Source organism: Equus caballus, chromosome 6, assembly GCF_041296265.1.
Source record: "Equus caballus isolate H_3958 breed thoroughbred chromosome 6, TB-T2T, whole genome shotgun sequence".
NCBI classification, from domain to species: domain Eukaryota; kingdom Metazoa; phylum Chordata; class Mammalia; order Perissodactyla; family Equidae; genus Equus; species Equus caballus.
In genome coordinates this window covers 93,415,810-93,656,525 of record NC_091689.1, presented here as the reverse complement: position 1 = coordinate 93,656,525, position 240,716 = coordinate 93,415,810, and the positions used below count along the sequence as shown (strand labels likewise).

The following is a 240,716-nucleotide window of genomic DNA, read 5'->3' as shown; positions in this document are numbered from 1 at the left end:
CCTTGCACTTGCTGGAATCATCTTCCCCCAGATATCCACAAAACTCTTCTCTCACCAGGGTCAGGTCTCTAGAGGCCTAAATGTCCTCTTCTCAGGGGTCCTTCCTAACTGCCCTACTTGAAGTTGCGGCTCCCCATCCCGCTACCCCCAGTCTTCCCTTATGCTCCCTCCTGGTCTCTTTTTTTCCATCATACCACCTTCCAATATACTAGATCATTTACTGATTTATTTTATTATCCTTCTTCTGCCAGCAAAATGTAAGCTCCCCAAGGCAGGAATTTTTGTCTATTTTGTTCACCGAGGTATGCCCACCACCCAGAACAGTCCCTAGCACAGTTTAGGGACTCAAATAAATATTTATCAAATTAATTAACTGAATTAATGAAATGGAAACAAGAGAAAAGACCAACTAATTACCTACTTTCCAAAGAAAAGTGAGTTCCATTAAATAGGATCATAGAAGTGGTCCTGGCAAAGAGAAGCCCATTTCTGTACCTAGTTACAGCTCCTGGGGACTGGGAGGCCCCCGGGGGTCCCCTGAAGCTCTGAAACCTACTATGTGGGTATAAGAGAGAACCATTGGTCTAACAGAATATGATTTCAAACCGATCATGACTAAAGATGATAGCAAAAATTAAATTTACTATGGCTAATTATGCTACTGATAATAATCAGTATTTTAATTTGTTTGGAACTGTAGTTTTAATATTTAAATAATTATACTAATTATTTTATATCAGATATAAGGTTCAATACACATTATATTTGCAAGGAGCTAAGAAGCAGCTATGTCTAGGCCAAGTACAATTTAGTTGATAGGATGATATTTATGTGAACCTAGTGTACAAGCTACAGACTATGGACATTGAAATTCTTTCCAAACTTGTATCAGAGTCTTGCCAATAACCTTCCAACACCCATCATTTAAAACTACCTGAACAAGACTCTCGACATTTTTGATAATTTGATAATTTTTTTTAGCTCGTGCAGACACACATATAAAGACCGAATTGCTATGATGACAACTTTGATTATTCTTGGAATGGCTGATTTCTAAAATCTAGCAGCTAACCTTATACGCTAATCCTTCAGGGATTATTCATTCCCGAGTCACAAGAGAAATGCAAAAGGTCGGGGCAGGGTTTCAGCTTCTCCTCATGGAAGCTCACTTTTGCTCTTTAATTTTGCCGATTACAATTTATTTATATGATTGAAATACAATCTCTATTTTACATTTCATAACTATATATGAAGAAGACTCTGACGTTTTTCAATCCAAAAAGTTAGGACGAGAGGTAAAAAAGTACTTTTAAAAGCCATCGAGCCTTAGACAGACCTCAGGAAATGCATAGTCATACATAGTAGACAGTAAATAAGGACTATTAATGCTGAGACAGTTAAGTCATAAAATTTGAGTGCTTAGAGGAACTTTGGAAATCTTCTAATCTGACTACTGCTTAATTAATTAATAATTATTAAACTGGGACCGGCCCTGTGGCCGAGTGGTTAAGTTTGTGCACTCCTCTTTGGCGGCCCAGGGTTTCGATGGTTCGGATCCTGGGCACAGACACGGCACCGCTCGTCAGGCCATGCTGAGGTGGCATCCCACATACCCCAACCAGATACACTCACAACTAGAATCTACAACTATGTACTGGGGGGCTTTGGGGAGAAGAATGAAAAAAAAAAGATTGGCAACAGTTGTTAGCTCAGGTGCCAATCTTTAAAAAAAATAATAAAAATAAATTTTAAAAAATTATTACATTAGATTTCAAAGTGACAGAATATAATCTTTCCTTTGCAACAGTAAAAGAGTTGTGACTTCTCAATGCACATGAGCTGGGAACCAATCTTCCGCTCTCTCACCTGTACTCAAGGGACATCACGAGTAAGTGAGGTGCCTATGGTGCCAGCACTTAGGTAGCCAGGGACAAAGCTGGCTGACGTCAACTGACTATTTTGTCTAATTTGTGGCTTAGTGCCTCCTCCATGGGGAATGCTTTCTGGTGGACATAGTCCTGTCACACAAAGATCTTCACATTTTGTGCCTAGTGATGAATAAATAAAAAGCAATGATATATCGTAATATATGAGGAAGAAGCCATTTCCTCATATATTCCTCATAATATATGAGGAAACTAATTCGGCCTGACCTTGTTTTTCCAGAAAGGCCTGACATGGCCTGTTGAGCCTGCCTTGTACATCTGCTTTAACTATTTACAATGTCTCAAAGAATGATGCCCTTAAAGACAGGGATGTGGCTTCCCCCCATATCAGCATCTCCTTAAGGATAAGCATCTCTTCCAAGAACCTAAGGATTAATTACCGACCTGCTGGGCTCCCTTGGTGACCACAGCCCTGCTGACCACCGGCTTGCTGTGCTCAGCTCGTGACCATTGATCTGCTGACCACTGACTTGTGCTCACCTTGTGACCACTGACCAGTTGTGCTAGCCAAGCATTTCGTGATCGTAAAAGAGATATTCCTGTCATGTGTGATGTAAGCTCTCTGTTCCAAGACGGTATATAACCACTCTGTACACACCACTTCTTTGGTGTGTTCCTTCCTTGGGGAAGGAGGCTCTTGTGCTCGTCCTCAGACCTGACTCATATAATAAACTCACTCCAATTTCGATTTATAGACTGATTATGGATTATTTGTGTCAACTCTACTCCTATATGTCCACATGTCATATATATTTTCAGAAAAATTTTCACAAGAATCATCAGCTCTACATGTGCTAAAATTTCTGTTTTGAAATAATCTGTGAAAAATTTACCCCATTGTTATACAGCCCATAAAATATTCTTACAGCTCCAGTAACAGTTGCACCGGAAGAAACCTCCTCCTCAAAATTGAAAATTATCAAAAGTTATTTGCAATCATGCACTTGCCAACACAACTGACATTGCTTTTAATCGTATCAATTGAAAATTAAGTTGTTAAAAGTATACATTTTGATGGCCTAAGAAATGAATTTGCAGAAATGCAAGGCAGAAAAATCATATAATCAATCAATATACCACATGAATAAAGTATCATTATTTATTGTATTATATAAATTGCAGAGGCTGGCCCCATGGCCAATTGGTTAAAGTTCCATGCGCTCTGCTTCAGCAGCCCAACTTTGTGGGTTCAGATCCCAGATGCGGACCTGTTCCACTCATCAGCCATGCTGTGGCAGCATCCCACATGCGAAATAGATGGAGACTGGCACAGATGTTAACTCAGGGCTAATCTTCCTCAAGCAAAAAAAAAAAAAAAAAGAGGAAGATTGGCAACAGATGTTAGCGTAGGGCAAATCTTCCTCACCAAATAAATAAACAAATTATAACACCTGGGGCCAGCCCCATGGCCGAGTGGTTAAGTTCTCGAGTTCGGCTTCAGCGGCCCAGGGTTTGGATCCTGGGCGCGGACATGGCACTGCTCAGTAGGCCACGTTGAGGTGGCATCCCACATGCCACAACTAGAAGGACCCACAACTAAAATGCACAACTATGTACTGGGGGGATTTGGGGAGAAAAAAGCAGAAAAAAAAAAAAGAAGATTGGCAACAGTTGTTAGCTCAGGGGCCAATCTTTAGGAAAAAAAGAAATTATAACACCAAAAATATTTTTTGTAGTTTGTAAAATTATCATGTTACTTATGTATCAATATAACTCCTAATGCATTTTGTAAGTAATACAATATTTTTTAAAGAAAAAGCTTTATATTTTAGTACCTTTAGTGGCACCTTTTTCCTCCTTTTTTAACAAAGGGCCCATGTTTTTATTTCACACTGGACCTCACAGATTATGTAGCCCACCCTGTCCGATACAGAGCTCTTTTCTGCTCCGGGCCCCACTCAAAGCTGCTGGCCTTTCGTGTCACTCAGTATATGGGCTGGGGCAGTGTTCCTAGGGTTGCATCGGGAACACAAAAAGGTCTACCAAGCACTACGCTTCCTTCTTTGAATTAAGAAATGCAAGATGTACCAGTTTGTTTTTTCTTCAGAGGCAATGTCGTGGCACATCCCTGGACCCCTAAAGTCCTTTACTGAAGTTCCAAGTCCCCGAATTTTCATAGGGTCCATCTCCCACCCTCCGGAGCACGTGTCATATCAAAGATTCCAGCATTAGCTGCCTCTTGCTCATCCTGCGTGATCAGCATGAATCATCAATGTAATGGATGGATGCGATGTTCGGCACAATGCCAAGCCTAGATCTGTTTAGACTGTATGATGACATACTCTAGTTGCAATAGGTGTTTTAACACCTTGACCTGTTAATTCCTTCATTTCTGTCATTTACTACCTGTTTCTATTGACTGATTTTTCTGCTGGTTATGGGTCACATTTTCCTGTTGGGGGCCTGTGTAGTAAGTTTTTATTGGATGCAGGACTGTGAATTTCATATTGTTAAGTATCGAGATTTTGTAGTTTTAGTTTTCTTTTAAAGAGTGTGGGTTTTCGTTCTGGCGGGCAAGTTAAGGTTCTTGCAGATCAGCTTGATATTTTGAGACTTGTATTGAAACTTTATTATTGTGGGTCTACAGCGCTTTTCACTCATGAGAGTTTAGTCCCACTACTAAGGTATGGCCTTTCTGGGTTCTCTACTGACCGCCCCTGGTGATCAAGGAACACTTTCTCTTCCGGCTGGGTGGATCTCAAACATCTCTAACTCCTCTGAGAACTGCTACCTCTCCTTGGGCATTCATTGACTTACCCTGTGGTGCCTTCACCCTATGCATGCACATCTTAGTGTTCAGCAAAGTCTCAGAGGATATCTATGCAGATTTATGGAGCTTTCCATCCGCATAGCTTCCTCCTCTTTGGAACTTTGTCCCACAACTTCCGGCTATCTCAGCCTCCCCCAACCTTAATCTCTGTCCCCTCAACACATCTTTGTTCTGCACGGGATCCATTTCTGGCTCCTTGGTTCAGAATGTGCCTCCAGGCTGAAAACTAGGACAATTGTTTCCATTCACACATGGATCGTAGTCCTGCACTGACTGTTGTCCATTGTGTGAAAATATATATTTTGTTCCATTTTCTAGTTGTTTCTAAGAGGGTTAGTTTGGCCCTGTTACTCCATCATAGTCAGAGGTGGAGGTCTTGAAGTTATTAAATGTTTAAGTGAAAGATATTAATGCTTCAGAGGTCATGCTGAAAAGTCGTGTTGTACCTATGACGGAAATTTCATGGGAATTTTTCAACTAATAGCTGGATTTTATCCATTTTTGCTTAAGGTCTTGGAAAAAATGAAAAAAATGACTTATTTTACCAAAACAATTTATGAAAAATTATTTTTTGAAGAAGAAGATTAGCCCTGAGCTAACTGCTGCCAATCCTCCTCTTTTCACTGAGGAAGACTGGCCCTGAGCTGACATCTGTGCCCATCTTCCTCTACTTTATATGTGGGACACCTAGCACAGCATGGCATGCCAAGCAGTGCCATGTCCTCACCGGGGATCCGAACCGATGAACCCCAGGCCACGAAGCAGAACATGTGCACTTAGCTGCTGCACCACCAGGCCGGCCCCCAAAATTAATTTAAATGATAGGAAAATACGTGTTTAAAAAGTGGTAAGTGAAATAATACATAACCAGACATCAAATAACATTATACATTCTATAATGGATGTGACAAACACTGACAAGTTGTCAATTATTGCACACTATTCTTCCAACAGGAAACCCTATTAGCAATTTTTAGCTTTTTTTTTAAAAAGATTGGCACTGAGCTAACAACTGTTGCCAATCTTCTTCTTTTTCTTTTCTTCTTCTCCCTAAAGGCCCCCAGTACAGAGTCGTGTGTTCTAGATGTGGGTACCTCTAGTTGTGCTACGTGGGATGCTGGCTCAGCATGGCCTGATGAGTGTTGCCATGTCCACACCCAGGATCCGAACCAGAGAAACCCTGGGCCACCACAGCGGAGTGCACAGACTTAACCACTCGGCCACGGGGCCGGCCCCAGCAATTTTTAGCTTTTTTACTCAACTGAAAACATTTATCTGGGATTTTATTCAACAAGATGAAACAAGATTTGGGCGATTGTAGCCTGTGGTTGAACAACATTTACAAGCAGTCATATGACAGCACAACTATCATGATCATTAGGACAAAGGGCTGCATGCTCTTTAGAAACAACTTTGTGGGACATGAGCCACACACAACTCATTACCCTAATTTTGTGAGAGGAAAGGCTGCCTCAAAGCACCTGAGGTTGTTAAGTACTTCAATGCTGGGCAGCAGGTGCGCGTTTTATTTTCAGGCTCAACTACTCTATGGAGTATTTTAAACATATATGCCAACTTGGATTCTTCCTTGATGAGTCTAAGTGTAACGAAATGGTCGGTGCATTAGAAAGGTGTTCAGGGGGTCAGCCTGTGGCTGAGTGGTTTCAGTGGCCCAGGGTTTCACCAGTTTGGATCCTGGGCGCAGACATGGCACAGCTCGTCAGGCCATGCTGAGGTGGCGTCCCACATAGCACAACCAGAGGCACTCACAACCAGAATATACAGCTATGTCCTGGGGGGCTTTGGGGAGAGGAAGGAAACAAAAGAAGATTGGCAACATGTTAGCTCAGGAACCAATCTTTAAATGAAAAAAAAGAAAGGTGTTCAAACCTTGCAACATAGTCTCAATGAAAATGTAAGTGCTCTAAAATGTATTTTCAATCACTGAGAAGACAAACCAAAAGACAAATGAGATGTAAAAACTTATTCAACAATTGACAAAACTCAAATATAAGATTTTAACTGCAATTTAGAAAGACATTTCGGAACGTTTCAGTTAAGCAAGTGATAAATTACAGACTCCTGATGTGGACGGGTATAGTAGATACTTTCTTTTGTTATCTTTAAATTTATTTTATTAAGGCAGAGAGATAAAACTGAGATAAAAAAATTAGTGAAATATGAAACCAAAATGATGAACATGAGTGAGAAAATCAAGAGAAATTATCCTGACATTGAGAAGTGAATAGTAACAAATTTTTTTTTCAGATCATAACAAAACAGCTATTCTTTAAAAGAGAGAGAGAAATTGCAAATGAGAGTAATAAATAGGCTCTTCGATGGTTTGACAATCAATCTGTGCAGAGAAGCAAATCATATAAACTCATTCAAAAATATTTAAATTTCTTTCTGATTTGACCTCAAATTGACAACAATGAAGATTACATAAATTCAGAGAACACGATTACAATGCACACACTGATGACTAATGAGCGTGTTTGGTTCAAAGAATACATAAGATTAGTAACTGCAAGAAAATTTGAAATGCCCATATAAAGATACTTGCTAGAGCTTTGTGAAATTTGACAAAAACACTATATATATATATAACCAATAACGAACTATGAGGATAAAACAAATTTCTTAACTATCAATAATATAAAACAAATACTGATCAACCGTGCTAAAGACTAAATTATACTTCTATTCTCTCTATATAAAATATACAAACTATTGTCATATGAAGAGATGATTAAAGAGTATGTAGCCATAAAATATGGAGGAAAATGTATGGAGACGTGTGCCTGACAGTTAATTAATAAAAATATTATGTTATTTTAAAGTTTTGCATTATTTGTAATATTTTTCAACTTTTAAAAGTTTATAATATTGTGATCTCTTTTCTTAGTATAAAAATTTTGTATTTATAATTGTTATTCTTTTTCTTAAGGAGCCATCCCCACCAAATTGTATACAAGCTTCAGGTCCCACAAAATCTGGATTTGCCCCTGTTATCATCATCTCACTCCACCTAATTGATTGATCTTATCCATTCTTGTCCTCTTTTAATCTGTACACCATGCCACAGCCTAAAGGATCTCATAAAAATTCATGTACGATTATATTTCTCCTCTACTCTTCCAGTGATTTCCCATTAGCGTTAGGATAAAGACCCAAATCCGGAACGTAGTGGGCCCTGCCGACTTCTCCCTTTTCTCTCCCTCAACTCCAACCACACTGGCTTCTTTTAGTTCTTTGAATGCACCACCGAAGGACCTTTGCACATGCTGTATTCTGTGCCTAGGAGACAGTCTACCATGCCACTATTCCATTAACAGATTATCTCCTAGTTAAACTTCATCCTGCCACACAGTTTACTTCCTCGGGGCACCTTAGACTAGGTCAACCCTCCACCTCCTTAAATGCTCATTGCACCCTTTCCTTTTCCTTCATAGCGTGTCTCCCTATTTGTAATTATATACTTCTGTGATTAGTAGATTGTATATTTCTGCCACTAGACTGCAAGTTCCATGAAGGAGGGACAGCGTCTCCTCAGCACTCAGCTAGCATCTGAAACAAAGTTGGCACCTAATTATACAATATCTGGCCTCAAATAATTTATAGTCTAGCCTTCAACCTAGAACAATTGTACAGTTTTACAATTGGGGGCATCAATTCAGATGGAACAGGGTGTTTTTGTGCAAGAAGTCTTCCTGGAAGTCTTGGAATATGAACACACAAGAGTTAGTTATTCTACCAGTGTGCAAAATTAGCCTAGCCTAAGACTGTAACCCCACAGCCTGGCCATCTGGGAAGTTCTCTGACCAGATTTCCAGCAAAATTCTTTCTTGCAGTGGAACTCGACTTCATTTTTAAAAGATTCTCTTGCCTTCTGTAGACTTACTTTTTAAAAAAAATAATAAAACGAAGACAACACTTCCTTTGCATAAGCCTTATGGTTGTATAGATGACATTTCGAAGCGCTTCCACAATTATTTTTACCGTATAGTCCAGCGCTTTCACAAGTTTTAAGGCTTTTCTTGTCGGGAGGTCCTGCTTAGAGAAAATACACTTTCTTTGTCAGGAGCCCCGAGGTACAGACTCTTGGTCTGAGCTGGGAATGAGGCTTGATGGTTCACCTTGCCAAGGGTATTTCTGTCTGCACAGACTTCTGCAGAGGGGTCCTACCCTTACAGCGGCTCTAGAGCTACCACAGAAATATCGGGAGCCCTAATTTCATGGAATTTTCTCCCTAAAGATTAGTTAATAACGTGGTCGGATGACTATGTTTCAGGGGTTTTGTTTTTGTTCAAGGTGCACATTCTCCATCATCTTCTAAGAGGGCTTTCAAAAATCCATCCAGAAATATTAGGGAAAATATTGAAAAATTCACCAGGGAATATTAGGTTGTCGAGATATCCCTAACACGTTTGAAACCACTACATCAGCTGAGGAATAGCGTAACCAGGCTTGGCGTTGAGAGAGCAGACTCGAAATCCAGCTCCATATGTAATAGCTGAGTTGTCGAGAAAACTGAATACCACAAGGGCCGTCGATAAGTACTCGGGGATTAAATTCTGCACGGCCCACCTGGCCACCAGCTGATCTTACAATCTATAGGCACATTCCCCCTTCCTCCTAATCGCTGGCTGTCCGCTGATTCCCTTCTCCTCTCGGTTTTATCTGCCCTCCATTTTGATCTTTGCACCAAGCTCTTGGACACAGACCCCGGAGAAGCCCCAGCCAACCGACCCTGAGCCTGAGACCAGCGGGACCCGCCTTCCGCCCGCTTCCGGGTTTCCAGCCCTTTCCGCCCGCAGCCCCGCCCCCGCGGCCGCCCGTCACGTGACCGCGCGGCGCGCCCCGCCCCCTGCCCCGGCGCACGTGATCGCGCCCGGGGAGAAAACGCCTGACCGCCGCCCCCGGCCTGCGCCGTCCAGCCCGGTCTTCCTCCTCCTCGCCAGCCTCTCGCTCTTCAGCCACCGGCGCGTCCCTCCACCCGTGCCGGGGGCCCCCGGAGCCCTGGCCGCCATGCGGCTCCTGCCTCTGGCCCCCGGTGGGCCCCGGCGGGGCAGCCCCCGCCACCTGCCCTCCTGCAGCCCGCTGCTGCTGCTGCCGCTGCTGCTGGGCGGCTGCCTGGGGGTCTCCGGGGCGGCGGCAGGCTCTCGGAGGCCCAACGTGGTGCTGCTCCTCACCGACGACCAGGACGAAGTGCTCGGCGGCATGGTAACTCTTCTCCCTTTCTGCCCCGCCCCTCCATCTCCAGGCGGACTCCCTGGTTTCTCGCCTCCTGCCCCATCCCCACCCCGACTCCCTGGACTGGCTGCCCGGACCCCGGGCAGGTTTGGTTTTGCCACGCCAGGCCCTTTACGCGGGTCTTGAGGGGCCGCAGGACTCTCTTTGCTCCTCTTTCTCCCGCATCTCTTCTGATTGACACATATGCACGCACCACACGGAGCTTCTAGCCTGCACCTTACTGCTGCCGAGTTTGCGTTCACGTCTCATGACAAACGTGTGAACGCCAGTTAGTGATGGGTTGAACCACCGAGGAGCAGGTGCTGGCCAAGAGCGCGGAAGCCTTAGTGGGTTTTCTTTTGGATCAGAGGACGAGAGCAGCCCCCTCTGTGAGGGGACCTAGGCCACCTCTGCATTTGTCCCTGTGTACGGCGTCTGTGCCTGATGTTTGTAAAATAAGTGCTGAAATGCACTTATGCGGTTGGTAGGTAGGATGTCGAACTGTTCAGCGTGTGCTTTGCCTCGCAAGAATCAAATTCAATTAGCCTAATTGGACACCTGGCTGATGCGTTCGATACTGTCAGTGTTCCATTGTATAGTGAAGGGTGTTGTCATAAGACTCCTTTCTTTCCCGGAGTCAGTTTTGCTTCTTTATCTTAGAGTTCTGGAATTTATGACCTTCAGAAGCATGCACCCAACCCCGTGGTGCTCGTGGAGGCCCAGAAAGTGGCTTGCCCGAGGCCCATGGGTGGCTGAGGCATTAGGAGTGCTCTGATCTTGGGTGGCATTCGTCTTATCTTCTTAAAGACAAATGCTTTATCGCTTTCTTCCTTTCAGTTCTCTTTTTGTTTTTGGCTAAATGCTGAGACTGTGAAAACACTGGAGGCAGGCGGTCCCTAACTTCCTCTGTGTAGTAACCCTCTAGGTCAGTGTCCTTCAAACTGCTCATCAGCCCAGAGAGGGAGTTGTGAAATTCGTTGAGTAGCTACCAGCATTTTTACTTTCCTGCGGAATAGAGTAGAATAGAAAAGGTCTGTGTGGGACATGTGGTAAAGGTAAGCATATCCATATGTATGTATTTCTGGGTTGTGAATTAAAATGTATTTCTTACTCGGGCCTCTCTTCAAGAGTATGAGAGCTTTTCTAGATGGTGTTTAAGATGCTTGCGTTTTGACTCCACACTTCTTCCTGCCACATGTGCCTCATGGTCTTTTAGTTTCTACTCAGCCACGTTGACATTGAGAGTCTTAACTTAATTGCCCTCCTGGATTTTACTTTGTTTTTTCCACCATTCCAACCACTACACTTATCCTCCTCACAGAACTCCTTTGAAAAAAAAAATTTCCATCAGAAATGAATAATAGCTTATGACTAAAGCCTGAATTAAAAGGTCAGCCTTCCACGTCTCTGTTGAGAACAAAACTCATTGTTTTACTCTAAGGCGTTCAGAATTCAGTTCCATCAGTTCTTGTCGACCACAGGTGTGGTGTGTGTATTTGAGGTCCCTCCCCCGTAGCACGGTAATCCCCTTTGTCTCTTTACACCAGCAGCAGATTCTTTCTTAGTGGTGTTTATGCTGGAGAGAGGAGCAAAAATTGAGTGCAGGGAATGACAAGTCAACTTGAATGCTCCCACCTCTCTAGAGAATTCTGGCTTCTCTACTAGCCTTTTCAGAGTATTCTACCACTAGTTGTCAAACAGGACTTGAAGAGAGAGTGAAGACAGTGAGGGCATTTGAGAACTGACTTGGAGCCAGTCAGAGTGTGAGGTGTCTTACACTTGTGCCTCATCACAGGGGTCTTTTGCTATAGCTGTCGTCCTTATCTTAAATAAGAGGAAACTAAGACGTCCCGGAGGTTAAGTGACTTGACCAAGGTCCGTGTAGCTAATAAAGGGCAAAGCTCAGAGTCTTCGGCTCTCAGAGCCCCATGCTTTTTCTCCTCTTCTAGAATTCTGTGATGATACTCACTTACCAGATGGCATTCTACATATGCACATCAGCACAGTCACTTGTACCATAGAGCAAAGGTTCTTCAGGTGACATTCAGGGACGTCGATGGGGTCATGGAACGCCTTAATTTACATGTAATACTTTGTGTATTTTTATTTTGTGGAGAGAGGAGGTGTCTGACCCAAAAAAGATTATAAATGGCTGCCATAGTTGGCAAAATAAACAGTAGTCAATCCCCCACACTAACTCAGGTCAGAGGATCATAGGACGTGTTTGATTGTGGCTTATGTGGAATCTTTCCATCACCTTTGAAATAGACTTTTGTGGGGGAGCGTCATCTTCACCATTTCACTGTTTTTTTTTGAAGATATCATCTGTGGGACTCCGTTTTTAGTTTTTTTTGCCCAAGGAACTGTTCCTATCTATTTCTTGATTTTACTTGAAGGTCATTATGGTGTGATGGACACACTGTTCTTCACAGAAGCACAGGTTGCTCTTGTTAAAATCATCCATCTAGAAAAAGTGACATTTGTTCGAAACTTCAGGGAAGTGAGGGAAGGAGCTGGGATGAAATGTAGGGAAGAATAAATGCATCGTGTCTTTGCTTTGCTTAAAGCAAAGTGGTCTTCCATTTGCTAAAAGGAAAGTTAGCCATAGAATCATGAGAATTGTCAAAACTTTATTTCAGCGCAGCCATACGTGAGAGCCAGGAAAGTAAATGACTCCTGAGGATTCTTCTAGAAGGGATTTTGCTTCAGATGAGTAAAGTAACACATTTCCCCACGTACGAGTGTGAGATTGGCTGCTTCCTAGAGAACGTTGTATGGCCTGAACCTGACCAGTCACCATCTTTGCTTAGATCTTATGGATCCCTTTTAGCATTTCCTATTTCCGTGGACACATGTATACATTTCAGTACAGTGTGGTTTCTTGTTTCAGACTTGTTTGATTAAGCACAGATTATGGTTATCACTCGTACTACTATTAGCAGTGTAGATTATGGTTGTTAATACAGATTTCTTACTTGCCCTGAAATCTGGATTCCCACGCGGCCATGCATCATCTTCTGGCTCCTGCCTGACTCTCCGAGCTTGTCTTAACCCCACGCTCCCCTTCACTTACTGTGCTGCTTTGACCACACTGGCCTTCTTTCTGTCCCTCCCGTGTCTCTCTTTCCTTCCCTGGCAGCCTTCGTCCTTGCTGCTCACTCGGGCTGGAAGCATCTGCTCCTGGACCTTGGTGTGGCTCACTCCGCATCACATGACTCTCAGTACCAAAGTTCCTTCCTGAAAGAGGCCTTTCCTCCCACCCGTCTAAAGTGGTTTCTGCCTTCCTCCCACCCGCTGCGAGCACATCATGCTGGTTTATTCTGTTCATAGCGCTTGTCACGCCTGAAACGCTTGTTTACCTGTTAGTTAAGTCCCCGAGAGTACAGGGATCAGGAGGGACCGCCATTTGTCCACCAGTGCCTCGATCAGTGTCAGGCACATGTTCAGTGTTTAACAAATGGGTTATAGTCACACAGTATAGTCTTAGTGTAAGTCAGATATTCTTCGGTAGCTTTGCATATTTACCAGTTTGACAGTCGAGTCCCATATCATCAACTCACATGGTCCTTTTCCCCACTTACCCTTGGCATTCTCATTTCCCCTCCCCAGGCCCTCACTATAACTCGGGTTCTTCATCAACCAGTGTTTGGTTCAGCCCCATGTTCTTTACCTGAGGGTAGCCCTCAGTGATGTTTCATGGGAGATCATGACTGCTGACCTTGCTTCTGAAGGTTAGCAAAGACCTTGTGGATCGCTAGCATCTCCTGGGAACTGTTATGGATCTGCTCAGGAAACTGTCAGAGCTCTTGAATAAGTTAGAATTCTCACCCTTTTGAGCTGATGGGTTCCCTAGGTTTTCTACTATCTGTATAAAGCAATGGAGAAAAGTCGGTTAGACAATAGTCAAGATGAGGCTCTTGTTAACATGGTTGTATATTTGGATTATTTTTAAGGAATTATTGCACAACGAAATATACATAAAACTGCATTCAGTATGGGCTTAGATTTCAAAGGTCCTTTGGCATCCTCATGAACTGACTCATAGAGTACAACTAAAATGAGCCTCTTCAGTGGTTCATTCTTGTCTAGAATCTGAAAAAGATTATTAGTGTTCCTTTTATTTGTGTTTAAATGACCATCTTCATACTTTGATCTTCACCCTAGGATTTGAGGTTAATTGTTCTCTATACTTGTCAGGATCTTACCTTTTGAACAAAAGATAAAAATCAAGGCTAAAAACAGAGTCATTTCTGACTAGTCTTTTGCTCGACGGGGGTTCTGTGTACACCTCTTTGACACCTGGTCTAGTCCTTACCCGAGGAGGTGATTGGTCTGCTCCAGAGGGCCGTGAGCTTAAAGTTGCCTCTGGGCTCCACCACTGAATGTCTGATATTTGAGTCAGTCTCAGCCTCAGGGCCTTGTCTTGCTTTCGGAACCTAAGTGTTATCTTATTTCTATTTTAAAAGGTGGAAGGTTTCCTTCATATCATTTCCCACATCCTGCTTCTAAAGATGAATTGATACAGGTAGTTCTACCCTCTCTCTCTCATAAGGGGGCAGGTGACGAATGAGAAAAGGGATCTAACATTTCATTACATTGAAATCCGCGTTGCTAGAAGAATGCCATCGGCTGGGAACTTTTCCTCCCTCCAAGCCTGATGACCCCTGAACTTTTGCACAGGAAATGACAGACTGTAGCCAGACCTGCTTAGTTCATCTTGAGAATCGCACAGGACTCTCTTGAGTGTTTCCTAGTGTCAGACGGAGCTGACCATTTGGGAGTAAAAGGTTGAGAGTAAGATGCAAAAGACGCAAATTTTGATCTGTGTGTTTTAGTTTACTGAAAGGAGTTGTTTAACAGGTAATGTATTTTACAGACACCGCTGAAGAAAACCAAGGCTCTCATCGGGGAGATGGGGATGACCTTCTCCAGCGCTGTAAGTTTTGAAGCTCATTTAATTTTGTTACACTTGAATTGTGTTTATGTTCTGGGAAGGAACACTCTCTTTTGGGTAATCAGTGTGTTTTTTTTTCTGGTTAAATGCCTGATCTGAAGGAAGGACTTTAATGTGATACAAATTCTTTTAATTGAAGTATTACGTCTTACCAATTGAAGATGATTTGCAGGTATTTTCTAAGCCAGTCTGATCTACAACTCAGAACTAGAGAATTTTACTTAAAACCTCACTGTTTGGGGTTTGAAAGTGGATTGTAAGAATCAAGTAAGGTTCATGCTGTGTAAACTGTTCCACGGTAAAAGCTTGCAGGCCACTTGACAAAGCCCAGTCAACCTTGATAGCCAAACCTGAGAGAGATAATAGCAAAAAAACCAAAACAACAACTATATATGTGTGTGTGTGTGTGTATGAGAGAGAAACATATATATATATATATATATATATATATATATATATATAAATGTAGATGCAAATATCCAAAATAAAAGCTAACAAATCAGGGCTGGCCTGGTGGCATAGTAGTTAAGTTTGCACACTCTGTTTTGGTGGCCTGGGGTTCACAGATTTGGATCCCAGGCATGGACCTACACACTGCTCATCAAGCCATGCTGTGGCAGGCATCTCACATACAAAATAGAGCAAGATTGGCAGCAGATCTTAGCTCAGGGCGAATCTTCCTCAGCAAAAAAATAAAAAATGAATGTCAAATTCAAGACTGTGCACATAACCAAGTAAGTGGTAGCCTAGCTTAATGTCGGGAAATCCATTGAATAGCAGCGTAGTGTTGTGCTAAGAGCACAGACTCTGGGGCCAGATCGCCTAGTTTTGAATGCTCTCTCTCCATCTTTTCTAGGTCTGTGACCTCAGGCAGGTTATTAACTTTTCTGGCCCTTGGTTTCCGCATTTGTAAATGGGAGTACTAAAACATCTGTCCGGGTTTTTGTGAGGTTAGATGAAGGGATACATGTAAAGTAAACACTTGTCTCAGTCGTCCACTAACACGCTATCAGTAGTTGAAAGAAGGAAGGGAGAGATGTTCATTTCAATAGATGCTTTCAGTCCTCTGAAGTTTTAGCATCCTTTTCTGACAATTTATTAGACTGTTAGGAGAGTACATCCTTACTGTGATGACTATTTCAAGCAGATAGCACACCTTACAGTTAAGGTGGAAGACTCAGGGTAATATTAGGGATGAGACAAAGGCCCACCACCTCCACTTAATGTTCTGAACTCTCTAGTCGTTGGCAAAGGCTTATGGAGTTAAGAGGTAAAACCACTGGAAAAAGACAAAATTATTATTTCCGCCTGTTTGGATTTTCTCCCTTGAAAACACAGGAGAATTGTTGGAAAACTTTTTAAATTAATAGAATTGAGTAAGGTAGAAATGAAAAAAATAAAAATAACTTTTTTCCATATAACCAGTTAGCGAAATATAGGGGGAGAAAAGATCCCATTCATACAGCAGGAAAATACAAACTCTAGGAACAGCTGGTGGTGGCCAATAAAGGTTAAGACCTCTATAAATAAAGTAACAGAACTTTGTGAGTGCTACAATAAAAATACTTAATATGTAGATATGCACATCGTTTTCTGGGGGAAGATAGAATATTATGAAATGTTTATTCTAATCAGAATCTCAACAAGATATCTTTAGGCTGAATTAAGTGATTTCAGAGTTATCTGGAATAATAATTAGGTTAAAACAATCAAGGTAATTTTTTTAAAGGATGAAATTGCTCTACTGGATACTAAAGTATAATATGAAGATGCAGTAAACAGTGTGGTATTGGCCAAAAAATAGGTCGTGAAACAGAAGAGGAAAGAAAAGACTTGCCGGTATAAAAATTACAAAACTCAAACAGCTAACAAAATTAAAAAGCAAAAGTAAAAAACATGAAGTATTTGTAACATGATGGAATCCTTCCTTAGCTCAAATTTTATGTAACAAGAGGCCAACAGCCCGGGAGGAAAAAAATGCACGAAGCAGGTGAACAGAATTGGTCAGAACGCGTGTGGAGAACGTCCATCCCCGCTAGTATTTAAAAATACCAAATCCAATTTGAAAGGCCAAAGAAAGGCTAAGTATTTACAAAGGCTAAGATGTAATTTTGGCAAGGGTGTGCTCCAATGAGTGTGCTTTCCCTGCTGGTGCAGGTAGAACCTCGTCCCACCCTCTGGAAAGTGACCTGGTGACGTATGTTAAGACGTATACAAATGTTATCGGGTAGGATGGAGTAAGTCTGTTGACGACAGTAGCTAATGGACACACGATTACAGTAGAAGAAAACGTCTGTGTCCAGGGTATAAAGTGATACGGGAAATGTATACTTACAGATCAGCCTGAAAATGAACCTCTCCTTTTCAGCCATGTTAGAGTCAAGGGGTAGTCTCTGTCTTTGGTTGAGACCTCCCTCCCACCCTGCTGTGCTCCGTGCATGGAAATATTTCTTTGGCAGATGAGATTAGAATAGCTGTTATCCTGCAGAAGGAGACCAGCTGAGAAAGAAATCCGTTCTCTCGGTTTACCTGCGTTACCGTCTCCACTGTGTGACGGACAGCAGCTCTGAAGCGTGTCGCGTGGGAAGAAAATCTGTATTCCCTGGGCAGCTAGAAGTTAGAGTTTTGAGCAGCTTTCCTTCTTCTCTCTAGAAATGATGGGAAATCATCTTTCTCAGGTAACTTGTCTTCGCTTGCGTTTGTTCCTTTGTAGTACGTGCCAAGTGCTCTTTGCTGCCCGAGCCGAGCGAGTATCCTGACGGGAAAGTACCCGCATAACCACCACGTGGTCAACAACACCTTAGAGGGAAACTGCAGCAGCAAGTCTTGGCAGAAGATCCAGGAACCTAATACTTTCCCAGCAATTCTCAGGTCCATGTGTGGTTATCAAACCTTTTTTGCAGGGAAATACTTAAATGAGGTATGTTGAATGGCCTAATTATTCCTTTTTTTTTTTTACTAGCAGTGTTTTAAATGTGCATTAATGTAATTCATGTTAATTGTTTTTTAATTAGCATCCATTCAGGTCACATTAAAGGGTTTTTGGTGTATGTTGTTTTCTCCTAATCTGCCCGTTAAGTAAGAGCTTACTCACATGATCCGGGTGTTGTAGTTGCTCTTCCTTTAATGGTCTCAGGAGCATTTTTTAGAAATTGCCCTAGGATGGCAGCTGTCCGATGCGTCTTCCCCTTTTCCTCAAGAATTCTGCCGGTCATGTGGCCGTCACAGTATCTTTGTTTCCATTTCCCCTTTATCAGGATCAGAGTGAAGAATTTTTTCTTCTTAGTATCTTTCCTGAATTACAACGACTTAATGTGTAACCCATTTTCTAACTTGAAAAATGCGGAAAAAATGTGGACAGCTCAGTGATAAAGGGAAAACACGCAGAGCTTGGTACTTTCCGGCCATTAAAACACACAGCCAAGTGGCTGGTGTGCTGGCCTCGTGGGCCTGGAAGGAGGGTACCTCACTGTGACCTGCCAAGGCCAGATTTCCTGGCTTCAAGCCCACCACGTTGGCCTTAGGTTTTAGTCAGAGTTCAAGCGCAAAAGAAATAGCGTATTTGAGAGTGTTTGGGGTTATCTCTTAGAGTAAAACTGGGGATGCAGGACAAAGAGAAGGTGTACGTTTTCTTATATACTTTATCTGTGGTTGCTAGAGATCTTAATATCTGATCTGAATTTTCTGTTAATTCTCCTCCTCCTGTCAGTAATTGGGAGAACGTGCAGCCTTGTGAGTTTGCAGGAAGATGAGACAGTTTGGAAAGAATCATGAGAAATAAGTATGGATACTAGGTCATTGGGTTTAGGCTCTGGGTCATAAAGAGAACTTATACTACTTTGTATGTTAACAATCATCTAACGTGCACACAAAATTAGGAAAAATTCTCTAAAGTACAAAGATACAGTTCTCAGGGATTAAATTCTGCCTTAAATGGGCAGTATTAAACCTTGTGGTGGTAAAATGGGATGATTCTGTGGTCTGGTCACGTACTCATCTCGTCAGATAAATTGAGCTCCAAAGTCAGTGTCATCAGCAGGACAACTGAAGTTCCAAGCTGATAGCTCATAGTCTGATTATTTTGCTGCTGTTAGCGACAAGGTCAGTTGGACTATTCCGTCCATGCCATTAGCAGCTCAGCAAATGAGCCCTGTGGCCTAAGCCATGTAGACTTTTTCTGTAGAGGGCCCGAAGTAAATATTTTAGGCTTTGCGGGCCATGTGTCTCTGCTGTGACTATTCAGATCTGCCACTGGAGCCTGAAAGCAGGCGGACGTCACACAGACCAGTGAGCATGGCTGTGTTCCAGTGAAACTGCATCATCACTGAAGTTTGAATTTCATTTAACCGTCACATGATATTCTTCTTTCGATTGGTGTTTATGTTTTTTAATGGTTGGAACAAATTCTTAGTTTGCTGGCCATACAGAACAGTTGGCGGGATACATTTGGCCCACTGGCCATAGTTTGCCAACTCCTGCGTCCGAAGTTCCTAGCATTATAGTGTTCTTTGCTTTCTTACTGGTTCATGTGTTTGGGAAAGTTGAGCACCTACCGTGTTTCAGACACTGATCTAAAAAGATGCTGAAAGTTCCCTGTTTCTCTCTGATGTGGTCTTGTCGAAGGGCTTCTCACGTCCTGCTTGTCTTGCTTTTCAGTATGGAGCCCCGGATGCAGGTGGCCTCGAGCACGTTCCTCTGGGCTGGAGTTACTGGTATGCCTTGGTGAGTGACTCCTCAAGTCGGTGACAATTACACACAGCCCTACAGGCGCAAAATATGTTTCCTTTCTAATTTAGCTCTGATCTGGACATAACTTGGTTTGCTTGTATGATTGGCTGTTTTATCTCCTTAAAAGAAAGTCATGATTTGTGAGTCACTCCTTTGCGGGATGTTTTTCTTTCATTGCACAAGGTTTAGCAACATATTTTGCTATTTGACCTGATCCACTTCTGGCTTTTTAAACTAGACAGTTATTGAAACTGTGCCAGTAGTTAATAAAACCCTAGTCAGAAAATCCAGTTCGACATTGACGAGTATAGTCATCCATTGCTTAACAACAGGGGTACGTTCTGAGAAATGTGTCGCTAGGTGCTTTCCTAACTGTGTGAACGTCATAGAGTGCACTTACACAAACTCAGATGGTTTGCCTACTACCCACCTAGGTTGTATGGCATTAATCTTATGAGACCACCGTCGTGTGTGCAATCCATCGTTGACTGAAACGTTGTGATGTGGCTTATGACGGGAATTACCTCTTTTTCATGTCTTATCACTATTTAAACAGAGTATAGTTTAGCCCAGCATGGTTTCCAACTTTGATTTTGTGTGCTGACCTCATAACAAATTTTACTTTCCTCTCTTTAATAGGAAAAGAATTCTAAATACTATAATTATACCCTCTCTATCAACGGGAAGGCGCGGAAGCATGGTGAAAACTACAGTGTGGACTACCTGACTGACGTTCTGGTGAGTTACGGAAGCTCGGTCCTGGCAGATCTGGCTCACGTTTGATTAAAGACCCCGCCTAGAAACCCTGAGTTGTACTTGTTCGTGTGGGGTGATAGGAATGAATAATAACTTGGTCAGACTACCAGAGAATATTTCCAACTGGTTAAAACTCCTGAGACTGTTTTTCTTTGTACGTCTGTAAGCCGGGCTCTGATCTAATGTTCTTGAAATTCCAGCAACAAATCCCTTTTCCAAAGGCTAATCTCTAAGACTACAGAGATTACTTTCAAGAGGTTTTACTTTGTTAGGGGTTCCTGCTGTTGACCCCAATATTTTATCTTATTTTATTTATTTTGGTGAGGAAGATTGGCCCTGACCTAACGTCTGTTGCCAATCTTCCTCTTTTTGCTTGAGGAAGATTGTTACTGAGCTAACATCCATGCCAGTCCTCCTCTATTTTGTATGTGGGATGCCACTACAGAATGGCTCGATGAACAGTGCTAGGTCTACACCCTGGATCCAAACCTGCAAACCCCAGGCCACCAAAGTGGAGCACGCAAACTTAACCACTACGCCACAGGGCCAGCCCCTCATGACCCCATTTTTAGTCACAAGCTACAAGACATGGCGGCTTCGTCGTGAGGGTGGAGGGATAGGGATATGGGAGTTCTTCAGGCGTTGTGTACTTATATATAAAAATTGCTAAAATCTGGTGAATTGGGGACTTTGCTGTCTAAGGTGTTTCTATTGACAGCCGTCTGTAGAGCATTCGTTCACTAGATACTTCAGCCACATTACAGCAGGTGTTCAGCAGTAGATGAAGCCAATCCCTGAGTGTATGGAAGGTCACTTTTTCGTGGTAGATTTTGTTTACCCGTGTGTGTGCGTGCACATTCATCTGCTGACTCGTTAGGTGGTGATCAGTTAGAGGAATGAGGCAGGTATAGGGGTTACTTAGATAACCTTTAAGCAAAATCCTGAAGGAGGTGAGAGTGAGCTGTACAGATGAGGGGAGAGTGCCGCAGACAGGGAACACAGAGTGTGAGGCGCCTGGCGTGTTGGAGAGACTACAGGGTTTCCGACAGGACCCGAGTGAAGCAGGTGAGGGGGCTGGAGATAGGAAAGGGACACAGTCAGTGTCTTCTGCGCTGAGCGTTGGGAATACATGAAAGTATAAATCAGCTAGAACTATCAAAAAGTAGCATGCACGGGGGGTGCTTTCCTTTTTACGAAGTACCTCCAGATAAGTCAGTGAAAATGTAAGTCCATATAAATGGAAGTGCTGGTGTGAGGTATTGGATTTCGTACTGTTCATTTAGCTTAGCTGCTTGAGCTGGCATAGCTTCTGATACCTACTCTTTACCTACTTTTGTAAGATTAAGATGACTTAAGCCACCTTTCCCCCTGTCGTGAATTAGGCTGACTCTCTTTTTATATTCTTTAAGACATCAAATGGGTACACTCTAAGCTGCGTTAATGTAAGTTAATACTAAAGTGGCCAGATTACAATTTCTTTCCTTCTGGGAGGCACAGCGGTTTCAGATCATGTAGAATCAAGATCTTAATTGCTCTCTTAGGATGGTGTGCTTTTTCAATTTTTTACTGTAAGTTTTGCCTAAAAGCCAAATCTTCCAGCAGACTTGCAGATGACGGTGACTGTGTGCTGAGATTGGTTAGAAGCTCCTGGGACCCTGTACCTTGTGTTGACCAGCGAACACGCATCTGTCAGGCCCTCAGTGGTGGGTAGGGTAGGCGATGACGGATCTTTGTGTGTGTCAGGCTAACGTCTCCTTGGACTTCCTCGACTACAAGTCCAACTCTGAGCCGTTCTTCATGATGATCTCCACTCCAGCTCCTCATTCACCGTGGACAGCCGCGCCTCAGTACCAGAAGACCTTCCAGAATGTCTTTGCCCCGAGAAACAAGAACTTCAACATCCATGGAACGGTAGCTTTCCCTAACCCTTTAATTAAGCCATGCTCGATATAATTACCTGTACAATAGACTTGTCAGGGAGCCTTTGAGCCATGTAGTTTCCCTTCCAGATCTTTAGAGGTAGTTGCCCCTGTCTGGTACAATGGGTGAGGTGAATGTGCTTCTGCAGTACAGGTAAGGCTCCTGCTGCACATCCAGTGAGCGCGAGAGCCACAGCGGGTGTTACAGAGTGCCGTCTTCCCTGACTGCGGGCTCTCCTGCCAGCCTGCCTGCTGACTCTCTTCCTGCCAGGCAGTGGCTGAGACTCGGGCCTCGGGCTCGCTGGGCCTGCAGCAGTCTCCCTGGTGGCCCTCACCGGACCTGAGGCACAGGAAAGGGGTGACACGGTGCAGTGTGATAGGGAAGGGAAGTTGAAGGGAGAAATGAGCCAGGGCTCAGACCTCGGTGTGCCTCATGCCAGCCTCTTACCCTTCCCTTTGCATCGGGTCACGCAGTTCACTGGTTCAGAGGCAGAACGCCTCTCCTGCCTCCTGCCTGTCACTCAGAAATCTTCATGCTTGTGAAGTGGGAGAAGGAGTCCTGGAGTTACACTCAGCGCTCCCACCTTCTAACTCAGTTGCCTGACCATGAGCAAGACGCTGAACTTGCATTTTTCTGTCCGAAGTGGGAGACCCTGATCCCTCACGCACCTGCTGTGTGGATTAAAGTGCATAGAAACATCTGGCATACTGCGTGGCACACTGTAGGCTTGTGCTTGTTAAGTATTATTTTAAAGCTGAGTGAACTGAGTTTTAAAGGAGAGGGCCATTCTCAAACTGTGTTCCATAAGAAGCTAATAGAAGCTTCTGGGACCAAGTAAGTTTAGAAACTTTAGGTAGATAAGTCACTCTGCTACAGGATTTCTCAGCAATGCATGTTCTTTGAATTTCCAACAGGAGGATATGCTGTATAGCATTTCTCAATTTACTAATTTCTCAATATTAACTAAAGGACACTTTCAGAATCGTAGTTTGGGAGATGGCAGCTTAGAGTTTTATGAATATAGAGGAGACTTAATGGTGTGTGGGAATGTGTGTGTTTTTTTGAAACTGTGACTTTTTTATTTAAGGAAAAGAACACTTTGATTTGGACTTGAAGTTTTAGGAAATTGCTATGATGAGATTTTTCTCAAGGTTCTAGGATGATCAATATCTCGGGTAGGAAAATAGAGGGCAGTAGAACGATGACTTATTAGGCAAAACTTAGAAGAAGGTAAAGTTAATATTGCCCATTGTGCAGTTTGGGCAGTAGACCCAAAGTTATTAAATTTAACCTCGTTGTAGCCAGTAGTTTCCCAGTGTCTTTCACTCACTCTCCCATTAATGCTGCTGACAAAGGAGCCCAGACCTGCTGCCATTCAGGAGGCGGTGGGAAGAAGCTGAAGGATGAGTGATAATCTGTGGAAAGCTTTTTTTAGGAACACAGGGGAGGGAGGTGGGGAGAGGGAAAGTGTAAAGTTGCTTATACAAGTTCCAGTTAGTTCTTTTTTGCTAAAGTATAAAATGATCCTTTTCACTGTCTACTCGAGTAGTTTCGTTGACCTTGGTGACTTGGTGTTAACATGTTTTTTTCTTTTGAATTTTAGAACAAGCACTGGTTAATTCGGCAAGCCAAGACCCCAATGACTAATTCTTCAATACAGTTTTTAGATAATGCCTTTAGGAAAAGGTAAGAGCTGCTGCTTTCTCAGTCTGGGTGGTCTTTAGGACCCTCCAGATCAGCCCATGATTGGGGGGCTGCACCACGTGGTTATCTGGGAGACAAAATCAGAGGGGGGCAGGTTGGTGGGGGAGAGTCTCTGATGGGGGGTCCTGAGGCCTCAGAAGCAGGCAGATTCCCTTCCATTTAGGTTTATGAGGCGGCCTTTGGACCCCAGGACTAATTAAACAATCCGTTTTTATGACTTATTAAAACATACTGTAAACTGGAGCCATTTGGCAAAAAAAAAAAAAACAATTTCCTGTGTCTAAAGAAAAGGTCATTTGTGTGAGAGAGAGGCCCCAATATTTGCATAAGACCCAAAGGCTTAGACTACAGCAAAATATTTGCCTTTGCTGTTTGGAATTTTCAAGAAGTTCTTTCAAGTCAATTTTTAAAAATCCATTACTTTCTCTTGAGGTGTATTTAGTTTAGACCAGGGGTTGGCAGACTTTGTCTGTAAAGGGCCAGATAGTAAATATTATAGGTTTGCAGGCCATATGGCCTCTGTCTCAGCTGCTCAGCTCTGCCCTGGGAGCATCAGAGCAACCCCAGACAACAGGTGACTGACTGCACGTGGCCATGTCCCGGTGAAACTTTATATGTCTATCAAAACAGTGAGTTGTCCTTCAGTGGGTATAGACTTTCAGATTTGTGAGATGAAAGAGTTCTGGAGATCTGTTTCACTGTGTGACTATACCTAACACTGCTGACCTATACACTTAAAAATTGTTAAAATGGTAAATTCTATGTAGTGTGTTTTTTACCATAATTTAAAAACAGAAAAAAAACCCAAAAAACAGAGAGTGGGCAGCTTTGGCTCATGGCTAAGGCCCTGGCTCAGACCACTGAACACTGTCGTGGCACAGGTCTGTCTGAATTAATCTGTATTCATCAGCACTGAATTGACAACTTTCCCATCTGGTTGTCTCTACTCTCATCACCATAGTAAAGCTAAAGATAATAATGAAGCTCACTGGTTATAAAAAGCCTTGTGTATTTCTTTGGAAACAGTTAGATTTGGAATGAACTAATTATGTTCTGGAATTTTCCGATCTGTTTTTTGCAACGGGTTTGAGGGGAATCTGGGATTTGACCTCCCTGGGAGAGTGGTCTGGAGGGTTTTCAGGGCAGGGTTTGGACTTTGCTTTTGCTTTTCGGTGAGTTAGCAGCAGCCCAGCCACTGTCTCTGAAGTGCCATTGCCGCCCTCCGTTCACATCCAGGTGGCAGACTCTCCTCTCAGTTGATGACCTTGTGGAGAAACTGGTCAAGAGGTTGGAGTTCAATGGGGAGCTCAACAACACCTACATCTTTTACACGTCAGACAACGGCTACCACACAGGTAAGGATGGGCTCAGGGACCCTGTGACCTTCATGAGGGCCTCTCCTTTCTCACCCATCAGTCACACTGGCAGGGAACTCCACTCCTTGTACAGGGTGGACAGGCCAGAGGGAGGACCTGCTGCTTACAGGGCCCACTCATTCCCACCCAGAGAGACCAGGTGTCGTTATTTGCTAAATTCCACAGTGTCGTAGGAGTTGGGAGCAGAGAATGGGCCTGACGGGTGGAGGCAGGCTTTACGAGGTAGGAAATGGAACCAGATTTACAGGACAAGTAGGCCTGAGAGGATCGGGGAGACACTTTACACAGGAAGTGTCCTGGGGGAAAGACTCTTCCTTGTGAAATCATGAAATTCGTTTTTTTCATTTGTGTGTGTGTTTTTGTTTTGTTCTTTGTCTTTTCAAACCTGCAGTATGAGCCCCATATCCTTGACGTTCATCCTTTCTACTTGGACTTTCTGTAGTTAAAAATCAGTGTTCTCATTTTTCCCCATCTATCAATTTCATAAACTTGAATGCAATTAACCTGAGGCTTGCTTGCATAGGAGCAGATTAATTAGGCCTTCAATGAATTATTTTGAATATTTTTAAGCACTCAAAGTAGAGACACGTAAAATAATCCCCATTGTCCAGCTTTGATTTTCTGCTGCGTGTGGCCAGTCCTTTGAGTTCTTCTACTGTCCCCATGTTCTTCTTTTTGGCTAGAAGGTTTTGAAGAAGCTCCAGACACTGATTCCACTGTCAACACTCAGGTGTGCATCTGACTACTTTACCGCGTGTCAGGATCCAAAGTCCGCACTCTCCCTTTAGTTTTTAAGTGTCCTAAGGCTGTCACTTGCCACTGATTTATTGGAAAAATTGGTGTTTTGTCCTTTAGAATGCCTCACATTCTGGATTTGGCTAATTGCTGTCTCATGCCTTGGCTTGTTTATCTAGACTCAGCATTTCCTAGGTTGGTAGTCTGCTCTAGAAGCTTAGGAGTTTATGTTTTCAGCAAGAACGCTTTCTTGGTGACTGCTTCGTACTTCCTCTTGCATCACATTGTGATGCCCGCAGTGTGTGGTGGCCCCTTCTGAGGATGCTGGTATTCATTGCTGGCTCACATGGCATCAGCCTTAAGCCGTCCTGTGAACCTTTTGTGGCTAAAGCTGCCATTGATGGTTGTTGCTGAAATCCATTATTACCTCAGAAATTGCAAAACGCTGACTTCATAACTCTGTCCTTCCTTTTGCATTTTTTAGCTGGAATTCTTCAGAGGAGGACTTCCCCTCATTAACTGTTTGTCTTGAAATGCAGGTTATTCAAGATAAACGTTTTTTGTCCCTTTATTTAGCAGTTTTTAGAGTAACCGCATTCAGTTGTGATCACGTTGAGTATCACACATAAATTATGTGTTTGTGTCTCATTCCAGTCATTCTTTTTGCTGAATTTGTCCTATCTTAGACCAGGGAGGCCCCCTAGGCATTTATTTAAAGAAGATGAGCTCCTTGTTTCCTGCCTTGTAGTAATAAGAGTCCTGGGCAAATTTAAGCTTTCCATGAAAACACCATAATTACTAGAGGAAAGTTGTTTTTGTTTTTCCTGTTGATTAAACAAATGAATGTGTGCATCACACTTCCATCATGGCTCCATCTTTACCCTCTGTTTTTTTTTTTCAGGACAGTTTTCTTTGCCAATAGACAAGAGACAGCTGTATGAATTTGACATCAAAGTTCCACTGTTGGTTCGAGGGCCTGGGATCAAACCAAATCAGACCAGCAAGGTAGGCGGCTGATAAGACGATGCTGTTTACAGGTAGCACTTGCCTGGGGAAGGAAGGCTGTTCCTTCTGAGAGGAGGCTGCTGGATTTCTGCTCCGATGAGGATGAAGGCTGATGGCTTTAAGGTCTCGTTAGTGTATTCATGAGCCTTGGAAACAGGGATTCCTTTTTTTTTTTTTCAATTCCTGGCCACTCCCTATTAACTGTATTTTCTCCCAAATATACGTATCGTATCAGCATGAATAGCTTTTGTCTTTTGAGACTAGATCTTCATTTGTCCTGGAGCAGCAGCTGTCCACCAGGGCGCGCATCACAATCACCCTCAGCAATTGTGAAACCTCCAGAAACGTTCCGATGGACTCGCTTGACTGGAATAGGGACCCAACCTCTGCTTGTTTCTGAAGTTCAGATGCCTGCGAGGCAGTGGGGCTTGGGCCCGCTCCCCTGTAGAGCAGATCCCCTGGGCACCTTGTTAAAACGCGGATTCCGAGGCTGCGTTTCTCACCTGCGGCCAGGAGCTTCTGTGGCTGGTCTGCCCTCACTGAGAGTTAAAGTCTACAGAAAGCAGGTCTTCCGAGGACTTAGTCCCTCCCTCTGTGGGACTCCCCCCTTAACGATGCTTTTCTGCTTTACTCACGCTCTCCTAGAGCTGTCATCGTGCGCCACATTCTTCTGTTGCCATTCCCATTTGGTTTCAGTGTGTTTTTCCAGACTTGGTACTGCAGACTGAAGAACTTTGTTCCTAGAGTTCGTGGGCACCTTGATCCAAAACCCTTCGGTCTAAGGCTCAGGAGATAAGAATTGGCAGCCTCTCCCAGTTATGTCTTCTCTTTCCTGACAGCACAGTTTCAGTCCCAGGTCTGTGGGACAAAAGAAAATAAGCAACTATATCATTGAAGCTAAAATTGGAAAATGGGGCAGACTTTCTGGGGATATTGAGGATTTAGTTTAATTTGGGGGCTTAATGTTTACTTTGTTTAAATGTCTGTCATTCACTTATTTCCTTTTACAATGCTCTTGGTGGAATTCTGTTAAAATTCTCTCAGAAAGGTAAAATGGCCTTCATAATGGCGTTCTCAGTTTTCTTTTCCTCTTAAGGCCCCACTGCAAATTCAGTACCCTCTAAACAGGCCTCTTCATTCAGAGGAGGTGGGCAAGTTAGGAAGACCATTAAATGTTCACAACGTTTTATTGGTCGTGGTGCTGGGAGCTAACTGAGGAGAGCGTGTCAGCAGCTGTTGCCTCTCCCAGGAGCAGGGTTCACAGGACCACTTCTAACCTGGCGGGGAAGGAGCCCGAATGAGAGCATTGAGAAGTGGCAGCAGCTGCTCGTGGAACAGACGGTTCCTTCTTTCTTCAAGTTAACAGTAGTGTCCAAATGTTAAATTCAGAAACTTCACCTCTGAGCAATCTAAATGAAGCCCGGTTCCTAGGAAGCCATGTCAGTGATAACAGCTAACACACATTGAACGCTCAGTATGGGGCAGGTGCTGTTCTAAGTGTATTACCTGTTCAACTTCTCGAACCTCCACAGCCTTATGAGACATGGATACTAATACCCCCATTTTACAGATGAGGAAACTGAAGTACCAAAGTTAAATGGTTTTCCCAAGATCCTGTAGCTAAAATGTATCAGAGCCCTGCATTTGGACTCAGGCCAGCTGGCTCCAGAGTCCACACAGTAGCCATCACGCTCCAGCTCAGACAACTGTCTGTTAAGTATCTCCTTGTGCCAGTGCAGCACACCAGGAGCCTGGGGTCCCCAGCCGTGAGCAGTCAGGGGAGAGCGGTTCTTAGCACCCCGTGTCAGGCAGAGCCAGGAACTTCTGCTGCGTTGTCGGTGAATGCCTCGGAGGCGTGTGAGCAGAGACCCGGGTGTGGAGAAGGCCTCCGGCTTGCAGAGATCTGCGGGAGGGCGTTCGGAGAGAACATAGGTGTGAGGGCGCAGATGAGAGCATGAGCTTGTCTTGTTCACGGGACGGAAGGCGTGGGTGTCCTGAACCGCTTGCCCTTCCTAAGTGAGCCCTCTCTCCACGCCTTGCCTTGTGCGGCTGACCGCTCCTTCTGTCTGGAACGCCCATCTCATGACCCCGTCACCTGGCTAAGTTAACTGTCCTTTAGGGCTTCAGCGTAGGGCTCCCCTCTGGGAAGTCACGGCAGATCCCCGCCCCCACGTGGGGTGGGTGCGCTCACACCCGCACACCCTGTCGAGCGTGTCTGTCTCACTCTAGGAGTTTCAGGAAGAGAGCACTATCTAAACTTAGAACACCCAGCCCTTAACAGGCACCCAGCCCTTAACAGGCACTGGGGACATCCCTGTTGGTTGAATAGATATCACCAAGGTCCCGTTAAGAGACAGAACCAGGACTGAAAATTAACTATGTCTGGTCTCAAACTCCGTGTTTTTTACCCTGCTTTGCTGACAGATGTAGTTGGAGAAGTATGAGACACCCCCGCTTTCATCCACATTCAGAGAGAATGGTGGCTGATTCGTCACGTGTTGGCAGCACGGTTGTCTCGGTGCCAGTGCTCTGTGGGTGGTACAGGGTTGTGAGTTGGGCTGAGCTGTCAACAGCCTGACGGTCAAAACAGGGCACGGCTGACCAGTGGATTTAGCTTTGTGTTGGCTGTTTGGGAGAGCAGGGGCAGGTGGTATGTGTGGACGCCAAAGATTGGCTGTTGAGGTTTTCGCCTCCGGCTAGAAACTAATCTAGCTTTAGATTTGAGGGCAGAAGTTCAGAAGGGTTTTAAGGAAGGGAAAGGTTAGTAGGAAACTCAAATGACCCAACATGATCCAGGGGACGCAGAACCAGCTGGGATCGGGAAGACCACATGTTGGCTTTCAGACATCGGATGAAATAAGCCTTGGTCTCCAGGTGTGAATTTGGGAGGATGTTAAGTGCAAACTCTGCGTGTAACTCGGCAGAGGCCTGGCTCCTTCCTTGCAGGGGAAGCTGGGGCTCGGGCAGATGCAGAGGAAGCGCCTGAGACGTGGCGAGTGCTCGTGACTGAATGGAGCGGCTGCCCTCTGCTGCGAGTCTTTGCTGGCCCTGCGCGAGTTCTTCAGCAGCAGGGCTCCCGTGTCTGTTTGGAAATCCCGTGTGTCTTCCCGAGAGCCCTCTGACTCTTCAGTAATCCTGCAGCCCTGTCGTTCTTCCAGAGCTAAAAACAAGCAGGTTCAAGGCGTGAGAGCCCTTGATTTCATGCCCAGAGTCTTCTCGGGGCTTTTATTTGAGCAGAATGTCTGTATGCTTAAGTCCTAAGCACATTCCCAAACAAACTGTGAGGCTGGGACTTACAAAATTATTTACTTCTGGTCTTGTCAGAGCTTTCTCGATTCCAATCCATAAAGGAATCTTTAAGTTTATATTTAGCGATAAAAGCAGTACAATTTGAAATGCTAATGTTTCTAGAAGTCGTTATGGTGATGGGCCCCTAGCATCCACTCTGATTCTTGGTTGTGTAATTCTCTGTTGAATTCCTCACTCATACTCAGTGTGCACGAGAAGTCTCCTGTCTCCTGACGTAGTATGCTGATTTTTCCTGCTTTTTCTCCCCCAATCCCCCCAGTATATAGCTGTATATTTTTTTAGTTGCGGGTCCTGGTTGTGGCATGTGGGACACCACCTCAACATGGCCTAGTGAGCAGTGCCACGCCCACACCCAGGATCTAAACCAGCGAAACCCTGGGCTGCTGAACTGGAGCGCGCGAACTTAACCAGTCGACCACAGGGCTGGCCCCAGTACACTAATTTTGAGACTTTACTTCTTAGTCCAACCAAACCCTAGAAGGGAAGAGAATTTGTCCATTATTCTTAGGGAATATGTGATCGTTGTAGGTGTCTGGGAAGAAAGAGTCCAGTGTTTACAGTACTTGTGCCAGATCTTAGTGACATGATCTGTACTGCAACTTCCAGACCTTCCTCCCTGTGCACCAAACGGCCATCAGAGAGCCTCCCATCCTAACAGCTGATGGCTCCTCAGGCAAATCCTGGTGAGACTGGTAGTCTCATTTTTATTTCTGTGGGTTTTACTATTTTGGTGTTTATCCTTTTTCTTTTCTTATAAAGCTGCCTTGAACATGGTAATGTGGAATTGGCTTCACTTCATTCACATTCTGGACATCACTGGAGATCTGTTAGTCACTTTAGGGTCTTGTTGCCTTGATCTGATTCTGAAGGTCGTCTCTGTCTCTGCTCGTCTCCTCTCGTGCCGTGATCTCTTCCATATTCATACCCGCTCTCGTTGACCCTGTCAAGCTGCTCAGTCTGCCTGGGACTTGCAACTAGGCAGGCTATCTCTAACACTGGGGATTGTATAATCCTAGAGACATGGTTTTTGTGGTTTTTCACAGTAACATATGGACTGCCTTTCCCGTGAGTTGCCTGCCACTGAAGGGTCATTTCTGACAGCTGTGGAATTAGACTGATGGTTCAGAGCCAGGCTGTGTGTGTCACTGTCCTCCAGGAGCCATCCAAGCTGCCAGGAAACCTGGCCCCTGCTGAGCTATGCTCTGAAGATATTTTCTTGCCTTTCACGTCTGTACCCTTGGTTTTGTTTATAAATTAACAGTACCAGGGATGCTGGATTTTTTTTAATCCCCAATTGGCCTCCTAAGCCGATCGAAGTTTTCTCGACAATTTTGAAGACCGTTCTTTCCTGTCAGCAAATGATAGCTTTTCCAGTTACAAGCTGTTGACTTCGTTTCAGTTACTTCTTTCATTTCCTCCTCTGTAAGACGGGGGAAAGCCTGCATCCTAGGATTGTGGTGAGGATAAAGGAGGCTAAACCGAGAGTCCAGGCACAGAAGAGGCGCTCCGCCTCGTGCAAGTCAGCTTGTGTGGATGCACTGTTGGCCTAGGTTTCCTGAAGTCTTCAAAGCCGATTGCAAATATGTTTTAGCAGTGTTCTCGCTTTGAGAAACTATAAAAAGGGCTAATGTCCTCCTCTGTGGCAAGCATTCAAGCTTTGAGGCTTTCAAAAATGTCAAGAGTCCGTTTGAAGTCAAATTTAATGAACTAATAGGAATAATCAAGTTGGACAACACTTGGTATAAAATAATTAGCCTCACATTTTTCTCGTGATTCATAACAGACTCCAGGCAATCCTAAAGGAGTTTTGACAAATGTTTTGATCAATAACAGTATGGGTGGAATAAATATGTAACTTCCCAGGGGCATATATTACAAGCTTTATAAGCCTTTATGTTTGTTTTTTAAATTATTGTAGTTATATTTGAGTATATGAATCAGTAAGACCTAAGTAAGCATGGGCTGTACAAAAGATAATAGTAGGTGCTGTTTATCTCCTGGGTGGGGTGGGCGGGGAAGAGAGCCTTAGCATAGATAGAAAAGGAAAACAGACCAACTGTGTTCTCGATTGCTTGTTTTTCCCTCGTTCTCATAGATGCTCGTTGCCAACATTGACTTGGGTCCTACTATTTTGGACATCGCTGGCTACAGCCTGAATAAGACACAGATGGACGGGATGTCTTTACTGCCTATTTTGGTGAGTATAAAGCCCCCATGAGGCCTGAGCCAAGACTCAGAAATAAATTCCAGGTTGTATAACTTTGGACTTAAAAATTTATATTTTAAAACTATTAATTTTGGGGAACAGAGAATAGAATTTTTCTCTTCTCTGTGGTGGTAAAAATTTGAACAGAGTTCTATATCCTCCCTTCTTCCCCTCTCCTCCCAAAAAACCCATCATAAACGAAGTTAATACAAGTGAAAAATTGGGAAAATATTTGCAACATCTGTGAAAAAGGCTAATTAGTCCTAATAGGTGAGTTCTTAGAAAGCATAGATTAATATCACAGTAGAAAAATGGGCAAAAGAAGTAAATGGTCAACTCACAGAGGAATTAAAAATGGCCAGAGTCAATGCAAAAAGATTGCTTCATTGCTGATCAAAGAAATGCGTAACTGAAGGAGGCCTTTATTGCCTGCAGAACTGGCAAAGATTAAAAAGATTAATACCCAGTATTTGCAGAAGTCTGAGAAAATGGAAACTACTCAGACTCTGTTCATGAAAGCATAATGAGTATAAGCTATCAGGGGGCTAGTTTGACAAGACATCACTTCAGAAAACACACATCAAGCAGTTCCACTGGGAGTTTATTCTAAGAAAACAAAATTCATTCAACAAATATTTGAGTACCTGTTATGTGCCTGATACTGCACAGAGCTAAGTATAAAAAATGTGCATGTAGTATTAATAGAAGAAAACAGCCTAAATATCCAGTAGGGAATTGGTTAAAGTGTTGGACAATGAAACCCTAGAATATTAAACCAACGCTAAATGATATCGATCTGTACACACTGACTTGGACAGATGCCCCCCACATACTACAGGGAGAAAAGGAGGGGTCACAGCAGCATCTCTTCTCCACTAAAAATGTATGTGAACGTGTTTAGGCGTGGAGAGGATTGGAAGGATCAATACCAATGTTTTAGCCATTAATAGTGACTCATTATAGGTGACGCTTACTCATTGACTTGTCTGAATCTATTACAGTTTATTTATTATTAGGTAGTATATGATTCACACAAGAGAATACATGCAACTCACACAAGTTACGAAACAAGAAATACCCATGAGCCCATTATTTCATTGAGAACTCAGATGTTCCCAATAACGTGTATCTCCCTACATGCTCCTCCCCATCCCACCCCTGGCATGGAAGTGATCGCGGTCCTGAATTTCGTGTTATCATTCTCTGGACTTTGTTTTTCGGTAATTGTCATGTATGCATTCCTAAACAACATACCTAGTTTTGATCTTCTCTTGCTCTCTAAAAATGACAACCTGCTGGATGTAATCTGGGACTTTTTTTCAATTCAGCATTGTTTCCAAGTTGATCCAAGTTGTTCACAGATGCCTAATATTCCACTGTGTGAGTGCATCACAGCTTAGCTCTTTTCCTGTCAGTCAGTGGCCATTTGTGTGGCTCTATTTGTTTTAGGAACAGTGCTGCTCTAGCCCTCTTAGACCTGTCTCCCAGAGTATGTATATTCCGAGGTTACAGGAACTGCACGTGTGTGTTTCTACAGATATTACCAAGTTATTTTACAAAATGGTCATCAGTTTACATTCCCACCAGCAATGTATGACAAGTCCCTTTGCTCTATATGAAACTGTCAGACAACTTAATGTTTGCCAATCTAGTGAGTGAAAAAGGCCAAATTTATATTTGGTCCTACTGTGCATTTCTTTGTTAATGAGTTGAGTCATTTTTTTTTTTAACAGCTTAATTCACTTACCATACAATTCACTAATTTCAAGTTTACAATTCAGTAGTTTTCACTGTATTCACAGAGTTGTGCAACCACCATAATCTAATTTTAGAACGTTTCATCACCCTGAGAAGAAACCCCCCAATACATTAACAGCTCTCCCCGATTTCTCCCTCTCCAGTACCAGGCAAGCACCAGTCTACTGTCTCTATCGATTTGTCGTGGACATTTAGTATAAATAGAATCATACAATATGTGGCCTCTGTGAATGGCTTCTCTCACTGAGCATAATGTTTTCAAGCGTCATTCACGTTGTAGCATGTCAGTATTTTATTCCTTTCCAAATAATAGTCCATCATATGGATATGTCACATTTATTTATCCATTCGTCAGTTGATAGACATTTGGGTTGTTCCCCGTTTTTGGCTGTTATGAGTAATATGCTGCTGTGAACATTTGTGTACAAGTCTCTGTATGAACAAATGTTTTCAGTTCTCTTGGGTGTAAACGTAGGAGTAGAATTGCTGGGTCGCATGACTTTATGTTGAGCCTTTTGAGGACCTCCCAGACTGTTCACCAAAGCACCTGCACCGTTTTATGCGTCCCACCAACCGTGGACAGTGTTCCTGTTCCTCCACATCCTCGCCAACACTTGCTGCTCTCTGTATTTTTATTGTATATGGTGTGAAGGGGTATCTCCTTGTGGCTTTGATTTGCATTTCCCTAATGACTAACGATGTTGAACATCTTATGTTTATTGGACGTTTGTTTATCTTCTTTGGAGAAATGTCTGTTCAGATCCTTTTCCCATTTTTCAGTTGGGTTTCTGATAAGTGAATCAGTGTTCCTTGAGGCCTTTTGTGTTTCTTCCCTTGTGAACTGCCTCTCTTGGCCCGTCATATTCTCCCCGTGACGTGTCTTTTCCCTCTGTTAAGATATGAGAACACAGAAGTCAAATGTATAAGTTATCTTTTTTATGGTTAGTCTTCTTTGTGTCATGTTTATAAAAATGCTTCTGAACCTTGAGGTCAGAAAAAAAAAAAAGCTAGTTTTCCCAGCTTTTCTCCTAAAAGTTTTGTATTTCTGCCTCTTACATTCAAGCCCTTGATGTACCTGGAATTGATTTTCCTGTGTGGTACGAGGCAGGGATCCAATTGAACTTTTTTCTCCATGAATACTCTGTTCTCTTTTCTGTTCCACAGATCTGTCTGTCGCTGTACCAACATCATTTTGTCTTGTCATAAAGCTGTATAATTGTCTTTGCATGGACACACTTCTCTCATTGTTCCTGTGGGGATCCTTGCCGCCTCTCTTTCATATAAACTTTAAAGACAGCTTTTCAGTTACCTGAAAAATCATGTCAGGCTGTTGGTTGGAATTGCACTGAATTTATAGATCAGTTAGAAGGAAACGTCCATCTTTTAACTTTCTCTGTATAAATCTTATACTTGTACCTTATTTCTAATTAGAGGAAAAAACACCGTCACTGTGGGGGTCAGACCAGTGTGCCGTGTGTAACTAGTTTCTCTGCACGGCTCTGGAAGGGCACTGAGGACTCAGCTCTTTTCCTTGATCCGAGGTTACTCCAGGGAAGCTACCGCCGTGCTAGGGCCGCAGAGCACTGTTGCCGTCGTGTCTCTAGCTCTGCCCACACATGGCTGTTTAAATTAACTAGAATAAAAGGGAAAGTTCTGCTCCTCAGCAGCACCAGCCACCTCTCAAGTGCTCAGAGGCCACTGTGTTGAACAGGTCAGATATAGAACATTTCTGCTGGGTGGTGCTCCCATAGACCAGGGGGTGGCAGACCCCTGGGGGCCAATCTAGCCCACCCCTGGCTTCTGTAAGTAAAGGTGTATGAGAACACAGCCACGCTCATCGGTGTATGTATTGTCTAGGTCCGCTTTCCTGCTACAACAGCAGAACTGAGTAGTTGCAACACAGACTAGATAGCCGCAGCCCCTAAATATTTACTATTTGGCCTTTGACAGAAAAAGTTTAACGACCCTCCAGACCTTTAGTCTCAAACTTGCCTGCACATTCGTATACCCTAGATACTAAAATACTAATGCCTGGGTCCCAGCGCAGGCTCTGACAAATTGACATGGGGCATAACCGGCCTCGGGGAGTTTTGGAGCTGCCCTCATGATTTTAATGTGCAGCAAAGTTTGAGACCACTGGTCTAGACTTCTCAGGCACCCTTTTCTCATTTGAGCACTTTGACATGCAAGTCCGACAGATAAGCTCGTCCCCCCACTCCCAGCCTCCATGGCTCAGAGTGGCTACTTAGAGAGGAGCTGGTGGCTTCTGAAGTCTCCTGTGACTTAGGATTTCTGAGACCTTGATCTGCACACATTGTTCGGGTTTCATTACAGAACAGGGAGTTAGGAAATACGCTCCTATTTCTGACTCTCCCTATCCAGGCAGCTGTGGTATTCCAAGGCCTTGCACGGGCTGTCACCCATTCCCCACTGTGGTCACCAGGTTAAATGGGTCCACGAAGTCCTTAGAGCAGTGGTTCTCAAACTAGCGTTCCTCAGAAATGCCTGTGGGGCTTGTTAAAGCACAGATTGCTCCCACCCTCACTGGGAATTAAGAGTTTGCATTTGTAGCGAGTTTCCACGTGATGCTAATGCTGGGGAGGGGGGCACACTTTGAGAACCACTGTTTTAGAGCGGTGCTTATCGAATTTTACTGTGCGTATGACTCACCAGAGGATCTTCTTAAAACGCAGACTCTGGCTCATTACGGCTAGAGTAGGGCCTGAGGTTGTGCAATTCTAAGCAGCTCCCAGGTGTGGCTGATAGACCGCAAACCAGACTGACTCGTCAGGCTGGAGACCATGTCAAGAGCACCTTCTAAGCTGGTTTCCGTATCTCCATGTCTCCACGTCTCCACTCCATCTCTAGATTCCGCTACTGGGCTGCCTTTTCTAAAGCACAGCTTTGATCGTGTTACTTCCCTGCTCACAAACCTCCCATTGCTTCCTCTCCATCACCTGCCATTCTTGATAGAATGGCGAGCAGCCTGCTGTCAGGGCCTTTCCCGTACGGTTAGCAGCCTGCCTCGACCTGCTTGGCACCGCTTCCGTGTCTGAGCTGGACTTCAGGAAACCATACTTCCAAGTTCTGCTTCCATCCTCTGCTTATGTTTTCCTTCTGATTCAAAACTCCCTCTCACCCCTCGGTCCCTCCTCCTTCTATTCGTGTGCCTGGCGTAAGCCTTCCCGTTGCAGATGCTGCTGCTTTCCTTCCGCTCCACTGATGTGCACTGGAGATGAAGTGAGCTCATATATGTATGGTATCTCCACTCTGACCATCAAGAAGTTCTTTGAACCTGTTGAAGTCCTTAGCACACTAGCCTCATTTAATGCTTGTTTAATTCTTGTCCTTGTGTGTATTAGGCTGTAAGTTCTTTCGAATGAGCTCAGAACAGCTCTTCCCTAGAGTTTACCGACTATTGTTTATTCTGATCAGGACTTGGCACTGTGACTTTGAGTCTTGCTCAGCCACTTTGTCAGTTTCCAGTCCTGACCTGGTTCACAGAAGTCATCTTGGGAAGTAACTATTAAATAAATGCTCAAAGCATTTGTCCGTCACCCGTCAGGGCTCTATAAACCCCGGACACGACATCGGTGGCCTTCATATGCATCAGTTTTAGTCATTCCCTGGTTACCGAATGAACAGTCCAATTAGTTTGACTCCCAAGTCCCTTCAGCAGTGGAGTGAGTAACTCTGTGATCCTGTCACAGTGTGTGCCTCACAGAAACCACCTGTGCTCTTCTTTCTAGAGAGGCGCCAGTAATCTGACGTGGCGGTCAGATATCCTGGTGGAATATCAAGGAGAAGGCCGCAACGTCACCGACCCCACGTGTCCCTCCCTGAGTCCTGGAGTGTCTGTGAGTAATATCTTGAGTCGGCTTAGAGAGCTTTCTCACGGACAGCACGGCAAGGCGCTGGTTTAGTGTGTCAAGTATTGAACTCCTCCATCTGAGTCCTACTCCTTTGTCCTTCGACTGTCGCTTGACTGTGAGAGATAGTAGATAGACAAAGGTAAATTCAGTAATCCGGAAAATGCTGCTGCCAACCTACCTATCATCAGGATGTGCACTTCCAGTTGGTGTAGCAGGTGCACCTACGGCCGTGTTCTTACCTTGTCCATACCCCGTCCAGTTTTTCTCTTCTTCCTGATGGTGGCACTATTTTTTATTAGGGATGTTATCAGCGGCATCCAACAGAGAGATGGGGTTCCCACCTGTCACCATGCCATCACGAGTGTCTTGCGCAGGTGGCAGCCAGGCTGGTTGTGGAGGTGCCGACAGCTGTGTTGGCCTCACTTGGGAGGATGGGAGGTCGGCTTCCATTGGGAGTTGACGCTCCAACACCACAGTGTTAGGATACGGTAAAGAGCCAACCAATGGCTGGTATGGAAGATGTGAAGAAAACAGAGCTAAGTCATAAGAACACTCATAAATAAGTACCTGCAAATGATTCCACAAAGCTCATTTTAGCCTTTTCTCCAGCCCTTTAGGATGACAGTTCCCAACACCCCTTAGAAGTGACTCGTGGAGTACTGATTTCTCTTCTTACCAGCCCGTCCGTTTCACAGGTGCTCATCACAGCCAGTTCTTGTCAGGAGATGAGCAGGCAGGGATGGCAACAGTCTGCCGACGGAACAGCCACCACCCGTGTCCCTTAGTCAGGTTAGCCAGCAGGAAGGAACGACCTCATGTCTTTTGATTTACTCCTCTGAGGAAGGTTTCCTGATTTCTGTCCAGTTCTCTGTCCGGCTTGGTTGCCCGTGTAGGCCAGGAGCATTTGTTAGTGTAGAAGAACTGTCTTCATTTAACTCTTTAAATATCCCTTCAGCAATGCTTCCCAGACTGCGTGTGTGAAGATGCTTATAACAACACCTATGCCTGTGTGAGGACCACGACGGCGCTGTGGAATTTACAGTATTGCGAGTTTGATGACCAGGAGGTAAGAGGGCTCTCCCTCCCCGACTGTGTCCATTGCCAGCGCTTTGTTAGCTGGACTTGGGGGCAGAAGAGCAGTGCTCAGGGTGCTCCCCAGGGAAGATGTGTTTCTTATCTGTATTTCCACTTCGGTTTCTTTCAGTTAAGAAGATAGAATTCCAGAAAGCCATACTTCACGTCTTTTACTATGACCTTTCTGGATGGGGTTTTCTCTGCTCCCACCAAACATACACTTTAAATGCACACTTCACTTTTTCAAAATGCTACATGCCTGGTCTGTTTGCTTCCTGATCGTTTGGGGTGAGAGAAACCTCAGCTTCTATGGAGGTGAAGGGAGTTGAGGCGTTGCCTAGAAAGATTGCTGGCAACCACCTTGTTCAGAAACTTCTGTCCCCGTCACAGCAGAGCCCAGTGCTGCGAAGTAGATTAGCAGTGGGGTCAACAGCAGGACCAGGGGCTCCATCCTTGGAAGAAGGTGGCTTTTAGCCAACGCGGATCAGTGTGGATTGTCTAAAGGATCACATGGACTCCAGTCCCTTGTGGTGTCATAGCGTTTATCAGCCTGCACTCCCCTGCCCCATCTGGCAGCTCACATCTTGCCATATGGAACCGATGCTCATCGTGTTTCTCAGAAATTGGCTCTCTTGCCATTTCTTTGTAGCTCGTAAGCACTTTGGACAAGCGCTTGTCCCTCAGGCTCAGTTCCTGTTCCCCTTTCTCCGTAATGTTTATCAGTTTGATGACTACTTTATAAGTGATAGTCTGAGGGCAGTCACTTGAAGCCATTATAGGCAAAATTTACCTGCCATCTTCCTAGTCTGCCATTTAACTCCAATTTGGAGAACAAAGTACAGATTGGGTGGAAAATAGTGATACCGGACATGACTGATGTTAGAAATAACAGTATTATATCCTTTCCCAATTGACGTTAGACATAACAAACTGCTTCTTAAAATGCAAAACTTAACATTTGTGTAATACAGCTAGAGTACTTTCGTATCGATTCTCATTTGAATCTTCACAATTGTAAGGCAGAAAGAAACCTTCAGATGTCAACTCTCACTCAGTAACTGTCGCTAAATCCAGTTTCTCAGACCTTGCCTTTGGAGGGTCCTGCCTTCTGTTCTCTGCATAATTACGAGGCCCCCTTCCAGCATGGGCGCCTCAGACCCAGAGCAATTTAACACCCAGAACAGATGCTCTGCTGTCTCGTGTACACCCTTGGGCTGTTTGGGGATCTTGAGACCAGATGATACTCTCCTGGGGCCTTGGTCTTTATCCACCTCCCTTCCCATTTAGAGAGAATTCACAGGAGGAGTATTTCTGCACATAGAGCCACTGCTCTCTTCTCTCCATCTTTCCACTTCCTGTAGGTGTTTGTAGAAGTCTATAACCTGACTGCAGACCCAGAGCAAATCACCAACATCGCGAAAAGCATAGACCCAGAGATTTTAGGAAAGATGAACTATCGCCTGATGATGCTACAGTCCTGTTCTGGACCAACCTGTCGCACTCCAGGGGTTTTTGACCCCGGGTAAGTTTCCCTTTTCTTCCATACTTTGCCGAGTTGTCTCCACAGCCACGCTGTTCTTGAAGCAGAGGGAGCCTGATGGGTCCTTTCTGCCTTGAGCCCAGCTGTCTCTCCTCCCTCTGCTTCCCAGTGGGAGTACTGGCCTAGAGCACCAGCCTGCTGTGCAGGGAAGCCGAGCCGGCTGAACTTGGTCTGGTGCCTTGGCTGGAGGTGTGGCCTGCTCCCCACCCCGCGGGCTCCTCTTCCCCTTCCTGCCTGGCTGTGATTCTTGTCACCGTACCACTCGATTGCACTGGGGACCCTTGGGACTTGTGTAAAGTAACTGACCAAGTGCTGCCCTCCTAGCGCTTGAGAGCATGTGTGTTCATTTCATTTCCTTTCTCAGAGACTCTAGTTATAGAAACATGAGTGCTTGCCCATCAATTTAATATATTAAACATACACAGTGAAATAGAAGGTATAAACTCTCAAATGTTGAAACAATCAAGCCCACTGCCGTGTGTGAAGGGAGAAAAGGTGTTTAACGATCACCTACTGAATCGGCTCCGTTCCTCTTAACGGTAACTTTTCACCAGTGACACGAGCTCAGCACACCAGGCACTGGAGCTGCCTGTGCTGTGGCAAGAAGCCTGGCATTTTGGCTTGAAGACTATGAAATTAAAAATCAGACTTTCACTGGGAAAGGATTATTTCGGTCTTACACTCTGTAGAGAGAGGGGAGAATGATGTCCTAAGCCGATGGAAAGTAGTACCTTAATTACTTAGCCATCTTCATGTGAGATGATATCTTCAGTCCAAATTAGAGATGAATGTGTGTGAATGAGTAGAGAAAGTGGATTTGTAGACTATTAAAGAAATGTAATACTTTTGCTTTTAAATAGTGTATCTAGAGCCAAAGAGACATGGATGCCAGCAAACTAAAACTAGGTAACAATATAAAAACACAATGTTTATCATAGTTTTGTGTCACCTAAGCAAAATACCCTTTTGTATGTGGATAATCGTGTTCATAGCCAGCCCTGGGGGTCTAGTGGTTAAGGTGTGCAGCTCTCACCGCCACGGCCTGGGTTCATCGCCCGCTCAGAAAACCACACCACCGGTCCATCTGTTAGTTGTCATACTTGGGCAGCTGTGATGCTGAAATCTACGCCCATGGTATTTCAAGTACCAGCAGGGTCACCCATGCTGGACAGGTTTCAGTGGAGCTTCCAGACTAGACAGACTAGGAAGAAGGACCTGGCCACCCACTTCTGAAGAAGTCAGCCCTGAGAACCCTGTGAAGAGCAGCAGAGCATTGTCTGATCGAGCGTGGGAAGGGGAGAGGATGGTGCAGAAAGACCGGACAGGGTTATGCTCTGCTGGCCACGGTGGCGCTAGGAGTCAGAATTAACTCAACCGCACTAACAGCAAAGATCCTGTTAATGCAGTAATTGGTCAGGCGTTCTCACCCACTGCCTGACTTTGCTCTTTCCTCCAAGTCAGTCAGATGGATCCTCGCTTGGTGCCAGTTCCTTGAAATAGGAAGGTTGGTCTCTAAGATAAAAGCACAAGACTTCTAGTGGACACATGCTGATTTTCCAGTTTCCAGCAGCTACTTGGCTCGGAGTGTTTTATCAAGTCAGATAAAGTTTGGTGTCCCTAGCAGTCTCTGGCCGACTCTCAGAAGTTAAAGCCAACATCTAATTAAATCTTGAATGGAGGGTCAAGGGACTTGGACCTCTTGGACAATGATGTCCCTGATCATGCTGCTGTTAGGCCACAGGCTGCCGTGCTGGCATCCCATTGGCCAATGCAGGGCGCACGCAGCAGCTCCCTTGTTTCTTCGAGCGTCTGGCCTTAAGTGTTAGACTCACCCGTAGAATGTGCATGCAGCCCTTAGAACCCAAACAGGTGAATTTCAGAGGAGACAGAGCTGGCAGTCATGGTCTGCCCGAGGGTCACCCTGTTAGGAACTGCCACCTCGAGATCTCCGGGCTCCAGGCAAGCTTCCTTTGTTTAACTATAACTAATTGTCTTGCTCACATTCTAGAAGCTTATAACTAAGATTCTAGGTGCTGGCTTTGCTGATGTTAGCCTGAACTATTTAAACTCCACCTGACTTTTTTTTAAATTCCTTAGCTGTAGCTTTTTCTTTCCTGCCAAATATTTAGACCTATAGAATCTTCTGAAATGGGGGTCAGCAGATTAGATCCCACAGGCCCAGTCCAGCCCCGACCTGCTGGGACACAGCACGCACATTCGCATACCCACTGTCTGTGCTGCTTTTGCTCTTCGGCAGCAAAGCTCAGTAGTTGGGACCGAGACTGTACCGCCACCAACCCTAAAATATTTATTATCTGGTCCTTTACCAAAAACGTTGGCCAGCCCCTGCTCTACAATGATATTAAGAGTTAGTTTGTCCAAAGGATAGCAGGTAAAAAGTAAATACAGTGTTATTTCTAGCCTGCACCTGTAAAATCTCACTCCAGCCAATTTACATCCTTTGTCTCTGGCAAGTCGCAACTCAGGTTACCGTTCAGCATGCACTCGAACTTTCCCTTGGGTGGCAAATTAAGTTATTATATGTGCCAGACATTTTGCATGAATTGCCTTACTGTTTTGTTGGTGGCCAGAGGTGAATGACTTACCTAAGTTCATAATGAGCCAGATTCAAACTCGTGGCTGGCGTGCACCCCTGCGCTCTGACCCACTGCAGCCTCTGTGTCTTCACTGCAAAAGAGGGAAGGGCTTTGAAACAGCTGGTAGGGCCTTCAGCAAGGGCGATAGACTCTTCATGGGGCTGTTTATATCTCAGGGATCACTCCTTCTCTGTCAAAAAACAACCGCTCAAATGTTGCCTCCTCCTGTCGCCTTTCAAGATTACCCTTCCTTCTGTCTCTTCTCTCCACTTTTACTCCTCTGTTTTGTGCTTGCTGACTTGTGATGGAAACGCTCTTAATTATTAAGTACTGTTTTGTCCTGCAGACGTTGCCACTACATTCCCTTCTGGTGGTTCAGCTGTTCCTTTTATATCCCTGACTGGCGTCCTTTCCACTTAGTTTTCTGCAGGAAGTACTCAGTGGCCAGCCAGAGTGATGTGACAGCCTTTTCTCCTCCCCAGGTACAGGTTTGACCCTCGTCTCATGTTCAACAATCACGGCAGTGTCAGGACTCGAAGGTTTTCAAAGCCTCCTCTGTAGCGACCCCTGCAGTGGGAGCCCTGCGCGCCTCTTCTGAAGCGGTTGTAGTAGGTGTCCAGCGAGTCTTCGAGACCACCCCTGGAAGAGTTTCTGGACTGGCTGCTTTTAAGTCCTGTTTGAAAAAGCAACCCCATCAGCTGACTTCCTTGTGCAACGTGTTAAACTGTGATCTCTGTCCATATGTCAGGAGTGGCTGTCCCTGGTCCCCACTCGGCTGATAACGAATGCTCCTGAGGTCTTTGTTCGCACCATACCCTTTCTGTCCTGGGGCTACAGTTCTTGATTATTCCCCATGTGGTCAAAGTCTGAATTTGTAAACCCATTCAGATAAATGGCAATACTTTAGGGGGAAAAATGTTTTTGATATATAGCTTGACCTACAATCAAAGGACCTGCACAGCATTTCAGATTGAGCACCTCACTGTCAAAAATACTAACATTGCGTGGCTTGAAGAATAACCATCAGAGCTGAATCATCTGATTAAGAACAAGTACCATGGTTTTTAGATTAGTGGAAACATATTGTTTGTAATACCCATCACAATGTGATACAGTCACAGAGTCAGAACATGTCAGCCGAGTTCTGTCCATTTGTTGGACTTCTGGGCTGCTGCTGCACTGAAATAGAGCAGTGAGCTACTGGGAAGGGCTCATTCCAGGTGGTTACGGAAGGTGATAGCCCTCTCCTGTCTGCTGGCTGCTAACCACATGAAGTGCCACTTATCACCAGGGGCTCGAGGGAATGTCCCTCCATACTGTCCCCTCTGAGAGCTGAAAGTTAAAGCGGCTGGGGTGTCTCGGCAGAGAAGAGGAACCTCCCAGGCTGGTGGGGGCCCCCTGTGGCTGGGGCTCTAGGGCAGGCAGGTGGCCGGGCTGTGGCTGGGGTGTGGCAGGGAGCCTGGGTGTCAACCCACGTGTGAAGTTGTTTGGCTCTCTCTGCATTTTGCTGACACGGTGTTCATTTCTTATAAGGTGTAAACATTTCTTAGAGCTGATGCAAAGTACCAGCCTGCTTTCCCCTCTTCCCTTTCGGATGGGTTCTTGAGTTTTTGGAGTCATGTGTAATCTGGGCCCCGTTTGCTATTCCCATGCCAAAACCAGATCCTGTTGAGGTTCCCTCACTGTTTAGAACACCTACATTTCTATGTGTTTTGGCTCAAAGACCAACCCCGTTTGCACTGTCTCCTTCACAAGAAGCTCACCAGCGGTGGGCGGCGGGGGAAGGCGGTGCTGTGGGTCAGGCCTGCGCAGCTCAGGCGGCGGGGACCGTGGCTTTATTTAAGGGCTTAGGCTGAGCTTACACACTTGGTAGGACACGGCCAGAGCACCCTTCCTCTCAGAATTCCAAATAGCCACTGGGTCTATTCCTTTATCTCATGCGATCCCATAACTGGTGGTGGTTAGAGGTCAGACAGGCAAGTGAGACGAACACTTCCGCTTGTGAATGTTTTAGGGAAAGAAATTCTAAAGATTTCAAACTGCAATGTTGAGTATGGGTTACAGCTTTATTCTACGCTTTGATTTTTAACATTAATCAGTCAACTTCCCCATTAATTAAAGTTGACCATAGTTATTCCCAAATAAAAAGAAACCAACTGATACCAGGTCTTGTACTGTGATGTCGTATTATTCGATTTCATGATGCTGGTTCCTGAAGGCAGCTGACGTCAGGAGAGTGACACGAGTCAGCTGCCAGTAGTGTCCCCAGCACACTGCTCTCACGTTCACAGCACTAGTGTCCCAGCCAGACTGCTCGCATGCTCAGTGGACATGTGTGGGTGGTGGGCTGTGGGGTGGCCCTCTCTGTCCTCCACTCTTATTTGGCGCATTTCCTACCGAACTTTTGAAAGGCCTCTAGTCTGACTTTCTCTTGGACTGGCTTCATTCTGGATCCATGCTGAAACCATCTTTCTTAAAGAGGCCTCAGTTTATAGCCTAGCAGACTACAGAGTGCACTGAACTTTTCAGAATGTCTAAGGGACCCACTGCAAGAGGCTTGCCTTGTTTCTCTCTTAACTGTACTGATTTGAATTGTGATGATTTTCCCTTCTAAGAAGGCCGGGTCTGTTTCTCTTGGTACCCTTCAGAGTAGAAAACTGCGTAACCATTAGGAGTGAACACAGGCCATAGGAATGAGTAGAGACTTTGCCTTAGAAGATTTCCTGTTACACGGCTCTCCCTCAAATACAATTACAAAGGAGAGAGCACCTGTTGAGCATCTGTGACCAATGGTGCTGTTGCAAAATACATTTTAATAGACAACACCAGGGTTTTTGTACAAAATAGTAATGATAGCCATGGAAGTTATATCTTAACCTGTGAGAAATGTTCTTAAATTTATTTTTAAGTGTCTAAGCATTAGCGCTTTTGTAATGAAAAGATGAATTGTCCCAGGATCCTTACTAAGAGAAAGCAAAGGGTGTTTCAGCTGATTCGCCACTGGAATTGGATGGGAACGTTTGGGTTCCTTGGTTTCATCGCCGCTTGGGTCCCACTGAACTTTGTGAATTCCTGTGTTCGCATCTTCTGTTCCTGGAAGGTGTCCTGCCCTGGCTCTGTGTCATCCCCGTCGTCTGACTCCAAGTGCCCTTCAGAGGACCCTGTTCACTGCTGCACTTTTCAATCAATTAAAATTAACTTCTGTTCTAGTGGGAATGTGTCCTTTGTTTTAGTCCACAAGTCGTAATTTTGTCGAGATGCTTTTTTTCTGGATGCGGTTTCCTGTTTTAATCACTCGCTGGTGCTGGAGAGGGCCATCTCCTCGTTGGGTGCTGTAGTGTCTCCCTGGAAAGCTCTTGTACACGTGCTCCCTGCTGACGGGCAGCCAGGAAGGAGCACCATGTAGAAAGTCCTTCCTGAGGAATCTTGTGGCATTGACAGCGTTGAGAAAAAACATCTTCCCTTAGCCGGCCTTAAATGAAATAAACTAAGCTCACCTTCGAAGGTGCTCTGCCTTGATGCCCAGTCATGTGATCCATTGCCCTAAGGAGGAATGACTCCATACGGGTTGACAGACTATTTCCTAAAATGACAGTTAATATTTTAGGCTTGTAGGCCATGTGGTCTCTGTCACAACTACTTAACTCTGCTGTTACAGCCCAAAAGTAGTCCTAGTCAACACTTGAATGGATATGAGTAGCTATGTCCCAATAAGACTTCATATACAAAAACAGGTAGGCCGTGATTTGCCAACCCCAGACCTAGCAGGTTGCCTCTCATCTCATAAATTATGGAGACCAAGTAGCAAAACAGGGTGTTAGAGGACGCCCATAAAGTTGCCAGATTCTATCAGAAAAACAGGTAATTTGGGTGTATCACAATGTCAACAGAAACAGGGGAGCATTGATTTGCACAGACTCAGAGTGAGGGGAGTACAGCCTCTACCAGAGCCGTTTTTCTAGCTTGCCCACCTCTTCCCACTGAGACTGCACCCCGCCCCACAGAACCGAATTCCCCATGGAATGAGTCTCTCTTTCTCTGCCAACAGCGGGTTTAAAGGGCTGGATGTAGACGAACCTTCAAGTCTGTTGAGGCAAGAGCGGAAAACTAGGGAATCCAAAGGCCACGAGCGGAAAGCACCTCCCCTGCCGGCCCAGGAATTACTGTCTAGTGAGACGAGACTTGGACGTGGGACATGGGAGCCGGCTCCCAGAGCACCATAGAGCAGGCTGATGGTTCTACAGCTTCGTCTTCAGAGGGAGCTCTCATGACCACCTTCTGCTCCTGAGACCTCAGATCCATGTGTGTCCTCCTAACTTGCAGCTCAGACTGATACTAACAGATTTTCAAAGGGTAGAGAGAGGCAGAGGATGCTTCTAATTAGTATTTATCATGATAAAAACAGCTCTGCAGGCTAGGTTTGCTCTTCAGCTTAATTTACCCAAGCTCACAAAGCTCATTAGTCAGAGTCAGGATTTCAAAGATCTGGCTTCACTGCCATCTTTCTGTTACACGCGGCTATCTCTGTGATCTAGGAAGGCTGGTTCCCTCCCTCATCCATCTGAGTGCCTACTCTGCCTAACAGAGTAGCAGCGAGCTTAGTTGTGAAAGGGATTACTCTATTCCTGATCTCCAGGGCATTATGTAGATCGAAAAGAGAACTTAAGAAAAGAACTTTCGACTAAGAATACTCTACCCAGCAAGGTGATCATTAGGAATTGAAGGAGAAAGTTTTCCAGACAAGCAAAAGCTCCAGTTCATCACCACTAAACCAGCCTTACGAGGAAGGTTAAAGGGGCTGACAAGCTGAAAAGAAAGCACGCTAATTAGTAATAAGACATGAAAGTATAAATCTCACTAGTAGAGGTAAATATATAGTAAAGGTAGTGGATTAATCATTTATCAAGCTACTATGAAGGTTAAAAGACAAAAGTAGTACACATAACTAATTATTAAGGGGATACACAGGTGATAAATGTAAAATGGACATCAAAAACAAAAAGGGAGAGGGTAAAAATGTAGAGGTTTAGAACACGTTCAAGTTTATCAACTTAAATAGATTGTTCTAAGTTGTTACATGTAAGCCTCATGGTAGCTGCAAAGCAAAAACCTATTGTAGATACACAAAAGAAAAAGCACACCACTAAAAGTCAGCACACCATAAAGAGAGCAACAGAAGAAAGGAAGAGAGGAGCTACAAAACAGCCAGGAAACAACTCATAAAATGGCAATAAGCCCATATCTATCAGTAATTACTTTAAATGTAAATGGACCAAGTTCTCCAATCAAAGACATAGAGTAAATGGATAAAAAGAAAGACACATCCATAGGCTGTCTATAAGAGACTTACTTCAGATGTGACGACACGTACAGACTGGAAGTGAAGAGATGGAAAAAGATAGTCCATGCAAATGGAAACCAAAGGAAAGCTGGGGTAGCTATACCTACATCAGACAAAATAGACTTTAAAACAAAAACTATAATAAGAGACAAAGAAGGGCATTACATAGTGATCACGGGGTCAGTCCAACAAGAGGATGTAACATTTGTAAATATTTATGCACCTAACATAGGAGCACCTAAATATATACAACATATATTAACAGACCAAAAAGAAAAAAGACCTTGTCCCTGATACCTGTATTCACAGGGAAAGTAGTTTTGGACCAAGAAGGGGAGGTGCCACACCATTCCAGTGGCTTCTTGTCCTGCTCCACAGCATGGCTGTTGGAAAAGAAGTCAAAGCAAGCGCTCCTCTCTTCACACTTCATTTAACTATTTCCAGTATGGCTGTGGTAAGCCAGTCCAAGATGCCTCCCAGTGATCTTCCCACAGTGCATCAGGGTTGGTCCACGAGACCAATAGGATAGGGCATACGTGATGGTGTGTGACTTCCAAGGCTACCTCATAAGAGACACGGCCACTTCTGCCTTGCTGTCTCTTGGATTATTCAGGGGGAAATCTGCCACCGTATCATGAAGCCACTTGAGCAGCCCTATGGTGAGGTCTGCATGGTGAGATCTGAGGCCCCCTGCAAGTGACCAGCCCCTACTTACCAGCTGTGTGAGTGAGCCATCTCAGAAGCAGATCCTACGGCCTGTCAAGACTTCAGATGACCGCAGCCCCGGCCAACATTTAACTGCAACCTCATGAGACCCCCAAGCCAGAACCATCCAGCTAAGCTGCTCCCAAACTCCTGACCCATGGAGACCACGTGATGGAATAAACGTTTAATGTTGTTTTAAGCTGCTGATGCTGGAGTAATAAAATGCAGCAAGATATGACTCCTGTAATGACCAAAGCTGGCTTACCGAGAGAGAACCTGGGGCAGGCCTTTTGCCAAAACATGTCCAACTGCAGGTACCCAGGACAGGGCAAAGCTTCTGGTCATAGAGGCTCAACTCATCTCAAAAGGGGAAAAAAAAGTCTTATGTACACTACATGCTTGAAGAGCATAAATAAACACTGGTTCCCAGTCACCGTTACGAAAACCCCGTAGCAGCTTCCTTGTCAGAACGGTTGCTGAAATGTCGTTCTCAGCACACGCTGGAAAATATTTTAATGGACTCTCCTGGCTGGCAGGCTCCGGTCGCAGACCCAGTCTTCCCTCTGGTAAGTCTCCGTATCTCACAGAAGCTGGTGCGGGGGACAGCGCAGCGCGCAGTGGGCAGCTCCTCAGCAGCTGCAGCAGGTGAAGCTGCTGGCTTGGTTTCTCGGGCACCTGTTCTCCAAATTGAGATCATCAGTCACCACTCCCTTGCCTCATCCCAACGCTAGGAAAGTAGCTCAGAGGCACAATGGGTTCTGCTCCTGCTGACATTCCTAAGAAAGTGGCTGCCTCGTGCGCTTTTCTCTGCAGTCTCCCAGCACCGCCCAGATCGGGCACGCGGCAACGTTACTAAGCCCGAGAGCAGCACGACAACCTGCATTCTTCCAGCAGTCTGGAATGGGCGACAACTCACCCTGGGTCCGCTCTCAGGGCAGAGCCCAGCCCCTGACTGCACTCTGTGGCTGCCCCACTGCAAATGCAGCCCAGTGTGCCAAGTCTGGTCCTCTGCACAGCAGGGCCAGACAAAAAGTGGGGGCCTCCGTCATCCTGCCCCTTTCTTCTTCCTGTAAGGCCACGAAGGCCCTAGTTAAGAGGTCAGGGGTGAACACGGACTGCATCAGGAGAGGCAGGAAGCCGCAGGTCATGGTCTGCCTGTAGAAGGGCCCCTTCCTGTTTCAAAGCCTCCCAAGTGGCTGTTTCCAGACACGTCTATGAAATGTTTAGTCCCACACATGTTGTGCCCTGCAGCTGGGAGAAGTCTAAAGTGAGCTGGAGATGGTCCAGTCCCCAAGATTACTCTCTGGGGCTGGAGGGTGGAGGGGTTCGCACACCAACGACACTGACTAGCAACGAGGGAGCAGGCCCCCAGCTGCACCTACGTGGCCCTCCAGTCTGGATGTGTCAGCATCACTCTCTCCTCACAGAGACGTGACGGCACGGGCGTCCCTGCTCCCAGCTGCTCTGATGCTCCCAGCTGCTCTGAGCATTTTGGCTTTAACTCGTCAGAGAAGAAAGACAACACTCTGCCACTGTATTTATGGGAGGACAAGGGAAGGCTCTGAATGTGGATTTCTTGTTCTACTATTTGCCGTAGAATCTTGAGTGTTTTGCTTATAATTCCATTTCCTTCCCTAAGCGTGAGTTTAAAAAACAAAAACAAAAAACATTTCTGCTTGGAAAAATATCCCTCTTAGAAACCGCATCCTCGGTATTGCTTCTTAGATGAATTTTAGCGTCAACGCGATAGGCAAGCAGCTTGGCGCAGTGGTAAAGCAGCCATGGCACCACTGGAGGAAGAGGAGCGTGGAGAATAATACCGCCTTACGCTAAGCTGAACGGTGCACCTTTGCCTTCGCTGTCTTACTTGGCCCTCACATCAGCCCTGGGAGGTGAGCAGATGGCCAACCCCCTCCCCACTTCACAGGAAAAAAAGAAATCGGGTTTGATCCAGAGCACCTGTCATCATAAATTTTAACTCTGCCCTTGCCGAAGATGAAATCTTAACCTAGAGAGAATTATTTACCCTACTTAAAGTTCTTTTTTCATAATAGAGGAAAAGCAGTCAGAGTGACACCAGTGTCACATGCTCCCAAAAGAAAGACCTCAGAAACCAGTCCCATCAAGTAGAAAATTCTCACATAAGGTAAGTGATGAATTCTGCTGGGGAGCTCCTACTCACCCGTAAGATCTCAGCTCCAAATCACTTCTGCCAGGAAAGCTTCTCTAACCTCCTAAAATAATAAACTCTCAGAGCTCTCTGTACCTTAGCTTCATGACACTTGGCAGTCTGCACTACACAAGGACTCCGGTTTCCATGAGACCGGGACCAGGATGTTCCTTCCCACCATAATCTACCCGGTACCTCACATTCTCGGGTGATTTATAAATATCTGTTGAAGGAAAGAAGTTAAAACACTTGGTGTTCTACTCAAGTTTCTTTTTGTGCAAAGAACAGAACAAACTAATATAAGTGAAAGGTTTAAGGAAAAAAGGATGGTTATGAGAATATAGATATCACAGAACCTGACAGCAAACCAGACACGCTCATTCCTCAAATATGATTACAATTAGTTCCAAGCTACTGGTTGAGAAAGAAAGAAAACAAAAGAAAGGGAGGGAGGCAGGGAGGGAGAGAGGGATGGGAGAAGGAGGGATGGAAAGGAAGGAAGCAAGGGAGGGAGGAAGGAAACAAGCGAGCATAATCTTAATCCTCATTTTAATAAGCATGAACCCTACTGTATTCCCCATAATATGAAAGTAAGCTTCAATGTTGTCAGAATATTACTGATCATATGCATTAAAGGTACATACTGCAGATAACTGTAAATTCCTGAGGGAACAAAGAAGCTGGTAGCAGCAGGAACATCAGCACTTGTCATTTGGCACGCTTCTCAGAAGCTAGGCAAAATTAGGACTGTGTTTAGAGCTTACCATTTTTTAAGCAGAAAATAACTAATTTTTAAGGAAAATTATTTCAATGCAAGGACCTAAAATATGAACATATCAAGGATTTCTGTAGAATCGGTAGTGATGTCACCTCTCCCGTTGCTGACGCTGTTCATTTGCATCTTGTCGTTCTTGCCTGATCAGTCTGGTTAGAGGATTACCAATTCTGTTGATCTTCTCAAAGAACCAGCTTTTGGTTTCATTGATTGTGTTTCTGTTTTCTATTTCATTAATCGCCACTCTTCATTACTCCCTTTCTCCTGCTTACTTTGGGTTTGCTTTTCTTTTTCCAGTTTCTTAAAGTGGAAGCTGATGTCATTCATTTGAGCCCTTTCGTCTTTCCTAATAGGGATTTAGTGCTATAAATTTCCATTTCCACTCTTGATCCCATAGTAGAAATAGGTATATGGGTACAGAACCCTTGTAAACCAAGATAATTCTTTACTGAGGGAAGAAGTGTACCATGAGGCATCCAACAGCTAACAACATCAAGTATGTTCTGAATTTACTCTCTCCATCTCCCGAAGGCCACATGGCCTCTCCTCTCTACTTCCTCTGCTCCCTTCTCCTGCTTTCTCTACAGTTTCTCTCTGCCTGTGATGCAAGGCCCAGTGGTGGGGCTCAGCCCCCCTGGTCTATGAGTAGCCATCACTGACTAACTAGAATTCTCGTTTCTTTATTTAAAATTTTGAGAAAGTCTAATTGATCAATGGCCTTCTATCAGAGGTCTAACTAAGATCCAGTTAGCCATGGTCAGGGGTACAGGGTCATACTATATATAGAACTGTTTTTCCCAGGGCTAAATGGCAGGTCGGGGAGCCTCTCTGCAGGCTAGCCATTACTCTCAACGTGGAAGTAATTTGTTTAAAAAAAGAGAGAGAGAGAGAGAGGTACAACTGTGTAGGCGGATGTCTCCCTTCCGCCTCTGAAATGCTCCATGGAGCTCTAAGATTTGTAATTGGCATTTGAAAACATACGGGTGCTTGTTAAAACAGGAGTTGCTCAGGGCCCAGGACTAGAGATTCAGATTCAGTAGCTTTGGGGTGGGGTGCAGAAAAACCTGCCTTTTAAAAATCAGCACCTGCGGTAGTTCTGGAGGCAGTCCAGGAAGAAATAGTGTGGTAACCTCAGGGTCTTGAAATCTCTTCCAAGAGATCCTAAGCACCGCCCTTTCCCTACTGCCAGCTTCAGAATAACCTTCCCCAAGACGTCCTGTGCCTCTGCTCCGTGGCCTTACTTGCAAAGAACAAAATTTTAGAAAGCAAGCTGGGGGGGGGGGGGGGGGGGCGTGAGCTCCAGGGGCCAGGAGCATCCTGCTGCACCCCTCACTCCTGCTGGTGATCTCCCCGGAAGCTCCCCCCTTCCCCAGACACACAAACTCCCTCATCTGAAGGCAGAAACCCAAGTCCTTGATTTCTATGGCTGCCCTTGTATTCTCAGATAAGCGTGTCCATGCTCAACTTCACCTAAACATCATTGGCTTTGAATGTTTTCCTTGAGAGATCACACAAGCAAGAAAAGCATTTGAAATGTTTGCCGTCTTAAAAAGGATCTGAAGACACCATTTATAGTTCAGAGCAAAAGATGTGATTTTAAGCTGTTGCCTCCCCGCCTGCAAGGGTAATAATTCAAGGATTCTAAGTTTTAGAGAGACACTGCAGTTCGCTGCTCCAGAATTCCTAGAATTTAAGGGAATTTTATTGCATTTGAAAACCAGAAAGCCGTCTGGAGCAGAGCCCCCTAGAACTCCACTTCACGGAAAAGGAGCCGCACCCAGGGCTTAATTAATCCCCTGCGTCCACACGGGTGTCAATGAGGAGGCGAGGCTGCAGAGCCGGCCACACAGCCAGACCCGCGCGCTACAGGCTGAGGCGCATTAAAGGTAAGACTCGTGCTCGGAAAGATATAAACCAACCATCCTGGGAGAGCCACTCCCTCCCAAGAACAAAGCCAGAACCCCAACTTCTTTTGAAGTTTACAAGGAGCCCTGATGTTGTGCTGTTTGTGTATAAACACTTAAAAATTCTGAGACTCTCGGAAACGGGAAGGAGAGGAGCTTCCGGAGGCCCGTGGCTGCAAGCGCTGCCTCCGCCCAGCATGAGTCACGAGTGTCCGCGGAAACTGTGATTCCAGATCAAAGAGTCTGACCTCTACCCTGCCATTCTCTCCTGGAAGAATTAAAGGGAAAGATTTGCCAGAAACCAAAACAGAATGAAACCGAAAACCACCAACCAAAAAAAAAAAAAAAAAAAAAAACCCCAAAATCCTGCAGATGGAATTAATGCATTTCACCTGGAAGGTGTTATTTAACGCTGCCCACTGCCCCCACCCCCATGTCCGCCTAATCCTCAGACAAAGCCGCTTCCTCGCACTCTTAACAAAGCGAGTAGGAATTCACACCGGACAAACGTGCACTTTAAAGACTGAACACTTAGCTTCCTGCGCTCCTTCGGAAAGGGTCGTCCTCGGGAGGGGGTAGACTCCAGCCTTCCCAAGTGTCCGGCGGCTCCCGGGACTCTGACTGCTCCGGGAAGCTGTTCTTCGTCTCGTGGTTCCAGGGAATTCCCTCACTCGTGGCCAGAACTCGGGGTTCCTGTCAGTTTCCCCCACGCAAGGGGACCTGCGAACACAGGCAGGGCTTCGTTCTCGGTGACTTAGCATCACTGAAACGGAATGCTCAACAAACAAAACGAGGGATCGAAAAGCACTGACATCAAGGCTGCCCTTTCATTTCCCACAAATCCCGGCTGCACCGAGAGGGCTGCTTTCAGATGGACGGCCCCTGAGAGACAACTAACAGGCTTTTAATAGGCAGGATAACTGAAAAGCGGGACAGAGCTCACAGGGAAAGGCCGGGGAGAGGCGGACCGGCTCTGCCAGGCACACAGAGCGGCCGCAGGGAGCTGCTGTTTCCTCATCTGCAAATGGGCATGAGGGGGAGAAAACGCGTTCATACACAGTAAGCGTGTAGGAATAAGGCCTGGCACACGGCAGGCACTTTTCTTTGAATTTGCTATTGTAGTAAGGACTCTCCTTCTTTTCAAAAAAACAAAACACCCAGTCAGGATCATCTAACAGTCCCAAACGCAGTAGACAATTCTTAAGAACGGATGCTGCACCCTAAGAATATTTATTTCAACAAGTTACCAATCGGTGACAAATTCTGAAGAAAAGCCTAGGGCAGAAAGCTAATTCGCTTTAAGGGAGAAAAATCCCAAAAGCTCCTCCTGGACCTGGAGCAGTAACCCAGGCTGAAGCCCCAAACTACATTCCTCTGGACAGTTCAGCGAAAAGGGAGCTCAATATGGGACCATCATTTTCTACCATCATATTTGCACTTGCACAGCAACTGTCGGACGCGCAGTTTCCCGGTCACCAACCTCCAGGGCCTCTAGGGGGCAGTGCAGCCGCGAAAACCTCGCCTCCACCAGGTAGGCGGCCTGGGCCGAGAAGGCCGGTGGCACCCCGGGCGGGAACGAGACACTCCCCGTCCCATGGGAGAGTCACGCTGAGCAAAAAGTACAGATACTTTCCTGTTGAAAGTGGTCCGTTTCAAGGATGGAGCCCTCAGGGACCAGCCTGGGGGGTGGAGGGAGAGGATTTCTAATCTATTTGTAGTGGTCACAGGGCAAATCATTCTTTAAACTGTTCCCACGCTTCATAGACTTTTGAATGCATGTATATTTCACAATTAAAACAATCGCTTCAGGAATGTGTTATATGGACACTCACCTAGGGTTATTTTCCCCAGAGGATAAGGCAAAGGAAGAATGCCATTTGAGAGAACCAGTGTGCCCCCACTCAAACCTAGGAAAAGCTGTCGCCTCCCCACACGTGTCCCCGTGTATCTGCAAAAGCGGTTCGTGCCAGCCCGTGGCTTTCTTTTACCTGGTGTATTATCATAAAGGAAAACACACAAACATCCACTAACAACTTCAGCTTTTAATAATGGAAACAATTTGCCATTCCAGAAACAATTTTAGGGAAGAAAAATCTTCCCTATAAAAATAAACTTAAACTCATCGAAATTATAAATATTATAACTTTTTACTTCTGCGATTTAAAATGCTCCCCTGCAATACCACCCCTTCATTTAACATCGTTCCTGTACCATCACATACTGAAGAGAAAACAGTATTACAGCAAAGCTTAATTTATCATAAGAATTTGTACAATGATTTTTAAAAATCTTCAGCCTTTGTGGCCTTTCTTCTTTTACACATTAAAAACGCTGCCGCAGTAACCAGTGTTTGGGAGAGAACGTTGGTCTGTACTGACAGAATTTCAATACAGCAAGGTTTCCAAATTGCAACTTGTAGTGCACACAACAGTGAGCGAGGTTCTGGATAACACAGATGAGGATGCCTATTTTAGACAATCTACTTCAAGTAAAAAAAAAAAAAAAAAAAATTCACAGATACCCATCAGCTCCTACTTTAGGTTCTAACAGTGTCTTGATCTGAGAAACAAATGCTTCAAAAAATATAAGCTTCCCGGGATGGGTAATTCAGAGACCAGGTGGTTGATAACAGTATACTCAAACCCAAGCCACAGTCTGGATAGTAAAACCAGTATAAAGTCAGGAAGGCATTCCCTGAACAATAAAGGTAAAGTGTTGGATGACAATGTCACTAAACCTCATCAATGAACTAAAAAGAAGGTACATGCAAAATTAAACAAGATGTGCCATACATATTTTATAGCTAGCTCTACTTTTTTTTTTTCCAACTTTCCTTAAAAAGTTCAGAAGATATGATTGTCTCAGTAATGTGTGTGGCACAGCGAAACCGACACTCCCACCTGCCTCCCACCAGATGGGTCTTCTCTGAAGTGTCCCAAGGGCCACAAAGAGGAGACAGAAATGCAATAAAAGGCACAGTTCACTTAGGCAAAGCCCTGAAGCACCTCGGAGTTTCAAAAAGAATCCATTAGGTGTCACCAAAGTGTTAACAATTCCTTGGGAATTTATAAACAAACAAAAAATATCCTAGGCTAAACAGAGACCGAGGCCCTCCAGCAGCACAGCACCCTTTCCCGCTGTTCTCAGACTGCCTGCTGCACACCATGAGTTTCTCACCCGCCTCCGGAAGGCTCCTATTGCACACGCGTTTCTTTGGTTGGGAGGAACATGCACTTCTGTTAAAGCGTTTCCACAAGGCAGCCCTCGAGCGGCCAGCGGGGGTGGACTGCCCTCCCTGTCTAGCTGCCCACAGGACCTGGTCTTTCATCCGCATCCCTGCTCTACATTAGGGAAGAAGCCTTCACTGAATAAGAGAAAGGGGGAAGGAGGGAGGGGGGAGGACAAAGGGAGGGGAAGGAGAGGAGGGAGCCTCGATGTGACTGTCAGGAAGTGTGCTGTGCGCTCGGATGTGGCGCATCTCCCCACGAGCCATCGGGGAGCCAGCTGCCCCACCCAAACTCCTTTCAGCTTTGAAAATCACCCAGGGAGAAACCGTAGCTTCACAGGAGTCAGCGCGCGGCCACTGCTCACCTGCCCAGAGAAGGTGCCCCGTGAGCCCCCGCTCTGAGCAGCAGGGTCCGGGCAGTCCCGGGGGCAGCTCCAGCCGCCAGGGCCTGTCTGCTGGCTCCGCGGACCCCGGCCCGAGTGCTCCGCCGGGCTCTGGGTCAGCCGCTGGGTTAGCCCTCCTTTTGGTCTAGGTCCTACTTTCTTTGGTTCTGTTCCCACCTTTTACTTACCAGGAAGTCAAGCACTACTGAGAGGGTTTGACATCTCAGAACTGGTTACTTTTTAAGTCGCTGACAAGCAAATACGCCTTCATCCTTCACCGTCAACGCATCACCCAAAACACCCTCCCTCGGAGCGCCCCACCTCCATTCACGCCTTCTTCCAAACTTGCTCTTTACTTTCTTGGTCAAACTCCTCCAAACTCCTTCCCCAATTCCTCAGCGTTCTAGCTTCCTGTGACTTTCAATTCACATGGACCGTTTCCCCTGACATTTAAAAAAAAAAAAAAATCAAAAAACAAACAGGTAGTTTCAACATAGGACAAGTATTCAGATAGATTCCTCGTTAAGCTTTTAAAAAGTCGTTTGCACACCCTTAAGCTTAACATCAACATCACATAATTAAAATAACTAAAAGAAAATAAGAAAAAACAACAACCCAGAGTCCATGCTTCAAAGCACTCTAGAATGCTCCAGATAAGAACAGGTTCACAGCTTGCCAAGAGGTAACACCGCAGTGATGGAACAGAACAAGCTTGCAGAATCCCTTACAGAGGATGCCTAAGGGGCAGGATGCTGTGTGGCCAGGTCTGGGAACTAAATCTAGAGATCAAAGGGGAAGACCCTAGCATCACAGGGCCGGAACACAGCCCTCCGAGCAGAGACAGCTGCTGCTGGTCCGCACACAGGTCCCGCGGCGGCCGAGCGAGCCGGAGCCCGCGCCTTAACCGGGCTTCCACACCTCGCCGAGGGCTTCTTCTAGCTTGTTCCGGTAGGCCGCGTAGCGCTTCCTCAGGTTCTGCAGCTGCTCGTCTTCCTCCTTGTCCAGGATACGCAAGAAATTCTGTAGTTCTGGAAGGCTGAAGGCTTCCCACTGTGAGAGAACACAGAAAAGAAAGGGCCAGGTGTTGGACTCCACGTCAAGACTTCGGAATGCTGACCGAGCACGTGGAGGCGTGGCTGCCCTCCCTGGCCGACTCACAGCCCAGTGTTCACAGGACCCGCCCTGGGACCGGCCCTCCCTCCACCCCAACTCGGCTCACCTCCATCGCCCTCCTTCCTTCCTCCTCCTGCGGTCCTCCAGAATGGCTCTCACTGAGGTCAAAGACCTCCACATCCCCAAGGCCATTAGACACTCCTCTCCTGGCCTGACCACAGAGGCGTAGAAACGACTCCACACCCTCCACCCTAAAGCACTCTCTTCCCTCTACTCAGAGTCAGCCTCGGCTGCCTTCTTCCTCACCTGCTGCAGTTTCATCACTTCCTAAACGGTTCTCTCATCCGCATGCTCTTCCCATCTCTCCTGCGCCCTCCTGCCAGCCACCATCATCTCCTGCCTCCCTGGGACCCCTCCTACCCGGCCGCCTCTCTCCACTCTTAAACTCCTCAATCTGTTCCCCAAACAGCCAGCTGGAATATTCCGTGCGAATGCAAATCTGGTCGTGACCCTCCCCTGCTGAGAATCACTCAATGGCCTCCCTTGGTTGTTTCTGGAGTCTGAAAGATCCCACCCTCTCTCACGCTGTCACCTCACTCCTGACCCCAGGGGCTTGGCACATGCTCTCCCCTCCTCCCCTCTGCCTGGCAAACTCCTACTCGACTTTCAAGTCTCAGCTTAAATGCCACGTTCTCTAAGAAGGCTTCCATGATTCCCTCCACTCCCTCCCACTCAGGACTTGTCTATTAGAAAGCTCTCTCTGAGCACTGGGAGCCCTGATCACACAAGATGTAAAGGTTACTTTAATCATTTGCTTATTGTCTGTCTGTCTGTCTGTCTGACTGTGTCTCTGTCTCTGTCTCTGTCTCTCTCTCTCTCGCCTACACCGCAGCCATCTTCCTTCGCACCATCAGGGATTCATCTCTCACCCCTGAGCCTCTGAGTTCTGTCTCCCTAACAGCACCTGGGACTTGGCAGGCACAAAGTCAATGTTTGTGGGGTTTTTAAAACCTTTTTTAATTGAAGCAGTAAATGTCAAGAAGGCTACTTGGCATTGCCTGGGCGGTTTCTTCACACTCCACATCCTCCCCTCCCCAAAGGGGCCCTGGGTCCTGGCTGAGAATGACTGCCCCAGCCAGGAGCCACTTCCGTTGGGGACTCCCCGGGGCGTGGGCACGAAAGCCTGGAGATGGCCCCATACGAGGGGATGCAGAGGAGCCAGAACAAAACCACCAAGTGGGCTCCAGGACAGAGGGCTCCCCGGAGGTGGGTTGTGAGCTGGTTATTAAAGAAAATGAGAACCATGGGGAAGGAGAGCAAAATTTTCTACATTAGAAATTAGAAATTCCCTGTTCTAGTCAAAAAAGCCTGAGACATTTACTCAAGTGCTGTTGAAAGTTGTCACTTGACCTAGAACAATGGTCTAAAGTGCTTTTTCCTTCAACCGGCACATATAAACATAACTTCTTGATAATTTGGGCAAAGGGGAAAAGAAAGATTCTAGAAACGAGTTAAATGTCTTTCGCAGTAGAGAGATTGCCTTTCCTGATTTCCCTGTAGAGTGTTGGTCAGTGGCAGACATTTGGAAAGTGTCAACTTTCAAAGTTCAGCTGGATTCGAGGAATCTGGAGGCAGAAGGGGCGAAAACAACTCTGGGTGGAAGTCAAGGAAAAAACTTTATTTCCTCCCGCCTCTGAAAATCATAGGCCAACATAATGAATGTTGTAAAAGAACTCTATTGTAGGCTAACTTTGGGTCCACTTCTGAGAATTTGAAAACACACGGAAAGCTGTCCTCCTCAGGACCACCTCTCCTCCTCCCAGGACAGACAGATGGACGGATGGACGGACACATGCACACACCCCCTCCCCTGCCCTCCTCCTCCTCTTTCTCCCCGGTGGAACAGGCCCTAGACCAGAGGACAGAACAGGGCCGGCCGGTCCTAGAGTTTAAAGCAAGCATGAACCATCACTCACCTCTCCAATGTCATGTTCACGAAGAACAAAACTAAGGGTGTCTGTTCTGGGCCCTGCTACCAAACGCAGATGGAGGGGATGTTCCCGGTCCGAGAGCTTGCAGGCGTAGACTGAGTAAGGAAACAAGCAACACGTCACTGGCAGAAGAATTCATCATTGCCTAGACCACACACCCCCTCACCGACCCCTCACCGACCCCTCACCGACCCCTCCTCGATCAAAGCCACAGTCCCTGTGACCCCAGCCACCAAGTCACCGTCCTCCTCGTCCTATTACCAGCAATAAAGAGCCCACAGTGGGATGAAAGCCATACTGTTTCTGTTCTGTCTGCACAATATAAACTGTGCCTTGATTAAAAAGCAAAGAATTTTCAAGAATGAATTTAAATGAGTATTAGTCCCCAGATGGGCTTATAATTCATTCTGCTCCTCCTTTTAGAAAGCAAGACGAGAAACTTAAAAAGGGATCTGCGACCCTTTTAAAAACAATACAAATATACCACCCATAGAACAGGAAATCAGAGCTCTAGGAGCAAATCTCTACAGGTTAATTTAGAATCAGCAGCTGCACACAAACCAAGCAGTCGGAATACAAGCCCTGGTGGCTTTAAGCACAGCTATGTGTGTCTCATGCTACACACACACGCACACACATACATGCATGCATGCACACACACACACACACCCATACATACACACACGGTAATGGCATTATCTGTACTGTTGAAAGATGTGCCAGCTATGAGGGCGATATCCCAACAGGACGCAGTTACTGCACAGCAGACTGCACAGCTGAAGTCCTGGTGAGCAAGCAGAGAGGCCGGCGCAACAGAAATGCCGTCTGAATGTATCTACACTATTGTGGCTCTTCCGGACACAAGTGCACGGTGGGCGCCGATTTCCCTGTAGATGCAAACTGCCCCCATGCTGCCGAGCCCTGCCCTAGTCACCTCTGTCTTCCGCAGGGCCCAGCCCACCGTGTGTGTTCAGAAACTGCACCCACACTCAGCTACTAGCTGGGTTTCATCCCCATGCAGCTGAAGGACATTCCTACCATGCCAGGTTGGTATCTTTCCTTCCATAGCTGCTTTAGGCTTTACCCAGAAAAACCAGAGAAAGCTTAAATAGTTGATTGCTCACACATACACACCATTTTCAAAGTAACACTTACTGAATCCCTCACACCATTGCTGCCACCATTGGGATCGATATCCCCTTGAGCACCTGAGCCGGCATATCTTACTTCACACATTTATTTAACATTCTCTTGCTATCCACTGAACGCAGGTATTAAGCTTAGACAGGCAGACCCCAGACCAAAATGTTACTACCCCATTGCCTGTGCCTCGGGGGGGCCGCGTGCCAAAAACGTCCCGTGTAATGGCCAGAGAGACAAGCTCAGAGACAGAACTCAGGGCCTCACTGTTTACATCGCTAAGTGTCAAATGTGCAGGAAGGCCCACGTGCCTCCCCATCCGCAGGGTCTCTGAGGAGACAAGTCCACCAAACCCCTCCACACTGAGACGTACGTCAAACGTGGGATATGTCCCTGAAAACGTCAAGCACAGAGGCATTCCTTTTTGTCCTAAAGAGCACTAAAATCAAAGCTAAAAAAAAAAAAAAAAAACATTCAAAGCTATCCCCCTGGGCACTGCCACGAAATCCTCCAAAAATATCCATCACACGTGGATGCTCTGAGCCCCTCAGACCCACAACGGTCCCACTTGGAAATAGGGACAGCCAGGGAGCGTTCACTGCGTGCCAGAATCTGTCCCTGGGCTCTGACGTAACTGACGCAGACACCCCCGTCAGTCTTCCGGCTGCTACTGAGGACAAAAGACATCAAAGCAGGGCGCATTTTAATTTTAAGCGTGGCAGCGTACCTTGATCTTCCCTATGACAACGCTTATAAAGTGCAAACTTAGCAGGGCTCTCGGTCATGAGGAACTTCTTGAGCAGGGCCTCGATCACCTCCCCCACAGTGTTTGTGCTGCTAATGTGAAGTGTGTTCATACAGCCATTGCTCCCGGGAGCGAGCTTTCCAGGGTTCGGAGACGTCTGCGGGGGTTTGCAGAGTTCCATCTGTACTTTAATGAAGCCAGTGTAAATCCCATTTGAGTTCTGAAGTGGGAAAGAAGAAAGGACACGCTTAGCTGGGCTGATGGTGGCATTCCAGGGACGGAGCACAGCGAAGCCAAAAAAGGACCTGGAAACTCTTTCTCTCTCTTCTTTTCCTTCGCAGCTCTGCAGCAGAACCGCATTGAAGGCTGCCCCCAGGGGATGACCTCGGAGGGAGGTTAACACACCCTGGCAAAGCACTTCCAGAGGCAAGGTCTGCAGAGCAGATGTGGGATCCAGGCGGCCTCCCAGCGCGGTGGCCACTGAAGTCTGAGACTCACGCCTCTGAGGCTGCACGTGAAAGGTCAGGGCGCCCTGGGGAGGTTATAGTCCATGGAGCAGATGCCGGCCAAACCACGGGCTTCTCAGAGCTCAGAGGGATATGTCTCTGTGCTCAAAGGAAACCACATCTGCACCTGAGGACCAGCTATGGCACAGGAAAGAAAGTCACCATTAAGGACTCTGATGTCCCGAAGTAAACCAGGAGTGGACAGTAAGAAAACAAGCTGTTTTCATTCCTAGCGGCTATTACGATACGTACCAGATGACCAATTTTGCCTAAATCCCTTTATACAGCCCGTATCCCATATAGCATGGGACACACGATGAAGCGTTTCAGGCTCCTCAAGCAGCAATATTTTTAAAATAAATTCAAGCTACAACGTGTTTAACATGTATTTTAACATGTATTTATGTCTGTTCTGTTTTAACATGTATTTATGTCTCTTACATATGCATATATTTTTAACAGCGTTATTGAGGTGTAATTTTCATACAAACAACCTGCGCATATGTAATATACACAATTTGATGAGTTAGTTTAGCCCTTGTCTTAACTGACGGTAGAACTGCTATTTCTTAGTTGCTAAAATTAGTAATAATGGTCTTCACTTTTTCTTTTTACATCCAGTATATTTAGAAAAGTTTCATTGTAATGTTTTAAACAAATCCTCAGGTGTTACATATAAATGGCATAGTTTAAAAAGAACATGAAAAACTCCCTTTATGGTCCATTATTTTTCTTCCTTTCAAGATCAATTTACAATCCTAATTCACTTGCTCATTCTTGTGGAAGGTGTTATACAATACTTCAAATTTGTAATCTTTGAAACAACATGGAAACTCGCATCTGTTGTAATCTCCTTGCGGGGCGGGGAGTGGAATTTGTCTTCTCTGATGAAAAGTGTGTTTGAAAAAGGAGACACACCACCGCTGGAATAACGAAGCATAATCTTGAGGTCATCTGCCCTTCTTCCCTTTTTGGCAGACTCCCACTAGGGAGGGATCCTTTACCACAGGGTTTAGATTTAAAAGCTCCCTGAAGGGTCACAGAATTCAGTAGGGCCTGTTCTAAGCGGTGACCCTGTCCTTTGCTGAACTTTGCCAGTTCACAGTCAATAGACTGGGAGGCAGGGGTCCAAGGGCCTGGAAACTGGCACCACGGGGTGGCAGGCGCCTCGAGGAAAGTCATCAAATGGATGGGCGAGGCACAGCCGCCAGCCCAGTTTAGAGGAGCGTGAACACTCTGGCCTTGTTGTCAGCTCTCCTTTCATGTCACCAAGCCCCGTGCAGAATTCTCCCTCCTCCACCCCAACTCCCCAACGGGCTTCAAACACACCGTTGCAGAAGCCTGAAACAACAAAGCGTAGGAAGCTGGATATTACTCACCTCGTCTTACGCTGACACCAGCTGAGAAAACTCTCAGCTCAATTATATTCCAATCCATGGACACAAATTCCTCTTCCTGACACTTCCAAATTTATTGACACAAGATAAAACTTATCTAAGGCCTTATCAGAATCTGATTTACCGCCTATACGTTAAACAGGCAATGATTACACATCATGCTAAAAATCCTGTGGGGGTCACAAAATCTTTTAAAATAAAATTTTAAGAAGTGTTAACTGATTTTGAGATAAATCTACTTCAAAATACAGCTTTAATTTGAAAGATGCAGAAATATTCCACTTTCCTGTTCTGCAGACCTTGACGTTAAACTTCTGCCAGTGTGAGTCAGAGATTTTAAAACATAGAGATTGTCGTACCAATTTACATTTATCTTTTGACATGTGTCAACTTAAACAGCATTATGGGTGCTTACCAAGGTCATCTTCAACTTGTCTGTGACTGCTAAGTTGTACTTATGAACCTTCTCTTTGATCTCCTCTGTGCTGAGGTAATTGTGGGTTTCCTTCTCTTTCTCCACATCCTAGAAGAAAAACAAGCCATGCCACACATGAGCAACCAGAGGAAAAAACGCAGATAAGCCAGGATTCTTTTCACATTCCACACAAGAGCAACTATGAGCACTTTACCTTGAAACACACACACTCTCCCCCTCTCACATTCGAACTCTCCAGGCTCATCCACCAATTATGATTCTCATTCCGTCAGACTACAGTCTTCCCAAGGGATACACCAAATAAAACTAATTTGCCAGTGGCTAAAAGCAACACTTCATTAAATATTATTTTGCAAAACTCTTTGCAAACTTTCCCTTGTGCAGAAACACGTCCCCGAAGACGACCGGCTAGATTGGCCGTTCCATTTAAAACCATATTTAAAGACAGACGAAAAGTTTCTATTTAGCAAATTCTATGAACTTCATGATCTTTATAGCTTTACAGTATTTATCAGCAAAACATATGGTAGTTAAGAAATGTTTAACTGGCACAAATCAGTGACCTGCCAAATTAGACTAGCAGAGGGTAATTTACCTTCCAAACAAAGCCTCATGTCAAGATACAAATAGCCAGACTTCCCCTCCCCAGCCACTCTCACTCCACCCCTCCAGCCTCACCCCACCCCTGCCTCACCACCCTCTGGAGGGGACGATATTAGTTAAACCCTCCTACCCCTGTGAAAATTCACTATGGGTTTATTGTCCAAAGAGCTCAACCAGTGCACGACACCATGCGACAAATATGTGACGACAAATGACCAAACGTCAGCGCCTTGTGAGCCCACGAAGCCAAGCATATATATAAGGAACCTGACTTGCATCGCATTCCTTCTCACAACGATCTAACCCAGTGGGTGTTATTACTCCAGTTTCCACGTAAGATCAAGTTCTAAGAAGGAAATTAACCTGCCAGGAGAAATTAATGGTCCTGTGGAAGTGATGGAACTTACTGGAAGCCTGATCCCAAAGTAACTCCAACCATTTACTGAAACCACTAAGTACTTCCACATGGGTGTCCCCACGGTGTCCCCATTTGATCTCCCAACGATGATCTAGTTAGCATCCCCACGTTACAGACAGTGACACTGAAATTTACAGAGGTCAAGTGGCAACCCAACTAGTGAAGAGACCAAGCTTAGTTTTGATCCAGGTCGTCTATGTGTTTCCACTCAACCAAACAGGTCCCCAGTGTTCCCGTGTGGGTGTTTGAAAACTTGAAGAATGGCGGCATAATCAGATTCAAACCTGAGTAGCAACTCAGAAAAGATGAAGGGTCCCAACAATCTTCAAGACAAAGAGAGGAAGAACATTTAAAATCAGATGGCTTACCCCCCAAAAATCAAACCTTTGAAAAGGGGCCTCTTTTCCAGCCAGATACATCACCCCATCCTCACGGCGGGACACTCTCCAAGTAGACATTCACTGGTTCCCATGTACTCACTGTGAGCCAGTGTCACTCACACACAGGAGGGCTACGAGAGAACTGGCAGGGACACCATAAGAGGACACCACGGCTCTGATCCATCCAGGTCTCCAGTTCTTTGATTTCAGACGCTGAGGAGGACGTGCTGGCTACAAATTACCCACATAACAATTTCAGCACCGTCCTGGTGTAGCCTGATGGTCAGTGTTGGGCGATACTGAGAAACACAGCACAAGACAGCAGTTCATTCTCAGGGTCAGCAGCCGGCCACAGAGTCCCCTGGAGCATTCTATCTGCCAGTGCCAAACCCCAGTGCAATCTTATTTTTGGTGTCACCGGTTAGGAAGAAAAAAAGCTATAGATTAAAATAACTTTGCAGAGGCTTCGAGGACTATTTCCAAGACAATCTAACACCTACAACAGCCACATGCCCCTGCTTATGCTGGTCCTTCTGATCCACCACCAGCCACCACGGGCCATCGCTGTGGAAAGTGAGCGAGTCCGTCTCAGCGCTTGTTTTTCAGCGTGAACTGTGTGTGCAAAGCCCCTTCTGAGCACACAGTGCAAAGGGTACAAGAGGCGGCTTTCCATCTTGTAGGTGTGGGATGCGACGATGGCAGGGCCAGAGCGGGCTGCCCCCATCCCAGCAAGACCCGGCTCCCGACCTGAGCCTGTGGCCAACTGACCCCGCGGCCGGCTTACTCACCTTTCTGAGCCTGCTCCCTCACTTCCCATCAAATAAAGAGACTAGAGCAGATGCTCTCGAAGGTGCTTCCCGGCCCAAGAGGATCTGTCTGCAAAGACCTGCGGCTGCTCTCACGGGTGTGAGCCCTGGGGCAAGGCGGTCCCATTTGGGCATCAGGGAAACCAAAGGCTCACCATTGAAACCACACACAATAGCTAAGCACGTGGCCACCTCAGCACATCTACCCCCTCGGCGCTCACAGCTCACAGGAGAAGGGAGACCTCCAAGTACAACGGAAGGACAGGGGCTGGAGGGGGCCACTGAGAGCTAAGGGCAGGATCAAGTCAGTTCGGTCAGTTCTTAATGACAGGTTTTGCTGACGCTGCTGGACTTAGCATCCAGCACCCATCCTCAGGCCCGACACGTCCTCAGGCCAGAGGGAGCGTTCCCCAGAGCTTGCAGAACATCAAAGGAGCAAGCCAGTCTGGAAAAAGCTTTCCCTGGATCCTCCCCATGTGGGTAACTGAGACATACTTGGGTAACAATCATCCTGCCTGCTGAGAGAAGAAAAACCCAGGCACCTGTAGGGAGCAATAATAGAAAAGAGTGGATCCCTTCCAAGCTGAACACATCATTACCAAAAGATCAAACGGAAGGCAAAGCCCAGAGAAGCAGCTAAAACCTAAAGGGCGGGATCCTGTAGTTTTTGTTATTGAGCTATAAGTGACACATTAACATGGTATTCACTTCAGGTTCACAACTTAACAACTTGATATACGTATCTATTGCGAAATGATCACCACAGTAAGTTAACACCCATCACCTCACAGATACAATTTTTCATCTTGTGATGAGTACTTTATAGATGTACTCTCTCACGTGATCTCATATTTTTATGTCAACCGATGGAGTAATCATAGAACAAGGCCACAGACCAGGGGCTGCTCTCTGAGCAAATATTTGCTGAGCGTCTGCTGTGGACCAGATGCCTGCCTGAGCACAGGGGTGTCTGTCCAGCACAGGTTGAGCCTGAGTGAGCAATGTCCAAAAAAAAGGCTTCCAAAACGACGACCAAGCAAGCACGCTCTATCCGAGTGGAGGGGCTGGGAGCAGGGCAAAGACACAGAAGTCACAAGCTCGGGCCCTGGGGTAGAGGACACCAGTTTCTTTTAGGGTCAGAAATGGAGTAAATCCGATATGGAAAAGCTCCAAATTGCTTCCCCCTTTAAAAGAGACCCCCTTTCCTCTCACAGAGGCGAGAATCCCCGCCCGCCCCTTCCTCCAAATGCAACGCCTTTGGGAATACAGCCGTCTTGGCAGGAGGAAGTAGGGACAGTGGGTACAAAGGGTGAAAGCAAGAAGAGGGTTGAAACCCGGTGTGGAGGGCGTGGAGCAAGTGAGCCCGAGTGTAAACAAGGCTGTCTAACTGTGGGAGAGGGCAGGAAACACAGGGCGCAGCCGTCTGAATGCCTCGCTGATGCTTCCGGCCATTGTTCTTGGTGGCTGGGAGAGGACGATGCCACGCCTGAGATGCTAAGTGACAGGTCATCCTTTATAACCCACTTTTCTTTGGCATTTCCCAAACCCTCCAGCTCCTCAGCAGGAGAGTTCTTCTCCCCAGAATGATACACCCTAGACTCTTCTCTGAGTTTTCCAGCAAGCCCCCGAGGACTTCCCCCGGGTCAGCTTCAGTTCCTGGGTGGGGTCCCATCGCTGTTTTCCACTAGTGAACGTCCTGGTAAGGGACACGCCCAACCTCGGACACCAGGATCCTCATGCAGCGGCCGGGGCTGTGCTAACGGAGTGTGGCCCCGTCCGGTGTTCAAGTGGCTCACCCAGCAAGACCGTCTGGGAACCCACCTGCCAGATCTGGGCAAAGGGTCTGAGAATTGTTTCAACCCTTCTTGCTAACTTTTCTGTAATTCTGAAATTAAAATGAAATTTAAAAACAATTTTTTTAGGTTAAAAATGTAACAACAAAAAAACCAAACAAATATAAAGCATCTAAAAGTGACTATGTTGAAGGGTGAGAGCAAGAAGACACATACGCCTACCACTGCTCCCCCTGTGTTGGCCCTGGGAAGGCATGTGGACATGGTTTGGGCACACTAAGGGCTGAATCACAGCTCTGCCGTGTTCCAGCTGTGTGGCCACAGGCAAGTTATTTAACCTCTCTGAGTCTGTTTTCTCATCTCTGTCAAATGCACAAACCAGTACGTACTTTATAGAACTGCTACCAAAATATAATACAATGCATTATTCAACAACCATTTATTGAGCGCCTACTGCTGCCCAGCTCTGTGCCAAGCTCTTAAAGCTGGCGCGACCGCCGTGGTCCCTGCCCTTCTGCCTTTTCTTGGCTGACAGCCTAGTCAGGCTTGTCTCACTCCTTCGACCCCACCCCCTGGGGGTTGTTGGATTCTTTTTTCTCCATCACAGACCTCCTCAAGAAATAAAATCACTGACCCTTTTCAAAAAAATAAAATAAAAACACACGCAAATAGCACAGATTCTCTGATGGCGTGGGGACGATATATGCACAGAGCCTGATGACAGGGCACAAGAGACACTCAGTACACAGGGTTACCACCTCTCCATCGGGAGCCCCACAGCCCTCATGTGGAACTGCTGACTCCTGGCCAGGTATGGGGTCAGCCTGTGAAGTGGAGAAGTTACGTAAACTCACCAGGCCAACAGGTTTTCTCTAAGTGAGGCCAGAGCCCAGACTCAGGAATTCCTCCTTCCCATCTCATCTCCAGATGTGGAGACAGGCCATCACTCCTGATGTCCAAACAGACTCGGGTACCAGTGCGATACAGACAGAACAAGCCCAGTCTCGTCCTGGGTACAGAATAGGACATCAGGCACCCTCATCCTAGCAGGGTGCTTCCTGGCAGCAGCGGCTCCTGCTGTGATGGAATTCAGGGCTGGCTCAAGCCGAAGGGATTCTGGGGAATGACTCCTTCAGACGACTTCCCTCCAGGCTCTGCTCAAGTAAAGACACCGGACGAAGTATTGCGGAGCTAACCTGAACAGAAACATGTTCTCTGGGAGAGACCTTTCCATGCCACGTGGGAGGGACCCACCAGCAAACCAAGCAGGTCTGCACTCAAGCTCGGTATGTGATGTCCAGGAGCTAGAGGGCATGCCATTGGGGGCTCAAAAGTAACTTTCACCAAGTCAAGTTAGATGCTCCTGAACTAGATTTTTTTTTTTGAGGAAGATTAGTCCTGAGCTAACATCTGCTGCCAATCCTCCTCTTTTTGCTGAGGAAGACTGGCCCTGAGTTAACACCTGTACCCATCTTCCTCTACTTTATATGTGGGACGCCTGCCACAGCATGACTTGCCAAGCGGTGCCATGTCCACACCCGGGATCCGAACCGGCGAACCCCAGGCCGCCAAAGCGGAACATGAGAACCTAACCACTGCACCACTGGGCCGGCCCCCTGAACTAGATTTTAAAGTAAGAAAACGCTGTCCTGAGATGCCTTTTAGGTGTGCACAGTGGAAACCCTGTGATGAATACAGGAAGGGCTGTCACCCAGAGCTGAATCCGCAAAGCCCTAAGAGGGTCTGTTAGGCAGGAGCAGGTCACAGTCAACCCTAATGAAGGCGCGTGACAGAGGCCATGGCAACAGCTTTTTATTTACAGGCGATGTCTGTCGGACGTGCTTCACTTCCGGTTCCACGAGCTCTACGATGTCACCGTGGGCAGAGATGCTGAGGGGGCCCAGGAAGTTCTCCCAGATAGGGATCAGCATGGCTGATACGCATCAGCACCGCACAACAGCACCATCTGCCACGCTGGAAAGGTTCTGTGTTCGTGCTGTCCAGAAAGCAGCCACCAGCCAGACGTGGAGTCTGAGCACTTGACGTGAGGAACTGAGTGTCAAATTTTATCTGACTCTAAATAATTTAAACGTTAACAGCCCCATGTGGCTCGTGGGACTCTGCTGGACAATGCAAATCGAGTCCGACATGGGCACACGTGTAAACAAAGAACAGGAAGGACAACCCACACGAAAGCCCCGTAAAACAGTACATCACAGTAAAAAGACATCTGCAGGGAAGAGTCCCAGCTCTGGCTTCTCGGGTGCTTGGCACGGCTGCTCCTGACCTTAAAAGTACAGCGTGCCACCCGCAGCCCCGTTCTCACGGCACCAGCGCCGTGATCGGCCGCGGCGCCAGGCTGAGAGGCACGCTGATCTTGGCACCGGGCCACGGTGTGCTGGTTCCTCCTGGCCACTCTGGGGCTTCTCCCCTGCCAGAAGGAAGACTTCTCTAAATGGCAAGACAGAGAGCTGGGCTCTATTTCCATTTCTGTGAGGAGTCAGGGACGCATCTTGCTCGAATTGAGCTTGTGGGTGACTCGTCCACGTAGCCACGCAAGATGTTTCCTGTTCATGTTTCGAGCAGCAAAGAAAAAGGATAGGAGGGATGGAGCGGCCCCCTCGTCCTCCTCGTATCAAGAGATGCATTGCGGTTATCTCAGGGTAGGAAAAGCAAGTGGAAAATGGAAGGCGGCCGAGAGGAAAGGGCAAGGACAGTGCACACGGCACAGCCCGATGGCAGGGACCCACCCTTTCAGAGAGGAGCCCATGGAGCACTAACCCTCCCAGAAGTCTGTGCACAGAAAGGGCTCCTCCTCCCCCTCCACCCTACCCCTTGGAGTCTCCCAGTGCACTTTAGAACACCGAAGGCTCTAAGAAGTCCTGCAGGTAAGAAACCCCTGCAAGAAACCCATGTAAGAGACCCACGCGGCAAGGAAACTTCAAGGGAACAGACAAGTAACAATGTTATCTGAGTGACACTCGTGAATTATGAGCGGATATGAGTATGTTACACAGGAATAGATATTTTTTTTCTCTCACTAATTACTCACTCAGTGAGTGGACTCTGTATTCATTAGAAGATATGAGCACACCCAGAACCTATCTGTTGAACTTGAAGATTTTAAACAACCTCTTTGTCCCCAAGGCTACTTGTTAAACAACAACAGAGAGACGAGCAGAAGGGAGTGGAGGTGGGTATTTTAGATGACTTCTAAAAAATGGACTTCGAAAACAGACCCAGCCAGCAGCCTTATAAGGGCGCGATGGTGGAGGAGCCTGCTCTTCACTGCACTTGTGGAGATCCGAGTGTACACCTACTACTGCCCTTAGGCTCCCGGCCTACCCCCTCCCGCTCGGTCACGCTGAGCTCTCGGCCCAGGGCGCCACTTGCACCCCCACCCTGCTCCCCACCCAGGATCCTCCGGTTCAAGGCCCACCCCACCCAGGAAGCGCCCCAACCACAACCGCCCCCCCCTACTTCTCTATCTTGGGAACCCCTACACAACCCCATCAACTCCGACATGGTACCCACAGCACTTCCCGTGTCTCCTCCTGCTCCCAACAACCCACGAGGGTGTTTAAATCTTTCACTCCCGCAGGCTGTGCTGGAAGTGGCTCCAGGCTGGCACAGAGGAAGAGCTCCACTCCTTTTCAAGAGACTCTGTCTGGTCACGGAGCCCATGCTACGAGCCTGTGTCTGCAATGATCCTCTTTCGTACATCTTATCAATCTGCATAAAGTTTTGCGTTCGCTTCTCAAACTGAAGGACTCTGCACAGGCACACAAAAGGCCTTTGTAATTCCAGAGACGAGGTCTCATGCGCTTCTGTTATCCATCTGCACCATCAAAGAAGAGAGTGTTCAAAGCACACCCCTCAGATACCCGCACACACCCGGGCAGGGAGGGCAGGCACAGGCCCAGCGTGCTCACAAGATTAATTGTGGCCATGATACACGTTCAAAGAGCTTCATCCGGGCCTTCCAGGACCTCGCTTTGTAAAGCCCCTGGTCACCACCCTATATGGCTGTACTTTCAAAACCGGGGCGCATGCCAATAGTCAAACAGCCACTCATTTGCTTGCAGCCAGAAAACAAACTTGGAGGTGGTCCAGCCTCCCCGGAGTGCCCAGCTTGAGGCCTCAACCTCAAGGAATACCAGGTTACAGACGCAGAAATCCCAGTTTGACATGTTTTCAAAGGGAGTCAATTAAGATGCTATTCATTTCTGAAAGGTGATGCATTTCACAATGGGTTTAACTGTCTTCAGATTCTAGGTGAGCTAGGTGTTTAACAAAGAAAGCAGAGATTATTCGGGCCCTCGGAACCCAGCACATCCACAGCCAGCTCTCCTGCGGGGATGACTGAAGGCGGCGGCCTCGGGTGAGTCAGCACTCCAGCCCCAGCCACCTCTGAAATCTCAGTCAGAACGGAAGCAGCAGTGGATTCTTTGGTTTCCAAAAGAATGCATGGCCCCAAGGACTCAGTTTCCCTGATTCTTAGAAAAGAGCATTGGACCAGGGTCCCTCCCAGCAGTAAGATTTCTAATATTCTATGCCCTAATCAGGTACCTACACAGGACGTCCAATGGGTATTAGGAAATTAACTGGAAAAATAAATATAAGAGATCACTGAGAAGCCAGGAGGGGAATTAGACTGACACTACAATGGCGATCAGTGCCACCACGTCCACCCCAAATCCTAGCTTAAACATCTCATGCTCAAGGCTCCAAGGTCACCCCCCAGCCCTCCACCTCTTGGGCTAACGGTAATTACAACTGTGGCTCTGGAGCTCCTCCCACTGATTCAGGTCAGCCCAGGGATGCTGGAGGCTCTGACGAAGGTCAGAGTTTGGAGGTCAGGTCTCGTAACCCCCAAATCCTATATGGAACCTTTGAACACTGGTGATAGGGGCAGTTCCGGAGAAAGGAAATGAGCAGGCTCCTTTGGAGGTGAGCCAGACAGGAAGCACGAAGGAACGCTGCAGCAACCAAGGAGGCAGGTGGTGCCCATCTGGGAAACTCGGCCAGCTCCGGGCCACTCCAGCCCCACCAACAGCAGGAGTCTCCAGATCCAGGGCAGGGGTTCACGAACTGTCGTCACCTTGCTGGCTGAAACCCAACTGGAACAACAGGACAGAGTCTCGAGAAAATGAGAAATGTCTCTTGACGAGCACTCCAAGAAAAATGATCAGAAGTAAGCTTATCCAAAAGATATTTGGTGTCTTCTTCCTTGCCAATTATAATACGGAGCCTAAGTTGCCACCACATAATAAAAGGAGATTCAAAAGCAACTTAGGTTGTCTGTTTTCAGGCAACACAGAGTTAAAAGGTGTAGATGACAATTTGGCAATGTAAAGGGAGACAGTCACTTTTACTCCTTTAAGACATGGATTTGTAAATCTCCGATTCTTGCTCATTGCAGCCTTACGACTGCACTAGTCCAAACACGTTTGTATAGCTCTCTCCCGTCCAGTCTGAGGTACTTTTTAAATAGAAGACTTGATGGTCTGAAGGGAGCTATAAGGGGTTAAACTATTTAACTTTTATTTTTGTTTTTATAGCAGTAACATTGGATTATAACATTACATGACTTTCAGATGTACACCATAATATATTTTGAATTCTGTGTCAATTCCATCATGTTCACCTCCCAAAGAAGATGGCTCTTTCGATTAAGTCTGTTCATAGCCCTGAAAAGGCACGGCTGAAGTCCGGGTGCACAGGACTCATTCTTCTGCCAGGGGTCATACGTGATGAAGAACAAAGGAAGAAGCCCATCTGCTGCCACCATTCTCCGAAGGACAAGGATACAGGCCGAAAACGGGCACTCTCGGGACAACTACACATGCGTGGCGCCTCAGCAGCCGGAATCACCTTCTTCCTTCCCACCGAGGAGGTGAAAGTTCTCCAGACTAACTGAGAGAGACGTTAGAGCCACTCAAATAGAAAGCTGGCGGATTAGGACCTGGAGGAGCCTCCCAGAAGCAGTTTCTAAAGATGCTCTTCTCTGCAGAAATCCTCTCCGCCCTCCTGCTCAGCTGTAGGCGGGGGAGAAACACCAAAGTCGTCGGGAGAGAACACAGGGCTGGGCAGGGGCAGAGGCTGGGGGTGAGTCAGTGACACCGCAGACAGGCCAGCAGCGGAGAGAGCAGGGAGCACACCCCCTCAGGGAGAAGGCCCACGGGGTTGGCGCCACCCCCCCCCACCCCACCCGAGGAACTCAAGCCCAGCCCAGACCTTCTGCCTCTGCGGGTTCAGGCAGCGCCCAGCAAACGCCTGAACTTTATACTGAGAAGGAGAAAGAAGTCTTCTCAATGCACCATCCCTTTCTCCTTCCCTCTCCTCTATGCTCCCGCTTCTAAAAACCCAGCAGAATGAGCCGACCCGAATGCCTTCGAGGGACTGAGGACGGGCGGAGGGCGGCAGCGGCTGCCCTTAGCGGGCGTCTCATCCCCCAGTTCCAGACGCAGTGCCACCCCCTTCATGAGTGGACTCAGAGCTCTCGTCACGCCCTGTGACTGGGCACGACCATCATCCCTGTTTCGCAAATAGGGAGATAGAGAGTCAGGAGGATGACCAGCCCGAGCACTGCAGCTGCTCGCACAGAGGCCCAGGAAGGCCCAGCCTCAGGGCCGAGCGACTCAGGAGGAAAGAGGGGCGGGCCAGGGGGGCGACAGCGTGCCCAGAGACCCCAGCGCACACCTGGAGGCTCGGCTGCTCCCACACACAGCATTCCACCTGGATTTGAGGGGTGAGGTGCCAACACAACTAGCAGCTGACCAGAGAATCAGCAAGCTGGCCGGGACCACAGAATTAGTTCAAAATCAGAAACTGTATGCCCAGCAGGAAGGCAATCACTAAATAAACACCTTCGCATCTTAAGAGGACCACGCAGGAGCTGTCAACATGAAACCCACAGAAGAGTTTTCAATGGAAAAAGAAAAAATCAGAGGAGAAACTGTGTATCGAGTATGACCAGCTCTGTGCCTCAAGACCAGAAGGAAATATCCCAAAATGTTAACAGCATTTACACCTGAGGGGTGAGATCTCAGGTGGTTTTGTTCCTCTTTCTGTACAAAACTTTTTCACAGAATTTTCAAAAACTTCTCCAAAGTCTGTATGGCTGTTAATCAGAAAAGAAAAGTAAAATCTAGTGAGAAAAAGGAAAAAGATTTTCATGTAAAAAGATAAAATTTAAAAACATCTTGGAAACAACAATAGACACAAAGCAATTCGGCACGTGGCCAGCCTAACTGAACACGCTGTGATGCGCGGACAGCCCCTCGGGGTGAGGCACCCCCACACAACCGCCCCACACTGAGAACAGAGGCGGCCACGTGGCTAAGCTAGTGTTTTCTCTGACGGTGACAGCCAACTGCACTGATGTAGCTCAATGCAGGGAAGTTGTGAGAAAAGCAACCAGAGATCTCTTGGTAAAAATAAGCCATTGTGTCCCAGGAAACAAAAAAAGGCTTCCCTAAAAATACTGCTATTGGGCCGTCCCAGTGGCACAGCAGTTAAGTGCACATGTTCTGCTTCGGCAGCCTGGGCTTCGCTGGTTCGGATCCCGGGTGTGGACATAGCACTGCTTGGCAAGCCATGCTGTGGCAGGTGTCCCACATATAAAGTAGAGGAATATGGGCATGGATGTTAGCGCAGGGCCAATCTTCCTCAGCAAAAAAAAAGGAGGAGGATTGATGGCAGATGTTAACTCAGGGCCAATCTTCCTCAGCAAAAAGAGGAGGACCAGTGGCACATGTTAGCTCAGGGCTAATCTTGCTCAAAAATAAATAAAGGAATAAAAATTTTAAAAAATAATTTAAAAAAAGATACCGCTATTGCCAAAGGTTGCCAAAATGAAAGCTGGGTTTTTAAATTTCACCCTCTCAACCAATTTGTAAATGAAAGCTACCCTCCAGTTGCCCTGGGAATTGAAGTGCCACTAATTCTTTTGCTTTTTGGTAATTTACAGCAATTTAAAGGTCTTCGTGGAGGTTGCCAGTGTAACCTGAGGGCTCACACACCCTCCAGCTCCCTTTCCTCCTGCCGCACAGGAAGGAAGTCCAAGGCCAGCAGGAAGGAAGGGCCCGGGCCCACCCTTCCTTGGAGCTGGGGGTCAGCGACCCGCCCGCTAGGGCCAGGTCGGCAGAGCCCCTGATGATGGGAGTACCCAGAGGAGGCAGAAACACACAGAAAGTAAAAGGCCGACCTGAAGCAGAAGAAAGAAAAGAAACTGGATTTAATAGACGTATGAGTATTAGGGGCCCAGCACAAACAGGGGGCCACAGCTGTGTGGACACAGCCTCCTGGTCGTACTTCGCTAACTAACGGCCCGACGGGAAGCAGGCGGCGACACCGAAAGAGGGGGCAGCACACCCGGCCGTCAACACAGGATGTGCGCCTGCTCAGCCTGCATCCTGATCCCCACGTGGGGCGTCCCCGAGGGCGCGGGCCCGCTGCCCAGGACGCGGAAGGAAAAGTGAAGACAAGGACAACAGCGCACTCACAAGGTCTGGGCCAGCTCCCTCTCACAAAGATGGCCACATCTCACCCAGTCACCCCTTCACTTAGGCCACCCCCCCAAAGTGTCACAAAACAAGACTTCTCAGACTGCTACCTAAGGAACATCCCAGCAAAGAAAGGAGAATCCGCATCTCGCACTGAAAGGCTTTGTTCCCAAGGTTAAACAGGCCACCACCAAATTAATTCCAGGCCCAGCGCAAGTGTTCCGGGGGTGCACGTGACACGTAAAATTCTTTCAAGTGAGGGCTTTACTTCCTTAGGGACAATTTTTTTTCCTCCCAAAAGATCAAAATTAGAATAGTCAAATTTCAAGCCGGCACTGCTGAGAACGAGCCCCCAGTCACCAAGTTTTCCGAGGCGCCCAGCCAGGATGGAAAAGAAAGAACGAACGAGCCGGTAACCCGCCCGGTGGCTGGGAGACCTGCGTCACTGACAATGAGGGATGAGGGCCTGAGGCCATTCAGCACAGGTCAGACCCGACGCAACCCTCCCCACAGCCCTGCAGGCGGAAATTTTAACCCCAGTGCACAGACGCAGAAACCGAGGCTAAGGTCACAGAGGGACAATGTGAAAGTGAGGCGCAGCCAACTCCAAAACCGGCCCTACATATGCATACCAAATGGCCTCCAGAGCCCAGGAGAAAAAACTGTTGCCAACTGCTGTGTGACCTCAGGAATGTATACAACCTCTCTGGGTGCGGCTTTTTTTTTTTTTTAACCTCTTAATAGGGAAGGATACTTCCCCTCTCCACCCCATCAGCCTCTCTCCTCACAAGGAAGGGGGAAAAGATCAGCGAGTCTGGAAGGGGATGGTGGGTGTGCACACACAGCCAGCCCCTCCCTGTCCTCGCTGGGGCGCCAGCATTCTGCTCTGACCCTGTAGGGGGGCTCCCCAGCAGAGCCCTGGAGGTCAGCCCCAGGAAGGCCGCTTGCCCACAGGGATCAGCCACATTCTCCATATCAGCTTCACCTGTTAGCAGCAACAAAGGTCAATTTGGGTCTCCATCTTCCTTACTCCCGTCTTCCTTCCCCACTGATTCAGAACTCAGACAGGGATAGGCATGAAATTCGTCCCCCCTGAATACCCCAAGACCTGCCAAATGGGAGCATCGCTAAGACAGAGACTCTACTATTCTAAAATAGAAGCTGTGAGCCCTTCTCTCAAGGAACTAGTAGTAGAAAGAAAACACACGTGGAGTAACTGGAAAACATTCCAGACACTACCAGATGGAAACTGCTCACCAAGGACACCTGCTTTCACAAAAATAAACGCTGTTTCCCCCACTAAGGCAGGTAAACCACATTTTTGAGAGAATAGATATCGTGTAAAAAACAAAAACCGCCTTAGAAATGTCCCAGCCGCGGCGGGCCGGGCTCAGGCAGGGGAAAGGCAGGCAGTGGCGGCCCTCTCCCAGCCCGCCCCGTGGGGGAGGTGGAGAGAGAGACGTCCCACCACCTGGGTCTCCTCCAGGCGCTGGGCTTCCACCGCCACACCCTGACCTTGTCAACACTTCTGAGCCATGCCCATTTCAACCAGCTCGCTCCCACTTTCTTTTCTGTCCCCACTTCCTTAATTTTCACGTGAAAAGATAAGCCTCTTTGTGGACACCACCAACAAATAATATTTTCCTTCCTTTCTGCTTAGTAAATAGACGGCTTTTGGCATTCGACAAATATTTGTTAAGCACCAAAATAATTAGCAAATAGTTGTGTGAGGCAGCGGGATAGAACAGGAGCAGGGCACATGTTCTGCCCTTCAGGGCAGGGGTGGGACACGAAGAGGAGTGCTGGTGGAGGAAAAGTGACAGTGATACAGGAGAAAACCCCAGAACATGCCTCGGGTATTTGTAAATTCTCTGGTGAAAGATAACGTCATTCCTGGTTTGCTTCCCCATCATACCAACATGTTCTGCAGAGCTCATGAAACCAGAGGGAGAAGGGGCTGGAGCATCTAATGGAAGGCTTTAGAAAGCAGAGCACATAGCTCAAATCAGCTAATTTTAGACAAAGAGAAAATACTTTAGCATGCTGCTTGAGGATATTTTTAGATTCTAGTTCAGTTAACCACTCTGAACTTCTCAGTAGAAAGAAAAGAGAAGAAAGAAAACTATTTCAAATGTATAACAAATAAAACAGGGTTTGCCTTCTTCGCGCCTCATTTCTTCCACCCTAAAAGAGAAAACAAACAATTGGCATTCTGTAAGTAATTCCATCCTATGCCTAAACGCCATCAGTACTTGCTTGGTGCCTGGGGAAGAAAGCTGACTAGGGTTTTATTTCTCACTGTGTATCCTGAGAAAACACTGAGCAACGCCAAACACATCTGAGCATGGGGCAATCCACTCACAGACATGGTAAGCTTTCCTTCCCTACCCGAGAGCGCCTGAGGACAGGCTCAAAGGACATTTCACAGCCTGAGAGCAATCCCAAGCCTACCCTGGCCTCTTCAAACCTCACTGACTAGCCCTCAGCCTGAAACCAAACCAAATTCCAGAGTTTGGGATGGACATTCCAGACAGCTCAGTTTTTGCTCTGCACAGCGGCACCTGTTTGTTTTCTGTGAAAAGGCATCAGTCTTGGAGATTCTGGCTGCATGACTTTTTTCAGATCTGTTACCAACTCAGCCCCATTCTCCTGAAAACGCCCACCAGGAACCAGACAGATTCCCCACACCCTTGGATTCCTGCTGGTCAGCAAGTCTGCAAGGAAAAGATAACCCACTTTCAAACAGTAGCTGCTATTACACTAGTTGAATGATGGGGAAAATGAATCGCTCAACAGAGATTAACGAGTGCCTGGCGCTGTGCGAGGTGCTCAGGGCAGATTCAAGGACAGACTCTGGCCCTGAGGAGCACAGTGCAGGGGAAGCGACAGGTGACAATGCCAGCTAGTCTCTGTCATGACCTCCACTCAGCAAATACTGGCTGCGCACGTTACCAGGTGTCAGGCACTGCGGCAGAGGCGGTCCCTGCCCTCAGTGGGCTTAATCCTGCCCTTGGGTAGGGGGTGAGCTCTCCTTATTTTTGCAGAACCATTTCTAAGCTGCAGACATGACGACAGTCCAGCCTTACACACTTAAGCAATGAATCTCTCAAGAATCAGGCCATTCTCCTACATAATCAGAACATCTTTATCATACCTAAGAAAATCAATTTTCTAATATCAATCAATATCCATCCCATATTCAGAGATCCCTACCTGTCCCCAAAATATCTTCCATAGTTGTTTCTGACTTAATCAACATTCTCATATTGGTTTCCTTACCAAAAACCTTATTGGTCTTATTGAAAGACTTACTAGTCTCTTTGGATTTATTTTAAAACACTGTGAAATCCAATATAACTTCTCTCCATATCCACTAAGATGTCAAATTCAAAGAGAAATAAAGCACAAATATAAAGGGGGAAAAGTAATGTTGCATTCTAGAACTTAAAATTTTCATGTCCAGGTAACTGAAGAATTGGATGTATTGAAAGTTCTCATTGCTCAGTGTAGGGACGGCCCACGGCAGACTCCCCACAGCGCGGTGGCCTGGAAGGCCTCCACATCAGGACCCCGCAGGAAGAGAGCTTGCAACACAAACCACGGCTGTCCAGCCCACCCAGGGTGTCCGGGGACCAGGCTCCCTGCTGTGGGTCTCCAGCCTGCTTCTTTCCCTGCAGGACAGCAATTACGAGCTGGCCTCTCACTGCTGGGGAACTGAGAATAACCAGCAGTGATCCAGTGACGGATTTCCCAGGTGAGCAGACCAACTCAGAAGAAAGCAAAGTGAGAAGCTTCCAGGAATTTTCAGGAAGACCAGGCAAAGGCACCAGACCTTCAGGACCCCACTCAGCCAGCCTGCAAAGGGCCCGGGGCTGTGGCAGGAAGCTCGGCGGGTGTTGTGGTGCCTGGAGTACTAGAGACTGGGCTTCCGTCCGCAAAACGTGGATGGTGTCACAAGGAAAGCTCTCACTGCTGTCTTTGATAAGTGCCCTCCCACGACGACTCGGCTCACGCATCTCCACCAACAAAACGTCATCTTTTAACATATCATCTTTCTGCCATGACTTCCTAAATCTTTTAATCTCACGAAGCCTCAGTTTCTTCTCAGTAAAATGAACACAATACAAACCCCTCCCTCCCTCAGAGGGTCCTTGTTCAGCGTCACCAAGACAACACACACAGAGCACTTGTATGTCCAGCTGGCTACCCCAGCACTAGGATTCTATACTAGTGGTGGTGTCATCAAAGCTGCTGTTCAATAATAACATGAAATTAAACTCTAACATGAAAAATCAACGTTTATCAATTGGGCAATCTGACTGCAGGCTCTCAAAATTAATATGAAGAGTGCACTTTCTCTGACAGAAGCCAAAGCAGATTTGATTTTAGCATCCACCTCGTGCCAGACGCTTACACACATGTTAATCCACTTACTCATCACAACCACCTTGGGAGATAGTAATCATTACTTCACATGCCAGAAAACCGAGCTGGAGAGACCAACCTGCCCAAATTTTAGACAACTGGTTGACAGACAGGCTGACATTCTAACCCAGACCCATGCAAATCCTAGTACCTTTCACAATACTTCACTGCTTTTCTGATTTTAGAAGACGATTTAGCTCACAAAACACGGTAACCCACAGAGAACCCGGCACCTTTTATTTCTGGCCCTCTGATTTTTTAGGGAAGGGGATAATTCTAATATTTTCAATGGAGACCTACTATTAAAATGACCTAGTGACCACTGTTAAACTGAGTTACACACACTGGATGGAGAACTGCAATAATTAGCAGCAGCCTTCAGGAAGGTTTTTGAAATACAATTTCTAACACCAGCAGCGGAATCCATATTCCTGAAACAGAAAAACACCACTGAGAAATGATCAGAAATTGCAGGTACCAACCACATGGAATGGATTTCTAGTATTTTCCCAACCGAAATTTAATCAAGAAACAAGACAGCCTCCAGTTCAGGAAAGCACCGTCTTTTATTCCATCCATCAGCACACACGGCACCTTCACCAGATTTCGTATCCTCTTCCTGCATCCGCATACATTTTTAGAGCCCGGACTCTGCCTTGAGAATGTGCTTCTTCCTCTTGCCTCCTGATTTACTAGACAATGACACAAGCCAGCCTTTGTTATATACATTAACCGTGGTTCCTGCCTTAAAACCTATCCTCTAAAATGGCCCTAGGGGATGGGGGGGTGGGGCGCAGAGGGGGATGTGGAGAGGGGCGCAGAAATGGGAGATTTGAGAAAAGCAGCAGCGGTGTGGGTAAGACTGGGGGAGGGCTCAACATTAAGGCTGTGCTCCAAATGTGGCAGTTAGATAATTACTGCTTCTCTCACTGGGCACTTTTTCCAAGAAAGTGGCCCCTCCAGGTTGTATGTAAAGCTTTGAGTTTTATTACGGAAGACATAATACAGTACTAACATATCATAACTAAAGGCTATTGAATGCTTGACACTATTCTAAGCACTTTCCATGTATATCCAAAGACCACACACACACACACACACACACCTCTCAAACCCTAAACGTTGTTGCTGGAGCCCTCATTCCCAGCCAGGCAAGATCCAGAAGTACCTCCTCCCGGAAACACCATGCAGGGACAGCCAGGAAGTGCCACTTCAACAAACGGGTGAGTTCTGGCCTCCAGCTGGCACACAAAGACCCATTCCACATAAAAACAACATGCAGTTGCGTTCCGGGTTAAATAATTCCATGTTTGCTCTCCCCCACCACACACATGCACAAACGTGTGTGCACACCCACAGGCACTCCATAGCCCCCTCCATGCTTTCCTTTGTTCTCCTTAGTTACCACTTACCACTGTTTAATAAACCACATATTTTATGCATTTATCTTGTTTCTTACTGCCTCCTGCACAAGAATCTGAGCTCCCGGAGGGTGGGGATTTGTCTGCTTTGGGGTCCAGTACCCAGAGCAAGCCCTGGACACAGGTGGTGCTCAGTAAACAGTCTGGAGGGAAGCAACAAACAGGTTTCGGTGGGCATAACGTCCATGGAGAGAGCTCTTCCTGAGAGCCTGCTATGCACCAGGTTAATCAGATAATTTTATCTAAGGAACATTATTACCACTTACACAGGAGCAAACCGAGTTGACCTTGTCGCGGCTACAATTCGACTGAGTCCTGGGCCCAGAACCTGAACCCAGTGGCTGCGGCACGGGGCTCCCTCCCTCCACCAACAGCATGCTGAGCTCAGCCCTAGGACCGCGCGGTCCCCAGGGAGGGGCTGCTGCAGCACGTCCTATAAAACTGATGTGTGTATTGGTTTGATAGGATTTCAAATCCACTCGTGAATGACCAAAACGAGGTCATTTTCAAGAGTGAAGCTGTTTTGATCCAAGGGTGAGGTTGTGGTGCCAGGCTGTCGTCCTCCACATCTGTGGCTAGGGATGAGCACTCAGCCCCTCAGCGGCTGAGGCCCCGCTGGGGGCTTCTGAACATCTGAAGACGCAACCACGGCGAAGGGACACTGAGACTCCAAGTAGGAGAGTGTGTGAGGACCACCCGAGAGCGCTCGGTCTGGACAGGGCTGCCCTCTGCTGAACCCAGCAGCTCTCCGACACCCGGGGGCATGAGCCCTTCACCCGCAGGGGTGAGGCCAGCAACCCTGCCCAGGAGACCAGCTTCCCCGGCCGCCCACCCCATGCGGCGGTCCAGGCACGCGCTCGAGCAACACGCCACCTTCGTTTCTGCGCTGGCAGCTGGGCAGGCATCTACTCTTGGTGCGCTAAGCCGTCTCTGGTGGGAAAGGTACCCCTCCACTAAACACGGACTTTATTCCTTTCGTCCTTCCTTGCCCGAACAATACTGTGACTAATGTATCATGGGTTTGGAGGATATTATTTTTTTATTGGGGTGGAAATTAATTAAAGAAACATTAATTAAATTGGAGTCGGGAGGGCCTGTAGGGGGAGCTCTCAGCCCGGCCACATCCTCAATTACAACAAACAGGGGGAGATGGAGGCGCACATCTTCGACCGCAAGTGAAGCAACTTTACTGCCGAAGGAAGACTCCTCTCCCCACCCAGCAACAGCTCAGCCAATGAGAAATACCACAGCTCAGCCAATGAGAAATGATGCAGCTCAGCCAATGAGAAATGCCACAGCTCAGCCAATGAGAAACACCACAGCTCAGCCAATGAGAAATGCTGCAGCTCAGCCAATGAGAAACGCCACAGCTCAGCCAATGAGAAATGCCACAGCTCAGCCAACGAGAAACGCCACAGCTCAGCCAATGAGAAACGCCACAGCTCAGCCAATGAGAAACGCCACATCTCAGCCAATGAGAAACGCTGCAGCTCAGCCAATGAGAAACGCCACAGCTCAGCCAATGAGAAGCCGTTGCCGCCCTGAACTGCTACTTACCCGCAATGGCCTTTGGGTTAGAACAGCCCCTCCCTCTCCCCCTTGTCTCTATAAAAGCAGCTCCCGGCCTTTGCTGGACTTGCCTATGGCTCATCACGGCATGCACGTCCTGAGTTGCGTTCTTTTGGCTATTCCCAAATAGACTTGTTTTGAGATAAAATAACAGGCAAATTTGCTTTTTAAGTTGGCGTTGGCTTATTATTAAGAGCCATTTTCCTCTTTGCTACTGACTTGTGAAATTACTGCAATTCCCACAGTGAACCTGTGTTAAATAAATTATTGGCAAAGACCATCTCAGTCTCTGAGCATCCACTTGCCACTCCCCCTCCCCAGACGAAACACCAGAACTACGGAATTTAATGTTCAACTAATTTAAAGTAAAGCTCCTTGGGCTCCTATGAAAAAGACACGAAGCTGATGGAGTGAGAAGGCCAGGTGACCGCCCCCCAAACCCTCCAAGTTCCAGAGACCAGAGAGGAGGCGGGAAAAGCCTGTGTCCTGGCGCCCTCGGGCCCTCCCCAGGCCAGGGCAGCGCTCAGACAAGGAAAGGCGGGTTGCGGGGACAAGCCAAGCTCAAAACAAAACCAACAGTCACCCTCAAAGAGACTGCCTGAAAGGAAGAGATTTTCCAGAAACGTCTCCCTTTTTTCTAATGTCTAGGTTTTCTGAATTGAATATGTATTATTTTAGTCACTGGGAAAAATATATTTTAAAAAGCAAATGACAGTTACCACTTATTTTAAAAAAAGAAAAATCTGTGACCTACTCCTTAAAGGTCAAGAAATTAATGACAGTATTAACCTTACTTAAGAAAGGAAGTTGTCTTTGTCCCTAACAGCAGCAAGCCAGGTTCAGGCACCAATTTTCTCACAATACTGGCAACACAAACTCCTCAGTATTCATATTCGTAAACATGAGATAGCTCCTTAATAGTTCCCTTTAAAATGCCTATTATATGGCTTCTAAATGTAACTGGTGAATGATAATAGAATTGTGAGCAAGTGGCAGGAAAAAAGTATCACTTTTAAAGTATTTTCTAGTTTTCCTTTTCTGGAAAAAAACAGGATTTGTTTCCAGAAACATTGCTAACGATTCTTAATTCTTAGCATTTGATTTTTCTAAACTTCCTTTCGCAATCTGCTATATTCTGAATTGGTGCACCCCCAGCCCCCACCAAGCAGAAAAGTGACTCTGATTTACCTTTATTATGAAATTCACAAACAAACCTCAAATCAAAGTAAGCTAGTCCACAAAAACTGATCCCTCCCTTAGCCTAGAGCCAATGTTCTTGAGTGTGCTCAGGACACAACTCGGAATTCAGCACAAGAGCTAGGACCCCACTTCTTCCAAGCTTGTCCACTTTGACTTTTTCTTTAGTAAGAGAATGACTGCAGTTTGCATTTACGAGGCAACTAACCTTATCAGGAAATTACTTTGTATCTGAAACTGTTCCAAAAATAGCACATCCTTGCCCTACTTCACCTCTACCCCCGCCTCCCTCACCTCCTCCTCCCCAGCAAAGAATTTATTTAACAGAAGAAGACTGCCTCTGAGAATGGTGGCTCCCTAAAAACATTAACAGCCCTATGGAATGTGTTTTGAAACTAGATTGTCAGAGCTCATGGTTGCTGGCCCGCCTGACTTCCACACTTCTCTTCCGTAATTTTTTCTTAGTAAATTAATTCTCACTTGTTTATATTCTGCTTTGTGCTATAGATTGAAGGTTTGTGTCCTCCCAAAATTCGGATGTTGAGGTCCTAATCCCCAGCGTGGGGGCATTAGGAGGGGGGCTTTTGGAAGGTGACTGATCAGCCTCAGGGTGGAGTGGGATTAGTGCCCTCCTAAAAGAGACCCCAGAGAGCTCCCCTGCCCCTTCCACCACGTGAGGACACAGAGAAAATTCTGCTGTGAACCAGGAAGCAGGCTCTCATCAGACACCGAATCTGCCAGTCCCTCGATCTTGGACTTCCAGCCTCCAGAACTGGGAGAAATAAATTTCTGTGGTTTATAAGCCACCCAGTCGATGGTATTTTGTTACAGCAGCCCAAACACACTAAGTCACTGTGTAAACATGTTTTGTTTCACATTCGTATTTAGCCTCTGAGTTCCTTAAGGACATAGCTGCATCTTCGGTCGCCTCAGGAAACAGTAGCCATCAGACAATTTACCTCATCCTCATCCTGGTGGCTCCTTCTGGAGAGTGCAGAGCTCCTCTGGTACCATGAGGATTTTCTTTTTCCATGAAGAATTTTTAGGCTACAGGCAAGACATCCTTCCAGAGACACTCTGTCTTTTTAAAGAGAACATCTGCAGGTATCAAATTTCAGCCACGTGTAGATTTTACGACTTTAAATCAGGTTTCCAGACATCTCACTGTCACCCCCAAGTACCACCTAAATAGTGCCACCTACACTCCCTACCACAGATGAGCACGAGGCAAAGTCACAATTTTTTTTTTGAAGGAAATGCATCTCTCCTCCCCTGCCTCAAGGGCACACTTTCATCCTTCCCCAGGGCGGAGCTCAGTTTCTGGAAGACAGCAGATGCTCCACGAGTGAGTGTGGAAGGACCAGAAGGAGGTGGAGCAGATGGAAAACTCGCTAGGCATCCTGGGTGACCCTCCCACACACTCTGGACAGCAGCACAGGCAAGGCCAGCAAAACAGGTGCACAGTCTAGCAGAGAATCCAAATGTCCTGTCTCATCTTCTTTTTCTCTAAGTGACTTTATTCTTACTTTATTCTTTTTTCATGGTTAAATATACATAACACAGAATTTAACATTCTGACCATTTTTAAGTGTACAGTTCACATTAAGTATGCACACAATTGTGCAGCCATCCCCACCATTCCGTCTCCTGAACTTTTCATCTTCTCAAACTGAACCTCTGTACTCATTAAACACTAACTCCCCATTGTCCCCTCCCCCAGTCCCTGGCAACCCACATTCTGTGTGCCTGGGAACCTGACTACTCTAAGCAGTTCATATCAGTGGAATCATACAAATCTGTGCTTTTGTGCCTGCCTTATTTTACTCATGATAATGTCTGAAAGGTTCATCCATGTTGTAGAATGTGTCAGAACGTTACTCTTACTTTAGACTACTACTTTGTTGACAGCCTAGAGTCGTCCACAAACGTAGGGACCAATATCAGGAAATCCCAGATTTTCCATCAGGCAGGCAGGCCCATTTCTCTGTCAGTTTTTGCCTGAGTGGGCTTTCAGCCCGATTTTTCTTATCTCTGGCCTTACAGCCTCGGGCTGTGTAAACAGCTTTCACTGCACAAAGCCGGCCCACCCAGAAGATAAGGGTGTTGGGTGTTCTTTATCTTTCATTTCAACTACTCCCGGAGATCTGGAGAATGGAAAAAGGAGTGCAGGAAACCACAAGCAATTCTGGAATCTTCTCTGCACTGCAAAGTCATCTATAAGATCTCTTTTTTATACATCATTATTGAGCTATAACTTACATACCAGAAAATTCATCCATTTGAAATGTACAACCCAGTATTTCCAGTATATTCACAAAACTGTACAACCATCACCATCATCTAAGTTTACATTTTTTCATCAACCCAAAAAGCAACCCCGTACCCATTAGTAGCAACACCCTACTCCTTCCCATTAATACGACCTGAAGTTTCTATCTAGTTGATGAAGTCTCATACTCCTTCTACAGCTCCCAAAGCACTTAGGAAGTACTTAAATGTCCCATCAATACTTGTGCACTGCCATCAAGGGCTTATATGCATCTACCACAAATAACCTCAAAAATAATTCTTCCCAGTAAACATCGTGTTCAGAAATTTTGTTACTAGGCATATGCCAAGATCTCTTCCTCCTCCAATAACTTGAGATTCCAGTTAGGAATAAAATAATTCATGATTCTTTTTTTTAAAAAACCAGAGGTACGTTCCTAAAATAGTAACATTTTTTAACTTTCGGTTTTGTTTTTCACAATTAAAGAAGTTAACAGTGCTAGGACACACATTTCAGGAGAGGACTCCTCCCCAAAGGGTCCAGGCCTCCTCTGTCCCCTCCCTCACCATCACCACGGGGGACCAGATCTGTCCACCTGCTCTTGGGCGAGTCCTGCCTCTCGCCCATCAAAACAACACGTGCAGACTATTAAATGACACTTCACTTGGTAATGTGTGTTTTCTAAAAATTCTGATGCTGCGCCCTCTTAAACGAAGCAATATCAAGAAACAGAACATCACAAGCTTTAAAAAAAAAAAGGGGGGGACGGCCTGGTGGCATAGTGGTTGAGTTCACACGCTCTGCTTTGGCACAGCCCAGGATTCACTGGTTCAGATCCCTGGGACGGACCTACACACCACTCATCAAGCCATACTGTGTTGGCATCCCACATACAAAACAGAGGAAGATTAGCACAGACGTTAACTCAGCAACAATCTTCCTCAAGCAAAAAGAGGAAGACTGGCAACAGACGTTAGCTCAGGGCCAATCTTCCTCACTAAAAAAAAAAAAGGTAAATTATTTACTTATAATCACAGAGAGCTAACTACTAAATGAAAACACTGGTGAGCATTGTGCAAATTTGAAACCCTCTCCACATGGGTCCCAGCGTTGCTCGTTGCTCCAAAGAAAGCATGTGCTTCATCCATAAACTGGATTTGAATTACACATCTTCCCTTGCTCTCACTTCACTTGAAGCTGGTTTCTCCTGGGACATTCGTTCTTGACAGTCAGTAAATCTCAGCACATAAGAAGTCTTTTTAAATAGTATTTGCAGAAGTTAATGCACTAACAAAGGAGAAAAATGACTGAAATCGTTTACTTGGAAATGAGAGAAGGCAATCTTGGTGAATTAGTTCCAGGTGGAATACAGAGTTTTAATCAAAAGTTAGACTATTTGGCAAGACTATTGTGCCAAGGTAGAAATGGCTCCTCCCAGTGCTACTAAACTGATTTTAGTGGGAATGAGTGGGAAGAACAGAGGACGAACTGGCAACCAGACACTGGAGCAGCAACAGCCTTTTCCAGACTGAACTGGCTCATGACCCAGAGAAGGGGCTCCGCTAACTGCCCCCCAACCCTGGTGACTCTTGAGGGTGACCCTGAGCTGGGATCCACGGCCATCATCCTCAGACACTCACTGCTCTGTACATATGCTACTGGTTGGCTGCTGAAGATGCCCAGACGTCAAATATAGAGAGAATTAGACACTGAGACAGTCAAAGTTTCCCAAGTACCACACGATGAGGAGATGCGAGTACGTGACTGTTCTGGTAACTCTGCCATAATTCCACCCTGTATTCCAGGAACCCTCCTAGCGTAAGAGAACGCCAGAGACAACCCTGGGTGAAGAGGGAGAAGCCCTCAGTCAGTCATCTGGGCATCGGACGCTCCCTGATCTGAGAGGTGCTCCAACACCGGCCGGGCAAATAAATCAATCTGCTTCCTCTACAAAATGCACATGATGCCCGTAAAACCGTGATCCGGGGAGATGTGGAAAAAAAAGTCTGCGCGTCTGCCGTGAAGAAAGCAGTGTGCCACAGCACACCCTCAAAGGCACAGAGGGTTAAAAACAGGCAGGGTCTTTAAAGAAGTCACAGACGGGGTTCTATAAAGCAAAATAAAAATATGTCATCGGTTCAGCAAATTGCAATGTTTATTCTGCCATTAGAACCTCAGCTCTGTTTATAGTTAAGAGAGCACCTTCCTCATCCCTAATCAATAAGAAAAGGAAATTGCTGATATCTTGAAAAGTGCGATAATCTAATATCTAATCAACTAGTCTGTTGCTGTAACTTTCAAAACTACAGCCTTCGTGCTTCCAGTAATCCAAAATAAGACTGTTTAACAATTGATCCATAACAATCACCAAGTCAACAATCAGACATTAAATGGCATTTAAAAATAACTTCTGATATGTATTCATCTCAGAGCACCATTGTCATTCTCATTTTTATTGCCTCTCCGTATATGTTGGGCCTTAAATTAGGTAAACTGCCAATGTGCCTGACATTCAGTCGACACTTTAAAAAAAACAGAGAGGGCGGCAGAGAGAGGCCCAGCCTGCCGAGAGGCTGCGTTTTCTATTATTAGAGTTAAGTGTCTGAAATGCAGTAACATACCCTGACTAAGCTGGCTCTGTATATGGTTACACGGCACTTTCAAACACCAGCCTTAGTCTATTTCTATCAAATGCAGCAAAGCACATATAGCAAATACCTCTCGGAAACTGTAAGCACGTAGGAGATCACTGTTCGTGCCACGAGAGGCAAATGGCAAAGCCCCAGCCACACAAACAGTCCACATGCCCAAGTCACAAAGTCTACACAACACTGTGCCTAAAAGTAAACACTCGTGCAGGGACTTTCCAATGAGTGTGGTATATTTTAAGCAAAAATGTGTAAGAATCGATATGAAACATCCCAAACAGCAAATCACTTTAGTGCCACTGCTTGTTTGAGGTGCAGGAAAAGCCTGGACCCCACAGCTCCTTTCCCGGCAAACAGCTCCCGGGTGAAAGGCAAGGTTTTGTTCCAGCATGCCACGCTAGTCAGGTACCAACCAACCGTCAGAACTGGGTCTTGTCTGTGAGGTCAGAGCTGAACACATTCCGGGAGGCAGGGCTGCCTCAGCGCGCTTTGAGGCCCTGCTTCCTCTTCTGCTTGGAGCGGTCAAATTTGCTTATCAAATTGGCAAAATGACACCAGGAGGGTGGGCCAGATAACACGGTTCCGATCCACAGGTCAGAGAACACGATGAATCCAAGATGAGTTCAAGGTGCATTTAAGGTCTACGCTAGGAGCCCTCCACTCCCCCTCCAAAAATGCAGAAGTGTGGTATCTCCACAGCAAGAGAGGAATAAATGGTCCCACTCTGCTTGGTGCTGGTCAAAAGGCCTAAGTTTGGGGGTGCTTTATTTGAAGAGCAATAGTGCAAAGAGGAACCTTTAAATGGGCACATAGCGAAGGCGCTAACACTACCCTCGCGCACACTGCAGAGGTTCTGTGTGGAAAAGAGATCGGTCTTTATCACCAGAAAGAGAGTCATTGCAGGGGGCCAGCCTGGTGCTCCCTCTAAGGCCACCCTGGGAAAGCTACACAAGGAGATAGCTTGGCTTATGTCACCAAAAAGCTTTTCTGATCCTCAAAATTGTCCAAAAACGGCTGCCTGGGAAGTTGGCAAGCTCTCTGCCCTGGAGTGCTTAAACAGGGATGGCGTGACCACTCTGGAACCCAGACTTAAGGGGACGTTAACCCTGCTCCCTTGCTGATCCAGGCAGCAGGAGTCCTGTCTTCCAATCCCCCTGCCCCTGAGATGGGAGTGTGTCCTGGAGGGGGTTCCAGACCCACTTTCCTCTCTGACTCTTACTCTGGGCAGGGTAAGCGGAGTGCATCAGAACAAGCCGAGGGGCTGTTTAAAACCCAGATGCTGCTGGACCCCAGAACAAACAATCAGAAGCTCTGAGACTGGCCCAGGCCAGCGCGTTTCAATCTGACTCCCACTCTCGGTTACCGCACTACCCTCGGGCTCCAGCCAGGCGCCTTGGTCCACTCCCACAGCTCCACAAACAGCTCTGGGTCCATCTTCTCCAGCCCAGATCTCTCTCCCTGACCTTTGGTCCCACAGGCCGACATCCTACTGCAAACCCTCCACCGGGTCCCCACCCCTAAGTCGCACCATGCCGCTGCCCGAATGACCTTCCCCAAACGGGAAAGACCTTAAAGGGGCAGGGCCAGACATTCAAGAAAAGGCCTCCTTAACCTGGTCGGGAGCTGGGGGCACCGACCCATGGCATCTACGCCTGTCACACATCTCATGCCCCAGCAAACACAAGTACCTGCAATTTGGGGCTCAGATTCCACCCCCTGCCCTCTGCCCAGCTTCTAGTGCCCAGATGTCGGACGTCCAGCCACTTTTCAAAGCACAGGTCAAATTCCTCCTCCACAAAGCCTGGTACCCGGGCGCCACCGCACTTAACGAGGCCCTCTCCCCACACCTTCTCTGTCACAGTCGGCCATGCGCACTTCCCATCGGGGACACCACCCAAAGCACTCTTGAAGACTCCATCTATTTCCCATCCATTCTGTCTTACACTCCTAGAAGGACCTAAAAACAACTAATCTTGGAAATGGAACAAACAAGAGGCTTCATTTATCTTTTGCCAGGATGAGAGAAGCTCAGTTTAAAAGAAATCGGGTTAGTAAATTGTAACCATGTAGAGGTTTATCATTTAGTTAATTATTGACAGACTAGTAATCATAAAGATGGAGCCTAATTTTGTCCTGTGTAGTGAGACAGGCTCAGATTAAAACTCCAGCATCTGTACTTACGACGGGATAAACCGGGGCAACTCACTGAAGCTCGCGGGGCCTCAGTTTCCCATCTGTGAAGTGGGAATCCCGACAGCACCTACACCTCAGTGGCTGTGATGGAGAGGAACTGAGCTGAGGAATGCATCCCCTGGTCGACAGCCTGACCCAGAGGAGGCCCTTAACAAACGCTCGACAATCATCAAATTGTTACTGGATCACAGGCATTTTTTTTCTGGGTCTTTCACTCCATTTCAACACAAGAAAAAACAGAGAGGGGAGAAATCAAACACTGATCTCATCTTAAGTAGGACATTTCCTATCAGCATTCGAAGTAAGATGATTTTTTAATATTTCAGCATGAAAACAAGGGGGAAATGATGAGTCTCTTATCCTGGAAAAACATAAGTGTAATTGGATATAATTTTGACAAAGTTGGCTTAAATAGAAAGTGAATGGGGAGGGCCCAACCAACTTTTTTTTGGTTGTCACTGGAACAAATGCCACGTCTGAGTATGCGGCTGGGCCAAGCCTTAAGGCTGGCTGTGTACTGGTAATTCATCTCCGGGCCATCCAAGCCGCAGTTATCAACAACCTTCTCCCAAGCTCCCCACTTGAAGATGACATTAAAATTCAAGCATCTAAAAGAGACTGCTGGCAAAGATGTCGAGCAAACAGAACTCTCGTCCACTGCTGGGGCCATGGACATGGGTCTAACCGAACATCAAGTCTCCTGCAGACAAACACAGGCCCGCCCTACGCTGCAGCAATTCTACTCGAGGTCCACACCCAAGAGCATCGAGGGCACAGTCCATCGCAAGACATATACTCCAAGAACGTTCAAAGCAGCTGGAACAGCCCAAGTGTTCATCAACGGCATGGATAAATTATGGCACGTTCAGACAGTGGAATGACACACAGCAATAAGGAATTACAGACACACACAACAATACGGAGAATCACACGACACTGCTCCGGGCGAACGTGCCACTGGAGAAGGAGTACATGCTGCACGATTTCACTGACGTGAAGCCAAGGATGAGGCAACGTTACCTACGGTGACAGAAGTCAGAACAGCGGGGCCCAACGAGGGCGGAGGAGATCACTCATTGGGAATGGGCACAAAGGAACCCGGTGACAGAAATGCACTGTATTTTGTCCTGGGCGGTAGGTGGTGTGGGGGAACGGGGGAGAGAGACAGACACTCGTTAAGCTATACAATTAAGATCTGTACATTTTTCCTTTATATTAGTAATATCTCAATTTTTTAAATTCAAATACCTACCCAAATAAAGATGAAGATTGTATCTGAAGATTTGACATGCTCCATTCTTAACTTCAGGAATAAAATCTTTTTTTCCTTTTTTCTTTTTTTTGGGTAACAGATGGGAGGATAGAAGGCTGGTAATAAGAAGTTCTACTTAATAAAACATAATGTATACCTAAAGTACTCAAAAACTTTCAAAATGAAAATAGTTTTTAAGAAAGGATCAATTCAGGGGCCGGCCCCGTGGCCCAGCGGTTAAGTTCACACCTTCCGCTTCTCGGTGGCCCGGGGTTTGCTGGTTCGGATCCCTGGTGCAGACATGGCACCACTTGGCAAAAGCCATGCTGTGGTAGGCGTCCCACATAGAAAGTAGAGGAAGATAGGCATGGATGTTAGCTCAAGGCCAGTCTTCCTCAGCAAAAAAAAAAAAAAAAAAAAAAGAGGAGGCTTGGCAGCAGTTAGCTCAGGGCTAATCTTCCTCAAAAAAAAAAAAGAAAGAAAGAAAGTATCAATTCACCTCTAATGTAGTCTCTCCTGTAAATGTGGGTGATAACAGTACCCATCTCAGGGTTGCTGTGATGATAATTAACTGAGATGACGTAATTAAGCACCTAACAGAGTACCTACACATCACCTAATAATTCACTAATTCAGAACATAGTCATCACTTAGTAAAACGTTAGCCATAATTATTTGTCCATTTTCTTCACTCCCTTTCAGCCCAACCCACAAAAATTCTCAACCCAGCAGGCATTCAATATTTGTTGAATAAACTCAGAGACACTCTCTCAAAGCACGAGAACCATAAACAGTTCCCACTCGAATCCATGAGAAACCATCCAGCAGGCAGTGTAGACCCCGCTTCTCACTCAGCATACAGAGAGACTCTGGGCATCTGAGGTGCTGGAGCTCAGGATGAACCCGAGCCAATCTTACTCAAAATTTAGAGAGAAACCTACTTATATTTAAACAGATGCTAAGAAGACCGACTGCAACACTTGCTAGGACAGCACGTGCCCCCGCGGAGCAATCGTGAGCTGTCGGCTGCCTGCAGGTCACTTCCAGCTTCGCTCCCCGGTCCCTCACCCTTCCCAGACCCCCAGGTCCCCTGGCACTCTCTCCACCTTTCTTTCAGGAACAATTCTAACAGCATAGGCACAGGGAATTTAGAATTCCTGGCTCTCCACCTCCTAAAACTCTACTCAAAGTACTCTCAGCTCTTGAATGCAATTTTAACTGATGACGGTTTAGGCTATTTCCTTGAATTATAAACACCACTCCATCTGGCTTACTAACCCTGCCGAGAAAAATATTTATTTTCAGCAATATTGGCATGCAAAACTTAAAGAACAGGAAACTATAGTTAAGAAAAACAAAATGCCACAATAAGATTAACAAACTATATACAATTTTAAAGATACCCTTAGGAAGTTGCCTTTGTATGAAAGTGTATTTTTGACACAACTGTATGCATGCCACAATGAATCTTAACGTTATTTAAATAACTAAATCAGGGGGAACAAATGAAACTCTGAGATAAAGTGAAAAATCAAATTGTCCTTTTTAGGATTAACCAGCCAGCAAGCTCCAGGTGTTTTTACCCAAACACCCCAGAATAAATTTCCTATGCAAAATTTTTTTTTCTATTACAAAAAAAAAAAACAGGACAATTATAGGGGGGAAAAACACAGAAGCAAAATGAGATAACATCACTCAGAGAGGTAGATCCTTGCAGCTTTTTTGTCCTATTCTTCTATTTAATGATAAACTATACAGGCTGTTATACAAATCTTTACCATTTAAAAAAGTCATTAACACTTTAACAACAATAGCTAATGCCTGTTGGTCAAAGGGTACAAAGTTTCAGTCACGTGGGATGAGTAAGTCGAGAGAGCTAATGTACAGACATGATGACTACAGTTAATAATATTCTACTGAATACAGGAAATGTGCTAAGAGAGTAGATTTCAGATGTTGTCACCACACAAAAAACAACTATGTGAAGAAATGTGTTATTTAGCTCGTCTGTAGTAATCATTTCACTATGCATCTGTATACCAAATCATAGTTGTACATCGTAAATATGTACAATTTTTTATTTTAAAAGAAAAAAAAATGTAGGAGCCAGCCCCATGGCATAGTGGTTAAGTTCTGCAGGCTCCACTTCAGCAGCCCAGGGTTCACAGGTTCGGATCCCGGGCGCACACCTACACCACTCATCAGCCATGCTGAGGCCACCGGCAACCCGCATACAAAGTGGAGGAAGACTGGTACAGATGTTAGCTCAGGGCTAATCTTCCTCAGCTAAATAAATAGATAGACAGATAGATAGATTGATAGACACACAGATAGATACATAATATCTAATGTATATTGAGTATTTACCATGGACTAGGCCCATCTAAGCTTTTTACGTGTCAACTTCTTTGATATTCAAAATAATCAAAAGAAAGCTGTTAACAGTTACAATTATCAATTACATTAAGAAACCTGCCCACACGACAATACGAATGCACTTAACGGCACTTAGAGTTAAAATGGTAAGTTTTATGTTACGTATATTTTACCAGAGTTTAAAAAACAAACTTGTCCAAGGTCACACAGCTCTAAGTGGCAGCCCCAGAATTAGAATGTACTTAGTCTGGATCCAGAACCTGTACTTTTAACAACTGTACTCTACAAATAATTTTTTTTTTTAGGAAGATTAGCCCTGAGCTAACATCTGCTGCCAATCCTCCTCTTTTTGCTGAGGAAGACTGGCCCTGAGCTAACACCCGTGCCCATCTTTCTCTACTTTCTATGTGGGACGCCTACCACAATGGCGTGCCAAGCGGTGCCATGTCCACACCCGGGATCCGAACCAACGAACCCCGGGCTGCCGAAGTGGAATGTGTACACTTAACCGCTATGCCACCCAGCCAGCCCCGTACAAATAATTTTAAATAGTTGAAGGTTTATATATCTGACAGGTTTGATGTTGGGCCTTTAAATTGTTTCCAAATTTCCTACTATTAAAAGCAATGTTTTGATGAGCCTCCTTATAAGAGATCTTTTCATATACCCTTGCTGCTACTGTTTTGTTTTGGGGTTTTTTTTAGGAAGATTAGCCCTGAGCTAACTGCTGCCAATCCTCCTCTTTTTGCTGAGGAAGACTGGCCCTGAGCTCATATCTGTGCCCATCTTCCTCCACTTTATATACGGGACGCCTGCCACAGCATGGCTTAAGGAGCAGTGCTAGGTCGCGGCCTAGGATCTGAACTGGCAAACCCCAGGCCACGGAAGCAGAGCACGCGAACTTAACCGCTGTGCCACCAGGCCAGGCCCAACTGTTTTTTTAAAGATAAATTTTTAGAAGTAGAAGTGCTAGATCAGAGGATAAATCGAACAACTTCAATAACCAGGTGAGCTGTCAACCAGAGCTAATTTTGATCTGCTTACCAAGGAGCCTAAAGCAGCAGAAAAGGTAACTTGCAAAAAATAATTGTATTTAGATGGCTCCAAGTGTGGGGCTAAGAATCACTAAGCACTTCCGAGAGTCACGGAGCAGGCTGCACGTGACTGAAGCAACACCGGTATTCCAGAGGAACAGAGTAACTGCCTGGATGCCCCCCTGGAGTCAGTAACTTCTGAAACCCCAGTCTCCACCTGGGGACAGACTCAGAGAACCCCACGCCCATAGGATTTCCCATTTGTCCTCAACATTCAAACTCCAAACTAGCTGGAGAGTGGGGAGAATTTAAAAGGCCCTCAGTGACGGACACTAAATCCGCATTAATGTGAAGCTCACCCCACATTTTATCCTAGAAGGGCAACATCTTTCACGGTGCATTCCCTCCAGAGGTCTCTGTCAACAGGACACAGCACAGAACCTGCCGCCCAATCCATGAGAAGGCAGCCCTCCCACTGATCCCTGCCCCGAGGAAATAAACGTCTGCAGAAGCAACTAAACCCCAACAGCAAATGTTTTAGGATCTTACTGGAAAGAGAGTTACATAAAAGTTCTTAAAAAAGATGTGGAGGAAATACGATGGCACTGATACCATCAGCCCAAAGCCAGTCCAAAAGGCACCCTGGAAACCACAAAGTCAACCCGGGCGGCTTGGGCAGGACGAGCACGAGAAGGAAACACAACCCTCTTCCACACACGGGAGCACACCAGCTTATTTCAAAAAGGCCCCGTCCTGATTTAAGCCACTCTTCATAATGCCGGCACCTGTGCCCTCGACTTGATCACCCTGAGACATAACGAGGATTGAAAAAGAGATTTTCAGTACAGCATGGCCACTATAGTTAATAAAACCATATCACATATTGGAAAGTTGCTGAGTGTTTTTTTTATTTTTTCTTCTTCTCCCCACAGTCCCCCAGTACATAGCTGCATACTTTTAGTTGTGGTCCTTCTAGTTGTGACAGAGTGGGATGCTGCCTCTGCACGGCCCGACGAGTGGCACTAGGTCCACACCCAGGATCCGAACTGGCGAAACCCTGGGCCTCCGCAGCAGAACACACCAACTTAACCACTCGGCCACGGGGCCCACCCCTGAGAGTAGACCTTAAAAGTTCTCATCAGGAGGAAAAAGTAATTCTATAACTCTGTGCGGTGATGAATGTGAACTAGACTTAGTGTCATGTGATCACTTCGCAATATATACAAACACCGAATCATGTTGTATGCCAATTCTACCTCAATAATTTGTGTGTGTGTGTGAGGAAGGTTGTCGCTGAGCTAACGTCTGTGCCCATCTTCCTCTATTTTGTATGTGGGACGCTGCCACAGCATGGCTTGATGAGCGGTGCATAAGTCCACACCCCGGATGCAAACCAGTGAACCACAGGCCTCCAAAGTGAAGGGCATGAACCTAACCACTACAACACCGGGCAGGCCCCAATCTTTTTAAAGATTTTCAATTTTAAATAAATTATAGAGCATTTAAACACCACAAAAAAGTCATGATCTATTCCGAACTCTCCCCTGCCCTACCAAGTGGCATTCACTTCCCTTCAAGTGAGCACTAAGAACACAGATCTAAACTTTCCTTTTTATAGTCTTTCATTGTGGTCCTAGGTGAAGATATGCAGCCACCTATTATTCAGCTAAGCGGAACTCCACATAAATCACACAAGTCACAAACCATTAACACAAAATATTACCTCTCTGTATTCCAATTTTTCGCCAAATCACGAGGTTTTCGTACGTCTATTATAGTTTCAAGAAAATATTACCATACAAATTAAAGAAATAATTTCTTAATCCTCAAGCTTCTTGTTTCAGAGACAGAACTGCACACCCTCCCCAGTGAATAAGAAGATGCCAACTCTCCCCACCCTCGACCAAGCCATTCCACTCCCGTGACCGCAACCTACACACCTGCACGCAGGTACAGATGCATTGCAATATCATTTGTAACAGAGAGAAACCGGAAGACATAATACGCAAACGTCCATCAACAGGAAAATGGATACACTGTAGCGTGCTCAGCAGTTCAGAAGAAACTCAGCAACAAGAACCTCAAAAACAGGGGCCGTCCCGGTGGCGCAGCAGTTAAGTTCCCACGTTCCGCTTCTCCGTGGCCAGGGGTTCACCAGTTCAGATCCCGGGTGTGGACATGGCACCGCTTGGCAAAAGCCACGCTGTGGCAAGTGTCCCACGAATAAAGTAGAGGAAGACGGACATGGATGTTAGCTCAGGGCCAGTCTTCCTCAGCAAAAAGAGGAGGATTGGCAGTAGTTGGCTCAGGGATAAGCTTCCTCAAAAAAAAAAAAAAAAAAAAAGAACCTCAAAAACAAGGTTGAACAATAGAAGCGAGTCACAGACGAAAACATGCAATGTGACACCACATCTTCCAGTCTTAGCAGCATGTAAAATAACACTATTGACGATGAATTATTTACTTAGACACCCGCAGTAAATATATAAAACATGGGGATGGCGATGACAAAAAAGAAGTGGAGAGAAAGAAAGGGAGAGAGACAGAAAATAGTAAAAAGGAAAATGTCTTTTCCTAGCATCTTGACTTGCTTCAAGAAATTAATATTTACTTTGACAATATAATAGTTGAAACAATAATTTCCTTTCTATTACAATTTTGGATTCCCTGGCAGAAATATCTGATTTAATAATTACAGAGAAAGCATGGAAAGGAACATCCTAATTTAAGATCTATCCCAACCTCACAGATACAGTTTGCAGTGTTTCTAGAAAGTAACTACTCTCATTACCTACCTGTCCCTGGAGATGAGCCCTATCAGAGAGACAAAGGGCATTTCTGAAACCGAGTCTATAAAATTCCTTGTTTTTGAGGCAATCTAAACCTTTCCAAAACATACACCTGTGCTTTTACTACAGGAAAATAAAAGACACCCAGTCATTGTTAGAGCTTCCATCCTCCCAACACCCAAATCCAAGCTTCTGCAACCTTCGGGAGGTATTCCTAATTAGGTCTGCCTTTCTCCGTGCAGCCTCCAGGTGCCCACTGCTCAACAAAGTGCACAAAGGAATAAATCAAGGTTATTATTATGCATCTTCTAATGCGTTTATTTTCATCTCTTCTGGGTTGCTCTATGCTCATTTATACAGTTATTGCTGTTCACAAGTTGCATCACATTATGTTGGTCTCCCTGTAAAATCCTGGAGTTCCTTCTAGGTAGGGAGCAGGACTCTTGCGTAACAACCCAACTGTATGCGGGACCAAGCTCCACACATGGTCCGTGCTCAGTAATACTTAGCGCAAACATTTGAGCAATCTCAGTGTGCTAAGAAGGGTGGGAGCGACTTACTTTGATCTTTGGAACTCATCCAGATCCTTTACATTTTCTTTCTGATCTGAGAGGAAAACAAACGCGCAGCCATATACCCGGCCTCCAGAACTCCTTCACTTACCCTTCCTGGAAACAAACTTCCAAAACCTACGCATCACAGACGGCTCTTTAAAGTTACATAAACCACGCAGATGCCCCCAACGTCTTCGAATTGTGAGCGACTTTATTATAATCATTCTAATTTCCGCCCATGTTGTACATGCATATTTCTTAGATGCCAATGAATGCAATTGGTATGAAAATAAAAATGCTATAAACTCAAAAGGTCCTGGGCCTCTTCGAAACGTCCACAGTAAATGTATGATATATACAAAACGATAAAGATCATTTTAGGGTTTCAGGGTGAACCTTGATATAAAGGAGACACTGCCTATTTGCATAATCTGGGCTCCACCCTCCTCCACCTTCCAGCATCACTTCAGACTAGTCCATCCAGGCTCAGCTTAACCCTGACCCCACGGTTTCCCTTCCCACTGTCCCCCACCCCCAGCCCAAGCTCCAGGCTCCCAACCTCAGATGCGCATATCCTGATCTTGGCTAGTGTGACAGTCACACTTCTTCAAAGCGTGGGTTCTAACACCAGACTGCGCAGTGTCTAATCCTGGTTCCTCTACTGACAGCTACCATTTAACCTCCGTTCCTCCTCTGTACAGAGAATAACTGTGCCGACCTCCCTGGGTTGGTGTGAGGATGGCGTCACTCAGCAGAGGTCTAAGGCACCGTGGGTGGGCCATAAACATGTCGGCATTAAGAATCCAGGTGCCTCCTCCATGTGCATTCACAATGGTCTCTTTATGGCTGACAGGAAAAACTCTTTTTCTGTACTCTCTACTATTCTCAATGATTCACTTCTGACACCAGATACACGGTGTTTTCCCCGCCCCCCGACACCAAGCAATTCCCCAATTCTCTGCCACACCAACTGGGTGTCTGCGCTATAATCCAACTCAACGCTGACACCATCTCCTGGGGTTAGTGCAGACCCCACAGGTTGAGGGCCCGGCCCCACCTGCCCTGCCCCTCCCCCCATGCCAATCCCAAGTCCAGGTTGTCACTTGTACTTAGGACTGACCAGCTGTGTATTGGGGATTCCCACAACCCTCTCGCCACGTCCAATCCTTTCCTAGAACAGCTTACAGAACTCAGGAAAGTGCTCTGATTGCTCTTGCCCGTTTATTACAAAGGACACAACTCAGGAACAGCCAAACGAAGAAATGCAAAAGGTAAGGCAAGCGGAAGGGGCTCGGAGCTTCCACGCCCCCTGGCCTGGGGCCCCCCTCCAGCACCTCCACGTGTTCACCAACCAACTGCTCTCCGAAGTCCTCGTTAGGATTTTTATGGAGGCTTCATTATGTGGGCGTGACGGATTACATCACTGGCCACTGGTGACTCAACTCAATCTTCACCCTCACTCCCACCCCAGGAGGGGGCGGTGGAGGCACAAGGTCCAGCCCTCTAATCACCTGCTGGCTTCCCCTGGCAACCAGCCTCCCATTTTAGGGGCTTTTCAGAAGCCACCTCATTAACGTAAATTCAGGAGTGGTTGAAAAGGGCATGTTATAAACAACAGGAAATTCCCCAGGTTCTAGAAGCTTTGCACCAGGAGGGGGATGGGACCAATATGTACATTTACTGTAAGTCACAATATCACAGCAGCACTGGGTATAAAGCAGGCACTCAACAAATGTTTGTTGATCCCATGAAAGCAGGAATACTAATCTCTCTTCTACAGCATGAAATCAAAAAGCAGCACAGGGCCGGCCCTGGTGGCCTAGTGGTTAAGTTCGGCACACTCTGCTTCGGTGGCCCAGGTTCCGTTCCTAGCTGTGGACCTATACCACTCGTCTGTCAGTGGCCATGCTGTGGTGGCAGCTTACACAGAAAAAGAGGAAGACTGGCAGTGGATGTTAGCTCAGGGTGAATCTTCCTCAGCAAAAAAAAAGAAAAAGGAAAAAAAAGTAGCACAGTTAGTTTATGAGACAGCAGCAGCGAGTTGGGGAGAACAATCCGGATCATACACACCCCTACAACACACTGCTGGGAACTGCCAGAGGATTTAAAGACTCTACTCCTGGGGCCGGCACAATGGTGCAGTGGTTAACTGCACACGTTCCACTTCGGTGGCCCAGGGTTCGCTGGTTTGGATCCCGGGTGCAGACATGGCACCGCTTGACAAGCCATGCTGTGGTAGGTGTCCCACATATAAAGTAGAGGAAGATGGGCACGGATGTTAGCTCAGGGCCAGTCTTCCTCAGCAAAAAGAGGAGGATTGGCAGCAGTTAGCTCAGGGCTAATCTTCCTCAAAAAAAAAAAAAAAAGACTTTACTTCTGTTTAATTAACATTTCCACAGATCAGCAGTGTTACTTGCTTACACATTTTGGGAAGGAAAACAGAAAAATATGGATTTTATGGCAGATCCAAAGTAAGGCTCTACAAATCAGAATTCAGCTAAGTACAGATTGTAATCAGTCTATTTCTCAAAAGAGATATAAACTACTTTAGTTTTTTTTTAAATCCATCTCCAAACATTGAGTTAGAATATCTCATTATTAGGTATCATTGGTGACCAAGCCAGGGAAGGAAAGGCCCCGAGACCACCCCAAGACACAATATTTCATCTTCAAAGACTTTCAAAACTACAACCAGCCAATCCTCATCCTTCTTCTGAAGTCTCTTATCAAAAAGAAGATAAACAAAAGGATTGAAGAAACAGATTTTAACCTGACAGGAAAAAACTACCAAGATAACAGCATTTCTATTGAAAATGCCTGAATTTATTTCCCAATATCTTTTGGTCATGTCAAATTTGAGCTATTTGGGGGGGCACGCCCATATTCTGGTCATCAGAGGCTCTATTCTAAGAAAGTTAAAAATACACTGAAGTGGTCTGAGAAGTTTACTTTTACAGTCCATATCCACATCAAGATTTATTTTTCTCTCGTTCCTTCAAATAAATGCTAACCACTTCCAATTCAAATACGATGATCTCATGCTTCCAGATCTCTCTCTCTTGCTGCGACCTCTGTCTCGACCTTCAGACCCCTGATCCTAGTTGCCAGCTGGACGCTACACAAACGCTCTGTAAATGTGCCTGAAACTGAGCTGCCCCCCTCACTAGACTGCTTCTCTTCCTCGCGTGTTCTCTATCCACCCGGCACCACCGCCGTGCTCTCAGCTGCCTTCCACACACACCTCCTCCTCCTCTCCTTCCTGCCCCGCGCCCTCACCAGAACAGTCAGGTGCCAATCGGCTGACTCAACTTCTGGAGTCATCTGTCCCATAGCACCTGCCCTATTTCCAGCCCTAATAACCTCCACCCAGGTGACTTCAATAGCCTCCTAAACTTCTCTGAACTCTGCCATAAACTGCTATGGGTTTCAAAACCCTAGATCTGACCACATTACTTTCCCTAAATGGCTCCTCCTCACCCAGAAAATAAAATCCAAAGTCCTCAGGCCAGCCAGCAAGGCCCTGGAAGAACCCACCTCCTTTTCCAGCTCAGTCTTTCACCACACCTGTCGGTGACGCCATCTGCTCCACCCACACCACCAGCTGGTTCCCCAGAGACACCAGCACGCCCTCTTCGGCCTCTGCGCTTCTGTGGGCTTCTCTGCACACCTCACACCTCCATGCACACTCACCTCCTCCATCAACGTCCACCTGCCACCAACTCAAACTCCTGCCACGTCCCCTGCTACCACACGTCCGTTTGCAGATTTAACTCCTCCCCTGTTCTCCAAGGAGGAGCTGCCCTCTTTCCGAGCAGTCCTCTTCCACTGATGGTCCAGATACCGTCCCTTCCGCTGCAAAGGCAGCCGCTGCTCCAACGGTCCCCTCTCCCTCACCTGCATCCTCACTGCCCAGACTCTCTGCTCAAGTCTCTCATCGACAACTGATGTCAACACCTCGACGACCGACCTCCCTCCGCAGTGCGGCCTCCTGGCCTCCTCATTTCATTCCACCGTCCTTTCCTGTCCTTTCCTTGCCGGCCGAGCTTCATGGAAGAGCAGTCTGCACTCACCTTCCCCATTTCCTCCGCAGCTATTCCCTCCTCCTCCCACTCCAGCTCTGGAAGGGGCTCCTCAAGGTCTCCAGAGACCTCCTACTGCCTCAGCCTCAGTGCCCCGCTTTTCTGCAGCACTTGTCCTACTGACCAAGCCCTTGTTTTCGGCCCGGCCCCAGCTCGGCTCCCAGGACACGCACTCTCCCCTGGTTTTCTTCTTACCTCTCTGGCCACTCATTCCTGGCTATCTCCGTGAACACACTCTTCCTCGCCTACCCCTTAAATGCTGGCGTGCTCCATGCTTCTGTCTCAAGACCCCATGGCTTCGATAAATCTGAAAGCTCTCTCTCCAGATCACATCTACCAACCCAGTAAACTGATACCCCACAGATGTCTCAGAATACACCTTCCCAGATTCATTCATTCAGCACTCATGGACCACCTGGAGTCAACATGCAGTCTGAACTTATCCTCTCGCCCAAATCTGATCTTTCTCCTATATTCCCTTTCTTGGCAAGTGACAGTATCATCTTCCCAATCATCTAAAGCCAAGAAACCCATAACTCATCCTGACCCCTCTCTCTCAACACCCAACACCCACACTCAATGCTGCAAAATTCCCCCAATTCAGCAATATCTCCAGCTCGGCCCCTCCTCCACTCCATCCCCACTCTGATTGCCTTCATCCCACCTCAACAATTAAACAGTCACTGAGGGGCCAGCGGTGGCACACTGGTTAAGTGCACACGTTCCACTTCAGTGGCCCAGGGATCGCAGTTCAGATTCCGGGTGCAGACATGGCACCGCTTGGCACACCACGCTGTGGTAGGCGTCCCACATGTAAAGTAGAGGAAGATGGGCACGGATGTTAGCTCAGGGCCAATCTTCCTCAGCAAAAAAGAGGAGGATTTGCAGCAGATGTTAGCTCAGGGCTAATCTTCCTCAAAAATAAATAAATAAATAAAATAAAAATAAAGAGCCACTGAGCACTGGCTAGAACTGACTCCTGAGGTGGACATGATGGAATAGAACATGTTCTGACAGCCACAAAGAACGGTTCAGTATTTCCAAGCAGCTTTTTAACTTTGTTTCTATCTTTTTCGGTGACATAAATTATACATCTGGGGGTATCTATTACTTTATAGTTCAGCCAATGTTTTCCCTTCTCAACACTGAAATTGTTAAAATCAGTAACTGCCCAAATGAATGGAATGTCTATGTTTAAATTCAGAGATACTTCAAATAAAGCTAAATAACTCTAACGCTGAGGATCTGGAGACTCGTGGCTTTACTTGCCACAAAATACTAACACAACATTTTAGTCCACATAAACCATTTTGACATGATACCCATTTTCATATGGCCAACATTTTAAATTAGAACGGACACAAGGAGCCAGCCCAGTGGCATAGCGGTTAAGTTCGCATGCTCCACTTCGGCAGCCCAGGTTCGCTGGTTCGGATCCCGGGGGTGGACCTACACGCCACTTGTCAAGCCATGCTGTGGCAGGCGCCCCACATATAAGATAGAGGAAGAGGGGCACGGACGCTAGCTCAGAGCCAATCTTCCTCAAAAAAATGGACACAAATTGTTAGCTCAGAGCCAATCTTCCTCAAAAAAATGGACACAAAATTGTGAGCAGTTAGCTACATCAGCTCTCTCTTCATATTATTACATCACACATTTTCCAAATCTAAAATCCAGCACAGAATGTCAGGGATACTAGGATATGTTTAACAAAAAGAACAGGAGTCACCAGAAAAATAATTTTTTTACAATTTCCATGGCTGAAAACAAAACTTCATCTAACTATGCATTTAGGCACATTCCTTCCGGCCAAAATAGCCGAAAAGCTCAGGCTCTTCAGGTTAAAAGGAATCAGTGCACCTAGTCCATTCCTGAGTTATGGTCATGTCACTCTAAGTTATCACCAATCCCTCAAATATTCAAAAGTCCAATTTTAAAGAAATATCTTTCCCCATTGGGTCTTGCTGACATCCTCTGAAGTATATAGGAAATTAGACACAGACGAGAGGGAAGTTCTAAATAGACTGCTCAAATCAAAAATAATTCCTCTGGGAAAACACGACGTCTCAGAATGAATCAAGTTAATCATCACACTCAGGAATCATTCGACACGGCCTCTACAGAGCAAAGGTCCCGAGCCCTCGAGAGTTTTCGTTCTTGTCAGGAAGGCGATGCTTGAACACACGTGTAGCAATCAGAGGACAAGCCATTTTAAGAAAGAGCCTTGAAGTGGGTATTCTAGGATCAGGGAACGGAGAGGCGGGGTGAGGCCCTACAGCGTGTGGGCACCGGGGTACAAGCCTCACACTTGGACATGCTGTAGTCGACAAGACACTGATGTTTTCTAATAGGATTAAACTTGCTAAAGGAAATTTTCTAACATCTACCCGGCAAGCATACGTGCAGACCAGCTGGAATAAAGGAGACGACAGAACGAAAGACAGAACTAAATCTTGCAAAGGTAATGAAGACGCTTCCTCCACCCCCAAATGCTGCCCCAGCCCCCAGCACTCGCCCTTCCAGCAAGCACAGGGGCTCCACCGGCCCCAGGGTCCCAGCATTCTCAGTAAGCCAGTGACTCAGACATTCATCCTGCCCTGTCTTTGAGGAATATAGCACTGCTGGGGGGCTCTTTCTTAAATGGTTCTGTATTTACAATTCCTTCAATACAGAAATTCAGAACAATTAAGTGTTTCCTTTGGCTTGCACAAAACCCATTCTTGTCGGCACTATAAACGGATAAATTCAATACACCACTCATGACCCCCTTGATTTCTTTCCCAAGACACTCCCTCTCTAGGAAAAGAAAGAAATAATTCGACATATTCTACTCATCTCTCAAACACTAATGACTAATCAGTGACCCATCGATTCACTTAAGTTCAACCCCACCCAACCAGATAGGACCGAATGTAGGTGTTTCCAGACTAATTCACTTGGCATCTCAAGACATTTCATGGAAGCCCTTCCAAGTCTTATCATTGTTACTCTCCTTTCCATCAGTAATTCAGCTCCAGAATAAAGTAACCATTTGTCACAGAACTGGACAGGGTCTTTGAGGAAGGAAAACGGAAGCCCAAAGTAGCTAAGCAACTCCCAAAGTTCCCTCTGGCGGTTAATAAAGGACCAGGCCTGCCACCAGGATGCCACATCCCCAGTCCCATAAACTTCCCCTCTCACCTAAATGTCTCAATTTCACATGATACGGAATCTATTACCATTGTTTGTTTTACTATTACTCCTCCTGAAACCAAAAGAAATCTGTGTCATGGCCTTCACCCAACTTCTTGTTCTTGATTATAATTCTGACACAATTCAGAGCAAATGAAACCCAGGTGGTCAATTAACAAATATGGACCAGAGCCCCTCTATCAGGCATCACACTAGCCATGAAGATACAGTGGTGAACAAGAAATAGTCTGCCTTCGTGAAGCCCACAGACAGGATAATTTAGTAAGTTTAGGCTTAAAACTAAATTTACTTAAGTCCCCTGACGCATCCAACAATGAGCTAAAATGTCACTTTCTCCAAAGCATCAGAGAGCTTCATACACACCACAATCGATTCATAACGTAATTTAGACTTGCTGCTTAGATATAATTGTTCGGGTCCCCAAATACAAATCACTACTTCGCAGATAAAAATAGACATACATCAATGATATGGAGGGATAAATTCATTTTTCAACAATTGTTCATCAAAGGTCACCTCCAATACTCCATGAGGCTGAGTATTTATCATCAATTTACAAGACACAAGATGTATATTAAAAGTAAGAGAAAACAATTTTATAGCAGTCTCTAAACACACCTGTGATGCTGTCACCCTTGCAGCTATGCAACAATTTATAATCTAAGAATACTTTCCACACACATTATCCCATTTCATAGCTCTATAAGAGTATCTGTTTTAAAGATTAACAAACTGATATTCAAGGAAATTAAGGAATCTGCTCAAGCTCCCAGAGCTGGTAAATGACAGATCCAAAACCAAGCTAGAGTTTCACAATTCCAGACCCCTGGACTTTTCTCCTGAACCACAGTGTCTTAGTAAATGCTCCTACCCAACTGTTTCCATTGATGCTACCACCACTAGAAATAATAATAGTTAACTTTTCTTAAACATGTACTCAGAAGCTAGATAATGTTCCAAGTCTTTTATACAAATTAATCAGTGATATATTATTTACATAAGAGTATATCAGTCATAGTCAAATTTAAAAAAAAAGTTATGTGATTAAAAATATTCACAATGGCATTCGGAATATAAAGCCAGTTTTAGACAACTGGCTTATTGTAAGAAACTCAACCAAAGGAAGGGAAGGCTGGGGGCGGAGAGGGAAGAGCAAACCCCAGGAGGCTCACGCGGCCCAAAGGAAGAGGTTTCCCACCAGATTCCAAAACTCCGACTGGTTTCACAGAGCATAAAGAACAGATCACATGATTCGCAGAGCTTCTCTCACGCCTGCATTCAAATTTGGCATGAGCAAGCTTGTTTCCCAACTGCGGACGTGTCCAGCAACGCTGAAATCCTTAGAGAGGAGATCGACACCGTGGGTGGGAGGCCAGAGGGCTGGGGTCCAGCCACAGCGCGTGGCGCTGGACTCTGAGGACAGCCACAGCATCTCCCTGTGCAGCGAGGTACAGAGTTCACATAAATTACCTCATTTAATCTGATCTCATGAAAACCAGAAACAGGACAGTGACTAAGCCCCCGGACAATGAGCAGGAGGCGATTGAGACCTTTTGGAGGAAAAAGGAAAGCCACCAGGAAGAAGGAGCATTTGCTATGGGTCAAGCCAGCAGCCTCGAGCAAAACTGCAGCCAGAGGCGGATTAGAGGGAGAGCAGAGGAAGGTGAAAAGAAAATAACTTTCGTCCAATGTGTTAACTTTCACATAAACTCTTGGGCCAAAGACGACACTTCCATACGCCAGCGCATCCTCTTTCCACAGAGGGGGCTTGCTTCAAAGGAAAAAGAAGCTGACAAAGACTCTAATAGGTGGCCTCAGGCTTAGTCAGGAGAAAACAGCCCCTTTACCAGAAAACAAATGCCCCACAGTAATACAGAAAGAGGTTTAAAAAAAAAAAAGAAAAAACAAAATTAAGCCTCCAGGAATGACTGAAGCTCCTTTCTGATCAATTACACTGACATTCCCAATTCATCTTGGTCAGTAAAGCCAAAGAGCGACAACTTTGCTTCCTGCCATCTTCCATTCTCTAGCTGGCTGATGAGTTCGCTTCAAATCTCTCAGCCACTGTTGCTTCTCCATTGAGCTGAGTCCCCACAAATGGGAAGAAGTATATGACCATACATAGTAGAACCTTTTAAAAATGACAACTGCTAATATTTATCACTGCTTCCTATGTGCCAGGCACACTGCTAACTTTACGATGAGGAAACTGACACTTAAAGAGGTGCCATCTTGCCCAAGATAACACAGTAGCCCAGATTTGACTCAAGCTGCCTTATATGGCTGCTGGCAAGCAACCAACCCACCCAGCAAGAACACACCACACCCTTGTAGGCCATGACAAATCCAGTCCCTGTTTTTTTTAATAGTAATAGCCCTCACCCCAAAGATCAGGATCCACTGTAATTAAAACTGTACAGCACTACCGCCAGTGGGAGTGGATTCTAAGTTGATTTGCTGATATTGGTGCTAGGTCTGCCTTTTTGCAAAGCACTCCTTCCACTACGTGACCCACCTCACGTCATGTCCACCAGCAGCAGCAACAACTATGCTGTGGGTACCGTCCACACAACAAAGCTCCTCTAGCAGGACGGCCAAGGATCAAAGCCCACCTCGGCCAGGGCCAGCACCACAGTCTCCAGCTGCCTGCGGCCCACGGCCCGCGGCCCACACTGGCATGAGGAAAGGCAGGAAGAAAATCTTCAGACTTCAGAAAGAGGCTTCTGAAAGGCCAATGCCTTCCCCCACAGGGAAACTGGCAAGAAAAGCAATCCACACGCCTGGTTAAACAAACAGGAACAGACCTTAAATGGACAAAAGTAATATTATTGTTTCTTTAAACCACCTACATAATATTTACATTTTCCCAGGGCTGGGAAATCAGTGCCTGCAAGTCGATGGGCCCAAGTTCCCCTTGGCTGTGCCATTCAACCTGGATCTGCTGAAGGCCTGGACCAAAACCTGCTGTTAGCTTACTTTATCTCAAGGTTCCACTGAAACTTCTTAGAGTCCAAATAAATCACCTGAACTTTATTCCCTTGGAAAGCGCCATTAACTGTAAAAGGCCATGGAATGTTCAACTTCACTTTAGTATTAATATTTTCCTTCCCATGTAATGTATGTAGCTCTGCTGTTTTCTATTTTCACAAAAATCTTTTGGTTTTTGTTTGTGTTCCTGTTTGAGAACTAGATCAGATATACATAAATCTCTCCGACTTAACTGGCAAAATATCAAACACTATTCCTCAAAGCAAGCATTTGTGGGAAATTTTCAGAGTAAACTTGTTTGTTTATTTATTTATTTATTTGAGGAGGAGGAGGATTAGCCCTGAGCTAACATCTTCTGCCAATCCCCCTCTTTTTGCTGAGGAAGACTGGCCCTGAGCTAACATCCATGCCCATCTTCCTCTACTTTATACGTAGGACGCCTACCACAGCATGGCTTTTGCCAAGCGGTGCCATGTCTGCACCCGGGATCCGAACTGGCGAACTCTGCGCCACCCAGAATGGATCATGCGCACTTAACCGCTGCGCCACTGGGCCGGCCCCAGAGTAAGCTTGTTTGAGTTGTCTAAGAGGATGAGGATTAGCGAGGGTTCACAATCTATCTCAAGTCAGAAATAACTCTTCATATCTTTTTAAAAGATTCACTTAATTAAAATATTCTGAAAGAAGGAAAAAGTAAATAAGGGCAAACTAGGAGGTAATCGGATTACAAGAGATTAAGCAACAGTTTTCAACAGCAGCCAGCCTTCAAGCAGACAGAGACGCCAGATTCCACCTAATTGCAATTTTTCAACAAAAGACAATAAGCTTGTAGGTAAACAAGGGAAAAATTCTCTTTGCTAGGTGAAGTTTTTACGAGTTGGTCCTACCTTCCTTTTACCAATAACTAGTCTAGGTATTTGTAGCATAATTTAGGCTCCTCCAAATTCTACCACAGTGGTTGGAAAACTGGTGATAAATTTACTGAAATTCAAAGATAAACAGGCACGTCCAGCCTCCAGCTTCTACAGGGCTGGTAAAGACCCATCGCCCAGCTCCCCACCCCGTCTTCCGCGGCGTTCCCAGGACACCGACGCTTTCTCAGCAGTGCCTCTCCTGTATCATAATTATGGGAGGAACAAGTGTTTTGCTCCGAGTTTCAGTGATGTCAGCCTGAAACACACTCCCAAGTATTTCAAAATGCCAGAATATGTAATGTCCCTCTGGTACAAACAGAGTAAGTCAAAAAATAACCTGAAGTTCAGATGACCACAAAAAAAGGGGAACTATCTACCAGCCAAACACGCACAGCACTCAACCCAGGGCTCTCAAGATTTCCGCCCGCCTCACAGACAGATGCGCAAAGGCTGGGCTCAGCCCCTTGGAAGAAGAGAAAAGTATTACATTCACTCAATTAAAGGAATGCAAATTAGAGAACAATGAGTTTTTTCCTCTATTTAAATGACTATATCCAGTGGAGCTAAGGATGCAATGAAACTAGTTAAAAATATAGCCTTCAATTGGTAATATACATACCTGGAGCCATTAAATGGTCACCCCCCCTTATGCTCTGTACAATTCTATTTTGTACATCTATCCTAAAAAACTAATCCATAATGGAGAGGTTTCTTGTTCAAGATGTTCACTACAGTGTTATGTATAGCAGCAAAAATCAGAAACATTCAAGTTTTCCAATATTTGGGCAATAATGCCTATTCAAGAAAATACAATGTAGACGTCAAAATGATAGCTGAAATTATACAGCAATATCCCATAACTGTAAGTTTCAATAGTAGGATTCAAATTTGTCAGTACAGTATTCCTCAAAAAATTAAAAACAGCATTACCATATGATTCAGCAATGCCACTTCTGGGTATATATCTGAAAAAACTGAAAGAGGAGTCTCCAGGAGATATCTGTACACCCATGTTCATAGCAGCATTATTCACAATAGCCAAAAGGTGGAAGCAACCCAGATGTCCATGGACTGACAAATGGATAAACAAAATGTGGTATATACACACAAAGAATATTATTCAGACTTAAAGCAAGGAAATTCTGACACATGCTACAACATGGATGCACCTTGAGTGAAACAAGCCAGTCATAAAAAGACAAAGATTGTATGATTTTTCACTTATACAAGATATTTAGAGTAGTCAAACTCACAGAAACAGAAAGCAGAATGGTAGTTGCCAGGAACTGGGGGGGAGGAGAAATGGGGAATCATTGTTTAATAGGTGCAGAGTTTCAGTTTTCAAGATGAAACAATTCTGGAGATTGGATGCACAACAACGTAAATATACTTAACACTACAGAACGGGACGCTTAAAAATGGTTAAGATGGCAAATTTTATGTTATGTATATTTTATCACAACTTCTTTTAAATGTCAGTACAGTATGATTAGACGTATGTAAAACAGACTAATGAAAACACTGGGAAACAATTTCATGAAATATTTGGATTAGGATAGTAAGAGTATGCACCATTTTGCCCCAAACTCTATGATTTGATTTTTATGGCACTCTTTTTATTAAAAAAAAAATTTTAAGAGCATATTGCTCTTACTACCCATAAAACCCAAGGCTTAAAGTCCTTCCAGTAAAAATTACATGCTTATGAGAAATAATTCACTTCTTTAGCACATACAAAACAAAGATGGCGTCAAATTTTGAACTAATATCTTGCTCCAAACCCCACGAGAGCAGGTTTCAATCTGTTTTGTCCACCAAAAGCCTAGAACCTAGTCTAGCACACTGTGAATATTCAATAAATACTTGGGAAATGAATTTAGAAAATGACCTTCACAAACTTAACACACAAATTGTTTGCCCAATCTGCATTAATTTCTTGAAAACACTTTGCTGATTACATTCTAAATCTCTTAAATCCAAGATATTCTAAATCTATTCTTGTGGTCACCAATTCCTAAATTCATTCTTTTCCCCCTTTAATTATCTCACTTTGTTTAGCATCTGAAAAAGAAGTGAGGGCTGCAATATATAATTAGTAAATTATTCTTAGCTGGCAGAATCATGGAGCAGTAGTTAGCAATTACAGACCATAAAATACCTATTACTCTTGCCATTTTAATGCTCTATGAAATAATGGGCCCTGTTCTCTGTAAACTGAAGGCAGAGTTGCAGTTAGAATGCCCTTAGGATGGTTTTATCCTATCAGCTCAGATGTGAATAAAAGGGAAGTTCCCCACGCAAAAGTTTCACAACCCCAAAATGCTGGTATGCGTGACCCAAGATGGGCTGAGAAGAAACTATTCCCAACAGTGAAGGGCAAGTCCCCCTTCACAAGGAAGAATCTTTGCAGTGGGCCTGGCTGGCACCCCACCCATCCATCTGCAGCCATCTACAGGATGCAGATTCAGACCCCTGGCAGGAGTCAGCAGCTCTGCTTTAGCAAACAGCATCGTCCAACAGAAGGACACTGCGAGCCACAGAGGAAATTTAAAATTTTCCAATAGCCATATTAAAAAATAAACAGGTAAAATTAATTTTATTTAACTCAATACATCCAAAATAGTATCATTTCGACATATAATCAAGATTAAGAAATGACTGATCTATTTTATATTCTCTTTCCTTTGCCATGGAAATCCAGTGTGCACGTCATACTGACAGTGCCTCTCAATTCGGGCTGGCCACATGTCGGTGCTCAACAGCCACACGTGGCTAGTAATCACCAGCCTGGACAGGACAGTTTTAAAATGATGGTCATTTCCATTTTGTAACATTTTTACATGCATGTCACGCTTTATGGGCTCTGATACCCTTCCTAGTGCATAACTGGCCCTCTCCATTAAAAAAAAAATATAACAGTAAACAAAAACCATTTCACTAGTCACTGATAGCCAAACCAGGACTAACTAAACTATTACGAGAAATCTGAAAAATCAGCCTCATTCAAGAGTCTGGTAAACTCTGGTTACTGTTCCTAACGCTGTTTAATGCATTTTATATCCTTGAGCGTGATTATGCTTCTGTTGGAACACGGTCACCTAAAATTTTAGGACAGACGTCAAGGGGGAAACGTGACTTCTTGCCCAGGGATGCGCTTCTCAGTCAACACTGCCATCTAAACAGATGCACAGCTTCACCACACTTTACACAACAGGTCTGTTCCTGAAAACCTGGAAGTGGTTAGAAGTCTTCTTTACTCTAAAGAAGCAAGCTCTTCAAAGATAAATTAAAGAGAAGTTTTGTCTATTTGATAAGCTTTTAAAAAATATTACTAAGTGAGGCTAATGACTTCGTTTTATTTATGGTTCTATCCCCAGAGCCAAGCCTGTATGTGTGTCTGTGTGTGTCTGCGTGTGTCTGTGTGTGTGTGTGGCAATTCTTCCCATGTCAACTGACATGTCACCTTCTCAGAGAAGTCAATCACCAATCTGAAGTAGCCCCCCCAAAGCCCTCTGCTGTTTCTCTTCATAGAAAAAATAAATTGTTTACAAAAATAAACTCAATAAATTGTTAAATGAATGAATAATGGACTTTCTTAAAATAAGGGGAAAATATATAAAGTGAGCTATACCTAAACCAGTAATAACAGATATGACCAAGAGCATCCATTTTTAAATGACTACTATGTGTAAGATACTATGGGGGCTTTTGGTCTAATGAGAGAGGGGGAAAAACTGTACATTTGTGTCTAAGAAAACACTCAGCACCCAGCACTGGGACCCCGGACCAAAAGGAGCAACAGTTCAGTTGTTCAAATGCCTACTAAGTGCCGGGCATTTACTTTACGTGCTGGGTAAACATGGTGGTCTCTGTCCTCATTAAACAAAACATGACAACCAATTATAAGTTCTGCTATGAAGGGAAAGAGCAGAGGGCTCTAAGAGGGGAGGGAGCCTGCTTCGGACTGGTGGTTCAGGACGACTTCTCCGAGAAAGTGACACTAAGTTGACATGGGAAGAACTGAGGGAAGCAACGCCAGGCCAAGGCTCTGAGATGGAGAACAACTTGGGTCCTGAAAGGAAGAGGCTAATATGACTAGAGTCCTGGTTACACACTGTTACTTAAAAGTTGTTACACCAGAGAGTGACCAATAAGCTGGGCCTGGAAGAGGCTTGCTTAGCCAGAATAACAAACTCCTTCCAGGCAACATACACTGGCTCTTCATTCAATTCAATGAGATAAGGAGGCAAACAGGCTAAGTCAGCTCAGAAGAGCAGCTCCTCTGCCTGCATCTATCTTATATCCGATTCCTTCTCCATCCTTCTGAAGAGGGGCCTCCCAGGTTGGCTAATGGCCTTGGGCCAAATTAGAGCTGAAAAGCCAGCCTGGAACTGGAGCCTTTATTAAAAGATGGCTACTTGTAGGAAGTTGGGGATAAGCAAGAGCTGGTGCTCGGGGCTAAGAGCTGATGATCAGGCCACACTAGAAAGCATTTGCTCAGCCTGGCTTTTTCCTCCCAGAAAATGAATGTTTACAGTGTGACTTGCACTGACTGCCAAAGGAAGTCTAAAAAGAATAACCACATTATTGGATATTTTTAGCTTTTCTTTTCATAAATGTTTTGTGTCACTGCTTTCCAAATAATTCCAAATCTTGCAAGTTAGCCAGAAGAAGAAATGGGGTAGAGAGTGTATTGTTCATATTGAGGTATGTGAGATTGGTGACTAACTTTCTTTTGAAATTCAGTTAAAGGAATGTGACTTTGAGAGTCCTGCTCACACAAACACAAAATTCCAATGGATTAATACTGTGTACGAACAGATTGTATCAGACACGAAGACAAGATGTGCCAATCACCGGGCACCAGGCAAAAGGACTGGCGGGAATGTTTCCAGTCAGTCACAGAGGGACTAACGGTTAGTATAAAATGTTAGGACAGCCAACAGACCTTTGATTTGCAAACTGTTATTCTTTTGCCCTAGTGGGTCTATCGCCAAAACTTCTAATAAAAGCACTGAATAAAATAATGCAACGCATTACTGTTGATTCCAGCGACAAGACACAGAACCAGAGAGCCACAAAGATATTTCTATTACCATAAGGAGAAAACCCACAGGGCAACCTTGAGGCCTGTCTGTGCAGTCTCACGGACTTGCCCTATTAAACCAATCTTCAATATAACTTTTGTAAAAGTGTGGGTGGTTCAGAAGACAAGTTCAGGTTTTTCAAGACTTCTTGACTATTCGACTTCTAAAGCAAAAACAGAGTCTCATTTCCTTATTCCTGTTAACTACCAAAGGCTCAGGAAAAAGAGTGAGCACCTTAGCTGCGGGGTGAGACAGGCTGCAGTAGGTCACCCTAGGAATCACTGGAGTCCATCTCTGCTCTTGGAAGTCTGAACACGTCCTGTATTTGATTTTGTTGGAAAATCAGAAAAGGAGAAGGATGAATTACACAACTGTCCACATTCTTGGTTCTGCGTGAAACAACAACATAGCAAATCCACAAGGATGAATTACGAACACCGTGATGAAGATGTATACAGAATAGGGGGTCAACACTTTAAGAAAGTCCTAAATCATAGACGTCCATATTTGCAAAGGGAAAACCGAATTTTAAAATTACTTTTATAGCCAAGAAGTAACAACTAGGAGAGTGCAATTTGAGTCGGAAAACTTGAGTCCCAGCCTTGCCCCTGTCTAAGTGTGGGCCCTTGGGCGAAGCCCTTAACAAGGCTCTGAGTTTCATTAGGTTCCTGCTCCAGAGGGCTCCTGGGAGAATCCTAAGACAGGGTACACTGAAAACCCATAAAGAGCCAATTATTATCAAACCAGGAAGGCATTCCGTCATTCAGCTAATATTCACTGACCAACCACTGTGTGTCACGCACTGACCAAGGCCCTGGGGATACAGCAATAAGCTGACATTCAAACTGACACAAACAGGCCACATGTTCGAACATTCCCTTTCTATCTTTCAGACAGGTTTTTAAAAGCCTTTTCCTTTTTTCTTTTTTTTTTTAAAGACGGTACCAACATAAAACAAGAAAATGATAACATTTTCTTTATATCTGTAAGATTTTTCTTATCGTTGAACACAGAAAGATGTGTCGGACTGCTGCTTTGCCTGGAAAGAGAAGAAAAAAATTTCTCACCCTCCTCCCCCTTTCTCTCCATCCTGCATTTACCACAAACATCTTGCTTTCTCTAGATATTTTCAAGAGTTCTAGAAACCACATTTTCCTGGCTTTCCCACAGGTGGTTCGGCACCAAAAACATTCACTTTTATCAATAATAGATCCCTATGGCAACACCTCTTTCCAACACTCTAGAGAAAAGATACATTTCACTTCTACCCTTTACGTCACAAGTGCTTACCTTATTCTTACAATCACCAGCATAACAAAATGAAAAAAGGCTTATCTAACCTTAGGTTATATTTAGAGTGCCTTGATTTATAAGTTTTACTTCCTTAACTCACAAATCTTATCAGAAATCTAACAGACTCACTCTGTCACTTCTTTGAACAAACCAAAATGCCCACTAAAAGTCAGAGTTTAAAACACTTTCTCCCCCTGGCAAAGAAGTCCTATAACTCAGCACCTTGCATATGTTATGTTAGAGGGAGAAATACACAGGAAATAAAGCTGCAGAATATACTTTAAGCTCTTCGAACAAAGAACTAGGTGTCACTGTCCTGACTTTCAGCACAATACCTCGAAATATACATAAATGCTTGCCTAATTCTGAATGCTAAATAAGTAACATCATATGAGTATAATATATATGCTGGATGAATATTCCAGAAATTAATGAGTATATCGCAGACACACTGCATGGGTATAAACCCAGGAAAAACTGACATTTTACTTTTTAAAGCATCAAATCATTCTTGTGCAACTCCGACCTGGATACGCTGACCCTTGATGTTAAGGGGCATCTCACACTTGGAGAATCCAAGGCCAGCAAGTGTTCTGGATACTAGCCACCTCTGACATAGACTTCACACTAGCACAACCATCTCTGACACGCTCAAGTCAGTGTCAAATGCGACAGCAACATCAACAAATGGAAGGAGAAAAAACAGAGAAGGGAAAGAAACAGGAGGCCAAGAAAGAAAGAGAAAAGCAAAGTGAAAAAAAGCACAAGGAAATGCAATTCTTCCATAACCCCTGCAGGTAGAGGGGATTTCTGACTTCCAACCGTCACAGCAAACTCATGTCACGAGAAAATAAAAGATCACTTGCTACACACTGAATGTGTCTCCCCCAAAATTCATATGAGGAAGCCCGAATAGGAAAGGATCTGGAGGTGGGGCCTTTGGGAGGTAATCAGCACATGAGGGTGGACCCACGCTGGGTCGTTCTAAGAGGACAGAGGGTCAGCCCTTTCTCCAGGTGAGGACTCTGCAAGAAGTCAGCCGTCTACAAGCCAGGAAGCCCAGGAAGACGTCCTCACCACAAACCACCCATGCCGACACTCAGATCTCCCACTTCCAGCCTCCGGAACTGTCAGAAATAAATATTTGTGCTTAATATTTGTGCTTAAGCCACAAGAGTTCCAAATAAGTATCTGTGTTTCAATCACCTAGTCTATGGTGTTCGTTACAGCAGCCCGAGCTGACGGGGACATCACTCAAAGTAACCAGCAAACCAGCGCGGCCTTGAGCCTTCGACAGCACACAGAGGGGACGCCGGTGCACCTGGACTCGGCGCAGCCCTCCCCGCTACTGAGCAGGGCCCCTGACTTCCCCCGCGCCCTTCACTGTCCCCTCTCCCCCAGCCCTCTCCCACTTCTGGGTTGGTAATTAAGAGGTTGGAAAGATTAGAATTTCCGAATCTTAAAAAGAAACCTAACCTCAGAAAGTGCTTAAATAAACTTAAAAGGTCTGGCAAGGAAAGCCTGACACATTACTCCGTTCTCAGCCCCCATAACTCATCGGCTGGCCCTGAACGATTTTCCCTGCTTCTAGTCTCCAGGACCCAATCGGACAGCACTGTTTGCTGCGCGCCTGTTATTTTTTAAAAGCAAGAAATCCGTTCCATGACAGCCCTCTCCCGTCTGACGCGAGCATGGCTGGCTGGCAGCCTCCTGGGGTGGCTCCAGGGCCCGGAGGCCGCGGGTTAAGCGCCGGACTTAGGAGTCCACCCAAGTGCCCCATTTCGGGGAGGCCTCCCTGAAAAACACGGTCCCGGTCGGCGACACCGGCCCAGTTCCCGTCCCATCTTTTCCCAAGCCGAGCTTCCCACGGCGTGCTTCCTCCAAAAAAGGAAGAAACCGGCCGGCGGCTCGGCTCGCGCCCGCTGGCATGTACCTAGCACCGGAACTTGTTTGCAAAACCTTCGGGTCACCATAAACTTGACTGTACGGGAATGCAGGACCCCGACTCCCGCAGCCCGGATTCAGGGAACGCCCACGGGCGCCAGGCCGCGCGTCTCTCCCAGCGCCGCAGACCAGAGGCGCCTGGAGCGTGAAGGTGGTGGAGGCCAGGCACCAAGGCCACCCCCACCCCACCCCCCGCGCTCCAGGCTACCGCACGGCCCCCAAGCCTCTCTGGGGCCGCCGGCCACTGAACGGACCAAGAGGGAGGCCCCGACCGCCGCCTGCGCTGGGGACGCCGGGGGTGGCCCGGACGCCTCCCGGCTCTCGGACGGCCCCCGGGGCGGCAGAAGCCATCTGGCGCGGAAGCAGAGCGGTCTCTCGGCCTCCCGCCCGTCCTCCCCCTTCCCCGGCCCAGGCGCCCCGCGCGCACAGGCACCGGCGCCAGGCACGACCCCGGCATCCAGATGGAGAAGCCCTTGTCGGCGGCCTCCTCCTCCCTCCCCGCGGGCATCCCCGGCGCGCCCCAGGAGACACGTGAAGGCGGGGGTCCTGCCGCCCCGGGACCTCCGGGCCCCCCGGGAGCGAGGGGGCGCGGGTCGAACCCCCGCCGCGCGCGCCACTCACTTGCTGGCCGGCGCGGGGCTTGCCCTGGGGCGCCCTCCGGAAGAAGGAGGTCCTGGCGGTGAAGAAGAAGTCTTCGGCGTCCTCCTCCAGGCTGCTGTAGCCGCTGCTCATGCTGCTGGTCCCGGCGCGCGCGGGGGGCGCAGGCGGCCAGGCTGGGGTGCGGCGCCTGCCCGCCCCGCGAGGTTCCCGGCGCGCCGCCCCGACCGCCGGCCGGCCGTCCTGCTGCAGCTGCGGCCGCCGCTCACTCGGCCCGCCCGCCCCTCCCCGGCTCCCCGCCTCCTCGCCTCCCCGCCCGGCTCCGGGCTCCGCGGGCCGCGGGCGCCCCGCCCCTCCCCGGCCTTCCCCGGCCCTCCCCTCTGCTCCCCGCGGGCGCGGCCGCAGGTGGGGGCTGCCCTTCCCCGGCAGCGTGGGTGGAACCCGGAAAGCCCGGCTCGGGCCCGCGCCTGCTGGGGCTGTGCTCGGGGTCGCTTCCCCAGCCTCCCGGAAACGGCCCGCTCCTCCGCGCGCAGCGACCCCGCCCGCTCGCCCGGGTTTTGGGGAGGGCGGGAGCGGACCGGCGAACTTTCGGCGCTGTCCCTGCCCTGCTTGACCCCTCCCGGGGTGCAGCGGGTGGCGGCGGAGATTGCCCTGCCGGGGGCGCGCAGACCCTCGGGCGTCCTGCAGCCGCTCCGCCCCGTCCTGACCCCTGGGTTAAAGTTAGCGGAGATGAGTGGGGAGGTAACCCTGGGTTGGGTTTATTCAAATGAAAACATCCTTTCTGGTAATTCCGTTGAGGTTCGGTCTTTCCCCCTCGCCCTCCTCTCTAGCGAGGGTGCATGCCCACATAAGCACGGCCAAGGTCGTTATGATCTGGGAGGCCACTTGGTGCAAAGAGGGGAGAACTAGTTTTAGAGCTCGAGGACTCGTTAATCAAACGTGATGTTAAATGTCCCCTCCCACAATCCGCTTTAAACCTACGAGGCATGGTTTCAGGGCTGGAGTGAAGGGCTCAGGGAACTCGATTCACCCTCCTACAAAAACAAAAACAGATTCTATATTTTCTGAAATCCTTCCAGTCAGTTAATACTCCTTTAAAATGCACAATTTTCCTCCCAGCCACCTGTACGTACCAGTCATTTACACCTTAGCGTTACTGAATTGATTAAAAGCACGCTCATTTCCGTGCAGACCCCTGATTGAAATGTTGTTCTGAAGCTTCAGCCCTGCTGCGGTTGGCAGGCTTGGAGAGGTTTCAGTAGGAGGGGAAGAAAGGGTTAGAAAAGACCATTTTCACCCATTATAAACAAACTTTCTTTCATTACCTCCTTTTACCCTCAGAACAACTCTGTAGTTAGTGCTATTTCTTGCTCGTTTTACACCCAGAGCAGCTGAGGCTTAAAGAGAGGAAGGCAGCTGCAGGCGGCGGGGCTGGGAGCATTCTGATCGGTAGGTCTTCGATACCCTTCTAGGTCCTCTGCTTGGTCCGTGGTCAGCCATGGTCATTTGTGGGCTGGTGGGAGGGAGAGCTGGAGCAGAGATGACGGTAAGGGGAGCACTGGCTCGTGAGGCGTCCTATCCCCAGGCAGAAAAAAGGCTTGCAAGCCACCCCCACCTTCCTTCAGGCTCACTCACACATCCAGCTTGCAAAGTGTGTGTTAATTACCCAAGGGATTCACGGCAACTCCACGAGGCGGGCCTGGGCGTTACAGCCCACTTTAAAGATTCTGCAACACTGAAGCCTGCCTCCGGGCCACACGGTACTGAGTAGTTAGAAACCAGCAATTCCAACGCCATATTGTTTCAGTCTAAGCTGATCCCTGTGTGAGGCACGCACTTAGCCGGATGTAAGGGAATAGGAAGATTGACTGACTTTCTGATAGAGTTTTGTTATTCCGTTTCCATTACTTCATTAGCACAATCCTGATTTAAATACTCCCATTTAAGAGTAATGTGTAGGTTAAAGAATTTAAATAACTTGTTTTATTGTGGATAGAAAGGTGGAAATGACCCCATCCGGAACAAATTATTTTAAACAGTTTCAGAATCCTTTGGAGGAAAACAGTAAAAGGAAAAATACATTAAAATGTTTTATGATCCACCATACCGTAAAAAAAGAATTTTTTTGTTGTGTTATTTTTAAGTTCCAAAGGACTGAACTGACCTTTCTATCTGTCAGCGCACCATCAGAATCTGTTGTAACAAAAAGACATAATTGAATAATGAAGGAAGGAAGGAAGAATTGGCATTCTGTTTCCTAAAAGCAGCATAATCATTATATTTCTATATTTTTCTGATAGTATTCTTGATAAAAGAATGTGAATTTAAAATTTGGTACATGAAAGTAGTGTTTGTAACAGTTCAAATGTCGCATTAAGCAACTAGACATTTTTAACATTTAAAATTCAGGGAAGGGGGTGGAATAAATAAAATGTATGCAACCAAGTTCAGTTTTGAAAGGACTTACTGTCAAACACAGAATAGAATTTGTGAGTGGACTCTGTTATCATCAATGTTCCAATGACACCAGATCCTAGTGATTTAGATTTATAGCCTAGTAACCTTTTATTTCTATGTTACATGGGGAATATATTTAAAACTTAATAAGTATATGCAAATATTGTAAACACACCCAAATGTTTTGTAATTTTAATCATCCTGCATATGAAATCATTTTCCTTAAATGAGCGTAAAAGGAGAGGCTTCAGTAACAGATCAACCCTTCTTGCTCACCAGATAAACCACCCAGGAGAAAAATGATCCTATAAATGTGATTATACATCAAAAAGTTTAAATGATTATTCAGATACTCTAAGTACTACATATCCACAAATAGTAGAAACTCAAATATAATAAATGTAGAAAAAATTTAGGCACAGTTCATGCTTTTTTTTTTTTAAAGATTAGCAACTGAGGTAACAACTGTTGCCAATCTTCTTTTTTTTCCCCCCAAAGCCTCCCAATTATAGTTGTATTATTTTTTTTTTAGTTGTGGGTCCTTCTAGTTGTGGCATGTGGGACGCCGCCTCAACATGGCCTCATGAGCGGTGCCACGTCTGCGCCCAGGATCCCAACCAGTGAAACCCTGGGCTGCCAAAGCGGAGCACGAGAACTCAACCACTCGGCCACGGGGCCGGCCCCATCGTGCTTTGACTAAATAATTTATAAGTAAAATTTCTCTTTTGTCAACTTGTCCTAATAAAACAGAAGACCATAAAGGAAAAGATTTCTAGATTTGACTACATAAAATTTTAAATATTTTTAACATACACACACACACAAAGGTAAAAGACAGGGAAAAAAACTGGAGAAAATATTTGCCAGATTTATATCCTTAAAATATGAAGAGTTCATAGAAATCAATAAAAACTTTGAACACCTAATAGAGAAATAAGCAAAGGACATGACAATCAGTTAATAAAAGGAGAAATATAACTAACATCACTCATTTATACATGAAAAAACTCATTCAGTCAACAAATATTTATTGAGCACATACTGTCTGCCAGACGCTGATCTCAGCACACAAGAATACATCACTGAACAAAATGGCAAAAGTCCTTGCTCTACTAGAATATATATTTAGTGCAGGTTGGAGGGAGAGAGGCAAAATGAATAAGAGAATTATATAGTATGTTAGAAGGTAATAAGTGCTCTCCCATAAATCATGGAAGGAAGATAAAGAATGTTTTATGTAGACTGGTTACTGCAGCTCTCACTGAGAAGGTCACTTTTCAGCAAAGATGTGTTGAAGGTAAGGGAGCTGGCCATACAGCTGTCCTTGGGAAAAGCATTTCAGGCAGAGAGAACAGCAAGTGCAAAGGCCCTGAGGCAGGAGTGTGGTAGCATATTTGAATAAGAGCAAAGAAGCCAGTGTGTCTGAAGTGGGTGAGTGAAAGAGACAGGAGTAAGAATTGTGATATAAAAGGTAACAGAGACAGAAAGATTACTGTTCCTATAATGCCTTGAAAGCAACTATAGGGACTCCAATTTTGGGTTTTACTCTGAGATGAGAAACCACTGGAGGTTTTGAGCAGAGGAATGACAGGATTTGACTTACCTTTCAAAGGACTCCTTTGGTTGCTGGGTAAAGAATAGAGTGTTAAGGCTTATGCAAACTCTAGCAAATGAAAACAAGGTACATTTCTCACTCGTGAGATTGGCAAGTATTCTTTAAAACAGGTCATTAAACAGCATACATAACATAGTAATATTCTTAAGATGTACTAGGAACTAAGATAATTTATCAAGGAGATTTGTAATAAAGGTCACATTGACAGACACCTGTTACTTAAGACTTGTGTGATATGGAAGAAGCCTGGCCTTGGAGGTCAGGCCAACCTGAGTTTGAATGATGACACTATCGCTTACTCTTGGGTGACCTTTAGCAATTTAATTAGCTTCTCCGTGCCTCAGGTTCACTGTGAGTCGAATGGGAATAACACCATCCCCATTTTACTCTCTTTATAATTTACTGTACGGTTTAAGCAAAAGAATCCATGTAAAGCCCTTGGCACAGAATAGGGCCAAGCAAATATTAGTCTTTCTTGCCCCAAATATTAGACCTTGTTGCAGACTCAACGTCCGATACCCACTTCTTTGTTAGCCAGCAAGCTTTGGTCCAGGAATCTCCCCCTCTGGGGGAAGGTCCAGCCTCAGCCGGAAGGCCTGGCGTTGGGCAGTGGCGGTGGCCCCGTGCCCCGGCCAGGGATTGCTTTCATGGGAGCAGGTCTCACAGACCTGCCACGGAGACACAGACCTGAGGGACACTCTGCTGGGTGGCTTCCAGGAAAAGTTTCCTCACCTTGAAAGGAGACTTGGAAAAAAACTGTCTATTCTTCCAAGGGAACTTGTCACGCCTGAATGTGGTACCTGGGAATTATGTAGCCACTTTATGGACAAAACTGATAAGTTAAAGATGGCAAAGCAGAATGATGCCAAGAACTGGCCTGGTCCTTGAATTGACCCACTTTGAAGCTGCCCTAATTAGAGCTCCTTGTTATGGGAGATAAATACTTTCTTTACTGTTTAAGCCAGTGAGTCAGCTGGTACCATTCTCACTGAGATATTCCCAGCCTGTCTTTATTTATCTATTTTCTGCTGGAAAAGGCCCTCTCATCATATTTCTGCCAAGTTCTGTTCTCCTCCGTCAACACTGGGTAGAATCGGTCAGAGACACAGATAGAAGCAGAAATAAGATTTTCTAAAGGACAATTGAATTGTTCCCCTAAAAATAATTTAGAAAGGTCATTCTCTCACATTTAAACAAATAGAATCCATCCCAAAGGGTTGGTCTTTAAAGATTTTATTTTTCCTTTTTCTTCCAAAGCCCCCTGGTACATAGTTGTGTATTTTTAGTTGTGGGTCTTTCTAGTTGTGGCATGTGGGATGCTGCCTCAGCATGGCCTGATGAGCGGTGCCATGTCCGCGCCCAGGATCCAAAACGGTGAAACCCTGGGCCACCGAAGTGGAGTGCACGAACTTAACCACTCAGCCAAACGGCTGGCTCCAGGGTTGATCTTTAAAATGGTTTTAGAAAAGAAAAAGAGGGAGCCGCCCCGGGGCCGAGTGGTTAAGTTCACACGCTCTACTTTGGTGGCCCAGGGCTTCACTGGTTCGGATCCTGGGCGCGGACCTGGCACCGCTCATCAGGCCATGCTGAGGCAGCGTCCCGCATGCCACAACAAGAGGCACTCACAACTAGAATATACAACTATGTACTGGGGGGGCTTTGAAGAGAAGAAGGAAAAAGAAAAAGAGATGTTCTAAAATTTCTCTCAAAAATTCTATGACAGAAGTGGTTACTTCAGGCTGAGGCTTCGAGGATGTGCACGGGGGGAGCTAGACCGGAACAATCAGTGTCTCTTCTGTTTTGACAGAAACAGCACCTGTGGCATCAACTACCATTGTGTTCATGACAACAACAGAAATAAACAGTATAATAGCTGGAAGGCAGTGTGTTTGGGGGTTAAGTGTGCGGGCCTGGAAATCAGACTGCCTGTATTGAAATGCAGGCTAAGATGGTGTGACCCATGGCAAATTGTCTGACCTGGTGAAGCCTCAGTCCCACGTCTGGAAGATGGGGCATAATGGTACTCACCTTGAAGAGTTCTTGCAGGGATTAAGTCAAATAAGGCATGTAATACACGGTGCCTGGCACACAATAAGAGCTCAATTAATGCTCACTGATATGATTACATATAAGGATAATATTTCCATGTTTAGGCACGTCCTCAGTATCCAAGAAAATGATGTGGAAGTGACCCAGGTGTATAGAAGAAGGTGGAGGAGAAAAATGGTCTTTCCCATCAGTAGACTCGCCAGTCCAACATATCTAGGATCTACTGGAATGAGCCAAAATATTTCGCGCACAGTATACTAGTTGTTGTGAGTATTCCACAATGAACCCCATAGTTTGGTGTCTGCGTTCAAGTAGATTTCATCTTAGGCTTCTGCATTTCCTCATTCCTCTGATAAGGACCGGCCAAGGGAAAGCACATATCTGATGAAAAAGTCCTTCATCATGATGACACTCAGTCATCTTACTTTCTGTCTCAGCCCCTCAAAGCCCTTGACATTCACACTAACTCTCCTCAAGTGGTGATCACTCGGTCTCCTTTAAAAGATAACGAAACAGAGAGATGGGAAGGCTACACGCCAGGTCTGAGAGAGTGAAGAATGGGGAGCGACCTCTAACTGTAGCTGTGGCACTTTATTTCTGCAAAAAGAGAGAGACTAAAGCAAATATGGCAACATGTTAACGTGTATTTTATCTGGGCATTGAAAACACAGATTTTTTATTGTATTGTCTGCATTTTTTGTATGCCTGGAATATTTCTTAGTTTTACAGAATTAAAAGGAAACTAAAGGGCAGGTCATAACTGCAATTTTTTAAAGAATTACATTTTAACACTATGGGGAACTTCATCCATAGCTTACGGGATGCGAGCAGGGGGCTGGGCCCTAAAACGTCTGAAAACCTAAGCCGTGAGAATAAAACAGATTCTCTCACTAACAATGTTGTGAAAAATAATTTATTTAAAAATGGCAATATGTACTAGAATAGTTTCAATAAGGCCTAGAGGGATAAAAATCTACTACGATCCTGGTTTAGGCACTTTGGGTTTACAATGGTGTTAAGATTCTGAAGACAGGAGGAAAAAAACTTAACACTTCTATGTCTAAGAATTTCTTTTCTCATGGAAATCTAAATAGAAAACAAGCAAAAATATTCCAGAGCAAAAATCAGTTTAAGACTGAGAAACCAATGTAGTCACAATAAAACTTGTTTAAGTTAGAAATTCATAAATTTTAAAAATCTGGCACCACACAAACCCACTGGGGTCTAAGATGTCCATTGGTAATGTCCACCTCCTATTAACTACATATAGGTCAGTTAAAAACTCTTATAAGCCAAGCTAAAAAGATGGAGGTATACACCATGGATCAAAACAGTAGAGAACTCTAGCTTCCCTCAAAGGAGAAAAAAAAAAAAAACCCAAACAAAACATTAACATTGAATCATTTTGGCAAAGATACAGGACTTCCAAAGGGCATTTGAAACTAAAACTTAGTTAGATGGGTTGTTCCTCAAATAGTTGGGAATTTTACTGAGTAAACACACTGTGTTTGTCTTCATCAAAGTACGAGTTTATTCATGTCCAATGAAAGAAATCCTAGGGGGGAAAAAACTGAAGCAGTTGCTGGTATGTTTTGTTTTCTTTTGAGGAAGGTTAGCCCTGAGCTAGCTACTGCCAGTCCTCCTTTGTTTGCTGAGGAAGACTGGCCCTGAGCTAACATCAGTGCTCATCTTCCTCTACCTTCTGTGTGGGACGCCTACCACAGCATGGTGTGCCAAGCGGTGCCATGTCCACACCCAGGATTTGACCAAGGATTTGAACCAGTGAACCCCAGGCTGCTGGAGTGGAACGTGTGCACTTAACTGCTGTGCCACCGGGCCGGCCCCTGCATTATCTCTTGCGCGAGGCCTCTAAAAGCTGAGTTGTGACTGGGAGGTGAATACTGTCCCCAAATGAGGGGTCCCTATCCACTACTGAGCCCCCTTGTCAAGCGGCGTCACCTCTGCAGACATGTTCATTTTGTAACCTATGAAGAATAAAAGGACATTTTCTTCCATTTTTGGTTGAGATTTAGTTAATCTCGGGAGGCTGGGAAGTGGAGTGAGGAATGGAAAAATAGAGTGTGTTCTGTGACTAAACATGGAACATTTATCACAAACACAAGACAGAGATCTGATGACTGCTTCTCGATAAATAGCACCTGTACCCAGAGCCCCAGATAGCTGACTTTGAAATCTGTGTCTTAAAAGGCCAGCTTTAGGCAAACAGAAAGGCCTTTTTGTTCAGGAAAGGCATTCCAGGGAGATATCGATCCTTCTTAATAAATACAAACAGAAACTTAATGATGGCCTCAGAATTTCTCTGGAGGAGGCCTTGGGGGCAGCTTACACTGGGCTGCATAAATTGTCCGTATAAAAGAAGAGAAGAATTGCTGATGGACACAGACTTCTGGAGGAGCCGGAAAGCTCCCTTGCTCTCCTTCCGCGCTCTGCCACCTCCGTTTTTTCTTTTCGTTAAGCACTAACTCTGACCTCACTAGATGCGGAGCCCCATGGAAACCACTGGGCAAGGTATGAAAGAAGAATCAGGTGGGTTCTCTGTCCTCCAAAACCTCATAATCTAGTTGGTGAGAAAAACACTCTCATAGAACAATTACATGATAAGGACAGGCTGTAGTTAGGCAATCGGTCAATCTATGGAGAATGTGTCAAAATATAAACACAAGGTCAGAACACATGAAGAGATTTGGCAAATCATAAAACAGAGACAGACAGAGGGAAGAGAATAGGAAGTTCAGAGAGGAGAGAAAAGGTCACCAGCAAAAACCTGAGCACAACCTATTCTTGGGCTGAATCAAACACTTGAAGTTGAGAAGAAAAGCTGAGCAGAGTGAGGGCCAAGGTATTGAACCTTCAGCTGAGGAAGTAATCTGGGAACTAGCAGTCAGGTGACGCAGAGGAGAGAGTGCTGGGGGTGGGGGACTGTGTTGTAACAGAGCCCGCGAGGAGCAGACAAACAAGCCTGACCATCTCTTGTGAAACTTCCTGTGGTTCTGTGAAGGGCTCCACAGTCGGAGGATGTGCGCTGGCTGGGCCTTGGGACACAGGACTCCAGATCCTGGAACTTTGCTGTCACCGACAGCCCTTGTCAAAACAACCAAGCCAAATGCAATCTCCCGCTAAACTCACAAACTACGAGGGATATCAGTGGCGTAGGGCAGGAAGAGACTTCCTCCTTTACCCTCTTAGGTCCGGTACTGGGGCCTACAAATCGAACTGACAAAAGACAGATTAACAGGAGAAAAGGGTTTACTACACATGCATATGGGAGCATCACAGAAAAGGAGAGAAAGCCCAAAGAGGTGGACAGATGGGGGATCACACACCATTTTATCAAAGGGTGGAGAGGGGGTCTTGGACTTTGAGTGGGAGGAGGGGAGGCTGTAGGAAGGTGACTAGAAATGTATTATAAATAAAGATTTTTAATAAGTTTGTTAAGCAGACTCAAGTCCTCCCAGGCACAAGAGTGGTCTCCCGCCATTCTCCTTTTTCCAGCATGGGAGCGGAAGACGCGTTTACAAGTGGAAATTTTCTTAATCAATGTAAATTTCCTTTCAAAACGGAAATTTATACTCTGGTTTTAGAACTTGTCCCCGAGGTGGCTGTTCCCCAGTTGCTTTCAACTCAAAATAATCCTTATGCCAAAGAAGCATGTTTTGGGGTGGCCTATGCTGAGCCCCGTCAGTGGATGTTGGAAATAGCAAAACGACCGAAAGTCTTTTGGAGGCTGCCACATTCCTTTTCGATTCTTCAGCCTACTGCTTGCCCCACAACCCCTCAAACAAAAAAGAGCAATCCTATTCAGCTTTGCTGCAGGAATTTCTAACTTCTACGTTTAGAAACTCCTTTAACAGAAAAGAAAAAAATGCATTTTATTAGTTATATGAGTCCTTTCCTCCCCAGGTAGAATGTACATTCAGGCTTTATAATCTGTTTCTTTAAAATGCAGAGGAGAACTATGAGGTATTTATTGAAAGAATCTGTTTACATTAAATCATGGTTGTAAGAGCTAAAAAAAAAAAGTACAAAATCATGGCAAAATAGAAGACAACAGGCAGAGTGAAAGGCAGATGACAGGAACTATTCTGAATCTTGATTGTGGTCATGGTGAGTTACACAATTGTATGTTTGTCAAAACTTGAACTGTGCTCTAAAAAGGGTGAATTCTGCATATTAATTATGCCTTAATTTTTTAAATAAGGGGAAGGTGATTAACAAACCAGGAAAAAGTATTTGCAAATTCTGTCACAAATAGCAAATACAGTCGTCCCTCGCTATCCTTGGGGGATTGATTCCAGGAACTCCCGCAGGTACCAACGTCCCCGGATGCTCAAGTCCCTCATACGTGTAAAATGTCGTAGAATAGTGAATACAGTCGGCCCTCCGTATCTGCGGGTTTCGCATCCTTAGATCCACAGTTGCTTGAATCCGAGGATATGAAACCTGGGGACCGACTGGATCCATAATCCTTAAAGCGTTCCTAAACATCAATAAGAGCAATAACCCCCCAAAAAATGGGTAAAAGATAAGGTTGGATGGTTCACAGTAAAATCAATGAAAACAGCCCTTAAACATACCAAAAAGATGCTCAATCTCATTCACCATAAAAATGCACACATTGAAAGTAGTGCAAGATACTACTCTTTTCTATCAAATTGGCAAAAATCCAAAAGTCAGGCAGATTTGTTACTGAGGGTGAGGGAAGCAGACATTCTTACATATGTTGTTTGAATGCAAAATGGTACAACTTCAAGGGAGGATAATCTAGCAATAGACAGCAAAATTACATATGCATTTCCTCTGGTGGGAAACAATTTCAAAGACACACTGGGAAAAGTATAAAATATCTCATGGTCAAGTTTATGATTGTATCATTGTTTATAGCAACAATAAGAAAATGGAAACAACCCAAATATCCATCAATTGTACAATTGGTAAATGGAATACTATGTAGCCATAAAACGAAATGAGAACAATGTCAACACACTGATATGGAATGATCTCCAGGATTAATCATTAAAATAGAGTAATGCGGAACAGTGATTGTAGTATGCAATATATTTGGAAAAAAAATTTTTTTTGAGGAAGATTAGCCCTGAGCTAACTACTGTCAATCCTCCTCTTTTTGCTGAGGAAGACTGGCCCTGAGCTAACATCCATGCCCATCGTCCTCTACTTTATACGTGGGACGCCCACCACAGCATGGCTTTTGCCAAGTGGTGCCGTGTCCACACCTGGGATCCGAACCAGCGAACCCCAGGCTGCCGAGAATCGGAACATGCCAACTTAACTGCTGCACTGCCGGGCCGGACCCTGGAAAATATTTTTTAAAAGAAGCAATAAAAGGATAAACCAAGGAATAACAAAAAATTAGTGACTTCTAGGGGGCTGGAGGGAACCAGTTCAGGGCACAGGGAATAGAAGCACAACTTATGTAAACATCTTAGTCTATAGTTTTGAGTTTTTAACTATGTGAATGTTTATATAATTAAAATCTAAGTTTAATCAAAAGGGGGAAAAAGCAACCCCTACAAATTGAAAACACATTAAAATAAATGCAACAAACTGAATATTTAGTATCAGACACACAAAGAAAATAATTGTTCTGGATGTCTTTACAACAGTATTTAGATTGTACTTCCCTTAGTGTGATATATTCTAAGTATAAAATAATTGCCAAGTAGTCTTAAACTGCAATAGCAGTATTGCTAAAATCATTTATTTTTAGATGATTATGGGTATATTTCTGGGATAAACTAAGTGATAATGATGGCATTGTTTTTATGTTCATATTTTTTAGAAACATTTTCAAGTACATATGGATGAAATGACATGAGATCTGGGAATTGCTTGAGAAAAAGAAGGAAAAAGCGAATGGATCAAATAAGAGTGGCAAATTCTGACGACTGCTGAATGTTAGTGATGGTATGTGGAGATTCATGATACAATTGGTTCTCATGTTAAGTTTCATAATAAAAATTTTTGAAGGAGCATAAGATCTCCATTTTCAGCACCTCCACTGGAATACAATCACTGCCCTGTTACCCTATTTACAAACAAATTCAGGTCAGACCGGATCCAAACTCCTGTGATGAAACCCCTTAGCATCCTTTCATCTTCAAAGCTTTCTAAAAATATTAAAGCTAGGGCTTCACTGCGTCATTGAGCGGTGTTTTGATTAATTGTTGCAATTCAATATGGAGAAACTAAATAACACTGTATAATAATAATAGCTTGATGTATCTCAGGCCATGCTTTTGAAAATGCTCACGGCACTTTCTCACACAGTTATCTCAGCTTCACCTAAAGGCTCTGTAATTACTGCCACTTCGCAGAGGGGAAACTGAGTCTTGGAGTAGTAAAGCAATGTGTCCGTGATCATAGTTGAACCGACACTGGGACTCAGGTTTTGGATCCACAAATTCAACTATCTTGTACAAGACTACAGAGGACATTAACATCAAGAGATGAGATTAGAATTCATAATATGACGGTTTTTACTCCTGCACGCTGGTTAAATAGTGTGCGTATTAGAAAGATCCCCTTAAAACCCTAAATTTCACATGTAATGGATAGGCCAGAACTAGTTAAAAACATTACTATGCATTTGAGCTTTTACTGCATGTGTGCGTGTGTTTGTCCATCTGTCTCCCTTTTCAACATTACTATGAAATCAAGGAGTGTCCCTTCTCCTTTATTTGAAAGTCAGGTTCATGGACTTATGTCTACAAAATGATCATGATAGAACACAGCGGTCATTGAATGTGTTGATGCTGTCTTGGCCTGACGAGCGGTGCCATGTCCGCGCCCAGGATCCAAACCAGCGTAACCCTGGGCCACTGAAGTGGAGCGCATGAACTCAACCACTCGGCTATGGGGCCAGCCTCCTTCAAGCCTAAGTCTTTTTGTTTGTTTGTTTGTTTTAAAGATTTTATTTTTCCTTCTTCCTCCAAAGCCCCCCAGTACATAGTTCTATATTTTCAGTTGTGGGTCCCTCTAGTTGTGGCATGTAGGATGCTGCCTCAGCATGGTCAAGCCTAAGTCTTGAATGCATTTTCTTTATGGGGGAAAAAAAGTTGTTAATTTAAAACAGCACGCCTAAATGTTTTAAAATTGTGCTCATATTTGTTGACGGCCTACTGGCATGTGGCAGGGCCCTAACTATAGGACTGCTATCTTTAGTCTTGAATTGTGGGGTGTCATCTTTAACTATTTGATTACTCTGACACTTTTAAAGATTTTATTTTTCCTTTTTCTCCCCAAAGCCCCGTGGTACATAGTTGTGTATTTTTAGTTGTGGGTCCTTCTAATTGTGGCATGTGGGATGCCGCCTCAGCATGGCTTGACTGTGTATAATCACTATTAAAATATTCATTATTGCAGATTAAAATCTGGCATAGAAAAGACTTTAAAATATCTTTTTTCTTATAAAAGTAATACATATCTATCGTGGAAAATTCATTAACTGTAAAAAAACATAAAAAAGAAAATAAGGGGCCAGCCCCCTGTCCCCATGTTGCTACCCAGGATCCAAACCAGTGAAAGAAACCCTGGGCCGCGAAGTGGAGCATGCAAACTTAACCACTCAGCCCGGGGATGTGGCCCCTACTCTGACACTTTTAATGTGAAAAAGAGAACTGACTTCCAACCTAAATTCCCATGGTGTCCTTGTTCTTTGATTTATGTAACACATTTAGTGTTATGGGAATATTTTGTTTTATTATGTTTCAAAAGACAGCATAATGATTTCTTATTTTTCCTTCAGATTTTCTTATAATTCAACTCAGAGCAGCTTCTTGCAAATTAAAAACTAAAAAGAAGTCGTAAAAAATTATAGGAATTAAAAAGTATGCATTTTGACCCATATTAAAAGTTACATAAAAATAGGTTTATTTGTTTGTTTGTTTTTGAGGAAGACCAGCCCCAAGCTACCATCCGCTGCCAATCCTCCTCTCTTTTGCTGAGGAAGACTGGCCCTGAGCTAACATCCTTGTCCATCTTCCTCCACTTTACATGCAGGATGCCTGCCACAGCATGGCCCAACAAGCAGTGCATAGGTCTGCACTTGGGACCCGAACCAGCGAACCCTGGGCTGCCGGAACGTGAGAACTTAACTACTGCGCCACTGGGCTGGCCCCCAAAATAGGTTTTTATATGTTTATATTATATAAACATCAAACTCATCTTATTTAATATCATGGAGAAATGTTCATGATTTAATATCAAGTCAAAAAATGTAGGATACAAAACTAAATATACAGCATAACCCCAATTTTGTCTAAAAATAATTTATACATAGAAAGAAAAAAGGCTAGAATGTTCATAAATATCATCTTGGCTTGGTGGAATTACGGGTCATTTTTCTTTACTTTTTTTTTTTAAGATTGGCACCTGAGCTAACAACTGTTGCCAATCTTTTTTTTTTTCCTCCCCAAATCCCCCCAGCACATAGCTGTATATTTCAGTTGTGGGTCCTTCTAGTTGTGGTATGTGGGATGCCACCTCAGCATGGCCTGATGAGTGGTGCCATGTCCACGCCCAGGATCCGAACTGGTGAAACGCTGGGCCTCTGAAGCGGAGTGTGTGAACTTAACCACTCAGCCAAAGGGCAGACCCCTTTATTTTCTTTTTTATGTTTTTTTACATTTAATGAATTTTCCACAATAGATATGTGTTACTTTTATAAGAAAAAAGATATTTTAAAGTCTTTTCTATGCCAGATTTTAATGTACAATAATGAATATTTTAATAGTGATTATACACAGCTCCCAGCAACTCCGTGGCGTGTAGAAATGGACTCCAAAATGTACCGTTCATGGGACAGTTCAACAATTCGTTTTTCCAATCTTCCATCCAGCACAGCAGCAGGGACCCAAATGCAAAGAAATGTTGCCGGTGCCCTCTTCCCTCGTTTCCTGCTCTGCATTCTCAGTAACCATGTGAGCAAGACTTGGAGTAACTTGCTCTTTCCTGATGTACTAATTTAGTAAATGGGGTTTGATAAATATAGAAACCTAAAGATTCAGCCAGGGGTGGTGCTCATTTAGTTAATACCATGAAACAACCAAATATTATGATCTTGAAAAAATGCTGAGTTGAGCTACCGTTGTCTACGTTGAAGCATTTTTAACTAGAACAAAAATAGAACTGTTAGAGTTTCCATTTTCTTCAAACAGTTACACGTCATAAGTGGTTGGAATGATAGAATCCAGGGGGACCTCACATCTTCCTATAGAAGCCACAACTGGAGGAGATCAGGCGCCTGGCAAATACCAACAGAATGTCACCCTCCACCCTAGAAGCATCTGACCCTCACTGCACGAGGGAAGGGGTGGGGTCGGGTTGGCGGTGGACTGTGACACCACCAGGCTTCAGACACGTTAATGCTATGGATGGTGACGCACTATCAAAACCCAGGCCTTAATTTAAAATTAAGTTTTAAATTAAGTTTTGTATTTTACATTCCACTTGGCAATACTCTGGCCAGGCAGCATAGTGCTCTCTTTTTTTAGAGGAAGATTAGCCCTGAGCTAACTACTTCCAATCCTCCTCTATTTTTTTGCTGAGGAAGACTAGCCCTCAGCTAACATCTGTGCCCATCTTCCTCTACTTTATACGTGGGATGCCTACCACAGCATGGCTTTTGCCAAGCGGTGCCATGTCCACACCCGGGATCCAAACCGGCGGACCCCGGGCTGCCGAGAAGCAGAACATGTGAACTTAACCGATGCACCACCAGGCAGGCCCCAGCATAGTACTCTTGTAGATAAAACAGCCACATTAGGTCGTTATCAAACTATTAGCTATTTTTTCCTTGGAGAAAAACTAAAAATAAAGGAAACACATTCACACACACAACCACTACCACACCACACAAAAAGAGGAGGAGGGGATATGGAAAACAGACTTAAAATAGCACGAAAATTTAGAGATAGAACATTTGGCTTTGGATAAACTATTTTACTTTTCTTTTACTTTTGGTGAAGAAGATTCACCCCGAGCTGACATCCATTGCCAATCTTCCTCTTTTTTTATTGCAGTGACATTGGATGTTCCTCTCTTTTTTGCTTGAGGAAGATTGGCCCTGAGCTAACATCTGTGCCAGTCTTCCTCCACTTTGTATGTGGGCCACCTCCACAGCGTGGCGGATGAGTGGAGTAGGTCCATGCCCTGGATCCAAACCCACGAATGCGGGCCCCCGGAGTGGAGGGCACTGAACCTAACCACTCGGCCACCGGGCTGGCTCCTGTTTTACTTTTCTTGAATCTAAGTTTTCGCATCTGCAAACTGAGGATGATAATAATAATACTACATATAACATGTATCAGTGATTATCTCTGGGGAGTGATTTTATGGGGGGTTTTCACTTTCTAATTTTTTTAGAGAATGAAAATGCCTATTTCTTAAGATTCTGAAGAGGATTAAATGAAGCAAGGAGAGCCAAGGTTTTTGTAGTCACTAATGCTGCACATGATCATTGTTGGTTTTTTTTTTTTTTGAGGAAGATTAGCCCTGAGCTAACATCTGCTGCCAATCCCCTCTTTTTGCTGAGGAAGACTGGCCCTGAGCTAACATCCATGCCCATCTTCCTCTACTTTATACGTGGGATGCCTGCCTCAGCATGGCTTTTTGCCAAGCAGTGCCATGTCCTCACCCGGGATCCAAACCAGCGGATGCTGGGCCGCCAAAACCAATCATGCGTACTCAACCGCTGTGCCACCGGGCCAGATCCTGTACATGACCATTGTTATAGACAAGTCTAGCAAAACTCAGTAAGAGTTTTGGGGAAAGAAACGTCTCATTTTATCCCCCCTCATTTATTAGCCTCAGAGTTAGGAGCTATTCTGTTAAATCTTAGCGCTTAAGAAAAAGCACCAGATCTGCAAAGTCTCTCCCCAGCCTCGTGCCCAGTCAGGAACAGAAATCTTTATAATCTTGGATTTTTCAGTGGTCACCGAAGAAATCCCCACTGGTGTGCCTAGGCTGAGGCTGGCAGCCTCTAGCCTGCAGAAGAGCCTGAGTTCAAAGAACTCCTCCGTGCCTTTCCAAAGTGCTCCTGGAGAGTAATATTGCAACGCCTACAGTGTGACTTGCTACCCTCCCTCCAGCCAGCCTCTGGTCCCCCCAGAGATTCGCTAAGAGTTTGATGCTCTCCATTAGAAATCTATTCTCTGTCAGGACTTTTCCTCACCACTCCTCACCTCCATTCCCCAAGGGTGACGGTAGGCCCTCCTGGGACCCTTCAGTTGAATGCGTTTATTGTATGCATTGCCTCTGGAATTCCTAGGAAAGCCACAATCATAACGATGTGGGGATTCTGAGGGGAGAGAAAGGAGGCAAGAGATGGCGCACTGACTTCCTTTCGCTTTTTTGTTTGTTTGTTTGGGCCTCTGTAGTGGAAGGCAGCAGGGCCTCTGACGGTGTGGAAAGCTGGCAGGAGAGGCCAAAGGGCGACATGGAAAATGGGAGATAAGAGATCTCCGGGACAGACCTTACCTCATAATCTTGCCTGACTCTGGCTCCATAAACAAAAGGTTCCTCCTCCCCTCTGGGCAAAAGAGGCAACGTGAATAATTAAAAGTTCGGGTTTGTTAGATGTTCAGGAGCCACGTCTCAGCAGAGAAGAGAGCTGTTCCGTGCGGTGGGGGTGCTCTGGCTCGAGCGGCCCAGCGGAGATCTCTCTGGCATCACAGCCGGCTCTGTTTCCCTCTGAGTTTTGCTGCAGCCCCGAAGTTATAATCAGAGGAAGGAAACGCCTGAGAGATCTGAAGGTTTTAATTGTTGTGGAGCGCAGATGGCCTGATTACTGCACCGCGGCAGAGCCCGGGGTCAGTGTCTCGCGCTGTAATCAGCTGCCTGAATATATGATTTTGTTGGACGCCACCATCTCTGGGCAAGAGCTGTGCAGCCACACTGAAGCCAGCTTAGGGCCTGGAATGGTGGTTGGCAGATTAAAGTGTAAATTTATCAGAAATGAGAGCACACATAAAGCTACCATATTTTTCATGCAAAACAAGACCTTGCCAGTGAACTTCAAAAGGAAACAGGAAGGGGAGATGACTGGCGACAAGAAGTCAGGCAAACTCCACCACCCAGCCTCGGCTTCTTCTCGCCTGGTACACTGAGGAAGCACGGGACAGGAGACCCGGAGGGAAGGGCCGGCGGAGAAGAGGCAAAAACCCTGTGGATGACCGAACCCCACAAAAGACTTCCCAGAGCCTGACTTCCACGGATGCTTGAGTTTTCACCCTGTAAACTGTGCGCGGAAAAAGGGATTCTTTTTAATTTCAGAAAGAGCCCAAACAAAGCAGCCGCATTAACTGTGCCAGAGGGTGGAGACCACTTCATCCCACTCCGGAACAAAGACTCAGGCCTCAGTGCCCGCGGGGTACCTCCCATTGCCCTGGGTGGAGGGGGTGGAGGCAGGCAAAGGAGATCTCTGTGGAGCGAGCACTGCTGTGTCACAGGCAAACCAAAGGCAGAGGAGGCCTCTTGCTGAAGTGTGGACTCAGAGGCCCGAGGTTCATGCCACTGTGCACAAGCACTGATCACGCGCTTCAAACTGAGTAGTGTCTCGAAGCTCTTTCTACACTTTCAGCCTTCCCATGTGAGAGGAGAGAAAAGAAAGGGACGTACAAGCAGGTCACAATCATGGGGAAATCACCAGGGGAGCCAGGTCGGAACTCTGGCTCACCCTCAGCATCTTTTATGGAGTGTGAAGCCCAGAGCACAGCCAGGAGCCACTGAAGCCCCTGGTCTGATTGCTCCCTCCAAGGCGCAGGGGAGGTGTGACCAGGTGTGACGGGGGCATTGGAGGGAGGTTGTTTCGGAAGGAGATCTTTTCAAACTTTTCACCTTCCTCCCTCTCATTCTAAGATGCACCCCCCTCGCCCCCCGAAGTCCCACCCCTCCCAGGGCTCTTCTCAGGGTGATGAGATGCCATTGATGGGGTTGTTCCCAACCTGAATGTCTTGGAGACAAAAAAAAGTGTTACTAAAGTGTCCTTTGAGCTCTAAAAATGATCTTTCACGAATCAAATAGTAAAGCACTTCAGAGTAGAAACAGGCAAAATGACTTCTCTAGAAATGACCTAAGGAAGCTCAGCCTAGCTACCGTTTTCAGGAAGAGGCATCTCCCTGGGGTGAGCAGGCTGGTGCTGGCGGCAAAGTTTCTGAGGCAAGGAGGAAACTGGTGAATTCAGAGACTGGCAGAATGCTGGCAACGCACTGGGCATCTGGAAAGGCCAGACTTTACAATTCCACAGCAGAACCTCATCGAACACCTGAGGACCTCTGACCTAGTTCATGTTCTGTCTACTATGATAAAAAGTGTCTCGATTGCTTTTCTTTTTTTGAGGAAGATTAGCCCTGAGCTAACATCTGCCATCAATCCTTCTCTTTTTGCTGAGGAAGACTGGCCCTGAGCTAACATCCGTGCCCATCTTCCTCTACTTTATATGTGAGACACCTACCACGGCATGGCTTGCCAAGCGGTGCATTGTCCGCACCTGGGATCCGAACTGGCGAACCCTGGGCCTCCGAAGCAGATTAACTGCTGAGCCACTCGGCCAGCCCCTCTCAATTGCTTTTGAAATGCTTTCAGATAAAAAAAGATCATGCGGGGCCGGCCTGTTGCCGAGTGGTTAAGTTCGCACACTCTGCTTCAGCAGCCCAGGGTTTGGATCCTGGGCGCCGACCTAGCACCGCTCATCAAGCCATGCCGTGGTGGCGTCCCACATGCCACAACCAGAAGGACCCACAACTAAAAATAATATACAACTATGTACTGGGGGACTTTGGGGAGAGGGAAAAATAAAATCTTTAAAAAAAAAAGATTATGCATCCTTCTTCAGGCTTTGACGATGAGATCTTCCTTATATGTAACATTTAAAACTCGCCTCTAAAACTGATTTTTTTTGGTTTTAATCCTTATCCTTTCCATCACCAGGTGTGACTACTTTCCAGTCATATTATACTTTGTTTCAAAAGATCACTTTACCTGGAACCACTGAAAAACTAGCCTGATGGTGTAAGGAGCTCTCGGGTCTCTCACGAGCTAGTGATATGGTCCTAATAAATTCTTCCCTGACGAAAGCCCGGCTGACGATCAGAACTGTCCACGGACCCCCGGATCTCTACTCAGATGGGCAGCCACTTGTTGGGGGACTCAGCGTAGACCCAAGTGCTGTTGTCAAGTTATTACAGAAAGGTCAGAACGGGACACGTGGTTACACTGAACACGTGTATCGGGCTTTTTCTTTTTTATCACAACCAATATCAAACACATTTTACATGTGACTCAGTACACAGGTTTTGCAAATAGATAATTGTTATGGGTTGAATTGTGTCCCCCACCCCCGCAAAGATACATTGAGGTCCTAACCCCCAGGACCTGTGAAGGTGACTTTATTTGGAAAGAGGGGCTTTGCAGATGTAACCAAGTCCAGATGAAGTCATCAGGGTGGCCGTAATCCCGTAGGACTGGTGTCCTTATGAGAAGAGGGAAAGTGGGACATGGACACACGCGGAGAAGCAAAGGCCATGTGACAACAGCCAGAGACCGGAGGGATGCAGCTGCAAGCCGGGGACTGCGAGGGCTTCTGGCCACCGTCAGAAACTAGGAAGAGGAAGAGGGGGTTTCCACCCAGAGCTTCCGAGGGAGCAGGCCCTTGCTGACATCTTCATTTTGTTCTTCCAGTTTCCGAAACTAAGAAAGAATAAACTTCTTTTGCTTTAAGCCACCTGGTTTCTGGTACTTTGTTATGGCAGCCCTATGAAACTAAAACAATAATTAAAGCAAAAGTTTTACTAAATGATACTTTACTTTTGCCGTGTGCAATTTTATCCTATTTTATTTCTTTTTTTTGTATTTTGGTGAGGAAGATTGGCCCTGAGCTAACATCTGTTGCCAATTTTCCTCTTTTTGCTTGAGGAAGATGCTCCCTGAGCTAACATCTGTGCCAATCTTCCTCTATTTTGTATGTGGGATGCCACCACAGCACGGCCTGATAAGTGATGCATAGGTCTACACACGGAATCCAAACCAGCGAACCCTGGGCCACCAAAGCAGAGCACACTCAACCTCTATGCCACTGGGCCAGCCCCTTATTTTGTTTTTGAAAATGCTTATCATAACCTGGTCTGTTAATTTCACAACCCACCAATGAGTTGTGATCCACAGTGTGAAAAATGCTCTACTAGAAATGCCCTTTAAGGTTCTTTCCAAACTTGAGAGTCTGTGACTCTATGGGACATAAATGGGGTGCAGATTGGAAGAACCAGAATACAAGAAAGACTTAGTTTTGTACTCTATTCTCAGCATAGCCAGTAATTACCCTATAATCCCTTACAGATTCCAGGAAAAGACAAATGTTCAGTTTAATATTAGACAACACACAGTTATAACATTAAGAAAAGATTGTTTATTAATGACATTTGGCTCTTGCTCGTAGTTCCCTTCCCCAAAAATAACAGATATTAAAACACCTAATCGTAACCTAAATGCGATGACTTTTATCCCAACATTCTAAATGAACTGACAATTCCAGAGAGGTTGGTCAAAGGGTACAAACTTGCAGTTAGAAGATGAATATGTCCTGGGGCTCTAACACACGGCGTGGGGATTATAGTTAACAACACTGTGTTATATACTTGAACGCTGCCAAGAGGCTAGATCTTAAGTGTCCTCACCACAGAAAAGAAATGATAGTCATGTGACATGATGGAGATATGAGCTAATGTTACAGGGGTGGTGACACTGCAGTCTATAAATGTATCAGATCAACACACCACACACCTTAAGTTTACATAATGTTATATGTCAATTATATTGCAATTTTTAAGAAAAACATGACAAATCCAGCCCTATTAGAAATGCCTCTGAAACTGAGTTATGGGTACAGACTCGCCAACCGGGTTGTTTGGCTACTAGATTCAACTAGCCCCCATCGAAAGGATTATTTTGTAGATCAGAGCCCACCTGCTGGGTGGATTGGTGGCAAGCTGGCTGAGGGAGGCAGTTGCTTCCCAGCTTGGCTAGTGTTTGGGAGACGGCATAGGAGAGTGACAACGGCATCAATTTCTGTCAGCTAGCCCACCCGGCTCGGGTCAATTTAGGTTTACAACCTTGCGTTCTTATGTAGCCTCTGTCAGCTTGAATTTACTTCTCTCCTAAAATGATGATAATCACCCCCACCTCCCTGGGGTGTTGTTGGGATTAAATAAATTCATTACGTGTTAATTAATGCATAACGATATCAATGATAAATAATGCATAAGTAATTAGTAGAGAAATATGCACATAAAGCATATGCCTCTCACATTGTACACCCTCAGTAAATATTAGATATTTTCATCTTTATAAGACTGTAAGCTCCTTGAAGGCAGAAATCATGATGTAGACATCTTTGTATAAACCTCATAACTCCAAACACAGTCCCTTGCACACGGTTGCACAATGATGTTGATTGAACGCTTTCACTTTTAATACCACAACAGCGCTCCTACTGATTCCTTCTCCTTTATGAACAACACAGATTTCTCAAAGGAAGGCTATAACCTGAAATGCTGCAATGAACTTCACGGGCACTAAATGCACCTCTAACCTAAATGGCAGTAGCAAGCGGGCCTGTTCTCTGCTTCACACACGGGAAGAGCTTAAAGGACACGCGTGAGGTCCATCACCAGTCCGTCAGCAGGGCTGGAAATAGACGCCAGGCTCCCCGACAGCATGACCCCGAGGGGCTGGGCTAATCCTTTTTAAAGAACTCGTCACAGCACAGCTTCGCAAACGACAGTACATTTTGGGGAGAAATGGGGTTTCTCAAAGGGAAGAAAGGCTTTCCCTTCATTTTTGGTCTGTCATTCATGGGAAGACTACGGGACAATTGTAGGGATCCTTTGAAAAAAGATAAGATTATCACTGCCAACTCTTTGTTTCTGCAAAACCCCGTTCAGTCCTCAGTCTGAGGCCCTCACATTTTACATATTTGCCCTCTGAGCGCGTGTGCCTCTGTGCACCCTGCCTCCTTCCCTTTGCGTAATATCATACGCCGCTCTCCACGCTCCTACACTTCGCCATGAGGATCATCTTTAACGGCTGCCTGCAGGATGGCCTGTGAGCCCTGCCTCCTGATACTGGCACCCTGTGTCAGACCCTCCCACTGAGTGTGGGCGGGACCCAGCGATGCACTTCTAATGAATCAAACATGGCAATAACGAGGTGATGGGAAGTGACTTCTGAGAGGAAGTTACAAAGGCTTTAACCTCAGTCTCTCTGTCTCTCTGTCTCTCTCTGTCTCTCTCAGCCCTTGCCCTGGGGAAAGCAAGCTGCCGTGTTGTGGAGAGGCCCATATAGCAAGGAACTGTCTCTGGCCCATAGTGAGTGAGGACCTGAGCCCTGTGCACAGTCTCAGGAGCGAGCTTCGAGTGGCTCCTTCCCAGGTCAGGCCTTGAGGATTAAAGGAATTTCTAAGTGGAGGTAAGATAGGTAGAACCGTTGCAGCTGCCAGTAAGAGCTCGGTACACTTGAGCAATGTTATCTCTGAGCTTGCCTTTCCACCTCTGGTAAACGGGACCCAATAAGACCTATCTCATAGGACCGCTGTGAGCAGGAAATGAAACAATGTCTTAGTAAGCGCTTAATGAACTGTCACCATTGTTGTCTTAACAATTTAACTGCTGTTTTTTAAAAGTAGGAATTGAATTGTATTCATCTTTGAATTCTCTAATACTTAGAATAAATGTCCAATTAATACTTTGGAGTTAATTGACAAGTTCAATCTGTCTTCATATGCGCAAAAGAAAAAAACAAGCTTCATACACTTGGACAAACCATTTAACTTCTGTATCTTCATCTAGGAAGTGGTGGCGCTGGACTCACTCGCTATGGTTTCTTCAAGTTCCATTCACTCATTCATTATTATTTTTTTTTTTTTTTGAGGAAGACTAGCCCTGAGCTAACATCTGTGACCATCGTCCTCTATTTTATATGTGGGACACCTGCCACAGCATGACTTGCCAAGCGGTGCCATGTCCGTACCCAGGATTCGAACCAGCGAACCCCAGGCCACCGAAGCGGAAGGTGCACACTTAACCACTGTGCCACCGGGCCAGCCCCTAATTGGCTCATTCATTTTATAAATATTCCTTGGACCCCACACCACACGCCAGGCTCTGGGCTTGGTGCTGGGATTCAGTCACGAGCAGAACAGATGCGGCCCGTGCTCTCGTAAGGTTTACAGCCTCGTGGAAGGAAGACATAAAATAAATAATTGCACACACAAATCCACAATGACAAACTGTGAGACAGCCACGACCAAAAGGTTCAGGGGGCCATGGGGGAAAGAAAGGGGGAGCCAGGCCTAATCCAGGGTAAGAAGAACCCTACAAACATCTTAATCTATAACTTCTGAGCTCAGTGGAAGGACCTTTGCCCTCTAACCATCAGAAAGAAGAGATTAAAGTGAGTGATTCTAGCACCAGCAGAATCTCAGAAGTCACCCTGCTTGCTTCCACGGTCCTCACAGCGTGCCTTGGTTCGTGTGTGCAGCCCATACTGCTGGGCACGGCCATCACTCGGGAGCCTGGGAGAAGAGAGGACAGACCATCTGAACAGAACTCATCTCCCAACTTTAGCGCAGGCATTGGAAAAGAAAGGGTCACGAATCTCTCCACAGAGCATCTCTGATAGGGAGATAATTGCTCGAAATGACTGGCGTGATGCTGTTAATGCCAGAGGGAGGAGACTGCCAAGAGCTTGGCTTTTCTCCCCCTCGTGGCAGCCAAAACACGCAGGTGTCAAAGAAAAGAAGGTGCTGAGTGATCAGGAAGCTCGTGGCTGCTGCAGCCTCCGCCCTGCCCTGCCCTGCGGGAGCTCCAGACAGAGCTCCCTGCCCGGCTGGGGTGGGAGGCGGGGGCGAGGCTTCATGGTGCCATGAGGTTTGAGGGGTTTTCTCACTTCCTGTTGCCAGGTGGCCTCAGTCCTCTGAAGCCCTTGTCTTGGAAACGTGACAGCCTCTTCCCTGTGCGGGCTTTTCAGGGCCCAGCCTCTGCAGAGCGTCATTACAAAGCACCGAGCAGCAGAGGCTCAGAGACAAGGGACTGCCATTCGCAGAACATCATCCAGGTGCCTCTTCCACAAACGGGTTGGCACCTGGAAGCCCGGCTTTCCGGAACCGCCTGCTTCACACCCACCCTACCTCCCTGCAGACCTTTCCTGTTAGGGGTTATCCCTGTCGCTGGAACACAAATCTCTCCTGTCGGTTAGGTCAAAGTGGCCTCCCCTCAGAGTGTCCCATGAGTCCTGCCTTACCTCCCACAGCGCACGCGGGTGTAAGCCTTTCTGCAGTCAGAGTCCCCTGAGGTACAAATATTTACATGTTTCAGGAAAATGCTTCCAGATGAAGTCACTGCCAATTCCCTGAAACCATCCTCACTGGCTTCTAAGGAGCTGGAAAGCAGGCAGCGTTCAAAGGACATAACCTTGAGGGAGGTTTCTACACACTTCTTAACTTGGAATCAGGCTTGCCAGATGACTTGAGACCCCCTCCAGTTCCCGCACTGTGGCAGAACAGACCCCTTGAGGGGCTGTGAGGGACCACGCTGCAAGGCAGGCCCCTCACCTTGTCACTGTTAGACAGAACCCGGTGAGAGATGCCACGGCTGACGCTGGCGCAAAAGACCTTAGATTCCTGCGGGGGTGGCACACGAGGGTGAGGGCGTGTGGGGCAAGACGCGGGCAGCTAAATGGCTCTTTAGACAGACAATTTTTCCCTTTGTTTCTGGCTGCCGGCTGGAAATACATTTCAGTGTTCCAGTCAGCAAGTTAAGCCAGATGCACACGTGGTGGTTGACGAAGAAAGAGGCCAGTATGAAAAGATATTAAAATTCAAAACACACTTCAGAGCCGGCCTTCTCCTCAAATTGCATGGTTGTGGGGAGAATTCATAAATCAGAAATGAGGTCAAGTGATCGTGTTGAGTTCAGCCTTGTTAGCCCCTTGATAATATGATGATGCCCAGATGAGAATGATCAAGGAGACGAGGCTGGCCGGAAACAGCTATCCTCGCCCAGCAGCCACTAACCAGCAGTTTTAGGACGGCACCAAAATAAGCGTTCCAAGAGGAAAAGGGCATATAATTAGCATCTGTCCACTTTTTAATTAAATCAATCATTCACAAAGATACATCCTCTGCTTGGGGTTCAAGTTTCAAAGAAAATACTACATCCAGAACACTCTTCTCCAAAGCTCGTACGACTCATACGGCAAAGTCTGAAGGAGTTGAGATGCATCGGAGCCAAGGCTGGGGGGAGCCACAGGCATTCACAAGCCTGAGGATGAGAAGGAGCAAGTCGGATATGGTCCTGCGCCCCATAACAACGTCACCAATGGACCACATACGACGGTGGTCCCAGAGATTAGTAGCACACAGCCTGTGTGTGCAGGAGGCTATACAAGCTAGGTTTGTGTAAGTACATGCTACAATGTTTGCACAATGAAATCAACTAACAAAATTTCTCAGAATGCATCCCAGTCGTTAAATGACACATGACTGTACGTTATGGGCAGGACCTGTGTTTTAATGGACAGATTGTCCCCTTAAGACTTATTTTTAAGTTGGTTTTTTTTTGAAGAAGATTAGCCCTGAGCTAACTGCTGCCAACCCTCCTCTTTTTGCTGAGGAAGACTAGCCCTGAGCTCACATCAGTGCCCATCTTCTTCTGCTTTATATGTGGGACGCCTACCACAGCATGGCTTGCCAAGCGGTGCCGTGTCCACACCCAGGATCCAAACCAGCGAACCCAAGGCTGCCAAAGCGGATCTTACACACTTAACCGCTGTGCCACCGAGCCGGCCCCTAAGTCGGTTTTTTGGAAAGACCTAAGCATACATTTCCCCATAGGAACAACGATATTAAGATACCTGTGTTCTCAGATCAGTCTGCAGAATTCCATCTGGCATAGTGTAACTAAAATCACCTCCGGGCACCTTACAGTCCCCAAGCCTGTGCCTTTGAGCCCCAAGGGTGACAGTGATGAGCTGGAGGAGGGAGGGACTGGTTAGAAGTCATGGCAACGTTGTGGGGAAGACTCCAGCAGCCAGGTGGACGGGGCCAGCGCTGCAGGTGTGCGGTTTGTGCACTGACTGAGCACCTGGCCAGGTCTGGGCGGAGGCTGGATCCCTGGAGGTTGGAGCCAAGCTGGGGCTCCAGGGTGGGGCTGTGGCTGCCAGAGAAAGAGGCTTTTTCTAATTTGTTCAAAGAGCTATGCCCCAAAGGAACTCTGGAGGCTCCAACAGCAGCAGTGAAAGATGGCTTTCCTGGACTGGGTGTCACGAGCAGGGTGTAACTTCGGCAGAAGAGGACATCAGTGGGGGAGGCAAGAGAGAAGCTGCCATCCCATTGGCGTTTCCATGTCTGGGTCCCTGGACACGGGAGTGGGTACGAGCATGTCCCAGCCCAAACCTCTCCGGGAAGCAACACTTAGTCCTCACCGACGGTTCTCAAGGTTCCCTTTGAGACTCCCTGACCGACCTGGGAGGGGACCGCGGTCGACTCAGAAAGGGCACTTTCCACCTTCGGGCTGGTGCTGGGGGGCGAATGAAAACGAGATGCCTTTTGGAATTTTTTGTGGAGCAGGACCCACAGAGGAGGAGTGCCCATCTGCGGTGCTGCTCTGGTGGAGTCCAGAGACTGCTCTGGACACAGAGAGGGGACGCCGGTATGGCCAGCGTCTGCTGTGTTGGGGGCTGTGGAAAAAGTAACTGTGGAAATGGCCCCATCCCAGCTTGACTGGGGATGAGCGATCCTTACAAGGCCTGGGGCCCTCTGTGGTCATGGAAAGAAGAAAAACAAGCAAGTGGTTAAAATGGCAAATTCCAGGGGCCTGACCCAGCTTATGGGTTAAGCTTGCCGGCTGGGCTTTGGGCCCATGGTTTGCAGGTTCGGATCCCCAGCGGGGACCTATACACCACTCATTAAGCCATGCTGTGGCAGGGTCCCTCATAAAATAGAGGAAGATTGGCATAGATGTTAGCTCAGTGACAATCTTCCTCAAGCAAAAAGAGGAAGACTGGCAACAGATGTTAGCTTGGGGCCAATCTTCCCCACAAAAAAATTAATTAAAAAAGGGCAAATTCTATGTATGTTACATATATTTTCACACACACAGAAATTAAAAAAAACAAGCAAACACACACACACAGACACACCCAGGGGGTGAACGGGAGGTAGGAGAGGTTACGCAGAGACTCTTCCCGCATCCAGCTCCGGCTGGAGAAGCAGCAGCGGGCGGATGCGGCGCCGGTGGAGGCGGGGGGAGGGGGGTCCAGGGTCCGCAGAGGCGGCTCTGCGCGTGGAGCCTCGTCTCCCAGGCCAGCAGCTCTGGTATGAGATCTGGCGAGACTCTTTCCGGAATGGGGTTTCTAGAATCTGCAGTTCCAGAAGTGTGTTGTTCATCGTATGCTAACTGTCGTGGGGACCCCCAAATCCTAGCCCCCAGGCGGTCGCCAACGTGGGTGAGCGGCGTCCAGGGCTCCAGGCTCCTGCCACCCGTGGGGTCATCATCCCTCAGCGGCCCGGGGTTGTCTCCGTTCAGCCGGTGAGGAGGAGAGAGCGATGGCTGGGCGTGGAGGCCTCGGGCTGGGCCTGGGAGTGGCACGCAGCCCTCCACCCAGGACTCCTCGGCGGGGCCTCGGGCCCGGCCACCCTTTAACGCGGAGGCTGGGAGTCCGACGGGGCCGCGCGCCCTGGAGAAGAGGTGAGTGAGCGCGGCCTCCTCTCTGGTTTGTGGCCACTGGGGAGGGGTTTCCTTCCATTTCTTTGTACCTGCACGTGCTCAGGCTGCTGTGCTGTGACTGATAAAGGCTGGACCACGACCCTGGGGATGACCATCACCCTCTCGGGCTCAGCCCCGTGTCACCCAGCTTCCTCCACCGCTTTGTCTCCTGGCCCAGCTCCCGCAACAGTCTGCTTCGAACGGGGCCTCTTTTGAAATCGATCCCCCACAACAGTTGCAAACCCCAGCTGCTCCTTCCCTCCGTGGCCGGTTAGCAAGAGAATCAATTCTCCCCGCCCTCGGTGAACTGCCGCGCCTGGGGAGCCGCCAGCGAGAGGACTCGAGGTCCTGGCCCCCGCCCACAAAGCTGCGCTTAATCTGGACCTAAGCGCTTGGACAACTGCGTTTTGCCCTTGGTCCCCAAGCACAAAAACACCAGCTCAGACTTTCAAGAGTCCAGAATCCCAGCCCTCAGGGGAGAGAGGGACAAGCATGGGTAATACACTGCATTCTACAGATGCAGTGTGTACAGAACGCTTAGTAAAGTAAACATCTTGTTTACCTGCAGCCAACCTGCCCGCCATATTGACGTTTGTGTCTGACCAATAGCGTGTGGTCTACTGGTCCCTGCCTGGGAAAGTTCTGGAGTGTCTGCATGTGGAACCCTCAATTCATACAGCGTTACCATATGAGGGTTTATTTACTTCCCCCTTAACCCCACACTTCTTCGCCTACCCTCTTGGAAATTTTGGCAATGAACCTCCCGGCTGAGCCATTGGGAAGTGGGTTCTCTGCTCCTTTCAGGACCCCGTCAGGACTTCGGCTCTGGTTAATATACTTACTGTGTGCCCAGCAGGTGCAGGGCTCTGCTGGACGCTGGATTTTGAGGCCAGTGGCCTTGCTTCCAATGAGTCTGCTTTGGAATGTGTTTTCCAAATGTTTTGCAATAGTGCCATGCAAATGGATTAAATGATAAAATAGAAAATGTAAAACAAGATAGTTCACATTCCTTGGGGGAAAAAAAGCAGAAATATCTAGGATGGTGAGCATTCTTAGAAAAGTTTCCCTCCTCTCTTACTGTGGATAGAGTTCCATCAGCAAGCCTTCAGTCCCTTGGCCATCGGTGGTTGGTACAAAGACATGTCCCCCTTGTGCCCTCCTAAGACACACCCCAAATGAAGCGAGACACTTTTCTCTGCTCGTGGACCAGCTTCCGTTTCTCACTCACAGGACGGTTGGAGTGTACTTTCTTCTACTCCCTGTGTATGCAGAATTTAGTTTCAAGCTCACTAAAAATTTATGCAAAAGTGCTGAGACATAAACGATTGTTTTCTCAAAGAACATGACTGTTTCTCTGTTAGAGGTGGCAGCTTGTAGGAATGTGATGAGGGATAACAAAGAATTATCAGCCCCCAAGCCAATAAAATTAGGATAGTAGTGATCAGAGGTCAGGGGTACCTCATTTGTTTGTTTATAAAAAATTCTCCTTTGAAGTTACACATGTTCCATTGTCGAATGGCGAATATTGTCTATCAGTTGAGTGTTGAAGTCAGTACTGACAATTGAGAGTGCTCGAGACTACAAACTCCAGCACCTGGGATGCTGTATATTGAAAGATCCAAATCAATGATCAAAATCTGCAATGCCATTAGAAGTACAGAGAGAAGCGGTACAGCAAACGTGCTATTCATTCATTCAACACATGTTTTGCAAATCCAGTCTATCCCAGGCTGGGACAGGCAGCCATGAACGAAACAGACACAGCCCCTTCTCTGATGAAACACATTCTAGATGGGGGAAACAAGAAATTAAAAAGTCAGAGGATGATAAGTGACATAAAGAGAAAACAGGGTAATATGGTAGAGGATAATGGTGGGGTGGGGGCTTCATTCATTTGGGTGGTCAGGGGAGGCGTCATTGAGAAGGTGACATTTGAACTGAGACCTGGGGGGCAGCCCCATGGCCGAGTGGTTAAGTTCGTGCACTGCAGCATCAGCGGCCCAGCGTTTTGCTGGTTTGGATCCTGGGCGCGGACACGGTGCTGCTCATCGGGCCATGCTGAGGCGGCGTCCCATATGACACAGCCAGAGGCACTCACAGCTAGAATATACAACTGCGGGCTGCGGGGCTTTGGGGAGAAGAAGAAGAAAAAAAAAAAAGGAAGAAGATTGAAGTGAGACCTGAATCAAGGAGCCAGTTGAGAGAGAATCTGGGGAGAATATCCCAGGAAGAGTGAATGGCAAAATAGCTTAGGACTGAGCTGAGAGTATTAAAGGGACAGAGCAAAAGTCAGCAGCCAGTAGAAAGGCACTGAAGGGGGCAGTGGTCTGAGCCAAGATCAGTGGGGTGGGCAGGCCCTCGGTTACGAAGGGCATTGTAAGGCATGATAAGAAGTCAGATTTTAGGGGCCAGCCCGGTGGTGTAGCAGTTAAGTGCGCACGTTCCGCTTCTCAGAGGCCCAGGTTTCGCTGGTCGGATCCCGGGTGCGGACATGGCACCGCTTGGCAAGCCATGCTGTGGTAGGCGTCCCGCATAGAAAGTAGAGGAAGATGGGCATGGATGTTAGCTCAGGGCCAGTCTTCCTCGGCAAAAAGAGGAGGATTGATGGCAGTTAGCTCAGGGCTAATCTTCCTCAAAAAAAAAAAAAAAATTAAATTAAATTAAAAAAAGAAAGGAGACTTTATTTTAAGAGGGTGGGGGTTTAAACAGGTGTGCGATGCAATCTGATTTACTTTATTTTTTCTTTTTTTGTGAGGAAGATTGTTGCTGAGCCAACATCCATGATAATCTTCCTCTATTTCATGTGGGATGCCACCACAGCACGGTTTGATGAGTGGTGCCAGGTCTGCGCCCGGGACCTGAACCTGTGAACCCGGGGCCGCCGAAGTGGAGCGCAAGTACTTAACCACTATGCCATTTGGCCGGCCCCCTGACTTACATTTTAAAAACATTCTCTGACTGCTGCGTGTAAAAGAAGCAGGAAACGTGCTAGGAGGTTGTCCTTGCGTGCAGGTGAGAGATGCCCATGGCTTGCACGAGGGTGGCAGCAGAGGACATGGAGGAAAGCAGACAGATATTGCTTATATTTTGGAGACGGAGCCAACTGAATTTGCTCTGGACGGGGAGAAGGAGACCCGAGGAAGGTTCCCAGGTTCATCTCGAACAACCTGCTGCAGAGAGGTGTCCCTCTTTAGAAGGAAGCATGGGGGCAGAGGCGGGGAGGAGCCCTTTGCGGAAAGGAGGAAAAGCAACAGGTTGGCTTTGAGGTACTTTTTACGCAGTCACGTGGAGACACCGAGAAGGCGGGTTGAGCTAGAATTGCCTAGAATGGGCCTCCCCAGCCTGCCCAAGGAGCTTCGATATGCCGGATAGATGCTGTCAGGATGCAGACTCGTGGCAGCAGGATTGGGACGCTCCTGGGGCACTTTCTGTTACGTGGCGCCCTGAGTTATGCCACGCGTTGTACGGGACTCATCTGCACAGTGATGCTGACCCTGGTCAAGGAGCTGTTCGATGGCACCACTTGGGGCTCAGTGGCCTGAAAGGAGCCTCTAGAAAGGGAGGGGGCATTGCTTTCACCACGTGGGGTAGGGGAGATCACTGGCATCTAGCCCCTGGGGCCAGGAATGTGAAATGTGCTGTAGGGTGTGGAAGGAACCACAAGAACAAAGGTCCTGTCTGGAATTCCTGCACCTTGGGAAAGTTTGTTTAAAATTTCCGAGACTCTGTTTCTTCATCTTTAAAATGAAGACTAGATGAAATCGTCTCTGAGGTCAGACCCAGCCTCCTTCTTCTGTGACTCATGAGAAAGACAAACAATAGCACTATAAGTAGCTTTAGGGGGCCCAGTGGGAGGTTGTGGTGGCCATGAAAATGCCCCACTCAGACCTCCTGCGGTGGGGAGCATGAATGACTGAGGGCCGCAGCTGCTGACATTCTGGATTCACTCCCTTACTTGCTTGGAGACCACACTGCCTACAGGCCACGCCCACCAATGACTGAGCAAGGAGGGGGACTGATGCAGCAGGCCGGTCCTGAAGGGACTCCGCATCAGCCTGGCTGACCTGTTCTTGGTCCTGCAGCCGGAGACTCTCCTCCCCAATCCCCCTTCCTTCCCCTCTCCCCCACAGGGGTCAGACCTGCATGGCTGTCGGAAGGCTCTCTCTGCCTACTGTGGCTCCCTCCCCTTTATCCTTAACAAGTGTGCCCCCAGGAGATTTCCCATCTTGGCTTCTGCTTTTCAGAGAACCCAAACTACCTGAAGTGGTGCCAGCAGTGGTTTGAGAAAACAAAAGATAGGCTGGGGTCTGGAGACTGGCTTACTCATTGCCCGGCAGGCTAGGACAAGGCTGTCCTGAGTGGTGTGTGGGACGTGGCTAGTCCCTGGCACAAAGTGCTGGCACCATTGGTAAACACTCCCTGTGTGTAGGTTCCGCAGGTGAGAAGAGTCACCATGGTGGCGGGAGTGACTGACCCTGGTTGATTCCTAGAATTGTAGTGGGAAGAGGCAGGGCTGTGCTTACCCAGGGGGGTGGGAAGAATTTACGTGGAACCTGTGTGATCCCGCTGGGCACCTCCTGGCACCCTCTCGGCACACTCTACCTGTGTAAGTACATAGGTAGCAATCCCCAGTATCAAAAGGGTATGAGTGCCAAGAGCTCAGGCCTTCAGGAAGGATGGTTGGGGTCACACTACGAGGTCAGCCACCAAGGCTTGCCAAGGTGCGAGCTGCGAGTGAGGGGAAGTTAGAATGGACGGGGCAGGAAGGAGAGGATGAGTTCTGGCGGTGTCCCAGCGCTCAAGTGCAGCTACAGGAGCTCTAGTTTGTCCCACTAACTAGAGAGGTCCATAGGGACCGCGGGGGAGCTGCTCCCCTAGCCTGCGGGGAGAAGTAGGCCTGTGTGACGTAGGGGACGTGGCAGCCGTGCAGATGACCGTCAGATCGCCCACTGTGCAGAGCTGACTGAGGGCCCCAGCTGCAGGCTTCTGGATCCCCCCCGACACTGCCTTGGAGCCACACTCCCCACAGGCTGCTTCCAGCCAATGGCTGAGCGAGGAGAGGGGACCAACGCAGGCCGTTCCTTCAAGAGACGAACTCCTGTAATGAACAACTTTTTTTTCCCCAAGTTTCCATACTTTTAATTTTTTTTTTTTTTTTTGAGGAAGATTGGCCCTGAGCTAACATCCGTGCCCATCTTCCTCAATTTATATGTGGGACACCTGCCACAGCATGGCTTGACAAGCAGTGTGTAGGTCCACGCCCAGGATCTGAACCAGTGAATCCCAGGCCACTGAAGCAGAATGTGGGAACTTAACTGCTGCACCGCTGGGCCAGCATCTCCTTTTAATTTTTTTAAAAACCACTTTATTGGGGCTGGCCCTGTGGCCGAGTGGTTAAGTTTGTGCTCTGCTTCTGCAGCCCAGGGTGGCATCCCATGTAGCACAACCAGAAGGACCTACAACCAGAATACACAACTATGTACTGGGGGGCTTTGGGGAGAAGAAGAAGAAGCAGAAAGATTGGCAACAGATGTCAGCTCAGGGCCAATCTTTCAAAACAAATAAAACCAGGGCCGGCCTGTGGCCAAGTGGTTAGGTTTGCTCACTCCGCATCAGTGGCCCAGGGTTTTGCTGGTTCGGATCGTCGGCGCGGACATGGCACTGCTAGTCAGGCCACATTGAGGTGGCATCCCACATGCCACAACTAGAAGGACCTGCAACTAAGATATACAACTGTGTACCGGGGGTGATTTGGGGAGATAAAGCAGAAAAAAAAAAAAAAAAAGATTGGCAACAGTTGTTAGCTCAGGTACCAATCTTTAAAAAAAACCAACAAATAAAACCATTTTATTGAAGTATGATTGACATATAAAAATGCTGTACATATTTAATGTATACGGCTTGATGAGTTTGGAGAGAAGTATACACCCATGAAACCATCACCACAATCTATGCCATTTACATATCCATCGCCTCCAAAAGTATCCTCCTACCCTCTTTATTTATTATTATTATTACTTTGTGATTAGAAGATTTAACATAAGATCCACCCTCTTAGCAAATTTTTAAGTGTGCAATACGGTCTGTTAGCCATAGGCACTGTGCTGTACAGTAGACCTCTGGGACTTATTTATCTGCATAACTAAAACTTTACACCCTTTGGCTAATACTTCCCGGAATCCTCTGCTCCCCGCGTCATGGCAGCCTCCATTCTACTCTCTGCTTCCGTGAGCTTGGTTGTTTGTGTTCCTCACGTAAGCGGCACCATGCAGTATTTGTTCTTTTGTGTCTGGCTTTTTTCACGTAGCATAACGTCATCCAGGTTGATCGATGTTGCTGCAAAAGGCAGGATTTGTTTGGGCCTATTTTTTAACGGCCTCAAGGACTCTCCAGTCAAGGATTTTCAGAACTGTGCTGTAGCCCCATGCTCTTCCCGCCAGATCTTTTCCTTTCCTTGGGTCTGCCGCGCTGCATACAGTCTGTCCCCGCTTTCTCCTGCTCCCTCCCCTTCACAGATGGTCCCGCAGCAGCAGTCAATCGCTTGCCTGTCTATTGTCATCCTGGCTTCTGCTTTTTTGAGGATACAGACTAACACAGAAACGTAGCATGCAGTCTCATCAATGTACTTTAAGATGGACACTTATGATGGTATAACAAAGATACAGTTTCATCAAAGTTTCTTAAGAAGCATAAATCTCTTGTTTAAAACTTTAAGAGCCAGACTCTTCCAGTTTTCAACTACAGCAGTATTATATCAAAATTCGTTATTCATTCATCCGACAAATACTAACTGAGGCTCTGCTGTGTGCCACACCCTGGGAATACTGGAGGGAGGACGACAGAGTCCTGCTGTCAGAGTTTATATTCTAGTGGGAGGAGACAGACTCTTAAATTCAACTATTTACATCTCACTTGAGTGTCTAATAAACATCTCAAACTCAGCATGTGCAAAGCTGTCCTCCCCACCACTCCCTAAATCTGCCTCACCCCCAGCCTTCCCCATCTCAACTGAGGGAAATTCTGTCGTCCCACTTGCTCATCAGGTCATCTCTGTGTTCAAAATGCGTGCAGAATGAGACTGCATCTCCCCTCCTCTGCTCCCACCACCGTGGGCGGAGCCGCCAGAATCTCCTGCTTGGGTTTCTACAGTAAGTTCTTCCTGGGTCTCCTTGGCTCTACCCTGGCCTCCCGATAGTTTATTCTCCACCCAGTAACCCCTGTGATCCTCTTAAAAGAGAATTTAGAACGTGTCACTCTCAATTCAAAAGCACGTGATGGCTCTCCATTTCACTCAGAAAAAGAGTCAAAACCCATATAATGGGCTACATGGTCACCTCCCCTCCCAGTCACCCACCTCGACCCTTCTCTCCTCCTCACTCACTCTGTTCCAGCCACACTGGCTTCCAAAACGCCGGGCACAGTCCCGCCCAGGGCCTTGGCACCAGCTCTTCCAGCTGTCTGGAATGCTCTTTCTCTAGTTACCTGTCAGGCTCAGCTCACTCCTCACCTTCTTCAAGTCTTTCTCAGATGTCACCTTCTTTTTTTTTTTTTGAGGAAGATTAGCCCTGAGCTAATATCTGCTGCCAATCCTCCTCTTTTGGCTGAAGAAGACTGGCCCTGAGCTAAGATCCATGCCCATCTTCCTCCATGCCCATCTTCCTCTATATGTGGGACGCCCACCACAGCATGGCTTGCCAAGCGCTGCCATGTCTGCACTCGGGATCCGAACCGGCGACCCCCAGGCCAACGAAGCAGAATGTGCGAACTTAACCTCTGTACCACCGGGCTGGCCCCAGATGTCACCTCCTCTGTAGGACCTACCTCGACCACACTAAAAAATGGGAAGACCACCACCCCTTGGTATACCAGGGTCCCTTAGCCTTTCTCTACTTTTTTTCTTTTTCCAAAGCACTTATCAGCATTTATTATATGCATAGTTGAATTATATATTTTGTTTATCATTTATGTTGTTTTCTCTCCCCAGAGTGTAAGCACCACAAAGGCAGGGATTTTCATCTCTTTTTGTTCCCGTGTTGGTAATCAGTGACTATTTCCTGAATGAAGCACCTTGGAGACTATGAGGCAGGGTGATGTGGTGGAGAGAGACCAGGAGGGCTTCTGTAGACAAGATTGCTCCCTGGACCGGGAGCTCCTTGGAGACAGGGCTGTGTCGGAATCATCAGTGCCCTGTGCGGAGTGGAGATGCGATAAATACTGGTTGAATCTCCTTGATTGAATTGAGCCAGAGGCCGAGAAGGCATCTCCTTAGGATGTTCCTGAAGGGGCTGCCAGTTTGCTGGCTACTTCCAACACTCACTGGGTCCCGAGGCTCCTGAAACCTGCTGACTGCTGTCTTGATATTTGCCAGAATTCGGTGTGTGGGAAAGGCTTTGCCCCAGACCCCTCTGTATTCTGACAGCATTGACCTTGAATCTCTCCTTGTATCACATTTTAAGAGGAACAATGACCCAGAGAAGAGGGAGCGGTCAGGAGTCTGTGAAGAGAAGGAGATGTTCTGTTTGGTTCCTTGGATCAGAGATTGGGCCGATGGGCTCGGTATCAAGAAGTCTGTGCCCTAACCACGTGGAAGATCATTTCCTGAACTAAGAAGCTCCCTTCAGGGGAAATGTTTGGGTGGGTACTGCACGGTCGCCTGCTGCAGGTTGACAGCCTGACTGGAAAGGAGATTATGCCAGCTGACACCCACAGTCCCGTCTCCCTCTGCGATGTCATGATTTTGTGGCCTCGATAGAGTATCATCAACCTTTTTTGACAGCAAATGGCATAGTTCTCCTTATGAAGGACATATTACCCTGAAACCTCTATTTTACTATAATTCTTGATAAAAGTTCCAAATTTTTTAGCAGTAATTCACCAGCACCACAGGTTTCACGAAGACTGCCCTTTCAGCCCCGTGTTGGAGACACTCAGCTCCCCCGTTCACCCTCATTGTCCACTGGTTCTGCACCCAGAAAAAGAAGCACTTAGACATGTAATTGTCGGCTCCCTGTTTATTGCTCAATCAGTTTTAATCTACATAAGGACTTGACCTTCTCTCTTTAGTGAGTGACTGAACCTAGTATCATTATTGTCAGCCTTTTTTTTTTTTTTTTTTTTTTTGGTGAGGAAGATTCACCCTGAGCTAACATCCATTACCAATCCTCCTCTTTTTTTGCTTAAGGAAGATTGGCCCTGAGCTAACATCTGTGCCAGTCTTCCTCTACTTTGTATGCAGGATGCTGCCACAGCATGGCTTGATGAGTGGAGTAGGTCCGCACCCAGGATCTGAACTCATGGACCTAGGCAGCCCAAGTGGAGTGCGTGGAACTTTACCACTAGGCCATGAGGCCAGCCCCGAGTCAGCCTTTTAAGGGTATATTACTAAAGTTACTGGACGGAAAAAGCTATCCACTCTCAGACCTCTACACTTGGTACTGAGAATATAAAGCATCGTGTGATCTGTAAATCACACGGTGAGAATGTGGAAAGATCTGTGGGATAATGGTGGGAAGAAAACATTCATGTCGCAGGACTGCAGAAGCAGAATCCACACTGCTTATTGGAAATAAGGACCAAGCCCAGGGTTCAGCTCTCTCCCCCAGGGTCTCCGAGCCCCAGTTGTACAGACTCCCACTCTGCTTCCTTTCTTTCTCCTGCTGCTTCTAGCCGTGCACCCACCCCCAAAATTTATATCCCCCCATTTCTTTTTAAAAGCAATCAAGGCATAGTAAAGAAAATGTTAATTGTTTGCAGAGTCACGTTACAGTATTCAAATTAATCAAGTTGAAGGCTCCCCTAATTGGAGGGGTGGGGAGTGGAGCGCGACAGCATCGTTGGTTCCCCGACTGGCCCCCACCAGGAGTTTTCCGAGGGTGTGGAAGGCCTTCAGCACTTGTGCGAGGGGCTTACGTGCCGAGTGCATCCTGTAATCTACTTGAAAACAGTCTCTCTCAGTCTCGCCTGCGGAGACACTGAAAACATGCCTTGGCTGTAAAACAACCGTGCACCTTTGGCAACTGGCTTGGCCCCTTGGGAACTCCAGTTTCCTCTTCTGTTAGCCACAAGCGCTCAACAGATGGTGGTCTGAGCCAGGTTCTATGCTAAACGCCTCCCTTACCTTCTAGGGTTGCTGGGAGAAGTCGAGAAAATAGTCATATTAGCTGACATTCATTGAACCGCTTCCTTCCAAGCAGTGGGCGAAGTACTTTTCTACAGTGTCGTCTCATTAATTCTCCATAACCACCCTGAGAATGAGACCTTCTTGCGGTTGTTACACACACACACGTGGATGAGTTTCGGTGACTTAACCATCTTTGTAACAATCTTTGTATAGTTACTGTCTTTTCATTGGAATCTGTGACGACCGTGTAAACATATGGTAGTTGATGCTAGAGCGCCCTCTGGTGACTTTGCTGTCGCAAACGAAACCAACCATCCGCCCTCGGTCCCCGGACGCCCGGGAGGAGCAGGCTGGCCCTGGCCTTCCCCTGGTCTACACTCGTCCCCGGGGGGCCGCGGGGTGGCAGGCTGCAGAAAAGCCTACTGCTAGCTCATGATCATTAAGAGTAATTCCCTAAGTCGGTTTGAGCTTGAGCCCTTGAAATTAGCTAGTATTCAACCGTTCCTGACCTCCAGAAATGGCAAATTCATATGATTGAATTGCTAATAATTGCTGCTGCATGGGGAGTAATTAAAAATCTGAGTGTGTAGTTTAAGATTCGAAAACGAAGGAGACAAACACACGCCGACTTTAAGAAGGACTTTGTGGGGCGTGGAGCCGGAGGAAGAGCCATCAGTGGAGCCAGACCCCTCGGAGATTTTAATGAGCGGGCTGTTTCCCTGCCTTCCTCTCTCTCTTCTAACCCTTTCGCCCTTAACTCCCCGCCCTCACCTGGATCTGAAACAAGTAGTGGCCAGCTTCTGTATGCCCCTTTCCTGCTAGTTCTCTCGGACCTGCCATTCCTTCCCTGCTTCGGAATCCACCCACTCCCAGAGCCTTGGGAGCACAACCCACCGTGGAGCCCACACCCTCTGCGCGGCCCTTCCCCGACAGCCCAGTGTCACAAACGCGCCAGCGTCTGAGACCTAACTTCATTCATGACAATTTTGAAAAATTGGAATAGACCGAAGCTCTCGATCATTTCCCCACCCTACCTACCAAGTCTTAAGGGACTAAGCCTCTTGTTAAAAAAAATAGCAAAAGTTTGGGGCTGGCCCCGTGGCCGAGTGGTTGGGTTCGCGCGCTCCGCTGCAGGCGGCCCAGTGTTTCGTTGGTTCGAATCCTGGGCGCAGACATGGCACTGCTCATCAAACCACGCTGAGGCAGCGTCCCACATGCCACAACTAGAGGAACCCACAGCGAAGAATATACAACTATGTACCGGGGGCTTTGGGTAGAAAAAGGAAAAAATAAAATCTTTAAAAAAAAAATAGCAAAAGTTTAAAAATGGGATATATTATGCAGGAGACCACAGGTGAATTTATAGTGAGATACACCGGCTTAGGAACCGCTGGGGAGGGCGTAGACGGATACAAACTTTCTGTTAACGATTTTGGCAATGCATCTGAGGAGGCGTGAGAGCTCCTGAGCATATAATTCTCCCTGAGGAATCTGCATAAAGGCGATAAGCAGAAATGTGGAAAAGGATTTTCGTGCAAAGATGCTACTGAGGCTCTATTTATAACAGTAAGAAGCAGCACCAAAAGAAACAGAATTGTTAAATCAAATATGAAACGCCCATGAGACGCAAGATTCTACCCTAGAGATGATGTTTGCAGAGAATACAGAGTGAGAGGGGAAATGGTCACCCTGTAATGAAGAGTGAAGATGTAACTACATCTATATCTGTATCTGTATTTATGCAATGGTTCCACTTTTACAAAGACATACATATAGACAATAAGACACTGGAAAAAAGGAGAATGAAAGATATTAAAATACTAAGAGTGATTATCTCTGGGTGGTAGCATTATAGGCAATTTTAATACTTTTCTTAAACTTTTTTACATTCTCCAAAATTTCTATAATGAGCATGCATCACTCTCATAATCACAAAAATATATACAACACAAAGCAATTTGATTTGGAAAACTAGTCAAATTTGAGTTTCCTAATTTTCGTGGTATTCAATTACAAACTGAATACCAGTTTTCATCAACATCTAAAGTGGATAAACAACTAAATATGTTTTGAAATATGTTTTATAGTTGAAAAGTGCTTTTCAACAACCTTTCAAAGTCCTCACCATATCAAAAAGCAGCAGCAAAGTCAGAGTGAGAGAATTGTTTTCTTGGTTCCTGGCCAAATTCTACAGCTTCTAGCAGATTCTGCTTGAATGATTCTTTTCAAAGGTCTCTACTGAATTGAAACCATTCTGACGTTTATCCTTCTGTCACTGGCCAAAGCGAATAGCATTGGGGATCATAATTGGACTGAGACCCTGTTACACAACCAGCTGATACACACTCCCAAAAGGTTAATATCCTGGGTCTGGAGATACCACGGAGACTCAGAATCCTGTTAATGACTTCAGAACCATTGCATTGATATTTTGCACCTTTAAAGCCAATAAATAAGAGAAAAGCTAGGTACAGGATCAAATTCCAATTCACAAGAGTAGATTGATCAGGTAGCATATTAAAAGAAGGTATTACTGCACCACATTTTGGGTGAGCCTCATGAAAAGAAAATCTCCAAGATCTAATCTAATTCTCATCACCCCCTGTGAGGTACATGTCATCATCCCCCAGAGGGACGTGCAGGAAATTCGATGCTAGTGAGGCATTCCCAGCGGGCGGCATTCTTACCCTGATACAGAAGAATTTTAAACTCAGCCCGGTGGAAAGGCTTTTTTCACATGTTCCGCATGGTTCTGTCTAACAAACCAAACCTGGGACTCCCAGAAATAGCAACTTCTAAGTCTTAAATTGTACAATTTTAAAATAATTGAACCAAAATAAATTAAATATCAAATTATCTAAAACTTTTAGCGCCACATAGGAGAGCTCAGTGTTACTTAAAAAAAAAATCTATATAAGAAAATAATGTAAATTATTGAAGTCTTGGTAGTTTAGGCACCTTTTGAAGAACTTCCTAAAACATTTGTTTTAACCTTACACTTGAACTCTACATTTTTTTTTTTCAGGCCGAACAAGCATATATTTGTTCTGCCTCGAGCTTCTCATAATGCCTCTATTATCCTCTCTGCTCGCTCTAGAGTCATCCTATTAAATTGCAAACTACATCCCTAATCCCAGCTTTTCTTCCTGACATGCAGGCATTTTCTGAAGTTAGTTTTAAGGGTGGTACCACTTTGCAGGAGCTCTAATGGGCTCCAGTTGTAAAACTCACATCCGTCACTACTTAAATGAAGCCATCAGTTTGCCAGCAAAGCTATTATTCATGCCCTTTACAGAGTCCCCATTCTCTTCCTAGGCCCCTGCCAAGTGTAATTCAGCTGAATGGGAATTTAGCAGATGTAAACCACACACGCTGAACAAACTCTTCACAACAGCTATTGCTGTCCTGATCAAGAGTTAACTTTGTTAGGGGAAAAACAAGTGGCAAAACCATGGGTCTGGTCTTTTGTACTCAGCACTGGTCAGGGGGCCCTGGGGAATCAGTCTCTTGGCTCCAAACTGAAGAATAGTTTCATTCATATATGAAGGAAAGATGAATATTGCTGCCTAATTTTGGAAATCCTGTTCAGACCCTCCAATGAGCTGCCAGAAATCTACAAGACACTCAAAGATCATTTAGTGCAGGTGTTCCCAATCTTCTGGGGAATGGGGGGGAAGCTGACTTTTTAAGAAAAATCTTGGTGTGTCAGGAGAGACGATGCTAGAAGTAGTCAAACTTGCAGAGGGGAGGGCACCACTGCCAGTTGTACCCCCTTCCTCTTGGGAATCTCCGAAAACCAGAGAGAAGGGCGGGACGGAGGTCCGGGAGGAGCTGGCCTGAGGATCTGTTGAGCAGTAGATTATGACCAACTAGTTGGACATCTTTTCTTTAATGGAACCGGTAATACCCGATGGAGCCCCCAGCTGGGTGCTCATGCTGAGGTTCTTCATCTGCTGAAGAAACAGCCAAAACACATTCAAATTTCATGTCCTGTTTTCAGGGGCAGTGAGGAGCCTGTCAACTAGACTGCATCCTGAACGTGGACAAGTAATTGTGCAGATCGAAGCCATGCAGCTTATCACAGCTCTGTTGGATAAACTATCAATACGTTCTACTGTATTATTTCTAAAATCACGACCCGTAGCCAAGCTTCTGATGCAGCCGGCCCTGAAGAAGGAGCGATGGCAAAGAACCACAAGAGCCAGAGCCCAGAAGATGCACAGGTAACTGCGGGGTGAACAGACCCTTCCACAGGCATGTGAGGGACGGCACTGCCCGAAACCCAGGACGTCGCCAGCACTGAATAGTGCCTACCTGAGTGCTCTTTTTGCTTGAACGTCTGACTTCACAAGTGGGCAGGGAGCTTGGAAACTTCCCGTGTTGTGAATAATCCAGATGTAGCAGGTCTCGGCAGTAAGAGTGACAGATGTATTTGCCTTCTGAGGAGAAAGCACATGAGGTTCCTGGTTAGATGTACATGGGCCTCTGTCCATCCGACAGGCAGAGGGAGATTGAAGCCCCAAAACCATACACTGGCATCTGACCTGGACTAGACTGTCTTGGCCTTCTCTGAAACCCAAATATAATAGCAGTGAATAGATTTCACAAAGACAGGAGATTAGGCTACTGTAAATATCTTTTTGCAATTTTAAAATTGAGATAAAATTCACATAACACAAAATTCACCGTTAAAAAAATAAGATTCAGGCGCCGGCCCCGTGGCTGCGTGGTTAAGTTCTAGCACTCTGCTTCAGTGGTCCAGGGTGTCACCGGTTCGGATCCTGGGTGTGGACATGGCACTGCTCGTCAAGCCATGCTGAGGTGGTGTCCCACATGCCACAACTAGAAGGACCCACAACTAAAAATACACAACAATGTAAATGTACCAGGGGGCTTTGGGAGAAAAAGGAAAAATAAAATCTTAAAAAAAAAATAAATAAGATTCAGTGGTTTTTAGTATATTCATATTGTCGTGTAACCATCACCACTATCTGATTCCAGAACATTCCATCACCCCAAGAACAAATCCCTCACCTGTTAGCAGTCACTCTCCCTTTCCATCTTCCTCTATTCCCTGGCAACCCCTAATCTGCTTTCTGTTTTTATGGATTTGCCTATTCTGGACATTTCATATAAATGTGGCCTTTTGCATTTGGCTTCTTTCACTCAGCAGAATGTTTTTAAGGTTCATCTGTGTTGTAGCATGTATCAGAATTTCATTTATTTTTATTGTTGAATAATATTCCATTCCAAGCGCCTCATTTGTTGCCCACTCATCAGCTGATGACATTGGGTTGTTTCCATTCCTGGAAGCAGAATTGCTGGGTCATATGGAGGAGGTGCCCAACTGTTTTCTAACGTAAATATTTTTAAAAGAGCTCTTTCAGCCACATTACAATACAATAGATAAGAACTTCTACAACTCTATTTACTATCAAATGGAATACTCTAAACAGTAGGCTAGTAATGGAACCCATTCAAGAGGGATCTTACATAAATGACTACCTGCTCAAGTGCAGTCGGGCTGGAAGAACCCTGGAGGGCACTTTGGAGTGGGGGCTCTGCAGGATCCTCTTGTAGCCAAGGACAAAGAAGTCCATGACGTCATCATTCTAAAAATGTTTTGGTGCTGGCCCAGTGGCACAGCGGTTAAGTTCTCATATTCCGCTTCTTGGTGACCCGGGGTTCACTGGTTCGGATCCCAGTGCAGACATGGCACCACTTGGCAAGCCGTGCTGTGGCAGGCGGCGTCCCACATATAAAGTAGAGGAAGATGGGCACGATGTTAGCTCAGGGCCAGGCTTCCTCAGCAAAAAGAGGAGGATTGGCAGTAGATGTTAGCTCAGGGCTAATCTTCCTCAAAAAAGAAAAATACTAAAAAAAAAAAATGTTTTGTGTGCTGAGGCCAGGAGTGAACCTATTGGAGGGTGACAGGGACCTGGCTTACAAATTGACATCCAGAGGTACCCTAGAAGCTACAGTGTCTAGAGTCAAACTCAAATAATTTGGAGCAACTCACTCTTCATGGATGTATATATTCTTAAATCCATGCGAAAAACGCTAATGCGTCCTTCCTCCCGGGGCTTGTGGTGGACAGGTGAGTATGCAGTGACAGAGGACTCAGTCCCTCAGTGGGAGAGATGGCTCAGAGAAGCAATGCTCACAACACAGTGTGGCAAATGTTACAACAGTCTGATGGGGACACAGAATGGACGTCTGCGTCAGCCTGGGAGGGTCAAGCAAGGCTCCTAGAGAAGGTTACACTTGAGGTGAATCGGTCTAGGATTAGCTGGTTGGGGCTTGGAAGGTGAGGGAAGGGCAACTCAAGCGGAGGAAGCGTCACGTGCAAGTTACGGAGGCTGGGCTGAGGGAGCGCTGGTGGCTCGGGGCCTGACGAAGGGGCTGTTCGGCAGGATGGATTATAGAAAGTGTACGTCGGGGTAGGAGATCCTGAAAAGTCTTGCAGGCTTAAACCAGAGGGCAGTGGGAAACAACGGAAATATTTTCAGCAGAAATATGATAAAATCAGGTCTATGTTGTAAAGAATAATTCTTCTGGTAGCAGTGTGGAGAGAGGGTGGATGGGGGAACTGGCAAGATTCAAGGAAGATGAATTAAAAACGGATCTCATCTGCCTCACTAGTAATCAACATACTCTCTACAGTAAAGTCGCTAAAAACACTGCTGTCAGTACAAAAAGAAACAGTTGAACGTGAACCTCCAGTGTATGTAGATTGAGTAACATATTTGTAATTTTATACATGTACTACATATTGATCCATTACATATAATACGATATACAAGAAGGGAAAATTTTAAGGATGGGTGATATTGAAAACTAAGTATGAACAGAATGTCACATCTCTTCTCAGTTCTTCCTGGATTACCTTGCACACCTGCAGCGTACACACATGGTACTGCCTAGACTCCTGTCGTGGGCCTTCCTCTGCACATGGCCCTCTCCACACGGCTCATGGGACATGCTCACCTGAAGCCAACACGGCCACCTTCTGGGTATCACCCTCTGCATACCAAGGACTTGGAATTTCTTTCCCCAGATGGTCTCCAGCCTGTTCCCAGGGCCCATGCAGGGCTCCTCCCTGGGTCCTCCTCCTGCGGGAGATGCCAGTGTGCTCACCCAGAGGCCCAAGGGCTGGTCAAGGCCAGAGGTCAGCTGTCTGGGGGGGATGGTATTAGTTGCGGTTACACACGTAGGCTGGGGTGGCACAGGACAGGGTGTACTTGTGTAAGGCCTTTTGTGCTAAGGGGCAGAGCTAGGGTCTGAGGAGAAGGAGGGTGGGCTGTAGATCCGAAGCCCGAGGCCTGGGGATGTTAGAGTTGGCACGCTGTGTGCACGCTATTTTGGAGGCTGCTGGACTGTAGAAATGAATTCACGGTACGTCAGCTAGCACTGTCATCACCCAATGAAAACCAGCTAACATTTTCAAATACACAGTGCTGGTGAGAATGCTGCGAATTTGATGCTTTCAGTGTTGGTAGGAGTACAAACTGAAACAGCCTTTCTCAGGAAGCAATTTGTGAAAATATACATTAAAAATCTTCAAACCGGACTAACACTTAGACCCAATAATGCCACTTCTAAGAACTTGTCCTAAGGAAATAATCCTGACGTGAGGAAAGACTTATGAACAGGGATCTTCACTGTAACAGTGACAACTTGGAAGCAAATCAAACGAACAGCAGTGGGAAGTTGGTTAATATGGTGCATCCATATGAGGGGATACTGTGAAAGTACCAATAAATGAAGGTGGAAAATACTATTCAATGGCATGAGAGATGGTTAAAGGAGAGAGTCTAATTACAGAGTAGAACCTATATTATGATTCAAAGTCTAAAAATATATACAGAGAAAAAAGATGAGGATATATACCAATTACCAATTCCAATTATGTTTGATTATTGAGCTCACAGGGATTTTATTTTTTATTTGTGCTTTTTTGTATTTCCTACAGAGCTCACATAATTTTGTTATAATCAGAAACAAATTATTTATAAAACATCATATTCACACTGGTGAGAATGTTATAATGGTGAGAAACGGCATGGACCTCAAGTAAAAGGCTAGCAGTTGGGGATGAAGATGGAAAGTCTCATCTGAGAGATGCCTAAAAGCTAGTGTTATGGAATGAATTGTGTCCCCCCTCAATTCATTTGTTGAAGAGCTAACCCCTAGTACCTCAAAATGTGACCGCCTTTGGAGATTGGGCATTTAAAGAGGGAATTAAGACGAAGTGAGGTCATACAGTGGGGCCCCATGCAACATGACTGGTGTCTTTCTAAGAGGGTAAGAAGAGGACATTAGGACACACAACACACAGACTCAGGGCAACTATATGAGGACACAGAGAGAAGACGGCCACCTACAAGACGAGGAGAGACCCCAGAAGAAACCAAACACGATGACACCTTGACCTTGGACTTTTAGCCTGCAGAACTGGGAGAAAATAAATTTGTGTAGTTTCAGCCACCCAATATATGGTGTTTTGTAATGGCGGCCCCAGCAAACTAACACAACTAGTATTGTCAGGGTTTTGACGTGGGGAGAGAAAACGCTAAGGTGACTCCCAGGTGATGCCTTTCACAAGGTAGAAAATATGAATGACTGAGCTCCAGGCGGTTTGAGACTCAGGTGCCAGGGGAACTCTGGGGGGAGATGTCCAGTAAGTGGTTGGGCATGTGAGTCTGGAGTTCGGGAGGGGGAGCTGAGATGGGGTTGGAGACGGGGAGTCCTTCAGCTTATTATGTTGTATGGGAAGACCCGGGTGTGACCGGAAGCAGTCTGAGAGAGAGAGGCCTACTGGAAAGAGCAGGGTTTGTTGTCCAGACAGACTGGATTTGGATTCTGCCTCTACCTCTCACTAGCTGTGAGGCTTTGCACAAGTTACTAACCCACTCTGAACCTCAAGTTACCATTTGTGAGACAGGGGGGATAATGGAGCCTCACAGGGCTCTTGTGAGCCTCAAATGACGTAACATGTTAAGTCCTAGAATGTTCTAGAATGGGAGTTCACACAAAGAGGCAGCCACTCTATTGTAGTAAAAACTAGGGCAAGGAAAGATCACAGACATTGAAGAGATATTCAGAGCAAGGTGAGCCTTTGAAGGAGAGTGAGTAGTAAAACTCAGAGAGCAAAGAGGAGAAATAAGCAAGAGTGTGGGGAAGGAAGTCAAGATAGGAGAAAGTTCTAGAAAGCAATCAGGTCAGCACAGTCAAATGTCACAGGGAAGTCACGTAGATAAGCACGGAACAGAGTCTAGTGGTAAAGAGAGATGGACTTGAAGTGCATGAGGGTAGGGGATCGAGGACAGAGAATGTAGAACATTCCTTCCAGAAGTTGAACCGCATTCTTCCAGGCAGTGGGGGAGTCAGGAGAAGAGGACCAGGTCCTGCCTACGAACAGCGTAGAAGTGGACCCCAGCTACTTACTTGATTATTCAGTAAAGAGCAGACACGATATTGAGAGAAAAAAGGGCACTGAATTCTGCATCTGTCTGCTCACGTCCTGTTCTTCTCTACCCCCATGTGGAGCCAGAACAGAAATCCTACAGGATTCCTTATATAATTCAAAATAGAATGGGATAGATGATACGTTCCAATTCCTTATTCAGTATTTTTCGTCTTCCAAGATTGTGCACCATATTTTTTTTTCTAAAGCTCCATGGCTCTCGCTTCTTATCTGGGAACCAGATTGACACCTTTAACATTTACAAGTATCTGTGCGGTCACAAACCTAAGACAGACAAACTGAATTAGAGAACCGTGTGCCAGTCAACGTAGTTCTGAGAGGGAGGTCATTCGTGACCTTAGGAAACATTTCTCTTCTGATGCATTTTTGTTTCTCATTCACAATTAACTTTAATCTCTGTCTATACAACGTCAAGCCCACTATTTCCTTCTGTTAAAAGCGTACTCGCAAAAGGTGAAAGCAAAGCCCAGGCATTGGGGGGGGGTTTTATCCCGTCATTGTAAATGGAATTTTTTTTCCTGCTTTTTCTCCCCAAATCCCCCAAGTACATAGTTGTATATCCTAGTTGTGGGTCCCCCTAGTTGTGGCACGTGGGATGCCACCTCAGTGTGGCCTGATGAGCTGTGGCATGTCCGTGCCCAGGACCCAAAGCGGTGAAACCCTAGGCCGCCAAAGTGGAGGGTGCAAACGTAACCACTCGGCCACAGGGCCGGGCCCCTGTAAACGGAATTTTAATAGAAGGAGACTCCTATGGAGCAGCTCTGAGTCACAAGGCTTCGGAAGGCTGTCGACTGGATTTCGTCTAACAGGAACATTTTTTTTTTTTTACCTGTAAACGTTCTGAAATGGGCATATGTCTTACAATGAATGGCATATCACAGTGCAATTGACGGCATTTCCCTTTCTTACTGGTACGTAAAATGATGTCGCGATAGATGGTATCTTAGATACGTTGAAATATGGTAATGCTTTGCCTTACTACCAGGCAAGCTATTCTAGACATACAGCGACTCGTAGATTTTGTGAGCGCTGCTAGATAAGAGTAATAAGATGGTTGGTCATGTGGCAGACACACAGCCCTGGCAACACTTTCTGGAGCTTAGCGTGGAGGCAGGCCTTTTGCTGCTCGTGCCAAGAAACAAGATAGGTCATGGCTTAAAACTGGGTAAGATTCCTCTCTGAGTCCATTCCAGCCCTTCTCACTGGAAACACACACACACGCACATGCACACACACACGCACACGCACACGCACATGCACATACACATGCATCCTCATGAGCCACCTCCTCCTTCTCACTCCCAACCTCATCAGCCGTGGGGTAGGTACCCTATCGGCCACTGGCAAGAGAAAAGTGGCAGAGCCTCCTTTTTTACTCAATATTTAATTTCTGTTAAAGTGTCTTTAAAGCTTCTGTTGATAATAAAGATCTACCCACTTTTTGAAGCTCTCGGAAACCCCAGCCTCTCCCATGCATTTCACAGGAGTGTCGCTGTCCTGGGCACCTCCCCCAGTTCTTCTAGCACTGCCAGCCTGACTGCATTTTCTGTGCTTCTTAAGAAAGACTTGCGGGCTGTGGACTAACGCCTGAAAGTCCTTGAGTCCTTTTAAGAAGAATCTGAACAGCAAAACACATGTCTTTGATATTTATAACTGGTCAAAATAATGCTGGAGTTCCTGTTCCATCTGTTATGGAAAATTAACCCTGCAGAGCTGTCCTGTAATAGAAAGAGGCCATGGCCTCTTGTCTCCATCTTTTGTTTAACACACGCAACATCTGAGAGCACATTTGCCTACAAGAAATAAAGCTGACTTGTGAACTGCCTTATAAACGAACTCAGATGACAAGAAACCAAAACAGGAGGCCTGGCTGAAGCATTTGTCCCCAGCCCTGAAGGCCAGCTGAGTCTGTCACATCAAAGGCACAAACAACTGAACCAACGTGGAGACCGGTTCCCCCGGCAGCCGGGTGCCGTCAGACTGTCAGAAGCAAAGGTAACCTACCGGGTCTGCGGGTTTTCTTCACCTGAAAGTTGATTTTGCCCGAGAGCTTATAGATCGCAGTTCCCATCGCTGAGCCCCGGCTCCGCTGTGCGCCACAGAGAGACAGCTGAGGGTGACAGGTTGTGCGGGCCAGTCCTGGCTGACCTTCGTGACTCAGAGCCCCCCAGGAGGCCGGGCCTCCCTCCACCCCCTAGCTTCACAAACTTTTCCAACTGGCCACCAGCGTGCTCAGCCCCTCTTCTCATCAGGGCTGTCAAACCTCACACGTGTCCATAAATCACATTAGAGGAGCTCCAGGGACCATTTCCTAGACCACAGCGTTGACTGGAGATGCCTGTGATACGGTTATCAAGGCCTCTGAACACAGACAGTCTAGGTGAGCTGTGTGACCTTGGGCAAGTTATCTAACCTCTCTGTATCTCTATCTCTTCTTCTGTAAAATAAGGGAAATAATCGTTCCCATCTCAATGAGTTCTGATGGTGTGAAAAGTGCTCAGAATTGTGCCTGGCATCATACTCCGTGCCCTATAGGAGTCAGCACTGACTTACAATTGTTGTTGAAAGAAAATCTGCCTTTTCTTGTTAAGAAAATTCGCGTCTATGAGCAGGGCTGGTGACTAATTGAGGTAATGGTTTCTAACGACTTCCAAGGATACTAGGAAACCTGGCTTCACACGATAAATCAGGTCACGATTCCCAGGGTTTGGGTGAGAGGGATGCTGTCAAGGATCATCAGGAATTAAGAGAAGAAGCGAGGCTGCTCATGAGCATCCTGCCGCCGGGTCCATGGTTGGGACTCCTTCCTGTCGGTACCCACAATCTGCCATCCGCCCTGAGAGCTGGGGCAGCCGCCTAGCGTTCTCCTCACCTCGTGTGGCACTGCTAAGCCTTCTCTCCCTTGGCGGCCCCTCCAGAGGTTAGAGTCCCCGCAGGGGGCTGGGCTTCCGTGCTCCTGCTCGCCCCCTGTTGTTGACACCGAGACAGTTTGTCCCCCGGCGAAGCTCTGGGGTCAGTGCTCCAGGAAGGTTGTGCTGCCTCCCTTTTCCGGCGTCCTGAGGCCAGGAGAACTGATACCCAAGGCCGGGTCTCATGGAGGGGGGCGGCCAGGATTCAGCGCAGACCCTTCAACAGCACAAAAATAGCATTTCTGATTTCTCAGCTGGCTCTGTCCTTTACCAGCGTGTGATCCTGGTTCTCAGCTTTCACATCTGTAAGACGCAGGGGCGCTTCTAGGTGACCTCAGAGGTCTCCGTAACTGCTGCTTTCCTCTGAGATGCTCCGACTGGAGTTGGCAGACCCAGGGAGGGAGGGACGCCACGGAATCCACACAAAGCTACTGGCTAAACATGGCTCATCCTTCTGGAGCATCAATATTATTTCTTACATTAAAATAGGACGAGTGGAGCCAGCCCTGTGGCCGGGTGGTTAAGTTTGGGTGCTTTGCTTGGGTGGCCCAGGGTTTTGCCCATTGGGATCCTGGGCGCGGACATGGCACCGCTCATCAGGCCACACTGAGGCGGTGTCCCACATGCCACAGCTAGAAGGACCTGCAACTAGGATATGCAACTATGTACTAGGGGGCTTTGGGGAGAAATAAAAGGAAAAAAAAAGGAAGATTAGCAACAGATGTTAGCTCAGGTGTCAATCTTTTAAAAAAAAAAAGCTGCCTCACTCTCTTCTCACTCCTAAAAAACAAAAACAAAACAAAGAAAACAAAACTGGGAGTGTGATGGAATGCAAGCCACAATTCTCGTTTTTTGTTTTTTTTTTTTTGAGGAAGATTAGCCCTGGGCTAACTGCTACCAATCCTCCTCTTTTCCCTGAGGAAGACTAGCCCTGAGCTAACATCCATGCCCATCTTCCTCTACTTTATATGTGGGATGCCTGCCACAGCATGGCTTGTCAAGCGGTGCCATGTCCGCACCCGGGATCCGGGCCAATGTGCGCACTTAACCGCTGTGCCACCAGGCTGGCCCTCAAGTTTTTTAAAGAAAAAAGTCAGGTTAAAAAAATGTTCATTTTGGGGGCTGGCCCCGTGGCCGAGTGGTTAAGTTCGCGCGCTCCGCTGCAGGCGGCCCAGTGTTTCGTTAGTTCGAATCCTGGGCGCGGACATGGCACTGCTCATCAGACCATGCTGAGGCAGCGTCCCACATGCCACAACTAGAAGGACCCACAACGAAGAATATACAACTATGTACCGGGGGGCTTTGGGGAGAAAAAGGAAAAAAATAAAATCTTTAAAAAAAAAAAAAAAGAAAATGTTCGTTTTGGAAAAAATAGTGATGCTGATTGAACGACATTGTGGATGTAATTAATGCCACTGAATTGTATGTTTTAAAATGGTTAAAACAGCAAATTTTCTGTTAGATGTATTTTTATCACAATAAAAAAATTAAAAAACAGTGTTCAGGTAGGACCAGAGTCCAGAAATAAACCCACACGCACGTGTCAACTGATTTTTGACAAAGGTACAAAAGCAAGTCAGAGGAGAAAGGATGACCTTTTTAACAAATGGCACCAGGACAACTGGGTGTTCATATGCTTTTTACATGTTTTTAAATAAACTTCAATGCATGCCTCTCACCATGTACAAGAATTAATTCAAAATTGACTGTAGATCTAAATGTAAAACCTAAAGCTATAAAAATTCTAGAAGAAAACATAGGAGGAAACTTTTGTGAGATTAGGTTAGGCAAAGATTTCCTAGATAAGATGCCAAAAGCACAATTAATAAACGAAAAAATTGATAAGTTGGATTTCATCAAAATTAAGAACTTCTTCTCCTCCCTCATTAAGAGAATGAAAAGACAAATCACAAACTGGAAGAAATATTTGCAAATCACATATCTGACACAGGAACATGTAATAAATCTCAAAACTTAATAATTAGAAAGCAAGCAATTTTAAAAATGGGCGAAAGTGCAAATCAAAACTACTCTAAGATGTCACCTTACACCCATTAGAATGGCTGTAATCGCCAAGACAGAAAAATAACAAGTGTTGGAGAGATTGTGGAGAAAAGGGAACCCTCACTCCTGGTGGGAATGCAAACTGGTGCAGCCACTATGGAAAACAGTATGGAGATTTCTCAAAAAACTAAAAGAGGAAATAACATACGATCCAGCTATCTCACTACTGGGTATTTATCCCAAGAACTTGAAATCAACAATTCAAAGACACTCATGCACCCCCATGTTCATTGCAGCATTATTCACAGTCAAGATGTGCAAACAACCCAAGTACCCACCGATGACTGGATAAAGAAGATGTGGTATATATACACAATGGAATACTATTCAGTCATGAAAAAGACAAAGTCGTCCTATTCTCAACAACCTGGATGGACCTCGAGGGTATTATGTTAAGTGAAATAAGCCAGAGAAAGACAAACACCATATGATTTCACTCATAGGTGGAAGATAAACTAACAGGTGGACAAAGAGAACACTTTAGTGATTACCAGAGGAGAAGTGGGTAGGCGGGTGGGCACAAAGAGTGAAGGGGCACACCTATATGGTGACTGACAAATAATAATGTACAACTGGGGGCCAGCCCCATGGCCGAGTGGTTAAGTTCGTGCACTCTGCTTCGGCGGCCCAGGGTTTTGCTGTTTCGGATCCTGGGCGGGGACATGGCACTGCTCATCAGGCCATGCTGAGGCAGCGTCCCACATGCCACAACTAGAAGGACCCACAACTAAAATACACAACTATGTACCAGGGGGCTTTGGGAGAAAAAGGAAAAATAAAATCTTAAAAAAAAATGTATAATTGAAATTTCACAATGTTGTAAACAATTATTACCTCAATAAAATAAAAAAAATAGAAAGCTTTAAGGACAAAAAGAAACATGGGCAAAAGATTTGGACAGACTTTGCCAAAAAAAGATATACAGATGACAAATAAATACATGAAAAGATGCTCAACATTATTAGTCACTAGAAAAATGCAAATTAAAACTACAATGCGATACTCTACCCTCCTATTAGAGTGGCTAAAATGAAAGGGTGACCATTCCAAGTGTTGGAGAGAAGCAACTAGAAGTCTTTCTTCTTCACTGCTGCTGGGACTGTGAAGTGGCTGGACTCCTTTGCTCCTTTGTAAAGAACAGTGGGACAGTTTCTTAAAAGGTCAGACATACATCTCCCTTATGACCCAGCCGTTCCACTCCTGTGTATTTACCCTCGAGAAAGGAAAGCATGTGTCCGTACAAAGAGCTGTACACGAATATTGACAGCTGCTTTATTTTTATTTTTAATTTTTTAGACATTCCTGCTCTGGCTGACCTTTCCCCCTCATGTTTGCACAGCTCCTTTTTTCTTTTCTTTCATAGCAGCTTTATTTTTGATAGCCCCACGCTGGAAAGAATTCAAATGTCCATCAACAGGTGAATGGATAAACAGACTTTGGTACAATGAAATACATTCAGCAATTTAAAAAAATGAGCTGTTTTGATACATACATTATGGATGAATTTCAAAATAATTATACTGAGTGAAAGAAACCAGACCAAAACAAGAGTGCATATTATATGATTCCATATATATAATATTCCAGAAAATATCTACTAATCTATAGCAACAGAACGCAGGTCAGGAGTTGTGGGGGAGGGGCAAGTGGGGTGAAAGCGAGGGATTATGAGTGGCATGAGGAAGTTTTGGGGGGTAATGAATATGTTCATTGTCTTGACTGTGGTGATCCCCAAGGCTTTGGGGCAAGCTCTTCTGAGATGGGAGTGGCTCAGTGGAGAAGCTTGCAGGCTCTCAGGCAGCAGGGGAAATGCATGGTAGTAGAGAGGAAAGCTCTCGCCAAGTGGGATCGCCGAAAGGTAGGAAGACTGGGTCCCTTGAGATGTATCTCTTCCCTTTGCTAGTGATAGGAATGATTTGGGTGAACAATCTGTTGGTTAGATTTCCCTGTATTTTTACAAACAAACCATATTACCTATTTTATTGGTGAGAATACTTTGATTACAAATAATAAGAAATTTATCTCAAACTGACTTAAGCCAATAAGAGAATTCATTGGTTCACATACTGATCAATGCAGGGATACACTACCTTCAGGCACGGCTGGATCCAGGAGCTCAAACAAGACCATTGGCTCTTGATCTCCCTCCATCTCTCTGCTCTCTTTCCCTCTGTGGTGGCTCCATCTTCAGGAAGGTCTTCTCTCCTGGTGGCAGGATGACTCAGCAGCTCTCAGCACACACCCAGGAGACAGAGTGCTCCTTTTTTCTAAGAGTTCCAGCAAAAGATCCAGGACTGACCCTGGTTGGACAGACTTATACCGAATGTCTGTGTCTAGATGTTCGAAAATGCCCGGACTTGGGTTGTGTGTGCACCCATGGACCGGCCGCGAGTAGGGAACAAATGGTTCCTTAGAGAAGATCAGACATCCACTGCAGCTTTGACAGTAACCCTGCAAAGAACGAGATTAGCTTAACGTGGGGCTTTGTTTGATTTGCTGAAAATCTGACTTTTGGGAAGTAATTGCGATTTGTATGAGAGATGCATAGAACTATGGACTCGCATGAGTAGAAGGGACATCGACGCTCTGACCGCTCAGCACAGCAGGTTCCCCGCCCCACCCCCCGTGCCTTTGAAGCTGTGGCTTAAAAGCTAATCGTCTTTTGCTGCAGATGACGATTCAGTCCAGGGAAATGCACGATGACATAAAAATAAAAGCCGCGCCTGCCGTACCAAGCGTTTTCTCTGGGTGGTGCTTAATTTTTCCAGCAACCCTATGAGAATGTCACAGGTGAGGGGACTGAGGGGCAGAAAGGCTAAATAACTGGTGCGAGGCCAAACTTGTGAGGGGCGCGGGGATTAGCAACCAGGCCTGTCGGACCCCAAAGCGTGTGCCTGAGCTGCTCTCACTGCAGGTAGACTCAGGTCTGCAGCGTTAACCTGTCGCCAGAAGTGACGGCTGCAGGGGGCCAGTCACACGGCGCCTCCAGCCTCAGCTGCTCAGCCTCATGGGGCCGTGTGCTGTCATCCGGCGCCCAACGGAGGGCTGTGAAATGAGGGGTGAAATGAGGTGAGCCTACGCTTCCCACTGCCTCTTCTGCTTAATGCAAGGGAGTTTTCCCTTGTAGTCAATTTAAGACTCGAGGGCTGGTTCCATTTCCTGACACCCGGGCTCGCAAAGGGATGTTTCCTTTCTAGTACATTTCAGTGCATCTTTTAAGAACATTGTAAAACCAGCAGGCTGATGCGGAGTAGAGAGCACTGCCCTAGTTAGAAGGAGACCTGAATTCCTCTATTTCTGGCTTTTCCAACAACTCCCTGTGTGACCTTTGAAAATCCACTTAACCTCTCTGAGACTTAGTTTCCTGAAGTGAAGTTGGATTAGATCCGTGTTTTCCGGTGGTGGTAGACCTAACACGGTGGTACCTAAAATGAATGTTTTAAGTTTTCGGTAGTTGTATATTAATTTTAGTGTGTAAAAAACATTGTAGTGTATCCATTATTTCCCAAGTGTCACTTCTAAGGATGACGCTAAGTAAAAAGGGCAAGTTATTGAGTAAAAAATATTAAGTAAATTCTAGCAGAAGGTTATGCAATTATGACAAAAATTGTGATGCTGGCCTGTGAATGACCGATGTGGGGAAAACCCTGGATTGGGAAAGGAGAGCTCCCATTTGTTGAGCACTTACTGTGTGCCAGGAACTTGCACTTTATATGCATTAGTTTATTTAATTCTTGAAAGAGTCCTAAGTGACAGCTCTGTCATTATCATCTTTGCTTTGTAGACAGGGACATTGGGGCACAGAGAGGTTCGTTGCTGTCTCTCCGTCACCTGCCGGCCTGAGGCAGAGCCGAGGGCTCACCTCCAGCCGTCTTCTTAGTCCTTGCGCTCTTCCGGCCACCTTGATGCAGAGCGAAGGACTTATCAAGACCCAAGGACGGGATGCTGTCATTCAGCAGGTCTCAGAGGAGGACAGCGTCACCGGGGCAGCTTGTTAAAAACGCAGGTTCCCAGCCCCTCCTCCAGAAGCCCCAGCCCTTGGATTGGAGGGGTGTGGGAATGCAGGGTTTCACCAGTCACCCCAGGGAGTCCTGCAGCAGGTGGACCTGTGGTCTCCTGCTGCGACACGGCTGCAATCCTGGAATAATTAGACCAGAGAGTAGCTGTTGGGAGATGAGCTTGCTGCAGCCCTTTCTTCCTGTCCACCTGCTCGTTGCCCACACCTGAGGCTCTTTGCAGCCTGTGGGACAGAGGTAACGAGCTGACGTCCTGCCTCTTTGACGTCATGTCTCTTTCACCTGTTCCTTCTGCATTCATCACAGCAGCAGGAATCAAGTGATCTTTATTCTCAGGTCTGTGCTGACAGCACATCTCAGTGTTCCTGATCATCTGACCGGCAAGAAAAGAAACTCCAAAGCAGAGAACAGTGGGAAAGCAGACTTTGAACAAAGTCAGTGTAGAGCCACACGAATTCCAGGTCTGCCGCAGCTCACCCACGCTCACCACCGCCACCTGCCAGCCCATTTTCCACTGTTGCAGCCAAGGCTCATTTTGATCGCAAGTAGGCTGAGGACATGGGGCTTAAAAAGGCAGAAAAAGAACCGGAAGAAAGTGTGTGAACGTGCATGACTCTGCCAGGAGGCGGCCAGGGAAAGGGGTGCTCGTGCCCGGGCCTGGCTCTGCTCGTCGGGCCGGCAGGACAGCGAGGGGCAGAGGGCAAGGGTGCCTGCAGAGCTTCTGCAAAGAAGCCAGCGACCTTCCGGTTACATTGCCCCTGGACGCACCGTCTAGATGACAGATGAGAAATGTCCTCAAATGCGTGCAGTTCAAAGGGAAAGTTCCGTAAGAGAAGGACAAACCTTTTCCAATACAGATCTTCCTCGACTTACAGTGGGGTTATGTCCCGATAAACCCATTCTTAGTTGAAAATATCATAAGTTGAAAATGCATTTAATGCACCTGACCTATCAAACATCCTGGCTTAGCCCAGCCCACCTTCAGCGTGCTGAGCACTCCCGTGAGCCCACAGTTGAGGAAAGTAACCCAACACAAAGCCCACTGTATAATAAAGATTGAATATCTCATGTATTTGATTGAATACTGTACTGAAGGTGAAAACCAGATGGTTGGATGGGTCCCAAATGGTTCTAAGTGTATCGGTGGTTCACCCTCCTGATTGCAGAGCTGACTGGGACACCTGGCTGCTGCCACTGCCCAGTGTCACATGAGAGGACTGTACCGCACATTGCTAGCGGGGAAAAGATCAAAATTCCAAGTACGGTTTCCACTGTATGCAGATCGATTTCACACTATTGTAAAGTCAAACCATCGCACGCTGCGGCCTGTCTGTCTGTGTGGAGCAGATTCGATGAGCAAATGAAGGAAAATATTTTTACAACTCTGAGGCCTGATGCCCAACAACTGCATGAAGAGGATGAAGCCGGAACAAGAGCTCTTCAGCCTGCGATAGTCCCCATCGTGTCCCACTTTTCTCACACTTGGTGCCTTTTGTTCCTTTAAGTCACGCCTGGATTCCTATAGACGTATGCGTTTGCATACCGGCATGATATGGATGCTGTTGGAGTTATTGTAGAGGATGCGGCGCCGGAAACGTGTGGAGATGAGACTGGCCATGCGGGCTGGATTGGCGTGGGCCTTGAATGCCATGCAAAGGCGTTTGCACCTTGGAAATCAGTGGTTCTCAGCTGGAGCATCGGTGCCCTCTGAGACCATGCACCTTGACGTCACTGAGAGTAAAGAGAGGTGTTCTGGGAGGGTGCTGTGCCTGGAATGGCATGGAGGTGGAACAACAGCTGAGAACCAAAGCTGTGAGCAACAGGGAGCCATGACACAGCGTGTGGCTTGAGAATGACGTGGTACACCCGTACGTTAGAAGCATCACTCTGCAGGAAGCTTGGAGCATGAAGGAAGGAAGGACGATCGAGAGCAAGGAGAACAGCCAGCAAGTCACAACAGTAATGCGGGTGGACTGGGGCCCTCCCTCCCTCCGCTGGCTTTCCCATTCCTCCCTGAAGTGGGCGCCTGACCAGCTCAGGTTCTGGGGCCTGGGGCAGGAGATGAGCCGAGGTGGTGAAGTCCACTTTGTCAAAAACACTTGTCCTTGTTACGGGTTGTTTCTTCCTTCCTCAGGCCATCCCAGAGTTCGGGGGTTTTGGTCTTAGTCTACCAGTGACTCTGGATCATGTGCCAATCTGGGAGCTGGTCCTCACAGAGAGCTCCTGCTGAAGGCTGTGGATGTGTGGGGCAAGGAGGGAGCTTTTTGGAATCTCACGGAGCGTCTTTATCCACAAGGCAACACCTGTACAAGGAAGCCCATTCTGCCAAGCAGACAAACAGAGAAGGCATTTCAGAGAAAGAACAAGGCAGCAGTTAAAAAGATGTGGGCATCTCCCTTCTCCCCAGAACGAATCAACACTCCCCCACCGCATGCCTGACACCCCGGATCTGGGGAATGTAGCTGGTCTAGAAGCAACTGTATTTCAGGATTCCCAGGGGGGCGCAGCAGCCTGCAGTAGTGGGAGGGGAATGGAAGAGAGAATATCCTTTCCCACCTTCCTTCTCCAGGGAACCACACTCTCAGGATTAGCTCTCTCAATGCTTTGTTGCATCCTAACCCCTATTGGGACGGAGAGACTTCTGTATCCCCCACCCCTTTAGCTGCAACCCAGCAGGTGGATGGCTGTGGAAATCATAGCCAAGAGGACAATTTTGGAGGTGGGAGTCGGGGACACTTCCAGTCTCTTCATTTCTTGGGCTGGCACTCCTGGTACACAGCTTTCACAGTCATTATCGTGAATGAGTTCTCAATTCTCTTGGCAAAAAAATCTAAGAAGGCAGGTCATCCAAACCATCTGACGGTGGCCAATCCTAAAATAGCTCCTGACAAGGGACTTGATGAGATGCGGGGTGTCTGTGTGCCTCAGTGTTTGGGCTCTTTTGTGCATGTTGGGCTGGTGGGAGGATGGGGGAAGGCAGAGCGAGGGATTAAAAAATTTTACCCAATCCTCTATCCGCAGTACTGAGCACATCCTACCATGGGCCTCGCCCTGTGCTGGTGCCTCTGTGGCTAAAAGAAGCTGACGATGGGTCCCTGCCAGTTTCTCCGCGTGTCCCCCGACGGGAGCCCAGAAGAAAATAATAGACTTGACATTTGGAGAACATAAGTTCTTCTGCAACTTCTGTTTTTATTTTACATGCTCTCTAAAGAACAGAATGAAAGAATGGTTTTGAGCCTGGAGAAGATCCGTCCTGTAACATAGACTTTTTGGTATTTTCAAAGGTGTCCTACTTTGACTGAATTTTCCAGATCTATCTGGAAAACCGTGGCACAGGAAACACAATGCATTTCCAAAGGCATTTGCTTTCATGCCTCCTAGTGTTCCAAAAAAGTTTGCTGTTCCTAAAGAACTTATAAGTGCAAAATTTAAATTGTGGAGCTTCACAAGTTGAGCTTTGGGTCCTTTCACAGACTCCCCTTCTCTTGTAGAGAAGGATCCACCCAGCAAGTAGAGAGCTGTGCTCCCGCTATCCTGAGGAAGAGACCCAAGAGTGTTCTGAGGGTGGGCGGGGAGCCTGGACAGCAGGCAGAGCTGAAACGGAAGTTCGCTCTCTGACTGTGCCCCCTTCTCAGCTGTGTGACCTGAGCAAGTTACTGAGCCTCTGCGATTCCTTCTTTGGTCAGAATAAAGAGGGGTGGGGAATAACGACACTTGCAGTGTTGCAGTACGGGGCACAGACACACAGCTGTCGTCCAGTAAGTGGTGATGACCACGGTGAAAGGTTGAAAGACAGAAGCAGAGACACACGGAAGGACAAGTGTCTGTGTTAGGATCTTACCCACAGTCCTGCTGTCTGTGGACACCGTTCTCCTTTCTCTGTTCATGCTATATGACCCACACGTAATTTTTCTGCATCAGATTATCAGGGTAGGACTTTCAAGATTAAAACACTTCTCTGACTTTACTCTGGTCTAGGCAACTCCATCTCTTTTCAGTCTTTGTCACCTCCCTTACACCGAGGATGGACTCAGGGGCGGATGCGGGCCAGAGATGACGAGGAAAGAACAGAAATGCCGTAATATGATGGGGACCCAATCTCAGCCTCACAGGGGGATGTCGGGGCTCTTTCTCCTGCCGCTGCGCAAGGTAGCGGGGGACAGACCTCTCCATCAAAGAACTTTCCTCAGCACCCTTTTACTCGAACCCCTCCTCCCAGCTGTCTGTTGGGAGCACAGCTGGTGGGGAGCACAGCTGAGCAGGACTCCAGGGAAAGGGTGTGGGGGCTGGTCCCTAACATCGGGGGAAGCAGGGGAGAGGCGCTGGGCCCGGTTCTTGGGTGAGGTGGGGGCACCAGTCCCTGCACCCTTTCAGGCTGTAACTAGGGAGTTCCTGCACTGGTCGAGGCACCTCAGTCTCCACACCCTGCTACAGAGGACGCTGTGAACCGTTTCCAGGTGAGCACAGTACATGTGGCTTAGTCCAGGCACCTTCTCCCTGTCTGCAGACCCCCTCCAATGGGGTCTTCAGGCTACGTCTGGAGCCTTTGGGGAGTCTATTTAGCCAGTGACACTGGCTTCACCTATCCTGAAGAATGACCATCTCTAGCTCCTTTGGGAACGTAAATATTTTTTAAAAATTTTATTTTATTGTGATAAGAACATTCCACACGAGATCTACCCTCTTAACAGATCTTTGAGTGTACAATACGGTATTGTTACTCATAGGGGCAATGTTCTACAGCAGATCTCTAGAATTTATTCATCACGAGGAACTGGAATTTTATACCCATTGATAGCGACTCCTTTTGCCCCTCTCCCCCAGTCCCCGGCAACCACCATTCTGTTCTTTGCTTCTATGAGGCTGACTATTTTAGATACCTCACGTAAGCGGAATCATGCAGTGTGTGTCCTTCTGTGACTGACAATCCATATTGTCAAATATTGCAGGATTTCCTTCTTTTTAAAGGCTGAATAATATTCCATTGTATGTATATACCACCTTTTAGTTTTAATCCACTCATCTTTTGATGGACTCTCAGGTTGTTTCCACATCTTGGCTATTGTGAATAATGCTGTGACGAATATGGGAGTATAACATCTCTTCGAGATCCTGATTTCAATTCTTTTGGACAAATACCCAGAAGTGAAATTGTTGGATCATATGGCAGTTCTATTTTTAACTTTTTGAGAAGCTTCCATACTGTTTTCCATAGTGGCTGCACCATTTTGAATTCCCACCAACAGGGTACATGGGTTCCAATTTCTCCACATCCTCAACACTAGTTGCCTTTTGTCTTTTTGCTAATAGCCATTCTAACAGGTGTAAGGTGACATCTCACTGTGGTTTTGACTTGCATTTCCCTGATGGTTAGTGATGTTGAGCATCTTTTCATGTGCCTATCGGACATTTGTACGTCTTCTTTGGAGAAATGTCAATTCAAGTCCTTAGCCCAGTTTTTAATTAGGTTACTAGGCTTTATTTGTCATTGAGTTGTAGGAGTTCCTTATATATTTTGGATGTTAACCCCTTATCGGATAAATAGTTTGCAAATATTTTCCCCCATCTGTAGGCTGCCTTTTTACTCTGTTGATTGTTTCCTTTGCTGTGCAGAAGCTTTCAGTGTGATGTCCCACTTGTCTATTTTTGCTTCAGTTGCTGGGCTCATAGACACTTAAAGTCCATCTATTCTAAGACTCATGTGGACTCTCCAGAGGCTGTGCCAACACCTCTGATCAGTCACTGTGGTTTCTCCTTTTTTTGCACTGTCCTCTTTTCAGTAATGACCTCAATACCTTTTAGCTTCAGGAATAGCAACAGAAATCCAGAGAACTGAAACACCACATGTGGATTTAACACACATAGCTAAACTCCCAGTCTGGGAGCCTATAACACACTTCTTTTTTGCTTAAAAGGACCAAAAATTAGCTGCTTTTGCACCATTATGACTAGAAATAGAAGCTAACACCCACTGAGTATGATGTGCCAGGTTCTGACCTAAATGCGTTATTTCCATCAGCTCACTCAATCCTCACGAACACTCCTACAAGGGAGGTATCGTGATGACCCCCTTCCCCGGGGAGACTGAGGAACTTGACCAAGGCTGCACACAGAAGGAGCCGGGCTGCGGCATGAACCCGGGTGGTTGGTTCCAGTGCCTGTGCGTTGCACCACAATGCTGCTCTGATCGACATCTCTTTGGAGAATATTATGTAGATTAGGATTAACTTCCTTGCTGTACATACATACAATAAGATGCACAGATTTTCAGGTGGGTGAGTTTCGATGCTCACACCCATGTGACCACCACACCAATGAAACATAGCGCGTTTCACCAACGCTTGTGGCCCTTTGCAGTCAGTCCTCATCTCTTGCCAGGTGACCACTCGCCTGATTTCTATTGCCCTGGGAGCTCATATATTTTTGAAATGATAAGAGGGAGGCAGGAGAGAAGTCTTCACATCATATACCCATGTACAATCAATCTTGTGACGTCTTGGGGTTTCAAGCTTCTCGTTATTCTAAAGTAATGAATCTGCAAGCATTGCTTGAAGCATGTTCCCTCCAGAGCAAATGTTTGGTGATAAAAGTATCTCAGTCATATTATGGCATTTCTGCTATCTTTCATCCCCCTCCCCGTCTGGACCACATCTCCTCTTGAAAATGTCCTTGGTGACTAGCAGATGTACTAAGGAGACAAAGACAACAAAAGTCAGTAAATATGCTGAGGCAAAAATTAAATTCAAATAAGTTTGGAAACAATGGTTCAATAAAATCAAACAGTTTTCTTTGTCGCAGAACTTGAATGTGCTAATTCATGTTGGGTGGCCCCAAGGAGATAAAGTCCGCAGTGCGTTTCTCAACCTCATTGACCGCAGCATCTTTTATGGCGGAGCGTGTCAAAGACCAGCGAGCGTTCTGGCCATCCTTAGGACGTGCTGAAGTGAGATCCATCCTGCAAAAGACTTGGACTGCCTAATGAGTTTTTTGTTCTCATTAGCTATGGATAATTAGTCTTTTAAGTTAAGCCATACAAACGAGAGAGTAAAAAGAAAAGTTCCCCATTTGTCCCTGTCCCAGCTTCCAGTCTCACTCCCAGAGTAAGCAATATTTACCTCTATATAACCTTTACAGCAATACTGTGTGCGTGTGTGCTAGATATGTATGTGCATATATCTACACACTCTTTTTGTGTGCAGAAGGCATCATACACACATCTTGCTCTGCGATTCCCTTTCCCTCTTATCTTTCCACATCAATACATCAAGATCTCCAGGTCTGTTTCATCGTTTTTTGCAGCTTTGCAATATATTTTAATATCTGGTAGGGTTAGTATCTTCTTTTTCACATCTTCTTGAATATTTGTCCCCAAATATTATTTTTGTGTTTTGCTTGTGATTGTGCTACAATTATAGCTTCATTTAGGGAGAAGTCACGTCTACACAATATGGAATCCTTTCTTTGGGTTCAAGGGGCACCTCCCTATTTACTCAAGTCTTATTTTATGTTTCTAAGTACAATTTGTAATTTTTATAGGTCTTACATGTCTTGTTACATTTATTTTTTACGGATTTTTGTCCCTTTATTGCTATTATGAATTTGTCTTTTGTCTTGTTATTTTTGGTTACTATTTTTTAAAGGAAAACTATGAATTTTGGTGTCCTAGTTTGGCAAAGAGATACCTTATAGAATTTCTTATTATTTCTAAAATTATTTTCAATTAATTAACTCTCTTGAGTTCTCCTGATGTTTGTAAGCACACTGGGAGCACATGACGACAGGGGTGCCTTCTCCTTTTTAAAAACTTTAGGTCACATTATGTCCTCTTGTTTTTTTTTTGCATTTTATGGTACATTCAGAACAGTACAGTATATTGAAAAGATTATAAGCTTTCTCCATTTTTTAACTTATTGATATAGTGAATTACATTAATAGTTTCTGAATACTGAGCCACATTTGCACTCCTGGAATGAACATGGAAGATAATTTGATAACCTAAATCTCAACCGTTGTGGTCAGGTGGACCAAGAAAACATCAGTCTGTGGGGCTGGCCTAGCGGCGCAGTGGTTAAGTGCGCATGTTCCTCTTTGGCGGCCTGGAGCCTCTTTGCCAGTTTGGATCCCGGGTGTGGACTTGGCATCCCTTGAGGAGCCATGCTGTGGTAGGTGCCCCACATATAAAGCAGAGGAGAATGGGCACGGATGTTAGCTCAGGGCCAGTCTTCCTCAGCAAAAAGAGGAGGATTGGCGGCAGATGTTAACTGAGGGCTAATCTTCCTCAAAAAAGAAAAGAAAAGACAAAAAGAAAACATCAGTCTGAATAAATAAAAAGTCTGAATTATTTCCGATTGTTTAATAAATTTGGTTTCTTACTTTTACATATATTTTACATACAAAGTTAGAACCAATTTTCTGATGGCCAGCTTTAGACATGGGTAAGTCTTCAGTTCCTTAGTGGAATTGATAAGCATTATTTTTATAATCAGCAATGGTCCTGGTTAAAAATAATGTAACTAAGTACATAGAAGTTTGCTCTCCTAACCAGCTTAACGTTCGCACTACATTCTTCTCAAATAATTTGTTTAGCCAACTCTTTCTTCACAGCAGACAGCAGTCCAGCCCAGAGCTATGAGTCAGAAGAGGCTAAAATAAATTGTATTTTAATGGGCATTACTTTTCAGTTCTCTTATTTCTGTTTTTCTTAAGTAATTATACAATTAAGAGTTTGCAAAACAGAAAAGAAGAAATTCCGGTCTCTCTGGAGTTTGTTAGGTTCATAGATAATCGCCCAGTACGAACTTGTTTGGCCCTGGGAAAGGACAAGGGTTAGGAAGTAAAACAGGCTCTGTCTCAAGGAGCTCACAGTCCGTTGCTAGGATACAAACAGGATGAAAAGACAGGTGACTGTGGGGAGAGAAAGGTTAGCGCCAGATCAGTCTGGGCGGTCCCATACCCTTAAAGACAACAGGAGAACCAGAGGGTAGGGAATCATCGAGGAAAAATACACAAGAAAACTTCCCACAATGGAAAGACGTGTGCTTCCAGTTTGAAAGGGCCCAGTGAGTGCCTAGTGAAGTAAACAATGTTCAAAAGGCCCCCTCCAAAGCACTTCGTTGGGATCTTTCTGAATACGAACGTGAAATGCCTTTTTCGAACCCTTTTTACAAAGCCGCTAGATGTTCTCCACAGAAGGTGGGGAGTAAACCAAGAACAAAGGAGAAATAGGACTCAGGAAGTGGGTGACCCAGCTCAGGAAGGGAGTGAAGGGGATTCCCGGGATAAAGCCCCCCCCCCTGCCACCCCGACCGGGTCTGGAAGCCATGTGTCCCTGTTGGAGCAACTGTGCTCTGGGGAGGGGGTGGGGTGGAGGTGTGAGAGGCTATCGAAAATGTCTTGCTGTGTGTAAAATTGTGTTGAGAGGCTATTGAAAAATATGGAAAGAATTAGAGATAGGTTCAAAGAAAACAAGTAAATTTTAAAAAGCCAGCAGGGGCCAGCCTGGTGGCGCAGTGGTTAAGTGCGCAGGTTCCGCTTCTTGGCAACCCTGGGGTTTGCTGGTTCGGATCCCGGGTGCGGACATGGCACTGCTTGGCAAAAACCATGCTGTGGTGGGCGTCCCACATATAAAGTGGAGGAAGATGAGCATGGATGTTAGCTCAGGGCCAGTCTTCCTCAGCAAAAAAAAAAAAGAGGAGGATTGGCAGTAGTTAGCGCAGGGCTAATCTTTCTCAAAAGAAAAAAAAAAAGGAAAAAAAAAAAGCCAGCAATTACTAATGAGATAGTACAAATGCCTTGGACGGAGAAAGTTAAACTCTCTCCTTCTCATCAGTCTGGGAAGATAAACAGATAGTGTCAGTGTTTCTCCTGCACGGCAGCTGTGAAGTGTCATAAGGGCCCCTGAGAAATCCCCCAAACCAGGCACTATGGGAAACTTTGCTGGTTGAAATAATATCAGGAAGAATGAAATATCAGTCTTGCCTAGAAGATCTAAGTCTCTTTCACACAAAAAGGCAGCTTTGATTTCTAACCCAGGTGCATAACTTCAGACAAGGGTTTTCTGCTCATGACATTCCACATTCATCTTAATTTTGTGGTTTCCAAGGAAACAGGAGCCTGGGTTCCATTTGCAGTCCAGACCTGGTGTTGATCCCTTCTCACGCAGCTCTGCTTTGCACCTATCAAAACACGGCTTCATTTACCCTGTACCTGAACTCCATGCTTCCCCGAATCCCACGCTCGCTCCGTCATTTCTTTGGTGAGACCCCTCGATTTCTCCAGTGTGAAGTCTCCCTTGTTAGATGGTCTACAGGTTGTCTCCAGGAGGCTAAGTCTGATCAGAGTAGGACAATTTGGGGGTTCTCGAGATTAGGCCAAGCCCCTGCTGCTTCACCCGGGACCCTTGCCTCGATGATAACATGCACACCTGACACTCCGGGAGTCCCGGCTGCTCGAGGCTCTCGGTCTCTGACGGCGGAGGTTTCGCGCTGAATCTGGACTCCGACCATCTCAGGCCCTTCAGTGTCAGGTTTATTATTTGTCTCCTGAGATTTGAGGATTCTAAGCAGACTTTGGTATCTTCTGATGAAATCTGGCTTTTAATACCCTCTCCTGTCTTCTGTCTGCTTGTCCAACATCTTCTGTTGTGTGTCTCTGAGAATGTTTCCTCGGCCTTGTCTGTGTCTGAGAAACCTGCTCAGGGAGAGAGCTTTTCTCCAACAGTCCACCGGCCAAGAAGCTACTGATTTGGGGTCAGCAGTGGAGGAAGCTTCAGGGTTGAGGGCTGAGACGCTCAAAAGCAGTATCTTTACTTTTGACCAACCATCAGCCAATTTCTCATGGGTTTGTCTTCCAATAAACTTACACTGCCTCCTGACATAACTTCACTGAAGACAATTTGAAATTGTGGTGGCCACGCTGGGGAACCTGGACATGAGTAAGATTGTTCATTTGAGAAATGCTTTAGAACAAAATGGGGAGACTGTTTTATCTGTCTAAAGGAGAGAGAACTTCACTGAATGCAGGAGCCTTCCACCCTTTGCTTCCGTATTTCAGAGATTAATATGTACAGTATTGACTTTTTATTAGAAGGATTGGATAATATTGTTAAGGGCCTGAGTTATTGTTTAAACCATCTGTAAGAACTTTTTTGTGTGTGGGTGAAAATAATTTTTCGTGCATCTACACTTTCTCCTCCCTCCTTGCAGAAGAAAGATAATCAGCCTTTGAGAGTGGTAGTTTCCTATTTGTGTCAAGCTTGCTCCCGCTCACTGAGAATCAGAGAGCGTTTGCTTCTTCTAGGCCACTAAGTTCAGGATAGGCCTTATTGGTTTTGTGGTGTCATCTTGTCCATTAGCCTGCCTGCTGCCCCACTGGCGGACGGAGAATAAATTCTACTAGGAGGTTACCCCCTACTCTCTTTTCTTCCACCTCCCAGTGGAGTTGTCCTTGTCAGGGCCCCTCCTCTACAGCGGTGTCCTTGAGAGAGCCATGCGATGTTGGGAACAAATGCCATGCTGTCTGGTAAGCAGGTCTCCTGTTTGTCTTCTTCCCCAGGGGAGAGAAGGAGTTTTTTGCATAACCCAGATGTGCTCACATCTGCCTCCTTACAGGAAGCGATAGACTTTCAGTCACCAAATCTCATTGAGCGAATGGCTAAAACTTGGAGCAAAAAGGGGGTGAGAGGGAGAACCAGAGAAGACCTTCAGTGTAAAGGCCACCGCCCCGACCCCCCGGCAGCCCTGCTCCCCAGGACCCATCTGAAAACAGCTAGGGCTTCTAGTCTGATTTCCTGACCGTCCTGAGAGAGTTCGATTGTTGTATGAGCCATGAGGAAGAGGAGTTAGAGAGAAATACTTCTAAAAAATTAATAGGAGAGGCTTTTGTCCTCAAGGAGGTGTCCAGGAAGCGATGAGCGACTGGAGATTAGTAATGATTTGAAAAAGGGAATTGAGAGCTGGGTTGCGAACCTGCTGGTCTTGCCATTGAATTAAACGACCAGGACGATTACCGGGAACTCCAAAGTGCCCTGGAGCAAGTCCTACAGAAAACAAGGCAAATTTCAACAGTTAGGAGCCTAAAATACAGGGCTCATCCCTAAGTATGGAGAGCCCAGATGTCACGTTTGTTTGAAAAAAGAGCACGTATGCATTTGGTATGTAGCCTTCTGAAACAGGCTTTAACATACGCTCTCAGGTATAACGACAATAAGCCAGGCCAGTCCTCTTGCTGTAGATGAATGATGTGCTGGCATGCTATTCAGCTTCAAGAAACCTTCCTCCTGTTTGCTCTCCTGAGCAACCACGCAGCTGCTTTGTCTGTGTTATTGTGTCTTAGTGTCATGGCATTTACGAAGCTGGAAGGAATCTTTAAGATCAAGCTCAATCTCTATGTTTTACAGATGAGAAAGCTCAAGTCAGGGAGAGTTAGGCCACTTGCTCAGAGGCTCGCAGCTCTCAGTAGCAGAAGCAAGATGTGCCGCTGAAGTGCCGTGCTCTTTCTGGTGGACCACAACGCTCGTGAGCTCCAGATTTTTCATCTACTGCTGAGGTTCCTTCACTTGACTGGAAATGGCTCCAGGCCGTCGAATGTGGATTTTCTCACCTGCCTCTCCCCATTCGTTTCCTTCAAGACCATACATTAGTGAGGTACTTAAAATATGTATTGAATTCAGATTTGTTGACCTTCTATATTTCTTCCTAATCCATGCCTTGGTGTAGCTTACTGCCTTCTAAGGTGGAGATGGGGAGATGGGGAGACGGAGAAGAAATGAAGGAGAATGCGCTAACGTTGTGTTAAGTTACATTGAGATAAACCTATTTGGGAGCCTTCACTTAACTGTTATAAAAATCTCAATCAGACCAGCCCTGGTGGCCTCGTGGTTATGTTCAGTGCACTCTGCTTTGGCAGCCTGGGTTTGGTTCCCAGGAACAGACCTCCACTGGTCTGTTAGCAGCCATGCTGTGCTGGTGGCCCACCTACCAAAAAATAGATGAAGATTGGCATGGATATTAGCTCAGGGCAGATCTTTCTCAGCAAAAAAACAAAAAAAGAAAAAATCAATCATTGGTCTTGCCTTGAGACTATTTATGTTTTCAAGTGGGGCTGACTGGGATAGGGGTACTTAGGGACCCCTTGGCATATTTCTGTAGCAACCTTTAGATGACTGTGGAATATCGATGAGTGATAGAAAGGTTTAATCCTGAAGAGGTGACCTGATGGTGAGCTACCTTTTTTTCTTTTTTTTAAAGATTTTATTTTTCCTTTTTCTCCCAAAGCCCGCTAGTATTCTTAGTTGTGTATTCTTAGCTGTGGGTCCTCCTAGTTGTGGCATGTGGGACACTGCCTCAGCATGGCTTGATGAGCAGTGCCACATCCACACCTAGGATTCGAACTGGTGAAACCCTGGGCATGCGAACCTAACCACTCGGCCACAGGGCCGGCCCCAAGAGCTACCTTTTGCAGGTGGTGAAAACTCGTCAATCTACACAGAAGCTGGAGCAAGGACCCCCAGGGATTAGCAGATCTCTAAGTCAATTCATTCTTTTAATTTATCCCCCTCAAATCCCATATGGCTGTCTTCATAGATCATCTCAGTAAGACAAAGAGTTGACTGCCCACCATACGAAACACTGTGTTAAGCATTGCAGGTGGAATAAAAGATGGATCTTGCTCTTGAGGGGATATATTTCTGTAAGGCATTTATTTAAATAATCTTATTAGAAGTGGGTAATAGCTCAACAAAAGACGGTATTTCATCAGATGCTAAGTGAAAAGATTGCTGGAAACAGAGTATTACTCTTTAAACTAATGAGAGAACTCGCGAGCTTTACTCTCGAAAAATAAATGACCAAATGTTCTAGGGCTGGGTTATCCACTGAGGAGGGCCAGCTCCGAGATAATCAGTGAGTGTTTGCGTGCTCACACTCTGATGTTCACACACCGTAGCACTGTGCTGTGGTCAGAAGAGCCCGGATCATAGTGAGATGATCTAGGATAAAGCTCTGGTTCTTCCCTTGCAATGGTTCTGGAAGGCTAAGATATTTACCTTCTGGAAGCAGTTGACTCATCTTTAAAATGAAGGGATCGGAGAAGATGATTTTTCTAAGTTCCCTTGGGGCTCTCACACAGCAAATTATGCTATTCTGTATCTGAGGGATGGCATATATATACACAGAAGGACCTTTAAACTATTGTTAGATTCCCCATATTTTGATAGCGAAAAAGAATGAAAGAAAATATCAACTCAAGGGAAAATAGATGATTGAAATGTACTAGGCCTTAGAATTTTTAAATATCTTAATCAGATACCTCTGATGATTATACATCCGTCATTTCTGTGCTAATTAGAGGAGGACCTTGTGCTGGATCGTCCACCATATCATCAGATTATGTTTGATCATCTCTCAGACGAGGAGCAAGCAATTACGTAAGATGCAGAGCTACATGAGGTCAAGGAAACATAACTATATTTTAATTCAGTTGCAAGACGAAACATTATGAAGTGAGAGAATTTGCTAACTTTAGTCTAGGCAGCCCGCCCAACATGCTCCCACCTGCAGAGTGAGACGGGGAAAGTCCCGCTCTGCACACGGTGCTCAGACACCAGACTCGGAAACGTCATTGCTTCCTGTGTCCCCTCTCTTCTGACCCTTCACCTTCTGATCAGGAAGGACTGGACGGAAGATGAGCGTTGCATGCAGGAGCATATTTAAGGGGCTTCAAACCTCCCAGCCACATCTGACTAAAAAGAGCGGCATAAACCGACCCAAACAAAGGAAATATAAGCTCCACTGACGTCTTTGGTTTTCTAGGAAAAGGAAGGGGAACTCACTGTGATTAATCTATTCTTTGCCATTTATTCTAAGGTATTTAAACTCAAAACTGAAAATAAGAGCTGTTTTTGTTATTTTAAAGCTAAACATCCTCCGTCTCTCTCTAGAAAACTTCTCTGAACCTAAACGCCTAAAAAAGTATAAAAATTGGATTACAAAAATGTTCATGGCTTTTAATACGTCAGCTTCAAATTGCTTTATTTTACTTTCTCTCAATTTTCCCTCAGACAACCATGTTAAATAATGCTTTTTAAAGGCTTTTTTTGCCCCCTACTTGAGGAGGCTCCATTTTAGTAACAGGAAAAAAATGTATTTGAAATGCATTAGCCTGAGATGACTTACCTCCACGCTGGCTCCAGAGCAACTTGGATTTCCCATTCTTCGAGCAGGTCAGTGATTTGCAGAACCAGTAAAAAAGCCGGGCTATTCTTCGGAGGGTCTTGTTAAAGTCACTTCTTATGGCCATAGCTAGAACTACGAGTCTTCCAGAATGACTCTCTCGAGAGCACAGATGAGGAAAACACAGTAACACCCACACGGGACACTTTAGCTGTGAACTCTCTCTCAGCTGAGATGTCTGGGGACCACCCGTCAGCCCTAAATCCTCTTCCCCCGTCAATGCCTTTGGTTTGTCCTTCAGACCTTGGCCCTCAGAACCAGAAACTCTATTAACAGACGCTTTCTAGAGTTTTAAGCTTTAGAAACTCTAACCCAAGGCAACACTTGATAATTTTTAAGCACAGACTCCTCCTGCACCTCCTTCATAAAAACACACTTCCTTTCACAGAGGAGCAAAGCAACCAGCATCCACTAGCTCAGCATCCAACAGAACTGCTGATGGCAATGAGGACCTGTGGGGATTAACAAGCTACCGCCTAAAGCCATAGCCTTGATCCCATTTGTTTTGTACATTTTCACTGGAAAAATGATACTTACTTTAAACCTTGGCAGGGATTTATCCCAGAAAAAAAAGAATTTGACTGATTCTTACAAGTCAAGAAATGTGCAGAAGATTTTTTCCAGGGTCCTGTTTTTGTTTGTTTTTGTGAATAAGATTTGTGCTGAGCTAACATCTGTGCCCATCCTCCTCCACTTTGCATGTGGGACGCCTCCACAGCATGGCTGATGAGTGGAGTGGGATCTCCGGATCCAAACCCGGGCCGCCAAAGCGGAGCGCACAGAACTTTAATCGCTCAGCCACAGGTCGACCCCCAGTTTGGGTTTTTAACCCTTTGTTAGACTTCTTTGTAACCCTTTTGTTAGACTTTGTAACCCTTCTCTAGACTTTTCTTTAACACTATTGCATATTGCTTCAGCAGATACCAATGTCTAGTTGCCTACTATGCAACTGGGACCGAGGTTCTCATCCCCACCTCTGAAACTAACAATTGGTCCTCTGCCTTCTGTGTTGAAAGAAATACACTAACTCATAGCTCACTTAGTGCCTAGAAGAGCCTCGATGCAATATTGGGCCGTGCTTTTAGACACCACACGAAATTTTTGGAGCTGATTTACATTCTAAAAAAACCCAAAGGATGCTATTATATTACCAGTTTTTATTTTCAGGTCCGATGTTCTTTTCTATGCCATTTTCAGTATTTCTTAGGAATTTGGACTTTTGAGTCTTCTTCTAAGTAACAAGCGGAGAGGAAGTCCAACTACAACCACCATGAAGGCTTTTTCAGATACTTTTGTTTTCTTAAAAATGGGGCGTGGGGTGTGGATCCAGCTCAAACAATAGCGTTGACTGCACAGCTTTCCCTTCGACAGCGTCTGCCCCAGGACACGTTTTAAGAACTGGTTTGAGTAACAGTAAACCCTCCACAGCACTTCCCCACAGACAAGGCGCCAGGCGTGCTTCTCACCTCAGAGCGGGCAACGTCGGAAGTAAAAGGCTACTGTGGGTGTGGCTGTGAGTCGGAAGGGAGAACAGATTTTTGACATTTTAGCTGAGATTGCTTATTTATTCCTACTGGTGGTCCCTTTCTTAATTCCAAACAACATAGCTCTTAATTTTAGCATAGAACACCACAAAAAGCGGAACTTCACTGCTTATAAAAATAATAGCAAAACAAAAAACATCCAGGATTAAAGTAATTTCTTTCTGGATAATTTACTGATGAAGATATTATATTTTAAAAGAAACGTTGAGAAAAGGTCTTTCACATCTAAGAAGACACACTTCGTGTGACACAGTGTAGTGAGGTCTACAGGTCACTTACATGGTATTTGGTAATTTCCAAAATAACTGAAGCCAGAACTTTAGAGGACATTAAGGGATTATTTTTCACATTTCTTCCTAATCTCTAACTCCTTTTTTTTTTTTTTAAGATTTTTTCCTTTTTCTTCCCCAAGCCCCCTGGTACATAGCTGTATATTCTTCGTTGTGGGTCCTTCTAGTTGTGGCATGTGGGACGCCGCCTCAGCGTGGCTTGATGAGCGGTGCCATGTTTGCGCCCAGGATTCAAACTGGCGAAACCCTGGGCCAACGCAGCAGAGCGCACGAACTTAACCACTCGGCCACAGGATGGGCCCCACTAACTCCTTTTTCATTTAGTCAAAGACAGCTCTTTGTTTCACATATTTTACATTCACTTACTTCATTTTTGACAATTTCCTCTGCTGTGAGAACTAAATTTCTTTTATATCAAGAGTTAAATCCACTAACTCCTCTATTTGTTTATATATACACGATTTTTTATACCATTAACCCCTATATTTTGAAAATACATCTCAATATTGAACATTAACTTATTTTAAGCCAATTTCACCTAAATAGTCACTCTGAAAATTAGGTTAGCAGACAGGAATCACCATGTATTTATTAACTTAAGATGTTTTGAATGAGGATGTATTTTTGAGGGTAAAACATTGAAAGCGAGACGCTTGGTTTCCACAGCACTGTAATAGGGAATAAAACAGCAGTCTTAATACTGACGTGGAATAAATTGTTCTTATCAACACCACTTACAACAAGACAATCCCCGCAGAAGGGTTTATTGGTGTTCTTTTCTAGAGCCACTGCAATAAAAACTAAATCTGCAAATATATTAACTGATCACAGAATTTAAGTAAAATTTTACCTACTGTTCACATAAACATGATAAAAACATTTAAAGTATACAATTAAGGACATATGTGAGACAGTCAAATGGGAAATTAAAATCAAGAGGTTTATAAAGAGTCCGCGGCCCCACACTGTCAGACGACACAGGAGACCTGACAGGGATGACCTTATTTCTCTAAGTCATTCCCTCATGCACTTATTTCTATAATGCGTCCATGAGACACTTAAAATGCCCCACGACAATAAATCAACCCGAGATTTCAAATAAAATCCTAATCCATTTCCAGTTTTCCAATGTTCATGGTAGTCAAGTTTATTGACTCTTTAGGCCACGTTACCTTCATGATACACAGGCTGTGTGTAACCACACGTCAACAGTCTCATAAGTCAGAAACCAAAACCAAAACAAACCCTTGTTAGATGAAGTAGTTTCTTGCTGGGCATAACCTGTTAGTCTAGAATTCTGTGTAGATTTTTCAAAGAGAAAGTCTTTGAATTGGGATGGCACAAATTTATGAAAGAACTTCCACCAAACTCGGAATCAGTGACTTCAGAAGAGACAGAGGCCTGTCTCCACATCCAATACTCCAAGAATAACTTACCATCACCACCCATATTCTTTCTTTCAAAAGTAACCTTCGTTTCTCAAACTGTTACAGGCAGAAAAGTACAGTCTTTACATTAAAATCAGAAATTTATTGACATTTTTTCATGAAGTAGTAAGCAGAATTAAAGAAGAAATATACAGCTTAAAACAGTTGAAATTACCCTAAAATTTTTATGACAATTATACATTTATGGCCAAAATAAAAGTGAGTAGTTTTTAATAATTAAATCACTTTAAAAATTTTGATCGATAATTTATCTGAAAGTAAACAGATATGAGGATAACTGGGATCTGGGCACCTTGTAAGATGGAATAAATAATGCTACTTCATCCTTTTCAAAAAAACTGGGATCACAGTACAACAGCGGTTCGGTTCTGTCCCCACCCACAGAAGCTGCCTCTCCGCTTAGAAGCCTGTCAACTCTCAGGCTTTCTGATTTGTAAGGAAGCCTGTTGTGGTTCCACTTAAAAATGTTTCCAGTCGGCAGTCAGAGACGCCTGACTCAGTCGGCCTTCCTCAGAAGAGCAGGGGGTCAGGATCTCAACGCATCAGTTGGACATGGCTTTCTTCTAGTGCTTGCTGAGGGCAAACGTCCTCAGATAATTATAAATGTTAAAAGTACTCTTAACAGCAGCCAAAAATTTATATATTTTTTAATATATTTACAATATTGTACATATTTACACAACCCATCAAATACTGAATTGTAGAAACAAGGGACTACCAATAGAGGCAATCATTTAACGCCTCACATTATTTTCTTGTGCAAACTGCAACTCTTCTCAAACTTCTTAGAAAGTTAAAGACAGTCAACATTGCGAAGGCCGCCATCCATGGTTAAAGCGCCAAACCTACAACACGAAAGAAAAAGGCAATCTCAAAAGACTCATCTATTTGGCCCCCAACATTTTATTTTTTTTTATTTTTTTAAAGATTTTATTTTCTTCCTTTTTCTCCCCAAAGCCCCCTGTTACATAGTTGTATATTCTTCGCTGTGGGTCCTTCTAGTTGTGGCATGTGGGACGCCACCTCAGCGTGGTTTTGATGAGCAGTGCCATGTCCGCACCCAGGATTCGAACCAACGAAACACTGGGCTGCCTGCAGCAGAGCACGCGGACTTAACCACTCGGCCATGGGGCTGCATACCCCCCCAACATTTTAAAGAAGACTATAAAATACTTTCTGGAAGAATAAACTGTTATTTTTAAAGAGTTTAAGCAAGATTTCCTCTATTCTTATGAAACACAGTGGTATCATTATAAATACGTGAAAAAACACAATTCAGTGGCCTGGGAAGACTTCTTCTTTTGCGGGGGCGGGGTGGGGGAAGACTCCTAAGAGAAAGTGTGAAGTGATGTAATCCAGATAGGAAGTGGGGAATTCCTTTTCGGCAGGGTGGGACTTAACAGCACAGATGTGGAGTTGGGAGTAGGTGTGCCATACTCAAGGGACAGTCAGGGATGGAAGCTTCTAGAACAGAATCTTATTTTGGGCAGTGAGTAGTGGGAAAGTTGGGTGAATCGGCTGGGGCCAGATATTCTAATTTTTGAATTCAAGCATTAATTTAGACTTGACCTTTTAGGTAACACAAGTTTAGAAATTTCTGAGCCAAGGGAGTGGCATGATTAGACCAGTATTTGGGAAGCTTATTTTGGCTGTGACACCAGGACAGATGGCAGAGCCTGCGGTTAGGGAAACTGGCCGTAGTTCATGACCACAGCTCCCATGCGAGGGCAGGGAGGATGGAACCATCTGAGGGAAGGCCACCAAACCCGAAGAAGGGAGTAAAGAAGAGTAAGAGGCCAAAACGACTGATGTTCAAGGAAGCAGGAGCAAGGCTGTCTCACTGAGAGGATGAGGCAATCAGAGGGAAAACTGAGCTGGGAAGGACGATACTAAGTGATTTTCGATCCAAGGAAGCCAGAGGTGACAGCGAGGGATCCACATGGAGACAGTGCACACGACCTGGCTCCTCCCACGAGTTCTGGCACAAATCCTTTAAGGAGTCACTCAACATTTAAGTTTCATCACCCAACATACACAAATTGTCAAATAAACCTGCACATAGGACATGGGGGGAACCAACTTACTGGACCTGCTTTGGGAGTGGGGACTTTATTCCACAAGGCAGAAGTGATTCAGCATAAAAGTCTGTTAAAAGCCTTGTTTATTAGCCTCTTCTTGCTAATCTCTAGCTTTACAGGATAAATTTAGAATTTAGCTAAAGTTGTAAAGAAACTGTAAATTGGATACTATACAAAGTTAGATAATTACTATGTGGTTGCTATAAACCAATAGAAAAAGATTTTAAAACCTAATAAGCAATTCACAGAAAGAATAAAAACGGAATAAATATATAAAAAGATGCCTGACATCATTAACTGAAGAAATGCAAATTAAAACAAGGTATCAGCTTTCACTAAATAAATTAGTAAACATTTAAAAAACTGGTAACATTCAGTGTTGACAAAAACATAGACTTTGTCTGTTTGGGACTAAAACATACAAGCCTTTTAAAGAACAAATTAACATACCTATCAACATTTAAATGTGCACACACTTTAACTCAACAATTTCCTATCTAGAAACGTCTGAAAATTAACCCCTCAAACATTCTTCCATAAGTGCATGAAGATACACCTACAAGTATGTTTACCGCAGCATGGTTTGCAATTGTGAAAAATCAGAAGCAACTTAAATGCCCAACGAATGAGGATGAATTAAACAGACATGGTAGATCCACACCCTGGAATATGAGGCACTGCTGAAAATGAGAAAAACGGAGCTACGCACATGGACGTGAAAAAGTACTCGTGATATAGCCTTCAGTAAAAAAAGTAAGACTAACCAATATGAACAGATTCCATTCTTAGAAAACACACATGCAAAACAAAACCATTAATAGTGATGACTTCTACGGGGCAGGGAGTGCACGAGAAAGGGCAGGTGGAGACTTTTATTTCCAAATGTTTATAATTATATATGGTTTGAAATTTTTAAAAATAATGCATTAAATTAATTAAAAAAATTGATAATACTCCAGAAGCATCTGACAACCTTCTGCATAGAGCTCAAAGACCATGGGGTCTCGTGCTGGTGCACCCCCCAGCTTTGGAGAACAGGGACAGTGGGGGAGAGAAACCAGCCGCCGCTCATCCTCCCAGGGCAGGACCCCACGCATCTGCAGAACTGGACAGAGGCTGTCTGCTCTGCGACGGCACATGGCTGGACCGCGTGGTCCCCGAGATAACGCAGCGCGAAGGCGCCCTGCAAGTGCACAAAACACCATATAAACGTGGACTATTTTCACGAGCATTTTGGGGGCAGAGAGCTGCTGAGGACCACAAACAGGCTTGAAAGACAAGGGTTCTGTTAGGTAGCCAGACAGGACTCTACTTCTCTGAGGAACCAGGACAAGGAAACAGCCATCCAAAGGGACTTTGCGGGCTCTGTACGCCTCCCAGCTCTCTTTCCCCCAATCTGTCAAGGTTCTGTAGACACGCAGACACCTGACCCCCGGGAGATGCGTCCACAGACGGCACTCACCGGCAGGAGGCGCGCGGAGGCCTCTGTCAGTGGCACAGCACCAATCAGAGTGCTGGCACCCTAGAAGCACCTTTGATTCCAAAATTAAAAATTATGGTTCTAAAGAGAAAATGCTACGAAAAATACTGTGTACAAGATTTTCATTTTCACAAACTGATCCAAATGAGCAAATAACGCTATTAACCAGTGTTTCCCTAAGATGGAACCAATCAGAGTTGACTTGTCTTTATCCAAATGACCCCGAACAAATTTAAAGGCACCACGGAAGTCGCAAAACATAAGGGTTCTGCCTTTACATATCCCTCTCCCACAGCCTAAGCTCTCAGTCCAGGCGGACAGACACAGCTACAGATACATACCCACTCCATTGCACATAAAACCACAGGGCAGAGAGGGATTTTTATTACTCACCTTTCTAAAATATGATTATTTTCAGCAAGTTCCTTAACTACTCCTTCCATTTCTTCTTTTAATTTCTTCATGCTATACACACAAAATAAAGATAAATAAGCATCTCTGCTTAAACAAGTCTGCAAATGTTTTAGAACTTTATTCTTATGTTTTATTTCTTTAGATTGAACTACGTCACTAAATAACATTAGTAAATGTATTCACAAAATTTCAAAATAAAAGAGCAAGATCACAAACTGAGATAAAAACAAATGGAAACAACACAGTTACCAAATAATAAGTTTCTTACCCTAGAGTCATTTCCACTAAAGTGTTAGAACATGGATAAACCGGGGTCATGGCATGTTTCATTCCACTGGAGGCCGCAAACATTTTCTGAGGCAACGTTTCTTGTAACTAAAACATCAAAAACCCCACATGAATCACAGAACAAAGTACTTACTGCAGACCTGAGATCAAATGTTACAGGTTTTAACAAGGCCTTTACAGCTTTAATTTCAAAGCTATCAATGATACAATACTTAAATCAAGACTCTTTTTGAAAAACTTTTCTTATAAATGATAAAAAAGAATGGTCTAAGAGATGTTTTTAATTGTAAAACATCTAAGTTTTTAAAACTTGGCTCAAAATTATGTATTACAAATGGGCAGGGAGAGCCGAATATAGGCGTCTTACGTCCTCTCTCTCCCTTCTCAACCGTAATCCAACAGAAACTGCGAGGAGTTTTATTTCACTTCCTCCTATGAGGAAGCAGGCTTCCCCGCCCGCCCCTGGGGAGCTGTACCTCACTGGTGTAGTCTTGGTACTTTGAAACTTCTTCTTCAATGTCAAAACACTGATTCGTCAGGGCTAGTAACTGTTTCCTGAGATGAAGCATCTTTCTGAAAACCAAAAAGAATCAACTAATAAGCAGTTTAATGAAATATTATTCTCACTTAAAATATACAATACACATTAAATTGTTAATTGTGTGGTCAACCACTAATCACCCCAAAAGGTACTTACCGCATCCATTCTTCTGACTTATCCAAAAACACCTCATACTTTTTAACACATTCATCCGTAAAGTGGGTCATAGCTTTTGTCGCATGGTAATACAGTTTTTGTCTGTAATTTAGAAATAATCAGAGGCTTAAACCAACATCACTGTTTCTATTTCCAATACTAAAAAAATTCTCGAACATTAAATTCATGTTTCCTGTAACAACTGTTGTGGCTTTAGAATATTTACAGCAGAAAGGCAAAGGTTTCAAAGATAGATGTTACAGCAGCAAGAGGAGAAAGAGAAGGCTCCCAATGGAGAATGGGCAAAACTATTTACTGACGGAGGTTAAGGTCAAGGAGGTGGCTAAGTTCGTCCTGGCCTGGTTCTCTATTATCCATCCTTCTGCAGTCATAGCACACGAGACAGAAGCAGACGGGCCCTCATTCGCTCGTCTCAGTAACCTCTCAACCAGGGGCCAGGTGAGTAGGCCTCAAGTATGTGCACACATAGTACCAGTTCAGAAAAGCCGAGATTAAAATGCATTTTTTATTGAATTCCAACTTTAAGATGAATCAGATTAATAACATAACCAAAAATAATTATTAAACATAATCTGGACACTTACTTATCAAATTTGTGAATTTGTTCTTCATTATAAGCTAGTCCTAAAAAGAAAATACATTGCTTTTGTAAATGTGGAATCATAAAATGGCACACAATATCTTTTTCTTTTGAAATTATGCCTTCAAAAAGGCTAAGAGAGTAAAGCAGATGTCACCAAATCATGACCCATGAGTTAGATATAGCCCATAAGTTTTTACTTGGTCTGTATAGTGTTAATATTAAAAAAATAATTAACTGCCAACATTTAAAAATCAGGATATTCCTAATACACTATGTATTTATAGTTTTTCTTGAGATACAGGAAGAGCGGGCAACAAACGTGGCGAATCTGAGGAGAGACGCTCCCCTGGTAGGGGTCCCCTCTCCACCATCCGTAGGCCAGGCCCGCCTCCCGCTTCTGTCACCTGTCTGGCCTCAAGAGGTGCTGGAGTTCCTGGCCCCGATTTAAAATATTCAAAAGGTTGGTTTTAAGAATAATTTTTAATACATTCAACTAAGTTCCTGACAGACTCCAGTCTCTGAAATATCTTAAGCAGCCACCCTTACAGACATCCCAAATTGATTCAACTCAATCACAATTAGTAGGGCTGATTCATTAGATTAACAAACGGCAAATTTTACTTACTACGTTCTGCTTTGTCTTTTTTGAACTGATAGTAAATCTCTGTGATGCAACTTAACAGGACTTGTAGCTTTTCTACGCTATTTAAGGAAGGAAAACCCAAATAAATTAACTGAGTTGATGTGAAAAAGGACATTTAAGAGCAGAAACCACCAAGAAAGTCATGACCTACTGTCTGTCTTTTGGATGAGTGCCTTCTTGATGGGCCCAGGCGTCTGTCAGCAGGCCACTCGGAGATAATTTGCTTTCGATATCCTGAAGACTGGTTTCTATTGTTCCCTGAGAACTGGAAAGCTAAATAAAACCAAGGGTTCAGATCCAGATGATCAAAAATCAGAAACGATCATCACAATGCCAGTGGAGCCTGAAGTCTGAATCACACTTCTCTTGCAGATTACCTCAAGTCAGAATAATCATTTTTATGTTTAAATAAAAGGACAGTTTCTTAAATTGATTTCTATCAAGAGTTTGATATGATAATAAAACATGAGACTAGTAGTAATACATTTTATAAAACATTTCTTACATTAAACATCCTTTTTAAAAAAACCATACAAAATACTGTTAATCATTCAATCAAGCTTCTGTTTCTTTTTCTTTTTTTTTTTTTTTTAAAGATTTTATTTTTTTCTTTTTTCTCCCCAAAGCCCCCCGGTACATAGTTGTATATTCTTTGTTGTGGGTCCTTCTAGTTGTGGCATGTGGGACGCTGCCTCAGCGTGGTCTGATGAGCAGTGCCATGTCCGCGCCCCGGATTCGAACCAACGAAACACTGGGCCGCCTGCAGCGGAGTGCGCAAACTTAACCACTCGGCCACGGGGCCAGCCCAAGCTTCTGTTTCTTTACCTATAAAATATGGTTAATACTCTGAGAGCTGTTGGGAAAATTAGCCAGGAGAGCCATCAGCGTAGTCCCAAGCAAAAGACGTGGTTATGCAGGACTGTGCTCTTTGCTTAGAGGCAAAAGGAAAGTCACTCCTCTTAAAAAGGAAAAATGAGGGGCCAGCCCCATGGTCGAGTGGTTAAGTTCGTGTGCTCTGCTTCAGTGGCCCAGGGTTTCGCTGGTTCGGATCCTGGGCGCGGACATGGCCCTGCTCATTAGGCCATGCTGAGGAGGTGTCCCACATGCCAAAACTGGAAGGACCCACAACTAAAATATACAACTATGTACTGGGGGAATTTGGGGAGCAAAAGCAGAAAGAAAGAAAGAAAGAAAAAAGATTGGCAACAGTTGTTAGCTCAGGTGCCATCTTTAAAAAAAAAACAAAACTGAGAAAAAAGAAACAACTAAAAACCAGCCTAAGCTGGGATAGGGAAAAGAGATATCATATCAAGTTCTTTTGTACTTTTAATTTAACATCCATTTCATGAAAGAATACTCCAAATGCTAAAAGCTGGTAGGAGTATAGCATTTTCATTTATCTCATTTAATTGGTACAACCACCTATGACGTAAGCAGGGTAAGAAACTGCCCATTTTAAAGAAAAAGAAACCAAGGATGCAAAGAGTGAAAGGCCTTGCTTCTGTAGCCAGGCAGGAATAGCCAAGCAAACAGGGGCAGCTCCGGGACCAGCAATCAGCTCTCACAAGACATCATCCCACGTTCTTCTACAGTACATTTCAATGAGAGATCCAGACGTTACCTGAAATGCCACTGGATTTTTCAGCAAAGACTTTTGTCCTAATTTCTTTTTTTAGGTACAGAAATGATTCACTGCCTTGAGGAACCCAAATCTTTCTTGCATTACTTTTTATTTTAGAAAAAGTCTCACATTTTCATAACTTGCATCTCTTTCTCACTAAGTTTAAGCACTGTGCATGTTAAATTATATTTATGAACTTGCTTTAACTGCCACAGCAGCAACACAAGAGCATCACAGGTTTTAAAGAGAGACAGGGAGAGAGAGGCAGCATAGAAAGGAGAGAGAAAATGGCTTAGAGCAAAGCAGGCATTGGGAAACGCCATGAAAAATTCCACGGCAGTGAGGGTATTTAAATACTGTAAATAGTTCCTAAAGATGGGAAAAAGGCTACTCTTTCTCTGGAGATTGTTAGATACATCATCTCTACAGGAAAGTTTACACTTAATCTTGCTGGCAAAGGAACAGATTATAAGCCTATGATTGTCAAAATTTTGTAAATACTTACTCTCAACAATTTGGTGTGTATGTCTGAAATTTCACCTAACTCTGCTGCTTCTAGGTTGATTTTTATCAACTTTTCATATCTGTATGAAAAACAAGTACAAAAAAATTAAATGAGCATAGTGAATACACAGATTTTAGAGGATGTTTTATAAATTATATTTGAGTTTTTATTATCATAACCATTTAAGAATAATATATTGGATACAAAGCCTATAAGCAACAGATTCCAAGAAAACTTGATGTCTTCCTAAAAAAGGAACTTTAGATACCCCTACTCATAAATTGGCACATTAAGAGATAAAATATAACAACTATTGGGTCAATGAAGAAATCAAAGGACAAATCAAAAAAACCTGGAGACAAATGAAAATGAAAATATGACATGCCAAAATTTATGGGATACAGCAAAAGCAGTTCTAAGAGGGAAGTTTATAGCAATACAGGCCTACCTCAACAAACAAGAAAAATCCCAAATAAACTATCTAACAGTGCACCTAAAGGAACTGGAAAAAGAAGAACAAACAAAGCCCAGAATCAGCAGAAGGAAGGAAATAATAAAAATCAGAGCAGAAATAAAGGAAATAAAGACTAAAAAAAAAAAAAACAATAGAAGAAAGTCATTGAAATGAAGAGCTGGTTCTTTGAAAAGATAAAGAAGACTGACAAACCATTAGCTAGACTCACAAAGAAAAAAAGAGAGATGGCTCAAATAAAATCAGAAATGAAAGAGGAGAAATTACAATGGACACCTCAGAAATACAAAAGATTATAAGAGAATTCTATGAAAAGCTATATGCCAACAAACTCGATAATGTAGAAGAAATGGATAAATTCTTAGAATCATACACCTTTGCAAACTGAATCAAGAAGAAATAAAGAATTTGAACAGACCAGTCACCAGGAAGGAGATCAAAACAGTAATCAAAAACCTCCCAAAAATAAAAGTCCAGGACCAGATGGCTTCCCTGATGAATTCTACCAAAAATTCAAAGAAGCCTTAATACCTATCCTTCTCAAACTCTTCTGAAAAATTGAAGTGGCGAAGTTTCCTAACTCATTCTATGAAACCAACATTTTACCCTAATACCAAAACCAGACAAAGACAACACAAAAAAAGAAAATTAGAGGCCAACATCACTGATGAACATTGATGCAAAAATCCTCAACAAAATACCAGCAAATCAAATACAACAATACACTAAAAAGATCATACATCATAATCAAGTGGGATTTTTACAGGCATGCAGGGATGGTTCAACATCTGCAAATCAATCAATGTGACACAGCACATTAACAAAATGAAGAATAAAAACCACATGATCATCTCAATAGATGCAGAGAAAGCACTTGACAAGATACAGCATCCATTTATGAGAAAAACCCTGAATAAAATGGGTATAGAAGGAAAATACCTCAACATAATAAAGGCCATATATGACAAGCCACAGCTAATATCATACTCAATGGAGAAAAACTGAAAGCTATCCCTCTGAGAACAGGAAGCAGACAAGGATGCCCACTTTCACCACTCTTATTTAACATAGTATTGGAAGTCCTAGCCAGAGCAATCAGGCAAGAAAAAGAAAGAAAAGGGATCCAAAGTGGAAAGGAAAAAGTGAAACTGTCACTATTTGCAGATGACATGATTTTATATATAGAAAACCCTAAAGAATCCACCAAAAACCTTCTAGAAATAATAACGAATATGGTAAAGTGGCAAGATACAAATCACCACACAAAAATCAGTTGCATTTCCATATAATAACAACGAAGCAGCAGAAAGAGAAGTTAAGAATACAATCCCATTTACAATCGCAACAAAAAGAATAAAAAACCTAGGAATAAGTTTAACCAAAGAGGTGAAAGACCTGTATAATGAAAACAACGATAAAACAGTGCTGAAAGAAATTGAGGAAGACACAAAGAAATGGAAAGATATTCCATGCTCTTGGATTGGAAGAATTAACATAGTTAAAATGTCCACACTTCCTAAAGCAATCTACAGATTCAATGCAATCCCTAACAAAGTACCAATGACATTTTTCACAGAAACAGAACAAAGAACCCTAAAATTTACAAGGAATAACAAAAGACCCCAAAGAGCCAAAGGAATTCTGAGAAAAAAGAACAAAACTGGAGGCATCAGACTCCCTGATTTCAAAATATACTACAAACTTACAGCAACCAATGGAACAGAATCAAGAGTCCAGAAATAAACCCACACGTTTATGGATAGATAATTTTTGACAAGGGAGCCAAGAACATACAATGGAGAAGGAAAGTCTCTTCAACAAATGGTGCTGGGAAAACTGGAGAGCCACATGCAAAAGAATGAAAGTAGACCATTATATTACACTATACACAAAAATTAACTCAAAATGGATTAAAGACCTGCATGTAAGATCTGAAACCACAAAACTTCTAGAAGAAAACATAGATAGGCAGTACGCTCTTTGACATTGGTTTTAGCAGCATATTTTCAAGTCCCATGTCCAACCAGGCAAGGGAAACAACAGAAAAAATGAACAAATGGGACTACATCAAACTAAAAGGCTTCTGCACAGCAAAGGAAACCATCAACAAAACGAAAAGACAACCTAACAACTGGGAGAAGACATTCGCAAACCATACTTCTGACAAGGGGTTAATCTCCAAAATATATAAAGAACTCATATATCTCAACAACAACAAAAAAACCACCCAATTAAAAAATGGGCAAAAGATCTGAACAGACATTTTTCCAAAGATATACAGATGGCCAACAGGACATGAAAAGATATTCAACATCACTAATTATTAGCGAAATGCAAATCGAAAGTACAATGAGATATCACCTCATGCCCATCAGAATGGCTATAATAATTAAGACGAGAAATAAGTGTTGGAGAGGATGTGGAGAAAAGGGGACTCCCATACACTGCCGGTGGGAGTGCAAACTGGTGCAGCCACTATGGGAAACAGTATGGAGATTCCTCAAAAGATTAAGAATAGAACTACCATACAATCCAGCTATTCCACTGCTGAGTATCCATCCAAAGAACATGAAAAGACAAACGTGTAAAGATACTTGCACCTCTGTGTTCACTGAGCATTATTCACAAGAGCCAAGATTCAGAAGCAACGTAGGTGCTTAACAAGGGACGAATGGATAAAGGAGATGTGGTATATGTACACAGAATCCTACTCAGCCATAAGAAATGATGAAATCTGGCCATTTGCGACAACATGGATGGACCTTGAGGGTATTATGCAAAGTGAAATAAATCAGAGGGAGAAAGTCAAATACCATATGATCTCACTCATAAACAGAAGACAAAAACAACAACAAACGAACACAGAGAGACAGAGATTGAACTGGAGGTTACCAGAGAGGAAGAAGGGAGGAGGGCGAAAGGGGTGATTAGGCTCATGTATACGGTGATGAATGGAAATTAGTCTTTGGGTGGTGAACATGATGTAATCTACACAGAAATCGAAATATAATAATGTAGATCTGAAATTTATACAATATTATAAACCAACGTTACCTCAATAAAAAGAAAAAAAGGAGATAAAATATAAAAGACAACTTAATTTCAAATAGTCAATGACAGGATAATACTAGACAGGATAATAATCTAGTCAGAACACTACATTTCAGAATTAACGAAGGTCGACAGTAAGTAGTGCTTTCAGTTATTCTATTTCCTCGGCAGTACCCACAGTATAGCCTAGGAAGAGGGCAGTTTAAAATATCATTCTGTTTCAAAAGACATTATCAGAGATAAGATTAATCAGTAAAAGTGATCCCAAAATTCTAAAAATACTACCAGAGCACAGTTTAGAATACCTCTTCCTACTTCATTTGTTGATTATAGGTTTTATATTTTCCTATTCAGAGTCTACTTTGCAAGTTAAAAAATGACACGTTTCCATCTCAGATTACCTTTTCCTTTGCAAAGGGAAGGAGAAAATGCCACCAAAGAGATGCTGTTCCTTTCCTACTGAGATGACTGAGTATTTCTGCCTTCGTGAGGGCGTAACTTAATCTAAGGTTGTGCCTTAATACAAACACTTGCACAGCATGCCACATCATGCCAGGGATAACTAAACAAATTAAGCAGAAATGGAATAATATTTAACATTTTAACCACTACTAGTAAGGAAGTAATCTACTCACACTTTCATAGTTTTTTCAATGTTTCTGATGCAGAAATCCAATGTGATCACAACTTCTGTCTTTTTGTGAACAGTTTCATTATAATCATCTTTAACTAATTCTCTAAAAAATAATAATACTCTCATTAGTTTACCTTATGAATTATTTGTTTTCTCTTGTCTATCACTAATTACACTGCTGAACTACTGTGCAGACAAATGTCTTAACAGTCTTGATGGAGTATGAAGCCAGTTCACCCTTTATTACTAAAAGCATCTCTGTGACTCTTACACACATCTAGGGCACAAACCATCACTACTTATTAGGTCTACAGTTTAGAAATCCTGGGCATTAAAATTATATTAAGGAATAAAAACTAATCTATAATCACACAAATAAGATGAACAGCATTACATTTTACATACCAGAATTAACGTTTACTACTCACAGTAGACTGCTGTCCAATTTATACTTTAAATAAGCCAATATGGTCTCTCAAGATCCAGGATGGCATACTAAATAATACGATTGAAGGGCTTTTGGTTTACAACAAGGGTCAACAAACTAAGGTTAGATGCTTGTTTTTGCTAAGAATCCTATTTACATTTTTAAAGGTTGTAAAAATAAAATAAAAACAAAGAAAAAACTTTATGTGGCCCACAAAGTCTAAAATATTTGCTAACTGAGAAAAAAAGTTTGCCAACAGTGGTCTACATTAACTATTTTCTCATGAGTTATTAATCTAAAAGCTAATAAGTAAAGGAATAAAAGCTTCCCGGAGCGGTGACTGGGGTAGATGACAACAGCAAGAGAAAACGAGACCTGTTAGTAACAACGCTATGAAAATAAATGGAGTCAACACTTAGATTTTTCCAGAGACTATTTAGTAAAAACAAACAGGCTCCTTAATAGAAAAAGCATAGGCTTACAAACTGGGTATGTGACATATAAAAAAATATTATAAGCATAAATTTAAAGGTTTAAAACAAAGGTGACAGGGAAAAAAATAGAGCCTTATTCTCATTTATTCTCAGAAGCAGCGGCAGAACAAGAGGGATGAAATGCTCCTTCACACGTGTCTTTGTGAGAAGGGAAGGACAGGTGTGAGGTGGGTATACACCAACTGTCACAAGCACAGCATGAGCCCCGAGGACACGAGGCCATGACTGTTTGTACAAATTGAAAAGCTGCACGTGCGGCTATACAGAACTAGAGGCATGATTCCCAAAAGAGGCCGCTTACTGTCCACCTCTCAGATGGAGAGATGACAGCTACAAATCATGAAAGGGAAAAAAGGTCAAACCATATTCATCACAAAACATTTCTTAGGGTCACTTTCAGGGAGAGAATACTTAACTAGATGATCAATATTCTGACCTAGAAAAACTATATTAAGTGATTTAGAAAAAAAAAGTTAGCTTTTAAATTGCTTGTCAAGGTGAGTGTGTACTCAGACTGTATGATTTCACTTATACAAAATGTCTAAAACAGGCAAATCCATAGAGACAAAGTATATGAGCGGTTGCCTCGGGGTAGGAGCCTATGGGGGAAATAGGGAGTGACTGCTAATGGGTGCAGGGTTTCTTTTTGGGGTGATAAAAATATTCTAAAATTAGTGGTGATGGTTGCACAACTCTGTGAATGTACTAAAATCACTGAATTATACACTTTAAAAATGAGTGAATTATATAGCATGTGAATTATATCTCAATAATGTTGTTAAAAAAAGTTGAGAGTATACTTAATTTGGGATAAAAGGTAAGAAAGGGAGGAAGTTCTGAGGACATAAACCCTAGAAAGAGGAAGAGGTTGTGCTGGATCCTAACGACGCCAAAGCCCTTGGAGACGGGGCCATGACAGCCAAGTCAGGTCCTGGGAAAGGGATTCAGCTGCTATCATCTTGTCCAGTATGGTGTAAGTGTTAAAATTCAGATACTCCTTGTCCTATGCCTCATAAGGTTTTTGTAGGAATCCAATGGAAAAAAAAAAAAAAGAGCTGCTAAACCTTTTGTAAACTAAATGTGAAACAAAAGTATTATAATAAAAACCCAGTACCTGACCCCAACTAGCCTGAAGGGGTGAAGTATCAGTGATGGGGTGGGCACCAGTTATTTAGCGAAGTCTACATGAAGATCAATTTTCAAATTTCACTCTACCACTTACATCAACCATCGTATCCCCTTTCGCATTAATTCTTGATAAAGCAGCAACGTACTGGTAACTCTACAGGCATAACACACAACTCCTGTTATTGCCTAGGGAAGAAATACAAAATGTCAATATTTGGTGCTAACTGTGGTACATGGTAAGAAAAACTTTTACATAAAAATTTTCAAGCTTATGTGTTTTTATCAGGTTAATTAAAACACAATACACTGCCAATTTCTAAAAGCTAAGGACAGATACAACTGTACTAAATATTTCATCCTTAACATGATAATGTTAAACATGCACTGTCTCAATGGAGAAAATTTTCTTATGAGTCCAAAACACAATATAAAGTAAACCAGAGAGAACACAAAATAATTTGCAATGGCTAACAATCCGAATGAAGAATTTCCTGAGTCATATCGGCGTCTGTAAAGACACAATACATTTTATTGCCTCCACTGTTGATAGGAGAATTTTAATTCAGAAGTTTACATAGTAATTTAATTCGACACTAACCTTCGCCATGCTGGCATCCCCATCTAAATCATAACGGGGATGCACTTTAGGGAGGGAAACTGAAATACGAAGGAAAATCATTAAAATCAGCAATAAAGCATTTTGAATAAATTATTTTATCCTTTACATAGCAACCTCTAAGTTAAACATTAACCTCTAAATTAAACATTAGTGGCAAAACTCTTTAATGTTCTTTACCTGGTTAAAAAAACCACTTGAAACAGCAGTGCTTGTTGCGTAACAAATTACCCGCGACATTTCTAAGGAGTTTCATTCTTTTCCTTAAATATATTCCAATACAACAAGCTCAATGCTTCTGTTTAAATCCAAATCAAATCCCAAAGATCCAAATAGAAACGTAAAAGTCTGGGTAATTTATTTTTTTCACCACTAGGATTAACAATTTAAAAGATTCCAAACTGTAGATCTAACTTTTCTCAGACTCCAAAGCCTGGCAGTGTCCTAGTCACACTGGACACAATAAACGTTTGCTGAAATTCACGATACAAAAGGTTGAGTGTCAGTAAAATGCTAAAAGCAGAGAGCGACAGTAAAACACAGGTGACAAACCTTTACCATTTTATAAACAAAATATTTAAGGTCACACTGTGTTGCCTACAGGCTTACCAATTTTACTACTGGTTTCATCCAACTCATTTACCAACTTTTAACGTTTATGAAAGCTCCACATTAATGCCATCATTAATGAACTTTATGAAGATGACGTGATTTTTACAGGTTGGTCTGTTTGTTTTAGTGGCTGGTAAGAACAAGAGGAAAAATCCCCACTTACTTTTTTCATATATCAGTCCCACAGCACTCAGAGGCTCTTGGCTTACTACGAAGATGGGATTGTCCTCAGTCGTTTTGGGCAAATGCTGTGCCAGTCTTCCAGGTTCTAGAACTAAGCGTCGTCCTTCATAGATAAGTTCTTGATTTGAAGAAATAATTTTGGTTTGTTTATACACCAGTTCATGAAATACAGCAGCACTGCGTGAGGAAAATCCAAAGGACAACATAACTGGGACAAGACGAGAGGTAAAATCTTTTTTTTAACGATGACTGCAATAACATCCATTTCTTTTTTTTTTTTAAAGATTTAATTTTTCCTTTTTCTCCCCAAAGCCCCCCATACATAGTTGTGTATTTTTAGTTGTGGGTCCTTCCAGTTGTGGCATGCGGGATGCTGCCTCAGCATGGCCTGATGAGCGGTGGCATGTCCGCGTGCAGGATTCGAACTGGCGAAACCCTGGGCTGCCCAAGCGGAGCGCTCAAACTTAACCACTCGGCCACGGGGCCGGCCCCAGTAACACCCATTGCTAACGATACTCGAGATCGTGATCAGTCCACAGCACGCTGCTGTGGGTCCTGCAGTCCAGTAAACTGAGATTCCACACTAATCCACTCTGAAATCTTTCTGTGTCTGGATACCTACACCGGGTACGTGCAGTGCAGGAGTCTTACTATTTAATAACGGAGAGCCGACATCGCAAGAGCTTAAGAGCACTGACGCTGGACTCAGACTCTCAGGGTTCAAACTCCAGTTCTTGCACGTACTTGCTGGACTCACCTTCAGTCCTTAACTCCTCAGTGCTAAGTCCCCTCACCTGTAGGATGGGAACCACAGTCCCCACCTCACAGAACTGTTGTGAGGATTAAATGACTTCAACAGGTAAAGAACTGAGAACAGTACTCGCAACATAACTATATAATGTTTGTTCAATTAATTAAATAAAAGCAGGTATTTTCAAAATGATGGTTTGAGGAAAAAGGTAGAATCTCCTTAAATAGATCCAGGAAAGCAAAGAACGCTTTCAGCAGCAATGTTGTGACCGTCTCTGCCACAGGCCCCTGCCGGGATCTGGCCCAGGCTTGGGGGGGCTTTTGACATTCAAGTACACTTTCAAAGTGAGAGTGGCCGACACCTAACTCTGACCCACATTTATTCAGGCTATTAAGCATCAAAATAAAGACAAATGATATATTTTAATCTAATGTTATATTAATATTTTATTCATTATATTTAAAGCTTATACTTGACATATATATTAGATATTAATTATCTAAAATATTATTTTGTTTAATTAATTTTATTCCTTAAAAAATTACCAAAAGTCTCTTTTTGAGTTTTATGAGGCATCAAAGCTGGTATTTAAATCTTGTCAAAACAGAAACCAAGGCATATAGAATAGATTAACAGATGTAACTTTTTCCCCTTCATTTTAAAAAGCATTTTATTTAGAGATCATTGTGGATGTGCATGCAGTTGTAAGGAATAACAGAGATGCTACATACTATTCCCCCAGTGTCCCCAAGGGAAAGAGTGTGCACAAATACAGCACGACGTCACAACCAGGACACTGACACTGACACAACCCATCCCTCTTCTTCAGATCTGCCTGGCTTTACATGCGAGCCTGTGTGCAGTTAGTTCCATGCAGCTCTATCACATGGGGAGACTTTTTTTCACATGAGCATAACGTGTTTTTGCTTAGATAATACAAATGATTATCTCTCCAGCACCCAATAAAGGCTTTATGCCACATGTGCAAATAATAACTATATGAACCTATATTGAAGACTTACGCTTTTTTTAAATGACAGGGTAGGACTCAACGAAACTTGGCCCATTTATTAGTAGATGCTATCTGTGGTATGTAACGATGTAATTTGAGAGAAGGCATAGAAATGAAAATAGTCTTGTAAAACCGGCAGTTTAAAAACAAGCTAATTTACTTGTATATTTTAGAAAATTAGAAAACTAATCTTTTTACTCCAAAGAAAAGTGAAAAAGAATTTACTGAGAACTCAAACATAATTTTCTAAGTGGGAAGTGGGTGCCTTTGATGAAGCTGAGGCATCTTTTCTATTTCCTCTCCTAATTTACAAAGGTAATTATTACATAACACAATATCATGACACAGAAAGAAAATGTAAATCAGTACTTACGTATTATAGCTATGAATATAAATCTTATGAGCCGTCATTTGTTGTAGTGAAAAAACATGAATTATCATTCGGTGAAGAATATCACTAGTTTCTGCAAAAAACTGGTCAAAACCCCAACACTTCTCCTGGTCTGCCTCGAGGATGTTTGCCAGAACAGGGGTGAGCAGAACCTGAAGACCCCTAAAATAGTACGAAAAAAGTTACTTAAAGACCGAACGTGTTATGTTTTGTCTAGATACAAAATCATAATATCCATCACAAAATCCAATGAATGGCTATTAATATTATTAGATTAATTTAAAATTTTTAAAAATCTGCCAACTTTTCAGAAAGCCAGGTAGTCTTGGCTTAGTATTTATTACTTGTCAAGGAATCAGGGGTTATGGGATTTTTATGTTAGCTTTTACTGATTATTTTGATGCTCTCCTTCCCAAGTTTTCTTACTTTTCCAAACACATTCTAACACTGTGTACACGTGGCGATGGGGGCAGACCTGCCGATTTGAACCAGGAGGCCACGCGGCTGAGACAATGGTTCAGTTTCAGGGTCTTTAATGTCCTTTTCATATGGCACTCAAGAGACATAACTTTTTACGTTGAATTTATATGCCTTTTGTAGTATACTTATTTAGGAAGTAAAATTATCATAATCATCTAGCAATCAATTAGTGCCCATTCAACCAGGAATAATCTTTGACTAATAAGCTTAAATATTTTTTAAAAGATGAACGGAAGCACCTTCATTCTCTCATGCTTTCACCAAATTATAAAATATCCCCAAACAGGCTCTCAATTACGAAATTTCAAATAGTCTTAAAAATATATTCTTGACTATGTGAGAGACACTGGAATAATTACTTGTCTGTCAACAGTTTTTAAAATATGTAGAGGACATTTTTTCAGGGCCAGCCCGGTGGCGCAGCGGTTAAATGCACACGTTCCGCTTTGGTGGCCCAGGGTTCGCCGGTTTAGATCCTGGGTGCGGACATGGCACCGCCTGGCAAGCCATGCTGTGGTAGGTGTCCCACATAGAAAGTAGAGGAAGATGGGCACGGATGTTAGCTCAGGGCCAGTCTTCAGCAAAAAGAGGAGGACTGCCAGCAGATGTTAGCTCAGGGCTAATCTTCCTCAAGGGAAAAAAAAAGTATGTAGAGGACATTTTAAATCTTTGCTAACAGGTATCTACTCCCCCTCCTTTTGTAAAAGAATCCACACTCTCCGCTCTCTAAACCCGATCTCTGTGTGCAGAGGGGCGCGACAACCAGGTCTGGTTATCACGGGTAGTCACAGGTGCCAGGGGGCAGCATAAAGTTAGTTAAATGAGAATCAATCCAGAAACCTCTGCTAAAACTATCGGGAAAGAAAGTCTTTCTTCCCACTGAGCTTTCACAGCTGTGGGGACGTGAGTCTGGGAATGCCAGGGGCCATCCCGAGGCTGCCAGGAAAGAGCCTGCCTGCGAGTGGAGAGAAGTCAGAGAAAGCAGGCCCGGACGACGCGAAGCAGCCACGTCTGGATGACACGGTCTGAGTCCAAGGAGTCGGCTGGACTCTGAGCCACACACACACGAGAACTTCTCATTACACAGTCAATCCACTTCATTTCCACTCCAACTGGCTGAGTGGGGCTCTTCTCACTTGCAATCCAGTCTTGACTGGTACATATAAGAAAGAGGACAGTTCTCTTTTTTGGCAGTTGTTCCATTTTTGGTACCTGTTTTCACTGCTCATTTGTAGCACTTAAAGTCCTTACTATTTAAGAAAAACAAGATCATATAATAATCTACTTTGTGGTACCTAAGCAGTTTTTATCAAAGAATTTATAATTTGGTGTGCTAACAACTGATTAGATGGAAAATCTACAGCCTCTCCCCCTCCTGAAATGGACAACCTGTAGTTCAGAGGTCAAAGCACTGAATCTGAGTTTCAGCAACATAATTATTAAACAGCAAGTGTTCATTTCCTGATCCCTTTATATTTTATCAGTTTTGCCCGAGAGCCCCAAAATGAGTATTTTCTAAGTCAAAATTTAATACAAATCACTATTATAATATCAAATCTCTGCTCTTCAATAAAATTAACTTCTCTTGGTAATTCTCGCTGCATGAAACAATTTTATTTTGAAGAATGTTTTTAAACAATCCAAAAATGAATCTGTCAGGACACTCGTTTTAAAAAATAATTTTAGCAGTGGAACTCTTGGTTTCAATGAGTTTTCACAGGAATCAATACATAAAACGATAGGTGAGGGGGCTGGCCCCCTGGCCTAGTGGTTAAGTTCAGCACATTCTGCTTCAGTGGCCTGGGTTTGGTTCCCAAGCATGGACTTACACTACTTGTCAGCCATGTTCTGGTGGCGACCCACATACAAAATAGAGGAAGACTGGCACAGATGTTAGAGCAGGGTGAATCTTCCTCAAGCAAAAAGAAGAAGATTGGCAACAGATGTTAGCTCAGGGCAAATCTTCCTCAGCAGAAAAAAGAAGAAGAAGATAGGTGATATTTTATTAGCTTGTGATACATATATATATAATTTATTCAAATAAATAAGTTGCTAAATAGTTAATATTTAAAATACTAAATTCTACATATTGATGAGTGCCTTGGCTTGATTTCCAGAGTAAAATAATATACCCTCTACTTTTAATTTCTTTTACCTTAAATCTTTCTTTGTGATAACAGGATTCATACCTGACAACATAATTCTTTTGAGTTCTGGCTGCTAAATTAAATAAGACCTATAGGAGCATTTGAAATGCTGGAGAAAGTAGTAGAAAACGATTTCTCACATTTGGAATAATAGGAATGCTTTTTTTTTTTTTGCTGAGGAAGATTCACCCTGAACTAACATTCACTGCCAATTTTCCTCTTTTTGTATGTGGGCTGCCATCATAGCATGGCCACTGACAGATGAGTGGTGTAGGTCTGCACCCAGGAAGTGACCCTGGGCTGCCGAAGCGGAGGGCGCTGAACTTAACCACTAGGCCACTGGGGCCTGCCCATGAGTACTTTTTTAACATGAGGATAACATTAAACTTCTTGAGTGTTTGTGTTTGAGAACTCTAGTCACTCCTATCTATACCACTGTTTGCGTCTGTCAATACAGAGGTCAGCACAAAAGATACCAAGGTCCTAAGCTGGATCCTCACACTGGACAGAACCCCAAGACCAGTGATTTGCAATCTCAAAAATGTACGTCCTACGTCCTAAGACAGACCAGGATGGATGTTTATATTGCGTGCCACAAAGACAAAACTCACAAATCCAAGCACACGCTTTCATAACATCTAATCAAAACAACAGACTGCCTTTAAGTATGTGTGCCTTTACCCAACAAAGATGCCAAACACCAAAGTGCACGTGAGGAGAACGTGGGCACACGACACTCACCGTGAAAGACTGCAGGACACAGGCATGTCCCCACTCCAGTCGATCGGGCCATTCTCTGCTTTCTGTACTCCAGATATTGCGCCAGAAGGCTTTCCAGTAAGTATTTTATACCTTGGGAAGAACAAAAGCCGAATGAACTAAGCAGTTCATGGTTGCATAGCCTGTCAATGGGCTTCGCAAAAGTATCTCCTCGGTTGCACCTACAATTATCTACTAGACGAAACTTTGTGAGTGATGTTCACAGGATCCACAAAGCAAGCAAAATACTTTGAATCTGACTGACTGAAGCAGAATAGTGGCTGTACGATTATTTTATATATGCCACAATTAATTTTCATTTGGGCTCTCAGAGTACCAAAAAACAGCATCATGACGTTCACAACAAAGATACTAATTTTTCCATCTGAACAAATCGAGGAAACACAAAAAAAGTTACGTTACAGAATATCTCCAGACCATGACATAAAGCATCTAATTGCTCTGACTCATAGTATCCAAAGGCACAGTCGACAGGACTAGGAAATCACTGCGGAAATGAACAACAGTGTTCTCTTTTAGAAAAAAGATGAAACTATACAAAGCACAACGTCAGACAGATTCCTTGCGTATTGAAAAAATATAAACACATATAAGAATAGGTGTGTATACCAAAATTAAAAGCCCAATTTAATTTGATTCTTGATGAAAAGTGGTAGAAATAAATATGAATTGAAGAAAGAGATGGTCAAGGAAGCAAAACAACAACGACGGAGGAGGTCAGCGAAGGCAGCTTTCAGCTTCCGCACAGTCCCAAAGCAACCCCGAGAGCAGGGGAGGAAGAGCCTCACGCCTCCAAGGACACTGTCCACGGATGACAACGCAGGACACAGCACAGCAGAATCTTACCTAAGTCTACAGCTATTATTTCCGGCATAATTTTTGTTTGTTTGTTTAATGTCTACATAAATGTGCCCTGAGCAAATCAATTTTTTCTTTAACAAAGTAGAACAAACCAGTACGACTGATTTAGACTACTTGCTGCTCCTCAGCAGAGGCAGCCAGATTTCTGCCTTGAGAGATTTTTCAGGGAAGAAGAAAATTAAAGTGAAAAGTAAGCTGTATTCACGTAAGAAGGATCAGACTGTGGAGGACCAAGTAGGGACATGCGAGATTAACGCAAGAAAAGAGGAGGGAATGGAATGAAGGGCAGACTTCTTAAGGGAATGCTCACATATTCTTAAAAAAACTTAACTAATTTTGATAAGATCCCTGTATAAACACACTCATGACATGTAAATGAGACGGCAAGGGGTCAACACTGCTGTGACAGGAAACAAACGCAGCCGAAAGTCAAGTAAAGCGGTCGTTATCACTCTTACAGCACTTCTGAACACCCATTAGCACCAGCATTCATAAGAAGCTGAACTTCTGTGCAAATAAACAAATTCTTCTAATGGTATAGCTTCCCATTTGCTGGTCAGACAAAATCATCAGGCATTCCTAGTTCTTATGAGTCATACGTTTTCCTTATTAGGGAGCATCACACTTTTATTTAATCCATCTTCAGGGCAGCAAGAAATGCTGACATTGCTTTAAAACACGTCTGTGACAATAAAGGCATGACTAACTGTTAGGCACAATTCACGTTTAATGAGAAAAACACAAATGGACTCAGCCATCATTAGTGAAGAAATTTTATAAAAAGGGCACTGCCGTAAGCAGGCTCAAGATGATGCTGTACAAAAATCCTCAGGACAGTAACGGATGTCTTCTTGCCACAAACAGGCATTTGTCCTTGCTGGAAAGAAAACATGTAGGTACCTGGGTTTTAGCAAAAGTCATATTATCAGCTGAATTGGTTTTAGTTCCTCAAACTAACAAAAAGAAAAATACGCTTCTCCCTCAATTTTCCGAGATGAGATTAAAGATTGTATTTTCAGGGTTGTGATGATTAAGTCATGTTTGCTGAGAAAAGGCAGAGTCAAATATACAAAGGTCTGAGAGAAATGTTAAGATCTAAAAGAACGGTTCCTGTCGCCAGTCACTCCTGAGCCAAACAGGATGCACAACCCCGTGCTTTCATGCGGACGCAGCTGGCTGTTTCTCAGGAAGCAAGGTCAGTCACCAACTTCTTTTAAAATAAAAAGATGTGTGGTCAATGTATGCTATGGATGAATTTTAAAATAAATTTCACATCCAGAAATCCAGCTCTCTTTCCCTCCATTATTTAGATTACAATAGTGATTTTATACACAGCAATTATTTCCTCATAAGTAGGGCAGTACATAAATGTATAACGTACTGGTAAAATGCACTCGTCCTTGGACCGAAAGAGCAACACTAGAAAAAATTTAATATTACACGACATGTTATTTTTGAAATGGCAAAAGAAATCAGATGAGTTCAGGGTAAGAATTCTATTTCTTTTAGATCCAGTAATGGTTCTAGGACTCCACAGAAGTACTATTTTTTACGTTATATGGAAGGAAAAACCTGATAAGTACACAAAGAGAAACAAACAAACAGCATGCTGAAATAAAATCCAGAAAGCAGAAGATTTTTAACGATGGACCAAAGACTGGATGCCATGTATACTTTGTATGTAAGATTTAAACACGATACGAAAAATTATGCCTATACACTTCCATAAGGCTGCGTCCTTATTAAAAACCAAATAGCCTAAAATATCAGAAATGATGCCTAAATCAATTTTCATTAGTGTATACCTCTAACATAAAATGAAACAAAATAAGACGGAGACATATTTTAAAAACTTTTCCCAATTTGAGATGGACAGACCACTTACATCACTTCCTTATTCCTGCGTGGCCCTTCAAACGGTCTGAACGGCAGTGACCCGGTGGCTGCGTGGTAAAACGTTACCCCGATGCTCCAAAGGTCGACCGTGGCTCCATACTTCTTCTGATGGTCTTTCCGCAGCACGGCTCGCTCATACATATCAGGATGCTTAAAAAAAGACGAAAACCTACTAACTTGCATCCTATGGTAATACAGTATACAAAAATAGGTACTCAAGAATGCCTATAAATTCCATCCTATTTTCCTAATCATTTCACTCTCCCAATCTGAAAAGACTATTCACATCTTCTCTTTTCCTAAACCTCCAACACCACCCCCTCTGACCCTCGATTTTGATGACCTCACACCTCACTTCACACTTCAATGAGGAAAGAGAAGACTCAGAGGTTAGGTCCCCTTTGACACCTTCTACCACACACCAATCTCCCCGAGCCTGTGTCCAGACTCCAGGCCTGCTTTGCAGTTACAAGGGTACGAGTCCTATCAAGGGCTGACTTTCCCATCTGTGCTGTGGAGCCCATCACATCTATCACCAATCCCAGAAATCAATTCCTGTAACTGCCTTTTATTTTATGCATCATTTCCCCCCTCTACTGGATCATTCCTTTTAACTTACACACATGCTTCACTCTCCCCTATTTTTAGAAAGCCCTAAACTGACCCCACAACCCCTTCTAGCTATCACTCAATTTTCTGCTTCCCACCATAGCAAAACTTCTCAAAATAGCCATCTGTACTCAGAACTGCACTATTTCCTCACCTCCCCTTTAGGCCTACGGCATTAAATATCATCCATGTTCTTTAATTCCCGAAACTCTCTCCTGCCCTGAGCTCCAGATCCATAAATCCTACTGTTTTCTTTTCTTTAATTTTTTAAATTGTGGTCATAATAGCTTGTAACATTGTGAAATTTCAGTTGTACACATTATTATTTGTCAGACACTATATAAATGCGCCCCTCACCCCTTGTGCCCACCTCCTCACTCTCCTTCCCCCCGGTAACCACTAAACTGTTCTCTTTGTCTGTTACTTTGTTTATGTTCCACAAATAAGTGAAATCATGTGGTGTTTGTCTTTCTCTGTCTGGCTTATTTCATTTAACATAACCCCCTCAAGGTCCATCCTTGTGGTTGTGAATGGGACGATTTTGTCTTTTTTATGGCTGAGTAGTATTCCATTATACATATATACCACATCTTTATCTAATCATTGGTTGACTTACTGTTTTCTTGAATGTCTAAAAGGTAGTTCAAACTTAACATATCCAAAACAAACTCTTGGCCTTCCCACTCAAACCTGTTTCTTTCTAATCTTATCCTCTAAGTAAAGAGTACCATCATCTATCCAGTTGCTCATACCCAAAACCTATCAAGCAGCCTTAATTCCTTTCCCTCCTCCCTCACATGCAACCCATCAGAGCAAGTCATATGGAGTCTGAGATGAAAATTAAATTTTCTAGAATTAATTCAGAGGATTAGCCTGACTGGGTTCCCTGGGAGCTAGTGACGCGGTAAGCAGCTAGTCGGATAATAAACGCAAGTCCTGAAGCACAGAGGACGCTATACCACAGCTGCGAGAACAGATGGCTCCTGTCGGACATGGGTGAGGAGCCAGCAGACCCAGACAGAGATTCTGGCCGACCTCTAGCTCTGCAGAGAACCACCAGGGGTCACAAATGCTCAGCCTGCTGACACCTGCCTTTATGGAAGTTATGCATTGGAACTTTAAGATTCTTGGAAGATAAAGCTACAAGAGTGTACTCTGGACCCAAGAAGAGTCATCACCCAAATGATCTCAAACCAAAACAACGCCTTAGGACACTGTGGTATTTGGCTGTGGCCCAAAGGCCTGGGAACCAACGCAGGTAACATTGCTGGGAGGGTGCGTCTAAATGACGCAGTCTATGAATCTGACTCCCAAAGGGTCACCGTTCCTGGATTTTTTGGGGGCGGGTGGGACTCGTTGGGGAAATACATTTTAATGGGAAATCAGAAGAGGTGATAAGCATGGGGCATTTGAAGTGAGTGTCCAAACATAGGCCCACCAGACAGCTGGGGTCTGAGTGGTTTTGCCGGTTCTGTGGCATAGCACATAAAGGAAGTACTGTCCAAAGCAGCTCCAGCCAGACCTCTGACCTGGCCGCTGGTATTCAGTGTATAAATGGTGCTGTGAATAGGCCTAGAGTACCTGGACAGGCCTGACATCTTCCGGAATATGAGGCCACCAACCTGGGAAGAGGCAGCACAGCGATTCTAGAAGGAGACAGAGGGGGGACCTCCTCAAAAGGTGCAGTAATACACTGCCTAACTGGTGTAGCAGGAAGGCGTTCCCTAGGGAGTCACTGACTGATGGTAGCTTGACATATCTGCGCCCACTGACTCTCTTCTGAACGTGTACCTGTGCTCATGCAGGGCTTGGCATTATTGGGTCTGAGCCTCTGCATCTGGAACAGACACGTAAAGACTAAGCTACAGGAAAGTTCTCAGACTATAAGTGCCTGTCCTCGTTAGTACAGTGGTGCGTATCCCTGCCTGTCAGATTATATTATTAAGAGATGCAAGATATTAAAAACGGTGGAAGAGGGGCCGGCCGGGTGGTGCAGCAGTTAAGTTTGCACCTTATGCTTTGGTGGCCCAGGGTCCACCAGTTTGGATCCCGGGTGTAGACATGGCACCGCTTGGCAAGCCATGCTGTGGTGGGCATCCCACATAGAAAGTAGAGGAAGATGGGCATGGATGTTAGCTCAGGGCCAGTCTTCCTCAGCAAAAAAAAAAAAAAAAAAAAAAGAGGAGGCTTGGCAGCAGTTAGCTCAGGGGTAATCTTCCTCAAAAGAAAAAAAATCGTGGAAGGAAGGACGCTGAAGTTTTTTTTTGACTTTAACACACAAGGGAAATATGATTTAACATCTGGCCTGGGAATTCCAAAACGAGAAAAGTTTTCACTTAAATACGGGAATATTTCTAGATTGCTAAACTTCAGACTATTATTTATCTCATTTCATAACTTTTGGTGCATTGTATTTGAAAACAGGGCTGGGCATAATCTGCAATAGGAAATAGATTAGCACAAAATATCAGCCTAGAGTACAGCATGGACTTGGGGTTAATTTACTTAATGCTTTCTTCTTTCCATTTTAAAAGCCTGCTAGAGGCAAAAGCTAAATTGTGGTGCCAGGAGGATGTGTGAAAGAGGAGTATCAGTTGGCAGTGGGGGATCAACCTTATGAAGGCTGGTCCAGGGCCACTGTTTGTGTATGCTGGTCATTACGGCACTGGGGGGGGGTGGGTAGTGGTATTTAGTGGGCGGAGACCAGAGATGGGGGACAATTCTGCAAAATAAGCTTTTCATGACTTCTGAATATCCTGCCAGATATCTGTGCAGGTGAGAAGTCTGTTTATAACGATCTCTTTTATACATATAAACATAAAGTATTTTTGTAGCTACAAGAACGCAGCTATATGTAAATCTACTTTGTTAAGTTAGAAACTTTACCGGGAATTATTCACTGCTTTGGAAAATCACGTCAGCGACACCAGCACCACTTGTGGAACGTGAGTCACTAACAGGACACACCAGTTATCAGTGCGCTTGCGATGGAAGTGACATTACCCGTAGGTGCGAGCCTCTCATTACTCTGCGCAGCAGTGAAGTCGCTCCTAAACTCTTACATGTTAAATACCTACGATCTTATAATACTTTCCTTTATATTATTATTGAGATACTATGTTATTCTTTTAATTAGGTATGCAGGTTGGTTATATTATCTAAGAATTTCATTTCCAGATACTGAAGGGAACACTGCAAAAGCTTTCCTATAAACGGGGTGATCATACAGCCTGTGTGGCCGGGCTGGCCCCTGCTCACGTCTCCAGTCCCAACTCCTACCACCTGCCCCTTAGCGCACTAAACTCCAACCAGACTGCCATCCTTTCTGTTTGTCCAACACTCAAGGTCATTCTTGTTCCGAGGCCTTTGCAGTTGCTATTCTGCTCCCAAATCCGTGCACAGCTTGCTTCTTTTTATCACTGAAGCGTCAGCGCATGAGAATTGAAGGGAGGCTTTCCCTAGCTATGTTTCCCCTGCTAGTCACGCTTTATCTCATCATGCTGTTGTCTTCCCGACACTCCAATTACCTAAACTCATATTATTTACTAGTTTCCTCATGAACTATTTTCCCCCCGGAATGTGGGCTCCATAAGCGCAGGAATCATGTGCATCTGGTTGACCATGGTGGTCCCGGCGCCTGGTAGAGTAGGTACTCCATGAATATTTGCAGGATGCATGTAATCCATTCTTACGTATACTTATTAAAAGATTATTAAAATATAGCTACAAATTAATTTGGGGTTATCTAATGACAGAACAATTTATGACACCTTAATCCACGCCAGACTTGGAATCATCTGAATAAAGTCATAGGGGCACCTAAACTTTACTTTTTATGTTATAAGATTACAACGGCAGAGTTCAGTTGGAAAAAAGTCACAGAATCTAAGACTTGTAAGAGAAAATGCACCGCCCTGAACAATTAGTGATGACCATGTATTATAAACTTCCTGACCACGTGTTACCTGCACTTACTTGGAAGTATATCTTCTCAAGTGTTTCAAATGTTTACTAACTTCACACACACACATCGGCAGCAACCGATTCGACCACAGAGCTTTTCCAGCCTTCCGGCATTTCAAGTTAGATGCTTCAAGGCATTTCACTTTCTGTGTGTGTTTCTAACAACGGTCCTGTCTGTCTTTCAATAACCGACCTCCCTGAACAGAACCTCCTGCTTCCGAATTAGAATCAATTTTTCTCTACAGGGAACAGTATTCTAACAAACTTGAAATAATTAACTGCTCTGATCCACAAAAGGGAGACTTTACCAGCCAGATGCTTCTGGACTGTATAGATAGCTTTTTCTTTTAATATAGAGCCATAACATTAGTAAAGTTAAAGAATTTAAAAATGTTATAAAACTTGTAACAATTTTTAACAGAAAAATAACAGCACCCTTAAAAACCAGTATCTAATTCCATTACAAAGCACATGCACTAGAAGAGAAAATTTAATTTTTCTTGTAAAAGTTACATGACATTTTATACTGAATTGGTTGACCAATTACCCATGTTTACAATATATCTTGCTTTTTAAATAAAATTATTAGTGACGCACGACTTACCAAGTATTCTTCTGTGCCATACAGAGAAACAAACTGCTCATCATCTTCTAATTCTCTAGCTGCACCGAAATCTGTGAGTTTGTACACAGACTGGCCGTCTTCCCCTATCACACGCATGATATTTCCTGGCTTGATGTCACGGTGCACTATGCCATTCTCTCGGAGATGATTCATTCCACCCACTTCAACAATAAATATAAAACGAAGGAAATTAAAATGTAGGTATCTGTGTGTCTGTCTGTGGGTGTCAAATTCATTCATATAATTCATTCATATTCACTCATTGTTAATTTTTCATAAGTTGGTCCAAAGTCATTTTAATCAAAGGAGTAACAGACAGTATTTATATTTTATATCTCATGTTAGAGTAACAAGGAGTTTCAGAATGACAAGATCCATATGGTCTAAGGAAGAGTTCAATCTCTCTTAAATACTATCAGGAAAAAGAACAAAATGGTCTTAACCATATGACTTGCTGGATTATTTTTGGTCATACACATGTGGGCAATCTGCCTAAACTTAAGAATAAAGATTCCCAAGAAAGATATCAATCTTTCACCCCAGTTTTACATTTCTTTACCTTTGGAAAAAATTCCACAAAAAAGTAAACTAGACTCAATACATAAAATAGTAAGAAAGTAATAGAAAGAGGCAAAACATCACACTCGTTTCCATAAAAATACACTTCTCATATGCTTTAATGCTCTTCTCAAAGGGCCGTCCCCTCTCCCCTTTCTTTTAAGGGCAAAGGTGGCCACACTGCTGAGATGAAGTTGTTTTGGCTAACAGGCAGCATCACTGAGTGATGGCTGGAAACGTTTGTTTGACAGCTGATAGATGAATATCCAAATATAACATATGAAAAAAAGGTCAGGGGTATCAACATTCAATTATGAAAACTCAGGACTCCCAGCACACCGAGGAAGGCGCAATTACCCATAACTTCTATTCGATTAAACAGGCTGTAGCACACATTGCTTCTTTCATCTTGCCCTCACCTACATGGTCTCCACACGGCCTCCAGCGTCAAGTTGAAGGACTCCCACTAACCTTAAATCTTCTTTATCACCTGGCTTTTCCTATTCCTCAAATAATAATTCACTTCTATAAATCTATTGATTCAGATATTGTTCCCCTTGGTTGCCATATTCTTTTTTTAAAAATAACAGCTTTATTGAGATAAAGTTCACACATCACAAAATTCATCCTTTTCAAGTAGGACACAATTCAGTAGTTTTTAGTAGAGTCGAAGAGTCAGAGAGTGTACAACCATCACCTCTAATTTCAGAATATTTTCATTATGCCAAAAAGAAACCCACACCCATTAGCAGTCACTCAACTCTGTCCTCCCCTCAAACCCCTGGCAACCACGAATCCACTCTCTGTCGTCAGGAACGTGCCAATTCCGGACGTTTTCTGTAAATACTGCGGTCTTCTGTGTCTGGCTTTGTTCACCTGGCATCCTTTTAGAGGGGCATCCACCATATAGCATGGACCACTACTTTGTTTCTTTTTATGAATAAACAGTATTCCACTGTATGGATACACCACATTCTGTCTACTCATCAGCTGGCAGACACTTGGGCTGTTGCTACTTTTTGGCTATTATGAACACTGATGTACAAGTTTTTGTGTGGATGTTTTTAATTCTTTCAGGTAAATACACAGCAATGGAAATGCTAAGTCAGGGGCTGGCCCCGTGGCCGAGTGGTTAAGTTCGCGCGCTCTGCTGCAGGCGGCCCAGTGTTTCGTTGGTTCGAATCCGGGGCGCGGACATGGCACTGCTCATCAAACCACGCTGAGGCAGCGTCCCACATGCCACAACTAGAAGGACCCACAACGAAGAATATGCAACTATGTACCAGGGGGCTTTGGGGAGAAAAAGGAAAAAAACAAAATCTTAAAAAAAAAAAAAAAGAAATGCTAAGTCATATGATAATTCTATATGCGACCTTTGAGGAACTGCCAGACTGTTCTTCAAAGCGGCTGTATGTTTTTACAATCCCACCAGCAGCTTATGAGGGTTCAAGACTCTCCACATCCTCGCCAACACTTTTGTTTTGTCTTTTTGACTTTAGCCATCCTAGTGGTTACGAAGTGGTATCTCTCTGTAATTTTGATTTGCATTTCCCTAATGACTAACGATCCTGAACATCTTTTTATGTGCTGTTGGCCATTTGCATATCTTCCTTGAAGAAAGGTCTATCAAATCCTCTGCCCATTTTTAAATAGAATTGTCATTTTATTGTTGAGTTATTGAGATAAAAATTCTTTATGAGATATATGATCTGCAAATATTTTCTCTCATTCCATGGCCTGTCTTTTCACTTACTTGATGTTGTCCCTTGAAACACGAAAGTTTTTAATGTTGGTGAAGTCCAATTTATCTATTTTTTTTCTTTTTGTACTTGTGCTTTTAGTGTTATATCTAAGAAAGCACTGTGTAAAGGTCTTTGGTTCTGAATGTTAAGAAATTTACTTTTTAAAGTTCTTATATCATTAAATTATACATACACACATATATAAAATCATATAAACAAACAAACAAACATACCCACATCTCGCAAAACAATCAGAAATTCAGACTCTGGCAGTCCATAGGCATTAGACGGCTCCTCTAGGACAGTGTATAAACTCCCACATGGACAGAATTCCATAACAAGTACTTTATGCCTTGTTGTTGTCTGGAAAAAAAATAACTGATTAGGACTCAATATAAAAAATAAATGTTTATTATATGCCAGGACTTAACTGATTTCATTTAAAGGTAGAATTACCACAATGATGAAGGCACTTTGAATTGCTTTACGTGGAATTCTTTAAATATTTGTTGACTATACACATATAAGAATCAATATCTTGTAAATTCCTATTTAAATTGGATTTGTTTTTGAAGACAATCAAACCACAGAGAAAGCTGGCTAAATCTGAACTAGAAAATCCTTGCTACAATGTTATAACAGTTCTTTAAAAATTACCTTTAATTTCCAATACATAATAGTACATTTAGGACACTAGGTCTTCTAACAAATCTCTTAAAACAAGAGATTCTTCTCATGAAAGGTACTTTTACTCCAAGGAACAGAGTTCTAGCTTTAAAAACAAACAGGTGGCAGGAGAGCTCAGTGGTCCCTCCTGCAGCAAAGTTCTAGTCCACTCGTTTGCATCTGAGCTGCTGATTTATTTTAAACCTTGAATTTAATGTTCCACTGATTATAAAATACATTATTAACAACAGCTTTATAGGGAAACAGAAATATTGCCAACTATCACATTGATTATAAGATACATGCCGTGTTCAGAAATTTGAAAATGTGAATATGAGTCTTAAAATCCAGTATTCATCTCCAACTTTTTTTTTTTTTTAAAGATTTCATTTTTCCCTCTTCTCCCAAAATCCCCCTGGTACATAGTTGTATATTTTAGTTGTGGGTCCTTCTAGTTGTGGCATGTGGGACGCCACCTCACCATCGCCTGATGAGCGGTGCCATGTCCACGCCCAGGATCCGAACCGGTGAAACCCTGGGCTGCCGAAGCGGAGTGCACGAACTTAACCACTCGGCCACAGGGCTGGCCCCTGCATAATATTTTCAATCCTGATTTTTTCACATAACATTATACATAAGCATGTTCCCAGGTGATTATAACTGTGGTAAATATTTCTTTTTTATTGCTGCTTAACTACTGTGTAGAGAAGAATTAATTTTACCCAAAGAGAGGTCTGGCCTTTGCTTTTGACTCCTGGGCGGTGACTCCCAGGCCTCTGGAATGTCCTGTTTGCTAGAAGTTTGTCTAGGGGTGTTGGCCTTGTGATTTACAATGGGTTTTTTTTTTAATAGCTTATTTTTTTTTTCTGCTTTTTCTCCCCAAATCACCCCAGTACATAGTGGTATATTTTAGTTGTGGGTCTTTCTAGTTGTGGCATGTGGGACGCCGTCTCAACGTGGCCTGACAAGTGGTGCCATGTCCACACCCAGGATCCGAACCAGTGAAACCCTGGGCCCCTCAAGTGGAGCACACAAACTTAACCACTCGGCCACGGGGCCAGCTACAATGGGGTTTTAAGACATGCATATCTGTTCCAACTTTCGGAGGAAATGGGGGCTAAAGGTATGAGCCCGAACCTCTGGGAAGGGCTGGAGACTAATGGTCAGCCACGGAGGCAGCATGTGATCAAGCCCCAATAAAACTCTGGAGACCAAAGGCTCAGGCGAGCTTCCAAGGCTGGCAATGCTCTATGTGTACTGTCACACATCAAGGCCAGGAGGGTGACGTGTCCCTGAGGACAAGGAAGATTCATGTCTGGAACTCTTCCATATGCTGCCCTATGGATCTCTTCCTTTGGCTAGCTCTCATTTGCATCCTCTTGCTAGAACAAAACTGTAATTGTAAGTATAGTGCTTTCCTGAGTTCTGTGAGTCATTCAACATTCTAGCAAATTATCAAATCTGAAAGCAGGCACGGGAAGTCCTAAATTTGTAGGGAGCTGGTCTGAAGTGAAGGTAGCCCTGGGGACTCCTGAACTTGCAGCTAGTGTCTGAACGAGCACAGCCTGGTGGGGACTGTTTTCTCTGACGGTGCAGTTTGCCAAATCCCTCCGCAGCTGGCGTCAGAAGCGTTGAGCAGACTCAGCAGTCCAGAGAGCTGTGCGCCTAACCTCGAGTGCAGCTAATGCGGGGTAACTATCCATCACACCCTCCAACTTATTTAATCATTCTTTACCATAAACAGGGCAGCGATGAACACCTTTGTGCATAGAACTATAATCTACATTTCCGATTACTTCCGAAGAAGTAATCACTAAAAATGAAATCACTATTTAAGGAGTATAAACTGCTACATTGTTTTTCAAAAGGTGTGATTTTATTGATTACCCATTATAAAGGGATTAAAATAGATTTCTATTTCCATTAATTCTAGTTAATTTTCCTAATGACATTCTTCCTTTTGCTGTTTCCCCCTAAAGTCAGTTCTATCTTTTACAGTTGGACTTCACATATTAATCTCTGGATTCCTAGGATTTTCATTCTTTTACAACGCCTTTTTTGTATTGTTTGACTTCCTCCTTGTTCCTTTTATAATTATGTCAATTTAACTTCATTTATTTATTTTTTTTTAGTAATAATACTGGTAAGCATATTCTAAATTCTTTTATTTCCTATACTACTTTCTCTGATTCCATGATACTTTATTTCCATTGTATGTCTATTCAAAAACCTTACAGAACAGAATAGTTGGTTGTATGAGCCCTAATTTTCACATTAAAAAAAACTCACTGTTTATAAAACAATGTTTTATATCAGATTATTTCTCCTGAATTGTAATAACTATAATAAATGTATCAAAATTAACTAAAGCTTAACTACTTACCTCCTCTTCAATAGCAAATAATTTGACAATATTTTTGTGATTGAGTTTTTTTAACACTTCAAATTCTCTCATTTGAACATCCACTGGACGAAGGAAGCTTATGTTATTAAACACTTTGATAGCAAACAAGTCACCAGTTTTCTAAAAAAAGAATAGAGAGAAAGGTTTTATTTATTTACAATACCATGAAGAAGATAAAACGGTGCCATGAGAAGCAGCTATAGCAATCTAGCTTTCTTATAAAACTCGCTGAATATTCTTAAGCACAGGTAATTTGTACTAGCACCCCTGACTTTTTTTAAAAGCTAAAATCAATCAATCAACTGCTCAATATTTCTTTCAAATTGTATGCTTTGGAAGGCAGAAAAGGCTATTTTCTTTCATATTACAAATAAAGCTTCTATTACGATACATGTGGCAGACAGTCATTTCCACATCAGAAGATAAGAGCTCTAACAGCCCGGAATGTGAAAGATATTCTAAGAAATAGAAAGTGAAACTCACAAGGGCTTCTCCAGGGCCTAAGAGATTTAGATTAATCAAAACAGGAAAAGAGAGATTGAAAAGTATGTTCCACATGTGAAACTTTAAGTTAGAACCTCAAAGTACTGCAATTAAAACCTTCGGACCTCTTCCCCAGCTGCGATAAGGCGCGTGCAGAAGTGGGAGTGGAGAGGAGGCTGAAGCGGGCTGACCTTGCCGGGCTGCTCCGCGCACCTTGGGGACTTTCTGCAACTTCACCTGAAGAAGCAGCGCAGACTGTCACCTCACAGACCATGTCTAGAGGACCAAAGACGATGGCTTTTCTCTACCGATGTACTGTAGCACGCCCATTCTCCCTCTCATGGCATACTGAAGGAGATCACACACACAATCACAACGCACAGCCGGAGCTGGGAGGGAACCCCAGAGGCGCAAAAGACACGCTTAGGTCCAGGTCAATGGCACATCCTCGTGTTCTTCATCTGAAGCTCACTTTCAGGCTCTCTTCCAGACCCTCCCACCTCCTTCCACTCGCTCAGCCCAGATTCTGAGTTTCATCTTACTTTTCCCGTAATCCAAGGCTGACCTTCCCTGGAGTGAGTGGAAAGATCATTTCCTCTTTGAGCTTAGGGTTCCAGCACCTCCTGCGTAACAGCAGTTCATGGCTGTGTGTCTGTCGGGAGCTCTGCGGTGGTCTTCCTCAGAAGCCCTCTCCACAGCTCTCCACACAGACCCACCACTCACAGCCACCACCCTCCTCCTCTCGACCTCGGAATCTTGGGATCTTCTTCCTAAACCCACTGAACTCCTTCCTGGTCTCACTCTTCAAGATCACGGTTTGGAGACCCGCCATCTGTGCGATGTGACCACTCCTCCCTCCCGCCCCACCCCCCACAGCAAATACAGACACGTTCTTTCCAGAGGAAAAGAGCCTCTGACGTTTTCAGACAATACGAAAACAGAACAACAGTTTAACTACAGCTTAATTACACTGTTTTTCCATTTGTTCAGCCAGGGTGAGGACACTGCCAAATCTATACCACCCAATAGAGAGATTTTTCTTGAGGACACTTGTCTCAAACTTGGTCTAAAATTAGAAGAATCTTAACAGAGGAGCAAGTAGGGAACATGGTACACGGTTGCAATGTTCCCACCATGATCAAGGCCAGCATTTTCCAAACTTCTGCCGTCTACATTACACCTGCGAGATTACTGGGCTACGTGCGAGGAGATACTCTTTGCCCTTGTTTCAACTGCACAGTCACCTAGCATTCACTGGCCCTAAGTCAAAGCAGATACGAATAATATTTAGAGATCTACATGGGCATCTACACACACACACACAGACACACACAACACATGCACATCAACATTTCCTTCCTACAGCTCTCTTCCCTTTCTTCACCATGGTTATCACACACATTCATACCCATCTACCCACATCAGTAGCTAAATGCAACTTAATGGAAAAGAGACGGATTAAGTAGATACCGTCGTCCCCCCTTATCCATAGGGGATATGTTCCAAGATCCCTAGTGGATGCCTGAGACTGCGGATAGTACCAAACCCTGCATATACGTTTTTTTCATACACCCCTATGATAACGTTTAATTTATAAATTAGGCACAGTAAGAGATTAACAATAACTAATAATAAAATAGAACAATTATAACAATACACTGCAATAAGTTAGATGCATGTGGCCTCTCTCCTTCTCTCTCTCACTCATTTAATATTTCTAGACCACGGTTGACTGTAGGTAACTGAAAGTGCAGACAAGGGGAGACTACTAATACACTTTGAACAACAGATAGTAAACTTAGGGACCTGGTCATTCTAAGTGATAAGATAAAAAGGTTTAGCCAATATCATGGTAAAAACCCTTAAACAGTTATTAAGGGCAAGCAGGACTTTTTGGGTATAGTCCTAAACCCTTGAAATTGATGTCACTGAGAACAAGCATGGTTTCTCGAAACACAGCCCTGGGAAGACTGTTAGGGACCGAATACTAACCTGGGTCTCAGCAATCTTTTAGGCCAATTCTTATGCCTCTCAAATCTCTATTCTCGGCTTTCAAACCCTACTGGATAAAGCACATTTTTGTTTCCTTGGAAGAACTTCAGGTTCTAGTAGGGCAGTCTACCCTGCCCTCATTCATTCATTTACTCTTTCATTCAACAAATGTTTACAGAGCACATGTTACATGTAAGCACTGACATGAAGGACACTGGGTGTCTAAGCAAGGAAAGAAGACCAGAATATGTGAATCATTTACTGCTGCCAGGCACTTCAAATACGCCTTACCCCTCTCTACGGCTACTGACTACCTGTCACTCCATCAGCTTCCCTCTTAGGTCCCTTCCAATGCCACCCTGCTGCTAAACCCAGACTGTCTGTGGGCAGGAAGGGCATATTACTTGTAGTAAGGTCCCCAGGTCCACCACAGCGCCCGACACAAACCAAGCAATGATTACAGCTAGTTACGGTAATCTGGGCCCCAGTAAAACAGAAGCCCAGTCAGATGCGTTTATTCTCACTGCTAAATCCTGTGTTGTCACCCGTTTTCTCTTCTTCTTGGCACAGGGCACAAAACAAAAACAATTTCTAGGACAGGAATATCCAAGGTTGATGACAATGAATTTAATCAAGGATCCAGAACTTGTGGACAATCCTAGAACCAGAGGGGAGGAACAAAAGCTAAAAGCTGTCCGATGACACTTCTGATTCCTCCTCTATGAGCCACAGAGGCTGTCAATGGTCATAATCTTTCCCCAGAGGAAATAGCCCTCCTCCCTCGACGCCCATCTCATTGTCACGGACGGCCCTGCCCGGCAAGCTCAAGGCTACAGGAAAACAGGAAGGAACTCCTCCTTACAGAACGTTTAGAGCTCCTGTTTCTGAAAATAAGAATTTAGGGGGCTCCAAACATCATTAGCTCAAAACAAATTCACAGTGCTGAAAAATAAGAGGATGACTATTTGCCTTATAAAATGATTTTTTATTCCACTATTTTTCCAGCTTCCTTCCCAGAACAGAAACTTTAATGGTCTTAATTTTTTTTTTAAAAGATTGGCACCTGAGCTAACATCTGTTGCCAATCATCTTTTATTTCTTCTTCTCCCCCAAACCCCCTAGCACACAGTTGTATACTGTACTTATGTTAATTTAGTTTATTTTAAATTATTTTAATTATCTTTAATTTCATCCTCCAATATAGAAACTAACACAAAATCTTTTTGGTCCGTGAAGTGCCTCTGGGATTAGCCCTTTTCTAGTCTCACTTCCACTAACAAACTCTGATTACCTCATATCAGCACAGTCTTTTAAACCTGCACCCCTTACTGATAACCTCATTGTACTCCAATCTAGCTTGTAGGACGCTGCTGTACTGGGGGCATGGAGCCTCAGGACAGCATACCAGAATCACCTGTGGGTTCCCCTCCAAACACACCTCCGCCTCCTCTACTCCTCGCTACCCCAAATCACTGCCACACTGAACTTCTGTGAGTGACATCACTCACCACGGGAGGGCCAGGAGGGGAAAGAATCAGAAGCCACAACACTAATCGTTCCCACTTCCTGTTTCAACCAACCTCTTGTTTTTCTCCACTCCCCAACACATAACCTCTGGCGCCACTGGGTAGCTATCAGTGCCCCTGACACAAGCCATACCTTAAACAACCACAAAAACAGGTATTCCCGTTAGACAAAATCATCAAAACCACCAGGCCTCGCATTTTAGTACAAGTGTGCCTCTCTGAAAGGTACATACACAGCGATAACAAGCCTTCACAGTTTCTCTGCACCAACCTTATGTCTTCCTCGAAAGACATTTGCAGTAGCTCCTTGGCCTAAAATATCCGACAAGAGCCAGAGGTGATTAGAAGTGCTCTGCATCTCGGCTTGGGCAGGCGGTCCTCTTGTTACACTAAGAGAAAAGACAAAACGTGCCTGTTTATTCGAAGAGAATAACACATTTAAGAAACAAATGCTAGCTATTTTTAGTCTCCAGTAAGATCACCCATTATTTATTACCAAATCGAAGTATACCAACAGTTCAATGTAAAAATCTAAGTTTCCAGCAATATCTAAGGCTAACACGCTGTGTGGGCTCTGACAAACATTAACCAATGCCATCTTATATACTCATCTTAATTCACTCATCGCAGGCCTGAAAAAATATCTATTTCCCTTCTAATTTTGTCTTTGGCAAAGAGAGTGATACCGGCTACTTACCTCCTTCAACTGTTTGGAAAGACTAAGCAACATTTTCAAGTGTTCTAAAATAAAGTAATAATGTAAAATATAACAGAAATATACACAAAATTACTCTGTTGCCTTCAGGGGCAGGGCAACACTAACAAGAACAACTGTTGCCACAGAATCACACTTTCCGAACTTAAAATTTCGTCTGCACGGAGCCTGACAATCATAACGGAAAGGTGCAAAATCGTTATTCCTGGAAGGTCACTAACCTTTCCGAAATTAACTTAAGGATCGTTTCTCCAACCTCCAAGTATATAAATATACATACCAAGTATATATCACCAAGTCTTAAAAAAATGAGCAAGGGAAGCTTATGCATGAGTGGGGCAGGAGACACAGGGAAAAATCTCTATACCCTCTGCTCAATTTTGCTGCGAACCTAAAACTGCTCTAAATATAAAGTCTATATATACCAAAAAAAGCATCACCGCTACCCTGGTCCTTTAATACTGAAAAGCTATACAACTATAAGGATATTAGAAATATTTGAGCTCCATGTTGGAATAAAAATGAGGTACGTATACTAAATAGCATAAACATTTGTCCCACCGTGCCACCTTTAACCTACTGTAACGTCAGAGTAAAAGAGACCTTAATATTCCTTCACAGTAAGTTAGAACGGACTAGGTATTCAGTGATGAACTAGCGACTGTCAGTATTCCAAGTAGGGTTAGGAACACAAAGAACAGCCAGGGGTCTAAATTTCACCAATCTTTGATATACTAAGACATACTTATAGAATTTTACTACTCATCTAATTCACATAAGGAATTTTACATACAGCAACTTACTGGAAATAACCAATAAAAATAAGATTTCTTTTTCAAAATCTGGAACATATATTTACACTTGTCAGCTACTGAAGTGACCACAAACATCTCAAATATCTTTTCAATAATATTTTCAAATATTTTTCAATAATGAAAAACCTTCTCCAAATGTAACTTTGCTGTTTGAGATAACTGTAAACGGCAAATAGTATCATTTGGTACCCATCGGTACCTAGTGGATGATATAAACATTCATCTAAGATATGTGCTCTCTATATGTAGATACAAAACTACGGTTTCACAATGATCAGGAGAAACATTTTTTGAAACTATCTTCCAATAACCCCACAACAACAGCGTGTCAAAACATGACTCAGCACGCGCACAAGGTGCCTGCGATATACATCCTCTCGAAATTCTGACACGGTATAGGAGGCGCTCAACAAGTAGGCTCCTGCTGACCCTGCCTTACGTCTACTTCCTTATATCGTCCAAAACGAAAGTCACTATACGTTCACAGAAGAAAAAAAGGTCTGGTGACATGGCACACGAACAAAGTTCCAAGATTTCCAAACTCTACCACTATGTGAATCATTTGTTACACAGATGTTATATTTTATATTCAGTGTTCTAGAGCGAAGGAACTCGGTCTTTGGTTATGCATTGGACAATTACTGCATAGAACTTGTTTCGAGGCCACCTACTGAAAACACCTGGGAAATGGAAAATAAACCTGTAAGCCATTCCCCCCCGCCTGAAAAACGTTTGGGAATTTGCATCATCTATGTGAATATTAAAGACGTCTTCAGCTTACAGCTTCCGGTGAGCCAAGCCCCGCCGCTATCACCACTAACCCGAAGGAAACGTCCCTTTTCACTCATCCGGAAAACCAATCGATCGATTTAAGAGCTGCGATCGTGCCGCCGCGCGGACCCGGGTGGTCAACACGCCCGTCCGCAGCCCGGCGAGGGCACATCCTTTCTGCCCGCAGCGCCCCGGGAGTCGGGAGGGCCCGGGCGGAGGGCGGCGGCCGGGGGTCCGCCGAGGGGCCAGGACGCCCCACACCGCCCGCTCGGGACGCGCGGGCTCCGGGGAGCGCCCGCCCCCCAGGGTCCCGTGCGTTCGGCCCTGGCGCGCCCCGCCCCCGCTCCGCTCTGACTCAGCACCGTTTCCCGCGGGGGCGGGCGCGGCCCCGGCCCGGCCCGGCTCAGCCCGCGCGCCCGCCCCCGGCCCCTCCGCCCGCGCCGACTCACCGCGCGGGGTCCCGGCGCTCCGCAGCACCCCAGCGGGCACCGGCCTCCTGGCGCCTCGGGACACTTCCGGCTTCCCGAGCCCCCGGCGGGGCCACGTGACCACGGCGGCGCGCGGGTGCGGTGCGCGTGCGCACGCCCGGCCCAGCCCCCGCCCCGGCCAGGCCAGCGCTGCGGCGGCGGACGCCGAGCCTGCGGGCGAGGGCGCGGAGGGGGCGTGTCCGGGGGCCCGCCCGGCCACACCCTCGGCCTGACCCTGACTCTGCGGGCGGAGCCGGGCGGAGCCACGGACGCGGGTGCCGATTCCCACGGCCGCAGATCCCGCCGCGTCGCCGCTAGCGAAGGCGGGACGGAGCGGGGGCTGCGAGGAAGGCCACCCAGGACGCGTGGTGACGAACGGTCCAGGGACCGCAGGTGCGCAGGACGCTGGACGCGCGAGGGCCGACCCTGGGGAATGACCTGGCCCGGGGGACTGATAGATCTGAAGACCACGTGGGCTGCCGGGGAGCCAGATGACGCCTCCGAATAATTCCGACGGGAAGTCCTCGGTGGGGGCGCGCGCGCTCGGTTCGCTCCCGCAGGCGGGGTTGCGGGAAATGGCAGTCCCGGGGAACTTGAGGACGGACATCGGCGCCCGCAGGGGCCGCGCCGCTCAGAGCGCTGGGCTGCGCCTGGAGCGGTCCTGCTGCCCGTCGGCGGCGCTGCCGCCCTTCTGGACGGGAGGACGGCGACTCCTGCCGGTCGACCGAGGCCCCGTGTTGGGGCAGGAAGAGGACGGGCGTTCTTCCCCGGAGAGAACGGCGACCAGCGATGCAGCGGGGCCCGCGGTGGAGCGGCGAGCAGAGCCTTTCCAACGGGACAGGCCTGGGGGGCAGTCCCAGCTCTCCCCGCCAAGTCCTGACTCCAAGCAAGGTTTTTTGTTTTTTGTCCCTCTCTAAGCCTTTTGTATCATATGCGCAATAGAGAGAAGAGCCGCTGGAATGCGTAGTTACAAAGGAAGTTACTTTGTTAGACATTGAAACAATGCTTAAGTGATGGAAGCGCTTCTAACAACAAATCTGTTCACTGCGTCTATTTCCAACCAATTTCAGTTCTCCCGTGTCTAATGCGAAGACAAGTTCCTGAGGACAGTAAAACCCGCAGCTCAGTTGCACGGGAGAAAATGTACCAGAGGCCTTGATTCACACGTTTACCACCTAACGAGAGATGCACGCTGAAATACCACAGTACTTGTTCAACGGTCAGGCCATTTGTGAACCAATTAATGTTAGCATTTAAGATTTAAATAAACTGTTAGGCCCAGAACTAGGCCAGGCCTCACCAAACCCTTGTGGTTCCATAGTCAAGTCACACAAATCCCTAAGTTTTCTGCCTCAGTGATCTTACCTGTTAACAGGTGAGATTCACCCTTCAGACAATTATTTGGGTGCTTGCTCTTGGAGACGAAGTACAATACAAATAAGGTGATT

At 45.1% G+C, this 240,716-nt stretch overlaps 3 protein-coding genes and 1 long non-coding RNA gene across 7 annotated transcripts; 2 read left to right on the top strand and 2 right to left on the bottom strand.

Annotated features, from left to right (window-relative positions):
- The first annotated feature begins 9,540 nt into the window (after window positions 1-9,540).
- GNS (glucosamine (N-acetyl)-6-sulfatase) lies at window positions 9,541-46,694 on the top strand. 2 transcript variants are annotated; one of them, XM_001492151.7, is made up of 14 exons: window positions 9,541-9,942; window positions 14,828-14,887; window positions 17,619-17,825; window positions 19,562-19,627; window positions 20,273-20,371; window positions 22,133-22,300; window positions 23,913-23,995; window positions 25,250-25,368; window positions 27,026-27,129; window positions 32,534-32,635; window positions 38,152-38,259; window positions 39,230-39,340; window positions 40,710-40,870; window positions 43,968-46,694. In XM_001492151.7, the coding sequence occupies exons 1-14, from the start codon at window positions 9,748-9,750 to the stop codon at window positions 44,044-44,046; spliced, it is 1,662 nt and encodes a 553-aa protein (XP_001492201.6). In that variant the 5' UTR covers window positions 9,541-9,747; the 3' UTR covers window positions 44,047-46,694. The 2 variants fall into 2 exon arrangements, with proteins under 2 accessions (XP_001492201.6, XP_023499710.1); XM_023643942.2 differs by having other exon boundaries at window positions 9,570-9,942; window positions 43,974-46,694.
- Window positions 46,695-56,402: 9,708 nt separating this feature from the next.
- RASSF3 (Ras association domain family member 3) lies at window positions 56,403-121,924 on the bottom strand. Its single transcript, XM_023643941.2, has 5 exons — window positions 121,670-121,924; window positions 65,297-65,404; window positions 62,961-63,198; window positions 61,079-61,188; window positions 56,403-59,039 (listed from the first exon to the last, which is right to left on the bottom strand). Exons 1-5 carry the CDS (start codon window positions 121,778-121,780, stop codon window positions 58,890-58,892), a joined length of 717 nt encoding a protein of 238 aa, XP_023499709.1. The 5' UTR covers window positions 121,781-121,924; the 3' UTR covers window positions 56,403-58,889.
- Window positions 121,925-123,003: 1,079 nt separating this feature from the next.
- On the top strand, window positions 123,004-135,253 carry LOC138924853 (uncharacterized). The gene is made up of 3 exons (XR_011440171.1): window positions 123,004-123,094; window positions 133,585-133,709; window positions 134,490-135,253. It is a non-coding gene; the product is annotated as an uncharacterized lncRNA (long non-coding RNA).
- A 62,475-nt stretch (window positions 135,254-197,728) lies between these two features.
- TBK1 (TANK binding kinase 1) lies at window positions 197,729-239,473 on the bottom strand. 3 transcript variants are annotated; one of them, XM_023643930.2, is made up of 21 exons: window positions 239,251-239,473; window positions 236,772-236,889; window positions 232,479-232,619; window positions 229,663-229,792; window positions 227,109-227,290; window positions 221,922-222,082; window positions 219,137-219,247; window positions 215,751-215,930; window positions 213,595-213,791; window positions 212,802-212,860; window positions 212,298-212,389; window positions 210,156-210,257; window positions 205,998-206,076; window positions 204,023-204,144; window positions 203,854-203,930; window positions 203,230-203,269; window positions 202,625-202,726; window positions 202,404-202,500; window positions 201,908-202,014; window positions 201,619-201,690; window positions 197,729-198,512 (listed from the first exon to the last, which is right to left on the bottom strand). In XM_023643930.2, exons 2-21 carry the CDS (start codon window positions 236,856-236,858, stop codon window positions 198,461-198,463), a joined length of 2,190 nt encoding a protein of 729 aa, XP_023499698.2. In that variant the 5' UTR covers window positions 236,859-236,889; window positions 239,251-239,473; the 3' UTR covers window positions 197,729-198,460. The 3 variants fall into 3 exon arrangements, with proteins under 3 accessions (XP_023499698.2, XP_070127948.1, XP_070127947.1); XM_070271847.1 differs by lacking the exon at window positions 239,251-239,473 and adding an exon at window positions 238,812-239,113; XM_070271846.1 differs by lacking the exon at window positions 239,251-239,473 and adding an exon at window positions 238,852-239,098.
- Window positions 239,474-240,716: the final 1,243 nt, after the last annotated feature.

Bases quoted from the DNA above. Each gene is read 5' to 3' on its own strand.
- RASSF3 (XM_023643941.2), bottom strand. From the start codon at position 121,780: ATGAGCAGCGGCTACAGCAGCCTGGAGGAGGACGCCGAAGACTTCTTC. The intron at 63,199-65,296 runs GTAAGCACCCAT...TTCCCACTTCAG, and splicing joins ACAAGTTGAAGATGACCTTG to AACTCAAATGGGATTTACAC. The intron at 61,189-62,960 runs GTACGCTGCCAC...TTCCTTACTCAG, and splicing joins TTGTCATAGGGAAGATCAAG to TCTACGCCTGCAAGCTCTCG.
- TBK1 (XM_023643930.2), bottom strand. From the start codon at position 236,858: ATGCAGAGCACTTCTAATCACCTCTGGCTCTTGTCGGATATTTTAGGC. The intron at 203,270-203,853 runs GTAAGTAAAATT...TTTTCTTTTTAG, and splicing joins AAAAGACAAAGCAGAACGTA to GACTAGCTTATAATGAAGAA. The intron at 198,513-201,618 runs GTGAGTAATAAA...TTCGTGTTGTAG, and splicing joins AATAATCATATTTTAGAAAG to GTTTGGCGCTTTAACCATGG.
- GNS (XM_001492151.7), top strand. From the start codon at position 9,748: ATGCGGCTCCTGCCTCTGGCCCCCGGTGGGCCCCGGCGGGGCAGCCCC. The intron at 14,888-17,618 runs GTAAGTTTTGAA...GTTCCTTTGTAG, and splicing joins GGATGACCTTCTCCAGCGCT to TACGTGCCAAGTGCTCTTTG. The intron at 17,826-19,561 runs GTATGTTGAATG...CTTGCTTTTCAG, and splicing joins CAGGGAAATACTTAAATGAG to TATGGAGCCCCGGATGCAGG.